We start from the raw sequence: 287,638 nt of genomic DNA on the forward strand, positions 1-287,638 counted from the left end.
CAAGCTGGTTGGACTAAAATGTGAAGAAAAATGGCTTTATTCTCATTGTGGCTCTCCAAAAACAAATAGAATCAATTGTGAAATGACAAATGAATCTGTCTGTGCCTTAGTGTCTTCTCTGGTTTCTTGGCTTTGGCGGTGCTTTCAGCTACATCTTGTGGCTTTGTTGACACTTTTAGCTTTGAATGGAGAAACAGTAAATGAGCTTTATTATTTTATTCTCAGGTTGAGCTGTCCTTCTGTCAAACACAAATGTCCTGGTAGAGTTGTGATGCTATTGGCACCATTCACTTACTTTGTCACGCAAAAAGGAAGGTTTCGGCTTTTCCTCCACAACCTAAAAAGACAAAAACAAGCACCTTCATTTCTGTCATTAGTTTGAACGAGTGATTTTTCTAACATAGCAATTAGTGGGTATTGCATAGAGAATTGACCACACTGCATGCAAATTACACAGCAAAAACAGAGCAACACTAGGCAGTCTTGACACAAATATTGCATTTTCAGAACTGCAGTTGTGATCAGAATTATTGGCACCCCTAGTAAATATGATCAAAGATGGCTTTAATACTAAATCTGCATTGTTTATCCTTTGATCTTTCATTCAAAAAAAAAAAAAAAAAAAATGTCATTGAGGTAAAAGAATTGAAAGTGGGGGGGGAATCACATTATGAAATAAATGCTATGATCATATTTACCAGGGATGCCAATCATTATGACCACAACTGTATAAAGCAAAGTGATATGTGATCATTAATGGGTAAATCTTGTGAATACATGTCCAGGCGACATTTCACCACAAAATCAAAGGGAAAATTAATACATTATATTTTGCATGAAGAAAATTAAGCTTATATTTAGGACTATTAAGTTTAAAAAAAATAAAATAATAAATTGTGACACCCCCAATGTAATTCCCAATATTCTCAATGGTGATTCTCATTAGATTCTTATTACTTTAATACATAAATCTTTAAGTGTATTACAGAACAAAAGTTGTGTAAAACAATGATAAACCAGCATTAATTAAATAAAACAAATACCAATATGATTTATATACATATATTTTGTTTTATATATTATATATCTTACAATTTTAATTTTATTTTTTCGCATTAAGGGAATGAAAAATGAAAAATCCTTTAGGGGGTGAAATGACCTGAACATGTTCTTCACAGGTTTCATGAGATTCACGCTGTGTCCATCCAGTCAAACGGAAATGCGCATTAAAAGCGTGAGCTGTGCTTCTGTGATTTATGCATCACTCAGGGTAAGAGGCAAATACCTCCTCCTTTTTTGATTTGACACTTTCTTCAAGTTTGGCCTTCGTTTCTACAGCCTCTTTCTTCCATTTAGGCTTTTCCTCAACCTCTTTCTTTGGAGTCACAGGTTTCTCCTCAACCTCTTTCTTTGGAGTCACAGGTTTCTCCTCAACCTCTTTCTTTGGAGTCACAGGTTTCTCCTCAACCTTCTTCTTTGGAGTCACAGGTTTCTCCTCAACCTTCTTCTTTGGCGTTGATGGTTTTTCTTCAACCTCCATCTTCAGTTGTGGTTTTTCCTCTTCTTTCTTTGGGGTTTTGGCCTTCACCTCAACTTCCCTGAATGATTTCTTTGGTGTTTCTTCAACAGCTACATGGGGTTTCTCTTGCTCTTTCATAGGTTTCTCAGCTGTCTCCTTCTCTGGAGCTTTATCTTGAATTTGAACCTTCACCTCCACAAGTTTTTCTTCAGGTTCCTTTACATGCTCTTCAGGTTCCTTTACATGTTCTTCTTTCATTACCAGCTTTCCTTTCTCAATCTCTGGTGAAGATGGCTCCACTATGACTTCCACCTCTATTTTGTCCTCTTTTCTTGATATCAGACTTTCAGATTCGACCTTTTTCTTTTCTAAATCTGCACTTGCTAAATCTACTTTTGTTTGTTCTTTAGTCTCTATATTTTCACTAACAGATTCTTCCTAAAAATATAACACATAATTTAAAATAATTTCAGACAAATAAATCAATTCAAAGGCATTCACCAATTTGTTTGATATAAACTCAACTTTTAAGAACCTCATACCTCATTTGGTACCGCTGGTTCTTTGGGTTTCTCCTCCATGGATTCCTGTAACAAATGAAGTGTCAGAATAAACGAATAATGCAGAAACCACATGAAATGCCTCGCTAATGTACTGAACCTTCATCATAAGTTGGAATGACAGCAAAAAATGTTGAGGAAATTACCTGTTCTCTGAGGTAGGACCTTTGTGGTCTGTCTTCCTCTTCTGGTTTGTCTGTCTTCTCGGAAGATTCTTTAGGTTCGTCTGCTGCTGTAAATGACATTGGATCCTCCTTTACTGCGATTGTCTCCTCAGCCTCCACGTTGCTTTCCTCTATCTTTTCCTCCTCTTTTATCTCTTCCTTTTTCTCCTCTTTTATCTCTTCCTTTTCTTTCCAGGAATTGGTTTCTGTTGAGGAAATGTCATTTTGGGAGGACTCTCGTTTGTCGTTTCTACGACTTGGCTCGTCCTCTGTGGTGACAGTTTCATCCGTGATGGTGGGATCAAGTTCCTTCTGTCTCTCCAAAGCTTCCTTCATCCTTTTCTGTCTCCGCTCCTCCCTCTTGGCGATCTTCTCCAAGAGAGCCTGATCATCATCCTCAGCTGGAGCAGAACTAGAGATCAATGAGGACGTCTCTGTACTGAAAACAACACCATTATCAGTGTAGCCAAGTGCTTTTATGAGTTATACAAATATTTTAGATTTTATATCAGGCTTTAGTTCATTTTATAATTACGTTTTTACATTACATTAAATAAGTTTCCATTTTTTTATGTAGTACGGAGCTCCACACATGACATGCAAACAAAAATATGTATGTCATATTAAGAATTTGGTCCCTTGTTTTAATTCATTCCCTCATTTTAGTAAATCGTGGCCATGCAACACTTATTTGTAAATCGAGGGAACAAATTCTTAATTTGTAGCCACGATTTAACTAAAACAAGGGAATGAATGAATGAATAAAATGAGGGAATTAATTCTCAATTCATGGCCACAATATTTACATACATATTTTTTTCCAGCATTTCATGTGCAGTGCTTAGTAATACGACTGCTTTTTTCAACAAAATGTATGAAAAAAATGCTTTTGGATGGATCTACCTGTTTGTTTCTGTTGTTGTGTTACTCAACTCCTCATTCTCCATATTGCGCAGGCGTTCCTGACGGGCTCGCCTCCTACGCTCCCGGGCCACTTCCTCATCTTCATCATGAGAGTTCATCCTGTAGAGGTGGTGGGACACAGACATGAGTTAAGACTCTCATTCTTCTGTATGAATGCAGACAGACAATACTGACAGATTTATGAATGCTTTTGGCTCAGCACTGAAAGAGCTTGCGAGAAATAAACATCACCCCGAAGAGTCAATAATGATAATACAACCAAATGTAAGCTTAAGTCTACTAAAAAATATGATTTTTAAGCTAAAAGAGTAGAAATTCATTTTTGAGTCATATGTGCATAAAAATGTATTATTATTATTATTATTAAATTATTTAAATGTAATAATTATATTAATTAACATACTTAAAAATATTCTTTAAATTAAAATGTATTATTTAATTGTATTATTTTATTTATTTGTTTAAAACATTAAAACATTGACCATGCTAAGTGTGGTTGTTTATCTATGATATTTTAAAATATTTTTTTTAGGTAAAAAGTATAAATTACCATATAATTTAAGGTAAAAATCTATATTATCCTCAACGAGACAATATATGTACTTTTACAATAAAGTACTGTTTGTAAATACAAAATGTGAGTTATTTTATAATTTATAATTTAAAAAAAAACTGTAGAAAATTTTTCCCAGAAGTCCCTATATTACTATGGAAAGGCCACTTGTAACTTTTAATTTATCAAATGGCTTTCGTCCTCTAGCATCCTCTAAATGTTCTTCAATTTACAATATTTATTATAATCATATACAGCACTGAAATGGTATAACCACGTTACATATAAAAAAACACGGCAATGCAACGTCAATACAGAAAACCTTTTTTTTTAAGACCCTGAGATTCATATAAACAGTTTCTTGTGTTTATTTATGTTTGGTTTACCAGCTTGCTTAAGATACCGGTCAGACCCAAAAACCTCAACTGTAACTAAATCTTTGAGGCATGGGAGTACACAGAGAGAGGTTTGGACTGCAATCTGAGGGGAAAGCTTTGTTAGCATCCTAGCGTCATGGTAAATTAGCCAGATTGTAAACTTAGATGCCAAATGTGCTTTTTCCCCTTAGAGTTGCCTCATTGTCGGTCTCAGATGTTGCACCCACAATGCTGTGCTCAAATTCTCCCTCTTTCTGCTGAAGTTGAGCGAGTCCGGCCTGGCTTGAGTTTGTCATGGCATGTTGGTGTTTATAAGGCAGTGAGAGCACTTGAAATGACCAATTGATGGAGGATGGGTTTTATTTTTTCCCCCCATCTCCTCTTCACTTCCCTTCCCAATCATTTGCAGATGTTGTAGATGATAGAGAGAAACCCATAACAGGGACCGCAATTTTGTTTCTCAGACCAAAAAGCGGAAATCCGAAACAATCCGGTCCTCTCAGGGAGTTCCACTTGAAAAAGGTCATCCAAAAAGACAGTCAGATGGAGTATCAGTGATTTTCTTGGAAGAATACAGTGCGCCTTTTGTAAGAAGTGTTTCTGGATGAATACAATAGCTTTCAGACCTCCAGTGCTACAGATGAAATGCAATGAGAGATTGAGGGAGAAAGCTCACACTCCTGAGAGATACTGAAACGTTATGGCTGAATCTTGGAATAAAAGCAGCAGTCAAAACATTCCAAAGTCTGTGGAGTTTCCTTTACCTGCGGCACATTTGACAACCCTTTAAAAGATAACCTGGGCTGCGTTTCCCAACAGCATCGTATAGCATTCCCAGCATTCCCAATAGCTGTGCTCGTTTCATTTCACATAATATTTCATGTTCATTTATTATAATGTACAGTCAATCTGTCATGATCACAAAATAAATTCCTCCTGGGCGATAAAAGATGCCTCTGCTTAATAACAGGACATCATACCACAATATATTCAAATTATGAATATTATACTGCAAAGAAATTCATAGTTTTAAAGGTAAAATAATGTAAAAATTGTATAATAAAAATTCTATTTAACAGGACATAATTTTTTTAAATAATTTATAGTATTTCAATATTAGTTTAAAATAATTTAATCTTTTAAATAGAAAAAATATATCATTTACAGTGAAAATCTATATTATACATTCAACAAGACAATACTTTTTCACTTTAACATTAAGTAATTTGTAAGTACAAATTACAAGTAATTTTAAAATGTAGGCTACTATGAAAAAACAGTGTAAGAATTCCTTTCAGTACTATAGAAAGGCCACTAATGATGACCAATAATTCATCGTGTGACCTTCACCATCCTCTATATATGCACTGATACAATAGTTTGAAATCATTTTTGGACGCTGCCATTGTGGCACAAAATGAATGTAAAATGACTCCATATAATTCACATGCTGAATGCTGTAAATAAAGTTGAAGCCACAGCATTTCTTTGACAGTCTAGTTCATACTCGGATGTTTGAGAATTAAATTGGACACAATTATGATGGCTTTATTTTGAAGTGGTTATATTGAAAGAGCAAACACATTCATAAAATATGCTGATGCATCTGGTGAGCTGTTTAATCAAGCACAAGGGATTTACTGGCGATGCCATGATCACTTCCTTTGACACAAATATGCGGGTTCTCTCCGTTGATGTTTTGAACTGGAAACCATGACAGGCGGCTGGGATTTGGGGGAGTTTGGATTCTTTAGCATCAATAATTTTCATAGAAAATATGTCTTTTCCAGATATGATTCCAATAAAGTTTGTTTTCTCCACTACAAAGTCAGTGGATGTGGTCGAAATGCCTTGAGGTTTCTTTCTTGAGACTCATCCATCTCAATAAAGTTTTTCTCTGGGTCATTCCAGCACATATGCACTGAACAGCTTCTGAGACCAGACTGAAATATGACATTGTGCAGCAGAAGAGAAATATATCGCCCTCACTCAGAGTTTAACATGCACACAAAAAAAGCAGAAAGTGTCAGAATTCATCATTTCTCTTGATGAAAGGCTTTTATTAAGGCGTGGTGGATTTGGCTTGGGATTTCAACTGGATTTGAAAGTGATTTTTATTAAAGGTTTGATTTCCTTTTTAGATCGGATTGTTGCCACAATGAAGCTTAAAGGTGATTTTTGAGTGTGTGTGTCATTTTTAGTCTACTTTCTCATAGTTTAATGCGCTTAGACCACAGGGTCAAAGACAAATAAGACATAACTGATAATGAAAAGGAAAGATCTTTTAAAACATGCCAGGTTCTAAGAAATGATCTCTTTACATTCAAGTTGGTTTTATATGGTTTTAACCTTTTTTTTTTTTTACTTTCTTTTTATTTATTTATTGAATATTAGAATATTTAAATATAGTTTTCTAGGTAAAGTATTTTTTTTTAGAAATATAATGTTAATTCACAAATATCATTGTTTTCTTTGGAGAGTTACACCACACAAATATATATTTTTAAATATAGAAATATTGCAGTGTCAGATATTGCATTCATGCCACATCTGAGCTGAAATAAAAAAATAAAAAAACATCTGAGCTGAAATAAATTAATTAATAAACGGTCTGTAAATATATTTAAATACCAATTCAGATGCGGCTTTTCACAAAAAAGGAAACGTTGTAGCCTAAAAGTTTTTGTGTAATAAATTCTGTTGAATCAAATAATGTCTATTTGATGCTTTTCTCATTTAACACAATAATGACTTTAAAAAATTTTTTGGGGGTAATTTCTAAGCCGAATTTAATATGTGATTATTTGATTATTAATTAGATTATTTAATCGGCACATCATGTAATTAATTAGATTATATATGTATGTGTATATATATATACATACATACATATACATACATATATATATATATATATATATATATATATATATATATATGTATGTATATGTATGTATGTGTATATGTATATATATTAGGGCATTATGAAATTACCCAAAAAAGATAATTTAAACTAAGTCATTATTGTGTTAAATGAAAAAAACATCAAAACAGAAAATAGCTTTAGAAAGAAATATATATAATAAAACATTTTTTTAAATTCTTTCCAAGACTTCTATTATTTTAATGAGGCTCTTTATTCATTATGATATCAGGACAGTTGTGATTTTTTGACTTTTTGCCATCAACATTTTAAGAAATTAAAAAACATGCTTATCATAGAAAAAGTATCAGTCTTTCAAAATGAAATGTATTTTTCATGCATTTTTAATTAATTAAAATAAATCATAAGAGTCCCTTCTTTAACCAGAGAGTCTTATCCTCCTTTATCTGAATATTTATCACAAAGACTTTTGTATAAAAAGAAAAAAAATCTCGCTGTAAACACTGTAATCTTCTAGACCCTAAATATTGCAATTGCAGAAACGGAAAACATGTAAAGTGTAAGACTAACAGTGTATGTTATCATTAGAGCATCTTCTGCAGCCTTGCCACGGACACCGTCCATTAACCTCACTACCTTCAATACAAAACCGTTCATCTGCATTCCAAGCTATGCTAAAGTATGATCAAATGTGCTGACAGTCATGTGTAACATTAGTGCATGCTGTCATCTGCTCTCTGGAATGAGTATTACCCCTCACAAAGAGCAGTAAAGCATCTGTCATCTCCAGATCAGTCCTTAAATGGAGCTCTGGACAGTGGGAGTTATAGAGGGATGGAGAAACTGCAGCTCTCAGTCTATGAGTGGGCCAAGTCATCGTGAACTATAAACACTCTGAACAAACCTGGCCTGCCAAACCCACAGCACACATTACCCATGCTAATACAAACTTTTTATGTATTTCAAAAATTAATATGAGGAGAATAAAGTTTTGCAGGCCTTAAATGACCATTTTAAATGTACATACTTTTCATATTACACAAGAACGTTGATGTTTGCTGCTGGAAAGGACTTTAAGCGGTTCCTGAAATAAAGACGGATTTCCACAGAAGGCTTGTGTAAAAACAGACAGGCATAAATAAATCTAATCTGGTTTATACAAACCCAGTGTAAACACAGAATAATTGACATTTATTGTGTACAAAAGACCCATAATGCAATAGCATGCTATTTCTCTTTTCTTTATAATGACAAACATTTCTCCCTTAGTGAGCTGCATTGTATCTACTAAAAGCAACATGAAATCATAAGTAAATTCTTACACAGATAAGTAGGTCAATTTTACAAAATGCACAGGTCACCTTTTGTAAATAGAAAAATATTTAAACAAATATTTTTTATTCTACATTTTATTATAAAAATAATATTTTCCATAAAGAATTTTTTTTTTTTTTTTTTGCATTGTTAAATTATTTTCTTGTTACATTAAGCACATTAAGTTTTAAATTTTTTAGTTCCATTATTGTTAAAGGTGATTTTTATTGGAAAACTACAATAAGGTCACATAACTAATAACTAATGTGAACAAATTAACCTTATTAATGTATTTTTATTGAAATCATCATAAATTATGCAGTACAAAAAAAAACATTTAAATAATAGCATATATCATTACTTTTTCATTACAACAAGGATAATCAGAAAAAAATATGCTTTATTTTCATAAATATAATTTCTAATTTCTTTATCTTAGGTTTTGCGGTAAAACTTTGAGGTTTCAACTAACTAGTGCACCATTCTGTGTCTGAAAGAAACCATCACACTCTTAAAAATATATACCCAATGAACGTCTGTCTAAAATCAGATATTATCTGGATTTACTCTACCGCCCCGTCAACTGTAACAAAGCACCGTAAGCGTAGGAAGACATTTACAAGCATGTCAACCTTTATAAGGAATAGAGAGGCGAGCAGAGGCTCAGTTGTTTGGACCACGCAGTCACAGGCCTCTCCAACTTGGCCAGAGTATTACAGACAGCACTCCTGTGGCTTAAAATAGTATTCAATTCATCATCGGGATGACAGTGATCTGAATTTTATTGAATCATTTAAAAATAATGATTGATAGTGAAATTGATTGACAGCAAATTCAATGTTTCAAAAAAATGAGGTAAAGACAGTGTCTAAATCAACCCGTGGAACTTACTTCTCTGCCTCCCGCTGCATTTCTTCTCGCTTCTGTCTCCGTAACTCTCTGCGACGCTCGAAATCAAAGTCCTCGTCCATGATGATTCACACAGAGCTCTTTAGGTGCAAGCTGAAAGAGAGGAAGACAGTCAGAAAGTGTGTGATTTATAAAGATCTGAACTGTCCTGATCACTCTAATTCAAAGTCAAGACGCTCCCTGTCAGCTGTTTGGCTCATAACTCACCAGGACCAACCACAACATTCCAGTTTCTTGATCCAGTTTCCCTGGAACAACTACCAGGAAAGGCAAACTTTGCCACAAATTGAAATTTGCCACTAATCTTTTTTACTAATGGAAAAATATATAAAAAATTAGTATCTTCCACTTTCTATTTTCTCACCTTTCTCCATACAATAAACATATCATTTATATATATATAAATATATATACATTTTTGCACTTTATTTTACAGTAATGTGCACTTTCATGTTCTTACTGAAGAAAGTACTTGGTAATATAAGGTAATTACATGGGTTAAGGTTAGGTTTAGGGCTAGGTTCAGGGTTAGTACTTATTACCCATTGCAATTACTATAAAAAGTGCATGGTATGTACATGCAGAACAGGACTAAAATAAAGTGCTACCACATTTTTCATTCAAATAAATCATGCTTTTGTGTTTTCTGATTGTACATTTTATATTATAATATCTTTGCATCGGTGTGGGAACAATTAGGTTGGTGGTGTGACAAAGCCTGTTCTGTGTTCTTCTCTCCACATCACATGTGTGGAGTGCTGGGCTAGACAGCAGGCTAGAGGTGAGTGGACTTGTTGGACGGCTGCTTCCACCAGAGCTGCAGGCGTGTTTGGTTTGGCTTTCCTCCAGAGGCAGAGGAACAAGGCTCTTGCACCAGTCCAAAGAGTCTCCATATGTGCATAAACTGAAAAAGTCCTATAATAGTGACCTCATGTGAAGGCTTTCTGGGTGATAGACGCAGACGGCTTTCCTGAACCCTCTTAACCTCTGCCTACAACCCGTCACATCTGTCAACAGAAGGCTGATGTGCTTTGACCACGGGTTGATGCATTGCACTTACGCATAGGACAATATGTATGCAATTTCCTACATTTGCATTGGGCTTTTTGAGTAACATGGTGTGAGAAAGTTTTGGTGACCCCAGTGGCAAATTAGCGAATTGATCGAATTTCAATTGAACACTTTTCACTGCATTCATCAAATGCAACCAAAATGCAGTTTTGATGCAAATTAAATTTGTGCAAATGTCTAGTAAAGGAACCAGTGGACAAGAAGTGGTCCATATAAACCTTGGTAGAAAAGGTAATTGAATTGTTAAAAATTAAGCAGTACAATTTTTGAACGAGTTTGCAGAAATTTAAGTCTCTGTAATCTTTCATTAAGAAAATATTTAATTAAGTAGGGCTAATTTAAGAATTTAAATGACCAGCATAACAATGGCATAACAAATGTTATATTAATGTACTAATATACTGTATATGATATATATGATTCTGAAATGACACAAATCTGAAAAATGTAAAAATATATATATGAATAATTTAAATGCATTAGTGTTAAATTAATATTATATAATATCATATTCTAAAGCTACTTTATTTGCACTGTTTATTTATCAGTTTTAATGGATTTTTTTTTTAAAAACTCAATCGTCATCAGAATAATATTTTTTGTAATATATTTTTTAAAAAAAAATTCTGTATGTTAGAACAAAACTTTTACCAATTCAAAATAGCTGATATATAGGTTAATTAAAGCAGAAGGAATTTTGTTAGACCTAATTTCCACTTTCTGTTCATCTTAAAGGGGGTTTCAATAAAACATGGCTGATTATGCAGTAGAAAGGTGAACAAATTGAAATGGGTGATACCTGACTAGAGTAAACAGAGGAAAGAGGCTGTTGTCTTCCCTTTTGCAAAATAGTTTGGAAAACACCCATAATGCACTGGGCTTGTTGCTGTCCAAGGCTACTCCCACCAGTCTGCTATAGAGCTGGTAAGTCCCACCCATCCGTAAAACCCCACTGGACCTCTAGGTTGAAAAATCGTCAATGCAAGTGAATGTGAGAAAATAATAATTTTCTGGTCCCGTTTGAATTGTGCCATGAATGTGAACATACAGTATGTTGTCTGTGAATTTTTTATATAATTTCTCATGTTACGAGTTTGACAGTATATTGTATGATTCTTTGGCTAGCAGTTGTGGAAAAGACATAGCGAGAAAGACTACATGTCGCCTATGTGACGTCACCCCATAACACATTTTCCCTCCACTTGTCAAATCACGGTGCTAATGCTGCGATAATCTATGGAGACAGATCGAGATGCCTGTGTGTTTTGTACCCAAATGTCACCATTCAAACCAAATGGGCTGTTCTTTCTTCAGATTCCCGTCGAAAGCAGCGAAGAGTTGTAGTCCACAAAGTGCTCTCACACAAAGTCTAACCGTATCAAACTTCTACCCGCTAAATTGTAGCATTCTTCACACAAAAAATTATATTAAAAATTCACAGACAACATATGTTCACATTCATGGCAAAATTCAAACGGGACCAGAAAATAATTATTTTCTCACATTCACTTGCATTGACGATTTTTCAACCTAGAGGTCCAGTGGGGTTAGCGGAAGGGGCGGGGGGACTTACCAGCTCTATAGAGACGCTTACCAGTCAAATCCTGCCTTGCTTTAGTAGGAAGTACTTCTTAGCAAACTTTTAGTATAGTGTCAACTTTGTTCCTGGAGTAAATGTGAGTGATTTAGAGTGAAATACTTTCGGTTTCCAGTGAAGCATCCAGCATGTTGTAGGTAGTGGCTAAAGGCTGCAAAGTTGCGACGGAAATTCTGAAAAACCTCTGTGTTCGTAGTGAACATTTCCAACGGGATGACAACAAACACTGTGTTTTATGCCAAACGGAGGGGAAAAACTGAAAGAAACTGCCGTTCTGTCATAGTGTTCCATTTTTACCATAATGCTTTTTAAAGAGTAGACAAAGTGCGATACAATTTTCAGTGATAAACCTACCCCTACATTAACTTGTCATCCAGTGGATTTTTGCTGACAAATAAACATGAATTCCTCAGCTTGTCTGAAGTTTAAAATCATTGGTTACCCGTAAGCCAATCACATAATGTTTGGTTATGACGTGTGTTATGCGCAGGCTCAGCCGCATCTAACTTCCACTGTAAACACATGTATGATGCGAAAACAAAACCATCGAGCGAAATACCGGAGTGAACATGGCTGTGAACGACTTTTGCAGATTATGTCAAGTAAATCTACGCATCCACGGTACAATCAGCGTCTACGTCACGGCTCTCAGCCCGCCCTCTGTTCGTTGATTGGCCGGCTGTTTTGAGGCCAGAGGAAAACGGGAAGAAAGGTCGCTATCTCAGACTGAGTACAGAAGCAAAATGAAATTGAGCGGAAGTACGAAGTCTGACGTAGTCAGTCTATTAACGTACATGTACTACCGACATTGTAACAATATAAAGCAGGTTGAAAATGACAAAGCTACACTTTAACTCTTGCTCATACTTACAGAAATTACAGAACGCTTTTGGGTATAGTGGGCATGTTACACATTTCCCAGACTCCCTTTCAATGTCTAGTCTTCCTTCCACAAAGTATCGTAGGGTCCACAAATCATTTCCACATGACAGAGACGGAGAACATATTCTAATTTACACATCTGTGACTGATTCCAGGTCCTGGGCAATTTGCCCTCTTCATGGTTTTCATTCTTTAGCCAGAGTGTGTTTGAATGCACTATAGACTCTACTATGACCAGCATAATGCTTTTGCTCTAAAGCGCAAACAGATGAAAAACATCTTTTTTTACAGTACAGTTAGACGATGATGTCCAAATGCATTAAAAAGATGTATATACCGTATCTTAAGCCCGTAATGGAAGCCTGTGTGTCAGGAAGTCAGAGCAACCACCCAGGTAAGACTGGGTGAAGCCGTTTACAATGACATAAAGAGCTGTCTTGTAGGTTTTCTATAAAGCTTTATTATGTGCGGACAGGACAAATGTGTGGAGCCAGAATACACATCAGGGTGGGATCTATACGTCCTAGCCAAAACCAACAAGAGCTGTGCAAGATGCTGAAATGATTTTCTAGTCACTGTTTAGAGTACCTGCTTTCCACTTGATTTATTCACTTATTCAGACCTGTAGCTACAGAGCATGAGAAATGATTATTACATTAGGAAGTACCTGTGCTATAGTTTAATCTCTGTAACATCACTCTGGGGTCTCTTTCTTCTCATATAATAAAATAATTAAAATTTAACATCTTTATTAACCAATCTTTTTTTTTTAAGTAGACTTAATAAGTAGGATAATGCAGGCGTTTTTAAACTTTTTGATACCATTTGCTGTACAATAATATAAAGCCTATAGCTTCTGTTGGTGTAAAGTCTTGAATCATTTCCCACTCGCTCTTCGTGTCGGCGCACACACTAAAGTTAAACAATAAACCAGATTAATAGATCATTTGCTCATCTACAGCATGTTTGGACAACTTCTGAGGACAAGATGAAAGATTTAATTTATGTCTGTCATTCTATTCCACACTATCAAAGGAGGCTGTGAGATGTTATGTTTTTCTTAAACCCGTCTTTTTGATGTGTAATTAGCATTAGTGCTGGCAATTACACGAAAACCTCAAATCACATCAAGAACAACTCGCCCATAGCAGTAGAAGCAGCTGTACACTGGCAGTGAATCAAGCCCTCTCCATTCACTCCTCTACTTTCGTCACACCAATCTCCAGATGCACAAATCGGGGGAACCCCAAACAGAGGTGTGCTGAATCAGTGGCTAGGATCGTAAAAGTCAGACCTGATAAATATGTGAAGGCTTTTGTACCATGACGTGTAACAGGATGGAGTTGCTGCTCACTTTGAGGCATTGCTTAACCAAAAATGGCTAAAGATGCTCCCCCTGCAAGACTATCTATAAATAACTAGTGTATATCACATCCAGCCCAAATACATGCTTGTCTTTTATTGCTTTTTGAGAGGGTTTGTATACAGTGGTTTATGTTTTGTGCATTAGCAAGCATAACTAAAAAAGAATATGACACTCTGTTGCAGCTTGTTAACCATATCATTGCTAGCAATGTAAGCTTTTATTCCCCAAATAATATATCAAGCAAACTCCTGGAGCAGTCAAGACACTTAAACTCATGCATGATTGCTAATATCATAACAGAAAAAGTTGAGAAATACATGCCTGCATCATGACATCCTTTAATGAACAGAAGCAGCAAAAACACACGAATAACAGTGATTAGTCATAACTCTTGATGTTTTGAATAGGTCACAGGCAGTAGGTTTGCCCTCTGTCACCCTTCTGCCTTTGTGTGATGCCTCTCATTTCTGTACACCAGCTGTTAAACATTGAAAATTTGGGGAATGGCATTACTTAGTGCCCCCCTGAGGCACTGGAGCACAAATTGTCCTCAGAGTCCTAAACTGTAGGGTCTCGATCATCTAAATGAGTCATTCTCTCTCTCTCTCTCTCTCTCTCTCTCTCTCTCTCTCTCGCTCTCTCTGGCTTGCCCATTTCCTCCTGAATTAAGGGTAGCTCCACCTGTGTCCCTTGTAGAACAGAAAACCTTCTGTTTCAGAATAACCCCATCATATATCTTCGACTAGTTCTGTGCCAAGGGCTACAACCTTTTAGCCACTAGAAATAGTCATAGATGTTATATATTTCATATCATACATTTCTATAATTACCAGCATAACAAGAAAGTTATAAGTCATATTATATATACATACAAACTTTACATTTAATATTATAAGATATTAATGTCACGTGTAATCAGTTCTGGTTTTGTTTTCTCTGTGTTCTGTTCCCAGTTTGCCTGATTTTCTAGTTAGTTTCCTTGGTTCTTAATTAGTTAACACCTGTTCTGTTTCAGTCAGTCATCCCCTGTGTATTTAAGCCCTGTGTATTTTTCCATTGTCCGGTCTCATCTATGTTAGTAGATGTGTTACGTCATTCTCTAGAGATCTCCTGTGTTTTAGTTGGTGGATTATAAAGACTATTGTTTCTCTACTCCTTCGTTGTGTGTTCTCAATACAACTACCGCCTGACAGAGGACCAGACCTATAAAGAATGGACTTACTGCCAGTCCAACTGCTCTGTATGTACCAGGAGCATCAGTCCCTCGAGATCCACACCTGAAAATGTTGTGCTGTTGTGCTTAACAAACTTCCCGGACCGTTCCTTGAGCACATTCTACGTCACACGTTTAAACGCGAAAACGAAAGCATGCCTACCAGGTGTGGGTCCTTGGGGGAATTTTGCAGAGTTTGTGCTTGAAAACAATAGACCGGCAAACACCATCTGCTCAGCGGAGATCATTTCCTGCCCCACTCTGAACCCAGAGCCCAGCCAGCAATCACCCTGCAGCACGGATATGACACCAGAGCCCACCGCAGACGGAGGGCTTGAGCCTGCCGTGATGCATGAGCCAGAGCCAGACAAGAGGACTAAGCCAGCCAGCCTGAGCCCTACTGTGAGTCTGACCAGGTGTGTAAGCCGGCAACATCAACTCTGTGGGATTGCTAGAGGAGGATGCTTACTAGGGCTGGGCAAAAAAATCGATTTTTCAATTAATCGTTTTTTAAAATGTGGTCGATTCAAAATCGATTCTCAAACGCCATGAATCGATTTTTTTCCATATTTATTTATCTATTATCCAAAATCCAGTATTAGTTTTCCCCCACTGTTCATAGGCTTGCAAACTCCATTTTATAGCTAATGCTGTGAGATTTTATGTTAGTTTTATCTAAATCATAAAATAACCTCAACTAGTGCTGCACGTTTAATCATATCGCAATCGCGTTGTCAAGCCTAAGCAGCTATGACGCAAAAAAATGCTGCGATTTTTTTAAATAAACAAATTTGGGTTGTTAACGCAATTCAGCATCTGTTAATTTTTGTCATTCTTTGGCTAGTGTTACATAATTCCTCTCTTATTCATGCAAATGTTTTTAAACCATTCATTCGCGATAAGACAAAAAAGAGCTCGCTGCCTGTGAATGTCGTGACTGTGACACACAGAAAGACTGGCGCTAATATCGTGCGTGCGCACAAGACAGCCCAGAATACAGTTCTCTTTCGCGCTTGAACGAACAATAACACACAATTATGCCAAAATGTCTTTTTGTCGAGTATCTTCATAACATAAGAGCAATCTTATGATGAACGTGAAGAGTTGTGACTCGTGAGAGAATGAGGCGCGTGTGAGATCCGCGTCTCTGTCAACAGCGGCTGGCCTTAAAGGGACAGGACACAGTAGCCACTAATTATCTCTGTCGTTAAAGTTAATCAAAGAACAAAAGGAACAGAGAAAAACACTCACTGCTCTTGACTAAATAACTTTTGTAACTTTAATAAGGATTAGTGTATATATAATTAATAATTAATGCAGCGCAGACTGTTTGATAACTTTATTACATTTCTATTTATGTCCTCCCTGTTAGACAGGAAGGGCACAGGTAAATATGATTCTGTTTTAATGTACACAAGTGTACCTAAAATAAAAAGAGTTTAATATACAGGTTTGTAGCTCTTAATTTCTTTGTATTAATTAACCACTTGTAAACTTATGTTCACTTTTTTTTATATAAATATAGGATTTGTATTAAATATATATTCACTGAGTCGAAATCGAAATTAGAATCGAAATCGAATCGAGAATCGAAATCGAAAATCGAATCGAGAATCGAAATCGAATCGAATTGAGAGCTTGCGAATCGAAATCGAATCGATTTGTAACATCTGAATCGATACCCAGCCCTAATGCTTACCCTAATCTCCCGTCCCTGCTGGTCCCGTCCAGCACAAAGTCTCCTGTGTTTCCACTGGTTCTGTCCAGTTCAGAGTCTCTTGCGACCCTGCTGGTTCCATCCAGCCCAATGTCTCCAGAGTTCCCACCCAGCCTCCCTCTCCCGCCTCCTCTTCCAATGTCAGACAGTCATTTAGTCCGGCCTCTGCTGGTTCCCTTCAGCCCCTCGGCTTCTCAATAACGCCACTCTGTTGAGTGGATTTGCCTCGAGTCTTCTAGCATCGCCCAGGCAAGTGGATACTCTGGCTCTGCCTCCAGCCGCTGATCCCATCACTCCACCTCAGCCTGTCGACCTCTCAGCTCTGCCATGGCTCCACCCTCCCTCGGCTCCACCTGAGACCATCGTCCCTGCAGCTCCACCGGGCTTCCTCGTCCCTCCAGCTTCGCCTTAGTCCTCAGGCACTCTGGCTCCACCTCGGACACTTGTCACTGCGCCTCAGCCTCCTGGACCATCGTTGTTGCCCGGTCCCATCTGCTCTCCGTCTGCATCTGGGGCTCCACTTCCATAGGCCACGTCTCCGTCAGTTGTCCCCCTGGTGTCGTTAGCAAAGTCTCCACCTGTCCTGGCTGTCCTCTGGGTTCCTGCATCACCACTTCTGTTCCTGGATCCTTCCTGGCTCCTTCCACCATCATTACCACCTTGGTTTCTCCCACCGTCATTCTCCTCGTTTCGCATTCACATGCCCCATATCCTCTTCCAGACGCACCTTCCGGGAGGGGGGTGTAATGTCACGTGCATTCTGTTTTGGTTTTGTTTCTTTACTGTATGTCCTGTTCCTGGTTTGCCTGCCTGATTTGCTAGTTAGTTTCCTTGGTTCTTAATTGGTTAACACCTGTTCTGTTTCAGTCAATCATCCCTTGTGTATCTCAGTTCCCTGTGTTCCTTTGTCAGGTCTCATCTGTGTTGGTAGTTGTGTTGTGCTATTCTCTAGTGATCTCCTGTGTTTTAGTTTTTTTTACGTTTAGGAGTTGTCTTGTGATGTCAGGATGAGTTTGCCCAAGTTTTAGCTATTTATACTTACATTCTTACTTTTTATCTGTTTGCAGTTGCTCATTTTTACAGTGCAAAACAGGACGACCAACTAAATGCCAATGATTTTGAAAAGGAAAGCTCAACAAGCACATTTGACTGTCATGTGCACATGCTTGCAGCCATATGGTGAAGTGAAGTTTTGAACCATTGCGTTACTAATCTTTCAAAATATTGCATTTGGGCTCTCAAAGTTTCTTCCCTTAAACTCTGACTTGCATGCAAAGAGGAACCATTTGCAGACTTCTGTCTATTTAATGCATTCCAGCAGACCCCCTCAAGCTGCGTGAGTCAAATAAGAATGTTTTTGATTATAATCAGATCTGTGCTTCCTACTCTCAAAATTTAAGATTTATTCATTTGAATTTCATATACAATTTCCTTTTCCATTTGGATTACATAAAAAAACGAATAAACTTAATGTGATGCATATTTGTCAGTCATGCATAAATGAAACAGGTAAAATTTCTGCACTTAAAAAATTATAGCATGGTTTATTATTAACTATTTGCATCTATTTATTTTATTGATGATAAATATGTAAACCTGGTTATTGTGTGTTTAAATACATTCAGTTTATTAGTACTATTACAGAAATCCTACCTGTTTAATTTATCCATGGCTGTTATTTATCACATTAAGTTTATTAGTTCATTTATGTTAAAACTGTGAACCAAATGGTTGGAAATTTACAATTTAAAATATGTCTTCTTAAATATGTAAATCTTAAATTTAGACATAAATATTTTTGAGTGCACAAATGATCACAAACAGTCATTTCCAGCATGCCATATTGAAGTAAATATTAAAGCAGCTTAAACGTTTCAATGCGCTATTGGACAGGTGGCCGACTATGACCAAGAATGGTCTTTATTTAGCAAAACAACCCAAAAAAGGTAAGAATGATCCCACTTTTAACTATGTAAAAAATTTACCAAGTAAAATCCTCAGTGTACAAATTATTCTTGTGAGTGCAAAGGATTTGGACTACAGCACACTGAGATGCTCGGAAAGGAACCTCAATTGCAGTTTAACACATTCCAAATTTCTTGGGCAACAAGACATTGATCATGGCCAGACAGATCCACATGTGTCGGAAAGGAGATGGTCTCATGCCTAGTGGCTTATACCATGTAAGGAAAAGACCTGACTTGGCACACGCGCGCTCCAGCGTCAAAGCTTTTCCACAGCTTGACGCCTGGATAACGTATGATAAACAGTATGTTGCGATGGAACACATTCAAGAAGTAAACCTCAAAACGGAATTCGGGATATCGGCCTTGCGCACAAAACAGCTGCAAACTTCCCCATACATATTTTTGATGGACCTACCCTAAGAAAGTTCAGCTTCGTTTTACTCTGACCTCACACCTTGGGAATGTTAGATGTGCCAACTGTCCATCATCTTTGGTTAAGTGGTACACTCCAGTTCCAATATATATAATTCCATCCCAAAGTGTTTGCTGCATAATTCAAGGCAGCACTATGGAAAATGTGTCTTCAAATTACCTGCTTTTCAACATCTGGCAGCAATGAACTATGTATTAAATGAGCAGTCTAAGGAATTGTGTCTTGTTATATATTAAACTACGAATGGTTCTAAAAGTCCAAATCCTGCTTCTAGCACAACTGAAATAACTATAGATTACTTTGAGTGCATAGTCTGGTCCATGTCCAATTCACTCACACATGTCAGGATTAAGCTGACAGGAGGTTTCAACAGAAAATGTAATGGGTGATTGTGATTTTTAAATATCCTTTTTTAGTTTTGAATATTCATACTGGAATTTCTGCCAATCAAAGCAACCAGTTTGAATATCAATGTCTCTTTCCATGTTGTTGGATGATTCCTTTGAGCACAATGATTCTACCTGATCCTTAATGGGCCCCTGCTGACCCAGCATCCCTTGCTCTCTGATTTCCCCCCTGAGGCTGGGCACTGAGGGCCAGCAGCATTCCCAAGCTTGATCCCATCCCACTCCGGAAACATAGGGCAGTACTCCTAACATCCTGCCCGCAGCCTGTGCCAAGGCCCTGTTATCGCTGTGTGCTGAATTGCCTCCAGATTCTGTTCAGCTGCGCAAAACACACACACTGCCGCTGTGCATTCCATACACTGATTCATCTGTCACCAGATCTGCACTCTGGGATATAATACTGAGACATTCTCCAAAAAAAAAAAAAAAAAAAAAAAAAAAAAAATGCCTGTAATGGTTTATTTACTCAATCTTAAACTGTAAGCCTGCCAGTTAAGTCGCATGACATGCATTTACCATGAAATATTTTTTGGTCAATTTTTTGGTTTTTTTATTATGTATATTAAATAAATTATTGTAAATAATAATAATAATTATTATTTTATTATTAATACAAAAAATAGGAGAAATACTTTTGGGCTATATTATTATTTTTTTTAGATGAAATGTATTTATGGCCATTATTATTTTTATGTATTAATTTAATATTTTAGAATAAATATTTTTATTATTATTAAAATGTAATTAAATTAATATTATTAAAATAATTGTTTAAATATAAAAAAATAAAATATGAAAATATATATAAATATATATTTTTGTATGTTACCTTTTATATTTTTGGTGTTTTTCTTTTTTTTTTTTACAAAAATAAAAACCTATAGGCTGCTTAATGGCAGGTTCAGTTGTGACAACTTACCCCATACAGCGTAAGAACATGCCTCACTATTGGTCAGTGTCTGAACAGTATCTATTTTCCTGGAAAATAACATAAAATAATAATAATTATTATTATCAGTATATCATTATTAATAAAATGAAATATTTCTTTGCTAAAATTATTATTATTGTAATTATTTCTTTTTTTTTTTTTTTTTTTTAGAATAATGTTTTTGCTCAAATTATTATTATTATTATTTAAATGTATCCCTCGCTATTGGTCAAAGTGTAAATAGCATCTATTTTCCTGGGAAATAACAGTGAAAATGTTCAAGTGCTAAAAGAGTAAAGAATGTTCAAGAGTAAAGAATGTGATAACTAGCCCCGGTCTCCCCTCTATACAATGAGCAGAAACGATTTTAAAGTAGTGTGATGCAGGTGTACTAAGAAAGCTGGCCGTTAAATGCAACACACACACACACACACACACACACACACACACATAAAAAAAAAAAAAAACCTCATTAGAAAGATCCAAAGGCTGGATGAGTTCATGCTAAAAACAACTAGTAGTTAGTGAATTTGTGGGAGACCCTCCAATTAACTTGGACTGTAATTTAAAAGCAAAGGGAATCTACAGATGTTCTTGACAAGGGAGCAAGTGACAGGGGAAAACAGAACATTTTTCATACAATTCATTTGTCTTGCAAAGACAACAAATTTTACTTCCAGTAAATTATGTTGCCATTAGAAGCATGTTTTTATACATTAAAAGCATGATTATAAATGAAAGCATGTCCATTTTAATTAAAAAAAAAAACATTTTAAAAGGCTAAAATGAAGCACTTTGCTTCTAACCCCTACCTGTAATGGACTGGAGCAGGTTTCAGTGCGCTTTCCAATTTTGTCTTCAAGTGTGATCGTGCTGCTGAAAGGGCACTGAAGGAATTACATGAGTCGTGACTCCACATTTTATAAAATGTGCAGCATTTCAGACTCCGCCTCTGCTGAGCTTCATCACTTCAAAGCATTAGTAGCAGTTTTCCTGCGTTTTCCTCCATCCATAAGTATCCTAATAGATCAGTGTCATATATCACACTTTTATAGCCCCCAACACAATTTGCTGCATCTTAGTTAAAAAAATAAAATAAAAAAAGAATTTGCATTTAACTAACAAAATTAGTAAAAAAAAAAAAAACTATATGAAAACAAAACAACAAAGCATGAAAAATTACACATACAATAAAATTACAACTCACAATGTTTAAAACTGCTTCATGGAGTTTTGTGTACTGATTTTTTTTTTTTTTTCGGAAAGACATTTCGTTTGCCGCTGAACAATCGGTATGTTGTGCAACCCATTAAATGCACTGTACTTCTATCCCTCACAGCCTTGTTTCTATTCCCATCAAAAAAAAAATATGGCACTACCCCCTGACTAAGGTCTATGCTTTATGTAAATGTGCTTGGTGTGAACGTCATACTGTTACCTGCCTGCTTGACCATCTAGCCTATTAGTTTGCAACCACATCATGAATAAATAGTTCTGAGCTCAACCAGGACAGTGGCATTAGCATTAGCAGCCCATGCTAAAGTCCTAACCATAACCATTTTAAGAGAAACAGATCTCAGACTGGCAGTGAAGACGAGGCTACGTTGTGTCCAGGACTCTCTAGGCTTCAGCCAAACAGAACAGTTCTCAAATGAGATCCTTGGCAGAGCTTCTACAGTCAGATTCCTGTGATGCTTTTTGTGCTGTTTCGAGACTTAAGTAAGGACCGTCAAATCCATGTTTCAATCCATGACAAATGTTTTCTTATGAGGAGTTTATATCACGTGTAATCAGAAACTGGCTGTCCGGTCACGTCTTCATAGCACAGCAAATAAACTCAATGAAAATCACATTACTTTTTAATAAGCATGGAAGAAGATGGATGTGGCATGTTTTCCCATGAGCATATAACATGTTCAAATGTATAAAGAGGACGTTAAAGACCATGAAGAGGATATGTTTTAGTGCGTCTCTTCGAACATTCCAGCGCAACAAGACAAATGTGAGCTATTAGGTTTAATGAATATGTACTTTGCCAAGTGCTACATCCTATTGAATAACCAAAATCAGTTTCCTTATGTCATTAGTGCTTTCTATAATAATAAACTTACCATCCACTGCTTTTATATTAAGATCAACATCTACTGGAGAAATGTCTCCTCAGAAAACACTGTAGCAATGCAGCACCTCCTCCTGGTTAACTCAGGTGTTTTCTTCTTTTTCACACACACACACACACACACACACACACACACACACCATTCAATACACATTAACCATCTCTTTATTAACCGTCATCTTTATTTTATATATTATTCTTTCAGGAAAATGTATCAGGGATGTGCTAAACCCAACAGACCAGTGTTTCTGGGTGGTGAAACAGAAAGTGAAACTACATAAGATGTGCCACGGTTAAATAATAATAATATAGTCGGACAAGATAGAACGTGTAGACATGTAACAGTGAAAGACACTATGGATATTATAACAAAAACAACACACATATAACATTTCTTTACTTATACAGTACAGTGTTGAGCAACATTAAATACACAAAAACAAAACAGAGGTATTACAGTGCACAGACTTACTAAACCACAACTACGTCTTTAGTTTTACTCGCCAGGTTTTCTTTGTATTTGAGTTGCTTAATGTCGGATGAGATTAAGAAAGAGTTAGCGTTGGCTGCATTTGGCATTGCATGATAAAACTGAATATAAGTTAATCTTTACACATATTATCTTTAAATATATTTATGGTAATAAATACATTAGACAAAAACAAAATGACCTTTTTAAATAATTCCGTCCAAAATATGTTACCTGTAGTATATAACACACATATTTTTAATTATTTAAAATTATCCTTCAGGCATCCAATTGAGTCTCTATTTTATATATATATATATAAATATTAAGCTTAATGAAACTGATTTGTGGATTATGAATACGAATCCAATAACATTACGTTTAATCTGTGACTTGGAAGTCCAGACAGTGAAGTGAATAATTTGTGCTTGTTTATATTTTATTCAGCAATGAGACATTAAATTGATCAAAAGTGACATTAAATATTATAATGTTAAAAAATATTTCTATTTCAAGTAAATGTTGTTCTTTTCTAACTTTATATTTATCAATCCTGTGTCACAATTTCCACAAAAATATTAAGCAGCACAACTGTTTTCAGCATTGATGAGAATAAGACGTTTCTTGAAAGGATAATTTGACACTAAAGACTGGAGTAATGATGCTGAAAATTCACATTATATTATAGTAAGCAGTTATTTTAACTTGTAATATTTCAGAATATTATTGATTTGACTGTATTTTTGATCAAATAAACGCAGCCTTGGTGAGCAGAAGAGAGTTCCCTCAAAAACATTAAAAACATTTTCTAACCAACCCCAAACTTTTGAATGGTAGTATATATATAGAGAGAATTTTAAATATAGAATTTGTTAAACATTTGTATTGACCTACAATAACAAATTCTATTAGAAAACAACTGATGGATGCTATTTTTACCCAAAGGAAGGCACTGGTTTTCTGTGGCCTAAAATCCAATAAAAATAACAGGTTCAAATACAAGAGTTATTAACAAAAAATAACACCACATTAAATTATCATTTAAAAAATAATGTTATATCAGCATCTACATCATTATTTGGTCTACAGACCTCCTGCTGTGACAAAATATATGCAGCAAGTCTGCATTTGGGATCAGTAACCATTGCCTGGATTCAAAATATTGACATGTAACTCTTAAAATACCACTCTAAACAGAAAGCCTACCTCGGACAGTGCTTCAGGACATACTGAGCGACTAATGATCTTGTTCCTATCTGAAGATTCTGACATTTTTCCTCAAGAAAACCATTATTTATTATCAGCATTAACCTTCCCTTGATCCTCCACCTTTTTGATGGCCGCCTGAATTTTGGCCTGGTCGCCCAGGAGCTGGCGTGGCTTGACCGGTCGAAGATTTTCATCCATCTCCAGTAAGACTGGAACTCCCGTGGGCAGCGTTACATTGACAATGTCTTTTTCTGATATATCTGTTGAAAAACACAGCAAAAGCATGTACATTAATTAGCATATTAAATTATTTTAGGTTTATGTTTTAATACCAACTTTATTGGTATTACTGTCCACTTTCTATGCTTTATTATTGATAACGTTAAACAAGCAAATGATAGAATATTAAATAAAAACAGGATTAAGAGCAATTTAGTTTTTTATAACTTGCATTTGATTGTTTTTTTATGTTTAGGATTAACTGAAGGCCTATATGGTACACTAATGTTCAAAAGTTTGAGGTCTGTAAGATTTTTTTTAATGTTTTTGAAAGAAGTATTTTTGTGGCTCACAAGGCTGCAAAAATTGTGAAATACTGCATTCTTGCAATTTAACGTTTTATTATTTGAATATATTTCAAAATGTAATTTATTCCTGTGATGCAAAGCTGAATTTTCAGCATAATTTTCAAAGGAAGATATTTTTAAGAATGTTTCATGTGTATTTGTTCATATAATGAACACCGGATGCCACTGACTTTCACTGTATGGACAAAATATCTTATTTTGTGTTCCACAGAAGAAATAACATTAGGGAACAACATGAAGGTAAGTGACAACAGAACTTTCTTTTTTTTTTAAAAAAGCACACTGAAAAAAATATATATTTTTCACCTTCCAAATGTTTCAGCAAAGCCCTGCAGCTGTTGCCATGTGCAGAGATGAGGACCGTCTGGCCACTCTTGATCACAGGTACAATGACATCATTCCAGTAAGGAAGAAGTCTGTCCAACACTTCCTTCAGACTTTCGGTTGTGGGCAGTTCCTCTTTCGGAACGTCACAGGTACTGTATCGGCGGTCATTGTAAATTTCAGCGTAATAGGGATGTGACTCATGAATGGGGGGCGGCGTGATATCATAGCTACGCCTCCACAGTTTAACCCGTTCCTCGCCGTGGTTCAACGCCATCTCAGCCCGATTGAGGCCGATCAGGGCACCGTAATGCCGTTCATTTAACCTCCAGGATTTGGTGACTGGGACCCACTCTTCTCCCATGGCCTCCAGCACCAACCAGGCTGTCTGGATGGAACGGCTCAGTAAGGAGGTAAAAACCTGGTCGAATTGATACCCCTGCTTTTTCAGGAGCCTGCCGCATTCTTGGGCTTCCACCACCCCGTTCTCGCTCAGTTTCTGGTCCACCCAGCTGCAGAAGCGGTTCTCCTTGTTCCAGGCCCCCTCCCCATGCCGGAGCAGGAAGAGTTTGTATTTGGACATCCAGAAAAGGCAGTATGGAAGCCTGAAAGAGATGCACATGCAGATATATACTCTATGACAAATATCTCAACTTCTTGATTATAAATGTCAAAAAATTGCTTTCAGGTTCTACGTCAGAACCCTGTCTCAGTATTGGCCGGCTCCTGCGTCAGCATCACACGCATGCGTCGTGGTGCTCACGTTAACAGAGTCAGAGACTGACACGGAAGAGAAGAAATGTTGAATAAAGTCATTATTTTTGTTTGTTTTTTGCACACAAGAAGTATTCTCGTCGCTTCATAAAATTAAGTTTGAACCACTGTAGTCACATGGACTATTATAAGAATGTCTTTACTACCTTTCTGGGCCTTGAAAGTGGTAATTGTGTTGCTGACTTAACCTCTCGGATTTCATCAAAAATATCTTCACTTGTGATCCGAAGATGAACGAAGGTTTTACGGGTTTGGAACAACATGAGGGTGAGTAAATAATGAACTAAACCCTTTAAGACATGGTTTTCTGTAAAGCTGCTTTTGAAAAAATCTGTCAAAAGCGCTATATAATTAAAATATGGGCATAATAGACTTATTTAGTACAGTATGTACATGCAATATAAAACATGATAATGAGTTCCAGTTAGTTGTAGAATGACATTTAACTTTAAATATAACAAACTTAAATATAGTCACCCTGCATCAATCTATCTGGAGAACGGAACTGAAAGGTTAAGGGTCATGAACTAAATGTCAATTCTAATTTAGTAAATGATCTAACCAGCTCTGACCAACTCTTATATTTAAACGCTAAATAGAAAAGAAATCCTTGCATTCGCAGGATAAAATGTAGAAGCATCTAAATAGCGAAGTAAAAAATGAAAAACAGTAGCGAATAGCGATCAAACTACTGTATGACAACACTATAACACAACTGAACTAGCCTGCTAGCATGTCATAATAATGAAATAGTATCGTGCACGCAAAAACGTACTTATCTGCTTAGATTAATCATAAATCTAAGTGAAGATGAAAGAAGCTGTGAGCATTGAAAATTACTATGAATTACTACATGCTCACCTTCAGATTAGAAACCGCCCAGCCCAGAGTAGCTGCAGCCCTGCAACAGGAACTATCAGCAACAGCATCAAAAAACAAACGTCAGGAAACCGTTTGATTGAATGACACTTCTTTTAGCCAATCAAATGCGTGATTCGCCACAAGTAGGCGTGTTTAAGCGGACAGTGGCGAATCGGAACTGCCGTTGTTTTGAGGTTGATAACGTCATATCCAAATAGAACCGTAGTTCAATTTAATAAAGGAGTAATTTGTATATGATTACAACCTTATTCACCTAATTTATCAGGTAGGCCCAGTTACTTTATTTCAAATGTGTTAGAAGTTCTTGAATATATAATACGGGAAAGTGGTATTTGCTGCCAGAAAACTCTTACAGAGCAATACCAGTCAGAAAACCTGGAAATACCTGTGAAAACATTGAAAGCTTTATTGTTCCTCAATATTCACACATCTGATCACATATACATCTCGTTACAATATAAACATTATTATATAATGACAAGTGCAATTATATAATAATCATATACATAAATAAATGTTTTATATGTGTCATAAAGCACATCATTTTCAATAGGCTATTTGAATTGATAACTGTGGTTACAATAGCACAGCTGCTTTGTGAACTTCTTTCTCTTGTTTTTTCATTCATCCAGCTGTTTGTGCAATAAAACAAACACAAAACCACAATTAAATAGCAGTTAAATATTGGTGTTTAAATAGCCTTCAGTTCACATTGGATTTAATATGTGAAATAATGAATGAGAAATAAATTATTAAGAAGTTGGTCCAGCAAACAGCTTCTTCCTGCCCTCCATGCCTGACATGGCATCCACATTTTTACGCCAGTCGGTCACTTCCTCTTTCTGTGTGGATTACAAGTAAATGCATATTATTATTAACAACAATGTCATGTTTTCTTGAGCTATAGAGAGTGCACATTAAAAATGCAATGCATTGTTAATACTGAATAAATAAAACAAAACATACATATACATATACATTTTATTCAAATAAAAGTTTTAAAATAATTTCAAAATTATTATTTATTAGCTATTATCTGATTATTGATGAATAAACAAACAGAAAAGCACTGAATCCATAAAGTCTGAGTATGATATTGATAGATGTGTTGATTAAATGTATTACCTTTTCCTCCTCCTTCTTCACAGTCTTGAGGTTAGCTTTAAAGTCGATGGATTCCTTGTGTCTGGCACCTAGCAGAGCCCCCAGCATGGCATCCGCAGACACCCTCACTCTCTTCAGGGCAGGTCTCTTCATTTTACCCTTCAGCTCAAAGACTTTGTGGTTTAATTCTGCGATCTATACCAAAAGCAGCAATGTAAATGAATGCATCAATTAATGCTTTTACGTTTAGGTATTTTTAATGCCGTTTTAAAGCAAAAAAAAAAAAAAAGTACCTCCTTGTCATGTTTGCCAACTTTAGATTGAATGTCATATCGTTCCTCATCAACAACATCAATTTTTTGATGAAGGTCTTTGCACAGATTCTGTAAGCAGAGCATCATCATGTAAGAAAGAACATTGTCAAAGGAAATCTGACAAAAGACTAAAAGAATAGCAACCTGTAGGTCCTGTATGGACATTCCAGACAGTTTGATTGGAGGAGCTCTCTCACTGAGCATTTGCTCTCGCTCAATCTCTTTCTGTTCCTTCTCCTCCGCCAGCAGAATGCTGGCCTTCTTCAGTATTTTGGTCTGCAATGCATTAAAATGAGGATGCATAGCCTCACATGTACATCATGGTAGTTGCTTTAAAATATATTCAATGATTATGCAAAAAAAAGATACTGACCTTTAAAAATAACCGCCGAGATGCTGAAATCTTGGGCTTTCTCTGAAGAAGAGAGCCGATATGAAATGAACAACATTGTGACCCTGCCAGCTGCAATGTTATATAATAATATTGCAATTAAATACAGTGTTTAAATGCTCACCGGACTGACACAGATAGAGCCAGGAAAGAAAACACATATATTTAACATATAAATTAAAGATGTATAATTTCTATCAGATATTTATTATTTTATCATTTCCATAACATACTATTTAAAAAAAAAATAATAATAAAAAGTTCCTAAAATACTTACGTTGCTTCAGACATGTTGGTGCCTTTGTTTTTTCCTGGAGGTTTAACAAATGATATTCTGATGTAATGTCAATGAGAAAAAGATAAGAAGATAAGAAATCTATAACTACTATATCTATCTTATACGCATTAATATCTAGAAGTTGTCATAACCTGAAGGTCCTTACCTCTCAGATGATGGAAGTATGACTTTGTTTTGGCCAAAGGGAAGAAACTCAGCAGATTTATAGATTCTGATGCACTCATGAGAGGCTCACTAAAATAGACCACTGTCCGCACCATAATCATTGTCAAATGCTTCGCATCCCAGGCTTCAGAGCAGCTGGTGCTGAAATGTACTTTGTGTTATCTAGACTAAGGGTGAGCACAACAATACTCCAGGATTAATGAGACTATATGTGTCCGGCGTACGCATTGTCTTATCCAGTGTTGAGGGCTATGTAATCAGATTACTTTTTTCAAGTAACTAGTAATGCATTACTTTTGGTGTGAAAGGGCCATTTGCCAAAAATATTACTTTTTTTGTTATTAAAATACAAAAAAGCAAGCCCAGTCCAGGTGAGAAAAAGTAACGCAAAAGTACTTTGCGTAACACAATTAGTTACCTTTTTATGGAGTTACGCAATATTGTAGCATTACTTTTAAAGGTAACTTTCCCCAACACTGGTCTTATCCAATTTAATCTGAACTAAATGTAAATTTCATGTACAATTGTTCTTTTTGGAGTAGGCTATACTGTACTTTGGAGTTTGTTCTTTTCATACAGTTTGTACTGTATATCTTGGGAAAGGAACAGTATGATAGCCACATATCTTAAGACTTTACAGGAAAAGGTTAATCATATCATTTCCTATTTGAAAGGGACATTCAAACAGTTTGTGAAGACATTTTATGTAGGAATATTACTGTCACGGTCACTACATTTCCCATCATCCTCCCTGGCCCTCACCTGCATGCTCTTCCTCTGTTCATTGTTCAGTTTCTAGCCACTCCTTCATTAGTTACTATGGTTACTGTCATTGAGTTAATTTGCCCCAGCTGTGTCTTGTTTCCCTTACCTGTTCTCTGTGTATTTAAGCCCTCTGTTTCTCCCTCGTCTTGTATCATATTTCATTTCTCAGTGTTATGTGGTTGTATAGTATCTATAGTATCTCCTTCGCCATGCGCTTGATTACAGCCACCTAACCCGTAACAATTACATGATATTGTCATATTTTCCTAAATTCTATTTATAATTCAGATTTGAAATTATATGATATTTTAATGTATATATTTTATAGGCTATAATAATGATATTTTCACAACCATCAATAAGGGACCTTAAGCGTAATAGAGTGACATTCTGGGTTTTTCTTCTTCCTGATACAGTATGTTGTTGTAGGCTGCCATCAATAGTTTAAAAGAAGAACTGCAGCTGTATTAAATATGACAAGAGCTTTTCATTTTAAAAACAGTGTTAAAACATTAAAAAAATGGATTTACTGTTCAGATTATTTTTTCGGCATTCAAGGTCAGTACTGTATCAGTACATGGTAACACTTTACAATAAGGTTCAATTTGTTAACAGTAGTTAACGACATTAGTTAATTAACTAACAATGGAAGATAAAGCATTTATTAATCTTAGTTAATGTTAATTTCAACATTTTCAGACTAGTAGATTATGAAAATCTAAAGTTGTTGTATTTATTCATATTATTGAATGGACCTGAGCTAACATGAACTAGGCTAACAATAAATAGTTTTATTTTTTATAAACTAAAGTTAATAAAGAAAGACTGAAACAAGTGTTTTGCTTATTTCATGTTACTTAATGCATTTACTAATGTTAACTGATCCTTATTGTAAATTGTTACCTTGCATTCTGTGAAACTGATGTTATCAAAATGATGTGTTTGCCATAAAAATTAAAAAACACATTATAGCATTATTAGACATTCTCAAGGCTTTTTAACATTTTGAAAATGTACTTTCTGAAATGTTTATATTTTTGACATAATTGGTTTTGTACTGCTGCCATCTTCAATACATTTAAAGAGATTTTTCTCTGACACTAATGTTATTCATTTTAGTTCCTGTTAGCTCTAGTTTATATCTAACCAACTTGTCATATCTAGAGAGATGTTTATGCAATAAAATATATAAAATAAAACGAAACAAAATTTTTAAAAAAAATTGTTTGAAAAAAACAAAATAATGTTAGCCTATAGGACTAATACTTTATTGTCTCTGGTATAGCTATTTAACATGGGTAACTCTTATTTCACACAAACAGTCTATTTATAAATGCATTCTATCTACCATTATCCATTACAATCACATAGGCCTATAACATTGTTAACTCTTATTTCACACAAACAGTCTATTTATAAATGCATTCTATCTACCATTATCCATTACAATAGCATATAACAATGTTAACTCTTATTTCACAAAACAGTCTATTTATAAACGCGTTCTAATCCGCAGTACAATCAACAAGAAAAAACAAGATCAACACTGAATCTTCGTCTCTCTCAGCCCCTCAGTGAACACCTTGGACAGCGACCAGGCCATGAGAGCAAAGGAATAAAAATCAGAGAATAGAGATTAGATAAGGGATTTAATACAATATGAATACGAATAGGCTACATCAAGAGGAAATGTTTTACACTTAAGCTACTCCGATTTTAAAGTTTAGAATTTGGCTTTCCGATAACGAAGTGCTGCAAAAAGCTTTCAAGTACACCTGGCTGCAGCTTACAGAAAGGGGCGGGGCTACACGTGTCGCTCCGCCCCCTGCCTACTCTGATTGGCTCTGATGTGTTCGTAGTCTGTCATTCAAATCTATATGAACTGGAAAAGCTGTGCAGTTTCACAAGCCCTTCATTATAATGAAAAAACATTAGCCTGTATCTCGCAATGTCCCTGAAATTATTGTTTTGCTAAATTAAGCTGGTCTTTAGGCTAACTCATGAACAACCCCGCACAACAGTTAAACAAAAATGTATTTCTCCACAGCAGGAGGGTCAGGTCTTCAGGAATGGATTATGAATTAAATGATTCACAAAATGTTACTAGGCTACTTCATATCACCATAGTATAAGAAAGGAAATTAAAAAGATGTAGGCCAATCAGAGTATCGGTTTAATTTAGTTAACAAGAAAATACACACTTATTTTAAGGTGTTTGTTTTTATTTTTTTATTTTTTTAACGGATGTCGGGTGCAGTTGTATGATAAATGACACTGCAATAGGCTAATGTGTATGCCTTGTTCATTTAGTTTTAATTAAAGCAATTTTTTTTCTTAACTACATTACAGACTTTTCCCACCACCTTATTTTAGGAAAACATGCTGTTCTTCGTTATTTTAAAGTGAAGAGAGATATTCTCCGAGAGCTTCAATTCAACTGGTCTGTTGTTACGGTTAGTCTAAACATCGAATGTGCATTTGTGAATTCGACTGATCCAGAACATTAAACTTGCAGCAGTTAAAGCTGTAGTCTACGATGTTGAAAATCGGTCGAGAAAGCCTGAGATGGTTGGGAAGTTTTAAAAAACTCATCCCGCCCCTCCACACACACCCCCCTCCCCTCTGTGCTACCTGATCCTTCCCACAAGCTGTGATCACCGGTAGTAAACATCAGCGCATCTTGTTCAAATTCCGATCGGCTCGAACAGAAACCCGCTAGGCCTACTGAAATATATTCAAGCACTTCAAGAAATATAATTACTTTGACCCATGATAGGCGATGCTAAACGGCTAACATTCCAATGCCGACCGGCAGCATAAGCATGTTGTCAGACTGTTAAAAAACTATTTATGTAACACCTCACGCCATAAAAGTATAAATAAATGCTTACCTGCTCAACAAAAAGTCAGCCGTGTCAGCGTCGTTTTTTTCGGTTTGTTTTTTCTCCATTGCTGAGCTGATGCTACTTTGCTAGCTACCATTGACTGTCAGCTGCTTGCAAGCGAAATTTCATGTCGCAGGAGGGGGGCGGGGTGCGGTGCGGTGGGGTGGAGACGCGAGCGTCAAGTGGAGCGGGGGATTGGATGAGAGCAGTTGACCAATGTAAGCTGTCCGGCCGGACAGCTTACATTGGTCAACTTCTCTGCAGCTGTACACCCAATAGAGTGAATGGATTTTTTTCATTCTTTTTTCTCTTCATATTGTTAGGATTGTACTGTAGAACCATAACCAGCATCTAAACGAGGTTATTAATAATGCACAATCTTTGAAATCGTAGACCATAGCTTTAAGCGAGTAATAAACACTCGATTTGGTCTTATCCCGCCCAAATGAGCCAAGATCCGGGAGTAATATGATATTTTCATATCAAGTGTGTCTAATAATTCATAATAATGTCAGAATGCGCTCTACCTAGGTCTGTCGTACTTGTGTCGCATTAGAAACCTCACTTTTACTGGAGTAATATTTTATTAGTGTATCTCTGCTTCAAGTAGACTATTCCACTTAAGTACAGGGTATGTGTACACAGTCCACCACGAATAAACATTTCATAATTAATTTCACTTGCCATTGCGGGATGAAGGCTAATGATGTGATTTTATCAGCCGCAAATAAAACTATGTAAATGTTTGTAGAAAAAATTTGATGCAACTAAAACTGCCCGTAGGTGGCGGCAAATCATTGTCTTAAAGAGTGAGTCAATAGTCACTATTAGTATTTACCTTTTAGGTCTGTCCAGCTGTAAACAGCTTCTTTCTGCCCTCCATTCCTGTCATGGCCTCCACATTCTTACGCCAGTCAGTCACCTCTTCTTTCTGGGGAAGGTAAAGACACAATTATGAGTATTAGCAATGCTGTCCATTTAATTTATTTTACTTATATCATACCTTCTCCTCTTCTTTCTTTGCAGTCTTCAGGTTAGCTTTGAAGTCAATGGACTTTGTGTGTTTGGAGCCCAGAAGAACACTTAGCAATTGTTCAGCCGACAGTTTCACTCTCTTCAGGTTAGGCCTCTTCAGCTTGCTCTTCATCTCATAGATCTTCTGATTCATTTCCTGTATCTTTATCAACACAGACCACACGTTGCACCATAACGCAGTCTTTTGACCGAGCTGCTAAGCTAACTGTTCGATTCAGTGCCAACATAACACAATGGCTTCATCATTGAGAACCGTTTATCAAATGCTGATGTTTGTTACACAGTTTTTCTTACCTCTTTGTCATTTTTGGCCACCTTAACGTCAATGTCATAGCGTTCCTCATCAATCACATCAATCTTGAGATGCAAATCCTTGCAAAGTTTCTACACACAAAACAGTGTCAACAAACTAAAATATGGTATGGTAACACTTGATTGTCTATCTATTAGGATACATTGGTTTTTATGCTGTGTAGAGCAGTTTCCAAAACTGGGCTTTGTGAGGAAACTTCAGGCGGTTCGTGAGTTGATGAAAAGCTAATTAATTAAATGTATTTTTTTTTTAAATATGAAATATTAAAGAAAAATGTAAACTTAAACTAAATAAATAGGCTAATTTTAAAATAAAACACTCAAATTTAATATTTTATTTGTTTTCGAAAAATCATTGCATCCAAGCAACATTGACAAATGCCTGTGCTATTAAAAATGTTAACTTAAGATCTGAGAGGATTCTTCAAGTAGCCTAAATGCTTTAGGTCAAAGGGGTTCAGCTAACAAAAAAAGTTTGGGAATCCCTGCTGTAGAGTAATACATTATATATATCATAAATAATGGGAACCAATAAAAAGTGCAGCTTGGACATTCTGCTAAATAAATGGTTTTATTTCACAAAATAAAAAAATGTCATATACACTCACCTAAAGGATTATTAGGAACACCATACTAATACTGTGTTTGACCCCCTTTCGCCCTCAGAACTGCCTTAATTCTACGTGGCATTGATTCAACAAGGTGCTGAAAGCATTCTTTAGAAATGTTGGCCCATATTGATAGGATAGCATCCTGCAGTTGATGGAGATTTGTGGGATGCACATCCAGGGCACGAAGCTCCCGTTCCACCACATCCCAAAGATGCTCTATTGGGTTGAGATCTGGTGACTGTGGGGGCCATTTTAGTACAGTGAACTCATTGTCATGTTCAAGAAACCAATTTGAAATGATTCGAGCTTTGTGACATGGTGCATTATCCTGCTGGAAGTAGCCATCAGAGGATGGGTACATGGTGGTCATAAAGGGATGGACATGGTCAGAAACAATGCTCAGGTAGGCCGTGGCATTTAAACGATGCCCAATTGGCACTAAGGGGCCTAAAGTGTGCCAAGAAAACATCCCCCACACCATTACACCACCACCACCAGCCTGCACAGTGGTAACAAGGCATGATGGATCCATGTTCTCATTCTGTTTACGCCAAATTCTGACTCTACCATCTGAATGTCTCAACAGAAATCGAGACTCATCAGACCAGGCAACATTTTTCCAGTCTTCAACTGTCCAATTTTGGTGAGCTCGTGCAAATTGTAGCTTCTTTTTCCTATTTGTAGTGGAGATGAGTGGTACCCGGTGGGGTCTTCTGCTGTTGTAGCCCATCCGCCTCAAGGTTGTGCGTGTTGTGGCTTCACAAATGCTTTGCTGCATACCTCGGTTGTAACGAGTGGTTATTTTAGTCAAAGTTGCTCTTCTATCAGCTTGAATCAGTCGGCCCATTCTCCTCTGACCTCTAGCATCAACAAGGCATTTTCGCCCACAGGACTGCCGCATACTGGATGTTTTTCCCTTTTCACACCATTCTTTGTAAACCCTAGAAATGGTTGTGCGTGAAAATCCCAGTAACTGAGCAGATTGTGAAATACTCAGACCGGCCCGTCTGGCACCAACAACCATGCCACGCTCAAAATTGCTTAAATCCCCTTTCTTTCCCATTCTGACATTCAGTTTGGAGTTCAGGGGATTGTCTTGACCAGGACCACACCCCTAAATGCATTGAAGCAACTGCCATGTGATTGGTTGATTAGATAATTGCATTAATGAGAAATTGAACAGGTGTTCCTAATAATCCTTTAGGTGAGTGTAGGTTTCTAAGGAAAAGAATATGAGATGGCTAGAATAAAGGCCCTAAAAAACATGGTGATGGTTAAAAAAAACAAATGTGAAGAAAAAATTAATTTTCAACGCTTTTGGGACTTGGGAGGGACATTTATATTTCTATGCTTTCACAATCTCTCACAAAACGTTTAAATTCTTTGCAAAATTGCTTTGCCTTTGTGCTCTGCGAAGGTTATGAGGGTCAGGGTGAGTAAAGATGACAGTTTTCATTTTTTGGGGGTTAACTATCCCTTTAAGGTGGGATATATAAATTTATAAATGGTGTTCGATGATCCATTTAAATGATTTAATTGTACCTGTAATTCCTGTACTGACAGGCCGAAAAGATTGATGGGAGGAATTCTTTCACTCAGCACTTGCTCCCTCTCCTTCTCTTTGTCCTGCTTCTCTACTATCAGCATTTCCATTGCTGTACTCAGCAGCCTCATCTTCACGATGACGGGTCCATTGTAATCACGTTAAGGTAAAACATTGATCACTTTTGGTATGAATGTAGAATCTCACAAAAGTAGCACATAAATGGCCTTTATTAGAGTTGCAATATAAAAAATATAAAAAATAAAAACATGCCTCTGTCTCTACTTGAACACACAAAGTTGCTAAAATGTATGTGTGACTGTGGTCAGCAGGTGGCGCTCACCTTCAACCCCAGCCGACGGGCTGAAGTTATCTTGGGTTTTGGCTTTGGTTGGGGACTTGGGTTCAAGCAGCCAGTAGAGCATATAGATAGAAGAGAATGTTGATAGAGACATATGACAGATATCATAATTCAAATAGTTGGTTATTACTGATGAAGGTGGAGATACTCACGCGTCAGACATGCTTCTGTAGTCCCTCCTTATCTGAAAAATATAATAACTACTTCAAACAATCATCACTACTCTGAAACGCATATTAGAATATTAACAAATGAGAATATTCAGCATAAGCATTTGAACCCTATCCGGCGGTGTTATTTCAAAATTATTTATGTACTATTATAGTGTTTAGTATAGCATTTTAAATTTGTTTTTGTTTATATTTTCAGTTTTAACTTTAGTTTAAGTTTAATGATTTTTTTGTGCATTTTTAATCTTTCTATTTAGCTTTAATTGATATTTATTTCAGTTTCAACATTTCTAAATTTTATATTTATTATTTTTTAAGTTTATATTTATATCTAATTCATATTTAATTTTATTTAAATTGCTGAAAATTTTTTCTATTAGTTTAAAGTTAACAATAACAACACTGATCCTATGGTGTGATATGGTGTTATGACCTGACAAAGAAAATTTAAGTTTTATAATAAATATAAAGTAACTTAAAGGGAAAAACTATGATGTCCTTTCGCAAGTCACAGTTATCGCTTTTCAGATGCATATGATAGTTTGACTACCATATACAAAATCAAAACTTTTAATCAAAAGGCAACTTTTGTATGAATTCATTACAATTCCAAAAAAGAAATAAAAATGAATACACTTTGCATATTTAATAAATGTGTATAATTTATGCAATCTTTGAAGAATCATGCATAAATTAATTCAAATTCCTTAATGACAGTGGGAATCAGACCCTTTAATCCATGCGTTTGACCTATTAGTTCTCTACACAGCGGTAAGAGTTCTGTGCATACTTTACGCAGAGGTGAAAATCTTCCAGGACTGTCGCTAATTTGAGAGACATCTGAATAGATAACGATGCAATTGTGCCCGATTTCTTACCAGTTTTGAATAAATAATAATGAAATCCTTTAATATACCATCACAGCTAGATAATCGCCTGAGTTTAATGACACATTTGCCTTCAAAAATAACCGAACACACAGCTGTTAGTCTCTTATGGCCACTGAAAAAGACATACCTGCTATAGAAGAAGAAAAGAGAGGAGTGTGAGTTAACTGGCTGACAGAGGAAAGAAGAAAATCCTTAGATTTATAGTTTCAGCTCCCATGAGAACGTCTTTCTAAAATAGAACTCGTCTGTGCCACTGACGTTTACTGTTCACACAGTAAACTAGCATAGTAAAACTTTCTTTCGGACAGAGACCAGCAGCTATGCAGTGTGGACCAGTTTGATTGACCATCAGAGTGACCAGTTCAAAGGTCTAAAGGTGATGCTCCTCATAACAGAAAGAAATCTGATTGGAAATGACAGACTCTGAGGGTAAATAAGGCAAACTACAATAAACATTCTGATACAACTTGTAAATGATATAGTTAAACAAATTATATTATTAATTCATATTAGAAATATTGTCTGCTTGTGAAAAATAGAAGGGATGAGAAAAAAGAGTGGAAAGCGAATAGTTTTTGCAATCTAAGTTTATACCAGTTAATTGCAATGTGATCATGCCATGACATCTACTCTATCTCATGAACGTGATAATTTCCAAGCACATTAAGCACCTGATAGCTGGCAGAACGCGATGTGGTGTAATAAATCTTTTCTTGGGTTAGAGGACAGTGAGCAGGTGGAAGGAGAGGTCAAATTGTAAAAACAATTCAAAGGGGATGGTGTGGTCGTGGGGTACGGGGTGCGTTCATGTAAAATATTTGTAAAGAATATGACTAGTATTGTATGACTGAGCACCAGATTTTCTCTCTCTCTCTCTCTCTCTCTCTCTCTCTCTCTCTCTCTCTCTCTCTCTCTCTCTCTCTCTCTCTCTCTCTCTCTCTCTCTCACACTCACACACACACACACACACACACACACACACACACACACACACACACACATACACACAATCCCTGTGCCAAACTACCTAAATCATTTCTTCAGAGGGCACTGAAGTGTTTAAGAATAGGGTGACCCCCCCCCCCCCCCCAATCCTGTCTCTCTCTATCTCTCTCTCTCTCTCTCTCTCTCTCTCTCTCTCTCTCTCACACACACACACACACACATACACACAATCGTCTTTCATCACTCACTGTCACATGTGCAGCATGCATTCTTTTATTATAAATAACTGGATAGAAACAGCCAGAAACTCAGTCAAAAGTGCCGCTGTCGAGCTATTAGCGGCCGGCTGCTTGAGTGCTTATGTCAGGCTATTAGTTTTGCTAGCTGTGGTTTGAATGGTTTCTGTGCAGATTTAAACAAGTACATTAATAATTAAAACAAACACGTACATTTAGCTAAAATATGCATGTGTGCGTCACCTTGGTGATTGCATTCACGTTCATTAAACGCTAATCAAATAAATATCATGCTATTTTAAAAATAACATCATATTTTAAACAAGTAATAAAAACTCAGTGAGTGTTTTAGCGCAATTTTCTGACGTCATGGGATCACAACACTAAGAGATAGTAAATCTTTTTTTTTTTTTTTTTTTGTGTGCGTTCCCGAGATTAGACCTTCCTTAACATAATGCCGAAAACCCGAAGTCTCTAGGTGGTCTGGTTGAGGAGGAGATAGAAGTGCAAGATTGGTGCGCACAGACAGAACAGAAATCATGAGTTAACAATCGCAATTTTGTCCGTAGGAAAATTGCGCTAAAAACGTCAAAAGATGTGCTTGAACTGTTCTCTTAGCCATTTTGAGTTGCTCAAAAAATGACACAAACTTGCTTTACTGTGCGTTACATCATAGAGTTCTGATTGGTCAATTGCTGTTATTTATAGTTAGTTAATTATCATACATAGAGAATTGTAATATTTCATTTGCATGATAGGGGTTTAGAGGGGATGCTTTTGGTCATTTATTTCAACAAGGGGGGTGCCATCCCTCAAATCCCCTCTCAGATCGAGCCCTGGGTGGAAGCACCGTCACACCTCATTCTCCCTGAGAGGGGACACTCCAAGAGACATGTAATGAATTACCACCTGCCATTTGTCCTGGATTTATTTTTAGGCCATTATGGCCAGATGATGAAATGCTGAATGCAAGTTCTTGTCTTTAAATGGCTAGTGTTCAAGTTAAAACTGCATCAGCCAGCATGATCTGCTAAGAACCACTCTTTTTTGCTCTGTTCAGTATCATATTATGACGCTAGTTATAATTTGTATATTATTACTATATTTTTAAATGGATGGAGATGTAATTGTAGCTGGCCCTTTAAGAGATCAATAAACACGGATAAAAAATAATCAAGTCTTTTTGAGCTACACCGATTTTTTGAGTAGTCTCGCTACAGTCGTCAACTTTCTTTCAAATTATACATGACATATTGCAAACTATGCACAATTTTTGAAAGATCGTGTGTCACCGATGTTTTTGGAGCATGCGCAATTTTAGACGATTGTCATGTATAGCCTAGCGATTAGCGAAACGTAAATGTACTCCCAAATTGGACTGCCACGATTTTAGTTGGTCTACTGACATTTTGAAAAGTCGAATTATTGCTTTAATCCGACTTTTCAAGGTAGTGTATTTTTTTTTCAGTTGCACCAATTTACAAATATTGTTGATTGATGTTAGAACAACTGAAGGAATTCCCAGGACACAACTGTATGTCTGCTATGAGGTGAGGTCAAACAGATAAAAATGTATGGCAAGGTCAGAGCCTTGTCCTGCTACATTTAGGGCTATTGTTGTATCTAAACATCTCCAGAGGTCTTTTGTTTTGTTTCATCTTTATTGCTGGCTAGTTTTAATAAAGTAATAGACAAAACATTTAGCCTTTCTGATCTGTATTTATTTTTTAAGTCAGAAAATAGCTGAACATCACATAAATCATTAAGTAGAACATCAAGTAAGTCCGAGACATTGTTTTCTTGTCTAAATAAATTTGAAAACATGCATCCATGAATGAAAGCTATTAAAATAGAATTCACTTTGTATGAACTTAAGTTGATTTATACATTAATTTTGAAATGTTTTTGAATTCCTGATGTCAGATCTCATGTAGTTGCTATCTGTAAGAAAGAAAAAAATTAATTTGCTGAAAGTCAAGGTGAAATATTTCATGCAAGATGTTTTCAATAAGAATATATATTCTTATTCTTTAAGGATAATTAAAAAACAATGCTTCTTAATCTTTTTTTAATTCACCATCTATTGTCCAGCATCAAACAGCTTCTTCCTGCCCTCCATTCCAGACATGGCCTCCACATTCTTACGCCAGTCAGTCACCTCTTCTTTCTATGAGAGGAACAGGTGGAACAACAGGTATGTGTTAAAATAGCACAGAAATACTAGGTAACTTTTTAGTTTAGGGTCCAATTCTCACTAATAACTAGTTTCTTATAGCATCCATATTACTAGGATATTGGCTGTTTATTAGTACTTACAAAGGAACATATTAGTGCCTTATTCTGCATGACCATATTCTACATCCCTTAATCCTTTTTTTGGGGGGGATGGGTAATCCTACCCGAAACCTAAACTTAACAACTACCTTACTAACTATCAATAAGCAGTAATTAGGAGTTTATTGAGGCAAAAGTAGTCAGTTAATAGTGAGAATTGGACCCTAATCTGAAGTGTGACCAAATGGTAAATTAATTGAATACATTTCAATGATATAATTCATGTTTCAATGATTCAGTTTTGTTCATGACTTACCTTCTCCTCTTCTTTCTTGTGTGTCTTGAGGTTGGCTTTGAAATCCACAGACTCTTTGACTTTGGAGCCCAGAAGAGCACCCAACATGGCATCGGCAGAGATCTTCACCCTCTTCAGTGCAGGTCTCTTCATTTTGCCTCTAAGTTCGGTGATCTTGATGTTTAAATCTATAATCTAAAGCAGCCACATAAAGTTAATTCCAGTGTATTTCCGTTGAATCTAATAAGATCCAAAGTGATCCCCCTGATGGTGTAGTACCTCCTTTTCATTTTTGGTAACCTTGGCCGAGATGTCGTACCTTTCTTCATCTACAACATCAATCTTTTGATGAAGGTCTTTGCAGAGAGCCTGAGAACACAGTAACACAGTAAGTAACAATTTTTTGACAAATTTCTTTTTCTTCAATAATGAATTTTTTTAATTAATAAAAAAATAATAAACCATCATTGGCACCAATTCTTTTAAAGAAGACACCCAGCAGATTATTGCAGAAGTAAAAGCAGCTTAAAAATATTAAAACTCTAAAATTGCACATAAAAAAAAAGAAAGAAGCTGCATTCCAACTTTAAAGTTGAGATCACAAAAAATGAACCTGCTAAAAGTATTTAAAGAACCCTTTCCATAGTAAGACGATGTCCAATTTAAAAAAACGGTTTACACAGGATGAATTATGAGTGTTTAAGCTTTCGAATGAAACCTAATTTATGATCATTACTAAAATATTTTATAAAGGAGAAAGTCTGTCAGTGTCCCGCTACCAGGACACTGACAGTTAACAGGCTATGTTAGGTTTACCTGAAGATCTTGAACAGACAGACCAGACAATTGTAGAGGTGGCACTCTCTCACTCAAGGTGGTCTCTCTCTCTCTCTGCTTATCTTCTTTTTCATTTACAAGCATAGATGTTGCTTTCTTCAGGAGGTTTATCTGAAGCAAAACATATCAGAAAGCATTGCTAAATGCATCATCTTTAAAAAAAACAGACATCTCAGTAAAACAGAAAGAACCAAATACCTTTAAGAACAACCTCCTGGAAGCTGAAATCTTAGATTTGGGTCGCTGAAAGAATAAGCACATTTATTGGGTTCTGTTAATTTTCTTTTTTTAAATTTCCATGTATAAAAAGTGAAAGTCATAAAGTGCACTTACCTGTCTAAAATGGCAGTTTTCAATTTATGAAAAGGAATAGTAAAAGTAGTTGTAATTTATGAAAAGGAATTGTAAAAGTATAGTAATTTATGAAAAGTAGGGATGTTTTAAACATGTACATTTACACCAAGATAGCTGATACTGTATGCATATAGATATTAACAACTTAAAAGACAGAATACTTACGACTCAGACATTGTGACCTTCTAAGTGCAAATCTAAGTCAAAAATCTGAAATGTAAAGATTGGTGACTCAATGATAAGTGGCAGTTATTATTACTAAATAATAATGCACTTCATAAGCATCATTTTGGAAGTACATGCCACTTGAACACACACACACACACACACACATACACACATATATAAACACCACTTCTCAACATCACACAGTAATAGTTTTCTGATGGATGAACCAGAAAGCCAAAGAAAGTGGGAAGCAAAAGTCGTAAATGATGAAATGTCTCAATTGTTTCTCCTTGATAGCAATGGGACTTTTTCTTGAATTTCCTACAGCTTCAGATCAGATCTCATCAATGTAACCAATCATGTCTCATTAAAGTTTTCAAAGACCAAACTATCTGTGCTATGCTACACATTAATTTTACGTCAGCACTTGTATCTCATGGGTAATTCTGTTATTTTTAGAGCAATCAAATGCATTGCTTTTACTGTTAGCTGTGCCAAATAGTGCAATTGTTCATACCTGTTTCTCCAAAGACCACTCCAAGTGAATGAGTAGAGTGGGACAATGTCAGTACACAAGGAAACCCAAGCAAAGTTTTATGGCCTCTTTGGCTTCCTCTGAGTGGCTCACTAAAATAGACTGAACCCTTTTACCCAGAGGCTCATTTTACTCAGCACCACTATAGCACAATTGCATACATTGTCCACTGCCAGTCCCTCTTCATTTCCCATTGTTTGACCGTACAAGGCAGAAAAGGATTTGCTGAAGTCAGCAAGTAGCTGTATGACTTTAACTAAAAGTGACCACAGAGTCTAGTGAATTTTGAATTGATTGAATGATTTATTTTGGAAGATAACATGAATAACTGAATCAGGGTATCTGTTGTATGCAATTTTTATACACACACAAAGGGTTTTATACACATCCCAAAGGGTTTTAGTATAGTGTGAAATCCAAATAAATGATACCACTCTTAGGCTGATTCGAACGGCATTGAATATGGGTAAATATACACACAACATGCGGTAACCTAAAACCAGTTATGCACATATACAAGTGCAGAAATGCATTTCAAGGACACAGTTTGTTTTGCAGGGGAATTGCACGGTGACTCAACACGTTTCTTTGTTGCATGGGGTCATTTAATTTTGGAATGCCATTACATTGCAATTTTTACTTCCAGCAGTCTAGAAAGAGTTACAATATCTGACATCTTTTATTCCTGAACAGCACTAGTTCACAATATTGCATACAATTAATTTCCAGTCTGATTATTTTTCTCATGCATATATGATGTATTTAGCATATCATACACAAAGTATCATATTTAGTTTCAAATGTAAACATTTGTACAGAATGTCCACAAATTGCAGCAAAAGACAGGAACTGGTAAAGACACTAAGAGCTAAGCTCACCTACAAAAAATACTTAAACTATGAACATTATAAACAGTGTGTGCGTGTGTGCGTGTGTGTGTGTGTGTGTGTGTGTGTGTGTGTGTGTGTGTGTGTGTGTGTGTGTTTGATTGACATTATTAGTCATAACAAATCAAAGTTGTATTTGGTTTGGTTTTTCTTGCTTCAAACCGTGTATGTTTCCCTGCCTTGGAACACATCTGTTGCTCTCCTTTCTTGTTACAGAATCTGAAAAATTAGGAAAACAATGTCATTTTTCTGTCAAAATGCTTGTTTTACAGCACTCAAACACAGTTAAATTTGACAAATTAGCTTTGTACCTTCTTTATTGTCCAGCAGTAAACAGCTTCTTCCTTCCCTCCATTCCAGCCATGGCCTCCACATTCTTACGCCAGTCAGTCACCTCTTCTTTCTATAAATGGATCAAATAAATAATATAGGGTTGGAATGAGTTTCGCTTTGTTTGAATGAATGCATTTATATTTCTAAAAGACTGAAAGGCATCACCTTTTCTTCTTCTTTCTTTACTGTCTTTAGGTTGGCCTTGAAATCTGCCTTCGATGACATTTTGGATTCAGTCAGCGCGCCAAACACGGCATCATGTGACTTCTTAACCTTCTTCAGTTTGGTTCGTTGAGTTGTACCCTTCATTTCCCAAATCTTCTGGTTCAAGGACTGGATCTGAAATGGACCACAACAACGGTAACTTGCAAAACAACCTTTTTGATGTCGGTTTTGCATTTATTCGTCTGAGAGCAGTTGTTATTGCTAACTAAAAAAATAATTTTCACAAACTGAACTAAAGGTGAAATAAAATCAAATAAAATATACAAATTAGGTAAACACAAATTATAAATCTTGCCTTGGCAACTAACTGAAATAAATCATTGTTAATAATAAATACAAGTTGAAGTACCAACATACCTAAAACTGAAATAAAAACAAAGAAAAAAAAAATTACAAGCACATAACAAAATTACTAAAACTTAAAGTAAATTTAAAAATATAAAAAAAACTAAAAATATAAAACTAAAAGCTAATTCTAAATAATAGTAATTAATATAATAGTGTATAAATAGTAAAATAGCACTTTTTGCGAGATATTGTGCAGGTCCTTTATCATTTGAATGTTCTCTGGGATTCAAACCCATGACCTTGACATTGTTAGTGACAAGCTTTACTCTAGAGCTACCGCAGCTAAAACACCTGTTAACATTTTTATTCATGAATAAACTACTATTCTAAACGTGATACAACATCGCAACCATTACCTCTTTTTCATTTTTATCCACTTTAATTTCAAGATCATACCGAGCCTCGTCAACAACATCAATCTTGCGGGAAAGCTCTTTGCAAAGTTCCTGCAAAAAAAACAATCATGTGAATATATATATATATATATATATATATATATTAGGGCTGTCAAACGATTAATCGCGATTAATCGCATCCAAAATAAAAGATTGTGTTTACATAATATATGTGTGTGTATGGAGTATAATTATTTTCTATATATAAATACACACACATGCATGTATATATTTAAGAAAAAAGTGTTATTTATATATAAAATATTTATATATAATATAAATTATATATAATATAAATATATATACACAGTATATACATGCAAATATTTCTTAAATATATACATGCATGTGTGTGTATTTATATATAGAAAATAATTATACACCGTACACACACATATATTATGTAAACACAAACTTTTATTTTGGATGCGATTAATCGCGATTAATCGTTTGACAGCCCTAATATATATATATATATATATATATATATATATATATATATACTCTATATACTCGTTTGCATATTGTTATTGCAGAACTTTTTATTCTAGAAAATACCTGGAGCTCCTGTACAGACAGACCAGATAGTTTGAGAGGAGGAAGCCTCTCAGTAAGAGCATCATCTCTGTCTCTTTTATTCTGCTCTTTTTCAGCTGCCAGCATAGATGTGGCCTTTTGCAGTAATTTGCTCTGTAATGTAACAGCACTGACGTGACTATGAAGTTCCAACAGATTAGCACATAGCTTAGTGCATAGCGCAGCACACTGCTAACACGGCTGGCCATTTCGTCATGGATTCTAGTCTTGACTTTCATTACTGCAATGAAGTTTAATATTACATATAAATATTATCTTTATTAACCAAATCAGTATTTCTCAACAAAAAAATTATACACTATTATTGAAAAGTTTGGGGTTGGAAATATTTATCAAGAATTTTGAAAGAAGTCTCTTCTGCTCACCAAGGATGCATTTATTTAATAAAAAATACAGTAAAACAGTAATATTATGAAATATATATTTACTATTTTAATATATTTTAAAAATTGTTGCAAAGCTGAATTTTCTCCATCATTATGCTGCGTTCACGCCATTTACATAAAATAAATGTAAATAAAGCCCCGTATGCGAATCGCTCTCGCTGTACTTTGATGTCATACACTGAACGGTCTGCGCAGCGCCACTTCAAGTCGAACACTCTTTAAATCTGCAGTGGTCAGGTGGTACAGCGGCCACGTGCTACAAGTCGTAGCTCTCGGAAAACTACGAGTTTACGCGTTGTAAATACGTTGTTCTACAAGCACGTAAAGGCTTTTTACAGTTAAGAGTCATTAGGGTAATTACGATATGGCTTGAACGCACCCTTACTTAAGTCTTTAGTGTCACATGATCCTTCAGAAATCATTCTAATATGCTGATTTAGTGCTCAAGAAACATTTCTTATTATCAATGTTGAAATCAGTTGAGCTGCTTAATATTTTTGTGGAAACCGTGATACATTTTTATTGCAGGATGCCTTGATGAATAGAAAGAAACATTGAAGAATAGAAAAACATTAACTTGAAATATAATTTTTGTAACGTTTTAAATGTCTTTATTGTCACTTTTAAATCAATTTAATGTGTTATTGCTGAATAGAAGTATTAAAAAAAAAAAAAAATCCAAACTTTTGACCGGTAGTGTATTTTATTAAAAAAACAGACTTACTTTTAAGTGCAGCCGCCTTGTGGCAGTATACTTTGTTTTTTTCTGAAAAGCAAAACAAGTCATGTTTAATCACTCCAAATTATTTTTTTGACCTGCTAAATCTTATGAATTATTGTAAAGTTTGCCAAAAGGGAAGTGACTTACAGGACTACAATGATGAATCAAAGAGCGCAGCAATAAGGAAAGAAAAGAAACGCCAAAATGGATTAACAAAAGAGAAAAAATGTATCCACTTTACAGTTTTAATCATAACATTTTTAAAGTACTTACCCTTCAGACATGGTTGTTTCTCTTTATGGACCCTAAAAAGGGAAGAGTTCTCATTAAAATTAATTTAAATGGACCAAATGATAACGTTCCTTTTTCCAATATAAGTCACTATAACAAAGGTCATGGATCTCCAGATATGTGATATCTTAAATGTGTTTCAGGTGATGATATCATTCAGTGTATGAATCTGTGCGTCAGATTTGCGTGAGTCGCTAGGAAACATTCCTACAGTCCACGCAGTCTGGAAAGGTGATGAGTGCCAAGTATTTGAAAGGCAGAGGAGTCACAATGTACAGGAAAATTTCATTTGGAGCCTTTATATAAAGCACTGGTGCCAAGCACTCTGTCCGTACCTATTTTTTTCATTCGTACCTATTGTGCTTGATAAAGTATTTCCAGCCTGACTAAATTTGAACATTGCTGCCATTCTTTCGTGGCCCAGTTTCAAGCCCTAGCCTTGAACTCAATAGACTGGATGCTAATGCTTTCATACGCATCCTAGTTGCCAGAACTAAAGTTTTGGAAAAGATTGCTTGTATTTTATACTAAATTATCCGGATAGTCTTTTTTTTTTTTGTTTGTTTTTGTTAAAAAGTGGAAAAATGCATTTTTTATTTTTTTTTAAAGCATTTTATTGCCCAAAAAAGCAACCCAAAATTTGTCTAAGGTTAATTCGTTCGTACAAATATAGGAGGAGTTCAATCTAAATCTGGCCCCTAGTTCAGAGGCATCGTTTTTTTGGTTACCCACCAGAGCGAATTATATGCCAATTTCTTGAGTGACTAAATTGCAAGTCAAACCACCTGAGATCTGTTTTCAGGATCTAATTGGTTCTGGGAGCCAAATCTTTCAAGAACATTTGACCTCTTCTCCAAGTCTAAGCTAGCCGTGAAACCGTACAGTATTTCATAGCATACATTCCTTAAAGTTGACACAAGCAGCTTGTTACGAAAATACACAGCGTGGCACTCGCCAGTCCCTGTGGGGAGCCGCGGTCGTGACATGGGAGAATGTAGGACGGATAAGCATCCATCCTCCCAACAGCGAAGGTGTAATAATGATTATCTCCAAATGTGAACTGTAAATCTACGAGTGACGAACAGATCGTACAATACAAATCCTCTCAGATGTTTAGCAATAAACTCAATATCCTTTAGTATTTATGACAACATGTGTGGGTCCATTAAACTTGGGCTGTGAATGTGATAGCTTATAGGACTTACCTTGAACTTGGAGACAATCAGGGCAGGATGTGTTGTGTGGTGGTGTGGAAGAAGAATAAATGTTATATGATTTTTTTCGTGCAGGATTTATGGGTTGAATCCTGCATGTGAATGGCTAACTAAAATAGACCCCTGTTACGCCTCTTTGTTTTCCACCTCCTGGACATGGACATACACTAGCACAAGGGTCATGCACTTCAATTCTCTTTTGTGAAAAGTAGCAACTGGAAAAGGACACCCTAGGTTAATAGGTTAAAACGATGAACTATATCACCATACTTCCCCAGATGATTGATTATATTATAGTAAAAAATTATTACAAGTTTTCTGAATTGTTTGCATTAATTTGCATAAATTACCAGAAATCTGAACAGAAATATCTTGGATAAAGCCAGGTTCAAAATTATTGTTTGATTTTGTTGACTAGAGTCAGTAAAGGTTTTTACAAAGGGGATTTAGAATATCAAATTTGATCACTCCATAATAGGAAAATACTAGTCGACAATGCCAAAAAAAAACAACAACCATGATTTTAGGGAAATAATTATGTGTAAAGTGTGTCAAAAGATAAATGAATAAACCCATTTGTAAAAACCTTTAGAATATACGATGTACTAAAAACGGAAAAGTTTTTCGCGTACAGACGACAGCAACGCGGAAACGACTAAAAACACTGTATTCTGCTGCACTGTAAAAATATGTGTTGCCTTAAATTTTTATGTACAATCAAATTGTGTGTTTGTCATTTCAACTTAAATTACATTAAACTGAGTTTAAAAATATGAGTTGATTCTTCTAGAAATTTTGCTTAACTATTTTGATTAGTTGAAGCAGTGTAAAAACACGTTGTCATAACTTATTGATCACGTAATTTTTTATAGTGCTGTAGATGGCGATGTCACTTTGTAAAGAAACACCACACGCCTATAGATTGAACACGTAATGCGCATGACACCATTGTTTTCACTAGTTTTGTATTTTACATGGAGACGATAACGGTATCAGGCCCCAAAACGGCCAGCGCGTATAAAAAGCTTTCTGTTTTTAGTTGAAAACGGTGTCGTGTAAACGGCCCCTAAGTGCTACTAAATATTTCTGGTTCAGTGCAGTATACCTATGAATATTACATTAAATATTTTCATTTAAACGATTTAATCAAATTTAATTTATTGTTAGCACTGTTAACTCCACAGTTATAATAAAATTTTCTCCTCGTAAACGCTAAAGTTAACCGGCCTCTTTATGAACTCGCGTGCTTGTGTTTGAGGACCATAAAGGCAAAGTTCTTCAAGGCTATGGTGCCTGCATGCCGTGTCTAATGGGGTGAGGGCAGACAGTAACTCATGTGTACTTGTTAAGAAGGGACTGACAGCACACTCCTAAAAGTCAGGTTTCAATTATAATTTGTATAATTATAATGCATTCAAATTTCATTCTCGTCTTCCAAAAGCTGCATACTCAAACCTATACTTTTAAAATTCATAATGGTGACGCGCTCAATGACAATGTGACATTGTAGTATTTTTTGAGAGATTGTTTTTTTTTTAAATGATACTGACCTTTATATTCAGATGGGTCATGTAGGACCTGCATGCTGTGATTGTTTATACTGTGATTAATTACAAGTGCCAGTGATAATATTGTGCCATGAGTTTTGACTGTGTGACAGAATGAGACCGGTGTTTTGCAAGGGCTTCTCAAATCCTCTGCTGACTGCTGGCATGTAGCGGTAGTTATCAGTGTCAGCAGAGCTCATGAAGTCATTTTAGTGCTTAAATGTGGAAGTTTACTTGTTAGGGTCACTGTTCTCTTCCTTTTAAGTGTAATTAAAACTTTTGCATTATTCTGTAGGGTGTGTTTAAACACAGTCTGGCTAATGGTGTTATAATTCTATATGAAAATATAATTTACTACAACTTAATATAAAAATGCTGTTTAAACAGATGGAGAGAAAATACAGTGCTTTTGTACAATGATCCAAATAATCCTACTTATTACTCTTTAAACTGACATGAGCCCTCTAGTGGGCTTTTTTGCCAACAGTTTGCCTTTTAGATGTTTTGCTGGTCACTTGCTGGTCTGTGGGTGTGTATATATATATATAATATATATATATATATATATATATATATATATATATATATATATATATATATATATATATATAAAGTTTGGGGTAGTCTTCTGTAACTTTGGGAAATATTATTACAATTTAAAAGAACTGTGTTCTATCTGAATATAATTTGAAATGTAATGTATTCCTGTGATGCGAAGCTGAAATTAAAGTCATTAGTCTTTCCATGTCACATGATCCTTCAGAAATAATTTGAATATGCTGATTTGCTGCTCAAGAAACATTTCTTGTTATCATCAATGTTGAAAATGGTTGTGCTTTTAAAAGAAAAATCTTTATGACCTTAAACGTAACAGTAGTTTATAGATATACACAATATCTAAGCTATAAAATGTTGCTTAAAATGGTTTTCAGAAGTAGGCTAAACCAAATTGATGTAGTTCACTGGAGGAAAATGAAACTGTTAGGTTATCTTACATGTCTACACTAAATTGTTTGTTCAACTAGTATCAAATATAACTGTCTGATAAACAACCGAACTACCACTACTACTGTGTAGTAGACAGGCTTGATTTTAAGGCAGACTTGAATATCAAAGGAAATGTTTGTGAGAAAAGCTTAAATTCTTTGTGTGCGTCAGGCTCCTCCTCCCCATTATCTGATCTCCTGGTTTCCTCTGAATACAGATAAAATTTGATAAACCATAAGAGGATGTTCGATTCTGTTCCACCGGCACTTCAAAAACAGCATATGTCTGCTGCAGTATCAGACAAAAACATAACTACAATGAGTAAGATTTTTCTCTTTCTGTTCATTCCTTCATGCGTCATAATGAAAATCTCACCCCTGAATCTCATTGAACTCCCTCAGATGGAATGTTCTCAAAAGGTAAAGATACGGTTTGCTTCCCTTTTATATATAGAACATTAATGCTTTGAATGTGTTAATCTTTCATTATGCTTTTTTCTGACAGGGGGTAGATTGCAAGGTTCAAGTAGGTAAGTATGCTTTCTCTAAATTGTAATTAAGTAATATGAGGTTTTTAAAAGACAAAATCAAAGTGATGTTCATCAAATATTTCTTTTACGTCTTAGTTAACTGTTCAGAAGAGGATTGGAAGATACCAAGGAATGAAGCCCCACATTCTCCTATTGTAACCGCAAATGTAATAGTCAAGAGGGATGAGAGTGGACAGTTTGTGCCAGTTATAAACCTTACATGGATCCAATTACCTGACAGTAAGGCAGATGATGTACAGCTATGTTCATTACTACAATATTTAAAAAATAATCAAATCATTTCAGTCAAATTGCTTTTTTGTACAAAACATGTACATCTGGCCCAATTGTTTGCCCAGCATAATTCTATTTAAAGGTTTTTTTCTTTATATTATGATCCACAGGTGGCATATTCTTCCTCAAGGGGACTGAAGTGCGTGTGGTTGAAATGGTCACAAATAACAGCGTTTGTGTTCGTTACATTTTTCGTAACACACTGTTGGAGACAAGAAACCCAAGAAGGGGCATGGTGAGAGTACTAACTCTTGTATAACCATATACTAGGCAGTATTATTTATGCCACTGTTTCAGCTTTGTTTCTCTCCTTCATTTTTTAGTGGACTTTTTCTTTGGACAGAATTGTTGTCATACCCAACTTCAAATACCAGGTTTTTGTAACCAATTTACCAAAGCCAGACATAGGAAGTTATACAAATATAACCAACATCACAATTCCAGGTGAGATAAATAACGTAATATAAAAAAAAGCAGTTTAGGCTTGATGATTAGATACTGTTTATATTTAGATTTGTTGCAGTTATTCAAAGTCAGAAGAGGGCGGGGCTTGATTTTGCCCGAATTGATTGGATGGTTGTGCTTTGCTATTGGTCAATCTCATTTGAGTGACAGGTTGCCCGACCCTCTCGCCAGTAAACATGTCATCAGAGAAGAGATGTCGCTGCAAGCGAATCATTAATTTGATTACAGATTACAGGGGTATATGAATATAAAAAAATATGTTGTGCACGGATAATTCATTTATAATAAATACTGCAATATTCCATAAAGAACAAGAATAGTCCATTTTGATTTCATGGTGACTTTAAGCGAACGAGTTATCTAAAGCAAATGCTTGAACATGTTTTAAATCTGTTTGCCATTTTAGAGAGCTTTTGGAATAAGGAGGTAAAATGGTCAGTGAGAAACTCTAAGAAAAATGACTTGGTGATAACCATAGAATTCGAACCACAAGAGTTCTCTGACCAATACAAAGTCTCCATCTGCAGTCCTGACCTTCACCCAGAACCATCTCACATTGTCATAAAGGTATGTTCAATATTCAGATTTAAAGAAAAAGACTCTGTATATGTATATTCCTTCATAAACGTATATATTCATATAGCATGATGTGAAAATAATTCTGTTTTAAAGGACACCAAGACATTTCTAATGGTAAATTTCACACTGGAAACATGGTGGATAACTCACTGTAGTTTGGACTTGGTGGTGAGTTAAAGTATTATTTGTATGTGTGCTGTTTGTTAATATATAATATCAAGTAGTATTGGAATGTGTTGAGTCTTATATCATCAAATGGCTAAAAGATGTCCTGTTCAACAGATTCAGCCACTGTCTGTTCAAAGCATGAAGAACTGTCTGGATTACAGAGAGAAAGTTAATATCTGTCCCTGTACGTAATACACAGTCAAATTAAATGTCTCATGTCTCAAATTAAAAGTTCATTTGACCTCTTATTTTATTTTATTTTATTTTATTTGGATAGGCTACCATTATCTCTATTAACATGTTAATGTCAGTTCTTCCAGATGCTCCTGTTGCTTTTATTACCTTGGTGATACTGGGACTGTTGTTAGGGATATTGGCAGCTGTTGGTTGCTGTGTTGCATTTTTGCTGAACAAGGACTCACATAAAGGTTAGTGCAAATTAAAAGATCAAATAAATAAGCATGTAACTTAAATGTGCAAAGACAAAGGTACAGGACTCAACGGATTTAGTGAGGGAAAGAACTACAATCCCATGAAGCTTTGCAAACGACATAATCAAATTAAAATGGCTATAGGCTAAATAGGTGGAATTTTCTGTACAGCATCATGGGTAATGTAGTTTTCACCACGAATTCCGCTGTTAAATGCAATTATTTAAAAAAAAAAAATAGAAATAATGTGAACAGATGGCTTCAACAAAAGCATATATCATCGATTAACAACCTCGTAGCTCACAGTAGGTCTGCCTTTTTAAGTGTTTTACGTTATCATTAAAAATGAATTTCCCATATGGAGAAAATAAATTGAGTTTTTACTTCCGGAACCCAATTGTGGCATTCTATTGTGTAATAAAATCAGATATTGGCTACATTGTTCTGCACTTATGCTGATTATTCCACTTACTCTTTATTTATTGAATACATTTTGAAGGTTTCTTAATAATAATCTTGACTTTTGATAGAAACGCCGTCCTCAGACATCTCTACCTGTGCAAAGGGTAAACTGGAGTGGAATCCCGTTCAAGAGCACAAGAGAGTCATCATCATCTACTCTCTGGACCACCCCCTGTACAAAGAAATCATTTTGAAGTTATGTGCCTTCCTGAGGGCTAAATGTGGCACAGACGTCACTCTGGATCTCCTGGACTCCGTCTGGCTCAGCACAATCGGCAGAATTCAGTGGCTAGATACGCAAAGGGAACGAATCTCCAAGTCCTCAGACAAAGTCCTGATCCTGTGCTCTCCAGGCGTACATGCGAAGTGGAAGGCCATGTGCGGTGAGCGCAAAGCGAGACTGAAGGAGGATGAACGTTCACCCATAGGAGACATGCTCACGCCAGCCCTGAGCCTCATTATACCGGATTTTGTTCACGCTTCATCTTTCCAAAAGTACATGGTGGCTTATTTCGATGACGTGTGCTGTGAGGATGATGTTCCAGCACCTTTTAACGTGGTGGTGAAGTACAAGCTCATGAAGCACTTTGAGGAACTTTACTTCCGTATCTTAGGCATGGAAAAACATGAGCCAGGGCGGGTTAAATGCATTGAAGGCATTAGGGTGAATGATTACTTCAACTGTCCCTCAGGACGAGCCCTTCGGGATGCTATTGAAGCTTTTCACAAATACCAGCTGAAGAATCCAAACTGGTTTGAAATGGAGCTTTTGGACACTGATGATGAAAAAGAGGAAACCATCTTGGAGTCAGAGTTTCCTATAAACTATAACTCTGACACTGAATGCTATAAGCTGATTGAAGAACATAAAGCTCACGCATTTGTCAATATGATTAAGTGTCATGATGAACATTTCTTAAAGTCTTCCATCGCAGAGACAGGCATATTACTGAACGAGAATTCTTCAGTTCTTACCACAGATGTGTACTCCTGTGGTCCCGCTCTGAGTAGCTTTACAACTATAGATGTGAAAGGTTTTCCAGCAACCAAACCTGTCGCACAACATGCTTTATGTTTACAGCCTCTGTGAATCTCTTTGAATTAAGCTTGGCATTATAAGACTACTGTAACTTTATGAGTCTAAACTTTTGTCTACTGTATGTATAAAATGGCATATCGAGTTATGATATTACTTTTTGACAAATACAGAAAAAGTAAGTAAAAGTAAAAAGTCAAAATATTAGACATTTACTTTTGGCAGATGTTTACATCTAAAGCTATTTACAATGCATTCAATGTACACATTTTATCATTCAAGGTACACATTTAATATTTTTTGCATTCCCTGGGAATTGAACCCATGATCCTGGCATTGCTAGAGCCTTGCTCTAATGTCAGCAACAGGAAAAAAATATTTTATGTGATAAATAAACTGCACAGACCTCTTTTTTCCACACATTTGAAATTGGTATTGTCTGTTTTTTTCAGTAATTTTTGAAGTGTCAAGGAATGAATACATTTTCAAAGGAAAATAGTACAGAATTGGGGTTGTGACAACCTATAACCAAAGAATATGTAAATCTGAGGCTCACGTGCATGGTTTATGAAGAATATATGGAGTACCAATGATTTAAAAAAAATGTGTGTGTGTGTGTGTGTGTATATATATATATACATATATATATATATATATATATATATATATATATATATATATATATATATATATATATATATATATATATATATACCGGATGATTATTTTGAAAGTAGAGACTGTATTCTCCAAAAATGATTAATGAATCAATTGCCGAGTTCTGAGTAAAAGTCAATTGATGGGATTCTCGACTAGTACAAACAGACCCAACCGGATCAAAGTTCATCCTAGTGGAGTCGAGACTCGAGCCGAGAAGAATGCTGTAAATAGCTTTTGAGAAGTTGACAAGTTATTATCTAAAATAAAGATTGGGATTGATTTAAGCCGAATCGTGACTGAAGTCACTACTAGTGAGTAGCGCGTGAGAAGCGTTTTAATGAGCAAAAAGCTTTTTTCTTTAACTCTTTAGGCTACTGAACGTTGAAGAAGTCCTGAATTGTTTACGTACAGGACCCGTATGTTAAATTTATTCTTTAGTGATTTCTTTTGAAACGTGTGCAGGATTGGTACAGTTGCATATCAGCACGTCGCTTGTCTCAAACAAATAGAGCATGACACATTTTTCCCTTTGAATAGTTTGGAAACCCTCCAGCAGGCGGTGGGTTGGTGTTTTTTTCTGCTGTTTTCGAAGAATTTTGCTGACCTGAAGATCCTGTTTTGAAGATGATGTGGAGGTTATCTGCTATTTTTAGACGTTGCTTTACAACTTCATCCAGCAGACATAGCAAAAAAGGTAAAGTAGCACAAACCACATCTCCACATTAAAGAGATTTACACTCAGAGAAACATTGTCCCAATTTCATGTTACTCTGAAATGCACCTTTCAGACTAATTGTACTATTGTATTGGCTACTGTACCACAGTCTAATCAATGAATATTTAATTAAAAAATATATATTTCGGAACGTTCAGAATGTCCAATTTATTAATGTTTTAAACCGTAAAATGTGCCAACGTTTTGAGAACATGATTAAAGACCAGATAACTTTGAACGAACATCCTATTAATGTTACTGGAAGAACGTTTGTTCATAACTTTGAGAAACCCCTGCCAGAAAGTTCCGAGAAGAACACTTACTGTATGATCAATTAAAAACATTTGTCGCTATCAATCACCATACCTGACTCAGAACCAAGTCAAACTGGGTGAAAACTGTCTTGGGTCGCCAAAACAGTGGTTTGAATACAGTGTTGATTGGGTGAACTATTCCCTATTTCTCCATACAGACAGCCTGTTTACCATCCATCCTAATGTGAAAGAGGCTTTAGCGGAACACAGGCCAGTTGTGGCTCTGGAAAGCACTATTATTACACATGGAATGCCTTATCCTCTCAATCTCAGGTAAAAAAAAGAAGAAGATAAGTCTCTTACAGTGCTGTCAAATACTTATTCTGAATTTTTCCCTCACATCATTCTGAAGTCAGGGTTGTCACATGCCCTTTTATCTTCAAAAACAGAACAGACTAATTCTGTTGTACTATTGGACAAGCTTTTTAAAGACAAGAAGGTGGAGAACTTTGAATCAGTGCTCTGAAAGTGAAACATCTGGATTCAGTATTTACCAATCAGCTGCATTTTCTCTGTATTTCAGCACAGCAAAGGAAGTGGAAGCTATTGTGAGGGCTGAAGGTGCAATCCCAGCAACCATTGGGATTCTTGAGGGGAGGATTCACGTGGGCCTTTCTTCGGATGAACTGGACTTCCTAGCACAGAGCAAAACAGCACTAAAAGTGTCCAGAAGAGACCTTCCTTATGTCATCAGCAAGGTCTGGAAATGATGCAAACTTTTATTTGAATCATGTGAATATACATTTTAATGTGAATGTTTTTTGATAATGCAGGGTCTGTCGGGTGGCACTACTGTCTCCGGCACAATGATTGTGGCTCACAAAGCTGGGATTCCTGTCTTTGTAACCGGAGGGATTGGAGGAGTACATAGAGATGGAGAAAACTGCACGTTTATTTAACAATTGTCCTTATTTCCATGTGAAATATGCACATTATACATAATGTATACTGCCTATCTTCAGTGACTTACATATTATCTCTTGCAGCCTTGGATGTGAGCGCAGACCTCACCGAACTGGGTCGAACACCTATTGCAGTTGTGTCTGCTGGGGTGAAATCCATCCTAGATATTGGTCGCACTCTTGAGTTCTTGGTAAGTGCTCAAACCCAGTCACCATTTTTTACACAATTTCATGTAAACACAAGAAAGATACTTGGTGGTCAAGTTGCAAGCTGTCTTTGCCGTCATCTGATACTGGCTTAAAATGTAAGTTCACTGATTTTCAACCCAATTTCAACCCAATGTTGGTTGTATATGTAAATGAACAATGTTACTCTTTCTCCATGCTACCTGGACCAAGAAATTCCCGTTTATTTGTCAGCAAAAGTTTCAGCTCCAGGACTTTCAAGAAAACTACAGATTGTACTTTTGCATTTTTTCTCATAGAATTATTAACAAAACCACTATTGTAAGAGTAGGTTTCTCACTGAAAATGGAATATTGTATTTTGTCTACTCTTTAAAAAGCATTATGGTAAAATGTAACACTATGGCTACAGTCTTCTTACGTTTTGCTTCGGGGCTTGTGTGGAAGGTGCTTCCCATTCCTTCTCTTCCTAATTAACTGATGGAACTGATTCTTTCAGTTTTTCCCCCCTCTATTTGGTCTAAAACACTGTGTTCACAGTCATCCATTTTGAAATGTTTGCTACAAACACAGAGGTTTTTCAGATTTTCCATAGTGGTGTCCTCTCTATATTTACGATTCTTTGCAGCCTTAAAGGCCTATTTATACTTCTGCGTCGAACTGCCGCCGTAGCTACGTCGTAGGCTGTGTGTAGCGCGCGTACCCTACGGCGTACCCTGACGTGCACCTCTCCAAAAATGTAACAACGCGTCAATTCTACGCGGACGCAAGCGCTGTGATTGGTCTGCCAGAACCCCTCCCTCGGGGTTTCACATGCTCCCTAGGTGCGTCAACGCGGACAACGACGCAGAAGTATAATGAGGCCTTAAGCCACTGCCTACAACAAGCTGGATCCTTCACTGGAAAATGAAAATAACTCACTACCGATTATTCCAAACATTTACTCTTTGAATTCTTGCACCTGGGAACAATACAAGTCGACACCATTATGACTAAAAGTTTGCTAAGAAGTATTTCCTACTAAAGCAAGGCGGTATTTGACTCTGGTCAAGTGTATCCATAGCAGACTGGTGGGAGTGGCCTTGCCCAGTGCATTATGGGTGTTGAAGTTTTCCAACCTATTTGGCAAAAGGGTAGACAACAGCCTTTTTTCTCCGTTTTCTCTTTGTCAGGTAACATCCATTTCAATTTCGCATTTCTTTTATCTAAAGTTTTATTAAAAAGCCATTTTGCCAGCAGTTATGTGCCTCATTAAAATGAATCTAATAACGCTGAAAATTGTTTGTTTTTTAAAAATATTTATTTTATTTCTATTATGTATTTTAATTTATTTCTTACCATAATATTACAATTGTTATTATAATAGACAAAATGTAATACCCCTAGTAAACCGGGTCAGTTTTGATTTCATATATACTTCTCATTCATAGATCAATGCTTTTATTTACAGGAAACTCAGGGTGTGTGTGTGGCCACATATGGAGATTCAAAAAGCTTCCCGGCTTTCTTCTCTCGGCAAAGTGGATTTACTTCTCCTTACCATGTCTCCAGTCCTCAAGAAGCAGCAGATCTTATTGGCAAGTCTGAGTGTTTAAGCTTTTACCGCTCCTACATTTGAGTAAATGTCAATATTACACATTTACCGAAAGCTGTAGTGATTGTAATTGAAAGAGCTAGTTAAAACAGAGATCATAGATAATGTTTCACTAATGTAACTCATCCTGCTTAGTCATTCATGAAGGGCTCTTAAACGCTCTCTTTTCTCAACAGCAAGCACGCTATCTCTGGGGCTGCAAAGTGGTCTTCTGTTGGCCGTTCCCATCCCAGAGGAACATGCAGCCACGGGGCAACTGATAGAAGATGCCATACAAACAGCTGTGACTGAGGCCAGGTAGAGAAAAATAATGCATGGAGTCTGGACAAAACAGTTGCCACATATAATGATAAACATTTTCTTTGTATATTTGAAGCTCAAAAGGTGTCACAGGAAGAGATGTCACTCCTTTTATCCTTCAGCGAGTCAATGAGCTCACTAAAGGGAAGTCCTTGCAAGCCAGTATCCATTTAAGGACATAGTTTTGCTTATTGCATTTATGTTCTTATATACCTATAATGACATTTTGATTTCTAAACACTGATACATAATGCATATGTAGCTATTGCATTGTGTGGTTGTAGAGTAAGTGGTCTGCCCCTTATGTTTTGTGGTATTTTCCTGAAGTTCATTCATTTTCAGATATAGGACTCATCCATAACAATGCCAAGGTGGGCAGTCGGATTGCATGTGCCCTTTCTAAACACAAAGAAAAAAGTGGAGGCATCTTCAGAGGTGATAGTAAGACACAAAAGGACCAGAGAATGGACTCCAAAACTGGAAGTGATATGGTAAGCTTTTATGGAAAGACTAATGCAAAATAAATAGATTTTATTTTCAGTGTTGTTGTTGTTAACCTAAAATAAATTGAAATAAAGCTTTAATTAAATGTATACATATTAGATGAAACACTTGAACTTAGAAATGTTGCCTGAATAAATAAATTTAAGTTGAGTTACTAAAATTACTAAAACTAAAACTGAAATAACAATAAATAAAAATATAGAAAATCGAATAAAAATGACAAAAGCACATAACAAAATTAAACTAAAATGAAAATATGAACATAAAAGCTAATTCAAAACACACTTAACAATAACAATAAATTTCCCTTAGATTGTTATTGGTGGAATAAACGTTGATTTCATCGCTAAAGGAACAACAAAGAAATTGGTGGTAAGTCTAATAACAAGCTATAGGAGCTTAAGTTACTTGTTTATGACAGTATTCAGGTAAATATTTGTATTCAATTCAGTTTGGTCAGACAAATCCAGGAAGTGTGTGCCAGTCATTTGGAGGAGTGGGCAGAAATATTGCTGGTATGTTATGTCTCATTCATAATGTAATGTGTCATTCATATTATTATGAATGAATATGTACAATTCCTCTTTTTTTACAATTGTCCCTGTATTTCCTATAGATTGTTTAAGCCGATTAGGGTACAAACCTCTCTTTATCTCTGCCATCGGCAAAGACTCTCATAGTGACGCCGTGTTAAACTATTGTAAACACATGGTGAGTTATATTTCTACTTTGCATTTTATTGCTCTTGTAGCCAAAAATTGTAGTTTTGTAGGTCCTTGCATTTTTTGTTTGTTTTGCATTTTACTCATCAGAATACAAGTGCAATTGCCAGATTACAGGACCAAAGGACTGCGACCTATTGTGCTGTCATAACTGAGTCTGGAGAGTTGAGCCTGGGATTGGGCGACATGGACATCCATCAGCAAATACAAGAGCAGTATGTACGTATATTCAAAGAGTACACTACCGTTTAAAAGTTTTGGGGTCCGTGAGATTTTTTTTTATGTTTTTGTTCTCTTATGCTCACCAAGGCTGCATTTATTTGATCAATAATAAAAACTAATATTGTGAAATATTATTACAACTGCTTAATATTTTAATGTGTTAAAATGTAACTTATTCCTGTGACGGAAAAGCTCAATTTTCAGCATTATTACTCCAGTCTTGTCACATGATCCTTCAGAAATCATTCTAATATGCTGATTTGCTGCTCATGAAATATTTCTTATTATTATCAATGTTGAAAACAGTTGTGCTGCTTAATAATTTTGTGGAAACCATGATAAATTTTTTCAGGATTCTTTGATGAATAGAAAGTTCAAAAGTACAGCATTTATTTGGAATAGAAATCTTTTGTAACAAGGTCTTTGACACAATGAATAACTGTATTATTATTTTACTTACTGACCCCAAAACTTTTGATTGATAGTGTACAATCATAAAAGTGTAACTTTGTGACTTTTAGTCCATTTGTGTTAGCATGGAGACCATCTGCACGCTAATTCGATAGGTAAACAGAGGAAAGCATTTTGATGACTCATCTTGCACCCACTCATTTTGTCCAATCAGATGCTCTTTAGAGTAAGACTGCCCCGCCCCCTAATAACACCTGCAACCAACTAGCAAGTAGCAAATCAATAAAAAAGAAAGAAGGAAATACGTCAACAAAGGGGCTTTAAAGCAACGGTAACAACTATTTTGATAGCGTAAATATTTTGTTTTTATCTTCAGGTATCTCAGTTTAATGATCAACTTGCATCAGCATCTCTTGTAGTTCTTGATGGCAACATTCCGGTTTCAACCATTGATTACGTGTGCTGTATCGCCAAGAAACATGCAGTCCCTGGTAATCTCCCTTATCTAATAGCCTACTGATTCCGAGTGTTGACGTCAGATGTTATGTGCATATCTATGGCTTTTTCTTTTGATGCAGTGTGGTTTGAGCCCACGGATGCTGATAAGGCCTGTAAGCCCTTCCTGTCAGAGAGCTGGAAAGCCCTGTCCTACACCTCCCCCAACCTTGCTGAGCTCTGCACCATGAATCAGACACTAGATCTGCCCACTCCTACAGGTAATGTAGTTAGCTACAACCTAAAATAAGAAAACGGTTGACTACTGGACAGGAAGTGTCAGAGCTACTTGAATTGTAATCAAAGTATAATTTTGTTTCAGAGTTGCCCAGATCGCTTGAGGATGTTTTAGGCTGTGTACCGGCTCTCTGCCGCCCCCTGCTGGAGCATCTACATTGTGTGGTGGTCACTTTAGGTTCGCTAGGTGTGCTGGTGTGTGGAGAACATGATGCTGGAACTGTAAATTTGCAGCCACGAAAGCAAAATCGGGTATGACGGGCTTATTATTTAAATGATTTACTATCCGTTGTCGCAGATGATTCAGTGATTGTGTCTCAACGAGTCAGATGGTAGTCATTGTCCAGTGGTACAGTAGGTCATTTTTTTCTATTATGTTTTGGTACAGCAACCTCAATGTGAGGAATTGGAGTAAATTGAGTAACAGTTATAATGTGCTGCAAGATAGTGGGGACAGACTTAAGGAATATTACACACATTAATGAACAAAGGGCGACTAGGAAGGGCCAGTCAGTCCTTTCCGATGTCACCAATCCATTGTTTACGGAATTTCAACTGCTTCCCTCAGGCTGGAGATTTAAAATCCCTTTGTGTAAATCAAATTTAGAGTTCCTTTAGAAAAATAATTCCTTTATACCTTCTGTGATCATGTTTTTAAATTACTTATGATAAAATGATTGTGTGTTGTGTTGCTGTACATGAACTGTATGTTTACTGCTGTCTATAACAAATTGCCTTTCGAGGACAATACTATTGTATTGACAATACAATACTAGTAAATACTATTAAAGTTCCCCAATTATGCTATTTTACTCCAAATTGTGTCTCCTTAAATAGGTTTACATACATCCAAGAAAAACACTTTAATTTGCTCATGATATACATTGCACATCACCTCTTTTCTCACAGTGTCTGAAACGATTTGATAAAGGATTCGGTCTCTCTAAACCACTCATTTCTGAGAGCTTGCTCAGCTCTGCTCTGATTGGTCAGACGGCCCAGTCTGTTGTGATTGGTCTACTCTGCTCTTGATTGGTCAGAAGGCCCAGTCTTTTGTGATTGGTCTACCGCTTTTAGCACTTTTTTTTTTTTTTCTTGTTTGAAAAGGCGTTTCACTCGGATATACGTCCCAATAGGGAAGAAAAGATGATTGCAACTTCCGTTTCATGCTGACTCTAAGTGTCTTTTAAACCGTAATATAAAACTGTAATATTAAAATATTGTGAATTATTTATGCCTTTTTATACTAGAAGGGACGACTATGTGCTGTTCATTATCCTGCGCTGGCTGTGAGCTCTAAAGAAACTGTAAATGTGTCTGGAGCTGGCGACAGGTATGTTAATAGAAGTATTTAACATGCGCAATGAATAAAACTGTTTCACATTAGTCTCTCTCTATCTCATCTAGTTTTGCTGGAGCAATGATGGTTGGGATCCTTCAAGGGATGGACACAGACAGCTGTGTGCGAATGGGTCTCCTTGCCGCCCGCACGTCCTTGTTGTCTCCTCATCCAATAGATCCATCTCTGACAGCCGATGTCATCCATCCAGACAAGTCACACTCTCAACCTTGGGCAAAGCCTACATGTGTGTGGATGGAGGACTGAAATACAATCTAAAAGAGGCAGAAATCTTACCAGCAGGCTTCTACAGTCACAGTGCATCCGATGGGACATATGCCACTTTTGTGGGGTTTTATAGCAAACAAACTCAATGATCGGTGCGTACTGAGGAGTTTATGTTGTGGATGCAGCCTTTAAGTGTGTTTGAATTAATTGAAGTTGAACATTGATTTATAGTTTAAATGAATGGATCGAAACCTCTATCACATTGAGCTTATCGGTAGTGTGTGTCAGCAATGTGAAAATCCTACCTCATGACTGTACTAAACATTTATGATTTTAGCATTTTACAGTATTATAACATACTTGTGATAATAGCTGGTATTTTTTTATAGAGGAGCAGAGTTAGGACCTCTATTTTTTAATTACTGATTTTTAATTATTTAAACTACAATGTTTTTGCATTGCATTTAAACGTCTACGTTTTTCTTTTGTACATTTTTATTTTTATTTTTGTATAATTATTATTCAATTGTAAAGAACATTAAATGTATATATTACATTACTATTTGGTGAACTTCAAATAAAAAAATTAAGATAAATTTAAAATAAAATTGATATAAAAAAGGTTTTAAAGGAATTTGTTTTAACCTATGCTGTATTTATTTTTATTTTTTTTGTTATTAAAATCCTTCTGTCAAAAAGTACTTTTCCTAAATCTGATAACATGAAGTTGTATCGCCCCTCGTGACGAATGTAGAACATTGCTGATGTACGTTAAAATTACGTTTACAAAATAAACTACATCTCCCACAATGCATTGTGCATCGCATCTTGCGCAAACTCAATGAGAGGTGACTGGTTACTGTATTCCCTCCTCATTTCAGTGTAAGATGGTGGTAAAGAATCTGCTACCTAAATAAAAAGTCAAACTGAGTAGGAAACATCTAATCAATATTGAACATCTGAGCTGTGGAATAGTGCTCATTCCAAACTATCAGATAGGCACATCTGATCAGTTGAAAGGCAGAAACCCCCGCCTAAACTAGAGCCAATATCCCTTGGAGTGGAATCCCTGCAATACAGGACCAGCTAGTTGAAGTGAGTACCCTACAAAACAACTGCTTTAATCGCGATCAATACACCCGAATATAATTACTTCAGCGGTATTAGGTTTGCATATGTGTGTTGAAGCAGACTAACCCCATGGTTAAATCATAAAACATTGAGTTTAAGTGAAAGGTGAAGTCAAAGGTGGACAGGCAGCGGTTCCTCCTCTAGTCGCCGGGCCGATCAGTAGGAGAGTCGCAGGCTTTAGCTGTGTGTAGGCCGCAAAATACAAACGTTCAGAAAACACTCGTTGTCGACAAAAAATGTATGTGAGGAAAGTAATTTTATTCTTTTATAAGCATTTCAAAATATGCGTGCCTTTAGGTTTGTGTGTTATGGTTTGAGGGAGAGTGAAATCGATGTTTTAGGCGTTGTGTTGTATGCCGCACGTCAGTTGAAGTCTGTCCCAGCTGTGGAGACACCTGACCGGCTTTCAGCGCGACTGACGCGCCGCTAGACATACATGATGTGAGATATCAATAATTGGGGTTTTAATAAAGATTCATAGATATCAAAATAAGGATTAAATGTGTTGTTTGTTTAATTATTGTCATTTTGAAGCAGAAACGGGCTCTACGGAGGTCTGCGAATCTAAACATAGTGTTTGTTCAGGGATGATGTGAGATATATAAGTGGGAATCTTTCATATGTGTTTTCGCTGAAAATAAAGAGTAATTTGCTTTTAGAATTTATATTTTTCTGAGTAAATATGAACTGCGTCGTTTATAAGTGCGTTTGTTGTGATACAATGTCAGTGTTGCACAAAAGACAGACTGAATCGCTAGTTGTGATTTGCAATTCATTTAACGTTAGCTATAGTATGTTGTTCTGAATATGACTTTGGTTCTGTATTCAGTGGTAAAATGTGGACGTAATTTACTTTATTTGCTGGTTTTTTAATTATCTGTGCGTGGACTGCGAAAACCTGCCAAACATTCATCTCTAATGTGACCCAGTGATCCTATTCTGCAATCCCAATACATCAGCATGTTTATAGCCAACTGGGCTAACTGACTGTATTGAGAGTAACATGAAAAGGCTTAATGTGCTTTGTGGTAGCTTGATGTTTTGAACTGCTTTGAGTCTATGACAGCTGACTATATTCATTTGTAATGGCTATTAAATTAGATTTGAGCTAACGACATGTATTTTTTCGATATGAATATTTAACAAGAGCATTTATGTACTAGAGTAAAGTATTGTCATCATCCAGGCTGCTGTGTTTAAATCAAATCTCACTTCATCCCAAACTACTTTCTGTGACTTTGCATTAGCCTATTGGCCGACCTGCCATAGAATCTCCTGAACTTACCGTGCGATAGGATGTCCCGCAGTCCAGAGCTGAAGGAAGACCCCATGGAGTGCCCACTGTGCATGGAACCGCTGGAGATTGACGATGTCAACTTCTTCCCCTGCACCTGCGGCTACCAGATCTGCCGTTTCTGCTGGCACCGCATCCGCACAGACGAGAACGGCCTCTGCCCTGCTTGCAGAAAGGTAAGAGCTTCTGATGATTGTTTATTGTATTGTTATATATATCTAGTTGCGAAACACATTCTAATACCAACTTCACTCAGTCTGTGTGTTCAGCTTTGTTTTTAAAACGGGTGGTTTGCGATTTAGCTGCTCCATGTCAACCTTTCTCGCTCACTGTGACAACTAACCTGTCACTTCCACACCATGCACACAGACCAACTAGCCGGACCAACTTTTTTTTCTACGCGTGTATGCAATTTTCCGAAAAAAAAAAAAACATCCGGTCAAGTCTAAAATATAAACACGTATAACAGGCTTACCATAGTAAATCATGGTAAGACAAAAACGTGTTTTGGTATTTCTGCTACTGTGTTGGCTCGCCACTTGTTGCCAAGCTAGTTTCTGAAAGAAAATCAGTTTAAAATCAAAACCACTGAACCTAGTAGCAGAATCTAGAGAACTGGATGGCTGATATGTATTTAATCAAGAAGTTGCCATGACTATATTTAATTGTTGATTGTAAAAAAAAATGTTATGCACATTGCACAAGCACAGTGGCGAAATATTGTCTGATTAACTGGCCTAAATGTTCTAAAGCCTGGTTATGCATTTGTGGCTAAAGTATGTTGTACCACTTTTTTGGCAAACCGCACTTCCCAAGTGTAAACGCGATGTGGCTCATTTCATTCACTGTAATGGTGTCAGCCTGAAAACTTGACCTATTTGCAGAGTTCTTTGAGCATGCTAGCCCTCAGGATACGGGTTCAAGCGAGATCATGAGTTGTGTGTGTCTTCTGTAGCCTTACCCGGAGGATCCGGCAGTATACAAGCCACTGTCACAAGAGGAGATCCAGAGGATAAAGAACGAGAAGAAGCAGAAGCAGAATGAAAAGAAGCAGAAGGTGACGGAGAACCGCAAGCACCTGGCCAGCGTCCGCGTGGTGCAGCGAAACCTCGTGTTCGTGGTGGGACTTTCTCAAAGACTTGCGGACGCAGAGGTGATTCATCGTATTAGACAATGTCGATGTCTTTTTTTGTGGTTTTCAGTCTTTTTTTTGTGTGGATCTTTTGAATAATGCACGTCAATATTTTTTTTTTTAAATAATTCATTCTAATTTTATTGTTATTTATTCTATTTATTGATAATGAATAACTAGCTGCTACCTCAATGAAATTAACTCAAAATTAGTACAAATGTTTAGGTCAGTTTATTTTATTTTATTTTTTATAAAGGATTTTTAAATGTTTTTGTAAGAAGTCTATTCTGCTCACCAAAGCTGCATTTATTTAATACAAAATACAGTAAAAGCAGTAATATTCTGAAATGTTAATACAAATTAAAATAAGTTTTTTTATTTTCAGATATTTTAAATTGTAATTTATTCCTGTGATGACAAAGCTGCATTTTCAGCATCCAGTCTTCCATGTCACATGATCCTTCAGAAATTATTCTAATGTGCTGATTTGCTGTTTAAGAAACATTTTTTTTTTTTTTTATCAACGTTGGAAACCGTTGTGCTGCTTAATATTTTTGTGGAAACCGTGATACACTTTTCTGGAATCATTGAAAGAAAAATCTCACTGACCCCAAACCTTTGAACAGTAGTGTACAATCTAAAAGTACTACAATAAAAGTAGTAATTTACCATATAATGTACATGTATCTAAATCACTGATCATGCGAAGAAGGGCAGATCGCCCTGTGCCCATATCACATCAGTGAGAAATGTATCACTTCCTGTGGGAGGTAAATGAGAATGGCACAAAAATAGAGTGTTTTCATCAGGGAGCCGTTTACATTTTGCTGAACAAAAAGAAATTTCCTCCCTCAGAGTCATTTCACAGTTTGATTGTGTGATATATATAATAAGTGGGCATAATTCAGCGTAGTGTCGGTTTTGTCGTTCATGCAATAATTCGCTTGAAGGAATCACTGTCACTTTGATCATTTCGTAGGTTCTAAAGCGCCCAGAATATTTCGGGAAGTTCGGCAAAATTCATAAAGTGGTCATCAATAACAGCACATCATATGCAGGTTCACAGGTAGGAAAAACTTCATGTCCATGTGCTTCTCGTGTGTGGAAAAAGTCTCTGGCTTATAGGGATAGCAACCAAAAATGATAATTCTGTCATCATTTACTCACCCTTGTTGTTCCAAACCTGTATGAATTTCATTCTTCTGCTGAACACAGAAGATTGAAGAATATGGGTAACGGTAGCCATTGACTTCCATTGTGTATTTTTTTTTCTCCACACAATGGAAGTCAATGGCTTCAGCAGAAGAATGGACTATATCTAAATAAGATAAACAAAATGAGGCATGAGGGCGAGTAAATGATGACAGAATTTTCTTTGTTGCGTGAACTATCCCTTTAAGGCTACAGCAAAACAGTAGAATAAAGAAAACGCACTTATATTTTGACCTTTCACTCCACAGGGTCCTAGTGCCAGTGCCTATGTAACTTACATTCGTTCAGAGGACGCCCTTAGAGCAATACAGTGTGTGAACAATGTCATAGTGGATGGTAGAACACTCAAGGTAAGTGTTAAACCATCACAGCACAGTCCTTTTAACAAATATGATTCAGAACGTCCCTTAGAAGTGTCATGACGTTTAAAGTTTAGTGTTATTTATTCTCAACTCTTCGTATATTACATTTATTCTTCTATCAATTTTTGTTTGTTATTAAAGTAGCTCTGTGTGTTGCTGTTTTGTCTCCAGGCTTCTTTAGGTACAACAAAGTACTGCAGTTATTTTCTTAAAAGCATGCAGTGTCCCAAACCAGACTGCATGTATTTACATGAACTGGGGGATGAAGCGGCTAGTTTTACAAAAGAAGAAATGCAGGTGAGAGATTATGCAGATCAATCAGTTCAGGCAAGTCAATACATAAAGTAAATTACATTTTGAAAATGATTTTGCTCTCTCTGTATGTGTACATTTTGTTTGTAGGCTGGGAAACATCAAGAGTATGAACAAAAATTACTCCAAGACCTTTACAAAGCGAACCCTAACTTTTTACAAACCTCAACATGTGGGGAGAAGTCGAAGAGCAAACCCAACTCCACTCAGAGGTGCTGCTTTTAATCTTCAATTTCATTGCTGCACACACCGAGTGTGATAACCATATCCAGATTTTTAGTGAGAATTTGCCTTATTTTTGCAATATATGCAATAATTAATTATATGATAGTTCAATAATTATTTTGTTTATAATTATAATGAAAGAATTGTATGATAATTAATTATATTAAAATATATCAAAAGAAAAAATATTCACTACCGTTCATAGGTTTGGGGTTGGAATGAAATATTATTAAATTATTTTAAGTAATAGTATTACATTATGCAGTGTTGCATGATCCTTCAGAAATCATTCTGATATGCTGATCTGCTGCTCAAGAAACATTTCTTATTATTATCAATGTTGAAAACAGTTGTGCTGCTTAATAGTTTGTGGAACCTGTGATACATTTTTGCGATATTTTTTTGATGAATAGAAATTTCTAAATAACAGCGTTTATGTGAAGATATTTTTTTGTAACATTATAAATGTCTTCACTGTCACTTTTGATCTGTTTAATGTGATTTTGCTGACAAAAAGTATTAATTTTAAAAAGAAAAATGACCCCAAACTTTTGAATGGTAGTGTAAGTATATAAGTTTCTGGTAACACTTTACAATAAAGTTCCTTAGTTAACATTAGTTAACTACCTTAGCTAACATGAACTAAGAATGAACAATACCTCCACAGCATTTATTAATCTTAGTTAATATTAATTTCAACATTTACTAATACATTGGAAATCAAATGTTATATTTGTTAACATTAGTTAATACACTGTGAACTAACATGCACAAACAACGAACAGCTGTATTTTTACTAATTAACATTTTTCTTATTGTAAAGTGTTACCAAGTTTCTCTTTTCTTTTAGAAGTGTGATTCCCATTTTTAACTTAGCATTGTTTTATTCCCAGACCAAATAGCACCAATAAAGAAGGGTGGCCCTCATTACAGAGCTATGGGAAAATGGTTAACGGTTTAACCACAGAGCATCGCAAGTCCCCTCCTCTTTTAGACTGCCTAACAGACTCAGACCACATGACTCCAGACGAACCAGACCCTGATCAGGGAACAGAGCAGAACATGGGCCTCCCACCCTTCCCATCAGCCTTAGAGCCTACCAGGTACTGTACTGCAGAAGCCTAGCCAATAGTGTTGATAGATAACAACATCTAATGACTGCACTTTTTTTTTTATGCATGCTTATTACAATGTGTTTTCATTTCAGTCCAATTGAGAAACCATCAGAACCCATAAGTATAGGAAACGGGGAAAATATATCACAGGTAAGTGCAAAAAAAGGTGAATTACTGATAATAGTTATCATGTTTTTTCGTTTTTTTGATCCATCTTTCTGTATTTGGTTTGGCAGACATCCAGTAGCGAGTCCCCATCTCCTCCACCTGGCCTTACTAAACCCAGCCTCGTTGTGCCCATCAGCGTGGCCGAACTCGCAGCGCGCTCACCCTTCGAAGGGGCGGCAGCGGAGTCTCAGTCTCTTTTCTCAGACAACAGCAATTTCAGACATCCCAACCCCATCCCCAGCAGCCTGCCCCCCTTCTCCAGTTCACCACAGGGAGCCTCCGACTGGCCCATGACTCCAGAACCACAGAGCCTTTTCACCTCAGGTAGGCGCATGCAATGTTGTAGGATTTTGGAACAATAAGATTTCAGTGTAAGCGGAGCTAATCGGGTAAACCCATCAATCTCTCTTCCTTGTTGCAGACACTATCCCCGTGTCGTCCTCCACTGATTGGCAGGCGGCATTCGGTTTTGGCTCTTCAGCCAAGCAGCAGCAGCAGGACGATGACCTGGGCTTCGACCCATTTGACGTCACACGGAAGGCTCTGGCCGACCTCATAGAGAAAGAGCTGTCAGTCCAGGAGCATTCCCCCCTCTCTCCCAACCCCTCCCATCAAACCAGCCTCCCCAACGGCCAACAGCGCCTTCCTCACCTCCAGCACAGAGGCCTCTATAACTCCTTCAGCCTTCCCCAACACATGGCCGCACGCCACCCCTGGATGGGCCTCCCTACCCGCAATAACCTCACACACTTGAACCACACGGCCACCGCAGCAGCTGCGCACAGCCATTTCTTAGACCTGAGCATGCCGGCCCAGCACCACAGCACCGGCCTTGGGGGGATTCCTATATCAGGTTTGGGAATGCATCTGTCTTGTGCACTCCAGTTTTTATGAATCACCTGTGTGTGTATTAAAACACCTTGTCTAAGCAGAGTACTACAGATGTAGCCCACTGATCCAAATAGAAACAAGTTGTTGAACTCATTCCCAGTTTGTTTGTTGTTGTATTTTGCACCGAGTTGCCTTTTAATTGACCATTCGCAAAGACATTCCGACAAGCCATGCCGCTCTTACAGCACATATCATGTTCTCACGTGGTGAAAAACACATCGCGAAGCAGAGAGGACACTGACAACGCGCTGACAGATGTGATATGAAACAAAGTCAAACTTTCAAATTTGGTCATTTATTCAAAGAAATTTAAACGATAAATACCGTTCTCTTTAATGTGTCGTGACAGATCGCTCTATAGCACCTTGTGCATGAACCGATCATCTCTTCCTTCTAGTTAATTTATTGCATCAAATAAACATGAATGAACATCAGAAGGAATGCACCGACGTTGATCTACTAACTCTCCTGACTGCCTTGTCAGACTAAATGACGGATTTGGCGGATAATGATTGGTCAGATCGCCTGTCAATCAAATTACCTGAGAAGGGTGAATTGTTAACTTTTTTTATTTGTTTTAAATAAGGCAGAAATAAATATGAATATTAAATGGAAAAACTTCAATGAAAATTAGAAATGTTGCCTTTGAACTAAGTTAAATATATTTCAACTGAAAATATAAAAATTAATGGTAAAAAGAAAATCGAAACTATTATATTCAGTGACGTGACACCAACAGTAAATTGATGCCCCGTTCTATTCCTGATGTTCTTTTGCTACTACTGACAACAGTACATATGGTTCCAGAACATTTGCTCTGACATGTTCGGTGTAGACAAGGTGTAAGGATACAAGAAGTTAAAATGTTTCATTAATGTTTTTCTCTTTCAGAAAACAATGGCTCTACAGAAAGCATAAATGTGAAAGAGTGGCAGGACGGACTGCGAGCACTCCTACCAAATATCAACATCAACTTCGGTGGCCTCCCGAACTCTACCTCTTCCTCATCCTCCTCCTCTACTTCCAGCGTGAATCACATCGGGGTGCCGGTAGGCCCAGCTGGAGTCTCGCACAGCCTCAGCTGGGACAGTGCGGCCAGTTGGATGGACCCCGCCATCATCACAGGTGCGGTTTGTGTTTTATAAACTAGATACGGATAAAAGCTTCGCTGGTGATAGTGCTAAATCGTGTCCATTTTCAAACTCCAGGTATCCCCGCATCCACAGGCAACAGTTTGGACTGTCTTCAGGATGACAATCCGCCACACTGGCTCAAGTCACTGCAGGCGCTCACAGAGATGGACGGACCGCCCAGCTCCAGCGCACTCCCACAGCCCCCTCACACTGGCCTCCTGGACGCGGCGGCCCACCTCTCCTTACACAGAGCCGCCTGGGCCCCCTACCTCCCCCCGCCCACACTCACCCCAAGTCAGTTTCACTCCCCCCCTCCAGGCTTTCAGACAGCCTTCAGACCCCCAGCACAGACGGCCACAGACATCCTACAGAGTGCCGGTATCGACCGTCACTAAAGACAACCCTTGATTTAACTGCATTACAAACATGAAACTGCAAATATACCCCTTCCATTAATAACGTAACATAAGCTCTCGTCTTTCTACCCTTTCCCTCTCCATCCCTTTCCCATCAGGATTTGTTTGTCTGCTGTCACTTTTTTTGGAAGGCACACATACGTCTCTGTATTATGAGCACCATCAGTGCAGGGTAATGATTGAATGAAGGTGCCTGGCAGACACTGAGGGTCTTAACACATATACACACACCTTCACATATGATTCTGAGGGGGGGGGGGGAAGAGTCTGACATTGAAATGTGCAGAGAACACCATGAGCACTGATGTGTACATGTGACTAATAATGGCTAAACAGAATGTGCTTAAGTGAATAACATGTCTGATTGGCCTCACTCCTTCACCCAAGGTACAGACTGAAATTTAATACTGTGAATCTTTACACTTCCCGTATGTTAGGTCTCACCACCACTCAAAGGAAACGGAAGCGGATTATTTTAAGATAAGTCTATGTAATGCTCTCTGCTTCTTACACGCTTAATGTTTACGGAGCCACGGGTAAGATGTTTGAGGGCATTTGTAGAGTCAAGACCCTGGTCCTCTTTGGAAGGGACTTCATTAATGACAGAGTGGAACCTTCTATATCTTTGGGAGGAACCCATTTTGTATTCAGGGGGTTTGTCTAAAGCGTCTTAGGGCAAGGATGGTGATGTGAGACCTGACATGCTGCTACAGGATGTCTGCAGTAACTTCATTCCCATGAAGAAAGGTGAGCAAGACCTCTGTGGAAGTGTTTTTTGGCTTGCCTATAGAATAAGCCATTCATACAAGGTATGAATCAGGAATCGAGTCTGGAACCTTGGGAAGGATGGTGATGGTAATAAAAGGGAGACACGTCAAGGCATGATTGCAGATAATACGAGTTTTGAAGGCAAAAAGACAGGCACACACTAACATGCCCCCATTCCAATGCCTTCAAATGAGTTCTACTCTTTTCTTTCTCATCTGTGTGGCCATACTAAACAGTATTTATCAAACACAATCACTCATTCTTTCAGGAAAAAAATCAATGTAGTCCGACATTTGGGTTTAACATGCTGCTGAAATCATTTAATGCAAAATAAAGCGCTAAAAGAGAAGAATTGACCCCCTTTTCTGCTGGTCTGGAACAGTGAAATCTTAAATAAAATTGAGTATTCAGTGCCTCTGTTTGATTCTCTTTTTTTCTGATGTAGAAACAGTAGAATTGTTTTCTTACATGAGGCATTTTATTGTCCAATGATGAAATTATTGACATTGAAAACATTTATAGCACATAATGAAATCCATGGTAAATCATACATTTTTGAAACGGTGAATTTGTCTCGAAATTCAAACACGATCTACTGAACACAAGGACAAACACCAAGGACATGCTGAACTCATGTCATGATGAAAGCTTTTATACAACTGTACAAATGTGCTTTCATAGGTCCTCTTTGTGTAGTCCCAACAGCCATGGCTTGTCACCTTCCAGGACAAAACGTCTCTCAACAGCCTCCGTGATTTTAATACCCATTACAAAGTCTATGAACAAGTTTGTGTTAATGTATCAAGTGCCACAACGTGAAGCTTTAGCACACCGTTCCGTTCTCCATGCGAGACTTAGGACAGGAGGTACGGGATGGTGGAGGAGGCTGAATCGATGGTGCCAGGGTGCAGAAGAACCCGGCTATGAGGGTCAGTCCCAGCCCTCCCCAGGCACTGAACATGGACCAGCCGTAACCATGGCTTATATCATCCGGGAGGCTGAACAGATAACGTGGGTAGCGAGACAGTTCGAAGTTGATGCCGGCCACACAGGTGCACAGAGAGATGATGCAGAAGGTACCTGTGGTGGGACATAATTACTAATTACTAATCAAAAATAGGGGAGAACCCTAAAACACATTAAGGAGCAATTCAGTGAATTAACATACCTCCCATTAGGAAGAGTAGACCAGCAACGTAATGCATGAGGCCTTGCTGCCAGCAACAGCCCAAAACGCCAATGGTCCAGCCAAAGAGAATGATGGATAGAGCCATGCCCATGAACCCAGCTGTCATCCGACGCAAATCTGGAGGGGAACATAGCAAATTACTGAGGGTGCCCAATCCTGCTCGTGGATCACTACTATCTTGTAGAGTTTAGCTCCAACCTGTTCCAGCACACCTGGCAGGAATTTCTAGTAATTCTGAAGGCATTGATTATTTTGTTCCAGCTGAACTTGACAAGAAGGTGGCAATTCCAGGAACAGGATTGGATACTCTTGCTTGAAACTACTGCTATATCAAACGCACTCATTTGCAGGGACTTTTAATTTGTAATGAGTAGGCAAGCTTTAAGGTGCAGTCACGTTTACTGTTGTTTAGACAAATTTTGAGGACGAAATCCAATTCATTCCAATCAGAATCCTTGCAATCAATCAGATTTCCTCATGTTCAAGTCGATTATGAGAATTTGACGTGCTGACTAACAGAAAGCTGCTTGGTTTGAAAGTGATACATACATCTCTGTGCTACTGACAATGGATCTTTTGATTTCGCTGAAATGTCCCCAATGTGACTGCACCTTTATCCAGGGCCCAGTAAGTATAGTCAAGTCAAGTCGAGTCACCTTCATTTATATAGCGCTTTTAACAATATAGATTGTTTCAAAGCAGCTTTACAGTGATAATAGGAAATTAAAGTAACAGAGATTGTTTTGGCTTTACAGCAGCTCTAGAATAAAGTTATTGTCCAGCTAAACGTAGTTTTGATTGATTCACACATTGATTCACAAGATCATTAGTTATTAACCGTTTACACAACATCGTTCTAACAGAAAACCCTTAATGCGCTCCGGCCCGCTCATTCGCACAACAACAGTGCCTGGTGGTTCGAGAACGCAAACCTTGAAATAGGTTCCAAGGTGCAAGCGCTGAAAATTTTTGAAAAAAAGCTGTCATCTCTGCGTAAAACTTCAAAACCGCGAAACTGTGGACTGCGGCGGACTGCGGTAAACCTCGGGATCAGGATAAATCAGGATTTAGTGGAAGTGTTCCCGGTTCCGGCTGACCTAATCTATGCAGCCTATCTATTGAGATCGCAATAGACGTGAAGGACTATAATGCGTTAAGAGCTCGCTCAAGTACTGCGGAGCTAAACCATTTAGTGCTTTGTAAGTAATTAGCAATATTTTAAAATGTATACGATGTTTAATAGGCAGCCAGTTCAGTGTTGACAGAACCGGGCTGATATGGTCATGCTTCCTGGTTCTGGTAAGAACTCGAGCTGCTGCGTTTTGGACCAGCTGGAGTTTGTTTATTAAGCGTGCAGGGCAACCACCCATAATAGCATTACAATAATCTAGCCTTGATGTCATGAACACATGAACTAATTGTTCTGCATTTGTCAATGAGAGCATATGACGTAACTTAGATATATTTTTAAGATGGAAGAATGTGGTTTTACAGATACTAGAAACGTGACTTTCAAATGAAAGATTGGTATCAAAGAGCACACCCAGGTTCCTAACCGACGACGAAGACTTAACAGAGCAGCCATCAAGTGTTAGACAGTATTCTAGGTTATTACGTGAGGACGTTTTTTGTCCAATAATTAGAATCTCTGTTTTTTCAGAATTAAGTAATAGGAAATTACTAGTTATCCAGTTTTTTATATCAGCTATGCATTCAGTTAATTTTGTGAATTGGTAAGTTTCGTCTGGGCGTGAAGAAATATAGAGCTGAGTATCATCAGCATAACAGTGAAAACTAATGCCATGCTTCCTAATGATTCCTAATCGCATGGTAGACTATACTAGGAACACTACATGGAGGACCATAGGGAGGGCCCGGAATAACACTGATGCAGATCGAAAAGAGCAAGTCCCACTCACGCAGGGCATGCCAATCATCTTGCTGGATAGTCTTGGTGATGTTGTAGGAAAGATCCTTTCGAGTCACTGCAGGGGAGGAGTAAAAGTACCTTATAAAGGAGCAACGCTCGATAGTTCCTGGAAAAACAAGAAAATCAGAATCAGCATTACATCCGATCCCAGTATGATCCCAAGCTCCAAGATATAAAGTAGGTCCAGACAGTTGTTAGTGGTTGTCAAGCTCATGGTTAGGTGGACCAGGTCCTCTGTTGAGCTGAGCCTGCTTGTGCATATGGACAAGTGTCACATTTAGATGTGTAAACTACACAAATGGTCAAGTGAGTATTGCTCGTAAGTAGCAGTTAAATAAGTAGTTCTCAATCCAGGTCCCAGAGTACCCTAGCAGACCATGTTCAATTATTGGAGCCTCTACTAATGAGTTGATGAAATATATCAAGTGTATTGAATGAGGTAGGTACACATTCAAAATGTGTATTGCTCAGGTACTCCAGAACCAAGATAGCGGACCACTGATCTAAGCCACTACAATTCATACAGAGAACAGAATGTATAACTACAATTCATGTTCAGAGGTGCTCATTATGTTTAATATTGAGGAAAATATCCAACAGTGCCCTGTGCAACTGATTATAATGAATTTGCATTTTACTCTGATGCATAGTACATTGCAAAGCAGATGCTTCAACAATGTGAGCCTGGAAAATGCCATTTCAAGCTAGTAGACATGTCTTCTAGCTTGAAATGGCATTTTCCAGGCTCTCATTATTGTAGCATTTGCTTTGCATCAACACAGCCAACACATTCCTATAAGACTCAGTTGGATGTTTTTACCTTTCTGAATGAGCTCTTCGATGTCTGGGTCAAATCCCACCCTGTAGCATTTGCTCCACAGCCCCATGTTGGTTGAATTGTAGCGTCTGCTGCACTCATCCGCCGCGCTCATCGCGAACAGCTGACGCCGGTTTCTAGTCAGCAGCAGTCGGTTTTCCCATCGGTCCAGGTTCGCTCGGCTGGCTCGCAGTGGAAGGCTGTGGTTGGGGATGTATATGAAACCCGGATCGCTCCTGCGGTTCGAGAAAGTGCGGCAGCGTTCCTTGTATCTCCTCGCGTCTGTTTCGTACCAGTGATCCGATGAGATTGCGATCGTCAAGAAACACAAGGCGACGAGAGACAGACAGAGACCCGTGTACAGAAGCCACTTCCCCGTCGCCATCGTTCTGCCAGGCCGCCGATCAGCACCTCATGGTGGACAGCTCCTTTCACCGACGCAGCGACTCAATCCTGCTTCAGCATCTCTTTGCGTGTTAAAAAAGCGAAATGGTGTGCTTGCTGTAAACATGCCCTTTTAAATGAATGAGATACGTCGACTATTACAAAAAAAATCCCGTTCCGTCTGTAATTTCCTCTAGCCTGCTCGTGGACTGTATTTGAGGAGCTCTTCCTCTCTGAGCTGCTGCAGGCAGGGACACAATCACACAGAGGGGAACTGAGAATCATGCAAAAATCATGACTGAAAAAGAAATAAAAAAATAAAGGAACTGGAAATTATAAAAAAAAAAAAAAAAAAAAATGACGACTGAAAGGGCATTTAAAAACAAAGGAACTGGAAATTATTAAAAAATGACGACTGAAAAGGCATTTAAAAATAAAAGAACTGGATATTATAAAAAAGAATAACGACTGAAAAGGAATTTAAAAATAAAGGAACTAAAAATTATTTAAAAGTTATGACTGAAAAGGAATTTAAAAACTGAAAAAGATTTTAAAAATGGATTCGTTCAGATAAATCACTGCAAATAGAAAAGAATATAAATAATCTCGATTATTTTACCCACTTAAAATTGAGCAGTTGGTTTGATTTACCACACTTCATATTCTGCTTGTGTATTTCACACCTTAAATATAGAAAAGAAAGAAAGAAGTAAACCCACACACACGTGAGACACTAAAGCTTACCATTCACTTGGCCTTTGTTGCTTAAGAATGTTAAGCATGTTATCACTCGGGGAACAACAGTTAAAAGTTCTGAACAAAATAAGCTTTAAAGTCACGTACAAAAGGGTTAATGACTCGTACTCATTTCAAATGAATGTTTATTGGTAATGGATGCACAGTAGTATCAAAGAACAGGGGCGATTTACACAATGGCCTCCATGGGGATCAGAGAGTTGGGTGGTTATATAGGTCTATATAAATACGTACATATATCCCTTAAACAGAGAAGAGTGGAAAATTATCATCAAAAAAGCATTTCCTGACACTTTTTTAAAAATATAATTTAGACTTAAGTAAAAAATAAATCATATAAATGAATTTGATATTTGAGTTGTATCTCCCAGTATACATTGGCCTATTAAGGTATAAAAAAAAAAGCCAATGTCATTAATATTTCGGTTTTATGTGATGCAGCATTTCACATTTTTTTCCATGTATAACATGTCTATCTTCTGGTTTCACAGACAAGGCTTAAGATTAGTCCCAGACTAAAATTCATGTTGGAGCAGTTTTAACTTAAAGAAACTTGCACTAACATATCTTAAAATGTCAAAACCATTGTTTTGTCTCAAGATGCAAACCAGTAGTGTTGTTTTTATAAGGCACGTTTATAAAAACTACTTAAAAGCCCTAATTGAACTAAGGCCAAATCCTGGCTTAATCTAAGCCCTGTCTGTGAAACCAGGCTCTCATTATTGTAGCAATTGCTTTGCAAAATTGAAAAGGTGTAAATCTGAAGACTTTTATCAGGTATTGGTGTGTTTGATCAGGGTTGGAGGAACTCTGCAGAAGGTTAGTCCTCAGGAGCAGGGTTTCACACCCCTGTTCTACCCTAAAATAACATCTAGTTGTATACTTTTCTTACCTTAAACTGGCAACATCTCATGGGATACAGAGGTTTCAAAATATGCCAAATAACAGCATGAACATCATGAGACTTAATTTTCTTAAACCAATTAATATTAGCAGTTTTATTGTTTGTACTGAAAAGAAATATTAATATACAACTACTTTCTGCAAAGTCATAATGTCCAGCAACATGGGCAAATTTGTTTAGAGTCATTCCTGGGATTCTGTACCTTTTGTGTCCCCAGTAAAGATCATGATCTTACTGCCAACATCAACTTTTAAACCTGTCATAGTACCATTTAAACTTCAAGCATATTGAAGTTGATTCAATTACTGCATTTTGAACCATAAATCACAATTTCTTATGTAACCATACTTGCGTACCCCATTTTCATTATAAGTACAATACAACACTTGTGATATTTCCCAATTTTTACATTGTTGTATATTAGTAATGATTCTCTCTAATGGGGTTTTCAATTACTACATTTAAAGGAGAAGTTCACTTTTAAAATGAAAATTCTGTCATCATATACTCACCCTCATGTTGTTTCAAAGCTGTATGAATTTCTTTCTTCTGCTGAACAGAAAGGAAGATATTTAGAAGAAAGTCAGTAACCAGACAGTTTTTGGGTCCCATTGACTTCCATAGTAGGAAAAAAATATACTATGGAAGTCAATGGGACCCAAAAACTGTCTGGTTACTGATATTCTTCTAAATATCTTCCTTTCTGTTCAGCAGAAGAAAGAAATTCATACAGCTTTGAAACAACATGAGGGTGAGTATATGACAGAATTTTCATTTTAAAAGTGAACTTCTCCAACAATTATAAAGGTTTAGCTTGTCCCTCAATGTATTGTCCACTGTTATTTGACTACTTTCCTAATTCTTACCTTCTAATTATAGTTTGAAAAATGACCTCAAAGCATTCAACCTTTCTTTGGAACTTGGGAAAGTGATGTGGAGCCTCCATTTTAAATTGTGTCTTTATTTAACAAAACAGTTTTATCCTTCAAATTTGAAGTGGTCGACCTCAACACGTCCACTGTCTGTTGAGGGAACAATATGAAACAAGTTAGTCGAAAAGACACTTAAAACCAACAATTATTTGATAACCTGTTAGCTTATTATTGGTGGATAAAGTAATAACAGGGTGGACAAGTTAAACACCCAATAGGAAAGACGCAAATTGAATATTAAAAAGGCCTGTTCACACCAAGAACTAAACTATAACGAACCAAGGTAACGTTATGCAGGCCTACCATGTGTACATGTGCAAACTAAATCCATTTTAACGTAAGGGTTAAAAAGCTAAACATTCAACATGAAGTACAAAACACCACCTCCAGTATTTCTCAAACGCTCTTTATTCAGTGCAGTTTACTTTTCAGTTCTCAAAGTGAAATTAATAGATTTACCACAAAAAAATATAAAAAAACAAAACAAGTAACGTTTAACTCCCCCATTACAGCCCATTTAAAGATCAGATAGGGGGCGCCATCAAAGTTACCAAGAAAAAAAAAAAAAAAAAAAAAAAAAAAAAAAAAAAAAAAAAAAAAAAAAAATTAATGCAGTTCGTTAGAAGAACGTTGACAAAAAAAAGAAAAAAAAAGACAAAAAAAACACACGAAACATGATTCGAGCACTTACGAGTCTGTTGTACACAACGCAATGAAACGGCTGTCTCGGAGGAATCCTAACCCGCAGCGTGTGTCTGAGCGCGGGCTTGTTTGCAGGATCACTGGAGAGGTCCGCAAAAGTTCGCCATGCTCAGTTTAATCTGCTCGGGGTGCTGAAGCCCACAGGTCGAAGCCTGTGCAACAGAGTTGAACTCTTCGCGGCAGCAGGACTGTCCGCGCACAAAACACTCAAACCTGTGAGACCGAGCATCAGAGTACTCTATAGCTTTTTTACACGAATCGGAACCACGGAAAACTTCCTGTAATATACTGAAAGCTTAAGACAAAACAGCATAAATACCGTACAGGAAGCCAGAGAGCGTTAGGGTTAGAAGAAGTACTCTGTTTTTTCTCTCACGCGGTGACGGTTTATATAGTGTTGATGATGTCATGAGTATGGACCCTCCCACTGATCTCTGATTGGCTAAATCGCCCGCCAAATTGCTGATTAAGCTCAATCACATTTGATAGGCACTAATTGCATTATTCAGCTCAAATTAGACAAAAACAACATGATTGCATTATTAATATGGTCGTGGAACCCCTTCAAATAGCCACATCCTGGAAGTTGAACTTTATTAATTGGAACGAAAGAATGTCCAACACAAATCTGTGATTGAACAAATTGCAAAGATTATGCTCAGATTATTTATCAAAATAAATTATTCAGTCGTGACGTCATGGGTTCGCTCTTGAATTTCTAATGGGCTTTTAGAATGGTTTTGTTAGATTTAGTGAATTAATACTGTGGTTATCATTACCTGAAAAAAACTTTCACGTTTTTTTCCTCCCACAAAATAAAATACATGCAGTTATTATTTACAACTAAAAGCTAAAATGTTTTTTTTTTTTTTTTTTTTTTTTTTTTTTTTTGTTTAATGACATAGGCCAACCCGAAAATGATGCTGCCTTCATGTGTTATCGGAATGATCGTAAATAGGCAGGTAGGCCTTGTTTTCTAGCCTAGTTAAAAAAATCGACATGAATGCTCTCTCAAGTCAAAATTTGAATGTGATGTGGTCGTAATCACGACTTCAGAAGTGGGAAGTAGGACATTTCCGATAGCACATGAAGATTAGTATTTTGTTCATCACAAATTAGCACAACCGTTGTGAATTTTGAAGCCTAAATACAATCTGCAGAAGAAAAAACGACTGCATGACTTCCGTGTAACTAAACTTCCAACAACTCTTTCAATTTCTAGCCTATATATATTAAAAAAAACATTTACCATGAAAGAGAGTGATAACAAACTCGTGATTAATTTGGTGTGATAACGTTTAATATCTCCGACATCCTCTGTAGTCCCATTTAGCCACTTATTAGCAACTGCCTTTCTCAAGACAAGTAAAAGCTTTTAAAATATCACAAGGGGTATTAATGATGTATTTTATGTTGTAGAATAAAACGTGAAAATCTTTCAAACCTAATCTCAGGAAATTTTACACACACACACACACACAAATCAATTGACTTCATCAGACGTGCTAAAATGCTAACTCGTTTCCAGGTTTTTGGCCTACAGAAATACGTCATCCCTTCAGCACTCCATGATGTCATACAGGTTTGGGACATCATGAGAGTGAGCAAATAGTGACTATTCATTTTGAGCGAATTATTCCTTTTAATCTTTCACATATTTGCTGTTACTTATGGCAGGAGTTTGTTGTTTCCAGTAGATGGCAGTAGCGACACACTCGCTGTCTCGTCCAGCTGTCTTCTGTGTGAGAAATCATAACACGTCCTCTACTGTACTTGAGTGAAAGTGAGATGTCCACCACCGGACACCAGGTAGACCACCACCTAAAATTATTATAGTTCTGTACAATAATTGTAATAAACGATAATCCTTTCTCTATTAATATGCATTCAGCTTATTAGCATAATAATCTAACATGTCACTGTCATTGCAAACACGCATGTACCATATTGATGCACATTAAACTGAATGATAAAATCCCATCATTTGCTCTTAGCTATCTTTTAGGTGCTGAGGCAGCATTTATTGGTGGGAAGGTGAGCAGGGTATTAATGCAGACAGACAGCATATTCTGGGCCAGTGACAGTGAGTCAGCACCAGCAGAGGGGGGGAGAGAGAGAAGAGAGAAGAGAGAGGAGGAGGGGGGGGAGGTAAAGTTCTACATCACTAACCAAAAAGCTGCAACCGACAAAACACGAAAAGAAGCATGCATATAACACAAATCATTTTTAAAGAGCAAGCAATGGGGTTTTTGCATGCACACTTTGTTGCTACTGATACACATGGACATACTGCACCATACTGCAGTGAATCTCCTTGATGCCGTTGAGCTGACATTGAAGAGGCTTGGGAATCTTATTACATTCCTTGTTCTTTATACATACCTTTTTTGACTGTCAAATGCATGCTTGTTTGCAGTTATTTCACATTCTGATGCCAGGACTCATTTGGATGCCAATGAGTGAGATATTCTTTGCTGCAGGAGTTTTCTCACTCACTCACTCTCTCACGCAGGCGCTCTAAACTGCTGAATTCTCTGCTTCATGGAAGACTGCAGAAGCCTGCTGGGTGCTGCTGAGCCTTTCTGACCTGCCTGTCCTTGACTGCTCTTGAGAGAATGATGGAGGGAGAGAGTGGGAGAGAGAAAGAGAGAGCTCCGAAGCACTGGCACAAAACTCCTCGCTCTTCATGCTTCGCAAAAAGAGAAAAAAAAAGAGCACATGGCTCATTGCCATTATCTTCAAATTCTATCAAAGGAAACATACTCAACCAATGTGTTTCACTGCAAAACACAAGCTATATTTTATTTTATAAGTTTACTTATTATCATTATTATAAAAAAAATTATATATATATATATATATACACATATGTATATATATATATATATGTATATATATATATACATATATGTATATATATGTATAATTTCAAAAATAATAAAAATAAAAGTTAAATTTGGCAAAAAAAGAGGATAAAATGATCATATAAACTGCTGTCACATCAATGTCAAGGACGTTTGAAAAGTGTAAACTGTCTAAAATCAGCTGCGGTTGATGATGTGATACCTAAAGAGTGACTTTCATGCTGCCAACAATGTCACAAACTGAGAGCGTTGATCATGTGATCCGGAGAGGAGGAGTCACACTGAACCTGAGAGTGAAGGAAATAAACTGACTGGTTAATAGACAAAACTCAAAATATCATAAGTATTTATTTCTGATATAATATATATAAAAAATGTATTAATATAATTTATGTTCATAAGATGCATATGTATATTCTGTCAAAAATGTTGACATTCTTCTAAAATTACATTTAAACATTCTTTTGGATAATAACAGAAATCCATTATGTTTGGCAAGAAATTTGCAATGTTAGAATGATAGATGTTGATTTAGTCCATTTTAGGGATTCTTAATAATTATTCAAAATATCATTGCATGTAATAAATAAATAGAAATAATAAATAAAGCAACAAGAACAACAATACAGATGAAATATATAGCTAAATACAGCAATTATTGTGGTCCAAGTGCTTTAAGACATATCAAACTAACTAAAATTAACAAAAAATATAGCTGCAAGCAGCAATTATCGGGGCCAAGCAGAAAAAGAAAATGAATGCTTTAGAAGTATTTTTTTCCATTGTTGGTTCATGTTAATTAATGTTAACAAATGGAACCAATGAATCTTTTTTAATGTAAAGCAAAAGTAAATAATCTATTAGTCTTAGTATTTGTTTGTTAGTTTTGTTTTTATATAAAAAAAAAAGTTTAAAGAGCTATGATGGAATGAAACATGTTGGAGAGTTGGCTTATTAGCAAGTATATTAATTTTTTTCCCCAATAAAAATGGCGTTACTGTAAAAACATCAGTGCCAACATTAATCATCTGCTGTGCAATATTGTGCTCTCGAAAATCTAAAAGGGAGCGAACATATGCATTACCAGCGAACATATATTAATGAGGACATCACAGCACTTCTGCGCACTGACACTATCACATTACTGACGAACAGATGACCCTCTTCAACGAGTCTGATGGAACTTAAATGACAGTGTGAGCTGTAGATTGTATATATATGGTGATGGATGATGATGACTCTTTCTCCTCCGTCCTCAGTGCCGCAGGCTGACACAGCTGGAAGGAGTGATCTGTATTCTGGGAACAGTGAGGTCAACCAATGCTCAGCCACTGCAACTTATTAAAAGGCTAGATGTACTGACTGATAGAGCAGCATGTGCACTGCATAAGCACTCTTAAAGTACTGACTTGTACATACATGTGCTGATACAAGTGCTGGATATGCATATGGACAGCATAAAAACATGCTACCTGACAAAAACAAAACCAAGCACAGTGCTCTTTTTCCCTTTATCTTTTCAATTTCAATTCCCCAAACTATGTAACGCACATATGTTCAGGGCTATTATCCATACGGCGCATCAACTTTTACTGGCCTTGGTTTGATAAAGAGCACTGTGCATAGTTTACATAAGATGGACGAATTGATGGACATGCCTTTAATTATTAAACACGGCTGACGGCAGCATTACAGAGATAATGCGAAGAGGAAGAAACCATAAAGTGAGGCAAAGGAAAGGCACAGACTGAATGAATGGATGGGTGGATGTATAGATTGATGCATGCATTAATATCTGCATTACGCAGTCCGATGCGACCATCTGATTTCAGAGCAGCGCAGTCAGTGAGAGAGAGAGAGAGAGGGGGGGGGGGGGAACGCTTTATCAGGTAATCATATTCTGAACACATGACACATGCAGGAACAGTGCCATCTGCAACTCAATCTGACTGATGCAGTGTGATGCGCTTCAGATCATTCAGAGCTTTCCGAAGACACAAAACAGATCTGAAAGACTTGCATTCGTCGAGACATTAATGTTGCAGTCAGATAGAGGAAAAGTCTCGCATGATGACAGCAGGATATGCATGATTCATCTGTATTGAGTTGCGCAGAGTTTCCGTCTTTAAAGGGAGTGACTAGCAGCACTGAACGTGCCAGAGGCCTGACTAAGGGAAATGCAAAGTCCCATTAGCCCGACTTTCCATCTGATTTATGAGTATTTACATCTGTGTGTGTGTGTGTGTGTGTGTGTGTGTGTGTGTGTGAGAGTGTGAGTGTGTGTTCCCTTCAGAATTATTTCAGCAAATGGTAAGGTATTTATAAAACACAACATGTGCAGTTTGTGCACACAGAAAAGTGACAACCCAACCTGTTATGAAAAATACTCTTGACCTGTAAACACAGTTACAACTTTTTGGTAAAATCTACCTTCATTCTAAATTCTTATTTAACTTTATTTTATTTGATAAAATAAAATAATTGATATAAAATAATATAATAAAATATAATTTAATGTTATATAATATAATATTTTTTCTATATACATTTTATGCCATATATAATTTTATTTAGAGAATAAAAATAAGGGTATAAAGCACTGGATTTTTAGCATTTTTTAATGTATTGTTGTGTATATATATATATAATGGGTACATTTAATATATATTTATATAACTAATTTTTATTAATACATATTATATTTATATATTAATACAATATTTTTATATATATATATTATGATATAATATTTATAATTTCACATAAATACTAAATAAATATACCTATTTTACATTTGTATTTATTTAGTATATACTTTTCATTAGAAAGTATATTTGCTTTCTAATAAAAAAAAAAAATAAAAAAAAATGCACTGCTTTAATACTGTGCTAGTAAGTTGCCCCAAAGTATTTATTCACTAAATGATCCAAAAACACTGACTTTGCACTCAAGCCAATAACCTTGTCTGACCTCAGATAGCCTATATCTCGGGGCTTCCATTAGGGCGGTCTGTTTTTGTGACTGAGAAATCTGAGCAATCCTCAATCAGCGCAGCAGACGGCAGAGATTACCCAGACTCGAGCTGCTGTTAATTGCGAGGTGGAGTTTTCCAGCTCCATCATGGCACAGCTGGACGATCCATGTGAACGATTTTAACACCACAAGATAAAACTGCTTTATGACAGGGAACACATGGAGATCAGTCTCGGATCCACAGCACTAGGACGCATGTGGTCGGTCAGGACAGGACAGGACAGAGGAACTGCACTGGGCCTGACGCCAGCTCACCCCACCCCAGCTCCAGCCTGCAGAGAACTGCAGCTCCAGAGGGCAATGCAGAGGAGGAGAGAGCAAGGGTACTCCAAGCACAAGACACTCCAATATCATGCTTTCCACTCTCAAGGGAAACAAAATGTGCCTGATGTGCGTGTATATAAAGGAAAGCAGGCGGTAGGTGGATTGAAAGCAGGAGATAGACATCTTGTTGACGATGTAAACTGCCCGTTCACATCCTTTTGTTGCCATGTCTGTTCAGTGTGAGCTGGATGACTAGGGGCTTTCTGTTACAATACACATAACCACATTCCATAGACATCCTCATTATCATTGATCACTTTTTTTTGTCACCTTGCTTGAGGATGTTTTTGATAAGTTTGAATTAAGGACAAAGTGTTCAGCACTGCACTGCATGATATTCATCATGACTGAATATTTGTCAATTTCCACAAACAGGGTTCAAACTCTTCTTTTTCATCAATTGGACAGTGAAATAAATCGTCAATATTCATCAACTCACACATCAGTTGTGGCAAACGGAAGCTCAAGCATGCTTGCTTGACGTGCGATAGCCAATGAGGCTCTGTTTGAGTTCACTGATCAATAGCCTAAATTCAGTCTGTTCATCATATAAAGCGATTGTGTAAACCGTGTAGTGTAAATCATAAAAAAATGTATGTGGATTTGTTTTATGATCTCTTTATGAATTTTTTGAAGCTGTCAATGGAGGGACAAATAAAAAGATCTTCATTTGTTTTTCAAAGATGAACGAAAGTCTTGCGGGTTTGGAAAGACATGAGGGTGAGTAAATGATGAAAATGTTTTCAGTTTTGGGTGAAATAACCCTTTAAAACCCTTATTTGTGTCATTTAATAAGCATAACGCTAATTATTACATTAAAACAATAAAAAAAAATCATACAATAATTTGGGTTACAAAGTTAATTGTTTGATCTTGGCAAATGCCGTCAACTGAAAAAACAAAAAAACAAAAAAAAAACTAAAATAATACTATTTACTTTGTTTGAATTATGTCACTTCCTGCATGTCACAGTTTTTATGTAATATTAATACAGAAAATCATGCAGCAACAGGGTTGGTCATAAAATATCTGTTATTCGTGAATAAGCTACGTTTTGGTCATTAAAATGGTTTCATAATTTAAAAAAATATATATTTTACTGCTAAGCATTGAATATCATTTCAACAGATTACGGTACAATTATGATATTAAATATATATAAAAAATCTATGCAAGATTAAAAAAAAAAAATAGAAAAACAACCAAATAAAAATAAATTGTAAAAAAACATTATGGAAATACACCTTTACAGATTTAACTGATAAAAGTTTTTACTGCTAAGTATTGAATATCATTTCAACAGATTATGTTAAAATTATGATATTTATCCCATTTTATGGGGGATACAGGCATTTAATGTGCTACTTTTCAAGTTTATTTTATGTTAGTTTATCAAAAATGTCTAGTAACAATGAAACATTTTGTTGCATCTAATGCTTGCAACTAAAAAAGTCAAAAAAAATTGTTGCGCACTCATGAAAAGTGTCATTCACTTGTGTTATCAAAGCTATAGCATTTAAAAAATAGACCACAGCCACTGCCTCCAAAAACCAGTAACATACACCTGACAGCTGATAATTAAAAATTTATTGATTTGTATGTATGATCAAATCATATTTGACATAAGAAACAAAAGAACCCTTGCATAGATCACAGACCATGCCTTTGTCAATGTACGACAACATTAAAAATAATTTAGCATAACAAAGATTAAAAAATAATTAAAAAAACGTACAGAAACATGTAAAAGACGACATGAACAGTTTGACCAGATGTACATGGAACAACCATTAACATGGAGTCATCATCTGTCTAACATAAACATGTAGCTGAGATGGTCAGTAATGACTGTATGGACTCTAGTTTGGGTTTTTTGGCGGAATTGAATGTTTTGTCAAATGCATCATTCCATGACTTGTATCATTCAGCATCCTGAAAGCAAACGGCAAAATCTCAAATGAAGCCAAAAAAAAAAAAAAATGGAACAGAATACGGAAATCTGATCAGTGGAGTTTGACGGATTAAAGAACTTTTCCCAAACGAAAGGGAACGAAAATAACATTGGCGAATAAATAATGAAGATGGCTTTAGGAACAAATGACAGCAAGGGCTTAAAAAAATGATGCAACCAGAATATAGTTGATCCTCAGTTTTGAAAGGCTAAGCTCATGCAGTCTTCCATACACCATGCAGATTTTTGCAATTGCTAGGTTGCTGTTGTGTTTTGGTTTGGTATGGCGGTATGGAGTTAAGGTTATTACAAAAAAAAGTACAATGTACAGTACATTTTCGATGCTAATGCCATTTTTTTTTATTTCATGATATTGATAATACAAGCTATAATCTTCCTATATATTTGTAATGGCTTGTCTTATGGACTCGTTTGTGAGTCTACTGTAGTTTTATCAAGGGCATGGGTTTGTTATAGTACAGTTAACTATAGTGCCACATGGACGTAACATGGTAATATAGCTAGACGAGGCCACGCAGGTGAAGAAAATAAGTATGTCTGACATCCTCCTAAAGGCCACAACCTAGGGATCCTCATTTTTCAACAGATAGCTTTCACATCGGGTAACTTAGTATTAGTTATGATGGCACGTCAGTCATTTATTCGTTATTTTTTTATTCCACTACAGTGTATTTTACCTTTTATCCCTTCATGAAATAAGGTTTCAGCTTGTTGTTAGGAAATTCCGAGCAATGCAAAACAACCAAATCAAAAGAAATCAAACTAAAACATGTAGTATGCTATGGATTTACACCTTTACAGACTCAACTGATAAAAGACCTACCTCCTAAGCCATAATTCTTTTCAAATTTTGCTCATAAACGGTCCTCGCCTTATATCAGATGCAAAATAGACGTCTTAGTACCACAGTACTAACATAATTTGCTTCAATAGGGAAAAAGAAGCGACACTTCCACTCAAAGGAACATTTCTTATTTTTTGTTATAGTCTCTCAACATAAAGTACATGAAAAATGATCATTGGTGGAAATTGTTTGTCCTCTTGCATTATAATAGGTTTACATCTCTATTCTTATCAAAAGTTTGTTTGCCACAGCCCTTGGTAAATATCAAAATAAGCATTCTGGACAGTCCTGTAATACACTTAATCCCTATTGCTATGATATATGGTGTAGTTATTAAATATAGGATTATGCATAGCACCATAGGGTTTGATCACCACTCACATGCCCAGTGGAAACAGTTCTTACTCATCTCATCATGTTTCACTTACCATATTCAAATGAAATTGTTGCGATAAAATATGTTGCCTGTTAAGATAACACCATGATTTTACGTTTGCTAAGCCCATTTTTGTTTCCGCTGAAGCAATGTTATGAACTCTAAACAAAATACACATAAATAAAGCCCTGAAAACTTTGTTCTGGCACAGAGCTACAGCAGAGGTGACTAAACCCATGTTAGTGTTATAGGAAACTGCCCAATGGTAAAATGCTGCTGTTTGCCTTTGATTACAATCACACCTCAAGGATCAATAAAGGTCACATGATCAGGCAACTTGTTTACGAGCTGCTCTAGCAGACTTGCTTGTGTTCGTCAAATGAAATTACACCCAAAAAGACTAATTTAGTCGTTGGCCATAAAGCGCTTTTTAATTATCAAGGAAAATAAAAAAAACTTGAATATTTCGCATTTAGCTCTATGCACTGAAATAGCCCTCATTAGCATGAACACAAGATTTCACATTAAAGTTTAAGTCATCAGTACACTCCATAAATCAATTAAGTCTGCAATCAAATTTGGTCATTTACAGTACCTGTGTGCATATGGCCCGGACGGGTTCAGGCTTAGTATACCGTCTTAATTTGAGGTTGCTATACTAATGGGCTAAACATGACTTTTTAACATTACGGAGACATGTCTTTTTGAGGACATACTTTAAAATGACTTTGCAAACGTTAAAATCTACTTTGTACCCTGTGGTATTAGGAAAACCTGTGCTGTGGTCTCTTCCCAGATCTCTCTTTTAAAAAAGGACTAAATCGCAAAACAGAAACCAAAGTGAATGTTGATTGTGCTTAGCAATGGAGCGTTACAGATACGAGGGGTCAGGGACGGGCGCATTGTTGAAATTTGTTGTAAGTGCTTGAAAAAAGGCTAATTCTAGGGCACACTAAGTGTATTATTTCTGCCGTATCATCACACTTCACAGGCTCTTATGTATCTCATGTTCTGCTCTGCAGTGAGCTGTGCGGCGACCTCACTGAGGTAGACTCTTTATTATGGCACAACATAATCAAAACCACAACGAAAGGCAGATCGAAAACTCTAAAAGGTCCCGTCATGTGAAAGTCATATGTCTGATTTCATACTCAAGCTCAGCTGTCATATGAAAACACAGAAAATGTTTGAGTTTGTGCCTGACAACCATGTGTCATGTTCGGCAAAACAACAATAAAAATGAAAAGCACTCCGAATACACTGTAATGACCAGCCTCAACATACATTATGACAGTTCTAGAGCAGATATTGTTCCCTTGCCCTGCCCAAAACTCCAGTTACTCTGAGGCACTTTCACCTGTCCGGTTGCTGAGAGGGTCAAAGGCACTAGCAACTAATATGAGTAATTCTGCCATGTTCTCTTTTGCATCCTGCTAAGATAAATTAAGCGATTTTTGATTTCATAAATCCTAAATTTGATCGCAAAATGGAAGCGTGTAGTATAATTGCCCATAGTTTTCTTTTTTTTCTCAAAGAGAGAGAGAATGCCCATGCACTGCACTATTTAAGTTATATTCATTTTTTTTTTTTTTTTAACAGGTGCGCTTATTATGAGTATATGCATTTGATAGTATCTTGATAGTTCTTTTTCTGTGTCTTTGACTACTTTTTAGATTGAAAAGTTTGCATCCCAGCGTTGGGGCTTGCATATATATTTTGTCACATTTCAGAAAATGTCAAGGAATCAACATCCCTAGTTTCCCTGATTGTAACAACGACACCCTTATGAGGTATCTCAATTGCAACAAGCTGTTATACCGATGTCATGCATTAAATATACTAGGATACACAGTACCTTAGTTGAGTAGGCCATAATGCAGGTTCTTTTGACATGCTATGATATCATTAAGATTCTGTTTCCCGTAAGGTTAAACATTCAGTCTTTAAATACACCTAAATGATAAGCATCTCAAATCATGACACACTAGTGCACTTTTCATGGCGACAAATAAGGAGGTTGATGGAGAGGGGGAGCTGATGGAACCGAATGCAAAAGAAAAGCAAAACAGGAACAGGTGTCCTATCGTCATGAGGTAATGTCCGACGCATGCCAATATCAAAACGAGGATAATCTAAACATGCTAACTATGAGGCTCCTCTTTCGGCATTGTGCTGTCTTATATCTAAAGGTCATGGCATTTAATCACTTGGTGATATCTAAATTACAGCATCTGCTGGAAAATAGCAGCAATGCGGATGTCCATGAGGCGATGACCTTGGCCTCCGTAGCATCCCAGCAGAAGATAAGTCTTGTTCATTATAAGGTGCTTTGCTGGTCAGTTGGGGAAGACCACCTACGGACGAGGTGTCCACCGCACACTGCACTTGGTCTTTTATGCACTTTCCCGGATGCAGTGTGCAGCTTGCTGAAATGTAGTCTACAGTCCATGCGTGATTTTTTAGTAATCCCATCGTCGAGAGTCCTTCAGTGCCTGTGGACGTTAGCTAGGTGCTCGTGGAGGCTTTTTTCTGAATCATCCTCTTTGGAAATGTATTAGACTAAGTATATACTGAATCATCTGCCTCATTTGCTGCAGTTATGTTCTATATGTTTTGGTGTAGTATTTTTCTTTCGTCTGCATTGTAAAGATATTCGCATTGCAAGGGCTCACGAGAGGAGGTAAAGTAAGCATTCATATGTGACCAGTCAGTACTTGACTGAGTTTTCTACTGTGTCTCTAGACATCGGTTAGCAGCTTACTTTTGTTCACACAGTTCTGATTAGCGGTAGTGCAGTTGCCAGTTCTGAGGTTGGCATCTCTGAAGTTGTCGATGCTGTTGTTTATGTCTCCGTCTATCTCCATGTACTCTGACTTGCTGACGGTCGAGGAGCTGCGACGACTGGAGTTGGAATCAGAGGCGATGTTCGGGTTGCTCACGTTGAGGAGTTGGGCCTGCTCCTCTCCTTCAGTTTCTCTATGGTAGAAATAGTTGAAGTTGGACACGATGACAGGCACGGGGAGGGCGATGGTCAGCACACCGGCGATGGCGCACAGGGAACCCACGATCTTGCCCCCTATAGTCACTGGCACCATGTCCCCGTAGCCTACGGTAGTCATCGACACAACCGCCCACCAGAACGCGTCAGGGATGCTGGTGAAGTAGGACCCTTTTTCCTCGGCCTCTGCGAAATACACAGCACTGGAAAACAATATGACGCCAATGAAGAGGAAGAAAATAAGCAATCCAAGCTCTCGCATACTGGCTTTGAGGGTCTGCCCCAAAATCTGAAGGCCTTTGGAGTGCCTGGATAGTTTAAAGATCCTGAACACCCTGACCAGACGGATCACCCTGAGGATGGCCAGTGATGTTGCCTGCTCGCCCTTTCCCTCCTTTCCGTCCGGCTCGTCCGCTAACTCTGTGCCCAAGGTGATGAAGTAGGGGATGATGGCCACGATGTCAATGGTGTTCATCATATTCTTAAAGAAAGCCGCTTTGCTCGGGCAAGCAAAGAAGCGGACTATCAATTCAAATGAAAACCAGATGATACAGAGGGTCTCTACAATGAAGAAGGGATCGGTCAGGATGTTTGGTTTGTAGTAGAAGGTGGTGTTGCCTATAATCTGTATCCGCCCTGCAGGGTCCTCTTTCAGTTCAGGTAAAGTCTCCAAACAGAAAATGACAATGGAAATTAAAATGACCATAACAGATACGATAGCAATTCCTCTGGCTGGCCCCGAGCTCTCGGGATGCTCGAACAGAAGCCAGATTTGCCGTTGAAACTCACGCTCTGGTAAGGGCCGCTCTTCCTCACGGATGAAGCCCTCATCTTCACGAAACTTCTCCATCGCCTCGACCCCAAGTTCATAGAACTTAATTTCTTCCGAGAACATATCCAATGGGACGTTTGCCGGCCTTCTCAGTCTTCCACCGGACTGATAGTAGTAGAGGATGGCATCAAAGCTCGGACGATTTCTGTCAAAGAAGTACTCGTTTCTCAAGGGATCAAAATACCGCATCCGCTTCTTTGGGTTACCTAAGAGAGTCTCTGGAAACTGGGAGAGAGTTTTGAGCTGGGTCTCGAAGCGCAGCCCCGCTATATTGATGACCACCCGTTCGCAGCATTCATGATCATCGTGGTCAGGAGGGTACGTGTCCTGCGGATGTCCCGGCACGGCAGAGGTCTCATCCATGTTGTCCCCAGCCACGACTGTCATCCTGCAGGTCAAAGTTGGAGCTCCGCAGGAGTTAATTTAATTGAGTAGACATCCAATTGCCCTCCCAAGGCGTCGCTTTCCTTACTTTGCTCTGATTCCAGACCCTTAAATCTATCTCGATCCCCGGGTATATGGTATGACTTGATCTTTCCTCAGTGTGGCCCCACTGCGGTTGTCACTGATTCGACCATCGCTCCCTTCCGCTGCATCCACTACGGCTGCCTCTGTCACCGAGTCAGAGAAAAATGGATCGAACAGCGGCGATATTTGCTAGCTCAGCAAGTTCACACTACTTATTTATTTATTTACTTGTTATTGTATGTATATATCACAGAAGTGCACAGCCTTAAGGGCACAATTCTGAATCATTATGCTAATTTAGGTTATTGAAAAGATGTGACAGGACACTGTCACTTTTGCTCCATCACCACATACATGCAGTCTACTTCTCACTATATATATATAGGGAAACATATTATTGAATAGCTTAGATGTAAGTTTGAGTACATAAATTGATAGGAAAACATGAAAATGACTTTCACTTCAGGCTGATACATGCAGTTATGATGCTCACCTCGCTACTGAAGGAATGCGTCTTCTGCCGGCAGTCTCCTGTCAGTAATGCACCCTCGATTCTCTTTTGTTGTAGAAAATGCCCTTGTAAAAGCTTCTTTACATTTTCTCACTTTCAAAATGTTCGTCCATAAATGTCACATCCATAATGAAATGAAATGATTCACGACATTCGCACGCGACCATATAATGGCAGAAATATGGCTTTGAGATGTATTTCAAAGCTTCACATTCAATTTAAACGAGGGATAAAATACAAGAAGCGGGAAAAAAAAGGCTAAAAGAAAACATGAAGCCGCAACGTCCTCCCTCCGCTCATGCTCGTGCGGCGGCACCTTGGTGTAAATGGCTTATACTGCATGAGAAATTGTAATGCTGCAGCTCAGCTCAGGCGGGAGATACATTAAGGGGGCAAAAGCGAACCATACCATTTCCAGACATTACTGCATCAGCAAAATTTCCCTCTTACGAGTAGACAAGATGACGAGCGGTCTGTTTTATCTGGACACACTGACAGGGCTGTATGGAAGCGAAAGGCTTCTTAAAGAGGAGATCAATAAGGGGAGAGGGAATAATTCCTTAATCATGCCCAACATATTGTTGCACTGTATTGCACATGGGAGAACGAGGAGCGGGAGAGGGGGGTAGGACAGTATGGGGGAGGGGTTCGACGCAATGCGTGGCCACAAGTGCTGGTCCACGCAATGCGCGAGAGCTTTTATGTGCCAACACTGGCGCAGTATCTGATTCGCCGAGCACTAATGTGCACAGATACTTTAACTGACCACACTAACCAATAACCACAATAAAAAGACGGCTTCTCTAAAGTGCTCTTCTTCGTGCAATAGTGCGACTTCTTTCCACCCAAAAGAGTTATAGAGCCTCACAGCTCCATGCGTGTTGATGGGAGACTAGATCGTGCGGGGGTTGGAATATTTATAGAATAACGTGGGTGTATGTACTTGGACGGACGGCGGTTTGTGCAGCACCTCGGTTAGAGCTCTTTTCAGCAAACGCCAATAATAGGCTTTTCCCCCTCCCAAAAAAAAAAAAAAAAAAAAAAATCACATTTTTCTCTAAATAATTAACTGGATTTTTTTTTTTTCTTGACATGTTTGAATTGCTTGTTTAACATTTTGGTCATTTAGAAAACCACTCTCTATAATTCACAAATACACAATATTATACCATACCCTATATAGAATACACAAATATATCAAGAATATAGGCTAGGCTACCACTGATATTTAAGTTAATGACAGAAAAGAGAAATCATTTTAAGATGCAGTTGACATGTGCCAGTTATTATAAATGTAGATTAATATTTCAGTCTATCCTTTAATGTTTTTCGAAAAAATAAATAAATAAAATAAATTATATATATATATATATATATATATATATATATATATATATATATATACATACATACATCATTTTTTTTATAAATTATATTTATAATATTGCAATAGTAATAATAATAATATTTTTAAAAGATATAAAACAATTTTTATTTACGTCAACATTTCAAGACTTTCTGTCATTTTATTTATTTATTATTTAATATTATAATTTTATTTTACAATCTGTGTATAGTTTCACCACCAAGATATGTTCAGAAATTTAAAATATATGTTCATTACAGAAAGCTTTAAACTAAATAAGCTTAAATGTATTTAATAAACCTCACTGATATATATATATACTGTATATATAAATGTAATTAAGGAAAGTATTATTACATCATCCGATAATTCTGATAAAGAAAGTAATAGGCTAATTCTTTCCTTAATTAAATTGACACAACTCCACGTCTGTAGACGGTGATGATTCCTCCTATTCACCAGTAGGTGGCATACAAACATCACCAAACGATGTAAACACCACAGGAATGATTGATCTGTGCATGACATCTTCCCATTAGTGTCATGTAACACAATTAAGAGAGGGAAAAGCCTGAATAAAAAGATACATTACAATTATAAATAAATATAGGCTAAAATGTATAAGATAACACATGAAACTTAGAAAGAAAGTTGATCTACTAATTTGTTTCACATAAATCATCAGCCAAATCAGCCAAACCAGAGTACAAGCACAACCGTTTTTATTATCAGGCACTGTTAGAACAGCAGCTGCAGTGAGCTCTTAACTGCTAAATATCATGAATAAGAAATGGGCAGCCCTTTCCTCCCTTCACTTTGCCGTTCAATGACTTCCCCTCAATACATGTAGGCCTACTTTCGGTGAGCAGTGATTAGTTCAATCAACATAAATGCATAGGTTGTCATTAATCAGAGCTGTCTGAAGTGTCATAGATCCCACCTGTTATACATTATTGATGGAGTAATTGTGCAGTTTTGTAAGTGTTTCATCTCTCTGTTTAAACTGACCATGACCAAATTACTTCATCTTTATTTTGGAGACATATAATTGCATGCCTCCTCCACTTCACTTTCTTTAAAAAGGACACCCAACTTGATCTAGTTAAATTGCAAGTGTTTCTTGGACCATTGCTATCATATATAGGCCTATATATCGATATATATTATGCTTAGTCAGAAATATTACTCAAGGTAACAAGCTACAATGCTAGTGAAAAAATGATGAAAACAAACGTCTAATATGAATGTGACAAATTATTTATTTACCAAAAATAAGTTCATTCTTACCTCATTAATAAGTTAGAAAAATAGTTAATTCACTTGGTCTGATGCTGTCATGTGGGCAGGTTAACAAATCAAAACAAATGTTAAGGAAACAAGTGTCAGACCATTCAATTACATTTCATCCTGAGCAAAGGCAACATGTGCCAACAACAACTCTTGCATTTTCAAAGCACACATAAAGCACAAGGCAGAGATTACTGAGATATTTTAAGAGCAATATCTCATAAGGCACTGACATAATGAAGGCTTAAACAAAGCTTAAATCAATTTATAAATATTTAAATAAGTTCTAGATTACAAATATATTACAATATATTACAAAAATCAGTGGCAGCCTGTGAGTATACATTTTTACATCCTTCATTAATTTTGTTTTTCATTGATATTTTGGCTAAATTTGAAAGCTCCTCTTCACCTGTTGTCAGACAACAATCACGCACTTACGTCACAATGAAAGCTATAATATTTTCACATATGTATTTGCATTATGCACATAAATAGGCAAATGAAAAAAGTCAACTGTATCAGCTTTGCTGTTACATTCCTTTCGAATTCATATTTTTCCTTCCCTGACGAACAACCACGGACATAAAAGGTTATAATGCACACGTATTGCATGTTTACGAAGATCATATGAACTTCTGTCTTCTTTATAGAGAAGAAATGCCTTCATACATCTGCTGCATCCTGCAATCAGAAGTAACATCAGGTGGTGACAGATAATGAGACATGCACCCATCAGTGAGTGTGACATTTGCCTTCTGAAACAGGTTCCATGCTGTAGGACTCTCTAGATCCCTAACCCCGCCGCAAGGGGGCGATTGATACCCATAATATCACATTGGTCCTTTTACCCCACAAGCGTTTTTGAAAAAAGTTGCCAACAAGAGAGAGCATTTTTGATTATTTTCACGAAAGTTTCATGTGAAAGCGTTTTTGTCAAAAACTACACTGGGATTCAAAACGATGATCAAAACAGATCGAGTCCGTCAACACCCCCCAAAGCTTCACAGCCCTATAGCGCGTCCTGGGTCAACATTTCATTTTGATTTATATGTTGTTTAATGTTGATGATTGAAGGTTATTTTACATACATGTTTAAAAATGATATGGTTTGTTTCTGCTACTTGATCAGATTTTGTACTCTTTAAGAAGATGTGACATAGCGCCCCCTACCGTTTAACAGTGAAAACACAGAAAGCCGGAAATTTCCGTCAATGGTTGGGGAAAGAGTTAAGTTTGAGCGGCGCTGTCCACCTGAACAAGAGGACAAAGCTTCTCTCGACTTAGGAACTTAGAACACTAATTTAGAATTCAACCAATGTGATGTCAGGCACATATATTGACTTTTCTACAGTCATTATCTAGAGTTGGAACCCTAGCAACAAGATCCCCAAACGTACGCGCACAGAATGTGATACTCACATAAAAGCTCTTTTTGGATTTCTTATACATCTGTGAGTTTGTCTGTATGTTCCTCTGGTGGATTCAAATTTGATACGCTTGATGAAATCCAGTCGTCTTCGTTTGAATGCTCTGATATCACGAGAGAGGGTTTACTGTCGCTTTTATTTCGGTCACATAGCGAAGGCAACGGGCGGCCACAGGTCACGTGCGTGTATTCCTCTTGCTCATCTGCGTTGTGCTCTCGGTGATAGAAATAATTAAAATTAGACACGATTACCGGTACCGGCAGGGCGATTGTAAGAACTCCTGCAATGGCACACATTGATCCAACAACTTTGCCTCCAATGGTGACGGGATACATGTCTCCATATCCAACTGTTGTCATGGTAACAACCGCCCACCAGAACGCGTCAGGGATGCTAGTAAAAGAAGATTCTGGGTCGTCCACTTCGGCGAAGTAAACCGCACTGGAGAACAATATAATGCCGATGAGAAGGAAAAATATCAGTAGTCCGAGTTCTCGCATACTCGCTCGTAGGGTCTGACCGAGAATTTGGAGACCCTTGGAGTGCCGTGAGAGTTTGAAAATCCTGAAGACGCGAACCAAGCGGATAACTCTCAGTATGGCGAGGGACGTGGTCTGTTGCGAGTTTGACTCGGTCTCGGAAAGGTCTAAACCTAGAGTAATGAAATATGGAATAATAGCCACAATATCTATGGTGTTCATTATGTCTTTGAAGAAGGCAGCTTTGCTTGGACATGCAAGAAACCTTACAAACAGTTCGAAGGAAAACCAAACGACGCAGATCGTCTCCAACAAGAAGAATGGATCCATGAACAGACTTTTTTTCCCTGAAGTCGTTCCGTTCGGCGCAAGGTGGTTATTGAACACACGATCATCCTCTCTAAATTCGGGCAAAGTTTCTAGACAGAAGATAACAATGGATATCAAGATGATCATTACAGATATTATAGCAATGATTCTGGCTGCCCCTGAGCTGTCAGGATACTCGAACAGCAGCCAGATTTGACGCTTAAACTCACTGGACGGCATGGGCCGTTCTTCTTCTTTCAGCAAACCCTCGTCCTCTTGGAAATGTTGGATGGCGTCATCACCGATCTCGTAAAATTTGATTTCATCGATAAAAATCTCAACCGGCACGTTGACGGGTCTTCGAAGCCTCCCACCTGACTGGTAGTAATACAAGATCGCATCAAAACTGGGTCTGTTTCTGTCGAAGAAGAACTCGTTCCTCAACGGGTCGAAGAACCGCATCCTTTTAATCGGGTCTCCTAGCAGCGTGTTCGGGAATCTTGCGAGTGTTTTAAGTTGCGTTTCGAAACGTAGACCTGAAATGTTGATGGTGATGAGCTCGCAGCACTCCTGGTCAGGGCACTCCACTTCACAGACGTCCTGGAAGGGGGGGTCAGCGTGGTCCACGCTTTCATCCTGGTTCTCTCGGGACATATTTGCCCCTCGAGAGTTTTGCCTGTTGTTCCTCCTCGACTTGCCGCCACTCCACCAGTTTTGGGGATCCGATAGCTCCAGCCTGACGGAGATCGAGCCCTAACTAACTTCTGAAACTTTACTACCTTCTAAAAACTATTCAAACCCGGTTTATTGTTGTAAGGGAATAGAAAGTCATACTGCCAACACGCTCAGCCGAGAGCTGGAACAGATATAGTAACTCAGATTGCTTGAGACAGCAGAGGGTGGGCTGACTGTGATTGGCAAACTGTGACAGAAGCAATGCGCCTTGGCTGGTTTGAACTTTAGAACCTGTAATTTGAAGACTGAAAAGCTTGATGTTGTTTCTGTTCATTGTATTTGTCAAGTACATTGTAATTATAAATACACACACACTCACCCCTAACAAACTCACTCATTCTCTCTCTCTCTCTCTCTCTCTCTCTCTCTCTCTCTCTCTCTCTCTCTCTCTCTCTCTCTCTCTCTCTCACACACACACACACACACACACACACACACACACACACACACACACACACACACACACACACACACACTCACCCCCCACCACACACACACCCACTATCACTAATTCTCTCTCTCTCTCTCTCAATTTTCAATTTCAATTTCAATTTCATGTTGCTTTATTGGCATGACAAAAAAAATGCATCTGTGTTGCCAAAGCATAAGAACAATAAACAACAACAAGGAGTTAATACATCTGATATAGTAATACAAGTAAACAGGATAATTATGATATAAAAGCAGATACTAAACACATTCTGTGCATGTCCCTCAAAGAGTACATTGAAACAATAATATATATATATATATATATGTATAATATAAACAAAAAAATAAACAAAAAAAAAAGAGAATACAGTTAAACAAAATAATAAAAATATATATATAATATACAACTTGTATAAATACCTCTTATACAATTTTTATTTATTTATTTAGCCTTGTATTGTGGCAGGAGAAGACATATTTAGCTGCTAGCCATGCCGTGCTTTTATCTTCCCCTAATAAAAAAGGAAGCTTTTTGTCCTCAGTGTAGGTGAAGCCTGGTATATGTTTTTCAAATTTTTGGAAATATTTGTTTCTTAAGTCTTCATATTTGGGACATGAACATAAGAAATGTAATTCTGTTTCGATATCCTGGTGGCAGTGTGTACAGACTCGTTCCTCTCTTGGTCTCCACACTTTTAAATGTCTTCCTCTTTCAATTTCCAGCTCATGGTCACTGACTCTGTATTTTGACTCTGTATTTTGACTCTCTCTCTCTCTCTCTCTCTCTCTCTCTCTCTCTCTCTCTCTCTCTCCACACACACTCACTCTCTCACACACACACAAACAAATTACCCATTTATAGTAAATGTACAAATAGTTTGCAAATGCAAAAATTGTTCCAAACTGTTTATTTAACACTCAAAAGAACAGTTTCAGTGCTGCTCAGATCTGGGTCCTCTTGAAGTGAGAAGTGAAAGTGCTGGCTTGACTGACACCTGAGCACCAGCAGACTCGCACTGGATCAGGCATTAGCAGCCGTTACACTGTACAACTTTACAACTAACACCAATAGCCGTGTTTCCACTGTCGGGCCAGTGCGAGCCAGGGCTTTAAACGGGCAGGTGCCGGGCTAAAAGCCCCGGGCCTGTAGCACCGGGCCCAATATCTGCTTCCACCAACAAATGGAAGTTTTATCAGAAAACTAATCAGAAAGACTTCACTGGAAACGGCGTGATCGCAAAACAAACATGATAAAAGCAACCGTTTGCTGCCATTTTTGTTGTTTCCTTGAATATTTAAAACCCAAGCATCAATGTTTTACCACAGGTTTACAGTAAAAAGTGATACAGAGGCCCAAGTAGAAATGTGATCATGCCTGTTCATTGGTGCTGAGTGATGTGGAGAGAGAGAGAGAGAGAGAGAGAGAGAGAGATCATCACACCTCCGACACCTGTGTGCTGGAAGCTGTCTGGATCTTATCAATATGCAAAATTACTAACATATGCCAAATAACAAAATTGACCATTTTGGTGAACACCAAACGTTTAATTAGACCAGCTGAAATGGAAAGTGTTTTTTCATTCTTTCTAAAAGCCAAGTTATTTTACTATCTTATCAATTATAGTTAGTTGGATTTTTTGATTTCTATATCACTTCACTGTAATTTATTTTTTTTTAAATCACAACTTTTTATCTTTTGTCAAATCAACTTAGATGTGATTCAGATAACATCATATTTTGAGTTTCTATTTATTAAACCAATCACCATTGTATTAACTCAAATTTTTAATTTCAATGAACTCAAAATTAAGGCAACCAGCTAACTTACTTTTTTAAGTTAAACCAACATTTTTTTTTAATATAGAGTATGATAGTAACTTGGTTGCAGCTGTACCTCTTGTGTTCTTTATTAATAAATTACACAACACTTGCTGCTCCCGACATTAAAAATAACTCTGCATATGGATATAAACAGACACGATAAATCAGTTAGGCGTTTCCAAGCAATCAGTAACAGTAGATTGAATCTTGGAGATATCCGATAAACAGGACGATTTATTCAAGGCAGAAAGGCCAGGGATTCCCATGAGAGGAAAATGCTGACAGAATGCAATTTGCCACCTTAATAAACAGCACTAGCACTGGTCATGTGAGTGAAGGACAGCCCTATGGGACGAATCATCATTCAATTCACACCCAAACGTCAGGGTGGAATTCCTGCAATGTTCAGATGCCGTCAGGCTCCCCGAGGAATCAGGGCTCACGTTTCACCTTGTTGTGTGTAATGGTGTGATGGTACATCCAAGAAATGTTTCATGTTTTCAGGTATGACATCCCTTAAGCCCTCAAATTTCAAAGATCTTATATGGAGCTGCGACCCTCAATGAAAGTTTCTCACTGCTTCTGTGCAGTTGTGTATACTAGTATATAATAGTATAGGAGTCTTTCCCGTTGCTAAATAAAGCTCAGATGAATTTCGAGAACGTCTCTGTTTAGTTTATCAACTTATATTACACACTCTTGTCCAACAGAGAACTTAATACTTTCATCATCCCCTGTGTGTGATAGTACCTTAAAAAACGTGTGTGTGTATGTGTGTGTATATATAGTGGGGCAAATTTGTACTCATTCACATACACAATGTTTTGGCTCAGTAGTTGATTTGCATGTGAGGTAACATTCCTTTTTAAAGAGAGAGGTCATTCTATAATTATTTCGTTTACTCACCCTCATGTCATTAAGTGAATGTCCAGGCTTCTTTTTTTTCCCCTGGACAACCAAAGCGAATGAAAATTGGACTATTAAGTTCCACAGATGACAAATAAGTAGTTTATTTATAATTATTTCTTTTTTTTTTTTTAACACAAACTACTAAAAAGATGGGTGGGAAATTCCATTAAATATCTTTTATTATTAACTATAAGACTTAACTAGCAGCTACTAGCTAATATATCTGTCCTCTCAGTCAGATGTGAGACAGACCGATTTATGCGTGATGATTGATAGCTTCATATGATAGGTTGAAGGCTGCTGAGAGATGTTCTATTAAATTATAATTTTCTTAAACATTACTAACCCATTTTCATGTAGTTATTCTAATGTGACCTAAATGGAGCATGATAGATGGTTTGCAACAACACCTAATTACTACATTTAAGGTGAAAAATGGCTGTGTCAAAACAAGCTAAGAAACACCTGCTACTGAAGCTCAGCAGGTTCATAGTGTGAAACAGTGCTAAGTTGCTGCTGACTTCAACACCTTACGCTACCACAGATCAAGGCTTCCTCCATAGAAAGTGAATACGACTGCTAGGCATTGCGCCAGTTCTTGGGGTTTGATGGTCACCAGTTTTAGCAGGGTGTCAGTTGAGTTTGATGACCATGTTTTTGCTGATAGGCGACCATGGCATGAGGCAAGGGGTGGTGGTGGTGAAACCCGAGACTGGAGATCCGGGATGTTGGAAGGCATCTCTTCTGCATGCTCTGTTCCTCTCCTGACTCTTTCCGGATTATGATTACAGTCCTTGATTAAGACTTGCCCTTTTTAGCCTCAGACACACGACGTCTGCTGTCTACAGCTGCGATCGGATCTGCTGGAAGGAAGGAAGCCCTGAACTGTGTCCTGCTCAACATGAAAGGGTCAGTTTTAAATGTGAGTGAAACAAAGGAAATTTTCTCAAATGTCATTTTATTTGTGGTTTACTGGAGGTTTACGTGCCTCTCATTTCTGAGGCAAAATCATAACTGAGGTAAAAGTGAGTTTTTATGATGAAAATGATTCCTAATGTTATTTTTCTTGTTGCAAAAACGACCCTTAAAAAGTGCATTCAGTCTTTTGTTGCACTATGACTATGCAGTCGTTTTGGGCTTATAGAGGCACCTAGTGGTGTGGATGAAGCATTACGCAGAAACATATGTTTCAAAATAAATGTTAAATATATATTACTAATAGTTTCTTGACAGTAAAACAGAAAAAAATTACTGAGTGATATATAATTTTTATCTGCTTTTTTGAAAGCTGCTATATATTTATATAGCTATACATACTAAATCATTTTTCTACAGTTTTACTTAAAGAAATGAGTGATCAAAAAAAAAACTGTTACACAATTATACATAGGCTACATTAAGTGTTAATTTCTTTTTAGAGTAAAACTGAAAAAAAAAATATTTCAAAAAATTACTTGGGTATGAAATAAAGTATGAGTGTGTGAATGCTCTGAACAAAATTAAATTAAAAAGAATGCAAATATAATAATTCCTCGGCAATTTCTGAATCAGCAGTGCGGCCATAAACCATTAAGTATCTCAGTAATAAATCTGATACTGTAGCTGGTATGTAGACGTATGCGATACAGCTGAACATTGTGTGCATCATTTCTCAGTCTTCTCAGTAACAGTACTGGGAGACACAGATGTTTGACCCTCAGATGCAGCTGAAACTGTATCCAGCCTCACAAGTATCCCTCTGGACTGCCAGGAACTACAGCTAGTATTAATAGCCCTCCAGCACTTTCTGAAGAACCGTATTGGAAAACATCCCCCAATACATGCAATTAGTCTGCATTGAATCAATCAATAGCAAGTTTTAATGAAGAGCTATAAAACAATCGATCTATGACTGGAGTTCTCCTTTCTCATTCAGCTGATTCATGCATTTATAACAGGCAAACTGGTGAGAAAGTGGTTGGAAATGTTCTTTTAGACTCTGTTTATTTATATTAATGTCAAATTGCTTGAAGATCTGCAAGCTTTCTTCTAAAGTTGTGGTCACATTAGCGAAATTTCTCAAATTTCACAAAGTCCACCTTTGCCAATGTAGTATAGTATGAAAACACAGCTCACACAGAAGCTAAACCAATCAGCTTTCAGTTTGCAAATTTGCATGGTCAACCTGAACCCACTGCGAAATGGTGGGGAAATCCTTCACTCACAAATTAAATTCCTGATTCCTATTGTAATGAACGAATTATCAACGTTCAATGTGACCACACCTTAAGAGCAACGGATGTTTTTAAGTGCTTTTCTCATTACATTTCGAAGTATACTTTGAGTTCTAAGACCAAACCAGAACACAGGTTTCTGATGTTTGTGTAAAACAAGGTGAAATTCTTTCTCGCACCCATTTTTGTCCACCTAAATCAGGGGTGTCCAATCCTGCTTCTGGAGGGCCACTGTCCTGCAAAGTTTAACACTCCAAACCCCTAGATTTGTAACAAATTCACAAGAAATTGAATCGTTACAATTCATTGACTCGCTACAATTCTACTTTGACTCTCCCTCAAACACCGTAGTTGTAGCTGAGGCCAGGAAGAGTTTGATGTGTGTTGTCGACATGTCGAGAAGACACCGTTTTCTGTGCTAAGAAAGCAAATCCACTTTGCATGGGCTTCAACTGATCCGGTAAAACCAACGCCATCGTCGTCTGTATCACAGTGTATACAAGTGATGAGGAAGCCTCCAGAGCTGAAATTCAGATATGGTAATAGCCGTTTTGTTTCCGACACGCGCTGTTAGCGATAGACCAATCACAACAGACTGGGCCATCTGACCAATCAGAGCAGAGTAGGCTCTCAGAAAGGAGGAGTTTAGAGAGATCAAATCCTGTTTTCAGGCTCTTTGAGAAATGAGGTGATGTGCAATGTATATCATGAGGAAATTACAGAGATTTTGACCTTAGCTGAACGTAAACCTGTTGTAGGAGACCTCCAAAACAAAACGAGGAACATTAGAAAGACATACAGTAGTGGAGCCCTCTAATCAAGGTTAAGATTCATGTGGTGCCTTCTAGTGAAACATCACACTATCTGTGGGCACTCTGATATATTAGAACTGACATGTGTCTCATTCATTGTGTAATGCTATTTGGCATCTCCACAGGTGGAAAAAAAGAAAACAAACAATAAAGGTTACAAAGAACTCCGAGTTTATTTCTTCTCCAATGAAGACTAATCAGAGGAAAGCAGGAAAGAGTATACCAGACATGTACATCCAGTGTAAATACAAATGTTTGATAAACAAACATCCAGTCACATTCAGCACATCAGATTTACTCATGTCTCTGAGTAATTAGACTCCAATTTACGGTGGTTGCTTCTCTGCAAAGTCTATTAAACCCAGTTGCTGGGTGGCCGTACCAATGTAAATGCCATTGTGACAACTGTGTGCTATACAACCAAGTACAACCATGTAAAACAACTTGAACAGAGTAATACACTGAGTGAAATAATACAAAAACACCCTTTCATGCTACAGCCAATGACTTCCAGGGAACAATAATCCATTTTTTAAAGCTGGATGAAGAATATGGTAGAATGCAAAATAAAAGAATAAAATGTTTCAACAAGGCATTTAAAAACTATGATTTTCCAGCTCCTTCAACATTTACTACAGGCAACCATGGCTAATTTTCATGCCCCCATTGCTCCAGGGATCAAACTAGCCCATTGTGGAACACAAATGTCTGTAAACGAAACTGTTCTGGGGCAGAAACAGAGCGCAAACAACAATACATATTTATTTGGCAAATGACAATCATTGGTGGTCAATTTTTCCACTTCAAAAATCAATAATGGAATTTGATTTTTAGAACAATGTTAAAACAATGCGTTTTCACAAATACATACTTCTGCACAGACAAAATTACCATCATATTTATTCTAACTAAATGATCTTCCACTATGTAAGTGGTCATATATTTATTAAGCCCAAAAGTGCCATATAAAAATCTATGGTAAACAAACAGCATCCAAGGAGTCCAGAGTCTAACTCCAACAGGCATATACTGACTCAAAATGATTTGAAGAAAGAAAATTTCAAGTGGCAAATGGTCTGAAAAAAAAAAAAATCAGGCAGAATAAGGCAGGTGAGAAACAAGGCTTGAACGGATAAAACAAAAGAATAAAAGACTGTCTAAAGTGCAACTTAGCACAACACATTTTGAAACGCGTAAACATTAAAAGAGCAAAAAAGAAGTGTTGGGGACAGAAAACCATGACATACTGTAAGACCCTCTTCTCTTAAGAAAGAAAAGACCTGCTTTTAATCCAAAACGAGCTGTAAAAATCTGCATAGTCAAAAGTTACAAATAGAGATGCTATGAATGAGTAAAACAAATAGAAATGTTATGAATGAGTAAAACAAATTAGTAGTTTTTATGCATCAAGTTAATTTGGAGTTCCCTATGCACACTTTTAGAAGAATCATAACATATGACATACATAGACAAATTAGCCTGTGGTTGCTTCAATAATCAGATCTTTTTTGGGGGTACAATGTTATTAAATGAAGACATTTAACTAACCATATTCAAAAGGCCTTAATACTTCAATAATCTCAGGGCTCAATGACGAGGAATGAGAATTAATATATTAACATTACCAGCTAATTCCTGCTTAGTTTGAAGAGTCTTTTATTTGTGCACATTCATTTAATGAGTAAGACTGGTGATATTTTTGTGCTTTAAGTAAAAACAAAAAACAAACAAAAAAGCACCCTGATACAGACCAGTATGAGAATAGTTCAGCCAAGAAGTATTTTAATATTTAACCAACATCATGTTGTTTCAAACCTGTATGTGGAACACAATAGGAGATATTTTAAAAACTTTTTTTTTTCTCTCTCCATAAAATGAAAGTCAATGGGGTCCAGAGTTGTTTTGGACCCCATTGACTTTAACTGTATGAAAAAAGAAAAAAAAATTCTTCAAAATATCTTCTAGTGCATAACAAAGGAGCGAATCATATGGGTTTGAAACAACATGAGAGTGAGTAAATGTTGACAGAATTTTTCCTATTTGGGCGAAAGGAGCAGCTTGGACATTCTGCCTAAATATCTCCCTTCTGGGTTAATATGTGAACTATTCCTTTAAAATGAGGTCGTTTTTTTGTCATAAGTATCACTAATGAGAAAGTTGGCGCGTCCCAAGGAACGGTGTGGTCGGCAGTTGGGAGTATGGATTTCGGTTGACGGTTAAGTCTGTTCCTTTTCCCCCTAAATCACATCTAAAAGCTCTCAGCAACACTAAGTGCTGTTTCTTTGTGCAAGGCCAGCGGTGATGCAATTAAGTGAAAATGGCGGTAAGCTCAGAGAAGGTTATATGGTCTGACTACACACGGATCACACAGAGCCCTCCGAGAGACACAAAGGAGTACCAGCTCCTGTTCTGAAGTGGCATTTCGCTGTTGTAGGACACAGGACAAACAAGTAAGAAGCACAACCAACCCCCAACCTTATAAAATAAGACCCATCCTGACAAACACTTGTGTAAGATTATAGTACGCCATTTGAGAGAACATTATATAAAACACCCCTTCCTAATACTCACATGTCATTTAAAAGAGAATATGAAATTATTAATTTTTTTGCAGTTTCTTCTCCTCAAATCCATCGTTTTGGGTTGGAGATTGGGCGGACAACTTCCGGAAGCCATCTTCTCCATATAGCGGTTAGGATAGTGCTACATTAAGGTTAGGACTGCCTTATGGACTACCTTATGTCATATGTTGATCCAGTTATGTCTCTGGGCTTGTGACTGTGGTAGCTGCTGTGGAATTTATGATCTTCATGTACTGAGTGTTGATGGCATCGAAGGCCTCGTCCCGATGAATCATGGCACCAAACACTAGAGGCTGCGGAAGAGGCATAAAAAAGTTAGTGTGCTTTTCACACTAGTGATTTTGGTCCATTTGACATCACAGAAAGTTTTGCATGGACTTCAGTATGAATCGCAGTTGGTATGAAAGCGATCCGGTGTAGAAGCGATTCTATTGGCTGAAAGAACATGTAATGGACACTCGGTTTGGTGCCTGATTAGAAATCTAGCAAAATGCAGCTTTTAGGTGGTCCGTATCATATAATATAACCAATGCTATAAATACAGTAAGCATTTCACATTCAGTTATTTCAGTTAGTGTGCAAGCTAAACAATTAGCCTACTAGCTTTTCCTTTTTTGGCACCTTCTTTGTTACCTAGCTACAGTGGTAAACAGCTGCCTCTGGTGCTCACTGTGGTGCCATGGTTTGGAGCCAGAGAATACAATGAGCAAAGAAACCTAGCAGGGTGAGAGGGTGGAATTGAACTGTGTAAACAACCTTGAAACATTTCACCTTAATATCCTACTATTATAAAGAGGAAGTAATTATTATAAATTAGAAGTAATAATACTGAAAAAAAAAGAAAAAAAAAAGTTATACAGGTAGCTTTACAACTTAATTTATTTTTAATTAAACCTGTGTGCAACGATACTCATTACAATATTTAGCTTACACATGCACAGTAGTATATACATGTGTTTTAGTATGTAAACAATACATGCATATTATTTATAGAATATATATATACACATACATACACACGAAAAAAAAAATGCCATTCCAAATATTTGCTGTTTGTTTGAAATTTATATACTTGAAAGTTCTGAATTTTTTTTTATCATGGTTTACACTAAAATAATGAGCAGCACAACTGTTTTCAACTTAAAAGAAAAAAAAAAAAAAATCAGGGTTGGAAATAAATGGTGGCTTTGGGCAAAAATACCATGAAAACGAACAAAAATGCCCCCCAAATTCAAGATAAGGGGGCAAAATACTAATGCAAATAATTTTCATGTCACTTTTATCGTGATAGACTTAAAGGGAAAGTTCACCCAAAAATGAAAATTAGCCCATAATTTACTCACCCTGAAGCCATCCTAGGTGTTTATGACATTCTTCTTTCAGACAAATACAAATCGGGGTTATATTAAAAAATTGTCCTGGCTCTTCCAAGCTTTTTTTTTTTTTGGAAGTCCATCAAAGTGCATCCATCCATCCATTATAAAAGTGCTCAACACAGCTCTGGCGGGTTAATAAAGGCCTTCTGAAGTGAAGCGATGTGTTCGTGTAAGAAAATTATACATATTTAAAACTTTATCGACTAAAATAACCAGCTTCTGGTAGACGGCCGTACGCAAGTCGACTTATGCCAAAAGAGTAACCCTTCACTTCAGAAGGCCTTTATTAACCTGCCAGAGCCGTGTCAAGCACTTTTATCATGGATGGATGGATGGATGAGCTTTGATGGACTTCCAAAAAAATATACCCATTGACTCCTATTATAAAGCTTGGAAGAGCCAGGACATTTTTCAATATAACTCTGATTGTATTCGACTGAAAGAAGAATGTAATAAACACCTAGGATGGCTTCAGGGTGAGTAAATCATGGGCTAATTTTCATATTTGGGTGAACTATCCCTTTAATTAAAGTTTTATGACAGATCTAATGTAAAGTGTAGATTCCGGTATTACATTGAGATTGTTTTGTTGAATTTAGGGCAAGTTAACGTGACAACAACGCATTACCAGCAACAACAACAAAAAAAGTGACAAAAGCAGACCCTATGAATCACCGTAGTTCAAGCCGGGGTTGCCTTGTCTGCAGTATTTCCCTATACAAAACAGTATATGTAGCACACCTCCCATCCAATAATTGCAAAGAGCTTTGTGTTTTGTTACTTCTAATAAGAAAAAGTCTCAGCTTTCAAATTCTGTCCATTTTAAAAAGTTAGTGTAGTCACGAAATTCAAACAATAAATGGTGATGCTCTTAAATGTGATGTTACAGAGTGCTGTAGCGCCTCCGATCAAGCGGCAGCTTAAATACAAGTTATAGTATGAAAAAACATGCATGAAAGTATGTTGAAAGATACAGTACTTCTTACCAAAATGAATCATGTTTAATGTAATTGATCAATCGGTTTAAACCACGGAGATACGTGTGAACAATGTTGCTCAACCTTGCATTTACCTCAGGAAAGTTACTCGATATTCATTAGTTAGCTTTAAAAATCACTAGAGAAGAGCTTACTTTTGGTTAATTGTATATGCATGCTCCAATAAATTCATAAGAGTTTATGAAAACTGCCAACATTTCAGTTTTTATTTAAGCATTTATTATATCTGAAAATAAATAGCAGTTGAAAATAATCGTTTGAGCTCTGTTGTTAATTTTAACCTCTGATATAATAGTAATGTACCAAATGAGAGGGTTCTCAGTATAGTTTGCAGCATTATTTGGGAGAGATTTTTTTCCCCTTAAGAAAATCAAAGAATCGGTATCAGCAGATATGAATATGAATATGAATAATCGGCTATTGGTATCGGTGGAGAAACTTAGTATCGGTGCATCTCATATATATACACATACGCTCTCTGATATTCTGTACATTGGCTGCTGGCCACTTACCTTTAGAGTGGATGGTGTTGTAATCGAGATCCCCATCCCAGATCCAGGCAATACTGACAACACCTTGTACTGTTAACATATGTGGAGAATCCAGTTAGAACAAAGCACTCGAGAAAAATGAGTTAATCATCCACAAAACATTTGGCAGACCTTCTGAATATCTGTGATGTCGTGGAGCTTGATGACTTTATTTTTTTTTGAGGAGGTCGCCCGGGAACTGGAACTCTCGAAACACAGGTAACTAAAAACACAAAACACAGTTTTATCATGAAGGACTGCAGTGGGCCTAGCAATTCTCTCATGCAACTCTTGTGCCTAAAATATGACTAAACATTTACAACTTTGTTCAGAGTAAATGCAATTGGTAAATATTGCCATTTAATGGAAAAATACTGCTGTCCTGCATGCATACTTCTCTGTGACGTAGAGGACACCATTGCGGATGTAGTCAGTCGGCATTTTCCTGTCCCTGTTGATCAAGCAACATCGCCATCCGTTCTCACACACTGTGAATCAAATCAAACATTCTTTTACAATTAAAGACACAACAAAGTCCATATGAAATGTTCAAAGGCTACCGCAGTTTCCCTTCCCACCTGGCAGGGGGCGCTCATTTTCAGACAAGTTGAAGACTTCATGAAACGGGCCTCTCTTGGTGTTGTAAGCCCGTCCGCTTTCCTCCTCACGACCAATCCCGCATGACATCCCAGCCGATTGAGCGCCACGTGCTACCGTTGGCTGGATCTGCTACGGGGAACAAGCAAAATGATTAATTTAGGAGCAGGATGTGTAAATAAAGCCCCAGGTTCCTGTGTGCCAATGAAGGATCAATGCTATCTTTTACCTCCTCACCAGATAAAGAACAGAATTAATCCTAGATCAGCACTTGAGGGCCCCAAAAACAGCACCCATGTGGGGGAAGCTTGTCAATTGTCATAAAACCAGTGAATGCCATTGAGCCAAGCAGCAGTGTTGACCTATAGCACAGTGTATGATGGGTCAGTGGCTCAGCTGCATGTGGACTCCTGGTGACAGACTCGGTTCTCTGGGTTGGATGCCAAACAGTAGCGAGGGATGCCTGGAGGAGGGTGCTGCTGAGGACTAGTGCAAAGCTCAAAGCCGGAGTTAAACAGCCACTTATCATAGGTATTACCACTCACCAACATACTACCATATTACCAAGGTATTCATTTATTTACAGAATGTGTTAGAGTTTGGGACTGAGCAAGACAGATGTCATCTGATCAATGTTCATGGGCATTTCTTCAACTACGGGCACTTTTAAGTCGTAGGAGTTGATTTATACTAAAATTAGCAGAAGAGCTATTTGTTATACATACATATACACTATAAAATAAATTAATATTCTATTCACAATTCAATTTGATACATTTTCAATGCCGTCATGAGCTATTTTTGATACTTTCTAATTGTCTTATGACTACATTTTATTGTTTAGGTTATACAAATCAATAATAATAATAAGAATAAAACATCTAATTGTCTTATTATAGATGTATATAATAAAACTATACACATGCACTCTTATTTTATGCCATCCAATTTTTAATGATGATGATACTAATAAAGATTCTTCATTTAAAACATACATTAATAATAATAACAATACATATTATTGTTACTGTAATAGGTTTTTCACTTTGTTTATATATATCAGTTTCATTATTTATCGTTAATTGTTGTTATAGAGGTTTATCATTTAAAGAAATGAAATCTATAAATATCTAAAAAAATAAAACTATGATAATATAAACAGTATAAAAAATAAAACTATGATAATAACAGTAAAATAAACCAAGTAAAATTTTAACATCTATTGTGTGAAAACTATTTATGGCAATTTTCAATGTTTTTCTCATTTGAATTATGTGTGTCTACTTTTGTCAGCAGACAAATTATATATATCACTTTTGAGAGTGAGAAAAGTGTATGTTAAGGGACTTTACTTTTTCTTTTCTTTTTTTTTTTATCTACATGACAAGTGACCACAGTTGAAGAAACCTTATATTTGCAGAAAACTGCTTCTTCGTGCATAGAGAGTACGTCTGCAAATACAACATATCCGCAAAAGAAATGTTGAATAATTGACAACTGACTACTGTAAATGTAGCCACTTTGAGGCCACTGCTCAAACATGACAAAAACTCGAATCCTATAGTCATAAAATTGCATAATATGCAACATTTTCAAATAACAACCATTTTGAAAGTAAATATATGCATATATAATTTAATTTCTAATATAATTCATCTGATCATCACTTTACCTCCATTTTCTGAGGTAATTGTAAACTAGCTTTGAAAAGTAAACACTACAAAGTGGCGACACCAGAAGAGCCAAGCTTTTCAGAATTTCTAGCCACCTACACAAGGCATTTATGTAATCATATGAAAAAACTTGTACTGTAAGTCGTGCATAAATAGAAAAGGATGAGTTTCCTTCTAATTCTCAACAAATGTCTCCATAAAGTGTAATTTGTTGCTAAAATATGTAAAAGCTTGACTGCTCTAATGTGGTCACTGCTTCAAATTACTATTACGCCTATTGTTCTACACTAAACTATAGTATAGAGCAGCAGAGAACCTCTCAGATAAACCTCGCATGTCACACACACTCACACAGTATTCTACACTATCACCTTGTCTGATGACGATAGATCAAAAACATCCTGGTGCTTTTTACAATCTTGTTCATTTACATTTTGTGCAAATTAGTAAGATGCATTTTTAAAAAGACAGTTTTTGATCCAAATGTCGACAGACATTGTCAGTGTCATACTGCATATTCCTGACACACACACACGCACACACACACACATAAAACACACACACACGCAGGACCAGCCATTGGTGGCAAACACAGGCACTGTTGTCAAACCAAAGGCCACACTAGATCCCTACCTTTTCGAACCCAGACAGCTGAGAGAGGAAAAATAACAGAATAAACATGTGACAGACCATCACACAAACCAAAATCCTGCCATTTATTAATCAAAAAGAGGAATTACATATCCTCCATTGGCTTAAATCATGTTTAACTATCTTGTAGACACTGTTTTGATCTGTCTGTTTATTTCTATATTTTAGTTTTTTGTTTTTTTTAAATTCATTTTAAATGATATTTAACTGATTTTAAGATGTTATTAGCACCAAGATACAACTCTTATTCAAGATGACCTGGCTAAGATGAAGATGTAATGTAATGACTATATTATAATTAATGTTCTTTTTGACAGCTTGGCCAGGTCAATTCAATAATATAATATAATATAATATAATATAATATAATATAATATAATATAATATAATATAATATAATATAATATAATATAATATAATATAATATAATATAATATAATATAATATTTTTGCCAACAAGAGTTTTATTTTGGTTAAATAAAGGCTACTAACTAAAAAGAGGAAACTATTGCTCCTTTTCAGTCATAACTGACAAGTTCCTCCTCATAAAGAGACAAATAGGAATCAGGATTAATATTTTACAAGCTTTTTGAAACCGGAACAATGAGGTTGCGCACGCGAACAGTTCACTCACCCGTCTGCTCATTGTGGCGTTGTTACGCTCTTTGAGCTGCGGGTCTGTGGGTAAGTTGGCCCATACAATGTAGGGTGTGTCGTACTTGTCCCTCAGTTTTGGGCAGCTTTTGAAGATAAAGTCAATGATGAAGAATTTGATGCCAGCATAGAACCCTGAAATAACCACAAATAAATGAAAATTAGAGACTTGAGACAAAAAAAAGCACATTAAAATTATTGTTGCATGTCAAACTGAATTTCTTACCAATCATGAAACCTAAGAGTTTATATGGCAGCAAACAGGAAGTGATGAACGCCATCCACAAACCAACATACAGTTTCTGTGTGATTTCAGGCTGCACCCACATGAACAGACTGCAATGCAATTATATACAGTACATAATAGTATGCATACATGTATGTAAATATACATTTATACAATAAACATACTTAAACAGGCAGTACTACCAAAAAAATCAATATCATTGTACTATTAATTTTACATCAACTTTATGCTCTCTCACAATAGTACTTTTTTAAAACTAAATAATAATACTGTTAATACACAAGTTAAAAACATTTTTTTGATATTTATTTAAAAAATAAATAAATGCAGAACCAAATGGCATCTGAACCATTACACAGTATATACTCTTATACCGGCCGATCCCACAATTCAATATCTAACATACTCACTTTTTGATTTTTTCCAATACGTCTGACATCTTTCCAAATAGATTCTGTGAAAAGACGTCACTTGTGCGTCAACAGCTTTATGTGTGAAGCAAAATGAAAGGTGTCGGCATTACACCACCACAGCTAGAACAAAGTCACAAATCACTTACCTGTGCCTTCTGTGCAACATCCAACACTAACTGGAACTTCTCGGAGACTGTGAGATCTTCCTTTGGAGGCTCCTAATAAAAAGAAGAGGCTTTTAATCAAGCATTTATATTTAACAACTTACTGATGTTAATAAATTCAAATGAGGCTAATACTTACTATCGGTTCGGACACCTCAGGCACAATACTCCACTGTATCCTCCAACCCCTGAAAAGATACACGCAGAACTGTTTTAGTATGCAAAAAAAAAAAAAAAACATTTAAAAACAATAGGATTTAAATGTAACATTTAATTATTTTTTTAAATGTATTTTTTTTTCTATGCTAAATAATAGGTTAGTTAAAAGGATATCCAATTATGGGTCAGATCCCATGTCATGCAACCAGCACATGGGTGTTTGTGAACTAGTTGTGAATTGAACCAGTGATAGATTATGTCGGACGTACTTTGCAATGAGGTAATTCAAGGACAACCGCAGAATGGCTAAAAATAGAAACATGGGGATAACCCAGCCATGCCAGGCAGCATTCATATAGATCTGTGGAAAAGATGAGAGGGAAGAAGACATTAAAATGAAGGACGGCATGTCAGGCGTGTTTCTGGCAGTGTTGAAATCATGTCAGCCGCCATACAGAAACACGTGGTGGCACTATTTATCTACATTTTAGTATTTTAAGATCAGCCAACTTTTATCACACCGAACTAATAAACATTAAACCGTGTAACAGATTAGTTTTAACCTGAGGCGGGGCTTTTTCAAATCTGGTGGTATGCAGACAACAATGAGCTTTATTTGTTTTAATTATGGTAGTAAAACAGACACTTTGGACTGGGAGGCTACATAAACATGATAAAGAGTGATGAATGGTGTTTGAGGGGTTTGTGTGGGTGGGCTGTGCTCACAATAAAGGCGATGGCTGACGTGTAGACAGAGTGCCAGCTGGATAAGGCAGAAAGGTTCCTCATGAAGTTAGTAACAGGCTTAGCACCCCGTTCTGAAAACACACACACGCAACACACAGACCAGAACACAGTCAGTTTCATGCCCGTGACACAGCAGAGGTGATGGGAATTAAAATAGGGCTGCAATCCATTAAAATATTTAGCATTATGGCTTGGAGGGTTTTTTATTTGGGCTGCAATATGAAAACACTTACTGAGTCGTCTCATATTTTCAGTTAATCTGCAAAGAGGAGAAAAGAAAATTAATTATTTAATGAGATCCGTTGGGAGGGTGAAATTATAAAGCCAGAAATAGCATGAAAATTGAGACTGCATATAAAGACATCCAGTTCAATGTTCCATCCAGCACATTACAACAATTAAAATATAGAAAATATACAATAAAAACAGGTATAAAAACACAGAAAAATCTAGCAAAAAAAGCCTGATTCCAAAATGGGTTTTAATCACACCTAGCATTCAATTACATCCAGGTCATTCCTATTATGCAGTCAGTACATTTTCATGTTTTCAAGTATACTTGAATATATTGGATAAAATATGAAACTCATTAAGATTTAAAAGTTTTAAAGAGGAAAATCATGTTAGTTTTCTTTTCATAAAATTACAATTAACTGAACAAAGCTGAACTATAAATAATGAAATTCTCAAATTTACTTTGGGTTTAGTGGATATTGCCATTTTTCTTTTTTATGATTTATGAAATTTTCAGCAATTTATGAAAGTCTTTTGCAAGTTAAATAAACAAACAAACAAAAAGTTAATGGAAAAACAGCAGAAAAAAATATTATATAAATATTAGGGCTGGCCAACGATTAATCACATCCAAAATAAAGTTTATTTATTTAAGAAAAATGTGTTATTTATATATAAAATATTCATATTTATATATAATATAAAGTATGTATAAATATATATACACAGTATATACATGCAAATATTTCTTAAATACATTATACACACACACACAGAAAAAGAAAAAATACTATTATATTACATGTATAATTTAATACTTTTAAATACTTGGGTAAATAACTTCTAAATGTTTTAGTATAGTTGACCAGAGTCTGACCAGGGTTTACAGAGTTCAAAAGGTACTGCATAACATTGAATGACCCATGGCTTGAGCAGTTCTCTGTTCAACCTCCCTTCAAAACCTGTAAATTATTAATCGAAACAAACTAAACGAGGCTTTATTTGAGCTGGTCACCTTTTAGCACTTAGTGGTTCCTCAGTCTCGACTGTATTCTCCTCAGGCTGAAAGCGGAAGTCTTCGATATAAACACCAAAGCGCTCATAGAGCCATTTCCACAGCCGGGATCTTAAGGTATCCTTCTGTTTGTCCCCTACCAGTTCAAAAACAGCACAACACTTCAATGCAGCATTGCAGACATTTAACTGATTCACAATATAAACATAAAACGAAAAGGGCTGTAATATTCTCAGATCACAAATGAGAATCAGCCATTTCAAGAGATGTTTAATTATAGGTGAAATGGAAAAAACAACAACTCCTCTTCTACATGAATTGCAGTTGACAAAATAATAAAAGTATGAACTGTGATATAACAAAATATCTAAAGCATGAAAGACAAAAGCTAAAAATCCGCTATCAATCAGTTGAAGCGATGGATAAACTATAATCTTGTTCCTCAAATGAACTTCAAAATAAGGGCACTGGTTCTCAATCACTAATAAAGTGTTGTTTAGCGCACAGAACAAAATTGCCACACACAATTTCAGGCAGGACAGGTGTGTGTCCAATTCAATTTATTCTTCTCGTTCTAATGTTGATGAATCCGGATTATTCTTAATGAGGGACTGTGTGCCCGCAGCTAGTAATTACACAACGCACATCCAAACCATTGCCATATGAGAACACAAATAGCAAAAGTAAAGCCAAATTTGTTACTCAACACCACATAAAACACAAAAACATTTTATTTAGGACTAGACTGCATCACTAATTATTATGCATTTACCAATAAAAGCTGCATTTTTGTGCAAAACACATCCCAGATTATGATGTAATGCATATCTTTTTTGTAATTAAGAAATAAGACTTGCTTAAGGCCCGAAAATAATCTGCATTTCGCCTTTCGAAGGATACTCATTTGGCCGTGAGCGTGGAAAGATGTTAAAAAGACTTTGTATTCAAGTGCTCAGGTCACTCGCACATGCGATGTTATATGTGAACTGTCCGAGCAGAAACAAAAATTGGGCTGCACAAGGACGGTGTGCTGAGACGTCCGCGGGCCCTCCTGATGACGAAAATTACATCGAAGTATACCTGGGCTTTAATTATACATTTTCTAATAATAACGCATAAAACAAGATCAAATGCAGAAAAAAAAAAATCTAGGTGTGAACCATTATTCAACATATTTGACAGCAACTACCTAACAGCCTCAGTGCTACAGAAAAAGTACTCTATTAGAGAATAAAAGAGATTGTTGAAAAATAAAATGAAGAAAAATCAATAAATTAACAATGAATGTGCCCTTAGAGTCAAAAAGTGATTATGATGATGTATTGCTATTAGAGATATCAATTTCCAATTGAATGCATAAGTAAGTGGGTCTCAAGATCTCTATAAGCTTTACCTGTTCCATTGACTGAAGTGACTTGTGGCTTTGGAGGTGGAGGTGGAGGTGGTGAATCTTCTAGTCTGGACCAAGCACACTTATTGTTTAGAAAGTATTAACAACAAATAAATATAGAAATAACTAAAATGGAACATTTATTTATTAAGTTATATACTATAGACGTGTCAAATGATGTTGCGGGAAACTTCTATACTGTGGAAAAGCATCACCTCCCATACCTGGATCTGAGAATTTCATTCATTTTCTGCTCGAGATCGACTCTTTTCAATTTCTCTTTCTCCAGCTCCTGCTTCAGGGTGTCGACATTTATCTCTTCTCGGAGCTTCCTCAACTCCTCCTCTGTGAGCAATACACAAAGAAAACAGTTCAACTGCATGATTGAAGGACTGAGGAGATTGCTGTTGACTTCAGGAAACGAACTCGGAGACCATCAGCAAGCTTGAGGTCTCTTTGGCCACAGATGTCAAATATACGCGATACAAAGGGTCAGCTGGTCGTTGTTGCAAAATAAACCCTGACAGCATGATCAGGATCTTGTATCACTCTCTTAAGGTTTATTTCGCAATAATGACTGGCTAAATGTTCATCTAGGCAAGAGGAGAACTGCCTCCCCGACTGAGCCTGGTTTCTCCCATGGTTTGTTTTCTCCATTTCTAATCACCTGGTGGAGTTTGATTTCTATTGGCTTGCTTAGTTGGGGACACTTAATATTCAATAATATTGATTTGACCCGCGCTGATACTATCGGATGAGAACAAAACTTGAACTGAGCTGAATAATGACACTATTGTCTTCTGTAGAGCTGCTTTATAGCTGAATTGAACTTGTTCCAGAGGGTTAGGATGACAGGATCCTAGTCATCCTAAATCTCAAAGATGACACTAAATTAAGCTCTCTCACAGGACAGGACACTCGGCAGAGGAAGATTCGAGACACTTCATCCTCAATTTCAGAGAACTTGATGATTCTCGAGTCAAACAAACATGTAGCTGCTGGCAGAGACGGATCGTCCTTGATCTAACAAAACGAAAATAAATTAATCACAGTTCTAACAAAGAGCATGTTTTCTGAAAACTTCTTGCCTCTGGACTCATGCACCAGCACAACAGCCCTAATAGAGTAGTTTTTCCACCTGCCCTCTATTGCACACAATGCCTGCTTCAAGGTTGCCTGGAACACAAGCCCATCTTCATCTATAATTCAGCAGTTCCTGAGTCTCCCACAGAGGCGCTATAGTCATGATAAAGACCCCCTGCCGCTGGCTCAAGGGCAGGTGCGCCAAAAGAGAAGATATCTGAATCCAGATGATCAGTGCAGACCATAGGGGCCGTCGCTAAACCCGGAGCTAGTGGACGGAGGGACTGAGCAAGCTGTTTCACAGTGATAAAACAATGGATCGGAATGAATATTTATAGCCATGATGCTATTCTTCACTTTACAGCGTGTTTGGAGTGTCAAGGCAAGCACATCTAGTTGTACAAAAGTATAAATATCAATAAATCATAATAATAAATCATATTACTATTAATAATAATAAAGAATAAGAACAAATCAAAGAATACTTACAGATATCCTAATCTCCTGTAACATGTTGTGCAAAGCAAATGTTTAGGAGCTTTACATGAATAATCCTTTTGGGAACATTTGCTAGATTTGTGCTATTGTGTGAGCTTTTTTTCATGTTCTGGTATGCAAACTCAACCTCGCTTACGGTTACAGTGAAATTGTGGCAGAAATAATCTTGTAAGCAGATATTAATCTTTGCCATGCTACAAGCACTTAGTCTTAGAACAATATTTGTGTTGCAATGTTGCACTGCACAGATGAGACCCTGAACTCAAACGGCACTTACTGTAAACGTAATGGTAACTAACTGTAAGCCAATAACCCATTAGTCAACAAGGAAATGTAATAGAACCTAGCGTCGCGTTTAAACATTGAGTTGCTTAGTCACAATGTACTTTGGTTACTTTTGCACTGGGGCTGAAGGTGAAGGTATCATTTCTGTGCCACTAGTAGCACCAAATAGAATGGTAAAATATATTTAAAAAATTGTGCGTGACTGTGTATATATGTATACACACAATTTTATAATTATTTATTAATTATTTAAACTCAGATTTTTAAAATGTTAATAATTAAATGATAAAGTAATTACATAATTAACCCATAAGCAATTAGCACATTACTCAGGCAGTAACAATGCAGAAGGAACTTGAAAATGTAAACAACATTTTTATGGCTTGATAAGGACATGTTCAATGAGTTTGCCAGATTGGTTCTTGGCCCACTGTCCTTCATTGAAGCTGTGCTGTCTCACTGCCCTCTCTGAAATACAAACTTCAGCCTCAGCTCACGCCAACTTACTGGAGCAAAAAAAAGCTAGAAAAAAAAAAAGATAGCATCTAATGGCCCATTTACACCAAAGCAATTAAGCATATGAAAGCCTTTCTGACTGACAGCATCCTTTCACATAGTTCACACAATCAGCCATGCCTCTCTCTGCCAAAAAGACCATTAACACAATGGTAAAGGCTACACAAAACCATGGACCAATGCTAGCTCATCATAGAGTAATCTGATGAAATGAATTTTGAACTACTCATGTTAAGCTAAAGCACCGTTTTCCTCCAGAAAGTTGAATGGGAAAAAAATAATTAAAATAAATGTTTGAGGAAGTATGATATGTTTGAAAGTTTAGCCAAACATTAGCAATGAATGTCTTTCATGTTGACATGGTGCATGTTCTGACTGAGCAAGGGGTCACTAGCAGTTAGCACACCTCTATTGTAAAACTGACAGCTGCAGCTTCCAAAGAGGTCATGTCATTTGATCCAAGAACAGTGAGATGAGGGATGGGAAGTATGAAGATCTGTCTTATGACCATTTGTTACTGGCCCCTGGCATTTAGACGAGTAGACTAATGCTACTCAAGTAAACTGGGCAATAGCTCTTTGGACTTATTCATTTCACAGTCATAAATGTTAACAGTACGACTACACTGCAATGTAATGCACTGATTTATCATATAATATATGATACATATATATATATCATACATATATACATACACATTTTGTATTTCCTTATTTTATATTATACAATTAAATTAGATCCCATTTCCGGGTCACAACCCACTGATCTACAGAACAGTCCAGATGTGAAGAGTCACAAAAAGAGCATCCAAATCTTTGACCTCACCGCATATAACCTTGCAGCATCATCATTCACAGGTTTTAAGTCAAAGCCATTAGGTCTCTCTTTCTTTTTAGAGCGGAGAGGCCTCTGTTGTGTAACAAACTATTAATAAGTCCAGTCTGCTTTTTTGGGCAGCAGCAGTTTGGCCGCCCAGGTCTGACCTTTTGCTGCTTTCCAGTACTGCAGTGCTCGAGGGCAATTCGTATGCACTCACATACATACAAATACAAACACAGGGTCTAAAAATAGACCAGACACTCCCTATCTCGTAATACACAACTAACGTTCTGTTTAAGCCAATATAATGAATGGAATACTGAATTATCAAATGTGAAACAAGATATTTTAATGCCTCAACATGCTGGAAAAAATCTAAAGATAAAGAAAAAGATGATACTACTCCAGAAAACGTCTGTTGTATGCGTGCGTGTGTGTGTATGAACCCCAGTGGAGGGCTAATCTCTGCTTCTGAAAGTCTCACTAATTGAAAAGTGGTAGAGGTGAGATGGATCAGCAGTATACATGGTGGGTTTATCACCGTAAGGTTCAGGCAGCTCCCGTCCTAATGAGAATGATCTCACTCCACTGCTCGGGGTGATAAATCCACAGACACAGTGAGACATCACCCATTTAGCTTGAGATATACTGCAGATCTGGAGGCCTGGGAGGACAAATCACTTTTTCCTGAAGAGCCGTTTCTAACAAATTCTGGATATCCAAGTTAAAACTAAATTTTAAAGCATCTGAGAATATGTAAAAAATATATATATAATAGCCCTATTCCAAAAGCATTTCAAGGTATCATAGGTGTGGTTGTAAGTATGCAATCCCTAAATGCACTGCAACAAGCTCAGTGAAGAAAAAAAAAAAAAAAAAAAAAAAGAAAACATCCACAATGGCCTGTGTTGAATGAAATGTTGATTACAAACACTATTTTTTACCATTATACTTTTATTAAGAGTAAATATTAATAACAATAATATACTTTAATCAATTATAATCTTTAAATATTTATAATTATAACAAAGGTTGCATATAAGTATTAAATTTTTATTAAATATGTATCAGCCTGGCTCATCAATATTAATTAGATAAAGCATTTCAATGTATTGAGAGTGTGATCCTAGGTAAGCAAGCTATATTATATTGTATTATATTATATTATATTATAAATCACAGCCTGGCTCATGAATATTAATTAGGTAATGTACAGTCCTAACTGACTTGCTGAAAGTGGGCGCTAGTCATATTAGGATCACTGTTCACCGCTTTCACTTTCGATGAGTCAACTGTCAATGCAACCAGTTCCATGACAGCTGCCTTAAACTGCTGACTACGCAGACAGTACGCAGTGATACAACTTGCAAGGTTTTAGAACAGAAGCACAATGGCTTAAAAATGGGGCCATTATAAAGCATGAAATCCCACAGAAAAGAACTGCAAAATCAGCAACAGAATAGGATGTGTATCAGGGGAGCAGTGATGATAATTTAAAACGATGTAACCATGTAAAACAGGGATGCTACAAGAATTTTTCTGGGTTACTCACGAAGAAAGTGCTTTTCCAGTAAGGCTATCTCCAGGTGACCTTTGACCTCATTGAGTCGGTCTGAATCGCACATTTTGTAGTCCTGGTTGAGAGCAGCAGACATGGTGAGAGTCCCTGAACCAGCCTGGAGAAAATCAGTAAGAGAAATTAATTGCAATGACAGCAATACTAGTCTGATTCAACATGTTATGAAAAGCCAAATGGCCCAAAATCTCCAAACTGATCAGTGCATTAAAAATGTTTTTTTATATGGCCACGTTATGGTCTAATAAATGAGTGTCCATTAGGAGTCCAGTAAAAGACATTTCACAGATTTGTACTCCAGCCTGCCAGAGACGTTACAGCATCATCTTCATAGAAGTTCAGCATAACCAGGATTCAACAAATCACGGCTCTAGTCACCAACCGGACGCCAGTGCGGCAGCTGTAACCATGGTGACCAGCTCATAAGCTTGCAGAGACACAGCAGCTCTCGTAGGTGAGCTTTCCAGCGCTTATCAAATTAGAAGCAGCAAATGCAATTTCTTAGAAAACGTGCTTTGACAAGGCCGACCTATACGAAAGCCCATAATAACATCATTTTCTCAAAACGTGGTTTCCGATCAGTTCTTTTCTTGTAAAATTACATGTAAGACATTAAAGGTCAGTGCTGGACACTGAGGGCATTAGAAACAAACGTCCACAGGAAAAGACACTGCAGCTTGAGTATCTTGAGATAACATCTTGAGATTTTTTTTAAGACTAGAAGTATTTGGAAGTCTGGGTGTGAACGATGGAGGGAACTCTCAGCTGCAACAACAGGAAGAGGTCATTTATACAGAAAGAAATACAGTGAAGCAAATGGATGTTTAGGCTGAAAGTCCTTTGGGAATCTGGCTGTCTGCCTCTTCATGCAATGCAAAGAACAGGAATTAAATACAGGCTGGAAGCAAGTGACGGGGAACACTTTTTTTTTTTATTATTAATAATTCTATTCTACAAGTATCAGTTCATAAATTTGTTTAATATTCAGTCAAAAACATTTAGCCAACACATTTCTACATAAACCCCAGTAAAAAAAAAAACGGTTAGCGAATAACCCGACTCCACCCACACTGCTGAGAGCGTCGCTGAGATGAATATTGTTGGGCGGAAACCTTAGATTTCTATACTGCTTAGTTTGTTTTTTTCATAACTCATTACTATTGATCACCCTTTATGTCTATCTGCGGGTTTTTGAAAATATTTAACCAATGAAAAGTATTAAAAAGAGCTTGTGACTAAACCGGTCAGTAAAGCCTCATAACTTCACCTGCCTCAATCTTAAATGAAGTGCCGCATGCAGTTTGAACAGTCTCTGCTTGTTTGTAATGCAAGGGTAAATAAAGAACTGGTTCTTTGAATAAGTGCAGTGTTTACTCAGGAAACATTATATATGTAAAGACTAATGTTTTATGTATTTGAGGAGCGGAAAAGAGTGTCTCAGTCTAGCACAGTGGTTCTTAAAATAGCCTGTGCGAAGCACTTCATCTTTTATAACATGAGATTTTGGCCCAATAACAGAAAGAAATTTACCACTACAATAAACTTTATAAATCGTAGGTTGATGAAAACGTAATGAGATGGACTTACTGCCTCAGATGCGGCCATTTCAATGACGGACAAACCACGCATGTCCAAAATTCTCTGAAATTCGGTGGTCAACAAACTTGTAACTCCATTTGCGCTTGATTTTGGTAAAATGTTAAGAATATAAATGCCACATGAAAGTGTCCGGCCATGTATAAAGCCACAATTGTTTAAAAAAAAAACAAAAAAAAAAAAAAAAAAACTGTTGGTTTCCGTCCAACAGCGATGACATGTAAAACACACTTCCTTTCAATAACCAAAACACACAACAACAAAAAAAGTGAGAAAACAGCCAATACTCAATACTGTGTGCGTGCACAGCCTAAGTGATTAAAGATCAAGAATCCATTTTTGAGTAACATGCACCAATGAATCATTTAAAAAAACGGAATGGGAATAAAGAAATTAAAATAGATTTTTTTTGGGGGGGGGTTGAACTGAATGGTTTTCTATGACTGGTGTTATGAAATCTTCAAAATAGAGGTTTACACCCATTTCGAAATGGCTTATTCACAATCTTATCGCATCTCTACATTTTTCTACAGAGACAAAACACTCAACTTTAAAAAAAGAAAAGAAATCTTCAGCACTTTCTGACAGATGCTCCCTTGATATTCCCACATATGAAGGGATGTCACTTACAGGGTCTCGCTGCTCTTCTGTGTCTTTGATAGAGCTCCGCTGTTTTACTGGGACGTCGTCATTACATTCGCTATCAGATGCGTTGGGGGACTCGGCAAGGTCCAGGAACTCATCTCGCTTCGGTCCTCTGAACCTTATCTTATCCAGACGCTTTAGCATGTTCAACACAGAGATCTGTGTCTTTATCTTAACATGGCGGCTGGCAACCCTGTAGGGACAAAAGCAGCTTCTAAGTCATTGTGTTGACATGAAACCGTGCAGCGATGAAGAAATGTACAATTGCACAAAACTATCTTGATAAATATCATTCTCATTTAGACCAAGTTCTGGCTTCTCATATGTTCATTGCACATACTGAATATAGAAAGTACCACGATATGAATATTTACACTCATTGAGAAACATTCTTCATATTATTGTCCAAGTGAAAACCAGAAGCGGAGTAAGACAAAGCCAGCCATTCTTAGCTCAGGAATAATGTGCAACTGACAGTCACTCGCTTACACAATAATAGTCTCTCTGGACTGGGTATTGAGGTCTGTGAACTGGGACGCCTGATCTCGCTGTGAGAAATTGCTACAATCTCAAAGAGATCAGCTGATGTGGGACTAGTGTGGCCCAGCACCCTGTTCTGTACAGTATGTGGGTCAGAGGTAGAGGCCCCATGATCCTCACGGCCGTTTTGGCCCATAGTGAGACCCTTGTCCAGTTTGAAGTGTGAGAAAAACCAGACATTTCATATCTATCTAAAGGTGATAAGTAAAAGTTACTCACCTCCATGCCGTAAAAAAATCTGTATGACTTCTGATTTGTAAACGAATCATATAGACAGGATTTGTGAACTGAATTGACTGATTCATTGAAAAGACTTGACTCGAAAGAATCTGTATTCTTTTGTGAATGCTCAATTCCACTAACTTTTAGTGAGCGTTAGATTATGGTACTTTAAAACAAAAAATAATCTTTAAAAACACAAATTGCAATCTTTTATACAGTGCATTATAATGTTGTGATGCCCAAATTCACTTGTAGCAGTTTTATTTTTTATTATTTTAGACAAAATGATGTTGCATTTTAAAATCAACCATTTGGCCATAAAATGAAAACAATTATTGGCTTTTTGGTAATTTGGTATAGTCTAGACTCTAGAGTGTCATTTTATTCCTCAGTGTCATTTTTTTTTTTAAACATATTTTCAGTTTTCATTTTAGTTTTAGTAATTTTATTGTGATTTTGACGTTTTAATTCGTTTTTTTTATAAATAACTATAAAATAAAATGATAATAAAACTATTTTATATTATAGTTTAAGCCTTTTTAGTAATTCAACTTAAACAAAAATTGAAACAAACAAATATTAACTATTGCATTGACATTTAACTGAAATAAAACAAGTTTAGGTTTTAATTGAATTACAGAAAATCATTTTTAATTGTTTTAGTTAATAACAGCACAGTTCCTCACACAAAACTGGTCTCAGAATAAAGCATTTTAAAACCCACATTTTTTTTTTTATTTACTTTATGGCTTTTGCATCCTTTTCGAAGCTTGAAAGCCTCACTCACATTGATTGTAACTGTATAGAAAAAAAGCAACCAGCACATTATTCAAAATGTTTCCTTTTGTGTTCCACTGAAGTGTTAGTCATACAGGTTTAGAACGACATGAGGGTGAGTAATTAATGACATAATATTAATTTTGGATCTTTAATCTTAATATTTGCCAATAACTACCTAATGGAAACAGGACATTCGGCTGTTAAACTCATGGAAAGAAGCAGGTCATGAACTATTGTGCTCTTCCTCAGGCAATGTCTTAAACGTCTTTGTGCATCTACAAACATTCCCTGAGAATGCTGAGGTTAAAACACTAACACAGCTTTGCAACATGTGACTGGATTATTTATACAAAAAAACTCTCCAGGAACCAAGGGCCCAGAGTGGGGCACAAAATAACGCTATTAGTGTTCCAAACTCTGCATTCCCTGCAGTTAGTTGACCTTACAGCAAACAAAGCAGGCCTGGGAACAAAGCGATCGTATGCGTGCCTAGACACTCAAAACCTCCAACCCAGTTCTAATTTCACTTCCAGAGCTCAGACAACATGCTGTACATGATAATGATAGTACTGAGGTTTAACACCAGTCGCCTTGTTCTTAAGCAGGCTGATTTTGGCTTCCTGTGAATTAGAAAGGGACTTTTTTTTTTCTTCTTTTTTTTTTTTTTACAATAAGCAGACATTTCAAGCAGCTCTCATGAGGGAAACGGAAACATATCTGCGGATGGTATTTATCACCCATTTGTCAGATTTACAATGTTTAAACTCATTAGAACGCAGCATTTTATGAGAAATTATGACAGAGTGTGACAACTAATCACAGCCTCTTTCTAAAAAAGTTTTGCTTGTGAAAGAGTACTACATCAGGCCTAAAGTAAACCTTCCTTTTCTCTCTTATGTTTCATAGTACAAGAAAATAATTTCCTTAAAATTAACACTTATAAATAAACGTATCTTGAAAAGTCAAATCACCCAAATTGCAGAAAATTCCCCAGCTCAAATGTTTTATATTGTTAGAAACAAATCAGTTTTATGATAAACATAACAGAGATTAAAGCCAAAATATAAAATGTCATGTATGATTTTTTTTTTTGCTATTCACTACTCTGTAGAGGGAGGTCAAAATGACAATTTTCACCTGAGAAAAGTGACCCACGTTTGGTTTTTGACAATTGAAAATGGGTAATATTCAACAATTTGGACATGGAGCTCCATATATCCATATATGGGATTGCGGTCCATATATGGCATTGAGATCCATATATCTATGAGATTGAAACATAAGGCCTTAAAAATGAAGATACCAAAATAAAAGTTTGCCAAAAAACAGAATCTAAAATCATATTAAGATTAATCGTTAAAATGATTAATCGTTAAAAGATTGCGATCTTGATTCAAACACCCACGCGATCTTACTCCTTAATGACATTATTGATTCGCCTGTGTCTATTAAACCTTTTTCGACAAGTTCGATCACAGCGAACATTCAGATCTGCGTTGGTGCTGCCGCTGACCCAGCCAGAGCAGCTGTCATGTATAGGTATGAAAAAGCATCACAAACAGTCTTTTCAACCACACAGTATCATTATTTCTGTTACAATAATTCAAATTGACACAGAAGTACTGGGATAAAAGCTTATAGTTCGGATATAAACACTGATGTATGTGGTAGCAATCAAAATACAGTAAATCACCTTTTGAAAGTAATGACGCTTCAAATAAAGATTGAATCAATTACATTGTTACACCAGTAGGTGGCGAAAAGTGACCGTTAAAGAGATTCGTTCAAAAATGTTGATTCATCCAGTAATGAAACAAGTGAAGTCTGTGGCTGTGTCCGAATTCACCCCCTATACCCTTAAATAGGGCACTTTTTGAGGGGACAGCCATTTGTAATGGTGTCTGAAACCATAGTAGACGTTATCGAATGCACTCATTCAACCCACAATGCACTACAAAAACGAGTGCACAACCGATGTACGCTCAACAGCTAGAGAATACTCAATGCACAGCAAGGGTCGTGCCAAATGAATTCCCATGTGGCAGAAGATGGCATCTGCAGCTGAATCAGCCATCCATTTTCCAAACCGCTGGTCCAATGTGGGTGCAGCGTAACATCATAGTTATTAATGCTGTTAAATCGATTAATCGCAATTATTCACATCTAACAGAAAAGTTTGTTTATGTAATATGTGTGTATATACAGTATATTTACATACATGTCTCTGTGTGTATACTGTGCACATAAACGCACACACATATATAATATCGATTATAATCGATTCGACAGCACTGACAGGTATAAATTCCTTTTTAATTGACTATTAAATTGTTTAAGCTATAAAGCTTTACATTTAGCTTGTATTAACGAGCTAATTTCTGTGAAAGAGTTCAAGATAAATCTTTACATTACTACTGGAGCTGCCAGTTTGTGACAAAAAAAATGATTAAACAGCAAACACAAACTATGCAAAAGTGGCAGGCCTTACGGCGCACTCCAAATTCACTCACTCTCATTCACTCCTTCAAGTAAACTATATTAGTGAAGTAACGTAGGGAATAGTGAATGAGGGTACAGGGGGCATTTTCAAACAAATACTAAAACATACTTACAGGTTGCGATTCATAAACCGATTGTCCCGACAAAGTGGTAACTGCTCCATCTTTCATGAAAAGCTTTTGGGTGTATAGCTGGCATTGTACTCATAGGTTCTGGAAGCTGTTCTCCGTAAAATGTGCAGCACACAGATAAACGTTGGGGTTAAAATAGTCAGGAACAGTGTTAAAAATAAATGTTTTTAATTCGTCCGCCTTAGGAAGGCCAAACAAAGGGGTTTTGGAACCGGGGTGGAAAAAACAGCGTCTCTTCGACATGGAAACAAAACGCTACTAATGCAGGTGTTCTTCATCTTCTCTAGCGCAGCTCGACTAGGCCTCGCCCCCTTTTTTGCTATTCCATGGGCAGGATTATTTAAATGAGTGACATTGTGACTTCACAAGATCAGGAAAAAGCGCGTTGTAGTTCGGAACAATTCGCGTTGTAGTCCCAACAAACGCCCAACTAAACGTTCTAAGAACCTTGCCAGAACATTAGCCAACATTTTGTGAACGTTTCCTGATAGCTAGGAATGTACAATACACGACAAAATGCGTTATAAAAGAAAACAACGTTCCATGACTGTTGTATTCCATTCAAGACGCCATTATATTGTAATTATATATTAACACCCATTAGAATTACATCATAGGTAAACACCGTGACTACCAAAACTATTTTCTCAGTACTGACGCCACTGGGCGACTCCCCTTTCACTCTCCCGACTCTGAAGATGAGTTCAGCGGTCAGGCTGCTCCTCTGTGCTCCCTTTACAGCCTCATTTACTGGCATTGTGGCAATCTCCATTCCCCACATACTCTCTCCAAACACCACCCGCCCCTATTGTCAGAACCTCCGCAGCCTATTACTGTATCTGTCAGCGATGTTTAGCGCCTTTTTACATGCTTCCTCGTTCATTGAAATCCACTGTTAAATAATAAAAAGCATCTTGTTAACACAATGCTTGCTTTAGCCTATCCCAAGCATTCTGCATCTTCATCACCTCCCCGTGTAGTTCAAGTTGGATCTCATCAATAAAACATCGAGGGTTGACACAGCTACACCATCAATAGATTGCCGACTAATGCCTTGACCTAAAAAGCCTTTCGTCACTATGGAACATCTTATAGATCGATGCCGTGTATAGAATGGCGGCTTTCGTGTGCGTGCACAAAATTTTAAATCGTTTTCTTACCTCGTCTTGACTGTAAGGGATGGTTGTCACATTAAGCCATATAATATATTAATTAATAGCGTGAAATAGACATGTCCAGAAAGCGTGCTGCGCTGCACAAAACTACAAACAATGTGGCACATTCGCTCGCGAGTCGCGCGCGCTGTAATGAGTTTGAGGTTTCGAATTCGAACGCAACAATGTAACAAAAGCTTCATCAGTCCGACACATTGTAGCACGCGCCCCGCCCGCAGTGGGATTAAAAACCAGAAAGGGGTTAGAAAGTTTCTTACCCACCTTGCACGGAATCCGTAATTAAGTTTCATTAACAGGAAGGCATGAATATTCGAGCTTCGCCCCGCTCCGTCGCCACCTGCTACCAGCTCGATGAGAAATCCTGCGTAAAATGCCCAAGCAGACACATTGATCTAACAATGCGACTCCATTATCTGTCAGATGTTATTTGCAGCGTTATTGCGGATTAGAATCGCATGCGAACTGCAAATCATCATTTGGGGTATCTTTCAATCTGTTGTTGATATCCAGCGAGACTCACTTCACACCAGGAAATTTCGTCAATGACAGCGACAGAAGCTCTTAAAGGGGCCGATAATTGACAGTCGCCTCTTATCAGGCAATACTAATTCTTTTTCGTGAATTAAGTTAGCGTTCTTAAATTAGTTTCTGTATTTAAAATATTTTAAATAAGGCAACAACAGAGGGACTTCTGTGTCTCAACAAGTGAGGTGGACATTAATCCCATAACTCTGTCAATCCATGCTTAAAGTTTAGACGTCATATACGCATACGAGGGTGGAAACAAACGCGATGGTGTATATGTTTTCTGTATTTTTATTAAGTGGACTTGTTTTGACTTGAATATAAGTCTAGACAGATATGTAACAGGTCTGGTTTGACTCGTTTTGAAGGTGTTTGTACTACAGTTCAAGTTAGCCTTTATCGCTGGATGATTGTGTGTCCACTAGGTGGCGCTCAACGACAGTTCATTGTGTTTACATTTGAACAGTACAACTTTGTCGCAAAAACACAGTAATCACACATTACATTTTCTTTACATATTGCATATTTTATATATAACTTCATCACACAATACTATCAAAACTATCAAATGGATTCAATGAGAATCATCATTGTTTTTTGTGTTTTTTGGAGGTGTTACATTGGTAAACAGTCAAATTTAAATATTACAATATTTTTTAGAACAAGAACTTTTCAAATATATTTCGAAATGTAATTTATTCCTGTGATGCATTCAGAAATCATTCTAATATGCTGATTTGCTGCTCAAGAAACATTTTTTTTCTAAAAAATTACTATCAGTTTTGAAAACAGTTGTGCTGCTTAATATTTTTGTGAAAACCACGATACATTTTTTAGGATTCTTTGATAAATAGAACGTTCAAATGAACAATTTATTTTAAATAGAAATCTTTTGTAACATCATAAATGTCTTTACTGTCACTTTTGATCAATTTAATGCATCTTTGCTGAATAAAAGTAATAATTTCTTTAAAAAAAAAATGTCATAATAGCAGAAATAAAAGAGTTTTACTTACATTTTTTTAATTCATTTATTTACAATATTAAAATGTATTATCAGTGCGAATAGTACAAATATAAATACCTTATTTTACATGCTGGAATCTAATGTCTACGAGCTTTGACAAGTAATGGAGGTATTTCATGGATACACATTTAATGTGATGATAATGTTTGTTCAGTTAAGGACAACCGATCAATAAATGCTTCTAAACTATTACAGATTACATAGTTACTGACCTGACATCACTTTCACATAGATTGAAATTTAACATGAGTAATAAAAAATAAAAAATAATAATAGTCCCTGAATTTCTCCATCTATATATTATTTACATAAGAGGTTTGGCAGAGATTATAGATGACAGGCACTTTAGGAATCCTTTGATTCTCTGTTGGTAATTTAGATGCAGAGCAAACATAATAAAATACTGTTTTTCTATGTACAGCACTGGCAGAGACATTAAGACATGCTGAACATAAGCTGTAAAATACTGTCAGAGGTAATCAGTGTAAAAACACAACTGCCCATTGAACCCAATACAGAGATCCAATGACAGACAATGTGTATGATGGACATTTTCATACTAATAATTCATAAGAAACTGGGGGGGAAAAGAAAACCTCAACAAATTTACAAATTAAGCTACAACTGCTAGTTCTTAAAAATGCACAATATATATATAAAAAACAATATAAACATTCAAAACAGTGCTGTAAAAATACCACAGTAAACAAGTCAAACATAAATATCCAGTATTGGCATCGCAATGAAACCCTATTGTACAATTTTACAAACAACCCTATTACACATCTAAAATACAAAATGTAACTATAAACATTACTTACACACCATAAGTCATCTGTTTATGACTGATGAATTCTGGAATAAACTGTACAAATGCTTATTAATATCAAAGTCTTTATTTTAGTAGCTCCAGATCAACTTTATCCATTTCGACGAAAACCTTCTGTCCCCATCCAGCAGAACTTGGGCAACGTAGTGCTTTGGAATGCTGGGATACAAAGTGCCCAGACTCCATTTGTATTAATCGAACCTTTAGAAAATACTAAAAACAACTTCAGAGCATGTCCATGTTGTGCTTTAATACTAGTAGGGAGATTCTTCAAAACCCTTCCAGTTCATTCAACGTCCTTCACAGTGAAGACTCAGATTGAAGTTTCATTGCTGCCACTAACAAGAGAAACACAGAGTGGTGTTACATTCAGAACGTGACCAAATAAATTCGAATGATCAGCATTTGACATCCAACTCACTCGGAATGGAAGTCTTGGTCCGCCAGGGAGACGTGGCTGGTGCCGAGCTCCACAGCGATCCCGTTCAGCGCAGGCTGGCGAGGTAATGGAGGTGGCTTGATGACGATGCTGTTGGCCTCGGTTCCTGAGCGAACGCCCTCGTTTGACCCCACCGATGGAGTCTTACGGGGGATCTGGGGTGGGTTGTAGTCGCTGAGCTTCTCCCTCAAGCGGTTCTTCATGTTCTTGTCCGTCAGTGGGGGTGGATATGTGATCTTGTTCTTTAAAATGCCTAATAAAAGTGAAGCAATAATATAATATAATATAATATAATATAATATAATATAATATAATATAATATAATATAATATAATATAATATAATATAATATAATATACGTTGCCTATTATCTATTATTTTAATATTATAAAATATATAAAATACAATCTTCTGTAAGCATGAAGAAAATTGATTGTTTTTTTACATTTAAAGTACTAAAATGGTTTCATTCTCTTATTTTAAATGAAAAATATAAATAAATATAAAATATATGTATACATGTGTTGTCGCTCACCTCTTCTGGGTAGCTGGTTGCTGTTTGGCTGACTGGGTGGACTCTCACTTTGAGACACATCTCCATTTTGGTTTAGTTTATTCCCTTGATGAAGTTCCACATTCACTTTAGTTTCCACCCGCAGTTTCTCAGTACCCCTCGTATCCTCACTTTCACTGGCTGTGGGCGGCTCCACGGGCCAATACTGCTTCCCATGACCAGACACAGCATCAACTGCAGAACAACATGGGTACAGTTATCTAACATCCAAATTTAAAAATGAATTTGAGATATTTTATGTCAGGAATGAATATCTTCTGGTGACTGACAACTATATATCTAAATCTTTTTAGTGTTTGCTTGAATAAACCATGTAAAAGAGCAGGTCAGAGGTCAGAGAAGAGGTCGCAGGCACCTTTAGGAGTGCTGTGGATGGGCGTTCTCTCGTTATTCCATTTGGTCTTGGAGTGCCTGGCCTCATCCTCGCTGTCCGAGGAGTGGGAGGAAGCGTAGGAGCTGCTGTGTTCATCCAATGAGAGCTCACTGTCCGAATCTGAGTCTGTATAGAAACAACACAAGAATTAGCCTCTGATCACAGAAGTGCACTAGTTTACCCATAATTCATTGTTTGTTTGTTTTTTGCTGATGCTCTCCTAGTGACTACTAACTAACAGAAGAGCTTTTAGCATATGGCTGCTTATTAAAGTTCTTGAATTTTCCTATGGAACAAAAGGTATGACACCAGTGGACCCTTCAATGGTCTGTGTATGTTGTGTTTTAAAGTGTATCTTCCCTCACCTTCTGCCTTTTTACTCTTATGGAAAAAGTGTGACAAGTCTCCTTCATCATGTCCCACTTTTCCACCATTAGACGATATGCTGTGTTTCTTCTCCCTGTGTGAAAACAACATTAAAACTATGTATTAAATATTTAGAGTTTGTTGCAGAGTCACACTAAAGTTATTTAATGACAGTAAGTTGATAAGTGAAATCTTCACAAATGCAGCAGCTGCAAATATAGCAATATGACAAATATGACAACCAGAATTTTTTCATCACTAGCTAATAAAATGTTCTCTGAAAATGTCATATGCTTTACCAGTACATTTTGTAGTAAGTAGAATGTGCGTTTGAGAGATGAATCAATACACATTAGATCCAATATGTGATCCATGTAACACATGACCCTGTGCTGTGAATTAGGACACCATTTACAATACTGAAGGGCTCTGTCAGTGGTTATGGTAAACAAAAATCTGAGTCATAAATATGGCTAAAGTGGCCCCATTGATAGTCATAATGTACTTAGTTTTATCTAAAGATATTCAGTGGAGTGACCTAAAAACCGAATGCTACTTTGAGACGTTTACGCACAATATAACAGGTAATAATTGGTGCAAATATGTTAGTGAAACAGCTGCCAGCACAGCTGCAGGCAAATACGTCAATGATTTCATATGAGTTAATTCCCAATATATTTAGGGCATGTTGCAGAAAACCGATTCATATATCAAAGAAACACTATGGTCTGCAGAAGTTCAAAGGATACATGATTCATGTTTTAAGAGGTTAAGGAGGAGGTGTGGAGTTCTTTCACATAAGAATTTTTAAAATGAAACAACAAATGAAACCATATTGTGAAGCGTTAACCCATATCATGATTCACTTGTGGTGTATTACCTGAGTGTGGACGCGAGGTAGCTGCTGCTGTGACTCTTGCCTGATCTAACAGAGTTCTCTAGAGATACAGAGGACTCTCCGATGGTGGTCCGGTATAGACCTCCATCCTCCAAGTAGACGTCACCATTCAGAGAACGCTGGAACGACAGAAGAACAGATTCACTGTAAACGTTTCATCGCTAAATAAATTGTGCCTGTATGTGAACTGTTACTTTTTTAATTAACTTTTTTTTTTTTTTGTATGTGTCAAACTGACTGTGAGTAAAGTAGCCCGTGTTGTACTGGGATCTTCAGCTGGCAGTTTCTTCCCTGTAAAGACACTTTTCAGGTTCCTCCTCACGTCTTTATTGAGAATACAGTGGAAAAAGAAGATGCAAATGCCCTGGAAAGAAAAATCCATTACTGAATAATTACTTAGACACACATTTGTTGTAAAACACAAGCAAACCTGTTGGTTTAAGAGAGCAATCCAATTCCATATGGTTTGTATAAACCATATTTTATTAGGTAATTCCCATTAATTATTTTCCATTGTATTGTATTGTATTGTATTTAAATTTTAATATTTTTATTATTATTTTTACATATTTCTTTTTATTTCTATATTGTTTGTTTTATTAGCAACAATATTAATATTCAGTATCATATCATAATTATTATTAAAATAATTTAATTATACATTGACAGTTATGTCATTAATGCAAAGTTGAATCTAACTTGACTTTATTTAATATTTAACTGGACTTGATTGTATTCTATTTTACATTTCTATATTTTTATTATAATTTTTATCTCATCTTTTTATTTTATTTTACCTTACATTTTCCATATATATATATATATATATATATATATATTCTAAAAACTGAGACATTCTAAGAACTTTGACAAGAAGTCCCACTGTTCTGACAAACAGTGTACATAATTCACATGACCATATGTACCTGTAGGCAGCTGAGGAAGGCAAAAAGGTAGTGGAAGGAAAGCACATCACTGTTGACTGCCATTAGACCCAGCAACCAGGTGGCGCTGATGAGCAACAGGAGGAGGAAAGCCACTCGAAGAGCAGAGCTGCACAAGAGCAAAGAAGAATGTTGAAAATGATTGGCTTTTACCTGCTTCAGGCCTTCTGTATTTCAGTATTGTTCAGTTTGACCAAACTCTCACTGAACTTACATCGCTCCTGACTTTTCTGTGCGCTGGCGCCGTCCAAATGAGGCTTTAGCTGCCAGCACAATTAGGATTATATTTATCTGTTAAAAAAAAATAGTTTTTCATTATTTAGTCAAAACCAAACACTTCAGTTGGGAAAAGAAAATGAATGGAAAATGTACACTGTGCTAAATGAGATTAAACTGACCAGCACTAATATGGAGATTGGTCCAGTGATACTCCAGATAAGAGTGTCGTTGACAGAGAGCCAGCAGAAGTCAGGGTTTCCATAACCCTGAGGATCCAAACCCACAGCCAGACCTGACAAGAGACAAATAATCAGCAACAGTATACAATCAAGATGCAAATTACAGGGGGTTTAAGGGGTCTGACCCCTCTACTTTAAGGTGCAGTAAGTGATTTATGAGAAACACTGTTGATATTTGAAATCAACCCAAACAAACACACCCCTCTCTTCATTGCTCCGCCCCCCAAAATGCACAAACACACAATGCAAGAGTGGACACCTCTTTATAATAGCTGAAGCAAAGCAAAATAATGCTTCGCGAAAAATAAAGCGAAGATTAAGAATGAACGACAAGGAAGAACAAAAAATGAACATACAGTACACAAGAGTCTATACAAGCAAGAGTTTGTTTGTTAGTCGAAAGCAGCACACCAACTCCAGACAAACAATGACACTCAAAACTGTCCTGTCGGAGCAAAAACAATGCAACCTTGTGTCCGTTTTTAGGCCTTCTCATTTAGGTCACTCCAGTGCTGGAAAGCTGTTCTGATATTAACGCGGGTCCTAAAGCTCTCGCCTGATCATAAAAACCCTTCTTTTTTCAGTGATATTCCTCTGGCCTTATCTTGTTTGCAATGTCTCTCGGCCATCTCTCTTTCTACAGTCTTTCTTCAAATCTCCCTGTTGCTCATTCTCTCTCATGAGTGGACACGCCCCCTGCTGCTGATTGGCTACAAGTGTGTTGTGGCGCTCGGTTTGATCCACTTTTAACAGTGTTTCTCAGAAATTTCTTACTGCACCTTTAACACACAAACCGTCTAAAAGAACTTCAAAACAAAATGTTGGGGGTCCTATACTAAACATTTTTTATGAGCAACTGAGTCTCATACCAGTGATAACAGCAGGAATCCCCCAACCGATGGCGTAGTAGAAGCGCATGTGGCCCTGGTTAATGTTACGCATCTCAGTCAGCATGCGATAGATGTGCAGCCCCTCCACAAACATCCAGGCAAATGCGCACATGTACGAATAATGTAGCAGAATGGCCACAACAGTACATACAAACTACACATCAGACAAAAAAAACAGGTTAAGTATCTCACAGAAACGTCAAAATGAAAATAAAATTATGCTATTGCTATTACGAAAATCTGCACACCGGACTGTCGGTCTGATTGATGCCAGTGAGGAAGATGAGCTCAGAGAGGAAGATGGCGGCCACTAGGTTCTTGTGGATGCTGTGTAGGTTGGAGCGCAGCTTGCGAAGAATGGCCAGCAGGAGGAAGGTGATGAGGAGGGCCACCAGAGAGGCGGACACTGTGGTGTAGGTCACCACTTTTAGAGGAAGAACATCACCATGCTAAGGACGAGATACCAGCGTTGAAAAACTAGTTAGCTAGCTGTATATTAGCAAAATTCCATATAAACCAAAATAGCTGGTTGTGTCCTACCTCTCGTTTGGAGATGTCCATGAGGACAGCAAAACTGGTCATGTGGTTGCACTGGCAGCTGATGTGAGTCGAGTTCCTGAAGACCAGCTCACAGCCTTTAGAAGACCAGGCGCCTCCACCAGAAACCCTATCGAATAAGAAGACACACACACAAAAAAATGTATGATGTTTTCTGCAATCACAGCATAAGTAGAGCTTTCCTAATATATTGTATTCAAATATTAATCATTAAGTACTCACGGGATGGAGTGGTTCCAATAGACACACACAGGTTTGGTCCTCTCGTGGGACTCCAGGAGCCTGAAGTTCAGGGTGATGGGTCTTTGGAGGGGTGTGGGGAGGGCTTCTCCGTCCCTGTGGACCACCACACTCACTACAGGTGTGTTGATGACAGGACGAGTGGGCAGTCTGGGGATGTGTAGAGCACCAGATATATTTACAACAACAAAATTATATCAAATGATTTTTTTTCTTGATATTGTCATCAAGGCTACACAATCTATTGGTTCCATATTGGTTATCGGCCGATATTAGAAAATGTTTTATTTATCCGTGTTGGCTGATATTTAGAATTTATTGAAGCCCATTTCCAGGCAGCACATAAGAAGTAAAAAAAAAACATCCGTTTGTAAATTATATATATATATATATATATGTATATAATCTCAATTTCGACTTCATACTTATGACTTTTTATATCATAATTATGATCTTTTATATCATAATTATGACTTGTCATACTTAGGATTTCTTATCTCATCATTTTGTCTATCTGTCATAATTCTGACTTGTCATCCTTTTTATATTTAAATTGTGACTATTTATGGCATAATCAATGTAGGGTTTTTTTTCTATGTGGCAGAAACGGGCTTCCGTACATATTTGATGTTTCATTGTTTTGTGCTCATTTCCTCTATTTTTACATTCAGATTAAACTGACCATCATTTTACACTCACTTAAATGTCATCTTTAAAACACTAATAATTTAATAACACTGCTGAATGTAATCTTGAATAAAAATTAATATCCATTTTACATACTGTACATTATAATGTTGTCTAAATTCACAAGTCACATTTATAATGTTTAATTTTCTATTGTTTAAATGTTTAACTGGCTATTTATCAGGATGAAAACAATTATCAGCTGACACACCAATGGGAATTTGAATATGATATATGATAGCATTGCATATCCTGGTCAAGGAAATCTGTTGTTTGTATGTAAAATCCCAGGCTGAAGGCCTACCTTAGACTGCGGCGGTCCGGATCGTAACTCTCGGGAAGGAGACGTCCCAGAGACCTGTAGATCATCACCATTACAACAGCGGGTGGATCAGGTTGTTCTGCATGGCGTCTTTTTTTAATGGACGGCGTTAGATAAACAATATTTGATCCATCCATGCTGATGAAAGACTCATTTGATGCAATCTGGGCTGGAGGCTCTGTGGTAACAGCATCTATAGGGTAATACGACATAAGAAAGTTTAGTTTAATTTCTATGTCTACAACTTATAATATAAAGAAATAAGTTCGAGGTGAGAACCTTTGCTCTTTTTCGGCATTGAAAGCAAGTTTGGGAAGAGGACAGATGACTCCAGCTCTTTTGCGAACACCTCCGTAACCTCCTGAAATCGAGGAATCTTGTCTTGGTTTGCAGTGGAGTCCAGAAAATCTAATGCAACAACTTGAATGTGAAGAAAAATGGTAAATATTTTTACACTAAACACTCAAAATTAAGCTACAGGACTGAGAACGCAATACTAACTCATGTTGTCAGTGACGATGGTGAAGGGTCTCAGGTAGGTCTTCCTCACGTTCTGTACCAGAGTGTTGGCGTACTCCTCAAAGTGGTGCAGCAGTTGTGCCGTCCCACCATCAGAGCGCTGTATCTTCTCCCAGTGCTCCTTGTTGACTGGGTCAAGAATGGCACTTCCAGCTTTAATGATGTTCTACCACAACAAACAAGAGTAACGTTTATTAATACTGTATAATAACCACCCATCATTTTTTAATGTCAATTAATTACTAAAATAAATAAGGTACAAAAATACATTTATAAAATACATTTATTAAAATATATTAAAATAAATGAATCAAAATGAGTTAATTTAAAGACAGATCTGAAGATCTGAATGTGTCTGTGAATAAAACTAGATATTTTGCACACATGCATTTCAAATATGGTTTTAAAAGCTGTCTAACTGGTCATTAGTTGGTCCAAGATGGTTTAGATGGTTGATCAGACTGGTGAGGTCAACCAGGTAGACCTTCTTGATTAAAACATTTTGAGAGAGTAGGTCACTTTTGACCAGCAACAAAAAACCATCCAAAAACCATCTTAACCAACTTAAGCCTTGAAGATCTGGTTCCAGTAAAGTTGTCTTTAAAAAATGAGTTAAAACTAAAAAATTGAAATATTAAATACAATTTTTACTGTTCCTATCATACTCTGAGGTGCAGAACCCATTAGACTGAGCTTGAATGTGAAGATACTGAAAGATACTGTGGGATTGTGGAAGTGTGTGAAGGCTTCGAGGAGGCTTTACCCTGTTGAAATCGGTATCATGAGTAGCTGTGAGCTCAAAGCCCTGCTGCAGACTCTCATGCTCTAACACACTGGCCAGCAGATGGTAGGCAGTCCTCACGTCATTTCCAAAGAGATGATCCGTGTGGTCTGTGGAGGCATACAGCGCCCCCGCAAGGCTTCTTGATCTTTCTCCGTCCATTCGAGAAGAATTAGCATGAAGATCCTCACTCTGAGTCACAAATGTAGTCACACTGGTCACTTCTAGGATTGTGGTAGCTGGCGTAGAATGTTTAATAAAATTCCATGTTGAATCAACCAACAAAAGAGTCACAAACCTCCTTCTTTAGCTTTGAGAAGCTGAGGGAAGTGCAGTTGAAGAGCTCAGGTGGAAGCCAACCTTTATCATCGCTGCAATGACGGATAGCTGTGCCTGTCAAAAGACATATCAAATATGTATATATCGATAAATCATTCAACAAAAAAATAAATAAAATGATGAAAATTCCGACATATACTACAAGTCAAAGGTTTGCACACATCTCCTTTGTTATTGTAAGTACTATTTTCTACTTTTTTATTTATAGTAAAATCATTAAAATTAATAAACACAAATGGAAATATGGGATTTATGTAGTGACCAAAAATATCTATTTATTTATTAATTATTAATTGTTTATAAAACATAATTAAAAAAATTTAACTATATTTTTATATAAAATATATAATGTATTTTTAAACAAATATTTTAGTTTTGTAATTAAATTAATTTGTATAATATATATAATTGTGTCTATATTTTTTATTTAATATAGTTATCTACAAAAATGTTAAATGTTTCAAATTCAGTGAAGTGTGTCCAAACTTTTGGTTGTTTATGTAAATTCTTGATTTAGTTAAGGACCGTATAGACTCACCGCTGGATCCTTTGGGGCAGTTTGTGGCTGCAGGGCCACCAAACGTGGTCCGGGGCCACCAGATACCGCCTTCAAACGCTTTGGGACAACCGTCATAAACCACTAGATAACAAAAAAATGGAGTGAGAATGAGAGAGAAAGGACAGTATGGCAAAACAGATGTCATTTAGTGTCACTAACACTTGTTGCTTTGTCTTAATGACCTTATTAAAATGCCTTTTAAAGGAATAGTTCACCCAAAAAATGTAATTCTGTCATCATTTACTCATCTTCAAGTTGTTCTAAACCTGTATGAATTTCTGTCTTCTGCTGAACACAAAAGAAGATATTTTGAGGAATATGGGTAACCAAAAAGTTAATTGGCCCCATTGACTTCCATTGTAGGATAAAAATACTACGGAAGTCAACATCAACTCTTTGGTTACTGACATTGTTCAAAATATCTTCTTTTGTGTTTAACAAAGAGGGTGAGTAAATGATGACAGAATTTTCAGTTTTGGGTGAACTATCCCTTTAAGGAGCAACACATTCCTATTATTTCTTCTTCAATTAACCCCACAGTCAGTACAGGTACTTCATGCTGACTTGTAAGCATTCTGCTTATGATTACAGTGTATTACACTTACATTTCATCATACTGTGCATGCATATGTAAGCTAAAATTGTAAACAGCTTTCATTTTTTTGTCCTTATTTATTCAATTATCAAGAATTTTGTGACCAGTTTTGAAATGAGCTCAACAACAGTAAACTGCTATCCTGTCCAGTTGACAGCACACATACCCACGCATCCCCCGACTGTCACCTCTGCGAAGGGGTTGTCACAACGGTTGCACTGACGGCCCACCACGCCCATCTTACAGGCGCACTGGCCCGTTACAGGGTCACATGTCCGCGAATGCGCTCCAAGGTGAAAACAATCGCAAGGGTAGCAAGTGTCCCCACCAAGAGGCCGAAAGTAATTGTCCTGAAAAATTGAGGAGGAGAAAATAATGGCATCTTGTGAGCATGGACCTGAGATCAAAATATAATAATGTACACTAAGATACTTATTTTTTGAAAGAAGTGAATACTTTTATTCAACAGGAATTCATTCAATTGATCAAAAGTGACAGATTTGTATTTCAAATAAATGCTGTTCTTTTGAACTCTGTATTGATAAAAAAAAAAAAAAAAAAAAAAAAAATTAAGCTGTTTTCAACAATGATAATTTTTTTCTTGAGCAGCAAATCATCATATTAGAATGATTTCTGAAGGATCATGTGACTTAAGACTAGAGTAAGGATGCTAAAAATTCAGCTGTCATCGCAGGAATAAATTAAAGTATAATAAAATTGAAAACAGTTCTTTTATTTTGTGATAATATTTCACAGTATTACTGTTTTTACTGTATTTTTTTTTAAATAAATGGAGCCTTGGTAAGCCTTTTCTTTTAAAAGCTTCTTACCGGTTCCAAATTTTGTACAGTAGTGTGCTTAAAGAGTTGAAAAAATGAAAATTATCCCATAAGTTACTGCCATCCTAGGTAAATTATGTCCTTCTTTCAGCTAAACACAATCAGAGTTATATTAAATCATATCCTGGCTCTTCCAAGCTTTGTAATGGGAGTGAATGGTACCTTAGATTTTGAAACCCAAAAAAGTGCATTCATCCATCATAAAAGTAATCCATACGATTATAAGCCAGCGATTATAGTTTATAAAGTTATACATATGGACATTTTTCTCACAAAAACACATCGCTTTGCATCAGAATGCATTTATTAACCCCCTGGAGCCATATAGATTGATAGATACTTTTATGATGGATGGATGCACTTTTTTGAGCTTCAAAATCTCAAGGTACCATTCACTCCCATTATAAAGCTTGGAAGAGCCAGGATATTTTTTAATATAACTCAGATTGTGTTCGGCTGAAAGAAGAAAGTCATATACACCTAGGATGGCTTGAGGGCGAGGCGAGTAAGTTATGTGATAATTTTCATTTTTGGGTGAACTAACGCTTTAATACAATAAAAGCCACACGGTCCACTTTATATTTATATTGTTGTACAACTAGAAGTCAGTGGTTTCCCGTCAGTTTCTGCGCATTCTATTGAGAGTCTGGAGCATGCGATCACTTGCAGCTTACCTTGCAGCTACACTCTCCTGTGGTTTTATTACAGTCCCTTTTGAAGCCTTTGCTGACATCGCAGTTACAGGGCCCACAGGTCGGGTATCCCCACCAGCCGTGAGCACAAGGTTGATCCCCTCTGTGTGTGTGCGCACACGACAAAAAGAGTGAAAAGGGGGACAGAGAAAAATTAAATCATGCAATAGTGCACTTTAAACTACAAACTTCACAGAATGAGACTCAAAACAGCTTATATTGGGGACTGAGACTGATTGGATTTGCTTTGAAATTGGAAATAAAATTCAGCTGTAAAATCAAAGCGGTGGATTCTGACTGCGAGGCTTGCTTGTGTGAAAGCAATACATCATTCTAAGCCCGCTTCCTTTGTGATCATTGAAAAGAGAATCTTCTCATGGTTAAAGGAACAGAAACAAAATCATTTCAAACATATTTAATCCTATAATTTAAGTCTTTCTCCTCTCATGGAAATTCTTTTATTTGTTATTATCTAATTTTTTGGAGTTTACAGATTACGAACATTTAAAAGAAAATTCACTTTTTCAAAACTCAAGTGATTCTGCTAAAGAACAGTTTATCTTTAGTGGATGAAAGACTCGCCAATTACTGGATCATTCCAGCAGTCGGAGCTTTACTTTATTTTGTTGCATTATAAATGAAAGCGATACAGTGTGGGTGTCAAGGACATGTGGAAATATCAGAATTAAAGGAAAGACCAGATTTAAAGGATCATCGTAACAATACCATCACAAATACTGCCAGCATCTGTGATCACAGCTTTCGCCACTTACAAAACCTTGGCAGTTCATGAAACAGACCATCAGACAATAAAGCTGTTGTCAGTAAGCGTGTTTAAGCATGCACCGAGCTTTAACTAAAAGTCCACCAATTTTCTTAATCCTAACCAAATCTAAACATAAAGGGACAGTTCACCCAAAATTAATGTTCTGCAATTATTTCCAAAACTGTATGACATTCTTTCTTCTACAGAACACAAATAAAGATATTTTAAACAATGTCCCAGTGTTTTTTTCTCTTTGTGGCCATGCAATGAAAGTCAATGGGGTGTCCAATGTTGTTTTACCACATTGACTTATATTATATGAACAGAAACAGTTGAAACGGTCTTCAAAATATCTTTTATATTCCACGTTCCACAGAAGAAAGAAAGTCATACAGGTTTGGAATGATATGAGGGTGAACTATATCTTCAAATACTAACATGACCCCTATTTTATCATCAATCAGACAAAAATGGTACGTCTGATCAAGTACTAACCCTCTGTTCAATAACATGCATAATCTGAGGTAACATTCATGTCCGACAAAAAAATTACATGCAAAAATTTTGGGTTAGGGATTTGTTTTGAGCCCTAACCTTAGTAAAAGCAATGAATGAATGAATGAATGAATGAATGAACCAAAGAGAAGGAGAGACACTCACTTGCGCTCACAGTATTGGCCATAGAAATTGTGTCCACACTCGCAGCTGTAGCCATGTTTGGAGCTGGGTTTTCGAACACAGGAGGAAGTGTGTTCGCAAGGGTTCAAGAGACATGCATCCACACAGTCTCTGCCAAAGTAACCTGGGGGAAAGGAAAAGAGAGAAAGAAAGACTGAGAAAGATTCATAAAACTAGACACTCAAATCTTTACTCATATACACAAAGCTCTAAAAGTCTAATTTAGGGATGTCTTATGTATGTCCTCCTTTTGCTTTAATGATAAACCACATTTAATTCCAATTTAAATGTGGTCTCAAGCTTTTGGACCCCACTACATTACTAATCTAAAATGTTTTAGTTCCTATGTAGAACTGTTGGTGTTACCTGGCTCACAGACACACGTGTGAGACGCCCAGTTGTCCCCACAGTGGCTGTGTGCTGGACACAGGTTGGATAGACAGGCATCAGGTACGTTACATCCGTCTTTAGCCCGGACTCGTGTCGCATGCCGTATGTTGATGTTGGCAGTGTTGGTGGACGTCTCACCCATTCGCAGACCCTATAAGATGACCACATGAAATAAGTAACCATGTGAATAAGACAATGCACACCTTTAAAGTAAGAAAATGTGCTTGTATGTGAGATCTACCTGCATGCAGCCAGTAAATCCTCCCTGCACAGTGCCGTCTTTCTTAAGCAGTCCCCCGATAAACAAGTTCCTCAGTTTAAGCCCGGGTAGCTCATTGCCGATCTCCACTGTCCTCTATATATATCAAAACAATATCAGAAATATCAGAACTCAAACCACATGCCTTTATTGGTGTTTCTTCAACTAGAGGCACTCACCTAGGGTGATTTCACACATTTATTTTGTGAAGGTCACATTCAAACTTTTTTATTCCATCATTTACTTTTGCAGCAAACGCATGGGAAATCTATCATAAAAATGTTAATTATTACACTGAAGGGGTGGATTCTTCAAATCTACTGCTGCTTCAACACTTTTCAAACAAATAATAATTATAAATAATAATAACATTTTATATAAATGTGTATGCAAACTAAGAGTTTTGTGTGCATCTTTCCCATGTATTATTTTGTGCATTATTTATAAAGTAATTTGTCAAATTATGTAAAAAAATGTGTGAAAATATGATATAATTGCATGCAATTAGAATACATAAAAGCCACAGTGTTTTTAGTGTCATTGAGATACTATTATATATTTATTTGTATTTTTAATTAGATTCTATTTTTGTATTTACCATTTTCATAATAATTTAAATTATAGTTAATAACTTATGTTTTGTTTTGTCATTTTTTATACTGTTTATATATATACAGTATAATAATTATTTTCAGTTTAAGCTATTTTAGTACATCATGTTAAACTAAATGTAAATTATAAATGTTGCTTTGGCAATTAGCTTAAAATAATTTTTTTTATATTAACTAATGATAACAAAGATTAACAAATACAGTAACAAATGTATTGCTCATGGTTAGTTCATGTTAGTTAATACATTATCTATTGTTAAGTGTTACCGGAAAGGTTTAATCGAAGTCCACACATCACCGCATTCCCATAGTTGAACATTATTTGTGTTTGAACCAGAACTTAGGTGGCCTACAAATAAATATACATAATAATATAGATAATAGATAATATACCTGAAACACGCCATAATCCAAAGACACAAGAGCCATATATTTGATGTCTTTGCCATCTTTTCCACTCTTGAGCTCGACAAGCACATGGTGCCATTCACCGTTGTCCACGCAAACCTGAGGAAAATCTAAGAGGGCCACACGTCTAACACCCAGAAACACCTGGAACCGAAGGTGTCTGTTGCTCACCTGGAAACACAAAGTAAGAATATGAGAAATCTATGACAAAAAAGGATGAGAGCACAGTCTGATTAATAAAGACATGTCTTGGGAAACAAGATTGAACATGGTGGATTACTGAAGCAATACTCACCATAAGATTAATCTTGGAAAACTCTCCAGCACTGGCTTGTAGCAGAACGCCTGTGCTTTTTCGGGTGCGAAACATAAGACCCATGTACCAGGGAATGGCAATGGTAATATCGGTCTCACTCCATGACACCAGTGCGTGGCCATCGAAATGCAGGGGGGCGGGCATAACTGTGGAAAGAAGACCATCAGACAACAATTTCAATCCAGACTAAACAAAGTTGTTTTATTAACTGAAATCTGTTAAATAAAACAAGCACACACTGAGGGAATCACTCTGATATTCCCTCCTGTCCCGACACACAAATAATAACTATCATTCACGGACAGAGGAATGTTTCCAGTCATCCAGGAGATTTCTTAATCAGGAATGTGAAACGTTCTTACACACCAGTTTCCTCAGGGCAAATATTTTACTTTCTCTAAGCGTGGTCTGAACTTATGGAAATAACAGTAATATATCTTAGACATAACCCTGGGAGTGTGACAGTAATATTAGTGATATTCATAGCTGGCCTTCTCTTCAGTTTTCCTCAATTGAGATTTGCCACCTACAGAGGAGAAGAAGGTTTTCAGAGCACCTGATCTCAGTGTGCTTTGAAAGAGTAGCCTGAATGTCTTTTGTAGACTCATAACATGGTGTGACCTCTCCATCCAATTGATAAGCAAAAATAAATAGAAAATGCGTGTTCAACCAGGTTTCCTTCCAAGAAATTAGGTCAAACTAAGCTCACTGAAAATGTTAAGCTATTTGCAACCCCATTCACTCTTTCAAATCTCCATTGCCCATTAAGGGGGACTCTTTGTGATTATGATGCACTTACTCAAATGGGTTTACAGTATAAAAAAACTTTAGACAGACAGACAGACAGACAGATAAACAGACAGATAGATAGATAGATAGATAGATAGATAGATAGATAGATAGATAGATAGATAGATAGATAGATAGATAGATAGATAGATAGATAGATAGATTCCTGTCTCAGGTATGAGTCACTGGATTTGTGTACACTTTGGTATGAGGCCAAGGGCAAATCCAGGCAAAAGATGGGAGGTGTGTCTATGTGTTGTGTCCATTAAGCAAAATCAAGTCAAAAGAAGAATGATGTATAGAAAAGAGTAGGAAAGAGAGGATTATCTTACCATGTTCACAATTCTTTCCTCCGTAGCCTAATGGGCAGTTACAGGTGTGGGTGTTCCATCTATTCACACATACGCCTCCATTCAGACAAACAGTCTGGCTACAGAAGTCATGTTTTGCTGCACAACCTGAATAGAAAGGGAAAGTGCACTTTAAATATTAAGGGTTGGAGTTTGACAGCTTAATGGAAAGCTAAGAAAGAAAAACATTCTTTGAAGAAACAGTGCTGTGAGAATTTTTTTTTTTAAAGAGGCCACATTTTGTCAGGGTTTTTCTTACTGTCATTTTTCTATAACGTCGTTATAAACTCAAAACGTTTCTAAAAGTTTGAGTTTGTTTTTTTATAGTACTTCGAACATGTATTATTTAAAAAAAAATCAGGGTAGATATGATTTGTAATGATATGAACACTTGTTATACAGTTTCTAACCTGCTGAGGTGCCATTGTTGGCAATGAAGCCGGCCATGTCTATGGGCTTGCTGTCGATAGTCAGGTTCCTAATGCAGCCAACGAAGTCTCGGTTCTGTATGGGGAAATCCTCAGGGAGGTTTGGAACGCCACCCAGGAGCAAAGGTCCGGTAAGATCCAGTGACCTGCACACAAACAGAAAGATTCTTGAAGCCACGGATACAAGAACCCAAGTTCCAAACATTCTCCATTATATGGAATAATACAGTTGCATTAAAAAAAAAAGAATAATAACAATTACAGGCATTAAACCAATCATTTGAAAATTAGATTGGAAATAAATCAATGTTTATGTGCGTTTAGACCCAAGATATCTAGACCTTGAGGCCCATTAGGCAAAAAATAGATGACAATGAGTTGAGTGGCTATTTTTATTGTACTTTTTTGTCCTTTTTTTTTTAAAAAAAGGGAGAAAACCCCCCCCATCCTTTCAACCCTCATTCATCACATTTCAAAGAAACCACACATACTGGTTTGGATAAAAATAAGGACAAGATGATGAAAGAATTCGCTTTTTTCGGGCAAACTATTCCTTCAGTATTGTTCACGCAATATATAATATATATATATATACAGTAGTGGCCAATAGTGATGTCTGGAGGGGATATTTGTTTTGAATGACCGTACAAGTTAAACCATCAAAATAGGAGGATTTATTTGGCGAAAATGGAAAACTATAGCATGCAAAAAACATGCATTGACTACAACATAATTAGTTATTCATATTTTGTTGGTTCTCTCTAATTTTGCATGTGTTCTCTGTATGATAGTCTGGCCAAAAATTATGTCCACAAAATTTGGCATTTTTCACTGCATTAACACAAATAAAACCATTGACTCCCAGCACAACTACGCAATATGTTTGGAAAATCTTTAACAAATTTTTCATAATATTTGAATAAAGGGTGAAGATGTTTCTACTATGCCGGCAAATTGGGTTAATGCCCTTCATAGCCTTTTTTCTTTTAAAACAGATATTTATCCAGTATTATATGCCAACATCTGGCAGCAATGATCATATCCATCATAGTCTATCATTCATAGAAAGGCTATCAGATTATGAAAATAATCTTGTATTTTCAAAGGAGGCTCTGCAAGAAAAAAAAGAAAGAACCATTAGAAATAAAATGCGCAGAGCTATTAAAAGGAGTGTGTTTTTAATTCAGAATAATATTTCGTTTTATTTGAGAGTTTTATTGTCACCAGATATGCTGCGGTTTTGTATTTCAGCATCTGGGCTTCACATTCTGGCGGATAGCAGTGCATTTAATTTACAATTCATATTGTGAACCATAAATCCACATAGATCTGTAGGTTTATGGGTCAGCACTTACTGCAAGCATATGGTCTTACCCTAGCAGTTGCATTTCAGAGGCTTTACAGACCATATCTCCACTTAACTCTAGGATCTCCACCATCTAACACTGTGTTGTTCTCCACACAGAGAGACAATTAGCCTACAATAGCAAATCCCAGCTGTAGATAAGCCGAGAGTGTGTTCCCATTGTAGAGCCCATAAAACTTGTTTGACGTGAGACAGAGTGCAGATTGATGGAGATTAGGGGAAAAATGGAGTGAAATGGGAGAAGCAGAATGCTCTGTAATCTCCTTTAATGATCAGCTATTCAACACCCGTCGGTGGTTAGCATGCCTTCGTGTACTCAAGTTCCTATGTCCCGTCACACTCTCCCTTTCAGCACACAATATCATGTCCGTGAGGGCTTTAGATGGTGGAAACATGAATGAATGTGGGAGACAGAACTGACAGACTGGGAAGTGCAATTTATCAGGAAGGGATCACAAACTCCACATGAAAACTCCACATGAAATCACAATTCCTTAAAAACTCAATGTTTTGTAGCTTCTGCAACCCATTTTACTTCTGCAATGTCACATATTTCCATAAAAAGATGTTAAAGAAGATTGTAGGCATTGGCCAGGCTAGATGTTCTATTTCAAAGGGAAATACGTCAACCCAGAAAAGAAATCTGCCCTCAACATGCAATTTCATGATATATTTAATATATGGGGGCTTCAATAAAAAATATATTTTTAAATAAATAAACAAGTATTATAAGTATCAATAATAAATTATATATATATATATATATATATATATTTTTTTATGAATATGCTGTTTCACTCTTAAATACGCCACACTACGCAAGTATTGTGCAAGTTTCATGTTGACTTTAAGAAAATATTTATCTCTTTTGGCCTGTTTGGGTCAAAATGTTTTTTAAATAATAATAATAATTATTATTATCATCAGAGTGCTGATGTCAATAAAGCAAAGGGATAAATAAAATATATAAATAATAAAATAATATTTATATTTAACTCTGCATAATAACAATAATCTAAAAATCATATATTAATAAATAAATATAAATATAATTATTTTTTATTATTATTTTTTATTAAATTTTTTTATTCTTGTTGAATATTCACTAAATATGCCACACTTGTAAAATGGGTTTTAAAAAGCAGTCTCACGTTTACTTTAAGAAAACACTTACTTCTTTTGGCCTGTTTGGGTACCACTGGCTGCACAGCTGTAGTTCCCAATCTGTCCCCCGAAACGCAGAGCCATGGCCACATCACAGTCATCGACGGCAACCACTGCAACCTTTTCCTCAGAGGGGCCATGAGGGACGCCAAGACTCCCTATATTAGGCTTGAATAAAAAAAAGTTGTGTCTTTAAATCTTAACAGTTAAAATTTAATGGTAATAACAAAGATAATTTGTGGCCTCCAACAGTTATCTGGACACTAAAGATTAGCTTAAAACAATGTATGTAGTTTCTAAACACTGTTAAAATTCAAGAGATTACATATTTAATTGTATTAACAGAAAAAAAACAAAAGTAAATTTCAAGTATGTCAAATGTAAATGTTACAATTATTTACAGTACTGGTATAAATAGTTTTATTTACACAATAAAATATATAGATGCTTTTATAATTCATAAATTCATAAATTCATAATTCAAAAATCATCTAATGTAATGAAGATCACACATGTCTCTTAAATCTTCTTCTAAAATCTTGGAACATAATTTCAAAGTTTGCGGATCGGAGCAATGATAGATTTTGTTTGTTTGTAATCTCTAACACACAGCATGAGATGATTGTTTACCCCTCTGTGACATTCTGGCCTCAGCTCATCTAATTGGATTATGCCAACGAGACGCTGGCACAGAGGAGATACCAGACAAAGAGAGCACATCATTTCATGTACAACCTCCCCAGAGACCCAAATGGCTTCCACAAAACTGCAGAAATTTGTATTATCATCTGGCAACACCCTTCCCCCACACAAGAGGTTTTTTGAAATTTTCTCAGCTCATTAAAATTGATTTTGTGGTGCGAATGATGTGTTGAGTTGATCTTTGATGTCTGCCCTGTGGTGTTAAAAAATTTCCAAGTGACAGTTTGGTGTGATGTGAACATCACTCGCTCCTGAAGACTGCGGTCACCATTCAAACTAAGTCTATCTAGTTATCTGTGTAGCCTTTGCTGAAATAAAAGAGAAAAAAATAACAAATTTGTCTGTTACCAGAACAACAACGATGATAAATTTGCTGCAAATTATTGCAACATAATAATAATAATAATTATTGTTGTTGCTATTATGCTGCCTATAAATCAAAGTGATAATTAATATTAAATGACTGTCAATATTTATATTCAACATTGCATAACAATAAATAACTAAATGTTAATATTTATATTCAACTCATTGTTATTGTATATGTATAAATGCTAAATAAATAAGCCTCTAACTAAAAATTCAAATATTCATAAATCAGATGCCATATTCCTCTCAGTTGCTTCCTGAGAGAGGAGATGAAAAGGGAATGCAAGTAGACTGATAAACTGGTCAACAAGGAAATCCATGAATGGGAGAATTCCTATACTCTGACGTAAGTGTCATGGAATAAATCCAAAGGATCATGGCCTGAAGCGGACTACTCAGTCAACAGCAGTCAATTTAGCTTTAAAAAAAGGTGTGAAAACCTGGTGAAAAAACAGTTTGAGACACTTTTAACAGACCGAATACCATTCAAATATCATGTTTCTACTGCTAGGACGTGCATCTCTTTACAGTTTTTATCAGGTGCACGACGAACATGAAGAAAAGAAAACTGATTCAGGATCAGAGTGTTCACGACCCGAGGTCACCGCAACTCAACCATCTGCCACTCATAATAAGGATCCGCTTCCATTGTAACGCTTTAATGATCCCCAAATCTCTGCTGTCTTGAGTCCAACAACGAAAATGAACTCAATGACAAGCTCAGGAACACACATGCACACAAATCCCGACAACGGCTATTAACCTCCACCCTTGTAACTCATCAGCCTTTTTGTTTCAAAGATCAAAACAACGGTTCATGGATTCCGGGGGCTTACACATGAGTTTAAAGAAAAAAGAAAAAAAATCAGTGATCTGTTTCAGATAGGAAAACAAATGTATTGTATTATAAGGTAGAAAAGGTTGGGCAACAAGATGCTCTGTTTGGGGTCAGTGAAAACCTAAAGCTGTCTGTAATAGCTCAAAAAATATACTTTTTAAATACAGGTAGGTATTTAAAGCTTCTTCTTAATCGTATGAGAACTGACTATAAAACAAATGTCATCTGATTATCACACTTCAAACGTCCTCCATGTCCTTCAGATACAAAATATGTATAAATGCAATGAATTTTTACATGCTAAGCTTTTATTACTGGTGTAACCAGTGTAGAACTATACTGATGCCAATTGATTTTGTTTTCTTTTAATAAATTGTTCTACCATGAGAATTTAGCAAAGTCAACTAAATACTTTTCTTTTGAACTTTCTATACATCGAAGAATCCTGTAAAAAATCCACTAAAAAATTAAGCAGCACAACTGTTTTCAACATTGATCATAATAAGAAATGTTTCTTGATTTCTGAAGGATCATGTGACTCTGAAGAATGGAGTAATTATGCTGAAAATAAATATATGAAGATTTTGGTCAAATAAATGCTGCCTTGGTGAGCATAAGAGACTTCTTTCAAAAATATAAAAAAAATCCTACCTACCCCAAAATCTGTAGTGAAAAAATCATTGGGGTCTCTGGACATCAAACATAAAAACAGTAAGTCTCAAAAAACCATTAACTGCCAAACTGTGAATAATGCAAAAATCTTTCCATAATCAAAGGATTGTTTGTAAAAATCAGAGTAGGCAGTCACTTGCTGAGACACTTTAAAATGAAGAGTAACACTTCAAAGCATCACTGCATTACAGCTGCGCCCTGTTGGGTTTGCTTATTATTACTCAAGGTAAATATCTGAAAGTGTCTTCAAAGACAACTCGAGCCTATAGACAAAATAACACATAGGTTGAACTTTGGAAAGCAAAGATCAATGGGTTCAAATAGAAGTGATTTACATAGTTTTTGAGACACCATTTCACAATATGGTATGGCAGACAATTCAACCAAATCTTGTTAGAAACTTTCGGACATCAAAATAGAAACGGCCAAACGGATGTCGCTAAAGACCCGAATATGTAATAATGATTGCCAAAACATTCATGCATTTAAGGGTTAACTTCACCACAACCTTACCATATGGTCAAATTATCTTTCATTATTTTTTTTTTATGAAATAAAAAAGCATTCAGGAGATTTACAATAATAGTCTGGGTGTTTTTATGTTCATGTGCAGCAGAAGAAAAAAAAGCATGCCATCTGGCGCTTTTAGAAACTCCAAGTGTGTCATTGTAGTCCCAGATTAACTCAACAGGGGGTTTGCTATTGTCTGCGTTCCTGATCAGACTATATTGAGCTTGGACTTGTTAAATGACAGGGTTAAGGGGGAGATATAGCCACAATGGAGCAAGCACGACATATGCATGGGGGGGAAAAGGACATTGAATCTAAATAGACGTCTTTAGAGTCTGATCTTTAGAGTTTACAAGTGTAAATGGTGCTCCAATCCAATAATACACTCGCTAACTTGCATGCTACATTATATTATATACATTTTGGATGCAACTACTGGTCTGTGTTGGGCTTTCATCTGTTTAGTGCAACTTGGGTCGAGGTTAAAAAGAAATTAAGGACCATCAAAAAGAGAAACCTTCAGCATGTTGACTCAGGGACAAATGTTGCTTTTTAAAGAGACTTCAGTGAGATTTTCTAAAGGTTCATTATGTTTCAATTCAGGAATACTGAGATAGATTTAATTAGTTGCTAAAAAAGCTTTCTTTTTTATTTTATTTTTTACAAATATTGTTTTAATGTAAGGCAGCATGTAAATAAGGTTACTAAAAGGTCACTTAGGAACATAAGAAGGGGTTAATGAGCTTATTGCATTCAAGCTGAATTTAATTGCATGTGTAACTACAAAAGGTTAAGGTTTTCGTAATTCAGCAACAACAAACAAAAAAAACTTGAGAACTACTGCTTCAAAACATGAAGAACAAGGATTGAATACCTTATTAAATAATACTATGAGTTACAAAATACTCTTAAAAACAAAACGCTGTGTAATAAGACACCCAGGTAAAAGAGAAGACACAACTAGCTTTTGGCCGTGAAACATGACACATGACATATTACACACGCACCAAACTTCATGAAAGCTGCATTTCAGCAAATGAAATATGAGGGTTGAAAAACTGAACAAGATAAAAGACGTAGAAATACAAGATGTTTCTTTTGACTAGAGTTCTTAGAAGGTGCTGTGAACTTTGATACAGCTAGAGATGCCGCTGATATCACGTGTCTTCTTTCATGAAATATGGACACAGAGGCAATGATCTCATCAAGAAGCACGCGACTTGTGAGACTTTCTCTGGCATAGGACCAAAAAATTCACAAAGTACAATCAGAACAAATTTGTGCATATTCTTTGTAAAACCATTCTTGCATAATGCATTGCACAATCAATGCAATTATGTGCTTAATGAATTTAAGAACGACGTAAACAGCATTTCATTTTGCTAATGCTTCATGAATTAGGTCCATTGACTTTCACTACATTGACCGCCCCTTCTCATTGTGTTCAGTACAAATGACTTACCTTGTTGTAGTAATGTAGATGTACAGTGTGCCATTGTCCATTGCTAACCCCACCAGCTACAAATGGAGTCACTGTGGTTTTAGATTCTCCTAAACAAAAATAACAGGAAAGAGGAAACCATTTCTTCAGTAATTTTGCTAGTGATAATCGCATTTCATATATACATAACTTAACACAATATGCAATACAATACAATTCCCAAAACACTAAATTCCAGACTAACAAAATGGCTCCAAAGCACCTTGAGTATTTTAATATGTGTGGCATTTTTCCAGTCTAGTGGACAAAAAAAGTAAATCATTATCGAGGAGATAATGACATGTCAGGACCTCCCATGTCAGCACTTTCCCTCAGTGCATACACTGTTAAATATCATAGTTGTTTATATCTCTCTCCAACTTAATTAAGTTGAGTGATGGCTAGTAAGCTGGGATGGACCTTTGACCTCTGAGGGTTCATAATTTACCAGAATCACTGTGTTGTTTGATGTTTTGCATTCCAGGAAAGTGAAGGAAATGCCTTTCACTGTCTTTATTCTCAGCTCATGTGGACGGGTGACCCTCAGTATTGTGGTTAGACGTAACAAGCATCTGCTAATACTAGGACACTCTAGAGATGAATTCCACTATCGTGTTTCCTTTGGAAAAAAAATCTGACCTGTTAAAAAGACAGTACGTGGTATTTCACGCACACTGACTAGACAGTAACTCTTGTTGATGTGTGAGGTTCAACAAAACAAAGGAACAGGTAGACAGAGGAAGTGTGTTTTAATGCTCTTTGGCCACCTGCTTCCTTTGGCACAGCTCTGGATGAGCAAATACGCACTAATGTTTGGGATTTGACACTCAAAAAAAAAGTAGATGAATATTCAGGACTCTAAGGCTTTGTTCAAATTCAAACCGATTGAAAACCAGTTAGTTGTTAGTAGTTTGAGCAACAAAACAAAACTACAAACTTGATCCAATACAAATATATGTAGTTTAAAATCTGATTAAAAATGTAAAAACTTTGAAAATATGTGAAGGTGTCATCATTCACAAAGATTTTTTTGTATATATTTTTTTTAATGCATTGGTTTCTTGGGTATTTTCATTAAACAAAAACATTGGGTACTGTTCTTAAAAAAAACTAAACTAAATTATTAACATTCTATTTTTATATTAAAACTAAAAATACAGATTAATTGAATGGTGCCGTTTAGAGATGAAAGTCAACTACTTACCAGCAGAGAAGGTCAGCTGGATTTGCTCTTCGACAATTTCAATCGCAATGAAATCATGCCTTTCATTAAACCTGCCATTATAAAGCAGCAGGCTGTTTCTCTCCCTGGTAGCAAACCTATGAATAATTAAAAAAGAAAAAATTCAAAACCTAAATGCATCATAATTAGCTTGTTCAATTCGAACCTTAATGCATAACAATTAGCTTGTTCAATTCAAAGTGTAAAGTAAGATCCACAGGCTATTTCAAAAAGTTTCTTAAATAGGTTTAAAAAAAATGTTTTACACCAGATTTATCATATATTCATCAGACATTCTATTTTAATAAATATTAATTTCTGATCCACAGATCAAGAGTCCAGGAACATCCTAAGATCACTCACAACAAAAACATGCATGCTTGACAGGAGAGTAAAAAAAGATAGGGAGTGGAGGAAAAGGAAGTGATAAAAGCTGCCAAGAGACACAGCTAGAGGTAATGACGCTGTAATGGACGGGGGAAACTGATACTCTGATGTTTGCCAACCTCTGGTATCTCAGTTGGCCCTGTGGTGAGGGCACCTGGGATTTTTGCAGGGAGAGGTGTCAGATTGCACATGGCAAAGGGGCAGACTCACAGGAAGTACGAACAAAGATACCTCACTGCACGCGGCATCCTGTTTTCATGTTTGTCATGAGAAGACCTTGTGTGGCTGGTATGCATTCGTGTCTAATTTGCTAGATTGGTTACATGGTAATTAATAAATGGCACAATGGGAAAGTGAGGAGACGTGGTAGAGGTTAAACAGGTGTTTACCCTTAGAAAAGTTTTAACAGCAGGACATTTTCCCAGGATAGAACTGCATGAGATTTAGATGCGAATCAGATGTTATTAACTAAACGTGACAAAAATCATCTAAAAAATCAAAAATCATATAAAACGAAATAGAAATATGTCAAAATAATACAAACTAAACTGAAACTATCAAAACCAAATAACTAAACCTGAACTAAAATATAAAATATATTAATATAGTATTAAAATTTAAATGTGTTATTTTGACTAATAAAATGTAAAAAAAAATTTTTTATTTTAACATATTTAAAATATTTGTATTATTATTTATTAAATAAAATGTATTTTATGTATTATAAGATTATTCTTTTTAAAGTATTAAAATATGATTTTATTAATAAATGTATCATTTTATTATAAGATATTTTTATTTTAATAGTATTAAAATATTATTTAATTAATAATATATCTAATTTAATTGTTTATTATTGGATATTTTAATAGTATTAAAATCTTTTTATTTTAATAGTATTAAAATATTGTTTTATGAATGTGTAAAATTGTATTGTTATTACGGAATATTTTAATAGTATTTTATGTATTATTATTTATTCTAAGATATTTTATTTTAAAAGTATAAAAATATTATTTTATTAATAACATTTATTTATTATCAGATATTTTTATTTTAATAGTATTTAATAGTAATAAAAAATAATGGTAACCATCGGCTAATAGACAATGTTGTCTAGAGAGGTAAGTGCATGGATGGATGGGTGGATGGCTGGGTGGATGAAGTGATAGATGGCGTAACTCTAGAGGGTTTACTGACATGAAGGAGAGGGTGAAGTGGAATCTCTGCCTCAGGCCTCTGAAGGTGACGAAGGACTGGCCAGGGAAGCTGCGTGTGGTCATCTCACAATAGGGCTTCTCGTACTCGCCGTCAGGACACTGGCACAGGAAACCTCCCACCAGAAGGTCCACACACCTGCCTCCGTTCTTACACACACCTGGAACACAGCGGCCTGAGCGCGTGTTCACCTCACAACGCTCTCCTGAAAAGGAAATACCCGAGAAACATTACTACAACAAACTGCTTTTTATGTTTTCTGAGGAAAATACGAGTGGTGTGAAAGTTAGTTAATTGTCTAGGGTATTGGTGCCAAGGTGTTGCTGTGCAGTGCTTGAAGAACCTTTTTCCACAATAAAGAACCTTTTGTGCATTGAAATGATTCCATGGATGTAAAAGGTTCTTCGTTGAACCATAGATGCCAATAAATAACCTTCCTTTTAAAGAATGTAAAAGGTTTTACTGTGATAGGTTTTACTGAATTTGAATTTGCAGACAAAAGTTCAAGTTGTTAAATTCTGACACACTCCACCTTATGGTTTGCTAAATGGTGACAGAATTTTCATTTTTTTTTGTTGAACTAATTCTTTAATAAAATGGACAGTTCAGGTTCTGGATGCTGATTGGTCCTTCCATTAATGCTAAAAGAGGTAACAACCCCACATTTCATACGTCCACTGACACATACTAAGTGCAATCCAGCCATGGAACTCAATTTCAGATAATAATTGGAAACTTGTTCCCTTCACCCAACCTTCTAACCCAGCCACTTGAGTGAGCTTAGTTTTAGTTCCAACAGGACAAAGGCTTCCAGTTCTGTCCAAACGAGAAGGTTTCAGAGAAAGCGTTGACCACCATGTCCTCTTTGCTTAGTGATTCCAGGCAGGCTGCTGTGCTCACTGACCCAGACTAACCTTTGTTCATACTCTAAAGAAACAGGACCAAAGCCAAGCAACAGAAGAACAATGAAAGAGCCCTGGTGGTCTGTAAGACACCTGTTATGCTCCACTAGCCTCATAATGGGACGTGAGATCTGGGGTGAACCGATGACGGCTCGCTATTGGAAGATGCTGCAAGCAAAAGTGACATCATTCACATTGTTACAGGTAGATGTTTGCCAGAGGGTTCCTTTGATATTTACCACGGTAAACGTTTTTGAGGTTGTGTTAGGGGCATTTGACCAAATTAAGATTAAATTCAAGAAAAACACGTAGCTGAAAGATGAGACTGCTTAACTTTATATTGCAATAAAGGTCAACTGAACCTGATGATTTTGTTTCCAGAGTGTTTTTTTAGCAATCTTTACAAATATGTGCATACATGGCCCAAAAAATATTTTTTGCCACACTTTTGACAGCAGGTGAAATGAAAATAAATAAATAAATATTAATGACCATAAATACTAAGGTAACACATTACAATAAGGTCTCATTTTTAGCATTAGTTAAGGCATTAACTATCGTAAACTAACAATGAGCAATATATTTTTTACAGCGTTTATACAGACAGATAGATAGACAGATAGACTGTCAAAGATAGATAGATAGATAGATAGATAGATAGATAGATAGATAAGTCTTTGTATGACCTTTATATATATAGTTTGTTTGGTTTGTTTTCACTGAGATAGACGCACCCGTAGCACAGGACACAGAAACATGCCGATAACAATCTTCCCAAAAATCCATCACCATGCTGACAAATGCAGCAGCTGCGGAACAAACATCTGAGGTTTGCTTGGAAGACTTTACCTTGTTGCACTTGTAATCCTGTATCTCTGATTCCAGGCCAGCTCGGTGTGCACACTATTGTGTACCTGCCATTACCTTGACAAGATCTGGGCCCAGAGGAACTATGTCGACTGGGACACACAAAAGAGGTTCCAAAGAGGTAATGATCCAAATGTCGGTCAGATAATCCCTCATTTCTGAGGAATTAAAGGGATACATTACTCTGTAATGAGAGAAACCCATGAGAGGAACTACAGAGGCCACTGTCAACACCTCTAGTTATGACCACATACTACCTGAGGGCTTGACAGGGCAGGGGTTCACTACTCTTTACTGTAGTTAGGAAACCTGAGCTGACAAACAGACAGAAGCTGTCAAAGTGAATGATCCAGTGCGGGAGCTCCGAACCTCGGGACCGAGGGTCTGGATACCGTTCCTGCTGTCAAACTTACACAGGATAATTCCTTCCAACAAGAGCTTATCTCCTTTCAAGTTATGACAGAAGCAAAACTAATCGCGCTCTCAACAGTCTCAGCAACTGAGAAGAAGACAATTTGCAACCAAATTTAAATAAACCATACTATATCAAAACACAGGTTATTGATATTTGCAGTGTTTCCAAAGGCACACATACCTATTAGCCTAACTATAGCTTGGATTTGGGTTAGAGATGTGAATAAACCCCTAAACCTAAGCATTAAAAGTCAGCAAGCAACTTTTTGACGTGAATCATACCTCAAATCATGCCGTTTGTTGAGAAGAGGTGTTGTATTAATTTTCTAGGCAAGCAGACTTGCAATTTTCACTTGGCCGCCGATGAAATGGGTCAATTATTGTGTGTGTGCTGTATTCAAAATTTAATTGACAATGCCTCTTAATTCTAAATTCAATCCCCAAAGTGGCCAAAAGGATACAATTCAAATTTGAATGTAAAGATTTAAAATGAACTGACATTCAAAGAAATTCTTGTAACTGAAATGTTAAACTAAAACAAGCAATAATAGATAGATGATAGATTAACAGATACTGACCTGTGAAATCTTGCGGGCACTCACAAGTGAACCCCCCCTCTCGGCTGCGGCACTTCCCGTTGTTCTGACACGGGCCTGAGTAACAAAGGTCCACCTCCGTCTCACAGTAGTCTCCAGTGAATCCGTCAGGACACCGACACCGTAACCCGTTCACGGGGTGTATGGGCCTGAAAAGAACCGTGTTGGATGCCACGAAGGGAGCCGTACTGTCAAACTTCAGAACGGCTACACACTTCATGTAGTTCTCACAGGGCTCACGCAGACAGATATTATCATCAAACGGCAGGACACGCTGAGTTGAGATTAGCCTCAACAAGGTGCGGTTAAGGTACATCTGCTCCTGCAGTTCCTCTGATGGGAAATAACGTCCCGGAGCTCCACCCGGGAGCAGGGCCGAGAAAGTGACGTTGAGAATGCTGCCGCTAACGTCCGTATCATTTTGGACGTTGAAGACGAAGACGCCATCGGGGCTGGTGGACAGGACCGCGGCTACACCTTCAGTAAAGAGTGAGAGCAGAGGGGAGAGGAAACGCTCCTGAGACATGTTCTCCAGACGAACGGTGATGCTGTTCGTCAACATGTCATCCGTAATGATGGTCACACGTAGGGTGCAGAAGGCTGAGACCTGGTGGAGTCCATCTGTGAAGACACAAAGTACATTGAGGGAGTCGATTAATGTTTAAACCAAAATGAATGCCATGTCAGGAGCTGGCAGGTGGTAAGTTTACATTCTTGAGAGTGAGATGAACTTTATGAACATGCTTGAACATGGAGCTCAATTCATGTTGCAATGTGACCAAGCACTTCTACCTTCACAGTTTTATGATCATTATTCACACTGTTTGAACAGCATTACAAGGTTGGTTGTGGATGAGGTGTTGATTGCCGGTTGTAATTTTTTTACAAGGAGAAGTATAAATACATTATTCTGATCTGATACTTATTTGAATACAATAATAGAATATATCTGATACTGCAAAATATATATATATAATACTGCTTGTATTAGTATTATTATTATTAGTAGTAGTATTAATAATAAATAGGGATGCACCAATATGAAAATTTTGGACGATACTGATAACTAATAATTCTTTATATTTGAAAGCCGATATCTGATATATTGGCCGATAAATCTTAATCCAAAATTGTATATAATTTCTGAGAGCCTAATTACAAAAACAAAAATCTCACCATTAAAAGCCATGTCCCAAGCAAACAATTATAATGTTCTCATTATGATTTTATGTAGCCTATATGACTGACTTGCGCTGCACATGTTGCACTTACTGTATTTTCCTTTTTGAAGTAATTCCAATCATATTTCAAGCAATTCAAAACCATCATGGCAAACAGTGTGCATCTGAAGTGTCTCAGCTAAAGGACATAAAAAATTTTTATTGGCTTTAATATATCAGCCAAATTTTCTTAGCGGGCCAATAACGATAACATTAAAAATGAACATATATCGGTCAATACCAATATGGTGGCCGATATATCATGCATCCCTAATAATAATAATAATAATGTTATGATAAATAAACAAATGAATGAATTGTATTGTATATGCTTTTGTTGTTAATAATATTATAATATAGAAAGAAAATGAATATATTATTCTGATGCTTATTATAAAAATATTGCAAAAAGTTTATTATTATATAATATTATTACAATTTATTTATAATAAATAATTTAATGTAAAAATTATGTTTATTATTGTCATTAATTAATATATTAATAATTTATTTATACATACACACACACAAATTTGTGTGTGGTGATTCCATTGAAAATGTTGGCAGAGCAAATACAACAATCTGAACTACTAGTCTGACGGCCAGCAGAAAAAAAAAATCCACCTTCCTTTTCATTCATCCCCACTTTATCATTACCAAATGTTGAAAAGTGTCTAAGTGTTGTGTTGTACATCTGGCCACTGTCACATTTGCCCTGTCCTTTTGTTTGACAGGCATTGTTCATGGTCCAGCGTATTCTTTAGTACCAATTGCGGGCTCCTAGTGTAAAGGGCCCCTATGTTATGTGAATGGAGAGAGCTATAATTGCAGGACAATGAGGACATGTTTCCACTCTGTTACACTGTCTTTTCACATTCTGTCAGCCAAGCCAGACATGCAGTTGCAGACACAACAAGGAGTTTCTCTTTCTAGACGCACACGCATTTGCACATGCACACAAAAACGCCACGCATACACATTAAATTATATTAATTCATACTTTACATGCACAAACACAACAGTTGAACAAGTCACAGCTATTGCAATCATATTCCATTTAAACAATTAAGTTTAACAAACATCACCCTTCTTATTTCCATTTTATATTATAACTAAGGAGATGAAATAATATTTAAATATCATAGGAATTCTTGCAAAAAAAAAAAAAAAAATGCACAATAGTGATCATCACAGGCATAGGTAATTAAAAATATATATATTTCCAATGCAAGAAAGTTTTCCATCTATGTTTTTACTGTAGAAAATATTTTGACATGAATTATTTTGATTAATGCAATTATTTCAATTAAATTGTGTAATCGATTGACAGCCTAAAACTAATTTCCTCCTATCTTTACGTGCTAAACATGGGGTGTCCTGGTAAGCTTGCAATCTTGGCAAATCACAAATTTGTCAAATACTAACCGCAATTTTCCCAGAAGTTTCTATGAGGGGAACGGCTTATAACAGGTCACATCCTGCTCCATTGTGTTCATAATACTCAGTAATCCCATAAACTACTTAACTAAGTTTCTTTTAAATATGCTTAGTAAACTTTGCTAAATAGTGCCAGAAATCTGATCCTTATATGGAGAAGAACACAGCAATGTATATGCTAAGTGGTTTCCTGTTTTTTGTCTTTTCTTTAATGAGGTGTGCAATACAATCCCAACTTTGTATATTACTGCCACTCTGAAATGCATTAAGTCTCTCTCTTGCTTCCTCTCTGTTGACTCTCTTACCAGTAATTGCTATACATGAACACTCTGGCATAAAATAAAATATTACAGAGACACTTTACATTAAGTCATATTACTGGTGAAAATTGACCCCAAGCACTTTAAATCTGCAGACAGCACAACTACTGAAAATTTTACTTAGTTAATTTATCCAGTAGTTCATTAGTAGTAATCATCACTACTTAAATATGTATCATACAAAAGTAAGAAATTGTCATTGAAATCCAACCTTAAAACTGCACAGTCATCAAACATGTAAAACCTAGTTATTCCTACCAGAAAAAGAGAAGCAGAACGTTCTCAACTAAAAAGGCCTACAAGTGATCTTGTATCCTCTCCAGGAAAAAGCTTGTACAAAAGAATGATAATTCTCTAAAATCTGTCTATACAATCAAATAGGAATCGCAGTGTTAATATGAATATCATACACAAGTGTGGGTGGTCCAGAGCAGAAACTGTACCAACTGATTCCAGAGACTGCAGAACCAGAAATCAAAGCAAAACATTATACGATAATTTGTTTAAATGGAATAACTTAGCACCGCACCACAGAAAGTCCAGCTTCAACGAATCCATCAAAACTGACTGTGGAGATTATGACACTAGCAAAGTAAACTACACTGAAATGTTCACAGTTTCACTTGGCAACAAACTCCTTTGCAAGACCACTGAGCTGTGACAGTGTGTTCAGTTTTCTTTTCGAACAATCTGAGAATGAAGGCAAACACACAGAGCAGCTTTTCGGCATAGTGTTTTCCGAGGGAAAAGGCCAAACAGTCTGTGCAAAGATAATACTTCAGTGTAGTTTAAATACACACTCTAAAGACACTTACTCGCAGGAGCTGACCTGCAAATGAACACAGTGGGAAGTTTAGAGGTTATCACCTAACTGTTAAACTGTCCTACAGCTAATGTCAACCTCGGTTTCCTGGTTACCAACTACTATGTGGATGACGTGAATCAGGAGTCTAAATGCCTATTTCCACACACTCTCATGACTGTAAAGAGATGGCAATATCATATTATATAACTTGTATCATGTGAAAACTACAACTTATTTTTTTTAATGATAATCATGGTTTTGTTTAGGTTTGAGTCACAGATTTTTGTACAACTTCGCCATATCCTAAACATTTTCACAACTTTTCATGTGAATGGTTGCCTTTCACACAAATAAACTTTGCTTTCCATTTATTACTTAAAGCACACTTGCTTACTTCGATACTAAAGCAAAAACACTAATTACAAGCATAGATAAATACAACAAAGTCACAAAAAAGTAAGATCTAACTGTAGTGTATGTATTCAGGTACAGACATGTAATAATTAGGCCCAAATGTAAAATAATAGTGTTCACTGTATAAATTAAATATAGATATTTGTTGTTTGATTAACAATAATGACTTAGACAGCAGCAGGTACTTCAGCTACAGGTTGCTGTCACTTTAAGACCGAATGCATGGATCTATGAATCTCACGGAAACTATTTACTATTTACATTCACTTAAGACACAACCAACTGTGTTTACGAGATACTTGCCCGAGACTGGTATTTTGACATAATTTTGTGTGTATGTGTCTGTTCAAGCACATGGAGATGCGAAAGAGGAATCAATGTGCGCACAGATAACAGCGCGCAAGAGCCGAATTGGTGGTGAACCTTAGCAATTAATCCGTGAAACACATGCATACCGAACCGTGGAGCCTTACGGATTACGGATCAACTACGATCCGATTAACCCCTAGTATGGCACATCTGAATGTGAATGAGATTTGAGCTGCAGTGGAAGGAAAGTTTGGTAACACTTTTTTTTAAGGTGATGAAGTTACACGTTACGACATGTACTTATTATAGTAATAACACTAAATTATGCATAATTACAAGTAACTAACCCTGACCCTATAGTACTTGCTCAGTACTTGTTTGAGTAAGTACAAATGTAACTATGTCACCTTAAAATAAAGCTAAAGTTTTTCAGCAAATAACAACTCAGAAGACTTAAAAGTCATACGGGCTGAATTTATGGTTGATTGTATGGAAAAGACCAATGTGAACACTCTGCTAAACGGAAGAAAGGAAGCCATACATGTTTGGGTGGCATGAGGTTGAGTAAATAATGACAGAATTGTCATATCAGGATGATCTAATGCTTTAAATATGGAGTTTCATGGGGTGAGAATACAAAATGTTGAATACAAACACATCAGTCTTAATTGTCTCTTTTCAGTCATCTGTCCTGAAATGCTTCTCAAAAAGCATGTGGGAACATTCAGTTGGACAGCTGATTGGCAGTTGGCTGGTGCAAAAGTAGCAGGGAATCCCAAAAAACTCCTGCCAAAGCATCAGTTAGCCAACGCCAAGACACATGTCCTGCTTCACTGGCAGTGGCCACAGCAACTTCACGGCTGATGGCTGACCTAAATATTTGCGAAGCTGAGCCAACTGGTGCCCGTCGCACAATAGGCACAGCTGAGAGAAGGGCTACTGAGAGCACAAGGCAATGAGGGCTGTTCCCTTTAGAAAAATTATAAACGTTTTTTAAAAGGACTTCAAATATGGAAGTCAATTTCCACCACATAAGAAAAAAAAAACATGCTTTGGTAAATAATAATTATGAGATAAAGTCAAATTATGACATAAGTCATAATTATGAGATAAACAGACAAAAATATTAGATAAAAGTCAAAATGATGGCATAAGTATTAGATAAAAGGACATGGTTATGAGATATTTATGTGAAAAACAAAATAATTATGACATACCAAGTCAGACTTCTAATATAAAAAGTCAAAATTATAAGAAAAGTAAAAAATAATGATAAAAAGTATAAATTGAGAATTATGACATACAAATTCAAAACTAGTCGAAATTATGAGATAATAAATTTAATGAAAATTATGTCAAAATTATGACACACCAAGTCAATTATGCAATAAAAGTCAAAATTTTGACATACAATGAAATAGAGATAATTATGACAGTTGAAATCATCACATTAAAAGTCAAAAGTAAGACATACTAAGTCATAATTATGAAATTATGACAAATATGAAATGTAAAAATAGTGGGAATTCTATTGCACAATTAAATATCTAATATCAAATGATAACCAATTAAAAAATATATTAAAAGTATTTGATAAATGATATGGTCAGATACAGTATATTCATGGGTATTGAGGAGAGATTCCCTGATATGATTGTAAAGCACTTTGGGTGTACAGTAGTACATATGAAAGCGATATATAAATGCCTCATTCATTCATTCATGTACTGTATTTGTTCGTTTTTGCAGAAAATATTTTTTCTGTGGTCATCGACGACAGCATGCCACTTTAACATTCTATGCAATCAAAACGTTCAGTTTTGTTTGTTTCTTGCTTGTTCAACATCCATCTTCCGTTCAAGCCCTACATTCCTTCTTAAGGCCTATTAAAAGCTTTCTCCCTGGCATGGCTTGTGTGGAATGTGGTAAGTTGCACTCTGAGAAATTAATGAACAAAGCATCTTTCTAGAGAGTGCATGGTCTAAAGTGCCTGATAATGGAGACCACACCTTGGCCGGCCTCCCTCATGAATCTGTTGTGATTCTTGTTAACATCATCGGTGGCAGGTCTGCTTTGATCCCTTCAAGCACATACATAAAACAGAGGGGAGCACAGTGAAATGGGACCCTGCAAGGTGTGGATTTTATGGGTAGAACTGTTAATGTTGCCCAAGGCCAAGAGACATGCTTCTGCTTGGTTATGCATTAGTATCTGTTAGAGGTCGTTGAGGATTGAAGCACTTATATAAAATATTAATACCTAGGCATTAAATGCCTTTATTTAAAAATGCAGCAAAATGCAGATGCCATCAAATACTGAGAAACTGGAAGCTTCCGCCTTCATTACTCTGCATTAGATTAGCTCATCCAAAACCCTTACATTTCTTGTAAAGGTAGTGACATGCCGAAATAATGTATTTCAATTATGAAATCCTTACTGAACAAAAATATGTATCTTACTGACCTCACCCACTTTTATAATGCTTCTTGACCTTTTTAGAGCTTGGCAGCCATATCCCGGTCACTGTTTGCTTTCATTGTATGTAAAAGTGCAGCTTCTACATTCTGCTGAACTTCTCCTTTTGTACTCCAAAAAAAGAAAAAGAAAAAAGGTCATATGGGTTTGGAACATGAGGGTGAGAAAATTACAACAGACATTTCATTTTTGGGTCAGCAGCTTTAAAACTTTGATTTGGGAGAACTGTGATAGTTGTATAAAATTCTTAAGATTAAACAAAGAATTTGCCTTGATTGCATCATCATTTCATTTCATTGTTAAGGAAGGAATTCAGTATCAAAGCCTTAGCGTTAGAGAAGATAAAGCCCAGTTTGCCCTTTGTACTCGTGCAGTCCAATGAAAAACCTCCATTCACCATTCCTGACTCTTTTTCAAATATTCTTTGGTGTCCAATGGCAACAGCTTGTGCCTGGAAATTAAGAGCAGTACTCCTAAGCTCTATTTATGAGTAACACAAACTCTGCAATCATTACCAAGCTTTGTCTTTTGATATAAAAATCTACTTCATCCAAGTGGTGTGATCCGGAATATTGTGTTTTACTGTCACGCAGGTACACCAGTCACAACATACTGTGCCTGACTGACAAGTTTTGCAGTTGCTGTTCTGATCTCTGCTCTTTCACCAGACAGACACCAAGTGAGTGCAAAAAACTCTCTCCTCTTTCAGCTGTGTCCTTCCTTTAAGGTTTCGACACACAAACAGCTTTGTCTTCACTGACAGAAATCTGCATGTGGACAATGCCTCCCTCCTCTTCGGATTTAAGAAGCCCCCGAATTTCACCCCCTACCCTCCTTCTCACCCCACTTCACAAAAGGGGCCCGTGCTTCAACCCCCCAGCTTGGCGCAAAACGCTTAAGAGCTCCACAATGCTCCCCCATTCTCCATGGCAACAACAACGGAGAGCCAGAGCTTTTCAAAACTCTTTTTCCCAGACGTCCTTCAGAGGACGTCCATGAGGGAACCCAATGGGATGCTTCGTTCCATTACCAGAGGATTAAGAAGGAGATCAGCTTGCTTAGCGCAAGTTCCCCCAGTTGAAAAGATCAGCATATGTTGTGTTTTGGATGTTGGTCCACACCAGGCTTCTTAACTAGTTTAACCAGCAAGACTTTCTTGTTCTTTCTGGTCTAATGAAGCAATCATTTCCTTCCAAATCAAACCCAACATTTTTGAAAGGAATTGACAAATGGCCAAATTGGAATTGTGGAAGGAAATTTTCTTGACAGTTCTTCACAAACATATTGCCTCATATGCAGTTTTTTATCAAAGACTTTCTTAGTATTTCTGATCTAGTGAAGAGCAGCATGTTTTGGTGCACCACCAAGACCAGCACTAACCTACAGTACATAAACCAGCCTGGACATGCAAGGAAATTCATGTTGGCCTAAACTGGTCTATGTCAGCATTAAAAGTGACCTGACCAACCGCTTGATCCCTGCTTTTCTCTGAAAAGTTCACAAATTCCCTGCATGGTTTAGATGCTTCGAAAAGCTGATAAGATAAAGATTTCATGCATAAGATGATTTAGAACGTGCCGAAATAAGGATAAAGACATATGCACTGCCATTAACGGAAGAAATGTGTGCACCACAAGCTTTGCATCAGTCGCTGCGTGAGATTTCACTTATAGACGAAAAGGGGATTGATGAGATACATCAAAGGTTCAAAAGATAAAGATGAAAAGATCAAAGATTATGAGAAGTGCCCAACCTTTAAAATAAAACTGTAGATCAAAAGTTGACTGAAAAATTAACCACAGATGGTCCTTTCCTGGGAGCTCACTCTCTCGAATTAGATATTGAATTATCACTCAAAATCCAAATGGAATGTTGTGAATGGAATGCACTGTTGGGGTTGAGTCAAGACTGAATGTTAAATGATGCAAAGTAACTAACACTAAAGATGAGGCATGTGCTGGGAAAGAGAAGAACCACTGAGTCAACATGAATACAGATGCTGCAATGATTCATACATTAAATGCCTAAGATTTTTTAAACTTTACAGTGTACTTGCTTGAAGCTGCATTCATATTAACGCAGTCAACAATTTCAAGGAATAAAAGGATAACCTTAGATTTATCAAATAAGCACAGTACATCATGTGTATCCAACTCTCAACTATCTCTTTCTCTCTCTCGCTCTCTCAAAAAAACAAATGAACAAAAAACATTTATTTTCCAGCATTAAAGAAAAAGCTTGAATGGTAATGATTGACTGGTTTAAAAGCTTTCCAAATTATTCCAAATTTTAAAAAAGGAATAGAAAAATGGCCACATTTTGTGGAAGGAAAAGTTCTTGCCAGTTTTTACAAACATATTGCCTCATATTCTTTTTTTTTCTTTCTTTTTTTCACTGCAAGACTGTACTAAATATAATTGCAATCAATGCGATACTTTGAAATGTGATAATTTGAAGCATTTAAAAAAATAATTTATATCTAATAAAATATCTGTAATTTATAAAATGTATTAAAATGTATATTAAAAAGAAAACAAGGTTAAAAAAATTATATGCATGTTTATAATGAACAAAAGCAGGATTTTATTCATCATAAGCAGTAATGTTTGTGTTCTCCCTCCACTGTCACTGTGTACTAGGAAGTTATTTGCCTGCCCACTAAGCAGTGGCACATGACATTTCTCAGAATCAAATTAAGTGGCAGTGTATCATTGGAACTACATGCTAAAGGTGCATCTCTACTTACTGGGTGATCCTGATCCGCTGTAAGCCATGACAACAATTAAACAGAAGAAATCAAAACAGCACAAAACAATCTCTAGTTGTACCCAGCCTACATAGGAGTTTTAAAGGCTCTTCAATTAATCCCCCAACATTTTCTTGTCAAATGTGACACCTTATACGAGACGATAAGTTTTATCGTTGTGAAACTATCACTCCGTTGACATCAGTTCTAATCCTAATATCACATGATATCTTGTTTGGACATGCAACATGGTTTTCAGCTTATGGATTTCAGTTATTTTAGCTTTTTTTGTTTTGTTTCATTTTTCTCAAATGAATCTTGGGGCATGGTACAGCCTGCGGATGCAGAATGTAAATAAAGACTTGAAATCATAAGTCAAGTCAAAACCTCCTTTGACACGTGATCAGTCACTGTCAAACAGGCATGGCATTCTGTAAGCTTTGGCTCCTGGGAAAAATGTACATGAAACGAACAAATCTGACAGGTAAGAATGACATTTGATTTCTACAAGATTCAAAGGGAGAAGGGATCACTAACTTTTATTCATGTTAGTGCATGATAGTTGTTAGAGGGAATATGTTCTGATGCATCTGAGGAATGTGGGGGAAGATCAACAACAGTTAATTTGAAAATTGTTGGAGAGTACCAATTTAGAAACAATTACATCTCACTATCAAACCACAGTTGCTGTACCGAGTAGAAGAGACTTTAAAAGACTGTGAGCGTGGCATAGGCCCAGGTACAAGACTTTTAAAAAAGAGAGATAAGTGAGTCCTAAATGTGATATGCAGAATGACCAATTGGGAGATTTACAGTTGTGATCATGAGGTAATGTTGCAGTACTTTTTTTGACTCTGAGGTTTGAACAGGCTTCCAAAACAATCTCATATTCATTGAATAATATATTGCAAAAAAGAAACTTCAGAACTGCTGCAAATAAAGAAGCATGATAATTGTTGTTATGGATATGTTCACTATAGGGAGTGCCATCAAATATTGTTGAGCATAAGCAGAAACACAGTATGGCGGTAAAAATAATTTAGATATTCAGGGACTGAGAACCCACCAGAAGAGAAGAGCACACAAGGAGCCAGATCACTATCACTTAGAGCATCAAAGAAAACCAATTAACACACCATGAAAAGAATAAAGCTTGCACAAATCCCTTTCTACTATGACAAGGCAACTCGCAAAGCAGATTTTGAAAATCACTCAAACCACTGCACACAATACTTTGCCTGTTCGCCACATAATAGTTTTAAGTTTTCAAAACAAAAATTGTGCCCAAATATTGTGGTATGTGCATAGTGAGTCTCACCTGAAACCGTTACCCTCATTGTGGCCTCAAGTGGCCTGTTGTTATCCAAGTCCTTGCTCAGCTTTAACTCCCCAGTGTCTTGATTGAGAATCAGCAGGCTGAGTTCATTTCCCTCAACAAATGTGTAGAGGAGCTTGTCAGACACATCTGGATCACGAGCAGGCACCTTCCCGATAGCTCCTGTGGGAAAGCTGCTGGATTTATTAGTAATGTAGTTGTTAAAAATAATCTCAAAATCCTGTAGAACGGGGTCATTGTCATTGACATCTACTAGGAGGACGTGTATAGTGGCCCGACTGACAAGTGGTGCGGAAGTGGCCTGGACCACTATTACGTACTCCATCTTGGTCTCGTAGTCTAGGTCAGTAAGGGCAATTAGATCTCCGCTGAAGATGTCAAGCTGGAAGACCTCAGGAATATTGCCCTCAACAATCTGGTAGAGGATCTGGGCATTGGTACCTTCATCTGGATCTGTGGCACTTACACGGGCAAGAGTGGACCCTACAGCACTGTTTTCCTCTACGTATATATACAACTCGTCCTTTTCAAACACAGGGGCATTATCGTTTATGTCCAACACCGACACATGAATGTCTACGGCTGCTTTGAGAGGGGGCACTCCTTTGTCCACTGCAAACGCCTTGAGATTATACACTGCAACGTTTTCCCTGTCGAGCTTACGGGCCGTTCTGATGATCCCAGAGTAAGGCTCAATAAAAAAGTCCCCCTCGCCATCATCTCCACCCTGGAAGGTGTAGCTCAGTCGACCGTTAGATCCCGAGTCTCTGTCTGAAGCAGACACCTGGAGTACACTAGTGTATACCGTTGCATCCTCAAACACTGTTCCCTGGTAGATGTCCCGGAGGAACTGCGGTGCATTGTCATTGGCATCAAGAATGATAATCTCTACATAAGTGGTGTCTGATTTCTGGGGAATACCGTTGTCACGGGCAATGATGGCAAGCGTGTAGGATGCCAGATCTTCGTAGTCAATCTCAATCTGAGTTGTGATGGCACCGGTGTCAGGATCAATCTTGAACTGTGGCACATTGTCCTCCATTTCATAAGTGATACGGGCATTTTCACCAGTGTCCTCATCGGTGGCACTGATGACCACAACTGTTGAGCCTACGGGCCGGTCCTCACTCACTAAAACCTGGTAGTTAGCACTTTGAAATACTGGTCGATGGGTGTTGGCATCAGTCACATTAATGAAGACTTGAGCTGTGTCATGGCGTGTACCATCCGAGGCGGTGATTGTTAGGAGATACTGCCTTTCTTGCTTGTAGTCCAGAGGTAGTGCTAAAGTAATAAGTCCCCCTCCACTCTGGCTGGTGATGGCGAACCTGTTCCGTGTGTTCCCACTAGATATTTGGTACGTTACCACACTGTTTACATCCCTGTCTACAGCTGTGACGGAAAGCACACTGGTGCCCACAGCTGCATCCTCATTGACCTTTAGGTTATACAAGTGCTGTGTGAAGGTGGGGACATTGTCATTTACATCTAGTATAGTGACACTTACACTAGCTGAAGATGACATTGTAGGAACCCCACAGTCTCTAGCCTCAACACCAAAACTGTAAAACTCTGTAGTTTCCCTGTCCAGCTCGGCACCAACCGTAATCCATCCAGTTTTGTTATTGATAGTGAACGGAAAACCAGGTGATGTGTCAGTCAGCTTGTATTCCAAATGAGCATTGTCACCTGAATCAGCATCGATAGCTTGAATGTGCATCACTGAGTAACCTACAGGAACATTTTCTAACACTGAGGCTTGAAAGGGTGTGCTGACAAACATGGGGGAATTATCATTAACATCCACCACTTGGATTACAACCATACCTGTGCCATTAATAAGAGGTGGTCGCCCTCCATCTTGTGCTTTCACTAGCAGTGTGTACTCTCTTATCATTTCATAATCTAGAGGGCTGATAACATCAATGACACCCGTAGGAGAGTGTATGTAAAACTGGCCCTTTATATTCCCATTTATGATGCTGTAATGCACTTTCGCATTATTCCCGGCATCTCTATCTGTAGCCTTCACCACAGCTACTTGTGAATTCACGGCTATATTTTCAGGAACTTTAACTACATATCTCTTCTCACTAAATTGAGGGTAGTTATCATTCTCGTCCTCTACGAAGATGTGTACTGTGGCTGTGGCGGAACGTGGACCGGGCTCTCTGCCCTGGTCGTTGGCTTCAACAATAATCCTGTACTGAGATTTAACTTCTCTGTCTGGTCTGACTCTGGTTTTGACCAACCCATTCCTTGGATCAATTTCAAAGCAAGCGTTCACCTCATCATTATTCACAATCTTATAAATCATATTGGCATTAGAAGGGGCATCTCCATCTGTAGCCCTAATAGTCATCACTTCAAAGCCTACTTCAACATTTTCTCGAATACTAACCCTATACTCATTTTGTTCAAAAACTGGCGCGTGGTCGTTAGTATCGCTGACTGTGATAGTGAGGTACGCTGGTTTGGCTGATTTTTTAGGGGTTCCCCTATCAATAGCAGTAACTTTAAACACATGCGTGTCTTTAACTTCCCTGTCTAAAGGTTGTAGAGTAGTTATACCACCCGTCTCAGGGTTTATTTGAAATAAATGGTTAGATCTGCTGTCAAAAAGAGCTTCCATATCATATTCAACAACACCAGCGTCTCCATCATCGGCGTCGAAGGCTTTGAGGGTAATGACGCGCGTTCCCGAAGGCTCGTTCTCGGGCACTGATACCTGGTAGTTTGGCAGTTGAAACTGAGGAGCAGAGTTCACGTTTCTTTTTCGACGTTTAGCCCACGGGTCTAATTGACCTCCAATGTGTTTTCTGCTTAAATGTAACTTAACATCGACAAATAAAGAGCCATTCAGTGAGTTAGGCATTAAACAAAACAAATTCGCTTCATCTTGCTGCTTATGAGGTAAACAGAGGCTCGTGCTCCTGAGGGAAATAACGTGCCGCTGGTCTTTCTCCACACACCTACCTCGAAACATTTGAGAACTCCGCATGGATACAGGTAAACGTTCGTAAATGTTTATGGGTAAGAAGTCTAAAGAAAAACACGTCTCATACCCAGTCAAGAGATAGAAATAGGCATCTGGTTTACGATTTTTTCTTTTGTGTTTGTTGAAGCAGTTCTGCCCATGAATGAATGTATTGAAATGAAGCAGAATGAAGTTTTCTGAAAGCAGAGATTTAATCCGCAAATACAGTGGCACAGGATTTCTCGGCAAACGAGTGCAGTCAACTTTGCGCGCGAGTGATACCAGCCCATCACTTCTCCTGATCTTTAGAAAGTGCCGTAAAGACTTATCTGTGAGACTTCTGTCGATTATGTACGTCCATTCTGGCCCGATTGATACATTTGCCAGTGTTGCACCAGGCTGGAGGGCTTCCGATAGATGTAAATCCAAGCATCCAAGCGGTGAGAGATGAATAAGTAATCCAAAGCAGATCCATATCACTGTTAATTCCATGGCTCACGCGCATTTCATTGAGAAAATTAGTCCAAACGATCCAGAACGTCTGCAGTCTGCAAAATTCCAACCATTCCTGTAACGTGCAAAATGCACATTGGGTCAAGGCATGTTTCTGTGTGCAGAGCAGCAGGGACCAGAGAGCTGCACTGATAAGTTTTAATGAGTAAGATGGCTCTTCTCCCTCCCCTCCCACAACAATTTGCATGGACCTACTCATGCATTGTGATTTTGAAATATCCAATGAGCTCAACCAAATAGCTTACATTCGTGGCTATTAAATAACAAAGTTTTAAACTTAAATGTAGATCATTTCAGCAATCTAAATTTTTCACGTTGATTTTTTTTCCTATTATGTAAAGGATTATAATGTAATGTATTTCTAAATACTGAGACAAGTATAGTTAAAAACAAGATTTAAAAAATTGTTCTTTTATGTAAATTTTTCTTGTTCCAAAATGTAAGAATGCACTATAATTCTTTATATATATATATGTGTGTGTGTGTGTGTGTGTGTGTATATATATATATATATACATACATACATATATATATATATATATATATATATATATATATATATATACATATACACACACACCATACATGCACAGTACACACAGACCTGGGTTGTTCTTAAAATTTCCATAATCATTTGAAGACTTTTAGCTGTAGCCCTTACTCTGTTCATTCCATGTACAACCTTTTTTCACCGTACATTGTTAAATAAAACATCTCAGCCATAAATAAACACCAATAAAATATATGTATTACTCAAATTATCTGATTTCTTGAAAAAAGAAAAGGTGCTGAACCTTGTGTCTATCCCGAGAAAATAGATCTCATGTTCAACTCTTCTTTCTCATTCCCCAATATAAAACGGCATGAAATGGAATTTATTTTACATACATCTAAAGAAGATAAAACAGTGTTTTGTCAGATAGTAGTGATCTAGGGCAGATCTTGGTTGAGTACGCCCCCTTGTGGATACTTTAATAGTTAACTTAAACATGAAAATTCTGTCATCATAAGTTGTTTCAAACATTTCCTTCTTCTGAACACAAAAGATGATGTTTTGAAGAACTTCGGTAACTTAACAGTTACTTAAGTCAATGGGGTCCATCAACTGTCTGGTTACCGACTTCCTTCAAAATATCTTCCTTTGTCTTTGTGTGTGTGTGTGTGTATATAATTATTGTAAAGAAAAATAGTACACATAAAGCAAAACATTTCACAATAACGTTTCATGTCTTAAAATACAAAACAATAGACAGACAAAACACTGTCTAAAAAAGAAAAACATTATAAAGTCTTGGCCTTTCTTGTCAATCGTTAGTGGAAGATGTCCACATATGGTTACTCTTAAAAGGAAGTTGATGCTAAATAACTGTAGGACGGGTTATGGAAAAAGTAATTGGGGGAAATTGGCTGAATAAATAACATTAATTCTGAGAAAAGGTCTAGAATAATTTATTTTCTATAAGTGTGGCTAACTTTAGTGGGGCACTGTACCAATCAAATCAAGGTTGAAAGAAACAGTAGTTTAGAATACACATTCTCTGATCATTTAAAAAAAAAAAAATCTTTAAGTATTAAGGCCCATTCACACCAAGAACGATAACTATAACCATAACTATATTAGAATCCACATTAATGCCTGATAACAGTCTGTTTATTATAAGCACATGCTGTGGGTGTATTCTGATTGGCTGTCAATGTTTTACTGTTCAACATCTGAAAAAAATCCAATAATATTATTCCACTGTTGGGCTTCCCTATTCTCATAGAATTAGAACAATTAAAACAGCCTTCAGTTTGAATGAAAAAATAAACAGACTTCCACAAATGTGATTCTTACAGTGCAACTAGTAGTAAGCTCGCTAAACACACAAGAAATATATTTCTTTACATACTGCTGATTTTTTTTTATAAATATAGACTTACAAATCCTAATTATAATTGTTAAAGGGATATTTCACCAATAATTCTGTCAAAATATCTTCCAAATATCTTATTTGTGTTCCCCAGAAGAAAGTCAGTCATACAGGTTTGGAATGACATGAGGGTGAGTAAATGACAATTTTCATTTTTGGATGAAATATCCCTTTAACTACCTTCAATCTTTGTGCCCAAAAGTGATTAAATTAAAATTAAATATCTAAAACAAACTAAATATCTAAATAAAATTAATGTGTTCAAGTTTCATTTATTGCAGTTGATGGGTACAACATTATGTAAACGTTTCAAACTAAACTGTTAAATTCTTCCAACCAAAAACGTAGGGTTTTTTGCCACTCTTTACAGTTCTTTATAATTCCACAGAACCACCCTGAATGAGGGACATTAGTACAAAAATGGCCAGCAATGGGGATGATTATATCAGAAAACAAACAGCCCACACAGCTTGGTCAACAGTATCCAGTCAGAAAGTCAGAGCAGGCAGGATGCTACTGGTAATACGGTCTATATCGTGACTGGTCAGGGTGGTGAGGCCCTGGCATCTGTCCCTGTGGTGGTGGCCCCTGCATACGGGGCGGATGGGGTCCGCGTGAATTGGGCCACATCCCTGGGCTCATGCCACCTGGTTGGGTAAAAGGTGGGCTAAGAGTGCCTTGGTCCTGTGGCATTGAGTTTGGGTTGTAGTGGGGAATCGGACCTGGTGGAGGGTGGTTCATGTAGGGTGGCATCTGGCTGATGATGTGTCCAGGTGGAGGCGGTGTTGACATGGGAGGTGCCTGGTTGTAAACCATGTGAGGTGTGGCCGAGCCTTGCGGCGGGTGTTGCATGGGGATGCTGAGAGGGGGGGGTGGGGGCGGCGGAGGCCTGTAATGTGGTTGTTGTGGTGGAGGCATTATGTGATGCGGGTGGGAAACCACTGGTTGGCTGGAGTAATCACCAGGGAGATGGTGCGGGGCGGGAGGTGTCTGTGGGTGAGGCTCACGGGGAGATCGCCCCAAGCTCCCCGAATCATCATGAATGGGCACTGTGATGAGGTTGCTATGCTTCCGTGTGGTCACTGTGGCAATCCGGAAGGTCTCCGGGGGGAGGGGCCGAGGGGAAGGCCCCAGATCGGAGGGCGAGGATGGAGGCGGGTGGTTGTAGGTATCGTGGCCTTGCAGTGGGGAAGGAATGAGAGGGTGTGATTTAGACAGGTGGGGAGGTGGAGGCAACCGGAAGCGGTCTGGTGGGTCAGAGGCCAGCGTCGGGTGTGGTGGATCCGGGCGAGAGCTTCCGGTCTTGCTGGCCCTCATGTGGCGATGGTTGATGTGGGCCTGCAAGTCTCGCTGTGAGAGGTAGGTGCGTTTGCAGCTTTGCACGATGCTGCACATGAAGAGGGAGCCACGCTGGCACTGCTCGATGCGCTGGACAGGGTCTGTGCAGCTGTAGAGGGACAAACTGAACTTAGGATTTAGTAAGGGAAGTGGACTCTTATACACAAACTATTAAGGCCCGTTCACACCAACAACGATAACTATGAAGATAAAGTTCTAAATATTGTTCTGAATATAAGTCCACACCAGAGCTATAACGATAATGATACAGAGGAACGATATTGCTGAGATCACTTTCAGAGCGATTTTTTCCAGCTGTTGAACGATAAAACGCTGACAGCCCATCAGAATCCATTCGAATTTAAGGGCTCATGCATTTAAAAAGGCAGAAGTTAATCGCAGAGGTCCAGAAAAATCCACCCCTTTTCAAGGATACTTTAAATAGAATAGATATATTGAAAACAATCGGCCATACCCTCAGAATGGACGATGAGAAGTATTAATGGAGATTATCATTATGTCAGGCTAACAAACAGTGTAACATAAAATTACCTCAGGTATCCAGCGCTAGTTGACAACTTTGTCTTTGAAGTTGCAGTGAATAAGACTAGGTGTTGTTTTTATTCCACAATATTGACTACATCAGCTAAATTCACTTCTAGATTAGATTGTCCTGCATGCTGAGGACATCTGCTGGTTAAAGCCGTGAAAATGCAAAAACATGTTCAATGACATGTTATAAACACTTTAAAACCGCACCTGCTTAGATTAAACAGACCGTTACCGTTTGTTGGTGTGGACGCAATTATCGTTATCATTATAGCTATCGTTCTTGGTGAGAACAGGCCTTTACTCTGATTTCCATTTATATCCCAGGACATCTGAACGAACAAAGGACCTGCTATTCAGTATTCACATTGCCCTCCAAAAGTTTAGGAACACCCTGGGCAATATCAACATAAAAACTTATTATTTATTGCCATAATTATTACTGCAAGACCAGCAACAATTACTTTCTTTTTGATTTTATAATAATGGCAGTATATACACAGGTCCTAGTCAGACAGTGATGCTTGATTACCGGACTAAATTTTGCCCAGATTATTATTTTTTTGGTTCAGCACATGTATAGCTTACTGATTGGTGGACAATTAAGATTAGTACAGACAAATAGTGCAGACCAAATAAAACACAGTTTAGAGATACTATAATATTTTAGTATGCTCTGATTCAATGATTTTTGTTTTGTTAAAAAAGCCATAAAAAAATAATGATTTATGCTTATATTGTCTAAAATCCTATTATGACCAAAAGTAATTTAATGCTAAAATCATGGCCTGTAAAAATCTCAGAAATGGTAAATATCATGACATCTTCCCTGGAAATTTGATCTAAAAATGTATTACATTATATTATATACATAACTACATAATAACACCTGTTTTTTGATAATCCAGGAAATTAAAAATATATGCACTTTGTAAAAATGTAAACCAAAAATAACAGTAGACAACAAATAAATGAGATGTCTGGCATCAGTACAAAAACAGATGCTTCACATTATGTAATAGACGGTGTAAAGTACACTGGATGAGCCACATTCAAAGCTGTTGTAAAATAGTCGATATAGACACCTGTGACTGCATATCATTTCAATTCTATATCAATTTGCCAAATAGTTGAGGGTACGTTTACACGACAACGATGTACTAAAAATGGAAACGTTTTTCCTTCATGTTTTTCACGTACACAGATGACAACATTGTCAAAACCATCCTCATTCAGCTCCCAAAACACTGTTGTTGTGTAAATGAACGGCCAAAACATAAAAAGTTTTCATTTTTTAGTTGATAATGTGTCTTTTAAACAGCCCTAAAGACGCAAGTGGTGCACCAAAACTAAATTGCTCTCAATATGATCAATTAACACTTAACACTGGAAACTAAAAAATATTTTTAACAAATTGTGATTTATGATATATTTATAATATAAATTAAAATGTACATGACACTATTCAGTCTCAGTTTTCCCATTTTCCCTGTCACAGAGTGAACATCTGTCCACATTAAGTATAGAAATAGATACTTTTTATAGCATAACTCCAAAAACAACACTGGATGTTTAAGACAAGCATGTCCTTCTGAACCACATAAAGTCAGCTTACATACTCTTATTCTAACGCCTACAGACGTTACCAAGGAAACAGAACATTTTCCTGATTTGCTTGTACCTTACAGGCAACATTTAGAGGAACACTACATCCAAACTTTATATACCAGGGATAGACACGGTGTGTTTTTAAAAGCATCACTTGAACCTCAAACATACTAAGAACAGGATAACATCCACTTAAACAAACTATTGTAGGAGAAACTCACCCTGGGCACATCTTGTCGCATTTCTTCTCATAGTGCAATGCACAGTCATAGCAGAAAACATGCTTACAGGGAATCTGAGAAAAAAAAAAAAAAGAAGTCAAACAAGATCTCCAGCAGTATAAATTATGTTTTAGGGACATATTTCTTACCATTCGCCCATAGATCTTTATTGGCAGGCCACACTTGTCACAAAAATGAACTGGAGTGTCATCTTTTACTCCTACCAAGTTGAGCTGAGGAAATAAGCAGATCACTAACTTATAGTAAATATTTGATTAAATATTAAAATATTGTATGACACATTTCCTTTATTACATAATTATTATTACAAAAATATAATCTAATTTGTTGAAAATAATTGATGAGAAATGTGTAACCTTATAATCCCAGAAGATTGGCTGAGGGAATCTGCGCTGGTTTCCATAAGCATCTCCAGATTTACACTCAAATCTTTCCTCTTGTTTATAGCTGAAAGGCTCTGAAGATCACAATTAAGTTTATGAATAAAGAAAAACATAAATCTATTCATAAACAAGTCATTACTACAGTTTTATTTAGACTGAGCAAAATTGAGATTTATTGGTGTATCAGACTCAAAATCACTAAGCTGTTTAGAGTCCAAAAAGCAAAAAAAAAAAAAAAGTACTGCTATTACAATTCCGGCTGATGCTATAAGCCGATAATTATTTTCATGTTATGACTAATATCTGATAAATGACAATATTAAAATTCTATACTATTATGAACAAGTGAAAAAAAACACCTAAAATTTCATTTAAATCATTTAAAATGCTACAAGTAAATTTAGGCATCACAACATTATAATGTACAGTACGAAAAATGGATATTAGTTTTGAGATTGGCTGAATATTACATTTAACAGTATACTTAAATTACAGGTGTTTTTAAAAATTAACTTTAAGTGAGCATTAGACAGCAAAGATAATATAAATGTAAAATGTGATAAATTAACATGCACAAATAACTATCCAATTTCGGCTAATACCGATACGTTGGCAAGCCAATGTAAATATACCAGATATTTAAATTGCTGTCTGTCTTAACAGACAGATACAATTTCATTACTTGTACGTTGCCGGTCAGTTCTAAAGATCAAATTTAGAAACACATCAGATTTATGTGTAGTGTGAACAAGGTGATAACACACTCTTTTGTACGATACTGCATCCACTTAGTGAGACTAACCTTCTTCACTTTTTGAGGGCAGTCTGGTGGTGGGACGCTGAGGTCGGGCGGGCGGCTTGCCTCTTACAGTCTGTTTAGAAAGTAACTTGATTGGGATCTGTCTGCGAACATCAAGACCTCCAAGGGATCCTGATCCATCAGTTCCTTGAAGGTCATCTGAGGAAACATACACAAGACATCATTAATAAGAAATCCACACTAACAAGCACAATACTAAAACTGATACATTATACGTCTAAAATTAATCACACTATATTATCATTAAAAATTAACATTTCATAAAAGGAGGAAATGGACAAATTAAGGAATGGAGACCTGTGTTATCCAAAAAGTGCTCAATAAAAAGGGGAGATGAAACTAAGTATTAATAAACTAGACAACCATAGTAAGGGCAGGTCTTACTATAAAGCTTATACACAACTTTACATAGTAACTAATGAGTATAACTGTGTTTATAAAGATATTTGGAAGTCCAATGTGAATGTCTCCTGCGTTTATTTAAATCTGGCACTTGCTGGACCCGCGCGCAGCACTAGTTGGTCATGTCAGCGGCTAACAGCTGAATACATCCATTAATGCGTTTACTGCCAATACACAACAACGTATACATAGCAGCAGGGTTCACTGCTTTACTGGCAGGTGGTTACCTTTCACTCGAGAGCATTTTGGGTATTTAAAACGCAAAGCTGCTGCAGAAAAATACTTCGTTACATTAGCTTGTAGCTCACCATTTTGGTCCATGACTTGACGCTGTTGGTACTGCGAATCTGCGATGAGGTGGTGGGAGTGGCTTCGTGTGGTTTGGAGTTCAACGTTGCGCACAATTTACGCATATGATGTTTTGCGTCATGTGTCGAGTTTCTGTTGTTGTTATACATCGATTTAAATTGCGTTTTACATATGCAACCACCAAAAGTAGTGTTACAAGCAAAACCCACTCAGAATTGAAAACAAAAGTAATGTTTTATATAGGCTACAGACAAAAGAAAACACAGCAACATACACTTTAACATCATAAATAAACCATATGAATACCACAATATAAACGTTAACTATAATTATTACATTTACAATTAATTTAAAAATACATTTGATCATAAAACCCAACAAAAAAAGTCTATATATATTTTATTGATATCTAAATTAAAATCAAACTATAATGTAGGCCTATTATATTATAAAGTCCAGGATAACCTGTTAAAAATTGCACCATAGTTGAAACAGTGATGTATATGGTCTCAGATAGTAATAGAAACATAAAATAAAAATCAGAAACACATTGTGGCTCCGCATGTTGTATTGTTGAAGACGAGTAAATAGCTTCTGGATACTGGTTTTAAAATGACTCGTACAAACATGCAAATGTTCTTTTAGCAGAACAAATTGTGCTACAGGAAAAACAATTAGTCTATTCTTGGTATGCAACCGTCCATCTCGACCATTTCTGGCCAGCTTTCATACTTATTAGTTTCCCTGTCATTCTTCATGTGCTGAAAAAGACAGAAAAGGGAGAGGCATACATTAAGCTTTTTCATTGCATAAACTTAAGCACATAAATGGGTGAATTTGGGTTAAAAATGGGTTACCGTCTCAAAAGAGACATGGGTCATGGTTTTCTTCCCACCCACAAAGATCCAGTTATCTCTGAATTTAAGTTTGGAAATATATGAACTGCCAAGCTCTGCAATAAGTGCCCTTGCTTCATCATTAAGTCTATAATAAAGGAAGCATACAAATCATGACATCATGAGACAACACCATCATAAGATGCGCATGTAGTATATGATGAAACTAGAGAAAGAAACTTACTTTGTGGCTGGATCATCAAAAGAGGCTATCAACACAAGAGAACCATCCTCGATTGACTTCAGAAACTTTATCAAATCCTCAACCTCTGTCAACAGTAAAAGATTTATTTATTACATACGTGTGAACTGAGAATGAGAACGAAATAAGTATTTATAATGCAGAAATACTGAACAACATGGTGTAATGAAGTCAAGATACAACATACTTCCACTCCACATATTGAAGCTGCCAGTGTTAACGTGTTCACCTGTTATTTCTGAATTGTTAAGGAATAAGAAAGAAAACATATTACACTCTGGCAAGAAATGTATGTGAACCCCTTGGAATTAATTGATTTTCTGCTGTAATTTGCGATAAAATGTGATCTGATCCACAAACACAATGTGCTTAAGCTGATAACACACGTGTGTGTTTTTGTTGAACACACCCATTAAACAGTCCTAGTTCTGGTGGAAAAAGTAAGTGTACCCTTTGAGTTAATATCTGGTCAAACCTCCTTTGGCAGCAATGACTTCAATCAAGTGCTTTTGGTAGCTGTGGATTAGACCTGCACAACGTTCAGGAGGAATTTTTGACCATTCCTCTTCACAAAACTACTTCAGCTCAGCCACATTTGTAGGCTGTCTGCTGTGAACACCTCTCTTGAGGCCATTCCACAGCAACTCTATGGGGTTAAGGTCTGGGCTCTGACTGGGCCAGTCTGTGGTGGATTTACTTCGATGCATAGGGTCATTGTCCTGCTGCATCACCCAAATTCTAAGCTTCAGCTGGCTGGCAGACAGCCACCCTGACAATATCCTGTAGGATATTTTGGTAAACTTGAGTATTCATTTTCCCCTAAATGATGGCAAGAGGTCCAGGCCCTGAAGCAGTGAAGCAAGCCCAAATCACGTTCCCTCCACCATACTTCACTGTTGGGATGATGTTTTGGTGTTGGTAAGCTGTGCCCTTTTTTGTGCCACACATATAAATATTCTTCCCGAACAATTCAACTTTTGTTTCATCAGTCCATAAAATGTTTCCCAGTGGTGATGTGCTCTTTTGCAAACTTCAATCTTCAAGCCTTTAGCTTTTACTCATGGGTTCTTCTTTACCTCATTGAGGATTCTGCATTGTGCCTTAGGAGTCATCTTGGTTGGGCGCCCACTTCTAGGAAGCTTAGCCACAGTACTTAAATGTCTCAATTTATAGACAATTCATCTAACTTTTGACTGATGGATGCCTAAACACTGAGATTGCTTTGTATCCCTTTCCAGCCTTATGGAGATCAATGCTCCTTATTGCGAGGCATGGTTCACATCAGTTTATGCTTACTACCAACAGCAGTCTTAAAAATATTTGCATGTAATTTATCAATCAAAGCAGCTCTAAACCACACCTTCAAACTCATTTTATTAACTGGACTCCAGGTGTGCAAGGTATTAGCTTTCGTTGAAGTAATTAGTCTATTGATCCACTTAGTTTTTCCTCCAACACTGGGACTGTTTAATGGGTTTGTTCAAAAAGACACGAGAAATTAGAATTGTTTGTGCGTTATCATCTTAAGCACATTGTGTTTGTCTATTGTTGTGACTTAGATGAGGATCAGATCACATTTTATGGCAAATTACTGCAGAAAACAAGTTAATTGGCTTTATGCCCAGCTGCACTACTTCCTGAACTTCAGCCAGCTCCTTTGTTTCCTGTCTGCCATTATTGGACAAACTGATTAATCCAGGTGTGCCTGACCTTAGTAACAATAATCAGACACACCTGGATTAATCAGTTTGTCCAATAATGGCAGACAGGAAACAAAGGAGCTGGCTGAAGTTCAGGAAGTAGTGCAGCTGGGCATAAAGCCAATTCCAAGTGGTTCACATACTTTTTCTAGCCACATATTGATAAAATATTTCAAAATACTAATATTAAAATATTACTAAATACAAAACATGGTGCCATTTAAATTTTTTGCTTTTTTAAAAAGGGCTCGACAAACTTACCATTGATAACAACAATATTAATTCCTAGCCAATTATTACCACGTGTGTCTTTCTCTATTATCCTAAAACAAAATGCAGAACAGGTTTAAATTCTGTCAAATAGCACTTATGGTGTTGGTTTAATCATTCAGTAAAAGTATATTTACATTTTCCCCTCAAAGCATATTTGTGGACCAACCATGTTTGTTGCACCGCTGTAAATCTTAAAGGCAAAATCTTTTCCAGGACATGGTTTTGGGAGGCCACATTTGTTTTTAGGACCTGATAAAACATATACATATAAATATGTACCCTTGAAATATTTTTTTTTACACTGTACCAGACCAGATTATTCAGTAATTGCTTACCATCATCGTTGTGATTATCAGGTTTCAACTGGTCAAAAACTCCTCCCCCCATTGACCTTTCTGGGTTAGAGAAAAATATAAAACATACATTATACATAGCCTATATGCCAGTACAAATTTTAAAGAAGCAAACTTAGTTAATTAAATAATTAATATAATATATATAAAAAAAAATATTCCTTACAGTAACTCACCCACTATATTTGATACTGATAATTCAGGATTGATCTGCAGGAGCTTGAGGACAAAGCTTATGGATATTATGAGGGCAGCCACCATGAAAACAAATTTCACTTTTTCTGTGAAAGCAATTGTGATTATAATTCTCATTTTACCATAATAATCATCTTTGTTAGTAGATTTAATGTTTGCACAGCATCCTTTCAAAAGTGGAACAAAAGTTTCAAAATGTGCTGATATTTTTCTGATGGTAGATGTTTTTTCGTATTTTCTGGACCTTGTTGGTCATTTATGGTCATTAGGGGGCTGAGATTATTGGTTGATTAAGCTGGTTCGATCTTATAGACCACCTTGGACCACTAACAAAACAGCAGTTATCATGTCAAAACCTGTTTGACCACTTTAAGCAGACATGCCATGTTTTTATCAGCAGGAACAAGGGCCTAATTCAATCTAATTTAAATGTTGTTGGTTTTCATAGAAGAACATTAGGCTACTTTAAAAAGTCTAGAAGGGCTGTGGCATCACGAAAAAACTTTAAAGGCTTGAGAATATAAAGCTTTTAGAGTCTAGCATCTATGCAAAGTATGGAAACATTTGCATTCACAGTCACTTTTCAAATGTACTGCTTCTGCGTTGTGATAGAAGACAATGCAACCAGGAAAGTAAACACTGCACTGAATGAGACATCTAGCATGTCCTCAAAAACATAACTTACTGTTGCCTCTCTGTCTCCTGTGTACCACAATGGGACCAACTAGAAATAAAAATGTCAACATAAACATGAAACATGAGAGAGACAGAAAAAGATAGCGAAGAGAAGCAAAACCAACCTCTTCTCACGTATATCATGACTGAAATGTTCGGCTCTCCTCACAGAAGCTGTAGATCCACTTTAAGCGAAGGTGTAGAAAAAGTTATTCAGCGCAACACATCAGCAATCTATCAATTGATCACTTCCTATATTAAAAAAAAATGTAGAATTAAAAATACTTATGTTTTTTTTTAAATCATATCTGTTGTCCTTGCCACTGCGGATCTAATTGAATTAAAGTTGCTCTAGACTTTAGACTCTATACGGAAGGCTGACTAATGGCAGTGCAAAGGTAGTGAAGGCTACTGCATAACCCATATAAGTTACTCTGTCCAACTTGATTAACTCGTTCTTGAGAATTCTGGCTAAAACGTTTTAAATCAAGTTTGTCAACTTTCTGTAAATAAAGATGTTTGCTGTCGTTACGACTATTTCCTTTAAAATAAACAATGGAGACTTATTAAAAGAAACACATGTAGGCTAGAGAGACTAGGCTATATATTTAAAAAAAAAAGTAGTATAAAGCAAGCAATCTATCCTACTCATTTAGAAGAAAGATTCCCCTCGTGAGCCCATGTATTTTTCAGCAATTCTGTTGTACCTAAGAGGGAATTAGTATGACAAAAAGAAGGCTATTGACCGTTTGTGGACACCGTAGTCTCACGTTGGCGTGTCTGTCGTTCAGCGAGTACGCACTACGCCGCCAAACCGCTAGATGGTGGTGTCGAGTCGACTACAGGAGCACTAGCAGAAGACGTTCGTTTACTTCTGTATATATGTGCAGAGCTATATTTTAATCAGTATTGTTGTACTTTCACTTTATTTTAAGTACTACTGGCACTTCTCACATGTTGCCGGTACTCTGAGCCCACACAACGAAACGTACATCAGGCTATTAATTTATTGTATACATCGCGCGTTCGGAGCTTTTGTAAGCTGTACGAGCATGACTGTGACTGTGAATGAAGCCTAATATTGATTTAGCATGAGTGGCGCGCGAATCACCGCAGGCGCGTTCACCAGCGCGCTCCAAAAGTGATAAAATTTGCACGAGTCGTTTCTATGCGACGCTAATTATTATTATTATTATTATTATTATTTATTTCAGACACGTGAATAATGGTCCATATTACACACAAGAAGAAAGAAGAGAGAAAAAAAAATTATACAACATAAAAACAATACATTCATCTCCTGTGATGTAATGATATGTAATGATCAAATGTGCAATCCTTTTGAAATATAGAGAATGTAGAAAAACGATTCAGAGAATGTCAAACATGATCTAAAACAGCCACTAAGAAGACATAATGCTGCTCCAACATACATTAGCTTTTTCTATTGTATTTATTGTGGAAACATTTGACTAGTTGTAGAATTTATAATAGATCATCTCTTTTGGGGGAACAGATTTTCCACTAAAGATTTATGTCACAATTGTGGCATGTTGTAGCTAGGCTAGTTTCTAAATGCAGCTTGCTATTTTTCATAATAAATGCTATAGATAAAAAAAGAAAGAAAAAAGTGAACATTGGCCTAAGCATAGTAAGCTAATGAGGAGCCATCAATAGTCTTATTTGTAATTAAATCCTTATTTTAACAAATGCTATAGTTAGATGTTACTTTTAAGGCCGAGCACAAGTTAGAAAGAGCTTTAAAATTCAGACCTTCTTGAATTATCGACTAAACAATTGATTTTTCCCATGTGTAAAATGTGTTCTTCTAATTATGACGGATATTAGGAAAAACCTGCTTTCAGATATTCCAAGAGATGACAGAAAATTTGAAGTAAAGATAATTTGACTTCCCATTGCACTTTGTGATAAACCAAAAACTGGGGTACAACAGTAATTAAATATTATGTGGACTGAAATTGTGTTTGACTTTGAACAACATCTATTAATAAAAGAGGACTTGTTTATGAAAAACAGATAGTTTCAATGGAACTTTAGAAATCTGGAAGTCACATTGTAAAAAAATGTTTTATACCTGCAAATTTAAAAAAAAAAGACTTGATGGAATTGCAAACCAAAATGAATGCTCATTCTTGATAAAAGATTGCAGCCATTTAAGTTTAAGAACCCCATTCATGATATCAAAATCTATTTCCTTTAGTCCACCTTCCTCATATTCTTTTATTATATCTTTTTTCAAATGTAGATATTTCTTTCTCCAGATGAAATCAAAATTCAGTTTATTAATAGCTTTTATCTAGAAATTGTGTCACGGCTCATCACAATGAAGAAGAAGAAGATGGGGATAATCTCAAACACTTTAATAATATATACTCAGGAACAGGAGATAGGGTTAGACATAGACAACCAATACCGGACACTGAACTGAATACAGGCTGGAACTAAATACACAGTGATCATGAACACAAACGACAGGCAGCTGTGAGGAAGGTGATCAGTGTCCATGGTTACAGACTGGTGGCGGGAAACAGACAGGGAAACACAGGTGATGAATGAAAACAACTGAAAGTCTATGAACTGAACATAATGGTGACAAATTGGCAATGAAGACCCTGCAGGGTTATAATAAGTCATTATTCATAATACAATCTTGTAGTGCTTCAAAAAGTAAATGTTTTAAGTCTTCCCAAAATAACTTAAAGGGTTAGTTCACCTAAAAATAAAAATTCTGTCAGTAATTAGGCCTACTCACACACTCATGTGTGTGATGCATGTGATGCTGGTAGTGAGCCTACGTTCAGACGTACAACCCAGAAGTGCTGCACTGTTACACTACGCTCTCAGATTTCTCAGATTGCATACCTGCCAACCTTGCAAATTTTTTTTTTGCGTACTGACGACGGGGGTGGGGGGGTGGGTTATTGTATGGGCGGTTTGGACGATGACACACATGCATTATATAATTGCACTGCATATAATGTGTGCTGGTCAACTAGTCTAAAATTAAGAAACCCCTAGAACACAGTATATATATATATATATATATATATATATATATATATATATATATATATATATATATATAAAAAACAAAAAAAAACATAGGAACATTGTGTACAATTAAGATTAGCTAATTAATTTATTTTCCAATATCCTAATGATACTAAATACCACAGGGAAAAGGGCTTATATTTGTGACGTGCTGTCTTTGCATTTTAACATTGCACATTTTAAACAGGACATGCACGCATTAGCTGAATAAGTGTTAGCCAATACAAACATATTTATAGAAAACAGTTGACAAGAATAGACAGGAGTCCAATAATAGCATAACCAATCACTTATTCTAAAAATAATCCGACATAATGAGAGCTGTGTTAACAGTAAAACGTCCGCCATTTAACGAATTTTAAAAGCACGGATGGATAATACAAAATGATTTTTGACAGAAAAAAAAAAAAAAAGCAAGAACAAAATTTAAACTTAGCCCGTCAATTATCATTTTACAATGATCTTCTCTCTCTGTGCACGCGCGTCGCGTTTGTGAGAGAGCTCGCGCAGCACTGCTACAACGGTAGGCTACTTTTTAATCCATAAGTAATTAACGCGTTAAAGTAATTAAAGTAATTAGTTTTCATACAAAATAAATATGTAACATAATTAGGTACTTTAGTTATAATTAACACAATAACGTAAAACATGAAGGCTACGTTTCTCAACACTGAGAATGAATGAATAAATAAACGCCTGTTTCTCCAGTCTCGCGCTTATCAGTAGGCTAATCCACAAATCACAGCACTTTCATAATCACTAACGTTAAGCCATAGCGATTTCAAGATTTATAGTTCAGCATTACTTGAGCATTTTATTATTTGCATGACTGAATGTCTTCCTCTTTTCTGAGCGACCATGAATAACTTAACGGAGTATTTTAAGATAATCCATGCGATCTGTGTGATCATCGAATCCATGTTAACTTAACTCAACAATCAACTTTCCACATCGAGCCCAGGCCGTTTACCTTCAGAGTCAGGAATCAGGAGTAGGCCTAGCCTACCGTACTGTACTGAACCTCGCTTATGAAATCAGTCAGACGGCGGGAGTGGAAGGGGGATCGATCGGGCGGGAATCTTTATTGGTGTCGATTTTCAGTCTCTTTTTAACGATAGGCCTTACGCATTTGTCAATCATCCCCGCTTGCTATTTGGGGAATGAACCCAGCGCTATGATTGGTCGAACTTATCTTCTTTTGTTGTAGCTTGATTTGAGGACAGCGCGTGCACAGAGGCGTCACCAGGTTTTATATATATATATATATATATAAAATACATCAAAATGTTTTAATATGCTGAAGAAAGTTATATGGTTGTCAAATAGCCTAGATTATCATAAGGTACATTAGATGCCCTTTCAGGTCATTTCCTCTAGTTAGTAGATTGTACAGATAAAATTGCTAATTTTTTCCTGACCGATACTCAAACGATCCAGTCGGGCCTGTAGGTCTTTGCGCTTTCTACCAACTTCAAAGTCCTCAGACAGGAGCTCGCTCACATTTGCCCCATCCAGTAAACTCAACATGTCAATAGACAGGAGCTCAGCAGTCTGCTTCCGCATGAAAAGGGAGATCATCATGGGCAGTTGGTCAGCCATTCGCTGCACCACAATCTGAAAGAAAATCAGGTACTAAGCACTGCAGTCCATTCAGTCTCTGAACAAAGCTTCATATTTGTAACTGAAAACTAAGAAGATTTACCTCATAATATGCCCGCAGTATTTCACTGTACTTGCTTTTTTGATGAAAGATAGGTAATTGCTCTTCTGAAAACGTCACTTTGGTATCTGAAAACATCTCTTCAGGAATCTCTTTTAAGGCCTTAAAGTGGATGGAATCTTGAGTGTAGACCATGTTTTCCATTTCAAACTGCTCTGAGATCCTCTGCTCTGCCTTCTCTTGCTGGGTTGACTGAATGTTGTGAATTTTGTCCTATAGAATCAAGTGATGTACAGAGGAAGCTTGATTAAAAATGGATGATTGTTTAGTTTTGTTTACCATTAAAATAAGGAGCAATATTTACCATAGTGATATCTAGAAGAACAGGGTATTTCTGGAAACATTGATTTACTACATTAGTAAACTGCATGATGATGATGTCTTCAAGAAAAATACAAAAATCAAAATGACTAATAGCCACAATGACTCACAATTCAGATAAAACTACAAAAACATTCCCCTGTGTTATTCAGTTGTAATCTCATCTTTTGGTTTTATAATGAAAAATGCCCCCAGTGTGCAGAAAGATATTTAGTATGGAGATGAGTGATGGTACCTTTGACGGTGTTGAGTAAGTCCATGGCTGGTTCTTTAAGTGTGGCCACATGCTTTTGCAGAACCACCTCAAACATTTTGTAGTTGCAGAAGCCGATCAGTTCTCTCCCTCTGTATTTCTGAATAGTTGCTATCATCTCTTCAGTCGAATTGTTAACTGGTTTGGGAACAAGGCAGATTTAATTTGAAATGATTTGACTTTTTCATTTGAAGAGCACAAACATCAGTCAATTAAAATATATTTATATTTCTTAAATAAATAAAAAATACTAACAAGTTGTCTTTGTGTCGTTAAGATGATCATTCCACTTCTCATATTCAGCCCGAAGTTGGACAAACAAATTGTCCTTAATGATCAGCTCTCCTGATGATAAGGACTTGATTTGATCATTGAATCTTGTTAAAGTCTGTGAGAACAAAAATAACATTTGTTACCTAAAAAGTTACATTACATAATAACATTAATCAAAGAGAAATACAATATAAACTGACATAAATTATTTCTTTTGGCAACACTAGAGGATTTAGTATAGTCAATATTGCAATAATTTATTATAGCCATTACGGTTACACAATTATTGGGAGAAATGTAATTTAGCATTAAATGGCTGTGTCTCACAAAATTTGGTACACATCAGTTGCTTGGACCCCAAATAATCATTTTGAGAAGCAAGGAAATGAAATTAAGATTAAATTGTTACTTCAGTGAGGAATAGTTTGGCCCCTTTAGGATCCTGTGGTGGTCCAGCCTCACACTCTTTGAGCTCATTCCTCAGCTCCCACAGCTGCTTTTTTATCTGCTCATTGAGGTGTGGCAGAGATTTCTGACAAAAATGAGTAAAAAAAAAGTAAAAAATAATTCACACAATGCATTTGGAACACACCATGTTGAAAATATATAGTAATAGAAAAATATGAACAGAGAATTAGTCTCAACAGCAATGAGCTGCCTAATTTCCATTTTTACCATTTGGCCCTTGTTCATACTGCTAATTAGGTGTATGAAACAACATACTAAATATTAGGGCTGGACAAAAAAAAAAATTGATTTTTGATTAATCGTTTTTTAAAATGTGGTCGATTCAAAATCGATTCTCAAACGCCACAAATCGATTTTTCCATATTTATTTATCTATTACCCAAAAGCCAGTATTAGTTTTCCTCCACTGTTCATAGGCTTGCAAACTCCATTTTATAGTTAATGCTTAATCTTAATCATAAAATAACCTCAACTAGTGCTGCACGATTAATCATATCACAATCGCGATGTCAAGCCTACGCAATTATATATTATTTTTATTTATTTTACCTTTATTTAACCAGGTTAATCGGTTGAGAACAGGTTCTCATTTGCAACCATATGATGCAAAATGCTGCGATTTTTTATGAAATAAACAAATTTGGGCTGTTAACGCAATTAATGCAGCATCTGTTAATTTTTGTCATCCTTTAGCATTCTCAACAATATTTTTATTTATTTATTTTTGTTTTGTTGCGGCAAACACATTTGACAGTGTTCGTTCGACTACAATGGCTGCTAATTGTGTGGCTGACTCCAGCAGCATCCAGGCTAAAACCTGCATAAACCATGTCTATATCAATAGGAATCCACAGAATCAAGAATTTCATGTGAAAGTGAAAGCTTTTCTCATGTAAATATCGGAATCGGTTCCAAATGGATACATGGATTCACCACGTTGACCAATAGAAAGCTGCATGTTTTGAAAGTTACTTCTGTGTGAGCTGTGCTTTGGCCTACATTACAATATTGACAATGGACCTTTTTCTCCACAATTTAGCCAAAACTGCACTAATGTGTCTGCACTTTGAAGGATATGGAAGTTTATGTTGCAGAGGTTTGATAAAAATAGTCTATTTAATGTATATTTTGTTATTTTGAAGACATGAAAATATAAAAAATATGTATTAAGACATAAAAGTATAAAGGTGCAATATTATAGTAGCAAGTCTACTCATAGTTAACTCTTTCCCCACCAGCGTTTTTTTTAAATTTGCCAGCCACCGCCAGGATTTTAGATCATTTTTATAAAACTTTCATGGCCCCCAGAATATTTAGTTGTATGAATATCTGAAAAAGCAATCTGGTCCAGTCATTTTAAGCCAAAATGGGGGTCAACCTTGAACAAATTGCAACAGAAGCAAACTCAACTGATTTTGTATCCTCAATATGTCCTGAGCAGAGCCATAGAGAGAAAGAGTTGCGACACTCCCATAGACCTCCGTTGTAAATAATGGCGGCGCTTTTAACCGCCTACTTCCGGGATTTGAAGATCGGAATAGTTCCATCCAAACACTGTCATTTTGGCGTTGGACACTATTCACTTACATTGCTGCGCGTCGAGTTGTTCCAGAGTTAAGTTGTTGAAATATCGACCTCTTTTGAATTGTCAACTGTCTATTTTGTATCAGAGGCCCTTTGAGATGCTTATACTGGTCTTCATTTGTACATGCACAGCGTAATTATTTATATTTTATGTTGGTTGTTTCAACCAATTTTCAAGCACTGCCTGCTATAGCTAGTTAGCTAGCGCGACTTCGTCAGCTAAGAGTTCGGTAATGAATCGCTGCCACCTTTATGGCAACTTTTATTTAATTAATTTTTTTGGGATATACTAACTTTTCATTTATGCTTTATTGTCTTGAGTGAAGCGGCTTGTGAGAACAATGCTGGACCTCTAGGATTGTTATGGCCATCACCAGTCCTGTCTGTTTCATGGATCACCTGCCCCTGGTTTTTGTTTTTCTTGTTCACACACACTCACACAAGCACACATTTTTGTTGTCTGTCATTGCTGATACAAATGAAGGTTTTCAAATAAAATATTTTTATTAAACAATGCTTAAATTCGTTTTTAATCTGTTATAGTTTTGATAATGTGTATGGCTTAATATTAAAATAATATTAGTCTTAACATGATAATGTTTCACGTTGTGGTCCTGGGGTGGCCACTTTCATCAGAAGAAGTGAGCTAGCTTCTATGCGAATTCTGAACGGACCGCCACGGCAGACCTCTTTGCGTGATCACGAAGGTAGGCTAATGGCTGAATCAAAATGTATTAGCAAAATCACGGGAATCAATAGCCTAATACAGCCTAGTTGTGCTAAAATAAATATCATGAGATGTCCATCATCAGATGAATGATATGGAAAAGTTAAGTTAGAGCCGCTATAGCCAGTGCTACTACCCATGCGAACATGAACAATAAGCTTTTCCCTCCAAAAATATAGCCTAAAACTTATCTCCAAATGCAAAACTGACATTAACAAAATGCAATAATGCAATAACAGCTGAAAAAGTACTTGGGTGTGTGTTTTATTTTATATTTACCGTTCAATAATGCAATCGCTGCTGTCTGTCCCATAGAAGAACATGACAGCCAGCGTATGTTTTGGAACTATTGGGGCTTACATGAACCACGTGACAGCCATAGCGGCGACATCAAAGAGTGTCGCAACTCTTTCTCTCTATGGCTCTGGTCCTGAGGAAGGAAAAAAAAAAGCCCCTAAGACTTCCCTTAGGGGAAAGTTTTAAAAAAGACCCAAATATAGCCTATTCATTCTTTTTCTCACGTGAATAGGGTAAACAATTTAACAATAGTAATAGTTGATTACTTACATCAAGACAAACAAAAAAAGTATACGTTTTTTTAAATTGTTTGTTAACATGGACAAACAGTGCATAGTCTAATTACGTATGTGCTAATTTGCATAAATACCACAACAGATCTAAACAAATTTGGGTATAGCCAGGTGAAAATGTCTTGTTGATATATAACAGTAAAAGACTTAATGTTAAGGTCTGAATGGAACCCATTTAGGCTACCCATGAGCATTAATACATAGAGGCAGGAAGAAGTACTTTAGAAACCAGCCTTTATTAATTGAAGAGTTCAGATGCAAAATTAATTGTCATTTAAGTGAAATTACTGAATTTAAATATACAAGCTTGATAAAAATGATCATTCTATAAGAAAATTTCAGATGGCATTTAGAGGTTTTTGCATCTGAACTCTTCAATTATTATTGCAGAGATGGGGTTTGGGGCTGGGTCCATGGGACTGTTTCTGGGGGACGAATCTGAGGGACGAACAGGAGACAATGGTAAGGAGAATACAGAAGACAAAAGGTAGGTAAAATAAAAAGTGAATCCCCAGAAACAGTCCCACGAACCAAGTCCCAAACCCCATTTCTGCAATAATAATTAATAAAGGCTGGTTTCTAAAGTACCTATTCATTCATATTCATGCTATGTATGAATAGGCTATATATAGCCTAAAGCACAGCTCACACAGAAGTAACTTTCAAAACATGCAGCTTTCTATTGGTAAATGCGGCGGATCCATGTATCCAATTTGTACCGATTCCGATATTTACATGAGAAAAGCTTTCACTTTCACATGAAATTCTTGATTCTGTGGATTCCTATTGATATAGACATGGTTTATGCAGGTTTTAGCCTGGATGCTGCTGGAGTCAGCCACACAATTAGCAGCCATTGTAGTCAAACGAACACTGTCAAATGTGTTTGCCGCAACAAAACAAAAATAAATAAATAAAAATATTGTTGAGAATGCCATTACCTCCTTTTAAAGCAGTGAATTCCTATTTCAAAAAGAAGTTTGCATCCCTGACCATTAGTAACTTACTTTGATGTGATCAACGAGATGCTGAGTCAGTTTGACGGCAAGACATTTAATAGTCACTTTATCTTCTTTCAAGAGGTCTCTGTAGAAAAATAAAAGACACTTTTTGAAAAGTTGGTATACTATATAGCTTGATAACCTCCTGGTATTTCAAAAACTCATAACTGCTTTGGCCAAGGTGAACATTAATAACATTAGCTAACAAACTAAAATTATTAAAAGTATAGGATGCCATTTGCTGAATGTGCTAACTTCAGTTCAGACATACTATGCTAGCAAACTGGTTGGAATAGGGAAAAAAGTAGCCTTATCTAAACAGTGCAATTCAAGTCCCATTGACATACATTTTAGAGAACAAAATGTTAAATACTGGTTAAAAGGTTAAATATTCTTTTCACATTCTAACCTGAAAGAGTCATGCTTTTGGAAGAAATCTCTCTCTTTTTCTGTCGCCTCCTCCAGAGAAATTTTCTCATCGATCTGCTGTTGTCCTCTACACTTCACAATGATGTAACCTTTGCTGAGAGGAATCACTTTGTTGTGGACAATGGCCAGAATGTCCTTCTCTGTTCCCTTGTCTATGAGGTCTGGCTTGGTCAAAATGGCTGTTAAAAAAAAAGGTAAATTATGCACATTTGCTTACAGAAGTGCTTTAAACTATTTGTTGATAGATGATATGCGGATCATCTTACCGATAGTTCTTCTGCCTTCAGGATCAACTTCTTGTGCCATTTTTAATGCTTCTGTTGTTGCAATGTCAGTGTTACAAGGGACCACCACCATGTTTATAGTCTCTTGCTTCTCAATAAATTTCATAATCAGACGTTTGATCTACAAGACATGAAGAAATTGTTTAAATACTGAACTGAACTAATGTTCTGCATGTGGCACGCAAGACAATAATAAATCAGATTATACTTTCAACCTGGTTTTCAATATCTTCGGGTTGTCCTGGGACTGGGACTCTGGCAATTCCAGGTAGATCGATCAGTGTGAGGTCACACACATCTGGTGACATGACCTCTAAAGTGATGAGGTCATCACATATTCCTACTCCTTTTCCTGCCAGCTCATCCTGGGCTGTAGAACAGACATACTGCATAATTAAATCAATGCATTCAACAATGCAAATCAATGCATTCAAAGTGTAGAGCAGCCAAAAGGATGACAAAAAACACCTGATGCTATGTTAATTGCGTTAAATATTTTAACTCGTTAAACTGAAAAAATGTATTGCATGTGTTCAATTTTGACAGTCCTAATGGTGGTGCGCAGGTGCATGGCATAAATAAAAAATGTGCTGGGTAAATCAGTTCAGACCGCTCATTTGCGTACAGACATGGTTGACAGCTGTTAATAAACAAACACCGTTTTAGATCGACACTGTAATACTGTATAAGATATCCATTTGAACTGAATACATAAATCTGCCGATTTCAGAGAAAAATGCGAAACTGTGACATTCACTGACTCGCTTTACAGCAGTGCTAAATCCATGGTTAAAACCGGCACTAAAGTACTTACTTCCCGCCAAAATAAAAGCTTGCTGATTTTAGGTTTGAAAATTGTGGGAATTCTAATAAAAAAGTAAAAAAATCTAAATGTAAATATTCGCATTGCATTTTTTAAGTGTATTATAAAATAAGTGTATTTTTATTGAATAATAACAATAAAAAATATATTAAATAGGATTATCACACTTTATTTATTATTTTGTCTATTTTATAAAAAAATATAAAAAAAACACTAAATAAAATGCAGTAATTTTATTATTAAGTATTTGTATTATTCATTATTTTACTATTAATAATTATTTTTATAGTTTTATTTAATGGGTCACACTATGTGCAATGTGAGCACCAACCCGAATCTCTAGGAAAAGATAAGTTTCCAATCTCTGGAAAAACTTATGTGCACCCCTGATTATACTGTATATGAAGTTAAAAAAATCATCTCTCTTATATGTTGTTGGCTCATTGATATTCAATGTATTATAGCATACTAAGCAGAAATGCACATTTAAAAAGTACTAGTACCTATTAAGATCTTTGGTCTAAAAAGTTACTAGTAACTAAAATATAAGTACTAATTCAAATTTTTCTTAAGTATAATTAAATGCTAGACTATTGGAATAAATACTAGTTCTAATAAATAAGAACTAGTAGCCTATCTAATTAATATGTAGTATCTTTAAAAAGGTACTAGTACCTAAAGAATAAGCACTAGTAGCTAATGAATAAGTATGGAAGATACTAGTGTCTAAAAAATAAGTAGGCCTACTAGTAGCATGAAAATAGATACATTAGTATATTATAGTATTTTGTACATGCTTTAAACGCTTCCTACTGGAAAACAAAACAGATTGCAAGCATTTTTTCCTAACCTGCTTTAATGTAGTTTCCAACTAATGATGAATTCACAAATTCGTTTTTCTTATCACGGTAGGATAGAACAGCCTTCCAGCTGACTCCGACTGTTACCTTCTTTAGCCTCAGCTCTAGTGGACATCTGGTGACAATTCCTATAGCAAACACAGTTCAGTTAGCAATGACAGTTAATTAATAACAAAAACTGGTACTGACAAAAGATATCACTCTTATTATTTGTATTCAATTTTGAATATATATGAATATCAAGAGTAAAACCAGCTCTCACCGCTTCCTCTTGGTAATTCAACTCCAGACAGCGCTTCCAACACAGAGCTTTTCCCAGAACTCTGATCTCCGATCACTGCAATAGTTGGTAATGCCAAGTCCTTCTGAATGCCAACTGACCGCAGAGTGTCGATCAGATCAATGTATGGACGAATTTTCTCTTCTAAAAGACTGTGAACTGCTCCTTTCATTTTCTGACTGTAAATATAAAAATGTACATTTTATTTCTAAAATCCCACTTTGCTATATCAGATTGCACTGTATTATTTTCTTATTTATTTAGCCTAGTCTTTTTTTTTTTTTTTTTTTTGCTATAATTAAACTATGTGTATAAATGATCAATTGTTTTTCTTTTTACTCCAGCGCACATAGCCTACTAAAAAATAAACTGGCCTATAAAATAATTTAAAATATACATCTCAAAGGTAATTGACGAGATAAAAATTGTAAGTTACATTATATATTAACCTTTAATTTTTAGAACACTGAACGTTGTCATTATCGTAATGAGCACTTCTGTTTGAAAACAAATATAACGTTACCTTGTCTTGAAACCAAAAAGTTTTTAATGCCTCTCAAATATGTTAGTTTTCATCCAAACACAGTGTTTGTGGCAATGCTAAATAGAAACCAAATCCTGTGTGTCTCATGTAGACTGAATTTATAGAGTAGCGGCAGCCTATCACACCCCCTGATAAGAACGAAAATAAAAGTACATCAAACACGAGGAGTTCTGTGATGAGAGTTTCTGGAAAAATACCAGGGGGGTGTTGTGGGGATGGGCGGCTGCCTTGTATTTTTATAAGACAGTGAAAAAAAGCACATGGTCAAGCAGATAAGAGTGAGACATCATAATGGAAACTGTAATGAGGTAACATACCCTGAACACTCAGTTGATTAAACCAAACCTTTCTTAATTGAGGTACGTTCACGTTGTTCATAGTTAACACACAAGACATTCTCAGAGCGAAAAATCGACGAGTCACCATGGAAACGGACGCTAAGAAAAAGCGCGCCATACTACCAGAGATCAGACAGTAAAAGAAAGAGATAATACTTCTTTCTTCTTCTTTTGTTAAATGCTTATTTACATACTTAGTGCATATCGCCACGCCACCTATTTGGTGCTTGAGCAATAATTTTTCAATCTTTTCATTTAATACTCTTCTTTAATCACTGTGAACAAGAACTATAACCCCTTTTGCGCCGACGTCACAGTTACGGAGTGAAAACTGGAGGCGGCCACAACAAACCAGCACAGATTCGACTACATAATAAGGAGCTTAAATTACTATTATTATTAAATGTCATCTTGATGTGTTGTTGGGTTCTAGAATCGACGGAGTACAGGCTCCAATTTGACATTTTATCACATAATGTTTTCTAAATGATTGTGATTATTTGTGAATCATCCGATTGTTGTTTTGATTGATTGGGACTAGACTTTTTGAAGAACCTGGTAAGAAAGGGTAATCAAATACATAGTTAAAAAATGAATGTGCTGTATCTGGAATTTTTATGTCAAGAAAATATTCACATAATTACAATTGCACCGTAATGTCACTCTTTACATTGTCGTCTTCTGTCTGGCCTTGGCACTGGCTAGGCAGAACTGCGGATCGTACCACATGTCTTGTACGTGGCCATTCAGCACATAGTTATAGGCATCTAAAGATGTATATGCCCTCAGTTTCTCTTTATGCTCAGTTTCTCTATCGGGCAGGTGTAGAGCAGGCTTCTCAACTGGAGGTAGCGTTGACATTAATCCTGTCAGATCGTCCATCCATTAAAGGGTTAGTTCACCCAAAAATGAAAATTCTGTCAGTAATCACTCACCCTCATGTTGTTCCAACCATGTAAGTCTTTCGTTCATCTTCGGATCACAAATTAAGATATTTTTGATGAAATCTGACAGCTGTCTCACTACTCCATAGGCTTTCAGAGGGACCGAAACTCGCCGGCCCAGAATAGTTATTAAAAACATCGTTAAAATAGTCCAAGTGACTACAGTGGCTCTACATTAAGTTTATCATGCGACGACAATACTTTTTGTGCGGAAAAACAACAAAAATAACGACTTTATCCAACTATTAGTGTTCTTCAATGTGGGCCTCTGACGAGAGTTCACGGGAGCGCCAGGGCACATGCGCGAGAACTGAGATTACGGCGTTCTTCTTCTACTACTACTTGTTACTGGCTGCTCACTCCTTGGGAGTATTACCGGTATATCTACTGTACAAGATGACGTCCCGACATTGCCGGAAGCGCAAAACGGTCTGTTTATAAGCAGAGGAAGACGCACGCTGCTGTATGTAAGCTATTGAATTCGACACTTATTGTGATTTAGGTCTCAATGATGTCGGGACGTCATCTTAATAATAATAATAATAATACATTTTATTTATAATGCGCTTTTCTGAAACCCAAAGCGCTACAAACAATAAAACAAGTAAAGTACAAAGTACGAGAGTAATACAAAATAATCATTACAGTGCAACCCAATAAAATACTAGTCATGACAGTTCAAGTAAGCAATTTTAAAAATATGTGTTTTTAACAACTTCTTGAAACTGGCTAATGTAGGAGCGTCTCTAACAGTAAGAGGAAGTGCATTCCATAACCTGGGTGCCGCAAAGCTCTCTCCCCCATAGATTTTAATCTACAGGGAGGCTGCTGAAGAGTAAGAGAATCCGTAGACCGAAGGGAACGAGAAGGCGCATACAGGCTGACTAAGTCACAGATATAAGAAGGAGCAATTTCATGCATAGCTTTGTACGTTAGTGTAAGAGTTTTAAAAGCAATACGTGACTGGACAGGTAGCCAATGCAAACTATAAAGCACACCTGTAATGTGCTGACGTGGTGAAGTGTATGTAAGCACACATGCTGCTGAATTCTGAATGTACTGCAGGCGTTTTATAGATTTAGCAGGTAAACCAACAAAAAGTGCATTACAATAATCAATCCTGGATGTAACAAATGCATGAAGAAGCCTTTCAGCATCAGGTAGAGTAAGACAGGGCCTAATTCTTGCAATATTTCTTAGATGATGGAATGCAGATTTAGTAATACTCTTAATATGAGAGTCTAGTGTTAAGTAGGCGTCAAAAATCACACCAAGGTTATGAGCACAAGAAGATGTAGATAAAACACTATCATCGATGATCAAATTAAAATGTCTCCCTTTGTGGGTAGCCGCAGGTGTGCCAATGAGTAAAATCTCTGTCTTAGAGGAGTTCAATTTAAAAAAATTATGATGCATCCACGTTTCCTGCACACATTCCGAGAGAATTTTGGAGGTGACAGTAGGATCAGATTTAGAGCTAATAGAAATTTGAGTATCATCAGCATAAAAATGATACCCCAGACCATATTTCCTGATTATTTGCCCCAAAGGAAGCATATAAACACTAAACAATGTGGGACCCAAAACAGATCCCTGAGGAACGCCAGAACGGACTTGTCCAGTATCGGATTTGTTGTTTCCCAAGACAACAAACTGGGAACGATCAGTGAAATAAGATTTGAACCAGTTTAGTACAGTACCAGTGATACCAAGCCAGCTCTCCAGCCTATTTAACAGGATAGAATGGCACACTGTGTCGAAAGCTGCACTCAGATCTAACAAGACCAAGATGGTAGAGGCTCCAGAGTCAGCTGAGACAAGCAGGTCATTCATAACATGAACCAGGGCTGTCTCTGTGCTGTGTCCCTTTCTAAACCCCGACTGAAAAGGTTCGAAAAGCTTGTTGGATGACAAGTGTAATTGAAGTTGTGTCACAACAACACGTTCTAAAACCTTGGAAAGAAAGGGGAGATTTGAGATAGGCCTGTAGTTTGATAGGTCTGACTTATCACATCCAGGCTTTTTAAGGACTGGTGTAATAGCTGCGACCTTTAGGGCTTTAGGGACAATACCAGTTGTAAGAGAGGTGTTCACAGTACTACAAATAAGGGGACTAATTGAAGAGAGACACCCCTTAAGAACAGATGTTGGGATAGGGTCAAGGGTACTTGTAGTAGTATTCATTGCCATCACCAATTTTGAAATACAATCAATAGTGACTATGTTAAAATTGGAGAAAGCAGATTTAGGAAAATTAACTGGATAGATCTCAGGAATTGCAAAGCAAGGTAGCAGACTGATAGACTTGTAGATAGTTAAAATTTTTTCCGTAAAAAACATGAGAAATTTGTTACACTCCTGCACAGAAGAACAGATTGATGGCTTAATTGGTGCAAGCATTTTGTTGATCGTCTTAAAAATCTTGTTGGGATTGCAGCACCATCCCTAATAATAGACGAGTAGTGCTCTGTTCTTGCTGTTTTAAGTGCTTCAGCATATTGACATAAAAAATCATCATACATTAGCTTATGGACAGTTAAACCTGATTTCTTGTATTGGCGTTCAAGCTGTCTGCTTTTCACCTTAAGAGCCCTGAGCTCAGTGGTATACCAAGGAGATGATTTAGCAAATGAAACAACACGTTCTCTCCTAGGGGCTAGTATGTCCAAAGCAGAAGACAAAAAGAATTATAGTGATCAACAGTTTCAACAGTAGAGTGCTCTGATATCATACAAGAAAGACTGTCAAAATTAATATTCTTGACATTTCTAAAACTAATGACCCTCTTTTGAGCATTTTTTAAAGATGGGACATTTAAGTTAAAAGTGAGAAGCCTATGATCGCTAATACACAAGTCACTGCTGTCTAGCTGGTCAATGTCCACCCCTACAGAACACACCAGATCAAGTGTGTGACCCTTATTATGAGTGGGAAATTTCACATGCTGAATCATGTTAAAACAATCTAATACCTCCATGAATTCCACAGTTAGATTACTCTTAAAATTATCCACATGGATATTAATATCGCCAGTGAGAATCATTGATGGACAGACAGAGCTAACAGATGTAAGTAGCTCTGAGAGCGCATTAAAAAACAAAGAATTAGGTTTTGGAGGTCGATAGATGAATACAATAAGAACAGAGAAGTACCGTTCATTTTAAAAGCAACACACTCAAATGATGATACGCAGGGAATAGTAATTTCCGTAACAGATAATACATCTCTGTATATAACAGCAAGACCCCCGCCTTTACCACTTAGACGTGGCCTCTGGATATATATGTATATCCTGGTGGAGTACACAAATTTAAGTTTATGAAGTCATTTGGTTGGTGCCAAGTCTCACAGATACAAAATAAATCCAGAGCATTGTTCAATATGGTATCGTAGAGTAGAGCAGTCTTATTGTTCAAAGAACGAACATTTAGATGTGCAAATCGCGCAGTGTCAAGTCGTATTTTTTGAGGAGTAATTTGTGGATAACGCAAGTTTGCATGGCAAACACCGCGTAAAGAATGTTCCCTATCAAGGCTACGGAACTTCGACATTACGGATGTCGTATATGGGAACTCCTCTCATCCTTCACTTCCGCTGAAATCTTATAGGCTAACGCCAGCAGAGCTGGCCAATTGACGCAAAATATGCAAATACTGAACCCCGTTGCAGTATAAAGCAAGTGCAGCGTCAATTCCATTCAGAATCTCTCTCTTCACGCTCAAATCGTGTGCTAGAAAGCTGATACTACACTAACAAACTTTTGGATTATTCGCCGTTGTCGAAGGTGCGCCAGAGATACTACACTGTCTCCTGCATCCGATGGCGACTGTTTGCAACCTGTGCAAGGGCTCCATCGTGCCCCTGGATACGCACCTGTTTTGTGTCGCATGCATGGGGCTGGCCCATGCTGAGTTAGCCCTCAGAGATGAAGGGTCCTGCGAACACTGCGCGGACATGTCCCTGCGAGCTCTCAAGGCCAGGCGGGATGAAGCTCGCGCAGCAGCGGGGATCGGGCCTACCGCCGCCACCGAGCCACCGAGCCACCGAGCCACCGAGCCACTGGTACCTACTACTCAGGATGACTACTCTGAAACAGATCCTGGCGCAAATTCGCCCCGGGGATTGGTTCGCTTCAGTAGATTTGAATGACGCTTACTTTCATATCCAGATAGTAAAGCGTCACAGGAGATTCCTGAGGTTTGCGTGGATGGGGAGCGGTCTGCTTGGGTAAGCCCGCCTCGGGTCGGTGGTCAGAGAAGCAAATGGAGTGGCACATAAATCGCTTAGAGCTGAAAGCGGTCTCTCTAGCTCTCAAAGCTTTCCGGTCTCGGCTGGAGCAGCGGCATTGATTCGGACCGACAACACTTCCGTGGTCTCGTACATAAACCGTCAAGGCGGTGTACATTCCAGAGCCCTATTCAAGCAGGCGGAATCCCTTCTGCTGTGGGCAGACCGGTTTTTCCTCTCGGTGAGAGCGGCTCACATCCCCGGTGTTCTAAATCGCGGGGCGGATATGCTCTCGAGGAGCGGGATTCCTCAAGGGAAATGGAGGCTTCACCCCGGGACGGTTCAGCTGATATGGAATCGTTTCGGCAGAGCGGAGGTCGACCTCTTTGCAACGAGCGAGAACACGCATTGTCAGATGTTCTTCTCGCTGTCCCATTCCCCCTGGGAGATGGACGCGCTAACTGTGCGATGGCCGAAAGTCTGTCTCTATGCCTTTCCACCGGTAAAAATTTTGCCCATGGTGTTGTGCAAAATCAGGGAGGAGAAGGCGGCGGTGACTCTGGTAGCCCCGTACTAGCCGAATCAGCCTTGGTTCGCGGATTTGATAAGAGTTACTGGCAGGGCAGCCATGGGAGATTCCGCTCAGGAAGGACTTGCTGTCTCAGGCGGATCGATCTGGCATCCCAGCCCCGGGCTGTGGAGCTTACATGTGTGGCCGCTGCAGGGTCGCTGAGCGGGCTGGATGCGCTGCATTCGCGAGTTTTGAATACCATCGCGGAAGCGCGAGCCCCGTCCACTAGGCGCCTGTATGCTCTGAAATGGGGTGTTTTCTCAAAATGGTGTCAGGATGTCGATATAGACCCAGCGAGCTGCTCTGTGTCGGATATTCTACGCTTCCTTCAGTACAGGATGGATGAAGGGAGCCTACCATCCACTCTGAAGGTATATGTGGCCGCTATTGCCGTGTTTCACCCCCCTGTTGACGGTCAGTCTATCGGTAGACATGCGTCGGTGACACGGTTCCTCAGGGGAGCTAGGAGATTATGCCCTGCACGGCCGCCTTCGGTGCCGCCGTGGGATTTGGCTTTGGTCTTGGAGACTTTGTCACGACCGCCTTTCGAACCCTTGGCTTCTTGAAATACTTGAATACTTGAAAATTGTATTCGCTTTGGACCGGGAAACTGTAATGTGACGCTCAGACCGAGGCCGGGTTACGTCCCTAAGTCGCTCAATACCCCGTTCAGAGCGCAGATTGTTTCTCTGCCTGCCCTGTCCACTGAGCCATCAACCTCTCAGGGTTCGGATGCTCAGAGTGCTATTTGCCCAGTCAGAGCGCTCCGGGAATACATTTCTCGCTCGGCCGCTTTTCGTCAATCGGACCTGCTATTTGTGTGCTTTGGTGGGCGCAATAAGGGACGGGGGGTCTCTAAACAGAGGCTTGCTCACTGGATTGTGGACACTATTGTTTTGGCTTATGAATGCCTGGGGCAGGAATGCCTCCTTAACGTCAAGGCCCATTCGACTAGGGCGATCGCCTCCTCGAGGGCCTGGACTAAGGGTATGTCTATTCAGGATTTATGTCTTGCGGGTGGCTGGTCTTCTCAGAACACGTTTGCCAGGTTTTACAAGTTGGATTTGCCCTCTGTAGCGTCTCGAGTGCTTTCGGTGAGTTGATTGCATTACACAGCATTGAGAGAGCTGCTCTGTGCTTTGCTCATGAGTTGTTCTATGTGCTATTTGTGTGTGTTTTAGACTGTGTCACCGCAATGCGTTGGCCTTCTCTTACTGTTGTTGCCCTGTTGCTCTAAAACAGTGCTAACTTCCCCCGGTTATACTGCTCGGGATATGCAAATTCTGGCAGTGTTTTGTGAGCTTGTGATTGGTTCCTTTGGACCTATCAGAGGTTAGAGGTTCGCTATTGGTCAATCTCGGCCTATCAGATGCTCGCATACTGGGGGAGGGGGGGCGGGTTCTGTTGGTACTGGGTTCTGTTGTCAGTGGTTTGTTATGCTGCCACGGCGGGATTCTATACAGTTCCCATATACAACATCCGTAATGTCGAAGTTCCGTAGCCTTGATAGGGAACGTGTCCGGTTACTTTCGTAACCTCGGTTCCCTGAAAGGCAAGGAACGAGACATTACGCTCGCCGCCGTGTACGCTTGATTTTAGCGTTTTTGTTCGATTCTGAATGGAATTGACGCTGCACTTGCTTTATACTGCAACGGGGTTCAGTATTTGCATATTTTGCGTCAATTGGCCAGCTCTGCTGGCGTTAGCCTATAAGATTTCAGCGGAAGTGAAGGATGAGAGGAGTTCCCATATACGACATCCGTAATGTCTCGTTCCTTGCCTTTCAGGGAACCGAGGTTACGAAAGTAACGGAGACGTTTTTTTGTCCATCGATCGAGCGCATACAACTTTAATGCCACTCCCAGTCCCAGTAGTGTGAACATTCTGCCGCGACCCTCTGTGCAAATATTTCGGGCGACGTAGAAGTCGAAACGATTTCAGGGTCTTTTGAACACAGACATCAGGAAGTAAATGATGTTCCAACAAGAGACAGGAAGCCCAGACAGGGTCAAAATAATGATGATGATAGATAGCAGGGAAATTCTCATGATAGAAACAGAGAGATCCGATTTGAGTTTCTTGAAGTAGAATCCAGAGTTTTTTCCGTCCGTTAGAATCCAGAGTCACACAGCAGCACAGATAGCAGCACAGACAACAGTCACGCGCAGCGTTCCCGGTTGACAGGATCTGCGTTCCCACGGTCTGCGTTCCCACGGTGTTAAACCCGATCAAACAATAGAGGAACGCACCGAAAGACTCCACAATAGAACTCCAGTGTCATTAGAAGCAGTGTAAAAACAAACCAACTAATACGTGTAGTATACTATTTAAGAATAAATAGTTAAAATATTCATTTAAAAAAGTAAAATAAAACGGACAGAGAAGCGGCAGCCAACATGCGCCAGCGTACTCTCCACTGGAAATGCACACCATTTTGTACAGTAGATGGCGGTAATACTCCCAAGGAGTGAGCAGCCAGTAACAAGCATAGACAGTATATAAACGGTAACAAGTAGTAGTAGAAGAAGAACGCCGCAATCTCAGTTCTCGCGCATGCGCCCTGGCGCTCCCGTGAACTCTCGTCAGAGGCCCACATTGAAGAACACTAATAGTTGGATAAAGTCGTTATTTTTGTTGTTTTTCCACACAAAAAGTATTGTCGTTGCATGATAAACTTAATGTAGAGCCACTGTAGTCACTTGGACTATTTTAACGATGTTTTTAATAACTATTCTGGGCCGGCGAGTTTCGGTCCCTCTGAAAGCCTATGGAGTAGTGAGACAGCTGTCAGATTTCATCAAAAATATCTTAATTTGTGATCCGAAGATGAACGAAAGACTTACATGGTTGGAACAACATTAAGGGGTGGGTAATTACTGACAGAATTTTCACTTTTGGGTGAACTAACCCTTTAACTGAGTGTACGGGTCGGCCAATCTGGTTCCGTCCGTTAAAATTAATTTTTGCAAATAAGAATCGCGGCCCTGGACAGTGAGTGACCTTTCACATCAAAATTGGATTTTCTCCAGTCATTGTTAAAAAACAAGCTAACAAAACTGGCAAACTAACGTTAGTGAAGTGGCCAGAGGGATCTTTCTGCCTCCAGCTAAGCCCCGCCCACACAAATACGTCACCATGTTTACCAACTGTAAAAGGGTCTATATAATAAAAAGAAAATACTGATTAAACTAAATACAATATGTGCTTGCAAAGATAACTTGGCTGTATAAGTTTTTTTTTTTTTTTTGTCATTTTGCTTCTTTGTTTGAAAGGTAAGATATAGGCTATCATATAATATCATATCATATGTCTTTTATTAGATAAATAAATAAATTAACATTACCTTGTTTTAATAGCGCTTTATATATCGATATAGCTATATATAAAATATTGTGCGCAATCTGTCACACCCACTGGAGCCTCATCAATAGGCTACATCACGCATGCGCTGAACACATCTGAAGTAAACTAACCCTGGAACAGAACCTGCTCCGAAGCAGGTTATGTTCAGAGGGTATGCTATGGTTACTTACATACCCTGAAAGTTACATCCGTTTTTGGAACCGAAAGTTGAGGTTATCCATTTACTTATACCCTTAAACATACACGGGTAGGCTATGTCACAACCTGCTTTCTGGAAAAAAACCCAGGACAACTAATTTTGTTATTTTTAAGGGGTCACAGATCCAGACAGATCCTGTTGGTTACCGGTTAATGATCTGTTAATGGGCGTCCGCATTAGGGGAAACAACGAAATGGACATCCCTATAACTAGGGTTGTTTCACCATTAGTTTAAATGCAGATATCGGATATGGGTCACTTTTAAAAGAAGATTTTAGAAGAAGAAAAGTAGATTATACATTTACATTTACATGTAGATCTACATTTTGTCTACCTTTTTTTTCTTCCATAAAACAAAACAAAAAAACAACGGAATTGGGTAACGTAAAAAAAACACTGGGAACAGTGTTAATGCAGCTCTACCACAGAACTTTGTTATCCTACATATTTTGAAAAAGCTAACCAATGGCTGCATGGAAAACAGAAACTGTTGTGGAAATTAAACATCATCATGCCAAACACGTTTGTGTTCATGATCTTCCAAACTAAACAAAAACTTTCTTCCAACTTAGATTTTAAATAATGAATTGAAAGTTATTGAAAGCTTTAGTGGTGGTGATGATGATGTCGCGTGACCGTGCTGGTCGTTTATAGCCTAACGTTAGCTTTTTACATCTGCTTTTTGTATTTATGCTTCAGAATTTATAAAAGTTGTGATCTTTTGTGAAGAATATCTTGATTAATAAAACCTGTAAGTTTCAGAAACGTGCTGGTCACAAGTTTATCAGTTTATTTCCAAAAGCCAATGAAAAAATATTATTGGATTTTCATGGAGGTAACCAGAATAATGCTAACTTCTGGGTTGGCCTACAAAATTGCATAGCTTCTGCAAAACTTTATAACATTTACATTTACAACTTACATTGCATTTCAAGGTATTACTATTTACTATTAATAATTATTTTTATAGTTTTATTTAATGGGTCGCACTATGTGCAATGTGAGCACCAACCTGAATCTCCAGGTGCTCTCATGACAGAACCAGATGGAAAAACTGATGTGCACCCCTGATTATACTGTATATGAAGTTAAAAAAAAAATCAATCAATGAATTCATATCACCTCTGGTGCCATCTCCTTATTTCAGTTTCCTGTCTAATCTCTCTCTTATATGTTGTTGGTTCATTGATATTCAATGTATTATAGCATACTAAGCAGAAATGCACATTTAAAAAGTACTAGTACCTATTAATATAAGTACTAATTCTAATTTTTCTTAAGTATAATTAAATGCTAGACTATTGGAATAAGTACTAATAAATAAGAACTAGTAGCCTATCTAATTAATATGTAGTATCTTTAAAAAGGTACTAATACCTAAAGAATAAGCACTAGTAGCTAATGAATAAGTATGGAAGATACTAGTGTCTAAAAAATAAGTAGGCCTACTAGTAGCATGAAAATAGATACATTAATAGGTATATCATAGTATTTTGTACATGCTTTAAACGCTTCTTACTGGAAAACAAAACAGATTGCAGGCATTTTTTCCTAACCTGCTTTAATGTAGTTTTCAACTAATGATGAATTCACAAATTCGTTTTTCTTACCATGGTAAGATAGAACAGCCTTCCAGCTGACTCATGTTACCTTCTTTAGCCTCAGCTCTAGTGGACATCTGGTGACAATTCCTATAGCAAACGCAGTTCAGTTAGCAATGACAGTTAATTAATAACAAAAACTGGTACTGACAAAAGATATCACTCTTATTATTTGTATTCAATTTTGGATATATATGAATATCAAGAGTAAAACCAGCTCTCACCGCTTCCTCTTGGTAATTCAACTCCAGACAGCGCTTCCAACACAGAGCTTTTCCCAGAACTCTGATCTCCGATCACTGCAGTAGTCGGTAATGCCAAGTCCTTGTGAATGCCAACAGACCGCAGAGTGTCGATCAGATCAATGTGAACGAATACTCTCTTCTAAAGACTGTGAACTGCTCCTTTCATTTTCTGACTGTAAATATAAAAATGTACATTTTATTTCTAAAATCCCACTGATTGCACTGTATTATTTTCTACGGTGACCGGGAGGAGACATGTTCGGTTCACTTATTTTTGTCGTGGCCACAACATATAAACTCGTGGGAACGTGATATTAAGTCGTGGGAACGTCATATTAAGTCGTGGCCACGAGATCATTTTTGTCGAGGTAACGACATCATTATGTCGTGGCCACGCGATGCAAAGTCGTAGCCTCGAGATCATATGTTGAGGGAACGATATATTTTTCTCGTGGCCATGACTTCATATTTTGATATTCTTCATATTTCATATTACTTCATACTTCACGAGTTGAGGGAGCCACAGCGGCCAATACTGTAACCCAGAGGCGTCGTCAGCCGATTTTGCCGGGGCTTCAGCCCCGAATGTTTTGAGTGTAGCCCCGAATGTTTTTTGAAAAGTTGACTGACAAATATGAAACTGGACAATAGCCTATGTAAACCCCCGAAATCATAAGTTGCCTTATTTCATTGTGCTTTGGCTTTGCTGCTGTCTCTGACTAGTGATTGTTGAAATCTGTCTCTGCAGACGCACCACGTGAGTGATTAGATCCTAGAATATCTCCAGGATTTGCGCAACAGCAAACAATCTCACAGTCACAGCAATTAAAAAAAAAAAAGAATAAATAACGCAGTCAGCACCGCCGCACAGTCCTCTGTCAGACCAGATGTTGTCAGGCTATATGTCAGTAAAACTCAGAAAAACGAACTTTCCTGTCGTATCAGCCGTGTGCTCGCAGCTCGCACTCTTCAATATTACGCGCAAATGCAGCGCGCCCTGTATCACGCAAAAGAAACTACGAGCATGTAACGTTGTGTTCTGTCGTCAATTAAGTATTGAAATAACCAAAAGGGAGATTAAAGCTGCGTCATTTTTCATTATTAATATTCTAACATTTTATCAATATTGCAAAGTCATCAAAACTGACTCGTGTCATAAAAAAAAAAAATTAGTGACCAAAAAATGTGAAAAATACATCTAGCCTAAATGATCGTTCTTGACATTCTTTTAACTATAAGCATCCCAATTTGTCTAGATCTGTAATATTATTTCCTTTGTATAATGAGCTTGTCTTTGTTTTAAATTATATTGTATTTTTATTGTGAGTGTGAACTGCTGCACAGTCTGATTTAGGCAGCTTGATTAACATTCAGACCTGCAAGACCTCGCATCAGCTGTTGTGTAAACAGTTGGGTGTAACTGTTCACAAAATTCACGGTTCGATATGATACACTTGTGTCACGGTTCGGTTTGGTACATTTTTGATACAGCAAAAAGAAAGAAATACCAGAGAAATTTCCTGGATTTAATTTTTTTTTAATCTTTTTTTTTAAATTAAAACTAACATCATAAAGTATGACATTTTTTTACTTTGAGCAATTCTGGAGCTATAATTGACTCTTCTTAGGAGCATATAAAACAAAACAGCTCCTTGGAAAAAATATTGTAGTAGTTATAAACAAGGTTTATTTTAGTTCAGAATGATTAACATTTGAGGCAATTGTATTCATAACATTGTCAAAATAAAACCGACGTAATGTTACTTGAAGGCATTGTAGCCTACTATTCCTGCCAAACTTACATGGTTGCAGAGTGTTACTACGGTAAATCCATGGTGAATGTTGCTGATCTGTGGACGCTGGATAGTTCATTCATGCCACAATGTTTATTCCTGGTTTCCACGTCAGTGCTGTTTGATCCGTTAATAACGGAGAAATCTGAATGTTTCTCACTAGATCTCGCAGGAGTCGCAGCGATGTTATTACTTCTGTGGCGAATTCAAACGCTTTCTTTACTGGATCTCTTATCAGCGCTGTGTAGTAACAGTGTCGCTTGATCAAGATCGGCTCGCGCTGCATTTGGTCCAAACTGATAAACGGTCGGCGTCAACCACGAGCAGTTTCGTTCCGCTTGCATTACGTTTGCCATTTGATGTTGGACAATGTTGTGGTCGCGCGGGCGGATTATGAGCGCGCCTGCATTTGAAATAACGAAATTTCAAATGTATTTTGAAATTTCAAAATACCCCCCCAAAACAAAAACTCTCCGGTTCTACGCGATTCACGTAAATGACCCAATTGACCAAGAAAACGGCGATTGTCGCCGAAAAGCGACAAGTTTGCAGGTATGAACATTATTACAATGTATTCCTATTTAACACAGATGTTCTTCGCTAATTACAGAAACTAAAAGCAAAATATAGGCTAAGTATAAATATTTATAAAATAAACAAACAAAAGATTGCACTGGTGTTTAATTGAAATGTAGCCTAACATCTATGCAAAATAATCCTTGAAAGATTTCTCATTTAAGGCCATTCCTGTTTGGAATATGTGATTGTGTATTGTCAACAATAAGCAGAAACGTTCTGCATTTCCATTTTGTACTGTGGATCATTCATTTCAACATTTATCCTCATTCTCATGTTTAAGAATCTGTTATCTGCTTGACAAATAATTTGTGCTACTGCCCACTTACATGCTTTTAAAGCTATTGTTATCCAATTTTTTTGGCCTTCAAACACCTTAAAATGCACATATGTAGGGCCAAGAAATCAAAATTTTCTCGGGGGAGCATGCCCCCGAATCCCCCTAATACCTCACATTTGAATGCGCGTGTCTGTGGGGTAATGTGGGCTGGTGTGGCTGCCCCCTGCATATAGACCTACACTATAGGCCTATATTATTCTCTTTATCGAATCATGTTATCTTGTAACCCACCCCCAGCCCCTGATGTTTCGGGCTCAGCCCCTGATGTTTTTAGACACGCCCCTGCGTACCATAGCATAGACTGGGCTACAGCAGAGATGGAGATGACAGAAGAAATAACATTTTACTTTAAATTAGGAATGTCATAAAGATATAGTGCGGTCTTTGGCATTAAGACATGGGTACGTTAAGTGAAAGACACATGAAGCGCATTAGACTTTTTTGTCGCACGCATATTTAGGGACCGTCTCAAAATTACATGCGACATTGGCAAAAACGTTTCTAACTTCAATAGCATTTGAAGACAATGACTTACAGTCATAAAACCAACAGTACATTGTTCACCCAGGTCTCATGTATGATGCACACCTTTTAGATTTTTGATATTTATGACAATAAACTGCTAAATCATATGCAAATATTGCTAAGTAGGCCTGTTTCACTACTGTATGGGATCATACACAAAATATGACAATATTTAAAGCTCAATATCATTTGAAGACAATGACTTACAGTCATAAAACCAACGGTATATTGTTCATATAGGTCTCATGTATGATGCACACCTTTAATATTTTTGATATTTATGGCAATAAACTGTTAAATCATATGCAAATATTGCTATGTATTGCACTACTGTATGTGATCATATACAGAATATGACCATATTTAAAGCTCAATAGCATTTGAAGACAATGACTTACAGTCATAAAACCAACTGTACATTGTTCATAGGTGTCAGGTATGTGACAGTAGTGAAATACATAGCAATATTTGCATATGATTTAGCAGTTTATTGTCATAAATATCAAACATCTAAAAGGTGTGCATCATACATGAGACCTGGGTGAACAATGTACAGTTGGTTTTATGACTGTAAATCATTGTCTTCAAATGCTATTGAAGTTAGTTTATGCCAATGTCGCATGTAATTTTGAGACGGTCCCTAAATATGCGAATATCGAACGTCCAACGTCAAACCAACTTCATGCCAGTTGCACCACACCTCTTTTTTAAAGTCCCCTTTGTCCTCCATTCACAGGTGCATGCCATCAAAGCAATCATGTAATCAGCCAATGACGACACACTACAATATTTTCAAAAAGCTAACAAATGGCTGCATGGAAAACTGAAACTGGGAAATTAAACATCATCATGCCAAACACGTTTAGTTGTGTTCATGATCTTCCAAACTAAACAAAAACTTAGATTTTAAAGGGGTGATGAACTGAGAAATCAAATTTTCCTTGAGCTTTTGACATATAAGAGATCATCATACTATAATAATATCCTGTAAGTTTCAGAACTGAAAACTACCTTGTTAGTCCAATAAAAGCTTTTATAGACATCAGGCTCAGCAAACGACTCGTTTTTCAAAGTGGGGAACAATGACGTCAAAGAGGATAAAACACCGCCTCCACAAAAGTAGACTTCAACACGGCCTGTTTAGCCCCGCCCACCGATTCGCCCAAACATGCTAAATGACATGATAATTGCTAAACCGGATCGAGCTACTTCCAAGCAATAAACTAAATATTGTGCAGTGCCTGGTTGTGCAAGAAGACAGTCTGCATAAGCTTCCTTCGGATTCCAGCATGGTTAAACTTTATTAAATCAGTCAATCAGCACAATTTCCCGACACGGATCTGCCAGCAACATGTAAGTAACCATGTGTATTCTAATGCCTGATCTGCGATCAGTGATTTCCGATGTGTAATTATTCAAGTTCAGATATCTTTCTCTTAAAATCGTTAAATACTGTTTATGCATCAGTGACTAAACGATCAACTTCACATAATTTCTCGTAGTATTATGAAAAAAAGAATAACTAATTATTAAATTATATACAGAAAGCGATCAAAGAACGATCCCTTTCCAATCGTCCAAGCTGTCAATCAAACAGCACAGCGCGAGCCGCGAGAGCTTATCTGGACACTTACCAAACTCGTGATGAAATGATGACACTGTTACACTACACAACGAAGCTGTTACTGTGTATTCACATCGTGTTTGCATTGTGATTTGGTGTAAGCATTTGTGAGAGTGCAAAAATTGCGTTGCAATGATAAGATCTTTATTCACGCGATCAACAGACTGTCTGTCATCTGCTCAGTGCTCATCATGCTGCAACCTTTCATGTGATGGAATAGATTTAAATATAATGCTTTAAACGATACTTTTCATGATGTGTTAATCTCGATAGCTTGTAATAGTAAAAACGTAGTAAAAGTTTTCGAGAGAGTTCATGTAATAATAGCTATTTCATATGCAAGCATGTCAGCCAATCACAGCAGTGGGCGTTTGCATTGCAGTCTCACAGCAGACACGCCCCTTAAAACGGAGCGTTCAGATCTGAAGCTGAAATGAGGCTTGGAAAAATGGCTTTTATTTATAAATTATGACAATTTTTGATGTAAAAATCATACTAACATTATAAGGGCACCCCAGGCAACATTATAAAATAATAAAACAATCCAGTTCATGACCCCTTTAAATAAAGAATTAAAAGTTATTGAAAGCTTAGTGGTGGTGATGATGTCGCGCGACCGTGCAGGTCGTTAACATTAGCTTTTTACATCTGCTTTTTGTATTTATGCTTCAGAATTTATAAAAGTTGTGATCATTTGTGAAGACTATCTTGATGAATAAAACCTGTAAGGTTCATAAACTTGTGTTGGTCACAGAGTTTATTTTCTGCAATAATCCAAAAGCCAATTAAAAAATGTCATTGGCTTTTAATAGATGTAAATGCATAGTACCTGGCTTTGACTTGAACTGGACATTTTATGGGAAAACAAAAAGGGAAATGAAAGCAAAGTGGAATAAATGGAATGTTTCACCCTTCCGAGAAATCAAAAGGGGTCGATATCACGTTTCAGACTTGATTTGTATAACACCCCTGATAACAATCAAAATGAAAGTAGATTATTCATTTATCTGGAGACGTCCATGACCGTTGCGAGCTAAAACAAGTCTGAATTTGGACTCAGTGAAAATTTTATAGACATCTAACCATAGCCCAAGAATAGTCATCAAACAGACAGCTATGACTTTATACATCTAATAAACAAAAACAAAAAACAAACAAAAAATAAATAAATAGCTAAAGGATACTTTCAACTCAAATATAACAGGTTCTCATAAATGGCAATCCATCAAAATAATAATAATAATAATAATTATATGCTTTTATTAAGATTTTTTTTTTTTAACAACTTAATATAAGTTGGGGAAATTAAACATCATCATGCCAAACAAATTTAGTTGTGTTCATGATCTTCCAAACTGAATAAAAACTTTCTTCCATCTTAGATTTTAAATAAAGAATTGAAAATTGTTGAAAGCTTATAGTGATGATGATGTCGCGCGACCGTGCAGGTCGTAGCCTAACGTTAGATTTTTACATCTGCTTTTTGTATTCAGAATTTATAAAAGTTGTGATCTTTTGTGAAGAATATCTTGATGAATAAAACCTGTACGTTTCAGAAACTTGTTGGTCACAGAGTTTATTATTTCCAAAAGGCAATGATAAAATCTTATTGGCTTGCATCGAGGTAACCAGGATAATGCTAACTTCTGGGTTGGCCTACAAAATTTCATATAGTTTCTGCAGCACTTTATAACATTTACATTTACATTTATGCATTTGGCAGACGCTTTTATCCAAAGCGACTTACATTGCATTTTAAGGTACACATTTACATTCTTATCAGTAACAACAAGCCTTGACTTGAACTGGACATTTTGGAACGGGAGAGAACTGGAACTGGAGAGAACAAAAAGGGAAAATGAAAGCATAATATAACGCAAGTTATAACAGATTGTGTTTTGGGGTGTCTGTTATAAATAGAACATTTCACTTAAACACAGTGTTTCTGAGAAATCAAAAAGATAATATTTCAGACTGGATTTGTATCACACACCTGCCAGATAATCAGAATAAAAGTAGATTAAACACAAGGGGTTTTATTATTCATTTATCTGCATGGAGAAGTACCTGGAAAAGTTCTAGATTCATACATATTTGAAGAGACACAGTTTAAACACACAGAAAACCCTTAAAATTTCAGTCATAAAACAGTAGCCTATATACTATATATATAATGATATATAATGAAATGTGTGTATGTATATATATATATATATATATATATATATATATATATATATATATATATATATATATATATATATATATATATATATATATCATATAATAATATGATATACAGTGCAATGCATAAGTGAATACACCCATGCTAAAGTTGACTAAAAAGAGGAATAAAAAATCATATTTTGGAAATTGAACTTAATGCCTTAATTTAAAAAATTAGGAAAAATCCAACCTTTAAGGACACCAATTTTCTTTGTGAATGAATAATGTATCGTAAATAAATAAATGTTCTTCCTTAAAATACATGGTGCATAAGTGAGTACACCCCTATGTTAAATTCCCATAGAGGCAGGCAGATTTTTATTTTTAAGTTTATTTTTTTATTTTTTTTTAGGATACTATGTATCCTGATAAAGTTCCCTTGGCCTTTGGAATTAAAATAGCCCCACATCATCACATAGCCTTCACCATACCTAGAGATTGGCATGGGGTACTTTCCATAAGATCATCACTCAATGCAAATCAAACTAGCTTTTAGGCTAACTGAAATAAAACCATGCCAATCTCTAGGTGTGGTGAAGGCTATGTGATGATGTGGGGCTATTTTAATTCCAAAGGCCAAGGGAACTTTATCAGGATGCATAGTATCCTAAAACATTTTTTTTTAAAAATACTTAAAAATAAAAATCTGCCTGCCTCTATGGGAATTTAACATAGGGGTGTACTCACTTATGCACCATGTATTTTAAGGAAGAACATTTATTTATTTACGATACATTATTCATTCACAAAGAAAATTGGTGTCCTTAAAGGTTGGATTTTTCCTAATTTTTTAAATTAAGGCATTAAGTTCAGTTTCCAAAAGATGATTTTTTATTCCTCTTTTTAGTCAACTTTAGCATGGGTGTATTCACTTATGCATTGCACTGTATATATTGTCAGGGTGCAGTGCAGGCAGAAGAAGATGAGTCAAAAGTTCCAATACACACTTTTACTTACAATATAATTCAAATAGGTACAGATGGACAGAAGGTTCACACACACCAAAATACAATGGAGAACGGACAAAGACTGACTGAACTGAAGGAACTTAAATACTAACACAGATGAACACTGATAATGAAGATGACACGTCCCATACAAAAGAAATATATTTGAAATATATTTTCAAAATATATTTTTGAAATATATGCAAATATTTGAAATTGGCCTAATAAATATATTTTAGTTAAATATATGTAAATATATGTTTACTTATATGTTCATATATGTTTTAACTTTTGCAAATTGTTTCATTTGAAATATATTTAGAAATTTAAAAAGTTAACATTTTCACAAACAAATAACACATTTTCAATTTATTTTTTAGATAGACCACTTCAGCTGTAGATGTGGGCATGGGAGAGCAGTGCTCTACCACTTCCCCCACCCACATTTTTCCTACTGGTCGGGGATTAAACCAGCAACCCTTCGGTTACAAGCCCGAAGCCCTAACCAGTAGGCCACAGCTGCCCCTTTACTGACTTTATTGGCCTAAAATGAAAATTTTATGTAGGAAATAACACACAGAATGCAGAGTTTTTTTCCCCTATTTTTACAGAATTGAATACAGTTATTTAATAGTGTGTGTATGCAGTGTTAGACACTGAGTTCTATCTATTGTTTAAGTGCACTTCACTGTTGGAGTGTCACTGCTATACTTGCATCATAAATATTGTGCATATTTTCAATATTTAAATGACTTCAGGAAAGATGTCAATAAAACAACAATAAATCTAATAATTGCACTTAGTGTTAGGTACGTGCCACCTAATATGACCTAATAGTCCTAGGAAAGCAACTATCTGTCATTTTACATTGCAGTCATTTAAATGTAAGTACAGTATTTATTATAGCTGTGTGTCATAATACAGTAGTGAAATATGGTAGCCTACTGTTGTGTATAGGGGAAAAGGTAGAGGAATTACTATCAAAATACATTTTCGACCCTTCTTTAGCTAAACATTTTATGACCATATATTTTGTCATATATTTTACATTACATGTTATAAATGTAAATATATTTCACACTTAACATCCATATATTTTTGTTACATTTCAGAATATATTTCAAAATGATAAATATAAGTGAACAACAATGCAATATATATTTCAATGCATTTGGAATATATGCCACATATATTTTTGACACTTTAAAATATATTTCAATATATTTCCTTTGTGTAGGCTATGGGTTGACATGAAGACAGGCAGACAAGTCCAATGAAAACAAACTAAACAGAACACAACTGTGACACACACACACACACACACACACACACACATATATACATATATATATATATATAATATAAAAATATAATGTGTGTGTGTGTGTGTGTGTGTGTTTTGGTTCGATACGACACAGTGATGTCACGGTTTGGTACATTTTCGATACAGCAGAAAGAAAGAAATGCCAGAGAAGTTGCCTTGATCTTTTTATTTTATTTTTATTTATTAAAACTAAAATCAGAAAGTATGATCTTTTTTACTTTGAACAATGGTGGAGCTATTGACCCATCTTCTGGGTGTCTTCTTAGCAGCATATAAAACAAAAATAGCTCCTTATAAAAAAATGCAATGTATAAACAAATTCAAAGAAAATAACAATTTAACGTCTTTTTTATTTTTAAATAAGTGTGAGTTTACATCTTGAAACTTTAAGTTTTATAAATGGGGGTATTCTTTAAAGAATGAACAAATAATGTGTTGGTCATCACATTAAAAATAACATATATGATAATATTTGAGTTTTGAAGTGCTGGGAAAAGATGTGTGACGTACTTTAAAGTATTTTACTATTCCTGCCAAACTTCTATGGTTACAGTCTAGCACCTAACCAAGCACATTTTTGCGTGAGAACGAACAAGAGTGAAGTACAAAGCCTTGTTTACATAATGAATAAATTACCAACCAATATAGAAACATATTGGATTCTAACCGAATGAGAGAGGTGAGCCCGTACAGTTTAATTTTTAAATAAATAAATTTTGACTTGATGTTTGTATATGAATGCCACTATAGCCTAATTTTAATTTTATTTTATAGTTTAATATTGTAGCTATACTTATTTTCCATTTTTGTTCTGTTCTGAATACCGTTAAATTTAAAGTATTTGTTGTGGAGTGAGGGTAAAATAGGCTATATCGTGTTTAGCCTATGTTTGAAAATGTTTCGTTTTATTTATTTTATTTAATATACATATAAAATAATGTAATTGTTTGCAATTACGAGGTTAACGGGTGTATTTGGAGTAAGATCAATTTCTCTGTCATGAGATTACTTCATTTTCTTGGCCAGGTTTCGTTAGGGTGTGGTTGGATATTCTAGCTCTACCCATAAGGCCTACGTTACATTCGTCCAGTGAGGAGGAGCTAGACGTAAGACGTAAGACTTCAACATTCAGCCTGCAAAACACAACAATGGTAACAATTATATTTTATTAAAAGTAAATTAATAAGTACTCTCTACAGTTCTTTTTTAGTACTCTTGTAAACTATAACTATAACTCTTGTAAACTATACTAACTAAGCATTTGTCAGTACCACATTATTCCTATTTCACTTTACTTGTTTTTTTTTTAAGGCAATCGGTTTGCATGCTTTTTTTTAAATAAGTCCAACTAATTAGATGTTACAGTGCATTTGCTCTGCAGTGAGCATCATCTAAAACATTGGCACTTCGCGGCCCCACCTGATGAATAAAAGGGAAATGATTATACCGTCACTTCGAGGGTAGATCAAGATGTGCAAATGACTGTATTTTGAGAGAGAGTCCATTATTCATAGGCTATATTATGAAAGTCCATTAATCACCTTTGCACTGCTGCATAAGACTCATCCCTCAAACATCCCACTAAAATATGTAAAATATGTATTTCAGACTTACTCACTTACTCAACTCTTGACTTTACATTGACTTGGTTGTGTGTCATGGGGTGTAGGAATAATGTGGATATAAAAGAATTAATGATAAAATAAAACATTATAAATACAATACAAGATTATGATAAAAATGGAAAATTGTAACAACTTAAGATAATAAAAATATAAATCACAAAATAAAATATTTTAAATATTTAAAAAATAATAAATCTAATACAAGTATGTTGTCACACTTAACATTAAAACATTATTGTAACAACTTAAGATAATAAAAATATAAATCACAAAATAAAATATTTTAAATATTTAAAAATAATAAATCTAATACAAGTATGTTGTCACACTTAACATTAAAACATTATGGATAAATGACAAAGTAAAATAAAAAATATGAACCCTTTTGTTGGTTTACTTATTTCAACTAACAAACTACCAACAGTGAACTTTAAGTAAATTATTAATTGTTGGTTTTATTTCTATATCCCCCAGATACAGATAGCCTACTTAAAAGACCAAGGTAGGAATTGCCTATTGCTCGCCCTAATAAAAGTTGAGTTTGACAAACCCCCCTTTTTATTTTTTTATTTTTTATTTTTTTACATAAGTAGCCTAAATATAATTTTTTGCTATGGATCTTTCATAAAAACGGCATCAAACAAAAAAGAAAAAGAAAGAAAAGGATCCTGACTGCTGATGTGGTTTCCGCTCCCATTAGTTTTTCCATTTAGACAGAATTCCACTCACAAAGAATTCAACTCTGAAATCATTTCACATGTTTTTAATTTTTTTTTTTTATTATTATGTGTATGTCTATGCAGCCTATATGATGTCTATATGCAGCCGTATGTTTTTGGATCATAGAGGGTTTGGATTGGCTGTATGACGTCATAAGGATGCGCCACGCTCCTGCATCTGATGTGAGTCGTCTGAAGAAAGGTTTGTGGCTTTTTCAGTGTAACCCCCTCAGACAATTTAGTAGTTTTTACAATAACTGTGAAATTAATGAATAAATATTGACCATTATTGAGCGTTATTTTTTATTAGTAAAGCGCATAGGCACAATAAGGGAAAAGGTGCGTCTCATTTTGCTCTCTATTATGAATCAGCTTATCGTAAACGTGAATCAAGTCACTGGCAAGTAAGTTAGTGATGGAGCAACAGAGCTTTTGGAACTCCAAGTTAGTTGAATGAGTTGTTTTCCTAGTGTTTCCAACCCTTTACGGGATCGTCCCGTGTTAATGGCATTAAAGAAGCGTTTTGTGTGAACGCCATACCCTTAACGTTACTAAAATTAACTATGGGTTTATTACAGTAAAATTGTTGTAACCATGTTTTTTTTTTTTTTTTGGCTGATTGATTACCATTTTGTATAATGGCTGGTCGCTATACCACTTTATTTTCCAATAAAGTTCCAATAAAGAACTACAATTGGCTTAAAGCTCCAGTATGTAACTTTTGTATTTGACCACAAGAGGGCGCAGTTTCCAACAATAACAAAGGCGAAGCTTGATGACGCTATGAAGGAGGTGACGATGGGAGATGTCGTTTTTAATGCGTTTTCACCATCTAGCGATGTATCTAAATGGAATTAATGAATCATGATCACGGATGAGGTAATTTATTCGTTTTTGTATTACCTGTATGTCTGATCGTATTATTTTATGTCATCATAATTAATGAACTGCAAGGAACGTGAAATGTTATGCTATATTATCCCGTTACAACATACAGCTATTTGTCAAATGATTTGTTTGGTTTATGTTGTGCAGTTTTACGTTTTTATGGTTAATGCCGTGTTGTTTAACGTGTTCAAACCAATATCTAAAAGTAAATTTGAACGAACATTTGCAAGTAATGACTAAATATATTTTTTTAACAACATATCCGATTGTATTTAATTGTACTGTCATAATCTCGGTCACCACACGTGATAAAAAGCCTTACCGAAGTACAAAGAGCAATATAACTTTGTTTATAAGTGCTATTATTGACAGTTGCATGTCTTACCTGTCTATCAATACACTCGCGAGAGCAGAGTCTCTGTCAAGTCCAAGATTCGCGCAGCTCTCTCCATCTCGAAAACGTCTGCCGATATTTATCCGGGTTTTATTCCTCCGTTTGTCACACAGTCCGTGACTCCGCGTGTATCCGAATATGGACGCTTTCGTTTTGTTGGCACTTCAATACTTGCCAAAGAGTAATCGTGATCCATAACAGCTATAACCATACAGTCTATGGCTTTAACGCTTTAACCACCACTTCCGCACATGTGATATTCCGGTGTGGTGGGTCATATTTTTTATTTTATTCTTTTTTTATTCTTTGTCAGATGTCTTTATTGTTTATTGTGATAAGAAAAAAAACTCAATAAAGTTGTTGTAAAAAAAAAAAAAAAAAAAAAATCCACACCAGAAAAAAAAGGATAGAGCGGACATTGCGTCACTGAGGCGCAACATTTCTTTTCCGGGACGGCCAGTTATTTAAAATCGGAATTTCTCTGAAATAAAAAATCTTTGGAGACTTTTGAGATATTGTAAGTACACAACTGGAGGAAATATATCACACTGTGCAAGTTATTTTCGGAAATTTTGTTACAAAATTCCTACATATTGGAGCTTTTTTCCTTGTTGGCAACCCTAAAAATGATTCACCCAATAATGATATATTAAATGTGATCCACTAATAAATAAATACCAAATGAAAATCATAAGGAACAAAGTTAAGTGTCTGTACAGTTTGTCTTTATTAATTGTTAATGCTAGTTTCACCCTGACTGACTCCCTTACCAGTGTGCTGACTATTGAACTAAGGACCTGATTGAGACGCACCCAGAGGTTTAGTTTGGATTTATTTTTCTTGCTGTTAATTATTTTCATCTTTAACATGACAGATTGTCCAAACACACAGGAAAACTCCTGTTGAAGCGACTGAGATCCATGTGACACACTATAATAACGATGGCGTTCATTAAAGAGGAGAGTGAAGATATAAAGATTGAAGAAACATTCAGAGTGAAACAAGAAGATACTGAGGAACAAACAGGTTGGTTTCATTCTCAAAGCTGAAAAAACAGAACTGAGAACCTGTCTTGTAAACTCAACTTTGTTTCCAGACAGACTGATTGAAAACACCTGCGTACTGCGCACCTGAAAGTATTAACTTTTACAATGAAATAAGATTGAAACACATTAGTGTGACTCTGGGAGATACATCTATAAAATGTAATGTGAAAATGCAGGACTGCTGTTTTTATGTTTTTCATCTTTTTGTGCAATGCACATGGAAGCTAACAACATTCACATTCAGGAACGTATCTATAACAAATAATTAAATACACAATCAATACATCATACATCTTAGGTGTGCAAAATTATCAAGATAATTTGAGAAAAAATTATACTTCAGCTGTCCATGTTCCACAACGGTGGGTGTACAACAGAGTATGCACAAGGTGAATGTTGAAAAAACAGTTGTACTACGCATGTGTCAAACTCGTCCATCCTTGCTCATTCAAACAGTTTTCTCTTGAAAGCTGTGCGGATACAACTGTGTGCGAGACGAAGAGGAACGCAGTAAATGATGAATACCTGGGCATTAAGATGGATTGTGAAGCTGAGAAGATGCTAGACATTACATGCAGCATTTTTATCTTTTTAAAAAAACAAGTTCGTTTTTCCTATGGAACACAATGTTATCAAAAAACTAATTCTGCTGTTGCTTGTATTAGTGAGTGAAAACTTTGCATCTGAAGCTTTTTTTTAAAAGTCATTCTAAAATGCTTAACGTGAAATAAAAGCTTAATGTGGCTTAATGTTCTAAAACAACCAAACAAAACTAGTTCCAATGACATTACACACCTCATTAATAAAGCATACTATACAGACAAGCAGAAGAGCCATTTTGTACAAGATAAAAGCATTTCACATACACTAGTAAGTATGTAGCAAACATCAAACAAAACTTAAGTATGAACACTGCAGATGACAGGACCATTAAGATTTCAACAAACACTTGTAAATACTCAGAATGACATTGAAACTGTCAAGTGTTACAATAATGTTCACACACATTTGCACTTGACTCGTTCACACGCACTCACAAGCATGCAGCCTCGCACACACGCACACTACGCACACTCTCAAGCTCACACGCTGTAAATGTTAAAATAGTGGGTCATTTTTTATTACTCTCTTTTGTGTTTCGTCTCCCTCCGCTATTTTACACTTGCACGAGTAGCGCGTATGTGATGAATGACATCAGAGAAACATCAGTAGGCTGTGACGATTATGGTCTATTACTATATCGATGCATCGTCCACATCTGCATCGGGATGCAGTGATTAGTTTCAAGTCAAGTCATCTTCATTTATATAGCGCTTTTAACAATGTAGATTGTTTCAAAGCAGCTTTACAGAGAGAAACGTATAATTTAACGTATAAGGTAACAGAGATTGTTTGGCTTTATAGCGGTTCTTTAGTAAAGTTATTTTCCAGCTAAGGTTAGTTATGATTGATTCGCTTCCGTTGCAGCAATCATTTGTTATTAAATTAGGGGCCGCTAAGACGACACAATTCTCTCTACATAGACTTTAAACGCGAACCTGTGAGAAACGCTGATGGCGTTCACATGCGCATTAAGAATTGGTTCTATAGTTATGTGCGTTTGAATATATGTACGCATGTTTGTAATTCCCTACAAACCAAGCCTAAACAAAGTACTGGTGTTTCCTTATAATTTTTGATACAGAATTTTATTTTATTTTATCAATTTGGGGTAGATACGCGAATTGAGTTTCCCGACAACGCTTTATCTGTAGAGTGGTAAAGGGATCCTCCATAGGGAGAGACTAGTTGGCACTTCAGCACTGCGTTGTCATCGGGTCCAGGCGCAGGTCCTTCATCAGATCTGGATACGGCCTGGATCCGGCAGGCTGCGGGAAAACCTCGGGATAAACAAAGACACTAAAATTAGCGTAGATGCCATTCTTCTTATGATGTAACGAGTACATCAGGATTTATGGGAAGTGTTCCCTGTTCCAGCTGACCTAATCTATGCAGCCTAATATTGAATTATAGAAGTCTATAATGTATTAAGTGAAAGCTAGGTCAAAGAGATGTGTCTTTAATCTAGATTTGAACTGACAGAGTATGTCTGCTTCCCGGACAATGGTAGGAAGGCTGTTCCAAAGTTTTGGTGCTAGATAGGAAAAGGATCTACCGCCTGCAGTCGATTTTGATATTCTAGGTATTATCAACTGGCCGGAATTTTGAGATCGCAATAGACGTGAAGGACTATAATGCGTTAAGAGCTCGCTCAAGTACAGCGGAGCTAAACCATTTAGTGCTTTGTACGTGATCAGCAATATTTTAAAATTGATGCGATGTTTAATAGGGAGCCAGTGCAGTTTTGACAGAACCGGGCTAATATGGTCATACTTCCTGGTTCTGGTAAGAACTCGAGCTGCTGCGTTTTGGACCAGCTGGAGTTTGTTTATTAAGCGTGCAGGGCAACCACCCATAATAGCATTACAATAATCTAGCCTTGAGGTCATGAACGCATGAACTAATTGTTCCGCATTTGTCAATGAGAGCATATGACGTAATTTAGATATATTTTTAAGATGGAAAAATGCAGTTTTACAGATACTAGACACGTGACTTTCAAATGAAAGATTGGTATCAAAGAGCACACCCAGGTTCCTAACCGACGACGAAGACTTAACAGAGCAGCCATCAAGTGTTAGACAGTATTCTAGGTTATTACGTGAGGACGTTTTTTGTCCAATAATTAGAATCTCTGTTTTTTCAGAATTTAGAAGTAGGAAATTACGAGTCATCCAATTTTTTATATCCGCAATGCATTCCGTTAATTTTGTGAATTTGTAAGTTTCGTTAGGTTTTGAAGAAATATAGAGCTGAGTATCGTCGGCATAACAGTGAAAGCTAATGCCATGTTTCCTAATGATATCTCCTAATGGTAGCATGTACAGAGTGAACTGAGCTAGTACTGAGCCTTGTGGTACGCCATACTGAACTTGTGATCGATGAGACATCTCTTCATTTACTGCTACAAACTGATAACGGTCAGATAAGTATGATTTAAACCATGCTAGTGCACTTCCACTAATGCCAACATAATTTTCGAGTCTATTTAAAAGAATGTTGTGGTTACTCAACACTCTTAGCATGCGCAGCTTCATTACGTTGTGCGTCAAGTTCAAGGGTTACTCTTTTGGCTTAAGTTGATGTGTACGGCCGTCTGCCAGAAGCTAGTTATTTTAGTTGATGAAGTTTTAAATATGGATATTTTTCTTACACAAATGCATCGCTTCACTTCAGAAGGCCTTTATTAACCCCTGAAGATGCGTGGAGCACTTTAATTATGAATAGATGCACTTTGATGGACTTCCAAAGACATACAGCCATTCACTCTCATTATCAAGCTTGGAAGGGACAGGACATTTTTTAATATGACTCCGATTGTATTCGTCTGAAAGAATAATATCATATACACCTAGGATGGCTTTAGGGTGAGTAAATAATGGGCTAATTTTCATTTTTGGGTGAACTATCCCTTAGGTGAACGTAAACATAAGAAATAAACATTTTACATTTCATTACTTTTTCTGTGAATGAAAATCTAGTTTAATTTGAAAAGCACTGTTTATTTCAATTATATGTTTGTTTTTATTTATTTGTGCTATTGCTTGTTATTTGATTATTTATTGTATTTAATTACTGACCGTCTTTTAACAAAATGTAAAATGTATGAGTTAGGCTAGTAGTTTGTTGTCATAATCTTATTTATTAACGTTACATGATCAAAAACAATTTAAACAATAACTATGTCTGTTTTGTTTTAGTTATTTATTACCTTTTTTTGGGTAGCACTGGTGGGGCCAGTGAAAATTTGGGCAGGGCAAGTAAAAATATGAACCACAGTAGTCCTTAGCATATATTAAGAAACTTTTTGAAAAACAGTGGGCAGTTTAACTACACTGGACAAACTAGGGACTCCAGAATAACTATCACAAAAATACAAACAGTCATGGATCATCCATTTAACAACATACAATTTTAAGAATCAAACATATTTAAACTTTTGAACTGGGTAATTTATGTAAATTCACTAACTATTTTGTCTGTAATGTGAAGTATCTTATTCAGGGCAGGACTACATTTTAAAAAGGATGAGGTTTAGGATCTCAACTGTATATTTTGGTCTGTATTATTGCAGTATTATTATTTTTCCATGCACTGCATGCAGACATGATTAATCAACAATAAAATGTATTGGCGATTATTTTCATCAATTTTTTTTTTTAATTTGTAGTTATCAAGTAACTATTAACAGTTACTTGATGTAGCCCTAATATCAATAATAATCGCTGCAAACTGCTATGTTGTGCAGTTTGGTCATGTTGTGAGGAAATGTAAAACTGAGTGTCATAAGCATAGTGTGAAATTGAATAATGTTCATATAATAATCATACTTTTGTTTGATGAGATGTCTCTCCGTTTACACAAGCAAGCTGGTAAAGATCAGAGAGATGAGACCTAAACCATGCTAACGTTTGTCGACAAATGCCAGCATAATTCTCAAGCTATTCAAAAGAATGTTGTGGTCTATGTTTTCAAAAGATCTAATAGCATGTTGTTGGTTTGATGGTAAACTGGAGTTAACTTGTCTTTTTTTGCTTTAGACCTGATGACACTGAAAGAGGAGGGTCAAGAACTGAATGAAATCGAAGAGAAAGAACAATATGAGAAGCATGATGTCAAAAATAGAGAAAAATCCATACAGACTAAAACGAGTTTCTCACGAAAAAGAGCTCCGAAGACAGGAACTGGAAGCTTTTTCACCTGCTTTCAGTGTGGAAAGAGTTTCAAACAACATGACAGCCTTCGAGCCCACATGGGAATTCACAATGGAGAGAAGCCTTACAAATGCGAACAGTGTGAAAAGAGTTTCAATCAAAAACATGACCTTGAACTCCACATGAGAATTCACAATGGAGAGAAGCCTTACAAATGCGAACAGTGTGAAAAAAGTTTTATTCACAAAGGAAGCCTTAATTCCCACATGAGAACCCACACTAGAGAAAAGCCTTTCGCATGTGACCAGTGTGGAAAGAGTTTTTCACAGAAGCACGTCCTTAATTCCCACATAAACATTCACACTGGAGAAAAGCCTTTCGCATGTGACCAGTGTGGAAAGGGTTTCAAACTTAAAGTAAGCCTTAAAAACCACATGAGGATTCACTCAGGGGACAACCGTTTTACATGTAATCAGTGTGAAAAGAGTTTCTGCAATAAAGATAGCCTCACAAGGCACATGACACTTCACACTGGAGAGAAGCCTTACAAATGCAAAGAGTGCGGCAAAAGTTTCACACATAAATCACTCCTTGTTTCGCACATGAGAATACACACTGGAGAAAGCCCGTTCACCTGCGAACAGTGTGGGAAGAGCTTTGCACGAAAAGGAACTCTTCAGATTCACATGAGAATTCACACTGGAGAAACACCATTCACATGTGATCAGTGTGGGAAGAGTTTCAATCATAAATCATCCCTTCATTCACACATGATAGTTCACACTGGCGAAACACCATTCACATGTGATCAGTGTGGAAAGAGTTTCAATAATAAATCAACCCTTAATGCACACATGAGAGTTCACACTGGAGAGAAGCCTTACACCTGTGAACTGTGTGGCAAGAGCTTCACACAAAAAGGTAATCTTAAGAATCACATGACAACTCACACAGGAGAGAAGCCATTTGTATGTGTTGAGTGTGGAAAATGTTTTAGACGTCATTGTGGCCTTAATTTACATATGAAGATTCACTCAGGAGAGCAATGTCCTCATTGTGGAAGGAGATTCCCAGACAAGAAACGCCTTGACAAGCACATAATAATTCACACTGGTGAGAAGTGCCAGCAGTGTGGAAAGACTTTCAGATTTAAAGGATACCTTAAGGTTCACATGAGAATTCATACTGGAGAGAAGCCTTTCACATGCTCTCACTGTGGAAAGAGTTTCAATCAGAACACAAGCCTTCAGGTTCACATGAGACGTCACACTGGAGAGAAACCTTTTACATGTGTTCAGTGCAAGAAGAGTTTCACGTATCGAAGAGACCTGAAGCGTCATTTGCAAACTCATTCTAGAAAGAAATCGCAGGGCTCTAAATGTGACAAAAAGTCTACAAAAGTCTACAAAAGTCTGAAGTCTACAAAAAAGAGCAATTTCAAAAATCACCTGCGGATTCACTCTGAAGAAAGACTATTTGAATGTGATAAGTGTAATCATTTTTTTTATTTGCCATCACACTTACAGGTACATCTGAAAAGTCATGCAGATGTCAGATGTTATTTTTGTTCTTTGTGTGGAAAGAGATTTAAATGGCTTGGTCATTTAAAATGGCATCAGAAAACACGTATCTGTGTGAAACTAAGGCTACGTTCACATAACAGCTGAATGAGGGACAGACGTAATAGTGTACATTCATGACCATTTGCATTCTTCACCTCTTTATAACTTTGCCTTTAGATTTTTTTTGTCATGTATATATGAACTCCCATGGCTGCACCTCATCATCTGTTTTAAAGGTTGTATCAGCGATTTCAGGCCAAAACATAAATGATCACATTCATCTTATCTTTCCTAACGATCCGCTAGCTGCCCACTCCATAAGCATGCCGTCAAAAAAACGCGTCTCTGTAGGCAGCCTAGGCTCTGAAATCTGCACACAAAAACAGTTGGTTTCACCAACACTCAAAACCAAAATAAATAGTGTTCCAACCAATCACCGACAGGGGTGGGTGTTGTGAGATTTTTGCGTGCAGCCACGAGCGCAAAACCTCACAACACCCACCCCTGTCGGTGATTGGTTGGAACACTATTTATTTTGTTTTTGAGTGTTGGTGAAACCAACTGTTTTTGTGTGCAGATTTCAGAGCCTAGGCTGCCTACAGAGACGCTTTTTTTGACGGCTTGCTTATGGGGCGGGCAGCTAGTGGATCGTTAGGAAAGATTAGATGAATGTGAACATTTATGTTTGGGCCTGAAATCGCTGATACAACCTTTAATATAGTTTAGTTGCTCTGAAACTTTTTTTATCCTAAGGCACACTATTGTGAATCTTTTTCTTTTCATAATACAGTGATGAGCTCACAATAAACAAAAACTCATTGAAAATGAATTGCACCAAGCAGTCCTTGCTGTAGTTACAACATTAAATCACAGCATGCCACAGGAAATGTGTTCAAAAGCATCCACTACAAATACTTCCATTAAAGTTCATTTAAAAAATTTGAACTTCTGGATAATTATTTCATAACATTTCAGTGCTTAACTCCTTTAATAAGAGTGGTATATTTCATCTAAATGTGGAAATGGAAAGGTTCAAATGCGCTGAATACTGAAGCCAAAATTATCCTTATTTTATATATGTAAAACGCAGTGCAGCTGCACAGCAGACCACAGCAGAGCATTCTAGCGCGTTGATTGGCTGTGCTGCGGCAACTGCACAAACCTATGGAGAGACCGCTTCGTGCCCTGTCACGTCAGAGCCCGCCAACATGGGCGTGGCTTAAGTCTATAAGAAGCCCATTTCCGCCATAGGAATTCAGATTTAATCTCCTTCAGCTCACGAACCTTCGCTGACGCTGACCTCCGGACTGAGAAGCCGCCGCCGTCGAAAAGGCCTTCAGCAGAACGAGCCACCTGCACTGCAGTTCTGAGGACGCCGGTTCCTGTTCGGACACCACCTTCAGCCCGCTGTTCTGCTTTGCCATCCAGCGAGCCAATATCCTTTCTAAGCTGTGTGTGGCTTCGCCGTTTCAACACACACACTCACAAAAAGAGCAAGGCGTTGTTTCAAATGCCGTGCACATCATGTGCCTCGTGCAGAGGCCCTCTATTCGGCGGAGATCGTCACATCCTTTGCACCGCGTACTTGGGCCGTGACCATGCCGATGCTGCACTCTCCAAGGGCGGCTGCCCAGAGTGCGACGAAATGACGCTGTCGACCCTGCGGGCTCGACTCGCCACTTTCAATGAGGACTCCGTCCCCCCCGCTCTCCCTCATCTCTCGCTCGGGCCGCGCAGGAAGAAGCGCCTCCAGACAGAGAATGCCAGAGCGCATGAGCGAGCCCACGCCGGATATTTCCCCGCGTGCATCGCTCTCTGAACCTCCCTTACCGGTCTTGTTCACACAGGATGAACAGCGCCCCTCCCAGCAAGCGGCCGTTCCTGTTTCCTTCGGCGGACCGGAAGAGGAGGGTGACGAAGATGACAGCTTCTCTATTGCTGCGTCACAGTGTGAGGAGTGGTCGGGCTCTATTGCGGACCCTGCGTCTTCGACTCAGGACTGCTCCGGTGGCGTCAGGGCTTCCCTTGACGCTGAGCTTATGAGACTCCTGATGAAGGCCGTGGAGGACCTCGGGCTGAACTGGTCTCAATCCGCAAAACCGTCGCGAAGCAGGCTGGATGAGTGGTTCCTGCAAGGTCGCCGTCAAGCTCTTCCACAAAGACCCGCCCCCTTCTTCCCTGAAGTTCATGACGAGCTGACAAAGTCATGGAAGGCTCCTTTTTCAGCTCGTCTTAAATCCTTGGCTTTTTTGACGCTCTCGACACTAGATGCCGTGAAGGAGAAGGGTTATGACAGCATTACGCCTCTGGAAGAAGCTGTCGCCGCGCACCTTTGCCCGCTCGCCACTAGAGGATGGCAGTCAAAGGCGACACACTCATCGAAGCCCTGCCGTACCACGTCAGCTCTCGCCGGTCGAGCATTTGCCTCCGCCGGGCAGGTTGCGTCGGCGCTTCACACAATGGCCGTCCTCCAGGTGCTTCAGGCTAAACTTCTCCGCTCCATGGATGAGTCCGGCCCTGATCCTGAGACTTTTAAGGACCTGCGTAGCGCCACTGACTTAGCGCTACGCGCTACGAAGATTACCGCCCAGGTGACCGGCAGGAACATGCCGAATTTGACTGTGCTAGATCGCCACCTCTGGCTAACCCTCACGGAGATGAAGGACACTGACAAAGCTCCCTTCCTGGACTCTCCCATTTCCACCACCGGCCTCTTCAGCCCAGCAGTGAAAGTGTTTGCTGAGCGCTACACGAAGAACAGAAGGCATCAATCAAACAAATGGCGCATGGAAAAGCCATGCGCCATTTCCTCCCCAAGCGTTCCAGTTCTGCATTGGACCGCCGCCGCCTCCTCCTCCTCCTCCTCAGCCTTCTAAAACAGCACGGCTGCCTTTTCAGCCGCATCCTGTGACAAAGTCTCGCTACCGCTCTCGACTCCACGAGCCGCAGGCCGTCAGACCGAAGGGGACCTCGACCCAAAGCTGCGTAGATCTCAGAGCCTCCAAAGCCTTCCTAGCCACAGGAAGAAAGAGACCGTCCCGCCACGGCCGGATTAATACCACAAACTCTTTCTGCACTTCTCCCAGTCCCCTCTATTCAGGCGGCTGGGGATTTCAACACTGCAGCAAACGAGCCTGTCATAAAACATGCACGCCTGCACACAAACGCCGTTTTAACGGCGACCATAATAAAACACAAAAAGAGCATTTTCTCTATTCCCAATGTAGGCAGTGTGCCCACTACACAGTTTGCACCCCTGCACATAAGCACTGTTCACACAGCGTCACAAAATCATTCAGATTTTCCCCTCTTAGCCCGCTCCCTGGCTCACGCCGAGCGCGCTCTGAATGTAAAGCGCGCGCCCACTATTCAGTGCGCGCCGCTACACATAAGCACTGTCCCTACAGTGTCACAAGCACAAAACAACTGGGCAACCAGGTCCCTACCACAAAGCGATCCGACCCCAGATATAATTCAACCCCTCCCTATGTGGGCCGAGGCCTGGCAGGCCATCCCCGGTATTTCAGATTGGGTGTTGAACATAATAGAACGAGGTTACTCGCTACAGTTTGTCCACAGACCCCCTCGCTTTCGCGCCGAAGTTTCGAAACTGTTAATGAAGGGTGATATAGAAGCTGTTCCCTTGACAATAAGCGAGTCAGGCTTTTACAACCGCTACTTCCTCGTTCCCAAAAAGGATTGTGGTCTCAGACCCATTCTAGATCTCAGGCATCTGAACAAAGCACTTATGATGCGCTCGTTCAGGATGTTGACAACGAAACAAATCCTTGCGCAAATTCGCCCAGGGGATTGTTTTTTCTCAGTGGATCTGAAAGATGCTTATTTTCACATCCAGATAGCACCTCGCCACAGGCCATTCTTGAGATTCGCCTTCGAGGGGCAGGCTTATCAATACAAAGTCCTACCATTCGGTCTATCCCTGGCACCTCGAACATTTACGAGGTGCATGGATGCCGCTCTCGCTCCCCTGAGACTTCACGGTGTGCGAATTCTGAACTACCTCAACGACTGGCTAGTTATAGCCTAGTCAGAGGCGCAGTTAATATCTCACAGGTCCTGGCTCCTCAGCCATCTAGAATGTCTGGGTCTCAGGATCAATACTGCCAAGAGTGCGCTGTCTCCCAGCCAGACTATTTCTTTTCTGGGGACAGTCATAGACTCAGTACAGATGAAAGCACGCCTGACATCACAGCGAGTGCTCTCTATCCAGCGCTTAGCGGTTTCATTCAAAGCCAGCTCATACACCCCTCTCAAACGTTTTCAGAGGATGTTAGGCCTGATGGCCTCAGCATCAGCAGTTCTCAAACTAGGCCCGCTGCACATGCGTCCCCTTCAGCACTGGCTGAACAACAAGGTCCCGGCGCACGCGTGGCGATCGGGCCGGTTGCGCATCAAAGTGAACCACGGCTGCATCAGAGCCCTGACTCCGTGGAAAATAGCCGACTGGTTTCAGTCAGGCGTGATTATGGGCTCAGTCTCAAAATGGAAAGTGATCTCGACAGACGCATCCAACCTAGGTTGGGGCAACTGCACGATGACAGACCCACCTATGGCCTCTGGACAGGCCCAGAGAAACGGCTGTACATAAACTGTCTAGAGATGAAAGCTGTTGAATATTTTTCTCCAAGAGCAAGGACGCGATGGCCCACGACTGGCCCAGCCGCCCGCTATATGCCTTCCCACTGGTCATGATGTTACCTCAGGTCATCAAACGGATCAGGGAAAGCAGGTGCACAGTGCTTTTAATAGCCCCTCTTTGGAGGAACCAATTATGGTTCCCCGACTTAATTCAGCTGCTGGATATAGCCCCATGGCCGATATCGCTGAGGAGAGACCTCCTCACGCAGGCGAAGGGGACGATCTGGCAGACCTGTGGGCCCTTCATGTGTGGCCCATCAATGGTTACCCGGGAACCTCCCTGAAGAGGTGCTGAACACCATTTCTGAGGCAAGAGCACCTTCAATTCTCCAGCTGATGCACAGCACGGAGCTGGGACCCATATTCATGTGAAGTGGCTCTTTTCTCCAAGAGCTTTTGGATGCGGGTCGCTCCCCGTCTACGCTCAAGGTTTATATGGTGGCCATGGCAGTGTTCCACGCTCATGTGGCCGGACAGTCACTGGGGAGAACCGACCTAGTCGTGCGCTTCCTCAGAGGAGCCAGGAGGCTGAACCCTCCTCGAACCCCATCGGTTCCTATATGGGACCTTTCCACGGTCTTAGAGGCCATGAAAGGTACTCCGTTTGAGCCGTTGCAGTCCACGAGTCTGAAACACGTCTCGCTTAAAACTGCTGGAGAGATTGGAGATCTGCACGCGCTCTCAGTGAGCGCTTCCTGCCTTGAGTTTGGGCCTAACGACTCCAGAGTCGTCCAACCAAGGCAAGGGTATGTACCTAAAGTGCTCTCCACTCCGTTCAGAGCACAGGTCATTTCGCTATCTGCTCTTCCTTCATCTGAGGATGAAGGAGACGCGAATATACTCTGTCCTGTCAGGGCTCTTAGAGTTTACTTGGACCGTTCTGCTGCATCCAGGCAATCGGATCAGCTCTTTGTTTGCTTTGGTGGTCGCACCAGGGGGAGCGCAATCACGAAGCAGAGATTGTCGCGATGGATAGTAGATGCTATCTATCTCGCTGGCATATGAGTCAAAAGGTCTCTGCTGCCCCATGGGCATCAGAGCTCATTCCACCAGAGGCATGGCCTCATCCTAGGCTTGGTCCAATGGAATACCACTTGAAGATATCTGTGCGGCAGCAGGCTGGGCCTCTCCGTCCACGTTTATCAAGTCTATAACTTGGGGGTTCCCGCTTTGCAAGCTAAGGTTCTTTCCATATAGAAAAATGTTTAAGCACTATATAACACTTATAAGGCCCGACGCTGTCTGGTCTAGTTATACATATCCCACTATAAGGCATTGTAGATATTTTCAGCTGCCTTCTCAAACTTTTGCTGCCGCAGCAGTATTTCTTCCTCCTTTGTAAATGTTTAAGTTCATGCTACACTTTAAAATGATCTCCTCTTCTTTAATTGAGCCAATTCTTGTGAGAAGTGAATCTTGTGGAAAAGTGAATTTCCCTCTCTCCAACATCCAAATGGCCCCCTCATGGAGATTAGATATTTCAGTATCACAGTGGTGACAAATCTGCCACTTCTGGCTTGAAACATCCACACTCACTGACCTAACTCCTTAATTTTTGATCTACTTCAACATCTCTTTTCAGAATCAAAGTGTTTTTTGATATACCATACCAGGAGCACACATCCTTGTTGAGCACCAGTGCTGTAGGTGTTGGAAGTGAATTTTCCCAGCCTCACGAGCTGCTGCCTGTCTGTCAGGAAGTTGATTATCAAATGACATATGGAGTTGTGTACAGAGAGCTGGCTTACTTTTGTCAGGATATCAGTTTCAGACTTGCTTCCCCAACACTGTTGATTCATCCACGGGTCATATGGGTCATTGACATATTCTTACTATATCAGTTATATCAATATAGCCTGATGTCACATTAAAAGAAATTAAAGACTACTATTTGCTGCAAACTTTCATTAATTGGAATAATGATTAATTTCTTACACTGCACTTTTACTCTCCTGTTTATTTTCTATTTAACTCTTTTAAAGTGTTTTTAAATGTCTTCTTATATAGTCTTTTTATATTGCCCTATGTTGCTTTTATGTTTTATGTAAAGCACTTTGAATTGCCTTGTTGTTGAAATGTGCTATACAAATAAACTCGCCTTGACAAGTCAAAAACTCATATTTTCATATCATAATAATAATCTAAAGAGTAAAATATGTTTGCGGCTTTCATACCAAATTATAATAGGTTGCACGTTTCATGTTTACCCCCTTGAATTCAGATATTTAAGAGTTTAAGGGCACACACAAACACTGGGGTTACAGTAGGCTACACGTGCTGAATGTTAAGCTAACCACAACATGGCTTACTCTGTTAAACACTAAAATGTCACGGTTCCTACACATGATACATAATGTAGATAAATAATGAACACTTGTCAAAAGAAACGAAAACACAGATACTTACAAGACCAAGGTAGAAAAATGATTGCTCGCCTGTTGCTCTCCGATATGAAACGAGAATGTCGCCCAAATAAAAGTTGAGTTTGACAAACCAAGTTTTTTGGTTTGATATTTACATAAGTAAATATCATTTTTTGCTATGGATCTTTAATAAAAAAAAAAAAAAAAACTGACTGCTGATGTAGGCTAGTTTCTGCACCCATTAGACAGAATCCCACTCACAAAAAATTCAACTCTGAAATCATCTCACATGTTTTATTTTATTTTATTATGTGTGTCTATGCACGGTCTATGCCAAACCAGTTAAGCGCAAACCACGCCCCGCAGCGATGACTCGCGTCTCTCGCGTCGCTTTTGGATTGACAGTATGGCGTCATAAGGCGGCGCCACGCTCCTGCATCTGATGCGAGCATAGGGATGCGAGTCGCCTAAAAGAAAGGTCTGTGGCTTTTATGGTTTTAAAACGTTTTAAAATAAATGTAACCCCCTCAGACAACTTAGTATTTTTTTACAATAACTGTGAGGAATTAATAAATTCCTTTACAAATGAGTGAATAAATATTGAACATTATTGAGCGTTATTTTTTATTAGTAAAGCGCATAGGCACATAAGAGAAAAGGTGCGTCTCAATTTGCTCTCTATATCCTGAATCAGCTTATCGTAAACGTGAATCAAGTCACGGGCAAGTAGTGATGGAGCAACAGAGCTTTTGAAACTCCAAGTTAGTTGAATGACTTGTTTTCACCTTTTATACACATACTTAACTGCAGACACTGAAATGACACACTGTGGTACAGTACAAATATTGTAAGTGTCCTTTATTTTACAATAAAGAACCACAATTGTCTCTTATGAGTCCTTTTTGGCAACCCTTAAAATGATTCACCCAATAATTATCTATTAAATGTGATCCACTAATCATTAAATACCAACTGAAAATCATAAGGAACAAAGTTAGGCTAAGTGTCTGTACAATTTGTCTTTATTAATTGTTAATGCTAGTTTCACCCTGACTGACTCCCTTACCAGTGCACTGACTATTGAACTAAGGACCTGATTGAGACGCACCCAGAGGTTTAGTTTGGATTTATTTTACTTGCTGTTAATTATTTTCATCTTTAACATGACAGATTGTCCAAACACACCGGAAAACTCCTGTTGAAGTGACTGAGATCCATGTGACACACTATTATAAGGATGGCGTTCATTAAAGAGGAGAGTGAAGATATAAAGATTGAAGAAAGATTCAGAGTGAAACAAGAAGATACTGAGGAACAAACAGGTTGGTTTCATTCTCAAAGCAGTGGGTTACAAGCAATGTCGGCAAATAGACGCTAGAGGGCTTTTCTCTTGTCTGTATTTACCTTATTTTTAACTTAAGAGCAGATACAGCCATTTGTAACTTAAATGTGTCAAGGCTTCTGGTCTCATCCACTTCCGAATATTGTAGCTGTACAAAAACCCGCCGTTGTGCTGATTGATATTACAAACTGTTATTTGTTTTCATATTTAAATTATTATCATAATCATAAACGCACTGGTTTGTAGTGCAAATTATTTTACCGTTTACTGCATTTGGTTATTCTTCCAGTTGTTTACCTATTTGGCTAATGAATCAAAAGTTCACGCATTTTCACAGAAAATAGCTTACTTCTGTGTTGCGAAATAAGGCCCAAATTATACTTCAGCTGTCCATGTTCCACAACGGTGCGTGTACAACAGCGTATGCACAAGGTGAATGTTGAAAAAAACAGTTGTACTGCGCATCCATCCATGCTCATTCAAACAGTTTTCTTTTGAAAGCTATGCGGATACAACTGTGTGCGAGACGAAGAGGAACGCAGTAAATGATGAATACCTGGGCATTAAGATGGATTGTGAAGCTGAGAAGATGCTAGACATTAAATGTAGCATTTTTATTGTTCTTTTTTCTTATGGAACAGTGTTATCAAAAATGTTATCAATTTTGCTTGTATTAATGAGTGAAAACATTATGTATCTGATGCTTTTCTAAGACATTCTATGAATTTTAATGTGAAAAAAGCTTAACGTGGCTTAATGTTCTAAAACAACAACCAGTTCCAATGAAAATACACACCTTATTAATAAAGCATACTTTGTACAGACAAGCAGAAGCCCAAAATATGAACACAGTGAGCTAAATTGCACAGTAACACTATAAGCAGTGTAAAAAGTAACACTGAAGCAGTGTTAGTTACTTAGATAATTAAGTGATTAATTGAGTGATGATTGTTCGATTATTGATGACACCTGATGATAACAAGTAGGGGTGGGAATCTCTAGTCACCTCATGATTCGATTTGATTACGATTCAGAGGGTAATGATTATCGATGCATTTTTTTTTGTGACTACTTGGTACTTTTAAAGCAAAGTATTTATGATGACCCATAAAGAATTTACTTCCAATACTTCTTATATTCATTTTATTAATAAAACAAATGGAAGTGATTTGGCAAGTCAACTGTAAGGTTACATTTGGCAGCATATGTCTCAACATTGCAAAGAACCTACAGGAAAATAAATGTGTGCCTGTACTAGCAGCATACTTGTAGCAAACAGTTTTCGTTCAAAAATATAGAAATATGTACCAGCAGCTCTCATACAAACATAATGCTTGTGGACTTACGCATATTCTGAATAATTAGTAACATACAAAGCCGCTTTTATACACAACTAAATATTAAAGAGTTATGACTTGAACTGTTTGCTGTATACAACAATCAAAAACAGCTTATACAAAAAAAGTGAATGAACATCTGCAGAGAGCACAGTCAAAATGTAACTTTTTGTGACTGGCATTGCACTGATACACACTGTGACTGTGTATGGCAGTGTAACGTACGTATAACAGATCGGTTTACAGCATATTGATGTGAAAACTAAACAATACAGAAAGCAGCTCTCATACAAAAAATACTAAATAGGTCACAATGAAATTGCCAATTTTCCATATGTTAGCTTTTAACGAAGAGGGTGCCATTCGAATTTGGCGCTCAGCCATCATGCATCTCTGTTATGTGCATGCCACAGACTGTCCGCACACTGCAAGTCCGCTTTAGAGTTACGCCTTTTGCATTCCGTCAATATTACGTTATTAAAGAAAAAAAAAAAAAATAGAAAATTGATTTTTGACATTTGTGAATCGATTCAGAATCGTCCACGTCCGCATCGCGATGCATCTAAGAATCGATTTTTTCCCCACCCTAACAAGCAGAATCACTGAAGGAAAGAGAAACAAAAGAACTACAACTGATTTCCAGACACAGCCTTAGATGAAAGCAACTGAAAAGACATGAAATCTCTCTTATTACAAACCAGTTTGACCTTATTTCTGTCATTCATCTACAGAAGATGTTTTTGAGAATTAACAGAGTTTTAGATGTTGATGTTTTATTGAAAATGTTTGGTTACCATTATGGTGATCAGTGTTTCCTTTAGTTGGACAGTTTGACTCTTATATTTATTTATGTTAGTCGTTGTCTTTTACCAAAACACTTTATTTGTTGCAAAGGAAGCCATAAACAAAGATTATCAGGTGATATATATATATCATCATCATAAAGAAAAACGTTTGACAAATGCCATCACTGACCAAAACAGATCACTTGTTATTAATATATTTTTACCACTTATAGTTTTTTTGCCAAAGATTCTGAATTTTAATTGCTAAATACATTGCGAAAAAAGAAAATGTAGAGACACACACACTAACATCAAGAATCAGCTTATGAATCTCAACAATGGTGACATGCTTCATGCTGCAATGCATGCTGGGACCATTAGTTCCCTTACGAGAGGTTCTCTTGTATTGCGTAAGTTTCTTACGCTACGGGTAAAGTCATCTTTTCTCGAGATATGAAGCCAAAAAATTATCCTTAATTTTTGTATTTATTGTCAACGCAGTGCAGCAGCAGGCAGAACTAGAGCCGGCTGTCTAGCGTGCTCATTGGCTGCCGTGTGGCAACTGCAGCAGCCTACCACCGAGCCTTGCGTGACGTCACGCCCAATGAGGGGCTCGGGGGCTGCTTACCTGATTTTCATCTCTTCAGAGAAGCTCTACGCATCGCTGGACTCTGAGAGAAGCCGCCGCCGTCGAAACAAGCGACCAGCAAGCTTAGGACAGCGTCTGAGGAAGCCGGTCGTCTTCGCCGCCTTCAGCCTGCCGTGCCTGCTACGCTATCCGGCGACATCAGCGAAAGAAAACGTTTGACAAATGCCATCACGAAAGTATCCTTTTGCACTACTTCTCTGTGTGTTCGCTGCTGCGACGCACGTGTCTAAAAGAGCTCGAGGCGTTTGTTGCAAAATGCCTCGCACTTTCTGTGGCTCTTGCAGAGCCCCGCTCAGCGACGGGGACGAGACCACGCAGCCCTTGCTCTGTCTTTGGGAGGCTGCGCCCACTGCGATGAACTGACTATGTCGACCCTGTGGGCTCGACTTGCCGTGTTCGACGCCGAAGCTGTCACTCCGCCTGTCTCTGGCAGGCCGCGCAAGAAGAAGCGCCGCTCCCAGAGACCAGAGACCACCGGAGTCCGATGTGGCCTTCGAGTGCTCGCCGGAACCCTTCCCTCGAGCCTCGCTCTCCCCCTCACCGCCCCCCCCCCTTCCCGACGCGCAGTTGCCGGCTTCGGCCCTCACTGCCGTCGCCTCAGGGGATGAGGCGGAGGGATATGCCATCGATGACGGCTGTTCCCTCCTGGCTTCGGATAGTGAAGAGTGGTCCGGATCACACCGCTCCGCCTCCTCTTCGACCCAGGACGCGGAACTACTTCGCCTCTTCACCAAGGCCGTCGGCCAACTAGGCCTCGAGTGGTCACCGCCGAAGGCGCCCGCGCCCAATAGACTCAACGGGTGCTTTCTACCTAGCCGCCGCCAAGCGCCTGCTTCTAGGTCAGCACCCTTCTTGCCGGAGCTCCACGCTGAGCTCTCTAAATTGTGGAACGCTCCATTCTCCGCGAGACTCCACTCTCCGCGAGACTCCACTCTCCTGCCTCCGCGACTCTCTCTCAAGTAGACGGAGCCGCCGAGAAAGGATATAACCAAATTCCCCCAGTGGAAGAGGCGGTCGCAGCGCACCTTTGCCCGCCATCCGCGAGATGGCGCTCAAAGTCTGCCCTCCCGTCTAAGGCCTGCAGGACCACGTCAGCTCTCGTCAGCCGCGCTTTCTTCGCCGCTGGACAGGCTGCTTCCGCCCTGCACTCGATGGCAGTTCTGCAGATTCTCCAGGCCGATCTCCTCCGCCAGATGGATGAGAAAGGCCCGGACCAGACTGTCGTCATGGACCTGCGCAGCGCAGCGGATCTTCCTCTTCGCGCCACTAAGTCCACAGCCCAGGCCTTTGGGAGATGCATGGCCTCGCTCACTGTCACAGAGAGACACCTTTGGTTGACGCTTGCCGACATGGGTGAATCTGAGTGGGCCGTGTTCCTCAACGCCCCGCTCTCCCCCACCGGTCTCTTCGGCCCAGCGGTAAGCGGGATTGTTGAGCGTTTTTCTGAGGTACAGAAAACCACGCAGGCCATGAACCTCTTCCTGCCACGACGCTCGAGCTCAACTGCTGGCCGCTCTCAAGCTCATCCTCCTGCACGAAGCTGTACGCAGCGGTCGTCTCAGCCTCCTTTTTCTTCGCAGCGACGACAGGGTGGCCGCCCTAGATCGCGCTCAACCAGCCGACACAGGCCGCCTCCGCCCCCCCGGGGACCCCGGCCTAAGATCGCGTTGAAACCTGAGCCTGCGAAGTCCTCCTAGCAGTCGCAAGGAGGAGAAGATGGTCGAGTCCCGCCGCGGCCGGACCACCATCAAAGCGACTCGCTCTGTCAGTCCCCTTAGAAAAGGCTACTGCAATAGTGTATACCGCAGCCAACGAGTCAGTTGCACAACTCGCTCGCCTGCACACAAACACCGTTTTTACGGCAACCCAGATAAATCTCAAAAAGAGTATAATGTCTGGTTATCCGGCTCATGCCGACGGTGTTCTGAGTGTAGAAAACGTGCCCACGTGCTCCCAGTGCTCACCCCTACACACAAGCACGATCCCCCCTGTGTCTCTCACAGAGCCCACTCACATAAAGCTGGCACGTGCCGCTCGAGTGTTAAATGTAGGAAATGTGCCCACAATTCAGTACCCACACCTACTCACTGCCCGCTCTGTTACATGGTTATCCCAGGGGACGGAACCTTTAAAGCATACCGGCCGTGTTGTGAACGTAAGCCCTGTGTCCGCTCACGAATGCTCACACTTACTGATAAACACTGTACCCCTGGCGCCGCTCACGCATCCCGCTTTTCTCGCCACAGAATGTTCTCCGTCCAAAGTGATCGAGTCATTGAGTGTAAAGCGGCCAGCCATCGCTGCCAGCGAGCCACCCTATTCAGGCATCGAGAGCTCACTCTACGAGACGGCTCTACGCGTCCAAATGGTCTGTGTTTACTAAATGGTGCACTGACAAAGGTTTAGACCCACAAACTTGTGGGGTTTCGTGGGTGCTTTGCTTCCTTCAAGAGCTGCTGGACATGGGCAGGTCCCCCTCCACGCTCAAAGTATATGTTGCGGCTATTGCAGCGTTCGCAGAATCGACGCGCGGCCAGGCAATAGGAAGGAACGAGCTCATCATCCGCTTCCTTAAGGGAGCCAGGAGGATGAATCCCCCGCCGGCCCCATCGGTTCCTATTTGGGATCTTTCTTTGGTCTTGGAAGCCCTGAAAGCTCATCCCTTTGAACCCTTAGAAACTGTGGATCTGAAATACCTCATGCTCAAAACTGTTTTTCTTATAGCCCTGTCATCAGTCAAACGCGTGGGTGACTTACACACGTTATCTGTTAACGCCGCGTGTCTCGAGTTCGGACCCAATGACTCTAAAGTCATCCTCAAACCGAGACATGGTTATGTCCCCAAGGTGATCGGCACCCCTTTCAGAGCGCAGATCATTTCGCTCTCGGCTTTGCCGGCATCCGGCAGCGAGGTCGACGGTAACCTCCTCTGCCCTGTCAGAGCGCAGAGAATTTACATCACGCGCTCTGCCGCCTTCAGGCGCTCGGAGCAGTTCTTTGTTTCGTTTGGTGGGCGCAGCTTATGCGTCTAAAGACCTGCAATGCCCTCTGGGCATCAGGGCTCATTCCACCAGAGGCATGGCCTCATCGTGGGCTTGATCCAGCGGGATTTCTATTCATGACATCTGTATGGCGGCAGGCTGGGCCTCCCCCTCTACATTTGTTAGGTTCTATAACCTGGAAGTTCCCGCCTTGCAGGCTAGACTTTTATCAGTCTAAGTCGCGATTCGACTCTCCTGGTTGAGCTGCACTATAAGGGTCGATAAAATTCAGTACAGACCGGCTGCGCCGCTCTATATATCCCCTACTGTGTGCTTATGTACATGTGCGGACCCACTCTGTTGGCCACCTTTTTCCCACTTATTTGTGTTCCCCGGGCTTCCCCCCCCCCCCCCCGGGACTTATGTAGTGGATGCTTGGTGCGCACGGTGTTGACAAGGGGTTCCCGTAGCGTAAGCAACTTACGCAATACGAGAGAACCTCTCGTAAGAGAACGTACTCGGTTACCTAATGTAACCTCGGTTCTCTCTAGAAGAGGGATCGAGTATTGCGTAACCTGCCGTGCTCGCGCCACGAGCTCATTTCGCTTCAGTCTATGAAAACCAGGTAAGCAGCCCCCCGAGCCCTTCCTTATATAGGCTAAGCCACCCCCATTCTGGCGGGCGCGACGTCATGCAAGGCTTGGTGGTAGGCTGCTGCAGTTGCCGCACGGCAGCCAATGAGCACGCTAGACAGCCGGCTCTAGGTCTGCCTGCTGCTGCACTGTGTTGACAATAAATATAAAAATGAAGGATAATATCTCGAGAAAAGATGAATTTACCCGTAGCGTAAGCAACTTACGCAATACTCGTTCCTTCTTCTAGAGAGAAACGTAACCGAGTACGTTTTATAATATGGTGGCTCCCAGCATGCATTGTCTATTGTTAAAATGTCTATTGTTAAAATAGGCAGGTGCATGTAATCTTAGGATCTCAACTGTATATTTTGGTCTGTATTATTGCAGTATTATTATTTTTCCATGCACTGCATGCAGACATGATTAATCAACAATAAAATGTATTGGTGATTATTTTTATTATCAAAAATAATCTATATTTTTTGTTGATATTAACAGTACTTGATGTAGCACTAATATCAATAATAATCGCTGCAAACTGCTATGTTGTGCAGTTTGGTCATGTTGTGAGGAAATGTAAAACTGAATGTCATTAGCATAGTGTGAAATTTAATGATAATGTTCATATAATTATCATACTTTTGTTTGATGAGATGTCTCATCGTTTACACAAGCAAGCTGGTAAAGATCAGAGATGAGACCTAAACCATGCAAATGTTTGTCGACAAATGCCTATGTTGTCGAAAGATCCAATAGCATGTTGTTGGTTTTGATGGTAAACTGGGGTTAACTTGTCTTTTTTGCTTTAGACCTGATGACACTGAAAGAGGAGAGTCAAGAACTGAATGAAACCGAAGAGAAATATCAATATGAGAAGCATGATGTCAAAAATAGAGAAAAATCCATACAGACTAAAATGAGTTTCTCACAAGAAAGAGCTCCGAAGACAGGAACTGGAAGCTTTTTCACCTGCTTTCAGTGTGGAAAGAGTTTCAAACAACATGACAGCCTTCGAGCCCACATGGGAATTCACAATGGAGAGAAGCCTTACAAATGCGAACAGTGTGAAAAGAGTTACAAACAAAAATATAACCTTGTACTCCACATGAGAATTCACAATGGAGAGAAGCTTTTCACCTGCCAACAGTGTGGAAAGAGTTACAATCAAAAACATGACCTTGGACTCCACATGAGAATTCACAATGGAGAGAAGCCTTACAAATGTGACCAGTGTGGAAAGAGTTACAAAATTAAAGTAAGCCTTAAAAACCACACGAGGATTCACTCAGGGGACAACCGTTTTACATGTAATCAGTGTGAAAAGAGTTTCTGCAATAAAAATAGCCTCACGAGGCACATGCTACTTCACACTGGAGAGAAGCCTTACAAATGCAAAGAGTGTGGCAAAAGTTTCACACATAAATCATCCCTTGTTTCGCACATGAGAATACACACTGGAGAAAGCCCGTTCACCTGCGAACAGTGTGGGAAGAGCTTTGCACAAAAAGGAACTCTTCAGATTCACATGAGAATTCACACTGGAGAAACACCGTTCACATGTGATCAGTGTGGGAAGAGTTTCAATCATAAATCAACCTTTCTTACACACATGAGAGTTCACACTGGCGAAGCACCATTCACATGTGATCAGTGTGGGAAGGGTTTTAATTATAAATCAACCCTTAATGCACACATGACAGTTCACACTCGAGAGAAGCCTTACACCTGCGAACTGTGTGGGAAGAGCTTCAGACGAAAAGAAAATCTTAAGAATCACATGACAACTCACACAGGAGAGAAGCCATTCATATGTGTTGAGTGTGGAAAACGTTTTATTTATTACCGTGGCCTTAATTTACATATGAAGATTCACTCAGGAGAGCAATGTCCTCATTGTGGAAGGAGATTCCTAGACAAGAAACGCCTTGACAAGCACATAATAATTCACACTGGTGAGAAGTGCCAGCAGTGTGGAAAGACTTTCAGATTTAAAGGATACCTTAAGGTTCACATGAGAATTCATACTGGAGAGAAGCCTTTCACATGCTCTCACTGTGGAAAGAGTTTCAATTGGAACACAAGCCTTCAGGTTCACATGAGACATCACACTGGAGAGAAACCTTATAGATGTGTTCAGTGCAAGAAGAGTTTCACATATCAAGGATACCTGAAGCGCCATTTGCAAACTCATTCTATAAAGAAATTGCAGGGCTCTAAATGTGACAAAAAGTCTACAAAAGTCTACAAAAGTCTGAAGTCTACAAAAAGGAGCAATTTCAAAAATCACCTGCGCATTCACTCTGAAGAAAGACAATTTGAATGTGATAAGTGTAATAAAATTTTTATTTTGCCATCACACTTACAGATACATCTGAAAAGTCATGCAGATGTCAGACGTTATTTTTGTTCTTTGTGTGGAAAGAGATTTAAATGGCTTGGTCATTTAAAATGGCATCAGAAAACACGTATCTGTGTGAAACTAAGGCTACGTTCACGTAACAGCTGAATGAGGGACAGACATAATAGTGTACATTCATGACCATTTGCATTCTTCACCTCTTTATAACTTTGCCTTGAGACTTTTTTTTGGTCATGTATATATGAACTCCCGTGGCTGCACCTCATCATCTGCTTTAATATAGTTTAGTTGCTCTGAAACTTTTTTTATCCTAAGGCACACTATTGTGAATCTTTTTCTTTTCATAATACAATGATGAGCTCATGATGAACAAAAACGTGTTGAAAATGAATTGCACCAAGCAGTCCTCGCTGTAGTTACAACATTAAATCACAGCATGCCACAGGAAATGTGTTCAAAAGCATCCACTACAAATACTTCCATTAAAGTTCATTTAAAAAAAAATTAACTTCTGGATAATTATTTCATATAATTTCAGTGTTTAACTCCTTTAATAAGAGTGGTATATTTCATCTAAATGTGGGAATGGAAAGGTTCAAATGGAAAAATGAGTTTAAAATTATTCTTTCTTTCTTCGCTCCATCAATAAAAGAGTGTGTGTACTGTCTAGAGAGTCCGCAAATATTTATGCTAGTTAATTTTTTTTTTATAAATCCCTGTGTGTTGAAAATTGCATATGCACATTTCTATGCCCATTTTGTGCATATGCAACGTTTATACATCAGGCCCCTGCTCCAGAGCAGATTTTATTCTGGGTTAGAGATCGCAAACCAAAACTGGACCAATCAGCTGTGAGCAAAGTGACAAATCTGATGCAGTAAAGACCCTCCCCCTGTATCTCTCGCTCCAAATTAAAAACAGTTTCTGGTGAAAGAATTTTAGAGACAAAATTGTTAGTTTTTTTGCTGTTAATTCATATGAATTAGCTCATAATCTCAGCTCGTAACTCATAATGTCTTCAGAATTAATTTAATTGTCAGTTAATATTAAACTTTGCATTAACATTAATATAAATGTATACATGTAAATACAAGCTTTAATATATATTTAATATATATTAAATGTCCAAGCTTGGATGTTTTCTTCTGTGCTCTTTGTGAACCTATATAAGTTAAATTCAGTTGATTCATTTGCACTGAAATTGTAGATATTTTCAGCTGCCTTCTCAAACTTTTGCTGCCACAGCAGTATTCTTCCTCTAAATGTTTAAGTTCATGCTACATTTATTATGATCTCTTCTTCTTCAACAAAGAAGTGAATAGAGCCAGTTCTTGTGAGAAGTGAATCTTGTGGAAAAGTGAATTTAATTTGGGTAGGAGCCCAACAGGGCTGAGCTCTCGCTCTCTCCGGACATCCAAATGGCCCCCTCATGGAGTTTAGATACTTCAGTATCACAGTGTTGACAGATCTGCCCTTCTAAATGCTAATGTTGCTTATGGTTAGCCTGATAGCTGAAGAGCCACATTAGAAAGAGTGGCATCTGGTTAGAATTCTAAGCTAACTAACATAAGGCAACAAACAGAGGCTAGGTCAACTTCGGAGATGAATATCTCGGGAACTGTAGTGAATATCAAAAATCTTCAGTCAGTTCAGTTCAGTCATTTACGGCTTGGTCCAAAGATCATCTGATCAAATTTTTGACAAAATTGAGCAAGATTTGAAGGAGGAGTAGCGAAAAAAACTGTTTTTCATTTGCTCCCCGCGGACAGTCACATTGTTGGAAAATGACAAACTAGATATTGTTGGAATCGGTATAAGCCAAGGAATATAATGACATTAAGAAATCAAATTTTGAACAATGTTTTCAAAAGTTATAAGCATTTTTGCAAAAAAACTTATATCTCTGGAACACTAGGTGGCACTCTATTCAAACTTCTCATGTACCTTCAGGACATTGTGTCGGTGATCCATACTAAATTTTGTGAAGATAATGTCAAATAGTTTAAAAGTTATTACAAATTATGACAAAATTCAAAATGGCGGACAGGTACATCCACGTGGTACACAAAATCGGTATCCACGGATTCGGCATGACGCAAGGAATCCATAGATACCACATTTATGATTCTGACAAACTGTTCAAAAGTTATTGGCCAAAATAGCTATTTTTCATATCTCATGACCCGTAGGTGGCGCTGTTCCCAACTTTGGCATGGAAACTCAGATCATGCTTCTGATGAAGTGTACCAATTTTCGTTTCGATTGATCAAACTTTAGCCAAGATGCAGCCTTTTAACCAATTTTGGGTGGACCTTGTTAAGTTTGCGACACCATAACTTTTGAACAAAGATGAATAAAAAAAATCTGTTCAGTCATTTCTGTGCGGCTCAGTCCAAAGATCATTTGGGCAAATTTTGGACAAAATTGAACAAAATTTGAAGGAGTAGTAGCGAAAAAACTGAATACTGTACTTTTCAAAATAGCCACTACTGTAATGGGCGGAGTCTTAATGTAAGCTATTGATTGTGATCACCATGATGAGAGGAATCAGGTGTACTAAGTTTCATTTTTATAGATCAAAGGGTTCAAAAGTTATAACCATTTCAATGTTTAATTTTTGAACTGGTGGTGGCGCTATAGAGTTGGTCCTAGAGACTCAAAAATTAGTCCAATTACTATTCATTACCATAACTAGAAGTGTACCAAATTTCATCTTTTTTGATTGGCTTGGTGGCCTTTCAGGGCTTGGCCCCTAATAATAAGAAAACTAACGGATACAATAGGGGCTATCCCCTTCGGGGCTGGGCCCCTAAATATGCATTTACATAGTAAGTATCTATACTGCCTAACTCAGATGGCAAAAATGTAATAAAAGTACTGAATTATAAAAACTGGCAGTAATTGGTATGCTAGCTATTTAAGGAGGAGATAGCCTGAGGGAAAGAACTGTTTTTATACCTAGATGTTCTAGTGCACAGAGATCTATAATGTCTGCCCGAGTGCCGAAGTGCAAACAGGCTGTTGAGAAGGTGTGTGATGATGATTCATGCCCGTTTCTTCACTCTGCAGATGTACAAGTCCTATAGGTTTGGCAGGTGCACACCAATTACCCTGTCAGGTCTGTTGTTCAACCTCTTATTTGTATGGTGTGGATGAGGCCAATGACTGTAGTGTCTGCAAACTTCAGGAGTTTGACAAAGGTATCAGAGAAGTAGAGGGAGAAGAGCATTGGGAAGAGCACACATCCTTGTTGAGCACCAGTGCTGTAGGTGTTGGAAGTGAATTTTCCCACAAGCTGTCTCACAAGCTTCTGCCTGTCTGTCTGTCAGGAAGTTGATTATCAAATGACATGGAGTTGTGTACAGAGAGCTGGCTTAGTTTTGTCAGGCCCAGTTTCAGACTAGCTTCACTATCTAAAAAAGTTTACCAAAAGTTTAATAAAAAATGTATTATACCTTATGTATTGTTCTTGTAGGGCCCGCCCGATCTGCCCAGCGATGGTTTCCGATGAGCGGATGAAGGTTTCTGCACATTCTGTCTTTTCCTTGTGGCAAAGTAATTTAATTCCAATTAAACTGTTAGCTGACTCCATTTTATCACGACCTCAAATTTAGGTTAGAATGCCAATTGATTATTGACAATTATATAAAAATTTATCTACTTTTGATTATTCTATTCAACTCCTTATTGTAATTACACTTGTCCATTTGGATTCCTTTAACACTTTAGTCTTGTACCGGCCGGGTATTTCGGATCTCAAACTCACAAGCTTGTCAGTCTCGGCCATTAGACAGAGGCGGTTGAATAATATTAGACGGCCGCACTCTACTTGCTCATTATAATATATAATTTAGTCCCCATAGATCTGAACACACTTAATTAAGGTAAGACTATGTCTAACCAGAGGTTATGACCATTACCATAGAGCCAAGCTGACCAACTTAACTTACTCTAATGGTAACTTTATATAAGCATGCTGTGGTTTTCCACATACAATTAGTAAGAATAATATTACAATAATTAGAGGTTGAGGCTCACCCCTATTTAGATTGGTCTAACACCCAGTTGTTCTAAATGGAAAACCCATTATTAGCCTCTACAGTCTAATGCCAATACATGACTAATGCCAATGTGTTAGTCAGAGCTCTAAAACATCAGTCTTCAATCTCTGCTCCACCTAAGCTATATTTTAGTTTGTTAAACTAACCTGAGCGTAGATTTGTGGTGTTAAGGAATTCAAGTAATCTACTAGAGTTAATAATTTCAGAGTAGTCAGAATAAATTCAAATGTTACAATTTATTAATATTCAGGTAAATGTATCATGCCAATACATAATCAATTCAAAGATAATCAATACAAAACATCAAATGCTCAGAAATACAGAAAAAAAATACATAATACATAAAAATACATAATGCTGAGTGTCTGGATTACATCTGGGGCTGATCTGACTACAAATCACGAGGTTATATATATATATATATATATATATTGCATATTTTTAAACATTTTATATGAGCCAAAAAAATCATTAAATGTCAAGTTAGAACTAATCTTAAGTTAGACCTTAACTTGTAGATAACGCACTGAAGCTTTTAGCTATTTTAGAAAACAAAATGTATCGGCCCTGCTTTAGCCCATTTTGTGAGTAACATGGAAACAATCAAAAAGTATAAGATATGGGTTAATGTATGTATGTATATTTTAATATTCTGAAGAAAATTTTATAGGTTTATTTATAGAAAATGGATGTTTGTTTAGAAGTTGTCAGATACATTATAAGATTGACATAGATACATTATATGTATTTTCAGATACCCTCCAGTCTAGTAGAAAAAGTGCTAAGTACTTCCTGAGCAGCACTCAAACGATCCCGGCGCTCTCGTAGGTCTTTGCGTATTCTGCTGACTTCAGAGTCCTCAAACAGGAGCTCGCGCACATTTGCCCCATCCAGTAAACTCAACATGTCAATAGACAGGAGCTCAGCAGTCTGCGTCAACATGAAAAATAAGATCATCATGGGCAGTTGGTCAGCCATTCGCTGCACCACAACCTGAAAGAAGAATAGAGATACTTTACTTCCACATACACATACACTGCACTGCTATTTGTTTCTGAAAACTAAGAAATTCTACCTCATAATACGCCTCCAGCATATTACTGTACTTGCATTTTTTGTCAAAGAAGGGTAACTGATCTTCTGAAAACTTCTCATTCGTAATCTCATTCAAGACCTTCAAGTAGATGGGATCTTGAGTGTAGACCCGGTTTTCCATTTCAAACTGCTCTGAGATCCTCTGCTCCATCTTTTCTTGCTGGGTTAACTGAATGTTCTTGATTTTGTCCTATGGACAAAATGAAAAAGTCAAATGAAAAAGTAGCGAGGAAAGAGAACTTGATTAAACTGGATTAGTTTTAGTTTAGTTATTAGTTTTTCCACCAATTAGGAACAATATTTACCTTAGCAGTGTTTTGAAGGACAGAGTAGTTCCTGAAACACTGACTCACCACGTCAGTCAAATGTGTGATGATGATGTCTTCAGGAGAAATACATCAAGTCAAGAAGGCAAACAGCCACATTTGTTAAAACTATTTATGTCATTAAATTTGTGATCTAATCTTTTGGTTTTATAATGGAGGCTCTCCACAATAACCATAAAGTCTTTTGTGATGGTACCTTTGATGATATTGAGTAATTCGACGGCTGGCTTCTTAAGTTTGGCCACATGTTTTTGCAGAACCGACTCAAACACTCTGTAGTTACTGAATCCGAGCAGTTCCCTCCCTCTGTTTTTCTGGCTCAACTCTTTTGAATTGCTGACTTGTTTGGAAACAAAATGGATTTCTTATGAAATTAACTGACTTTTTCAGTTTTTATCAGAACTCTAAGAAAACAACAACGAAAGTGAATTCAAAGTTGTTGCATGTTGTAAATAAACTGACAGGATGTTTTTGTGCTGTTAAGATGATCATTCCACTTCTTGAATTCAACTCGAAGCTGAACAAACAAATTTTCCTCACTCATCAGCTCCCCTGATGATAAAGAGTTGATTTGATCACTGAATCTTTTTAGGGTCTGTGAAGAAAAAAAAATTGTTTCATTAGCCTTTTACAATATCATTATACAGCAAAAGTGAATTTTCTGAGGAGGTAAAAGAGGCATTATCTGAACAGAGAACATTTTCAGGGGCTGTTCACACAAGGCACGAGACAAAGCATAGTGGATTTAAACAGAATGAACCTTGCTTTTCAAACATTTACTTCTTTTAACTTGACGTTAAGGTAATTTAAAAAAAAATATTATTCACAATTCTGATTTAATATTTTCTTATTCTTTTTTTCCTAAGAAAAAAATCTTGCAATTCAAATTTTTCTCAGAATTGTGAGTTTGTTATTCTGACTTTCTTTCTTGCAAACACAAAAAATATGTATCTCGCAATTTTGACTTTTTTCTGTATTCTGTGTTTTTATCTTTTTAAAGGGCTGCTAATTTTACGGATGAAAGGATCAGTCTGTTTCACAAAATGCATATTAAGAAATGTTTACATTCCATTTCACTGGGTTCCAGCATCTTGAACCTCTAATCATAATTCTCCTAAGCAAGAAGATGTGATGACTTGAGGTCCTACTTCAGTGAGGAACTGTTTGGCTCCCTTAAGATCTTCTGGTGGTCCAGTCTCGTACTCCTTTAGCTCATTCTTCATGTCCCACAACTGTTTTTTAATCTGCTGATTGAGCTGTGGCAGTGATTTCTGACAAAGATAGGTAAGAAACAATTTGATTATAGAAACCACAAATGCAGTTCACCACATTTAGGACTCTTAGTTTGAGACATTTACAAACTTACTTTGATATGATCAACAAGATTCTGAGTCAGCTTGACAGCAAGACATTCAATAGTTGCTTTACCCTCACTCAATTTATTTAGAGACGGTAAGAGGTCTCTGTAGTAGAACAAGAGAAGGCACTCAGTTTAGATGGGGTTTACTTTAGGTCATATAGCCTACTGTAGCTTGGCAAACAGGTATTCTTGAAAAAATAATAATGGACAAAGTGAACATCACAAAAATCTAACATTAATAAAAAATAAAAAAAATTTAGGTTTTGGGGGAGTTATACCACATATTACAATTTTACAATCTGAACTAACTTTGCCTTGTCACATAAAGGTGAAATATATCTGAGACTTTTATTGACCTTGATAGTCTTAAGGGTCTGCAAGGCTTCTTTCTGTGATTTTTTTTGTTTTGTTTTGTTTTTTGTTTTGCGTGTAGTTTATGCCATATAGCTATATGATTTTGTGGACAAACCTTTTTCCAAGAATATTAATAAGCAGCGAATCTCATGTCTTGTGAAAATATTTTTCCTAAGAAATATTACTAAAAGTTTATGCCAAACTACTTAAGGTTTTATTTTCATTAATTTCATTCTTAAGTTTTTTATTTTATTTACTTTTATCAGGACAGTTATGTCACCCTGAATGTATGCACCTCAAAACATAAAATTAATTTGAATTCATAAATGACATGCTAAAAGTTGAATTATATTCTTAAATATATAGTCTGTAACCTGAAATGGTCATGGTTTTGGAAGAAATCTCTCTCTATTTGTGTTGCCTCCTCCAGAGGAATTTTCTGATCGATCTGCTGTTGTCCTCTACACTTCACCATGGTGTAACCTTTGTGGAGAGGAATCACTTTGTTGTGGACAATGTCCAGAATGTCCTTCTCTGTTCCCTTGTCTATGAGATCTGGCTTGGTCAAAATGGCTGTGAGAATGAAACATTTTCTTTTAAAAAGTGCATTTGATGATTTGAAGCCTCAAATCCACAAAAATATTTAATGTTATTAGATGTTTTGTGCGGATCATCTGCTTCATTACCGAGAGTTCTTCTGCCCTCAGGATCTACTTTTTGTGCCATTTGTAATGCTTCTGTTGTTGCAATGTCAGTGTTACAAGGAACCACTACCAGGTTTATAGTCTCTTGCTTCTCAATAAATTTCATAATCAGAAGTTTGATCTGCAAGACATGAAGACATAGTTTTAAAACTGGATGTCTATGGTACTAAAATGTGGTGCGCAAAATCAGCTTATGCTGCTCACCTGTTTTCCAATATCCTCTGGTTGTCCTTTTACTGGGACTCTGGCAATTCCAGGTAGATCGATCAGTGTGAGGTCACACACATCTGGTGACATGACCTCTAAAGTGATGAGCTCATCACATATTCCTACCCCCTTTCCTGCCAGCTCATTCTGGGCTGTACAACACACACACTGCAAAATTAACTGTGTTTATAAAAAAATATGTCCTTTAAAGCAGCATGAGCCTGAAACTTCCCTTTAGCTCTTTCATTGATACAAATGCCCCCTCCCCCCTTTGAAGAAACAGTAGGCTAAAAAGTAGGCTCGGTTCCCTTTCGTGGTCACTACGAGTTACGTTGTGACGACGAATGGGGTTTCGCCTAGAAAGCCTCTCCTCTTCGAGAATTAAAACGAGCCATTGACAAAGAAATGCCATGGGTCTGCGGAATTTGCATAGCATAACTACGCCCCACCTCGTGGGTATTATATGGAAAAATGCCGGCAACATGCAGATATGTTTTCGCTTAGGAGCCAAGTGTTTCACTTCACTCCACAACCCATCCTGAGATCATCGATCATCTCTACTCTTCGAGACGAGCTTCTCTCTCTAAAGTGTTGGTGTGACGGCGAGTGCCAGCGAGTGCACATTCCCTACTGATCTGTGCAGTGATCTGCCAGTGTTTGTGTGTTCATCTCCCTGGTCGCTTCAACACTCTGTGGAGACATTTCCTCTCACAAAAGAGCTTGCGCGTGGCATGTCTTTTTAAAGATGTCTCGCCCGTGCACTTCTGGTTGCAGCCGACTTGTTTCCGACTCTGATGGGCACAATCACTGTCTTGCGGGTTTGGGCATTGATCATGCTAAAGCAACGTTTGTGGATGAGTCATGTTCTCATTGCGGGAACATGGCCATCGCAACGCTCCGGTCGAGACTCAATGACCTCGTCAGAGGGAGAGTCCCCTCATCCACACCCCGACCTACTGCCTCCACGAGAGGTAGTACTTCGGCTGGTGGCCAGGGTGACCTAAGGGTGACGTGTGGAACAAAGCGTTGACGATTCCTCCTTGGCCCACACCCCCCTCTCCAACGTTGCAACCCGCGAACATTCCATTTGATTTTGCGGCTTCGTCTTTGGATGCCCCGCAGATTTCATTTGGTGCTCCAGAGGAGGATTCTATGTCTGTTGCAGCATCACAAGGTGGGCAGGAGTCCTCAGGAGATGAAGATTCGGCTGTGCTGCCGCCTTCGGGTATGCCAGCATGCCCGAGTCAGATCCTGAGTTGACTGCCATGCTTTCCCGGGCAGCCGCAGCCATTGGGTTAGAATGGAGCCCTCTGCCCTGCCCAGTGCGTGCGCGGCTGGACAATTGGTTTTTGGGTACGGCCCAAAATGCCCCTGTCATGAGAGCGGAGATCACCACCCTACTGGCGAAGGGTGCGATCGAGACTGTCCCTCCAGCCGAAATGAGGCTCTACAGCCCCTACTTCATTGTGCCCAAGCAAACGGGTGGGTTACGACCAATCCTGGACCTGCACGTCTTGAACCGGTCACTTCACAGGCTCCTGTTCAAGATGGTCATGGCCAAACGCATTTTCGAATATGTGCAGCCACAGGATTGGTTTGCAGCGATCGACCTGAAGGACGCCTACTTTCATGTCTCCATTCTTGGTCAAACACAAACCATTCTTCCTCGACACAGACCGTTCCACCTACGGTTTGCTTTCGAGGGGCAGGCATACCAGTACGCGGTCCTCCCATTCGGGCTAGCCCTGTCTCTTCACGTCTTCACGAAAGTCGTCAAGACAGCCCTTGTGCCGCTACGGCTACATGGGGTTCGCATCCTGAACTATCTCCACGACAGGCTGATCCTAGCTCACTCTTGAGACCAGGTTTGCGAACACAGGGACCTAGTGCTCCGGCACCTAGCCCATCTGGGCCTTCGGGTCAACCGGGAAAAGAGCAAACTTTGCTCCGTGCAGAGGATCTCTTTTCTCGGTATGGAAATCGACTTATCGCCATGTGCGCACAGCGTATGAGCGAGCGCGCACAGTCACTGCTGACTTGCCTGAGACAGTTTGAAGGCAAGAGTGCGGTCCCACTGAAACTATTTCAGAGGCTCCTGGGGCATATGGCATCCGCAGCCGCAGCAACGCTGCTCGGATTGCTTCATATGAGGCCGCTTCAGCTCTGGCTTCGCCATCGAGTCCCGAGGTGGGCATGGCAACACAGCACGCTCCGAGTACCAGTGACTCCGACCTGCCGTCAGACCTTCACCCCGTAGACGAACCTCAGTTTTCTATGGGCCGGAGTGCCCTTAGAACGAGTTTCCAGGCATGTTGTTGTCTCAACAGATGCCACCACCACAGGCTGGGGTGCCATGTGCAATGTACATGCTGCCGCGGGCTCCTGGATAGGACCCCAGCGCCTTTGGCATGTTAATTGCCTCGAATTGCTGGCATTACATCTCAACCTGCACCGCTTCCATGCGCTGCTCAAGGGTCAGCACGTACTAGTCTGAACAGAGAATACCGCGACAGTAGCATACATCAACTGACAAGGTGTTCTGCGCTCCAGCCGTATGTCACAACTCGCCCGCCACCTCCTCCTATGAAGTCAGAAGCATCTGAGGTCGTTTCGAGCCATTTGTATCCCAGGAGACCTGAACTGTGCAGCCGACGAGCTCTCACGGCTTCAGCCTCTCCCTGGAGAATGGAGACTCCATCCCCAGACGGTCCAGCTGATTTGGAATCAGTTCGGGGATGCACAGGTAGACCTGTTTGCCTCACACGGCTTGTCCCATTGCGACCTGTTTTACTCCCTGACCGAGGGTACGCTCGGCACGGACGCACTGGCGCACAGCTGGCTGCGGGGCCTCCGCAAGTATGCGTTTCCCCCAGTGAGCAGGGAGGACAAGGAGCAGGTCATTTTGGTTGCCCCTCACTGGCACAACCGGCCCTGGTTCCCCGAACTAGTACTCCTCGCAACAGCACCTCCCTGGCCAATCCCTCTGAGGAAGGACCTCCTTTCTCAGGGACGGGGCACCCTATGGCACCCTTGTCCTGATCTTTGGAACATCCACATGTGGCTCCTGGACGGGACTAGGCAGGTTTGAGTACCCTACCACCAGCAGTGGTGGCTACCATCACTTCCGCTAGAGCATCGTCTATGAGACATGCCTATGCGTTGAAGTGGAACCTTTTCGTCACCTGGTGCTCCTCTCGCCGAGAAGACCCCAGGAAATGCCAGATCAGTGTCGTGCTTTCCTTCCAGCAAGAAGAGTTGGAGCGAAGGCTGTCTCCCTCCACCCTGAAAGTGTACATTGCCGCTATCGCCGCACATCACGACGCAGTTGAAGGTAAGTCTGTGGGAAAGCATGACCTGTTCATCAGGTTCCTGAGAGGAGCGAGGAGACTGAATCCTCCTCGCCCTCCTCTCGTACCCTCTTGGGACCTCTCAGTGGTTCTACCTGCCCTGCAGCGTGCTCCCTTTGAGCCTCTGCAATCAGTGGAGCTTAAGTTCCTGTCAATGAAGACAGCGCTCCTGGTTGCATTTGCCTCCATCAAGAGGGTAGGGGACCTGCAGGCATTTTCCGTTGACGAAGCGTGTCTGGAATTCGGGCCGGCCTACTCTCACGTGATTATGAGACCCCGGCCTGGATATGTGCCCAAGGTTCCCACCACTCCCTTTCGAGACCAGGTGGTGAACCCGTAAGCACTGCCCTTGAAGGAGGCAGACCCAGCCTTGGCACTGCTCTGTCTAATACGCGCCCTCCGTGCTTACGTAGACAGAACGCAGTGTTTCAGGATCTCAGACCAGCTCTTTGTCTGTTATGGTGGGAAGTCGATATGCTGTTATGCTGTTATTGTCTGTCAAGGTCGACCATGCCCCCTTGGTGTGATGGCCCACTCCACACGGAGTGTGGCCTCCTCTTGGGCTCTAGCACATGGCGCCTCACTAACAGACATCTGCAGAGCTGCAGGCTGGGCGACACCCAACACATTCGTGAGATTCTACAATCTCCGAATGGAACCAGTTTCTACTCATGTACTCACTTCAACCAGCTGGTACTAGATTCTGCTCAGGTGTCTTTGCTTGCTCGCCATTCCTCTCCACGGACGGGATACGTGCGATATTCTCCTCAGGTGAGCCTAATAAGCCCTGAGTTTCCTCCAGCGCTGTTGACGTCAACGCCAGATTTATGCCATCGGCAGCTTTCGCGTTGACCAGGTGCCTCCATGTGCATGGTTCCCCCTCTGGGCGACCCCCATGTTGTGTATTTCCACTGTAAGCCTCTCTGAGCATGTGTCTTTCCCTCAGCAAGCCGCCTTGCCAACCCTGGGGTTGAAATATTCCACCTGCGGCTGGACACCCCAGTGATTCTCCATATGCAGCCCCCTCCAGGTCATATGTGTATTTTGCAAGCCCCCCAACCCCCCCTCGTTTTAATTCTCGAAGAGGAGAGGCTTTCTAGGCGAAACCCCATTCGTTGTCACGACGTAACGTCTCCGTTCCCTTCTCAGGGAACGAGGGTTACATACGTAACCGAGACGTTCACTCCTATTACTTATGAATGGGAGAAAGTGCAATGCGCAATATGGCGGAATGAGTCCCGCCTTTTAAGGAAAAGAGTCAATCGGCGATTGGTAAAGTCATTGCGTCACTGCAGCTGCCATTAGAAGATCCAATTGCTATAGAAACAGTCAGTGTTATGAGACGCGTGCTTAGGAATCCACATGCGCATTAGCTTAAAAAAAAAATCAGTTTTTTGACATGATACAAGCGTTTAGAAATAAAATGTATGAGACAGTTGTTGTAAAATTTCATTGGTGATTTCAAATATGAGATTTAATCGTAAGCTTTGCAAACAGTTTTGGAGATTTTCCCATTCAAAGAGATATGAGTTGCCTTAAAGGGACATGTCCTCAGACTCAGAATTATGTGTTTCTATGGCAACACTTTCAATGCCAAAATGAATTACAGCAGTCAGGGGGTAAAGCGGTAATTTGGTCGAAGTTGAAGCTCTACGAGTTTCTACGAGGACAGGTGCCTTTTACAAGTCAGAATCTCGTAATTACGACATGGCGTACATGGACCTATAGCCCTTCATATAACAGGATATTGCTATGCATTATGAGTTCTGTGCAGTGATATGATGAACTGGAATAATACATTTAATTGACTGAATCAGCATCCAGACAACAGACATCAATTTTATAAGACAAAACAAATTTTTATATTTATTTACTGATTGTGACTGCAGCATGAGATTTTGATCTCTATATTATGTTCTAATAACTCTGAAAAGAAAGGAGTTTTCCTGCAGATTTACTAACCTGCTGCAACATGTTCTTCAACTAATGAAGGATCTCCAAATTCAAATTTCTTCAAATCATAAGTTGGATGTGCTACCTTTCCATTTGCCAATTTGCTGGCTTTAATAGGACCTGCAAAATTTCATAATTTAAATTCAGTTGTAAGATTGATCATGTCGAATCAGTTGCAAAAAAACCATCAAGTTAAGAACGCAAAAGAGACTGCAAGCAGTTTATAAACCTGCAACAAATGACGGATCCACAAATTCAATTCTCTTTTTACGATAGGATAGAACAGCCTTCCAGTTGGCTCCACCAGTAACCTTCTTCAGCCTCAGCTCCAGTGGACATCTGGTGACAATTCCTATAACAAACACAGTCCAGTTAGCAACCAAGAAAACTGACAGTGGAAAATGTTGTGACAACAGTGCATGTGTTGACAAAAGTAATCATTCTTTAATTTGATAACGATAGTGATAAAGATGTCTAAAAAAAATTGTATGTATGTATGTTAATGAATAGCAGAGTCCAAATCACAACTATATGGATATTAACGGCACACAGAAAATATATCGTTGGAATCACTTTCAGAATGTTTTTTTTTTTTTTCAGCTGATAAACTATAAAAACTTTGAAAGCCAATCAGAATCCATTATGGACATTTTTGTCTTTTTCAGTTTTGCTTTTTTATCACTTTGCCTGTGTTAATACTAACTGCATAAAATGTGGCACAGGTGTGTATTTTTATTGGATTTTTACTATTTCACTAGCCTGGCTCCGCCCTCCTAAGTACTTCCACTCAATTTTCATTTTCCTTCAGTACGTCGTCTGGGTTTGTGGTATATTCTCGGGTTTTCTACGGACCAATTGGTTATGGCAGATCCAGAGTGGCTCTGGGCAGATCCAATAGATTTAAACTACAACAGAGTACCCGCCTTCAAGGAAGTTAACGCTTCTCAATGGAGAGTGGCCAGACTCTCTTGTACAAGAGTCTGGTAGGACCCATAGACAGTAAAAGAAATGGACACAGCGACCCCATTGGATTCAACAGAGAAAAGTGAAGTCAATTAGAAGCACTCACTTCCTGATGGCTGAGCGTACTGCGCAGACTCAAACTGAGCTTTGACAACGTGGATGTGACGTGAGCAACCTGTCTGTCTTCTAGTAGCTGTGCCACGAGAAATTTGAATCATTCCCTTCCGAAACTTGCAGAGATGGAGATCGTGAGTAGGAGGTGTCCATGAGCTAGGAGCAGGAGCAACTTTTGCTAAGTATTCTGATTAATTATTTTGTCATTTTGCCTCCACGTCCCCCTGATTGCCCGCAAGCTTCTCCTCCTGTCTATACAGTAATTTCTCTACTGTGCGACAGAGAGGCACATGGTTATGACGCAATTGTTAGCCTATTTTTACAAAAACTGCTTCTACGGGGCCATAACGTAAGATACAAGGTAATGGAGCCTTTTATACATTTTCGTGTTTCTTTAGAAATAAATAATGGACAAATGGAGTCTTTAAACGTCTCAGATGTGAAGTTATTCGCTGTCAAAGTGACGCCAAAATGAATGGGAGTCAATGGAGTGCTAACAGCAGGTGATGGTCTGCTAATCAATGGTGGCCCCCGGGGAAGCTTCAGTTTCCGGCTAATAGATTACCCCCTTGGTAGGACCAGGCTACTATTTCACCCCCATTTTCTTAACGCCTACTGTCGCGAATTTGCAACAAACCCCTTCCATTCAGACAGCAGGCGAGGTAGCGTGTGTTTTCCCCCAATGCCTGTTTGTGCACATTCGATAAATACCTAGGAACCTTTTGCACGCACTGGTTTCTCGTAGGAGCGGTCGGAGTGGGAACTACATCCGGTTCACGGAAGCTAATATTTTGGTTTGCAAAATCCGTATATCAAGGGCGCAAATGTGGAGAAATTGCCCAAAATGAGTTAAGTTGTGCTAAGATAAAAATATGTACCAGCTTATTGATTGCTTCTATAGCTATGTTATTCATATAGACTTCATGTGACGAATTTTTTTACGTACTTTGTAGATTTCTGTTTGTAGCAAATTCGTGACATTCGTCCATAACGGCTGGATTGGGCTATAATGGCTACATATAATAATGCTGTATTTAGATGGTTTCAGGCCAAAAATTTTTTTTTTTTTTTTTGCAAAAAATAGCATGTTAGGATATAACACTATAAGAATATATAATGTATGCACTGGAGAAAAAAGGAAAGAGTTAAACAGAGTGTAACATGGAATGTATAAAAACTACTGTCAATGTTAGGGAGTAGGAGAGTGTTTTGTTGTCAAGATTCATTAATTTGTCAATTAAAGTTTATAAGTTCTAAAAACTTTGTGCCATGAATAAAATCTACATACCTGAGATGGGAAAATGTGTTTTATTAATTTTACCATTTTGTAAAAAAAAATTACCCTAAATGCCTGTTGTCGCTAATTTGCAACATACCTAAATTTATATCTATTCTATATGGTATAGACAAATTAACAATCTCAACTTAATTTAGCATCAGCTTGGAGCCAGAAACACACATAATATTTTTTTTATTTAATTGTAAATAAATTCAGGCGTCAAGGGGTTAAAAAATCTATTTTGCACTAGGTACACAATCCTCTCAGCGCCTTTTGGACAAAAATGCAATTTTTAATCCGAGTGCCATTTAACTATAAAATGATGCATTCTGTTGGCAAGGCTTCAAAATTGTTTTTTTTACTATTTTTCTTACTACTAAAGCAAATATCCTGTTTTCTGCTTCGGCATATTAGAGCCAATATGATATATTATGCAGCGATAATTGTGTGTGTGTGTGTTGGTATGGATGTCAGAGTGTGGTTTGAATGTGTGTAATAAAAAAAATGTGCGTATGTGCTTGTAATATTTGAGAGAGAAAAACTCAACTGCAAAACTAAAATCCAGCCACTGTGTGCACCAGTGGAGTTTTTCTGGCATCCAATGGGGAAAATCTGTTACTGCGCCTAAAAAGATCTAAGATATATATATATATATATTTCTAAGATATCATCCTCAAATTTGGAACACAACTTGTTAAGATTTATGGCTTTGAATTTCTATCAGTTTTAGAGTTCAACATGTTCCATAAAGTATGTAATCTATATAAAATAATTCATAATGTTCATAAATAATTTTCATAAACTTAAACTTCTATACCTTTTTTTTTTTTTCGTTTTCATTTTTTTTCCACTTTTTTAACTTCAGCAATAATCTGCCAAGGGTCTTCTTTAAAATGAGACCAAACTTAAGTCTGTGTTCCCAAGCTTAACATTTTTATGACAGTTTTTTGACATGGACATTTTTATCCACTATGTGTAACTTTTTTTTATTCTGTAAATGCCAACTGCATGAATTTTGGCACAGGTGTGTATTTTTATTGGAATTTACTATTTCAGCCCCATTTCCTTTAAAAATATTTTTTGCACTAGGTACACAAAATATTCCCTCTCAGCTCCTTTTGGACAAAAATGTCCGCATTGAAACCCATTAAAACTGCAATTTTTAATCCCACGGCCATTTGACTATAAAATGATGCAATATTTGTTAAGAGGCTTTCATTCTGTTGGCAAGGCTTCAAAATTTAAATTTGTAAAAAATTTTACCAGATGGTGCCATTTTCTCAGGTTTGGTCTATATAAAGCAAATACTCGCTTTATTCATGTTTTCTGTTTTCTGTTCTATTTTAAACTCAAGTCTGTGCTCCCAAGCTTAAAATTTGTATGACAGTTTTTTGACATGGGCATTTTTGTCCACTATGGACCTATATGTGTAACTTTTTTTAATTAATGCACAAGGGTTACGAGCTCAAGCATTTAAAGTGGCAGACTACAAAACTGTAGTGTGCACTTATAATAAATAGAACATTATTGTCCACTGGTGTGGTCGCTAATATAGTTATCTTTATAGTTATGGTTCTTGGTGTGAACAGGCCTTCAGAATTCAATTTTAACATACGACCCATTCCAGAATTGCAGGTACATTTCAAGTAGAAAAAGAAAACAAAAATAGGAATAATTATTCTGTTAAACTTTTTTATTTTCAGGGAACACACTTTAAATTTCATATTTTTAATATTTGCTGATCTTAAACTTGTAAGATTTAAAATGTTCATTCTGAAAAGCAATGTACTAACAGAAAAAGCTGTCAATTCTGTTATAGACAAATTGGGTCAAACATATACAACATATGTAACACAAAACCATGTCTTCCCTAAGATAACTTTTGTCTCTTCTTACATTAATTCAACTTTAAGCCTAATAAGATAGAGACTTTTTGTTTTAGAGTAAAAATAACTGAAAAGTTGCCAGTATGCATTTTCACTAAACATAGCTTTAAAAATAAAATAAAAATAAAATCCTTTAAAATTCCATGTAGTAAGAATACTAGTTATGCTAATCAGCTTCTGATCAATTTGTTGACAACAAAAAACATAATGATAATTTTTAAAGCAAAACCTTAAAACAAACAGAGTTGACATTGATGGTAACAGAGTTGATATCAATAACAGAGTTGACCACCCGTAGTTAAAAGACCAAAAACAACATCTTCTGCCAGACTCCAGAAACCATTTTAAATGTAGAAACAACTATTTAATCCTAACAAACAAATACATCTGAATTGCAAATTTTCCATGAACTTGAATATGAATTGCATGTGTCTCATGCATTATACTGATCTAGTAACCACTTTACCTTTACACCTGCTTGTTGATGCAAATATCTGAATAAGTGGTTTGTTGCTGCCAGACCAACTTTCTGCTGTGACATGCAGATGGTAGGGTCAGACTTTGGCATAAACAATTTGATCTCATGGATCCATCATACCTTGCTGGAAGTGCAATAGAGCAAAATTGGAGAGGTGTAGTCAACCTAAAATGTTCATTGTGTTTATATGAATTTCCAATACCAAAGGAGAGTAAACCAGTCCTCACCGCTTCCTCTTGGTAATGCAACTCCAGACAGCGCTTCCAACACCGAGCTTTTCCCAGAACTCTGGTCTCCGATCACTGCAATAGTCGGTAATGCCAAGTCCTTCTGAATGCCAACTGACCGCAGAGTGTCGATCAGATCAATGAATGGACGAATGCTCTCCTCTAAATAACTGTGAACTGCTCCCTTCATTTGCTCACTATAAAGATAAAAACGTACATTTGTATGTAAACAAATCTCATTATTGCACAGTATTAATTCAGTTTTTAGGCATTAATTCAGCTTAATGCTACATGTTTTCTTTCTTCAAAAATATTTTGTTCTAATATATTGGAAATAATCTTATTAGTGAATGAATGAATGAATGAATGAATTAATTAATGAGGCATTTATAGAGCGCTTTATGTATTTCTGTACACCCAAAGCGCATTACAATCCAGTCAGGGGATCTCTCCTCAACCAGCACCAGTGTGGTCGTCTGAGGGCACTATGCCCTTTGTAATATCTTATCTGGGAGCAAAATGCAGCTTGGACAAGATAAATTGTAAATCCTGCAAAGTTTTTTTTTTTATTATTATTATTTATTTTTTTATCATGTAGCCTACTTTTATAACACTACAAGAAACTAATTAAAGCTGCTATGAGGGTGTTTTTAATAGAGCGGCTATGGGAGGGATGGTCAAATTTATGTCTTTCTCTCTTCTGATGGTGTTATCAAGTTGTGAAAACACTATTGTGGAGTTTTTCTTTTGCTATTTGAGCAAATGGGAACATAGTTAAATATACTTAATGTGGTCTCTCATTCACCACTATAGAAGTTTAACCAACTATGACGACTTCCGTTTTTGAGAAACCCGGAAATGTGAAAAGGGTCTATAGCGCCAACGTGCGAAAACACATTTGAATTTAGCAGTTGATCATGTGATGCACTGAAAGTTTCAATCACACCAGTGTGATCGTATGCTCCAGATACAGTACAGGGCCTGTCCAAATACCCACACTTGTAGTCTTGGCCACTTGAGAGAGTGTGAATGTGACAGGAAATAAGTGTGCAAGACCCTTTCTGCTTGGAAAAGGCACGCTTTCCCAATGTTATCCAATAGTCTTACTGTACGGGTCAAGCGGAACAGCAGTAATCAACCTTTTCTGCGTAAGCCCTGTCCCATCTTCCTCCCCAGTACGTGCAGGGGGATCAGGTGGCTTACACAGAGCACTTAAAGGGGCAGCAATAGTGACGCTTTGGTAGGGATCCCAATTCGTTAGTTCAGTTCAAACGTAACATCTAGGTTACCTATGTAACCCCCATTCCCTGAAGGAGGGAACGGAGACGTTACATTGTGCTGCCACAATTGCTGTACTACCACTGAGCAGCCGGGTCATCGGCTCAGCTCCTCATTGAAAACCTGAATGTGCGTTGCACTCGCTCTTCCTTATATACCCGCTTTGTGGGGCGGAGTTTGTAATGCAGATATTGCACGTCAAGCTCTGCAAACACTTGCATTTTTATAATACTATAAGTGTCACGTTTTGGATTTTGTTCCTTGTTCCTGTTTCATGTATGTCATGTGATCCATTGTTCAAGTCATGTGATCCTGCCATGTGTTCCCTTGTCTGATGTGTCATGTTGTCATTGGTTCATTGTTTAATGTTCACATGTGTCCCTAGTCTAGTCGTTAGTCTTGTGTAGTTAAGCCCTCATGTTTGCCCTGTGTCTTTGTCTAGTATTGTTTTGTGTAACTGCTGTTTGTAAGCCTCATGTCTAGTTTATGCTATTGTTTCTAGTTTCATGCCATGCATTTTATGTTTGATATTGTTAATAAACTGCACTTGGGTTCTCAACAAGCTTGCCTCAGAGGACTATAAAACGTTACAATAAGTGTGTCTGTGTCCCAACAGGTAATCAAAAGTTCTACATACAATTGCAGTCTTTACACCTACGTGAACACTTGGGCTAAATACAGGAAATGCATACTGTAAGTAGACAGGTGGTCAAGTGCAAAGACCAAGTGTGAGTTTTTGGACAGGCCCATGACCATATTCACAACTGGACCATCTTTGATTTTTAACGGGAATGAATGCGAGGCTGTGAGGGATAGACATTCATCCCTTCAGAAGGTTGTGTTATTTAATGTGTTTTTGGATAGTTCTAAATTGTTTTGAAACACTGCAAAAATATATTTAAGTAGACAAAATTTAAGTAGTCAAAAAACTCCAGAAAACATAAGCTGTGGAAAATTATAAGTGATCTACAGCGGATGCCACTGAAAAAACGGTAAGTCTATTCCTCACAGCCTCGTTTTCATACCTGTCATGGCGGTATGCCCTAATAAACTTACATTGCTTTGTATATAAATGCAATTTTTTTTCTTTTTCTTTTTTTTACATCTAGATAACAAGAAAATAACAAGACATAACAGCTTGTACAAATATAATAAAAAAAAAAAAAAAAAAAAAAAAAAAATCAGTTTTAGTTTAATAATAAGCAAATAAAATATACTAACCTTTCATTTTGAGAACTATCACCATCTTCTTCATCATAAGCATTTCTTCGAACTGGAGATGAGAATAAAGAAAGTAAGCCTGAATTGGACATTTTCTGGATAAACAAGGAAAAAATGTAAAAGTCAGTTCTAAGAAAAGATAATGCTCTTAGTTTTAGATGCCTCTTATAAATTGTATAATTTAGGTTTCAGCCAAATAGAGCATTTGAGGTGATGCTGAAGAGAAATCAAAAAGAGTTGAAATCTAGATTTCAGACTGAATTTATAGTGAAACACACCCATGTTAAGAATGCAAATGCAAGCAGACACAGGTAGAACACGTGACAGATAGTTGAGTTATATTGCACATTTTTAACCCTCTGGTGCTGTTCAGTCATTTTTGACCGAAAGGTTTTACGTTTTGTCTCTTTAGAATTTTCACTTCATCGGAATGGTACGAAACTTGATAAAGGTTTTGACAATTGATGAGTGAACAGTTCATGACATGATTCGAAAAGATTAAATGGTCCTGAAAAAAATAGTCACACTTGTATTTGTTCGAGGTCAACAATGACTGTATTGGAAATGAATGGGAGATGTATTTCGTGGATATCAACTTCAAATTTGGAACACAGGTCGTTTAGATTTAACAATATCCCCTTTCAGCTACGGTCACCAATCTTTGCACATATATAAATCTCATCAAGCCGGACAACTTTCACACCACAGACATTAGCTCCGCCCAACAGGAAATCTACCATTTATTTAATTTTTTTAATAGCATGCTGTGGAATTTCAAATACTTCTCCTAGGGTACTCTTGTGACTGCCTGTATTTAAAGCTCTATTTAAACCTAATGTCATATTGTTTTGTTTAGTAGACTAATGTTCAGATTTTGTAAATCACTGAAATAAACATGTGATCTTTATTAGAAGATTAGAAAAACTTGATTCTCAATTTATTCAGAATCGTGCAGCTCTAAGGCATACAATTCACGACTGAAACTGTTTTAGGTGTAATTATTTTAATATAATTTGAGACATAAGTGCATTTTGACCCTAAACCTCACAACGTCTGAAAATAGCAGTTCTTTTTCAACATTAATTACATTTTAAGTCACATTAAATCTGCCAATGCTGTGCCTCAAAAGCACTGATGCCAAGCCCTATTTTACCTATTTGTGCACTTTGCCCTTGCTTTGTCCCTTTTTTAAATTATGATTTCAAGGGCAGATTGATTAAATAAAATGTATTAATATTTTTTGTCCTGTTCCTCTAACAATATCTTATGACCTCAAAACAATTACAATAGTGCATGACGTAAGCTATATGTTTTCCTCACATAACCAATATATAGTAGGAAATAGGTTTTCTGATGCAATAAATTTCATTTCTATCATGACAACTCTCTGGATATTTTTAGCATGGTAATAGTTATGACAATGTTAATTGTATATGGTCTTGGTGGAATAGATCTGCTACGCTGCTGCTGAATTCTATGCTGCCGATAATTCTAATTCTGAATGCTGCCGATACTCTTCTGTGAGTATGTACACATGCTGCTGCTGCTGCACAAATAGCATATATCAAATACCATAACAGATCTATACAGGTGGAGCTGGGGAAGGTTGGAATTTGTTCAAAACACTGATTCATTCAGGCACCAAAATTCCTTTTGCATCCACTGAACTCAATTAACTTCTCAAAGAAGAAAAAGAAAATGAGAGTTGGAAAAAATCTCCTTGGAGAAGAGGTGAGAGGTAAAACTTCTAACCCACTAACTAAGAGAGAGCTGCTAAGCCAAGTAGATAGCCTTTATGATCCAATAGGTCTCATCACACCTGCTAAGCAAAAGGGTGCCATTCTGGTAAGAAAAGCATTTCAGGAAGCTGGGAGCAGATGTCTGACCCGAGACACTTGGGACAAGCCACTTTCTGAAAAGTTAAGGGAAGAAGCCATTTGAGGAATATGTCCGCCTCAGTCAAGTCACTGTCCATAGAAGCCTCACACCAGCCAACTGGATTGGGAAAACTTTGTGGAGTAACATTTTCTGATGGAAGTGACAAGAGCTATGGAGCTGTGGTGTACTTCAGGTGGGAGACAGAAAAAGGTGTCCAAATTCGATTGGTTGAGTCCAAAGCAAAGCTGTCACCATTAGATCAAAAGCTAATTAAGAAGAAGTAAAAGCTGAAATATGTGGTGCAGTCTTCGCAGCACGACTCAGAAGATACATTGAAAGGCACAGTCAAATAGAGATCGATCGATGGTTCCATCTACTGGACAGCCAAACTGTGTTAGGAGCAATCCAAAGAGACAGTTATGGTTACCAGACCTTTTTTGCAAACAGAGTTGGAGATATTCAGAAAGTCAGGTCTGCTGAAGACTGGTGGTGGATCCCGGGAGATCTGAACGTGGCTGACATCATATCAAGGGTAGCGACCCCAGGGGACCTCAAGGAAGATTCTGTGTGGCAGAACGGACCAGAGTTTTTGAGGCAAACTGTAGAAGAATGGCAGAAAAAATCAGCCAAAGAAGGAAAACTTGACAGTGTCCTAGAGCAGTTCATGACAGAAGACTTAGCCATACCATTGATCCTGCAGTACGTCACGTCCACCTTCTTCAGGGAACTCGCTCGCTCGAGGACCCCATTCAGGACTTCCTAGGTATTGCTAATTTCACTAAACTCCAAGACAATGCTCTCATTGACTTCTTTTGTTATGGACTCAACAATCAGTTACAATCCACATTGATTTGTGATAGTCCTCAAGGATCACTGAGCGAGTTCCTAGAGTATGCCCTTCAGTTGACTGGGTCCTCCTTCACTGTCGGGGAGGTTGAGGAGGACGTTTCCTCTAAAGAAAAATTTGGGAGGGGGCAGTACATACCAAGCTCCGGTGGCCACGGAGCTTGATCCACCACGGTCACCAGCATGTCCAATTATGATGATTGTTAGTCCTGTACTATCACTACCTTCCAGGCTGGTTGTTCCCACACCACAGCCTGTTCACAACATGGCCACCACACCAGAGTCTTCAGCCGCCATGGACGCCAAACCAGAGTCTTCAGCTACCATGGTATGCCACGCCAGAGTTTTCAGCCATCATGGACGCCATATCAGTGTTTCCGGTCATCATGAATGTCCTATCTGAAGCTGTCAAGGTGATTCATGGGCGTTTGAGACTTGCATCCAGCTTGGAGGATACACTGCTGAAGTCGGTGCGAGCAGCTGGTATCTCTGTGGTGGTACCAAGTCTGGGGACTCAGAGGTGGTCCCACCGTGCACTCCCTGTTACGGCAATGGCTATTTTGTGTGCTTGGGCCGCACACTGCTCTCCAGCCCATGAGTCCGCTCCAGAGCCCACTTCAGCCTCAGAGCTCAGTCCTGTGTTGGTTCCAGCCCGCAAACTTCCTGTCTGCTCTGATATGACCACAGAGGTCGTCCATGGGATTTCATTCTGCCCTGATGCGAACACAAAGGTTGAGAATAGTGTGACTGGGTTGAAGATTATAACAGGTCTGAAGGGAGACATTGGCTTCAATTATATATTTTTTAAATTTATCTCATATTGTGCCCTTTCTGGGTCAACATATCTTCATGCACAACACGGTCTTTCTGCTGCTGATGTGACTGCCATTTCTGACATAGGATGCTTGTCAATGTTTAAGTGGACACATTACATCAAATATTATATTTATAACAAAGCTATGAGTTGTCATGATTTTGGTAAGTATAAATTTACTGATACCATGATCATTTTAATAAAAAAATGTGTAGATTAAATTAAATTTTAATTAAAATGATTCATAAATGAAGTGAATAACTCAACCCTGTCACAAGTTTACAAAACTTTCACTGTTGGGGTTGAGGAAAGAGGTGAGGACTCAATGTGCAGAAGTAAATGTGCTCACAAAATAAAACAAAAACAAACAAAAACTACCCTGAGGGGGGGGGGACACAAGACTAGCAGCAAAACTTGACTAGACCTGACTGGGAAACGCACAGAGGGCATATGTTCAATGTTGTACATATGACGACAATCTGGCACAGGACTGCAAACACAAGGAGAATAAATAGGGAGTGTTGAGAAAATTATCCATTTAGTGGTGAGACTGCAATGAGAAGGCCATTCACATACAGACTTCAGAGTTTTCTGCTGCAAAGGGCAACCCCGCCTAGTGCGGGCTGCATTTTATACATCACCCACACTTCAGTCTGCTGTTTTCCTGTTATGTTAATTGAGAAAGAAGATCTATACAATACAAAGAGAGAAAAACATCTCTCATTCTCTAGACCCAAGATAGAGGAACTGTTTCTAAGAAATAGCAGGATGTCGAGTAGACGTAACAGCTTTTGTTGCAAAGACATCTTCAGCTCACATTTGGACACAGTAAACAGTAATTTTCCACTTAACTATTGTCTGTTGTCATGCAAGCACATACATTACATGAATGTAAGACATGCTCTCTGCCTTCCCACCTTATGCGCTGCACAGGTGTGGCACGGTTTCTTTCACAACAGTAACCCAGGCCAGGTTAGGTAGCCAAATTCATCCATGGCCACTAATTTATTGGGCATATATTTTGCCCAGTGGGCCCACTTAATAAATTTAGATACAGCTGTTTTTATATTGGAATGATTCATTTGTTTTTGGTGTCTCACCAAACACCATATCTCAGTCTCTCACACACACTTTCACACCCGCCTCTGGCCAGCGCATCACACTTTTTTTTGCCTGCCTCTGCAGCTTGTGAATTGAATGGGGAATGTATATATTAGCAGTGGAATACCACCAAGTCTGAAAGGGTAACAAAACTTTGCCGACGACAGAAGCTACTGAATGCAATACGCATTCCCCTTGCAACAGTGTCTAAACATTAGGATATCAATTTTCCGATGTCAGTCGCCATGAGATTGGGTTTAACACATAGACTGTAAAAAAATAACACTGAACGTAAACCTTCCAAAAATCAAATAAATTGAATGTTTTAAAATAATCATATAGACCTAGGCCTGCAGTTGAGAGAGCCAATTTAAATTTCTCAAATGCAATTTGTCATTTATTGCGCAATCACAATTTTTAAACGTTTTGTTGTTGCTCATGAGCTACTTAGAAGAATATTGAAGATCTCTACAATCTTGGATCCATGTATGACCAAAAAACATTCCTATCTCATACCCCTGGTAATGACAGCATTTGTGATTTCAAAAGTTTGGAATTTTAGATTATCATTTTTTTCTTTCTATTGAATCTAGAAAATGACCTTTAAACGAAATAGAGAGATCAATATTGTTGTTTTTCTAGCTATAATTTTCTCTTTGGACACCTTGTGCCCTATTTCCCTTTTCTTTTTCAGAGAACTCTGCATAGTCAATAAACATGAATTTTTCACCTTTTCCTGCAGTGAATCAGTGTCTATCCATGCTGACCCCTCTAAGAAGTGTCAGCTTCCTCTTTCAGGAGGGGAGCTGAACGCCCATCAGCCACTTCCTCTTCTTCTTTCAGCAGTCGTCTCATTGAAGACTCAGAGAACCGCAAAAATCAAATTCTGGTTAAACACAGCAGTTCCCCATTCAATTAATAAGCCAATGTTCTGTTTTTCAGAAAAAAGCAAGCAGATTCTTCCTTGGAAATGCAGGAAAAAGCAATAAAATAATCTAATTCAGTGGTTCTCAACTCCAGTCCTCGGGACCCGTTGCTCTGCACATTTTGTATGTCTCTCTTATCTGACACACTCAGTTCAGTTCATGGAGCAGGTGTCTCCAACCCTGCTCCTGGAGGGCTACAGTCCTGCAGATTTCAGCTCCAACCCCAATCAAACACACCTGGACCAGCTAATCAAGCTGTTCAGGGTTGCTTGATAATTACAGGCAGGTGTGTTGGAACAGGGTTGGACCTAAAGTCTGCAGGACAGTAGCCCTCCAGGAGCAGGGTTGGAGACCCCTGTCATGGAGTCTCTCTTAACGAGCTGATGATCTGATTCAGGTGTGTTAAATAAGGGAGACATACAAAATGTGCAGAGCAGCGGGTCCCGAGGACTGGAGTTGAGAACCACTGATCTAATTAATATAGATTATGTATAATAAAATGGTAAAGAATTCCTTGTCTTTTGTCTTAGAAACTAGAAACTAAAATTACTGTGAGATGTCTGTTATGTGCCTGTTCAAATCAAAATTTCTATTTAACTTGGAAATTTAAAAAAAGTTCTTATTCAACTCAATGCACAAAAGTTATCTTATTTTACATAAATCAAAATCTTAGAATCTCTGCCATGGATCAACCTTTTCACACTGTCTCCCAGGAATAATGGGATACAAATTCTAGACGTCTTCAGATACAGAGTATAATATTTAAGCATGTGCAGTTAAAATCATACTATTTATTCATCACTTTTAGAGTGCCTATTTCTTGATTTAACCCATCTTAGCCAATACATAAATCAAAAACCCATAAAGTTTGTTCACGAGTGCTGCACAGGTGCATATTCCAATTATTTATAATTTTAACAATTTCAGAATTTATTTATTTATTTCATAAATCTGAGGATATTGGTCGTTAACAATTTTCAGAGCTGCTTACAGCGTTTGCTCTCTTCTGTCTCATTGTTTGTATCAGGACTGATCCAGTTACTCAGTTTGTCAGCCATATTTTATTTTCATTTCCCTATAAATGGGACTGTTCCAATTGTCAAGACAAAATTTCTGTTTGGTATCTCCAGACCCCATGTCTCTGTGTGTCACTTAACCTTGGGACGTCCATTTTTCCGTCCCCTTCCTTCCTACAAACCAGCACAGATTCGGCTAAATAAGGAGCTTATAATGAAAAAAATTTGACACAATTTGAAATTTTATTGCATAATGTTTTCTAAACTATTATAATTATTTGTGAATCATCCATGATTGTATATACATTGTTGTGATTGATTGCGACTAGACTTTTTGAAGAACCTGGTAAGAATAAATAATCAAATAGATAAATTAAAAAAATTATTTTCTGTATCTGGAATTTTTATTTCTAGAAAATATTCACATCTTTAAAATTGCACTGTAATGTCACTCTTTACATGGTCGTCTTCTGGCCTTTGCGCTGGCTGCAGGACTTCGGATCGTACTACACAAGTTTTGTACGTGACCATTCAGCACATTATAGGCATCTAAAGAATTATACTCCCTCAGTTTCTCTTTAATCTCGGTTTCTCTATCAGGTAGGTGTAGGGTGTAGATGTCAGGCCACTCAACCGGAGGTTGCGTTAACGTTAATACTGTCAGATCGTCCATCCATTGAGTGAACGTGTACTGGTTGGCTAATCTGGTTCCGTCCGTTAAAATTTATTCCAGTCATTGTTAAAAAACAAGCAAACAAAACGTGCTAACTAACGTTAGTGAAGTGGCCAGGGGAATCGTTCTGCCTCCACCTAAGCCCCGCCCACAACAAGACGTCACAGTGTTTATTAACTGAAAAGGGGTCTGTACCCTCTCCTAGATCACCTTTTGATCCTTTCTTAATTAATTTCCAATATTTTAGAAATTTCTTAAACCCCACGCCGGAGGAGGAAAGGGGTGTAAAACAGAGAATCAAGTGTCTACATCAAAATAAAATTAACTGGTTTCAACAGACTCACACCACTCTAGTCTGGGCCCTCAGACATTTGTCCCTCCTCCCTGAAACCTTCAGGGTAGTGAGTCATTCTTTGGAAACCAGGATGTTCAGCCTCAACACGTTCTCAGGTCCAGCTGAATCACACACGGAATCCCACTTCTGACACATAGGGAGTGTTGAGGAAATTATCTATTTAGTGGTGAGACTGCAATGAACTTTATTCTTGCAAGAAGGGCCATTCACATATAGACTTCAGAGTTTTCTGCTGCAAAGGACAACCCCGCCTAGTGCGGGCTGCATTTTTATACATCACTCACACTTCAGGCTGCTGTTTTCCTGTTTTCCTGTTATTTCCTCCAGAAATCTTAAGAGGTCCTGCAACATTATATGGTTTACTGTAAATCCGACTGTGAAATATATCATTTAGAGTCAGTTGCAACTTTCAAGAAACCTCTTAAGATAACAGACTGGCGTCAAGTTTCAACGAAAGAGGTGAACCCTTGACGTCGTTTTTCGACGCGGGGGTCAGTCAGATAGACATTCATGTTAACAAAGAAGTGTACCATTTGCGTTGTTTTTCGACGTGGGGGTCCATCAGATAGACATTCCAACCAGTCTCACGGCAGTTCGTGATATGGTCACGTAATTTAATCTATTGATTTTTTTTTTTTTTTATTTCGTTATTTTCGTGATGTCAGCACGTTTTAAAAACTAAAGTATTTCAATGGGAAGCATCTTTCGTGATCACAGCACAATTCTTTCTGCCTGTCAGGTTGCAGCAGAGAAGCTGTTTAATCAACATTTATTCACTTATTACAGCAAGGAACGATATGGTACGTGGGGAAAACGCCCCCTTGAGGACCATGTAGGCTAATTGTTTTCTGTGGATTTTTTTTTAGATGTGTCTAGAATAGTTATCGTTTCAAATCATAAACCAAGTATCAAAAATGTCCACCATTTTCTTGTTATTGGATTCTTACATTAATTTGTACCAAGGGGTTGTTTTGACCCACAGGTGGGGTAAAATGCCTCCCAAAATGCCCCCACACTGACAAAGCAATTTGCTTAATAAATTTACAGGGGAAAAAAAACAGAGTACAAGCAGTTCTAGCTTAAAATGAAAAAGACAAGCTAAAACAACAGTAGATGAATAGTTATTAATCAGTGGTGTGCCGTCAGAGCCAGCAGGGCCTTCTCTGCTGGCCCTGTCAAAATAAAAAACAATTTTTTTTTCTATAATTAAATTAATGTGTGTCTGAACATGTCTAAATTCAATTACTGTCTATCAGTACGTTACGATTATATTTCCAGAAAGAATATGGTTAATTTTTGTGAGTCTGAGCTGGATTTTACATATGTCAACTAAACGCTGCCAGAGCCATATAGAGAATATGTTCATCAGTGGTTGTATATCAAGCAGGGCATTTGTGTGCATTTTGTTTTGTAAGATTTCAACGAATAGAAAGTCTCCGCAATGGCGATAGATTGAAGCGCGCATCTGAGTGAAAACTTTGCGCGAGCCACAAGACAACACTGTATCCGCGCCACTGATAACAGCGGCAACGAGCACTCAGCTTGAACAACACATTTCAGCGCTAGAATGCATCTTATTCAACAAACGAAAATGAATGTCCTGCTAGTTAACCGGAGATGTTTTATTTATTTGTATTAGGTACATCCGTGCGCGAGATGTTTCAGTGCAGCTTTTATAATGTACAGTGGTGTGCGTGTGCGCTGAGGTTGAAGATCAGCTGTCCCGTCGTTGATGTTACGCAATAGTGCATACAGTGCATGATTGTATTTTGCATGAATCTGTGTGTGTTGTTATGGCGATGATGGGGGTGGGGGGGGGGTGGGGGTGTGGGGGGGTTAGATCGTTACTGAAGGCCCTGACTGAAACCCCACGGTACGCTACTGTTATTAATGAACTAATATTAAAATATATAGTTAGTTATTATTGCGTTGTAGCGTTTTACCCCACTCCACCATAAAGCTCTGCTTATTCTAAGCACAACGTTGCAAGGTTTGTCGTCTGCCGCTTTAAATGCTCAAGATCTTGTAGCCTATTCTGAGTGGCTGTCAAAGTTTTTCATCAGCTGGAAAAAAATCGTTCTGAAATGATTCCAATTATATCGTTTCTCTGTCGTTATCGTTGTGGTGTGGACTACTGTGGTGTGCTATTCTTTTATATGTATAACATTTTTAAAACAATCATTAGGGCCTCGTTATCATCCTGGTGTGAATGTGCCTAAATACATTAATATCGATTTGGATTTAACCCTGAAAAATCCGATTTTTGGATTTGACACTGAGCAACTAGCCTGACTACGTCAGACTTCGTACTTCCGCTCAATTTCAGTTCGCTTCTGTACTCAGTCTGAGATAGCGACCTATCTCCCAGTTTTCCTCCAGCCTCAAAACAGCCGGCCAATCAACGAACAGAGGGTGGGCTGAGAGCCGTGACGTAGACGCTGATTGTACCATGGATGCGTAGATTTACTTCACATAATCTGCAAAAGTCGTTCACAGCCATGTTCACTCCGGTATTTCGCTCGATGGTTTTGTTTTCGCGTCATACATGTGTTTACAGTGGAAGTTCGATGCGGCTGAGCCGGCGCATAACACACGTCATAACCAAACGTTATGTGATTGGCTTACGGGTAACCAATGATTTTAAACTTCAGACAAGCGCCCCCCTGCGAGAAAGAAAACGCTTTTCAATTATGCCCTTCCAGACTCTGTCTACGAAGCAAAGCGAAGTAGCAGAGTTTGGTATTACCAGGCTACTGAGCAACTGCCATGCTTCGCTTGTTTGCAAGCCATGATGTCTCTCGAGGAAAAAACAATATCTCAGTAGCTCATTTTCTCATGGGTGGGCCAAATTCTTTTTGCGGGCAAAGAAGATAAAGGGGAGGTAACCTTTCCCCTTATGGACATAAGGGGAAGATTTCTAGATTCGCCCGTCTGAGCTTTTGTTTTCTCAAAAATACCCAGGACTTGGTTTACACCCATCACTGGGGGACCATAGGCAGGCTAGGGAAAATCATATTAAAGTAAAAAAACCTCATAAAGTGAAATTTTCATGCAATGGGACCTTTAAGACAATACTGAGATGATCAACACAGTGTGACTGTGTCTCGGATGAGGATGCTAATTTCGCAAGAGAGAGTTCAAATGTTAATTTTCAGAAATGTCCCTTGATTTCTCAGAGAGTAGCCTATACCTTCTCTAAGCCAGACGGCTTGACTCCAGTCTTACATACTCGCTGAACTACAGTGATTGAATGCTATTCACTGCATCAGTGTACACAATCCTATACATGCACTGCCATTATTTTCACTGGCCCTCAAAAATTATAAATATATATATATATTTTGCATATTTTTAAACATTTTATATGAGCCAAAAAAAAATCATTAAATCTCAAGTTAGACCTAATCTTAAAGCAACACCATGTAGTTTTGCAACCTTCATAATATATTTCCAAGACCCTTGTGATGGTACATCAACTTACAATAGGTTGAATGACACGTCTGCCATAGCCTGACGGGGTCTGTATCGCTTTAACTGGCACTATGGAACTTCGGGGTTTGGGTAGTAACCCGAGCACAAAAAGAACTACAAAATTCGACTGCTTTACGGCATACCTCACTATTCAGTTTTCAGTATTCAGTTCTGATGGTACGTATGGTAACTCGGCAACTACGGATGATTTGTAGTATGATTGCGTAAAGGGAACAGGAATTCCGGTAGGGAACAGAATCGACTGCTTCACCGGGCGAGGATCAATATTGGTCCAGCGTTCGCTCGCTGGCGTGAGCTAAAGGAGGATGAGGGCTGCCCGACCGATGCTGACTTGGCCGTCATGCTGTTGGACTAGTAAGTATATTGCTTGCATGCTATGTCTAGTTTTTCGAATTTGTTGTCTGCCTGGCTATGTTACGGAAGCTATCTGGTCCTCCATTTATCTTCATGAATCAAGTAATGCTAGTAGAGGAGCGAATTTTCAATTAGGGTTGTGCTGACCGACATCAGGATGGAGAGCCACCATCGTGATGCCACGCCCCCCCCCCCCCCCCCCCCCCCCCCCCCCCCCCCAAATTTGTAGCGGCGAAAGTGCGTGTTCAGTGCTGTTCACGAGAGCTCCAGCACTGGGATTTAAGCAGCTGCAGCTTGTTTAAGGTAATGGCGAAAATCATTTTAGAACAGCAGCGAAAATGTAAAAGTAGGCTATATAAACTTTAATAAATCCTTTTATTGAAACGGGTGCTTTGCTGTGCAAAGAGACATTTCGAAACATTTCACCCGCTGACCGCTGGTAGCCTACTTTCACTTTTGCCGCAGACACTTTATATATTATAAATGTGTCGTATTGTTGATAATCCGTGCAGATTTCAGTTGACGATTCTGTTTAAAGTTATCAATAACAAAACATGAATGAATGAGAAAGAAAAGAGCAGGATGTGCTTTATATTGAAAAGAAATATCAAAAGCGCGATAAGTCGGATGCTGTGCGCGCGCTCCGAGCGCAACACGGACAAGCGCTTTGTCTTCGGTTGCGCGCCTAAACTGCCAAATAAACACAGAAAATTTTCAAAATGCCAAGTCGAGTATTCCCGTAAACACAGTAGATGTAAGTAGCTACTATGTGCATTCTCTCTCTCTCTCTCTCTTCGTGATGGTCAGCACTATTCCGTAGCATTAAGAGGAACTCTCCCCCCCCCCGACGATATCATCGTCCATCGCGATGTTTTACTGTTAACATCGTCAACTGCCAATTTAGGGGACATCGCCCAACCCTATTTTCAATCTGGTAGCTAGTAAATGCTGACATGCTAGTTTTCGATGAAAAAATAAAACCCATGAAATTATATTCATATGACATGCTGAAATATATGCCACTGTACCTGGGATGAAGACATTTCACACGCAACGCAGGCAGTCTGCCCAAGACGTGAGAACTCCTTCTGCAGAGTTCGGGGGTATCGGCTTGTCAACAAATGCACGTGTATCCCCTGGTGTAACCATGACAGATTTTATGACAGAAGTAGAAGACAATACTGTTTCCCAACTGTAGGGGGACCCCGAGAGCAAAAGTTACTTAGTGTTGCTTTAAGTTAGACCTTAACTTGTAGATAACGCACTGAGGCTTTTAGCTATTTTAGAAAACAAAATGTATCGGCCCTGCTTTAGCCCATTTTGTGAGTAACATGGAAACAATCAAAACGTATAAGATGTGGGTTAATGTATGTATGTATATTTTAATATTCTGAAGAAAATTGTATAGGTTTATTTATGGAAAATGGATGTTTGTTTAGAAGTTGTCAGATACATTATAAGATTGGCATAGGTACATTATATGTATTTTCAGATACCCTCTAGTCTAGTAGAAAATGTGCTAATTGCTTCCTGAGCAGCACTCAAACGATTCAGGCGCTCTCGTAGGTCTTTGCGCCTTCTGCTGACTTCAGAGTCCTCAAACAGGAGCTCGCGCACATTTGCCCCATCCAGTAAACACAACATGTCA

At 37.8% G+C, this 287,638-nt stretch overlaps 22 protein-coding genes and 1 long non-coding RNA gene across 47 annotated transcripts in view; 6 read left to right on the forward strand and 17 right to left on the reverse strand.

Moving 5' to 3' along the window:
- LOC307151329 (uncharacterized protein) overlaps positions 1-21,682 on the reverse strand; it is a 30,256-nt gene extending 8,574 nt beyond the window's left edge. The window contains exons 1-8 of one of the 2 annotated variants that reach the window (XM_079859294.1): positions 21,601-21,682; positions 9,187-9,297; positions 3,147-3,266; positions 2,226-2,682; positions 2,062-2,106; positions 296-337; positions 106-179; positions 1-13 (exon numbers count right to left, since the gene is read on the reverse strand). The exon at positions 1-13 is cut by the window's left edge and continues 246 nt beyond it. In XM_079859294.1, coding sequence (XP_079715420.1) covers positions 1-13; positions 106-179; positions 296-337; positions 2,062-2,106; positions 2,226-2,682; positions 3,147-3,266; positions 9,187-9,266 — 831 coding nt within the window. In that variant the 5' untranslated portion in view covers positions 9,267-9,297; positions 21,601-21,682. The remainder of the gene's footprint in view (positions 14-105; positions 180-295; positions 338-2,061; positions 2,107-2,225; positions 2,683-3,146; positions 3,267-9,186; positions 9,298-21,600) is intronic. The other variant, XM_079859295.1, reaches the window with a different exon arrangement.
- On the reverse strand, positions 1,286-1,957 carry LOC307151277 (uncharacterized protein; the record flags this gene model as incomplete). The annotated part of the gene is made up of 1 exon (XM_079859231.1): positions 1,286-1,957. A coding segment is annotated over one exon (672 nt), but the record flags the coding sequence as incomplete, so codon positions are not given.
- A 1,488-nt stretch (positions 21,683-23,170) lies between the features above and the next one.
- Positions 23,171-27,227, reverse strand: bpgm (2,3-bisphosphoglycerate mutase). Its single transcript, XM_079860031.1, has 3 exons — positions 27,132-27,227; positions 25,479-26,101; positions 23,171-24,845 (listed from the first exon to the last, which is right to left on the reverse strand). Exons 2-3 carry the CDS (start codon positions 26,077-26,079, stop codon positions 24,667-24,669), a joined length of 780 nt encoding a protein of 259 aa, XP_079716157.1. The 5' UTR covers positions 26,080-26,101; positions 27,132-27,227; the 3' UTR covers positions 23,171-24,666.
- A 307-nt stretch (positions 27,228-27,534) lies between these two features.
- Positions 27,535-29,622, reverse strand: LOC307151429 (troponin I, cardiac muscle-like). 2 transcript variants are annotated; one of them, XM_079859443.1, is made up of 7 exons: positions 29,405-29,622; positions 29,235-29,272; positions 28,944-28,985; positions 28,715-28,846; positions 28,550-28,639; positions 28,278-28,451; positions 27,535-27,994 (listed from the first exon to the last, which is right to left on the reverse strand). In XM_079859443.1, exons 4-7 carry the CDS (start codon positions 28,772-28,774, stop codon positions 27,905-27,907), a joined length of 414 nt encoding a protein of 137 aa, XP_079715569.1. In that variant the 5' UTR covers positions 28,775-28,846; positions 28,944-28,985; positions 29,235-29,272; positions 29,405-29,622; the 3' UTR covers positions 27,535-27,904. The 2 variants fall into 2 exon arrangements, with proteins under 2 accessions (XP_079715569.1, XP_079715568.1); XM_079859442.1 differs by having other exon boundaries at positions 29,235-29,295; positions 29,405-29,605.
- A 1,821-nt stretch (positions 29,623-31,443) lies between these two features.
- LOC307151647 (troponin I, slow skeletal muscle-like) lies at positions 31,444-49,119 on the reverse strand. The gene is made up of 15 exons (XM_079859761.1): positions 49,029-49,119; positions 47,802-47,837; positions 47,536-47,577; positions 46,387-46,518; positions 45,790-45,879; positions 45,026-45,199; positions 44,847-44,930; positions 38,124-38,126; positions 37,089-37,120; positions 36,919-36,973; positions 36,575-36,706; positions 34,404-34,493; positions 34,078-34,251; positions 33,913-34,005; positions 31,444-31,771 (listed from the first exon to the last, which is right to left on the reverse strand). Exons 4-14 carry the CDS (start codon positions 46,489-46,491, stop codon positions 33,916-33,918), a joined length of 1,029 nt encoding a protein of 342 aa, XP_079715887.1. The 5' UTR covers positions 46,492-46,518; positions 47,536-47,577; positions 47,802-47,837; positions 49,029-49,119; the 3' UTR covers positions 31,444-31,771; positions 33,913-33,915.
- On the reverse strand, positions 40,880-43,689 carry LOC307151428 (troponin I, slow skeletal muscle-like). The gene is made up of 8 exons (XM_079859441.1): positions 43,623-43,689; positions 43,099-43,147; positions 42,782-42,826; positions 42,563-42,694; positions 42,026-42,115; positions 41,768-41,941; positions 41,255-41,344; positions 40,880-41,118 (listed from the first exon to the last, which is right to left on the reverse strand). The coding sequence occupies exons 4-7, from the start codon at positions 42,665-42,667 to the stop codon at positions 41,258-41,260; spliced, it is 456 nt and encodes a 151-aa protein (XP_079715567.1). The 5' UTR covers positions 42,668-42,694; positions 42,782-42,826; positions 43,099-43,147; positions 43,623-43,689; the 3' UTR covers positions 40,880-41,118; positions 41,255-41,257.
- LOC307151431 lies at positions 41,298-42,066 on the forward strand. Its single transcript, XR_013819877.1, has 3 exons — positions 41,298-41,371; positions 41,798-41,889; positions 41,995-42,066. It is a non-coding gene; the product is annotated as an uncharacterized lncRNA (long non-coding RNA).
- LOC307151427 (interleukin-17 receptor A) lies at positions 45,164-55,961 on the forward strand. The gene is made up of 11 exons (XM_079859440.1): positions 45,164-45,220; positions 51,789-51,990; positions 52,076-52,100; positions 52,197-52,340; positions 52,505-52,629; positions 52,718-52,838; positions 53,266-53,426; positions 53,532-53,606; positions 53,721-53,790; positions 53,918-54,034; positions 54,568-55,961. The coding sequence occupies exons 2-11, from the start codon at positions 51,814-51,816 to the stop codon at positions 55,587-55,589; spliced, it is 2,037 nt and encodes a 678-aa protein (XP_079715566.1). The 5' UTR covers positions 45,164-45,220; positions 51,789-51,813; the 3' UTR covers positions 55,590-55,961.
- Positions 55,962-56,409: 448 nt separating this feature from the next.
- Positions 56,410-65,169, forward strand: LOC307150849 (uncharacterized protein). 2 transcript variants are annotated; one of them, XM_079858429.1, is made up of 19 exons: positions 56,410-56,506; positions 56,733-56,889; positions 57,383-57,497; positions 57,748-57,922; positions 57,998-58,109; positions 58,211-58,317; positions 59,762-59,888; positions 60,082-60,202; positions 60,282-60,367; positions 60,548-60,696; positions 61,022-61,081; positions 61,161-61,224; positions 61,326-61,420; positions 61,522-61,650; positions 62,441-62,555; positions 62,643-62,780; positions 62,882-63,048; positions 64,047-64,129; positions 64,204-65,169. In XM_079858429.1, exons 2-19 carry the CDS (start codon positions 56,820-56,822, stop codon positions 64,400-64,402), a joined length of 2,112 nt encoding a protein of 703 aa, XP_079714555.1. In that variant the 5' UTR covers positions 56,410-56,506; positions 56,733-56,819; the 3' UTR covers positions 64,403-65,169. The 2 variants fall into 2 exon arrangements, with proteins under 2 accessions (XP_079714555.1, XP_079714556.1); XM_079858430.1 differs by lacking the exon at positions 56,410-56,506 and having other exon boundaries at positions 56,521-56,889; positions 59,762-59,892; positions 60,086-60,202.
- A 52-nt stretch (positions 65,170-65,221) lies between these two features.
- cnot4a (CCR4-NOT transcription complex, subunit 4a) lies at positions 65,222-74,010 on the forward strand. Of its 2 annotated transcripts, none has more exons than XM_079858431.1 (13): positions 65,222-65,458; positions 66,742-66,964; positions 67,744-67,941; positions 68,900-68,986; positions 69,381-69,482; positions 69,666-69,791; positions 69,897-70,018; positions 70,925-71,134; positions 71,239-71,296; positions 71,383-71,638; positions 71,736-72,167; positions 73,097-73,330; positions 73,414-74,010. In XM_079858431.1, the coding sequence occupies exons 2-13, from the start codon at positions 66,791-66,793 to the stop codon at positions 73,731-73,733; spliced, it is 2,319 nt and encodes a 772-aa protein (XP_079714557.1). In that variant the 5' UTR covers positions 65,222-65,458; positions 66,742-66,790; the 3' UTR covers positions 73,734-74,010. The 2 variants fall into 2 exon arrangements, with proteins under 2 accessions (XP_079714557.1, XP_079714558.1); XM_079858432.1 differs by having other exon boundaries at positions 65,243-65,458; positions 73,432-74,010.
- An 807-nt stretch (positions 74,011-74,817) lies between these two features.
- On the reverse strand, positions 74,818-79,082 carry tmem178ba (transmembrane protein 178Ba). Its single transcript, XM_079858433.1, has 4 exons — positions 78,462-79,082; positions 77,631-77,747; positions 75,691-75,828; positions 74,818-75,602 (listed from the first exon to the last, which is right to left on the reverse strand). Exons 1-4 carry the CDS (start codon positions 78,841-78,843, stop codon positions 75,346-75,348), a joined length of 894 nt encoding a protein of 297 aa, XP_079714559.1. The 5' UTR covers positions 78,844-79,082; the 3' UTR covers positions 74,818-75,345.
- Positions 79,083-90,765: 11,683 nt separating this feature from the next.
- On the reverse strand, positions 90,766-97,205 carry kcna1a (potassium voltage-gated channel, shaker-related subfamily, member 1a). Its single transcript, XM_079858832.1, has 2 exons — positions 96,341-97,205; positions 90,766-95,990 (listed from the first exon to the last, which is right to left on the reverse strand). Exon 2 carries the CDS (start codon positions 95,764-95,766, stop codon positions 94,288-94,290), a length of 1,479 nt encoding a protein of 492 aa, XP_079714958.1. The 5' UTR covers positions 95,767-95,990; positions 96,341-97,205; the 3' UTR covers positions 90,766-94,287.
- A 1,755-nt stretch (positions 97,206-98,960) lies between these two features.
- kcna6a (potassium voltage-gated channel, shaker-related, subfamily, member 6 a) lies at positions 98,961-102,360 on the reverse strand. 2 transcript variants are annotated; one of them, XM_079859307.1, is made up of 2 exons: positions 100,434-102,360; positions 98,961-99,695 (listed from the first exon to the last, which is right to left on the reverse strand). In XM_079859307.1, exon 1 carries the CDS (start codon positions 101,881-101,883, stop codon positions 100,456-100,458), a length of 1,428 nt encoding a protein of 475 aa, XP_079715433.1. In that variant the 5' UTR covers positions 101,884-102,360; the 3' UTR covers positions 98,961-99,695; positions 100,434-100,455. The 2 variants fall into 2 exon arrangements, with proteins under 2 accessions (XP_079715433.1, XP_079715434.1); XM_079859308.1 differs by having other exon boundaries at positions 98,961-100,265.
- Positions 102,361-108,301: 5,941 nt separating this feature from the next.
- gramd4b (GRAM domain containing 4b) lies at positions 108,302-134,673 on the reverse strand. Of its 7 annotated transcripts, none has more exons than XM_079859740.1 (20): positions 134,467-134,673; positions 134,208-134,307; positions 128,585-128,792; positions 126,335-126,458; positions 121,806-121,926; positions 121,585-121,649; positions 120,192-120,327; positions 119,176-119,201; positions 118,922-119,013; positions 118,465-118,556; positions 118,176-118,224; positions 118,019-118,090; positions 117,870-117,913; positions 117,439-117,548; positions 117,193-117,347; positions 114,216-114,366; positions 114,032-114,125; positions 113,770-113,860; positions 113,620-113,688; positions 108,302-111,026 (listed from the first exon to the last, which is right to left on the reverse strand). In XM_079859740.1, the coding sequence occupies exons 2-20, from the start codon at positions 134,234-134,236 to the stop codon at positions 110,910-110,912; spliced, it is 1,845 nt and encodes a 614-aa protein (XP_079715866.1). In that variant the 5' UTR covers positions 134,237-134,307; positions 134,467-134,673; the 3' UTR covers positions 108,302-110,909. The 7 variants fall into 7 exon arrangements, with proteins under 7 accessions (XP_079715866.1, XP_079715864.1, XP_079715863.1 ...); XM_079859738.1 differs by adding an exon at positions 116,541-116,558 and having other exon boundaries at positions 114,216-114,363; positions 134,208-134,499; XM_079859737.1 differs by adding an exon at positions 116,541-116,558 and having other exon boundaries at positions 134,208-134,499.
- An 822-nt stretch (positions 134,674-135,495) lies between these two features.
- celsr1b (cadherin EGF LAG seven-pass G-type receptor 1b) lies at positions 135,496-179,772 on the reverse strand. Its single transcript, XM_079859898.1, has 35 exons — positions 176,147-179,772; positions 165,085-165,723; positions 162,306-162,528; positions 160,701-160,816; positions 159,479-159,567; positions 154,936-155,093; positions 152,378-152,541; positions 151,950-152,075; positions 150,808-150,974; positions 150,498-150,683; positions 149,476-149,589; positions 149,211-149,385; positions 148,827-148,968; positions 147,383-147,503; positions 146,036-146,219; positions 145,254-145,355; positions 144,675-144,769; positions 144,359-144,568; positions 143,578-143,761; positions 143,356-143,496; positions 143,059-143,269; positions 142,050-142,217; positions 141,810-141,936; positions 141,518-141,718; positions 141,249-141,423; positions 140,320-140,432; positions 140,136-140,212; positions 139,904-140,030; positions 139,216-139,341; positions 138,960-139,096; positions 138,079-138,173; positions 137,696-137,839; positions 137,302-137,514; positions 136,749-137,019; positions 135,496-136,665 (listed from the first exon to the last, which is right to left on the reverse strand). Exons 1-35 carry the CDS (start codon positions 179,631-179,633, stop codon positions 136,641-136,643), a joined length of 9,033 nt encoding a protein of 3,010 aa, XP_079716024.1. The 5' UTR covers positions 179,634-179,772; the 3' UTR covers positions 135,496-136,640.
- Positions 179,773-180,598: 826 nt separating this feature from the next.
- LOC307151871 (E3 ubiquitin-protein ligase Hakai) lies at positions 180,599-192,292 on the reverse strand. Of its 9 annotated transcripts, none has more exons than XM_079860078.1 (6): positions 187,218-187,399; positions 186,490-186,645; positions 185,661-185,761; positions 185,433-185,516; positions 185,284-185,357; positions 180,599-183,029 (listed from the first exon to the last, which is right to left on the reverse strand). In XM_079860078.1, the coding sequence occupies exons 1-6, from the start codon at positions 187,228-187,230 to the stop codon at positions 182,081-182,083; spliced, it is 1,377 nt and encodes a 458-aa protein (XP_079716204.1). In that variant the 5' UTR covers positions 187,231-187,399; the 3' UTR covers positions 180,599-182,080. The 9 variants fall into 9 exon arrangements, with proteins under 9 accessions (XP_079716204.1, XP_079716199.1, XP_079716200.1 ...); XM_079860073.1 differs by lacking the exon at positions 187,218-187,399 and adding exons at positions 191,638-191,697; positions 192,161-192,292 and having other exon boundaries at positions 181,090-183,029; positions 185,284-185,516; XM_079860074.1 differs by lacking the exon at positions 187,218-187,399 and adding exons at positions 191,638-191,697; positions 192,259-192,276 and having other exon boundaries at positions 181,090-183,029; positions 185,284-185,516.
- LOC307151874 (protein FAM3C) lies at positions 187,436-191,557 on the reverse strand. The gene is made up of 9 exons (XM_079860083.1): positions 191,523-191,557; positions 190,819-190,861; positions 190,625-190,684; positions 190,424-190,538; positions 190,278-190,339; positions 188,504-188,554; positions 188,299-188,383; positions 188,076-188,202; positions 187,436-187,979 (listed from the first exon to the last, which is right to left on the reverse strand). The coding sequence occupies exons 3-9, from the start codon at positions 190,674-190,676 to the stop codon at positions 187,893-187,895; spliced, it is 579 nt and encodes a 192-aa protein (XP_079716209.1). The 5' UTR covers positions 190,677-190,684; positions 190,819-190,861; positions 191,523-191,557; the 3' UTR covers positions 187,436-187,892.
- Positions 192,293-194,642: 2,350 nt separating the features above from the next.
- On the reverse strand, positions 194,643-216,330 carry LOC307151756 (interferon-induced GTP-binding protein Mx2-like). Of its 2 annotated transcripts, XM_079859900.1 has the most exons (14): positions 216,209-216,330; positions 215,994-216,074; positions 204,180-204,376; positions 203,908-204,045; positions 202,450-202,604; positions 202,217-202,355; positions 201,931-202,129; positions 201,528-201,606; positions 197,561-197,683; positions 197,134-197,266; positions 196,861-197,016; positions 196,609-196,685; positions 196,287-196,517; positions 194,643-196,198 (listed from the first exon to the last, which is right to left on the reverse strand). In XM_079859900.1, the coding sequence occupies exons 2-14, from the start codon at positions 216,059-216,061 to the stop codon at positions 195,962-195,964; spliced, it is 1,932 nt and encodes a 643-aa protein (XP_079716026.1). In that variant the 5' UTR covers positions 216,062-216,074; positions 216,209-216,330; the 3' UTR covers positions 194,643-195,961. The 2 variants fall into 2 exon arrangements, with proteins under 2 accessions (XP_079716026.1, XP_079716027.1); XM_079859901.1 differs by lacking the exons at positions 215,994-216,074; positions 216,209-216,330 and adding an exon at positions 204,647-204,695.
- An 11,755-nt stretch (positions 216,331-228,085) lies between these two features.
- LOC307151757 (uncharacterized protein) lies at positions 228,086-237,766 on the forward strand. 4 transcript variants are annotated; one of them, XM_079859904.1, is made up of 3 exons: positions 228,086-228,130; positions 230,085-230,236; positions 234,897-236,880. In XM_079859904.1, exons 2-3 carry the CDS (start codon positions 230,152-230,154, stop codon positions 236,675-236,677), a joined length of 1,866 nt encoding a protein of 621 aa, XP_079716030.1. In that variant the 5' UTR covers positions 228,086-228,130; positions 230,085-230,151; the 3' UTR covers positions 236,678-236,880. The 4 variants fall into 4 exon arrangements, 3 of the variants coding, with proteins under 3 accessions (XP_079716030.1, XP_079716029.1, XP_079716028.1); XM_079859903.1 differs by lacking the exon at positions 228,086-228,130 and adding an exon at positions 228,304-228,372; XR_013819925.1 differs by lacking the exon at positions 228,086-228,130 and adding an exon at positions 237,299-237,766 and having other exon boundaries at positions 230,046-230,236; positions 234,897-236,799.
- A 6,232-nt stretch (positions 237,767-243,998) lies between these two features.
- On the forward strand, positions 243,999-254,579 carry LOC307151759 (uncharacterized protein). Of its 2 annotated transcripts, none has more exons than XM_079859906.1 (3): positions 243,999-244,072; positions 244,765-244,916; positions 252,133-254,579. In XM_079859906.1, the coding sequence occupies exons 2-3, from the start codon at positions 244,832-244,834 to the stop codon at positions 253,827-253,829; spliced, it is 1,782 nt and encodes a 593-aa protein (XP_079716032.1). In that variant the 5' UTR covers positions 243,999-244,072; positions 244,765-244,831; the 3' UTR covers positions 253,830-254,579. The 2 variants fall into 2 exon arrangements, with proteins under 2 accessions (XP_079716032.1, XP_079716033.1); XM_079859907.1 differs by lacking the exon at positions 243,999-244,072 and adding an exon at positions 244,330-244,355.
- A 3,609-nt stretch (positions 254,580-258,188) lies between these two features.
- On the reverse strand, positions 258,189-261,170 carry LOC307151761 (interferon-induced GTP-binding protein Mx-like). The gene is made up of 7 exons (XM_079859909.1): positions 260,531-261,170; positions 260,313-260,435; positions 259,627-259,759; positions 259,361-259,504; positions 259,144-259,220; positions 258,819-259,028; positions 258,189-258,736 (listed from the first exon to the last, which is right to left on the reverse strand). The coding sequence occupies exons 2-7, from the start codon at positions 260,385-260,387 to the stop codon at positions 258,494-258,496; spliced, it is 882 nt and encodes a 293-aa protein (XP_079716035.1). The 5' UTR covers positions 260,388-260,435; positions 260,531-261,170; the 3' UTR covers positions 258,189-258,493.
- On the reverse strand, positions 260,604-272,226 carry LOC307151648 (interferon-induced GTP-binding protein Mx-like; the record flags this gene model as incomplete). Its single annotated transcript, XM_079859762.1, has 5 exons — positions 260,604-260,627; positions 261,300-261,451; positions 261,565-261,703; positions 261,787-261,941; positions 272,037-272,226. The coding sequence occupies 5 exons, from the start codon at positions 272,224-272,226 to the stop codon at positions 260,604-260,606; spliced, it is 660 nt and encodes a 219-aa protein (XP_079715888.1).
- A 12,979-nt stretch (positions 272,227-285,205) lies between these two features.
- LOC307151755 (interferon-induced GTP-binding protein Mx3-like) overlaps positions 285,206-287,638 on the reverse strand; it is a 33,422-nt gene continuing 30,989 nt past the window's right edge. Inside the window, exons 14-15 of the mRNA XM_079859899.1 lie at positions 287,223-287,638; positions 285,206-285,550 (exon numbers count right to left, since the gene is read on the reverse strand). The exon at positions 287,223-287,638 is cut by the window's right edge and continues 83 nt beyond it. Coding sequence (XP_079716025.1) covers positions 287,479-287,638 — 160 coding nt within the window. The 3' untranslated portion in view covers positions 285,206-285,550; positions 287,223-287,478. The remainder of the gene's footprint in view (positions 285,551-287,222) is intronic.

This window comes from Squalius cephalus (genome assembly GCF_949319135.1).
Source record: "Squalius cephalus genome assembly, chromosome: 23".
NCBI lineage: Eukaryota > Metazoa > Chordata > Actinopteri > Cypriniformes > Leuciscidae > Squalius > Squalius cephalus.

Bases quoted from the DNA above. Each gene is read 5' to 3' on its own strand.
- bpgm (XM_079860031.1), bottom strand. From the start codon at position 26,079: ATGTCCAAATACAAACTCTTCCTGCTCCGGCATGGGGAGGGGGCCTGG. The intron at 24,846-25,478 runs GTGAAAAATATA...GTTTTTCAACAG, and splicing joins TTTGCTGAAACATTTGGAAG to ATATATCAGAAAAAGACATT.
- LOC307151756 (XM_079859900.1), bottom strand. From the start codon at position 216,061: ATGTCCACTAGAGCTGAGGCTAAAGAAGGTAACATGAGTCAGCTGGAA. The intron at 202,605-203,907 runs GTTAGGAAAAAA...TCTGTTCTACAG, and splicing joins TGGAAACTACATTAAAGCAG to CCCAGGATGAGCTGGCAGGA. The intron at 201,607-201,930 runs GTTAGAATGTGA...ATTTTTCTACAG, and splicing joins CAAAAGCATGACTCTTTCAG to AGACCTCTTGAAAGAAGATA.
- LOC307151874 (XM_079860083.1), bottom strand. From the start codon at position 190,676: ATGGGGGGAGGAGTTTTTGACCAGTTGAAACCTGATAATCACAACGAT. The intron at 188,555-190,277 runs GTAAGTTTGTCG...TTAACAATTCAG, and splicing joins TAATATTGTTGTTATCAATG to AAATAACAGGTGAACACGTT. The intron at 188,384-188,503 runs GTATGTTGTATC...TACTGTTGACAG, and splicing joins CTTCAATATGTGGAGTGGAA to AGGTTGAGGATTTGATAAAG.
- kcna6a (XM_079859307.1), bottom strand. From the start codon at position 101,883: ATGTCCCGAGAGAACCAGGATGAAAGCGTGGACCACGCTGACCCCCCC.
- LOC307151428 (XM_079859441.1), bottom strand. From the start codon at position 42,667: ATGCTTGTAAATGAAAAAGAAGATAAGCAGAGAGAGAGAGAGACCACC. The intron at 42,116-42,562 runs GTAAACCTAACA...CTGTGTTCTCAG, and splicing joins TGTCTGTTCAAGATCTTCAG to GCTCTCTGCAAAGACCTTCA. The intron at 41,345-41,767 runs GTAAGTCATGAA...TTCCTCTCATAG, and splicing joins ACAAGAAAGAAGAGGAGAAG to AAAGAAGAGGTGACTGACTG.
- cnot4a (XM_079858431.1), top strand. From the start codon at position 66,791: ATGTCCCGCAGTCCAGAGCTGAAGGAAGACCCCATGGAGTGCCCACTG. The intron at 71,135-71,238 runs GTACTGTACTGC...TTTTCATTTCAG, and splicing joins TCAGCCTTAGAGCCTACCAG to TCCAATTGAGAAACCATCAG. The intron at 73,331-73,413 runs GTGCGGTTTGTG...TTCAAACTCCAG, and splicing joins GGACCCCGCCATCATCACAG to GTATCCCCGCATCCACAGGC.
- LOC307151647 (XM_079859761.1), bottom strand. From the start codon at position 46,491: ATGCTGGCAGCTGAAAAAGAGCAGAATAAAAGAGACAGAGATGATGCT. The intron at 36,707-36,918 runs GTGAGCGCCACC...GTCATCGTGAAG, and splicing joins CCCGTCGGCTGGGGTTGAAG to ATGAGGCTGCTGAGTACAGC. The intron at 34,006-34,077 runs GTATGATATAAG...TACCTTCCCCAG, and splicing joins CAAAGAAAGAAGAGGAGAAG to AAAGAAGAGGTGACTGACTG.
- kcna1a (XM_079858832.1), bottom strand. From the start codon at position 95,766: ATGACAGTCGTGGCTGGGGACAACATGGATGAGACCTCTGCCGTGCCG.
- LOC307151427 (XM_079859440.1), top strand. From the start codon at position 51,814: ATGTTCGATTCTGTTCCACCGGCACTTCAAAAACAGCATATGTCTGCT. The intron at 52,341-52,504 runs GTAAGGCAGATG...TATGATCCACAG, and splicing joins ATGGATCCAATTACCTGACA to GTGGCATATTCTTCCTCAAG. The intron at 53,427-53,531 runs GTATGTTCAATA...TCTGTTTTAAAG, and splicing joins CATCTCACATTGTCATAAAG to GACACCAAGACATTTCTAAT.
- LOC307151759 (XM_079859906.1), top strand. From the start codon at position 244,832: ATGGCGTTCATTAAAGAGGAGAGTGAAGATATAAAGATTGAAGAAAGA. The intron at 244,917-252,132 runs GTTGGTTTCATT...TTTTTGCTTTAG, and splicing joins AGATACTGAGGAACAAACAG to ACCTGATGACACTGAAAGAG.
- celsr1b (XM_079859898.1), bottom strand. From the start codon at position 179,633: ATGGAATTAACAGTGATATGGATCTGCTTTGGATTACTTATTCATCTC. The intron at 148,969-149,210 runs GTAACACCAACA...CCTTTCCCCCAG, and splicing joins CACGTGTGTCTGTGAGCCAG to GTTACTTTGGCAGAGACTGT. The intron at 144,770-145,253 runs GTGAGTCTATAC...GTCTTTTGACAG, and splicing joins CTGCCCCAAAGGATCCAGCG to GCACAGCTATCCGTCATTGC.
- LOC307151761 (XM_079859909.1), bottom strand. From the start codon at position 260,387: ATGAAGAATGAGCTAAAGGAGTACGAGACTGGACCACCAGAAGATCTT. The intron at 259,505-259,626 runs GTCAGTTTATTT...TTTCCAAACAAG, and splicing joins TAACAGCACAAAAACATCCT to TCAGCAATTCAAAAGAGTTG. The intron at 258,737-258,818 runs GTAGAATTTCTT...TTCTTCTTTCAG, and splicing joins TGCTGGAGGCGTATTATGAG to GTTGTGGTGCAGCGAATGGC.
- LOC307150849 (XM_079858429.1), top strand. From the start codon at position 56,820: ATGATGTGGAGGTTATCTGCTATTTTTAGACGTTGCTTTACAACTTCA. The intron at 58,110-58,210 runs GCACGTTTATTT...TATCTCTTGCAG, and splicing joins ACATAGAGATGGAGAAAACT to CCTTGGATGTGAGCGCAGAC. The intron at 60,203-60,281 runs GTAGAGAAAAAT...GTATATTTGAAG, and splicing joins ACAGCTGTGACTGAGGCCAG to CTCAAAAGGTGTCACAGGAA.
- gramd4b (XM_079859737.1), bottom strand. From the start codon at position 134,236: ATGAAACTTAATTACGGATTCCGTGCAAG. The intron at 120,328-121,584 runs GTAAAGCTTATA...TTGAACTGGTAG, and splicing joins CACTTCAGTCAATGGAACAG to GGGACAAACAGAAGGATACC. The intron at 117,914-118,018 runs GTAAGTGATTTG...GTCTTTTCACAG, and splicing joins ATGTTGCACAGAAGGCACAG to AATCTATTTGGAAAGATGTC.
- LOC307151757 (XM_079859904.1), top strand. From the start codon at position 230,152: ATGGCGTTCATTAAAGAGGAGAGTGAAGATATAAAGATTGAAGAAACA. The intron at 230,237-234,896 runs GTTGGTTTCATT...TTTTTGCTTTAG, and splicing joins AGATACTGAGGAACAAACAG to ACCTGATGACACTGAAAGAG.
- tmem178ba (XM_079858433.1), bottom strand. From the start codon at position 78,843: ATGGCGACGGGGAAGTGGCTTCTGTACACGGGTCTCTGTCTGTCTCTC. The intron at 75,829-77,630 runs GTGAGTGGGACT...GTTCCCCTCCAG, and splicing joins AGATGATTGGCATGCCCTGC to ATTTGCGTCGGATGACAGCT. The intron at 75,603-75,690 runs GTATGTTAATTC...GTCCCACCACAG, and splicing joins TCTACTCTTCCTAATGGGAG to GTACCTTCTGCATCATCTCT.
- LOC307151871 (XM_079860080.1), bottom strand. From the start codon at position 187,230: ATGGACCAAAATGGTGAGCTACAAGCTAATGTAACGAAGTATTTTTCT. The intron at 185,517-185,660 runs GTTACACATTTC...TTATTTCCTCAG, and splicing joins CAATCTTCTGGGATTATAAG to CTCAACTTGGTAGGAGTAAA. The intron at 183,030-185,283 runs GTGAGTTTCTCC...TCCTAAGTTCAG, and splicing joins TGCGACAAGATGTGCCCAGG to TTTGTCCCTCTACAGCTGCA.
- LOC307151429 (XM_079859443.1), bottom strand. From the start codon at position 28,774: ATGCTCAGTGAGAGAGCTCCTCCAATCAAACTGTCTGGAATGTCCATA. The intron at 28,640-28,714 runs GTTGCTATTCTT...CTCTGCTTACAG, and splicing joins TGTCCATACAGGACCTACAG to AATCTGTGCAAAGACCTTCA. The intron at 28,452-28,549 runs GTACTTTTTTTT...CTTTTGGTATAG, and splicing joins TTGGCAAACATGACAAGGAG to ATCGCAGAATTAAACCACAA.